General features: G+C 36.8%; 1 protein-coding gene across 3 annotated transcripts; it reads right to left on the reverse strand.

Annotated features, from left to right (window-relative positions):
- Positions 1–4,498: 4,498 nt before the first annotated feature.
- On the reverse strand, positions 4,499–150,318 carry Cttnbp2 (cortactin binding protein 2). 3 transcript variants are annotated; one of them, XM_058572125.1, is made up of 23 exons: positions 150,127–150,318; positions 138,942–139,049; positions 100,331–100,555; positions 84,528–86,157; positions 78,166–78,369; positions 76,723–76,822; positions 74,577–74,727; positions 64,218–64,472; positions 53,954–54,071; positions 49,043–49,318; positions 46,922–47,017; positions 46,109–46,188; positions 31,660–31,746; positions 31,478–31,577; positions 24,686–24,838; positions 24,327–24,514; positions 17,810–17,988; positions 15,604–15,809; positions 14,965–15,141; positions 12,753–12,816; positions 11,559–11,691; positions 10,346–10,447; positions 4,499–5,592 (listed from the first exon to the last, which is right to left on the reverse strand). In XM_058572125.1, exons 1-23 carry the CDS (start codon positions 150,235–150,237, stop codon positions 5,353–5,355), a joined length of 4,983 nt encoding a protein of 1,660 aa, XP_058428108.1. In that variant the 5' UTR covers positions 150,238–150,318; the 3' UTR covers positions 4,499–5,352. The 3 variants fall into 3 exon arrangements, with proteins under 3 accessions (XP_058428108.1, XP_046278389.1, XP_046278390.1); XM_046422433.2 differs by having other exon boundaries at positions 150,157–150,317; XM_046422434.2 differs by lacking the exons at positions 100,331–100,555; positions 138,942–139,049; positions 150,127–150,318 and having other exon boundaries at positions 84,676–84,814.
- Between the last annotated feature and the right edge of the window lie 138,040 nt (positions 150,319–288,358).

Genomic DNA, 288,358 nt, shown 5'->3' on the forward strand with positions numbered 1-288,358 from the left:
GTAATAAAAAAAAAATTATCTGGACTGTTTGAGGTGCCTGATGAATTACAGAAGCAAAAATTTCTGGAGTTGAAAGTTTCATTTTATTCCAAATTAAAAGCCTAGGTCCAGGAAGGTCATGTCACATGATCAATGACAAAACAGAGTTTTATTATTTCAATTGCTATGCTCTATTTACCATATCACAAACTACCACAATATCACGTATTAATAGGATGATTCAGAAATAAGGAAGAGAGGGATACTAGGGCAGGATCATCTCACCTCTCAGATTACACCACACAGTTGCTGCACGTTACACTAGTTCCTATTTCAATACTTACAAGGTCAATCTTGAAAATGCCAGGGTAAAGCAAATTGTCAGAAAGGTCTGAACAAACTGGTTTGACAGAACCAATTCATGCTGCTTTTGCTTAAAATGATTTTTAGTGAAAATATTATTATATTTGGGCTTAAACACCCTTTGAAAGATTCGTCAGGAAGAAAATAAAACATTGATGCTTTAGGCCCAATGACATGGAGACTTAGACATTAAACAAATGTGGTCAGTCTGTTTTCCTAAAAAGGCAAAAATTTAAAATCTCAAATTAATGGATAGTCAGCACAGAAACAAATTCAGCTCTAATCAGAGTGATTTGAATGTGTATGCTATTCCCAGATCAGAAGGCAAAGAAGATGCAGCAAAACTTCTGACTCAAAGGAGAAGTTGTGTTTACAGAGCATGTTGATTGCTTTAAAAAGTTGACTTGTATTTTGGCTAGAATTGCTTTAAATGTGTAGATTTAAGGATTTTCAAGAACAGACACTTTGTTATTAACTAAAGGCACCATTCTGCACAATAGTTCTCTTGAACTATTTTTTTCTATCTCATTGAAAACTTTAACACTTTAATATTTTCCCAAACATGTCAGTCAACTCTCTCCTTCTGTATGTTTGCCCTTTTTTAGATTCTACATATAAGTATGATCATGTGGTATTTTTCTTTCTTTTTTTAAAGTTTAACTTAATATCCTCTAGGTTCATCCATATTGTCACAAATAATAGGGTTTACCTTAAAAAAACTGGACAGTACTCTATTGTGTATCTGTACCCCATTTTCTTTGCCTCTCCATTTGTTGCTGGACACTTAGGATGAATTCCTATCTTGGCTATTGTGGACAGTGCTGCAATGAGCATTGGAGGGCAGATGTCTCTTTAACAGTTTGATTTGGTTTGCTCTGGGTATGTACCCAGGATTGGAATTGATGGATCACATGGAAGCTGTAGTTTTAAAAAATTTTTGAGCATTCTCCATACTAAAATGCCTGTTCTAATTTATATTTCCTCCCACAGTGTGTGCGCCTTCACCAACACTTGTAATCATTTGTCTTTTTGATAATAGCTATTCTAAAAGATCTGAGGTGATATCTCATTGTGAGTTTAAATTGCATTTCCTTGAGAATGAGTGGTATTGAGCATTTTTCCCATATACTTCAGTCTTAGTTTGAGAAGTGTCTATTCAGGTCATTTCCCCAATTGTTTTTTAAGTCAGGTTAATTGTTTTCCTGCTATTGAATTGAGTTTCTTATGTATTTTAGATAGTATCACATGGGTGGTATGTAAAAATTTTCTTCTAGTCTGAGTTAGCCCTTTACTCTGTTGATGGATTCCTTTTACTATGCAGAAAACTTTGAATTTTAAATAATCCCATTTTGTCTATTTTTGCTTAAGAGCAATTTCCAGTACATCCCCCGCCTTCCTACATTTCTTAGTCCATTTCATTCTTCAGATACCATAGAAAATGTCAGGTCCTTAGAGATATATTCTGTCCAAAAGTAATTCTTCTTGCATGGTGTTAACAAGTTCTATCACATCACTGATTTCCTTTATAGGACATGCATAATGACATTTATCTCACTTTATTTGTATTTTCATTTACTCACTGACCCCAATAATCTCTAAGATGGGAGGAGCCTGGTATATCTTAAGACTTTATTCCTGGATGCAGCACAATATTACTTTAGTGAACAAATACTGAATTAGACCTGCAGAAATGCACTGATGCACTTAAAAATACATAACTGTCATGATATGTTTAGCTGATTCCCTAATCAAAGTGTCAGTATAAATAGGAACAACTCTTAGAATTTGATTTTTTAATTGTATTTTTCTTCTGGGAAGCAAAACAAATCCTCTAATTTTCCACATGTATACACAGAAGCCCAGATATGTTCAGTGTCAGGTTTGTAGCAGAGTTCTGAACTCCTGACTGGTGATATTTGCTACCTCATTATGAAAGAAAGTCCTGCTATGGTATGTAACCACAGGTGACTTCTCAGTGGATTTTCTAGTCCTTTTACTCAACCCTCAACTGGCATCTTGGTCAATGATTAAAGATGTTCTTCACAGTCAAAACCAGACTAATAGGGTTGGGGTTGTGGCTCAGCGGTAGAGCGCTCGCCTCGCACGTGCGAGACCCTGGGTTCGATCCTCAGCACCACATAATTTCTGCTCTACTCTTTATCCTTTCTACTAGCCTTGGGCTTAGTTTGCTTTTGTTTTTCTAGTTCCTTGAGGTAAAATGCTAGGTTGTTTTTATGGATCTTTGTGATGTAGATGTTCATGGCTATGAACTTCCCTCTTATAACTGTTTTTATTGCATCCATATTTGGGTATATTGTTTCTGTTTTTGTCTCAAGATTTTAATTTCCCTTTAAGTTTCATTGGCTCATTGATTGCTCAGGCCCAGGTTGTTTCATACCATTGTAGCTGGAAAAATATTTGATATGATTTTAATTTTTCTTACATTTGAGACTTGCTTTGTGGCCTAATAATGATCCATTGTAGAGCGTGTCTTGTGTGAGCTGGGGAAGAACACATATTTTGTTGCTGTTGGGTGGAATGTTCTATACATCTGTTATGTCTGTCTAGCTTAAAGTGCAGTTTGTCTGATACTTCCTTGTTAATTTTCTGTCTGGAGAATCTGTCCGTTGTTGAAAGTGGAATATCAAAGAACTGCACTATTTACCATTCCTCTCCCATCAGATCTGCTAATATTTCCTTTATGTGGGATGCCACAATAATTTGAGCTCCTGATTTAATACTTATTTTATGAATGAATGAGGCCCCTAGCAATGCCTTACTGTACTCTCATCTAACACCATGGACAACCTGAAGGGTTATTGTGATCCTTATTTTACTAAGAAAACTGCATTAGGTTAAGTAGCTTGTTTCATTTCACAGGAGAGCTAATAAGTAAATGGCAGTGCTTACTTCCACATCAAGGCTGTTTGCCACAAAGACCAATTTGCGTGCCCCCAACGCAGCCCCACCCCAACACTAGGTTCTGTTATATGGTATTGACATTCAAAGACACTTGACTATGACAGTTACATCTTAAATGACATGGACATACATCCATACATTCACATAATGGGAACAAACTTAGGTTTTTACTTTTATTGACTGTGATATTTTGTATTGAATTTTTTAAAAATGCCAGTTATAACTCCTAAATTGATATAATGACCCCATAGATTTCCACCTGTATTTTGAAAGCCCCTATTCCAATGCCCCTTTTGGACATTCTGCCATCTATCCAATTATAAAAATGGTACAGATTGAATTTTATTAAGAAGTCAAAGCAACATGGGTCAGTTACCACAGGTCATCTTAATAATGTATTCCAAATTTGATTTTGTTTTCTCCTTTGTTCCTTGAGTATGCTAACAGAATCCTTGTCTTTTAGATAGGCTGATGACATAAATATAATGCCCTAACTACTCAAATGAGATATAATCTAAATTTTGTCCTTAAGCAGGAGAAAAATACAGTGGGCCACTTAAATGTAGATATGTTGGTCTATGATTGAGTGTATTCAGATTGGTTCCCAGGATGTCTTTTTGTAGACACTAGAGAGTACCAGCTATTGCTAGGGTACCCAGAACTTGGGTCCAGCTCAAAGGAGTCATTGAATTCCAGTCTAAGCCTGTTTCCCAGTCTCCCTCCTTCCTACACCTGGGCCCTTGTTCTAGTCTTCCCTCCCTGCTGAACCCTTCTCTGTGCATGAGGTCAGAGCTGTGCACCTCCAGGGTTGGCCTGGTCAAGGTAAAGCCCAGAAAGAATGAAATGCAGTTTTGCCTTGATGAAAAGTTCTTCCCCTATTTCACCCCAAGTGACATCTTCACTACAGGTTTTCTTATTTGATGCTTGCAGATGTTTAACAGTATCAGTGCAGGTGTAGGTGCTTTAATATAAAAACCAATTCTGGCCCCAAAAGGGCTCTCAACAACAAGCAAATGTTTCTTAAATTAAAATTGTACTTTGTTGGTACCTATGGGGGGGAGGAGTTGTTTTATTGCTGGAGCTCCACTTAAGTGTTCGCTACATTCTTAATTCAACCAACACTTTCTAGTAAGGGTGAGTCTGTGAATAACTAATGAAATAACAGCACAGTGGAAGTTTTAAGAACATTCCTAAATTGAAAGTTAGAGATAGTGAAATAGTTTTGCTGTATTTTCTAATTCAATATTTTATTTTGTGTCAAAGCATCTTAACTGAGTTGAATAACTAATTTCATCAATAATTTTAGAAAATCACTTCTAGAAAATATCAATTTTAATATCAGTTGTGCTAATAGAAATAATACTTAAGAGGGGATTAACTCCAAATTAATTTATTGAAGTCTTTATGCAGGTATCTCTTATATCCACTTGGGTACAAAACTTTTTTAAGAAAGATAACACTTTTATTGCATTATAGTTTCATATTTTACAGGAGTTATAATGCAAACTCATAAGCATAAATATATACATGATGCAACCAAATGGCAATGTAGCCAATAAAGTATTCAAAATGTAAAACTAGAATTTAACAGGCAAAATACTTAATATGGCTTGTAATGGAAAATAACTGCTTAGAAATGATTTGTTATTTATTGCCCCATTCTAGTCATTCTCCATCAAGTGAACATAAAATTATGATCTCCATTTAAAATGATACATATTATCTAAGCCAATGTTATACATATTTTGTAACATGTGCAATGATTCCTTAAATATACATATGTACATATGTACAGAGAGCAATATACAGTACAGAGTTCTAATACCCCTGAACATCTTGATTAAAACTATTACAATGTTTCTATTAAAAAACTACTTGAAAAGTTGGCATAACTTCTTGATATTGAAGTTCAATCCTACAGAATTTAAAAAAAAAAGAGTTATAAATACATTCTTTACAAAAGATTGAATAGTGGTCCCGCACTCATACTTTATATTACAGTGTTTGAAGGTATTTACATCTTGTCCTTGGTGTTTGAGAGAAATATACAGGAGTTAATAGTGAGAATGTTGTAGGCAGGCCTATTGGTTAGGTTTTTCTACTTTGTTCGTGTTGGTGTGGGTTCCAATTCTCTTCTCTGGAATTGTTGTTGATTTCTAGTTGCCTTGTATTACTGCTGCTGCTGCTTTTTTTGGTGTTCTGGGAACACTGGGTGACTTTACTTCTAGGAACAGGAAGGAAAGATTTAACTCTTGAGACACCCGACTCGGTCTTTGATTTACTGTTGCTGCGTTCAGTAGTTTGATGGCTGCTGAGAGGACTGACCTCCTGCAAGAGAAGAGAAACCAAACACACTTATGTTACTGACTTAACGGTTGCCCTCATGCTCCTGTCTGAGCAAACATAGAAATTCTCTCCTGACACAGGTTTTCATGAAAAACTATACAAAATGTAATAGAAGCTGAATGATTCACTCCAGTAAACATGCTTAATTTTTATTAGGCCCTTCCTGGTGTCACCAAACTACAGGGGTCAGTGAGACAAATGCTAATGACTCTAGGATCTCCTTACCAACAGGAACTTCAAAAACAATAAGCTATACTAGAGCAATCAAGTACTTGTAGGCAGCTCCACAAATTATGTCACCTAGGGTCAGTCAACTTTTACATTTTCAACAATACTTTTAAAACCTTCACTGAGATAGGTGTTCAGCAACTAGAACACCACTTAAGAGAAACCTACCTGCCTAATGGAGCTTATGTTCTGGAGAAGTAAGGGTCCTGCTCAGCAATTCTGTGACTAAGTGGCTCAAAACCTTCCATAAAGTCACATGTTATCATCCTTTCTAGAGTTTCAGAATCCTTATGAACACCAGGCCCATGTCTTCATTTTTCCCATGAGGAATCTGAGAGCTAGACTCACAAGATGATTCACCTACACTCTAAGAATGAGGAAGCTGGTACTTTCATCTGGGTGTTTTCCCCTATACTGCATTAAATTCTGCAAACAACACACGAGACCTACTAAGTGAACTGCTCTGTGTACTTGTGAAACAGCTAACATTGATTACTTTCCCTCTTTGACAGTAACAATACAAACAAATGACACGATTCAAAACCAGAATGTAACAGGGAAAAAGGATCAGCTGCTTTCTCCTGGATGTCCTAAGTTGGTGGTTCTCGGTGTTGGTCAAAACACTGGAATCATCTGGAGATTGACTGGTCTGATGCCCATAGATTCATATTGTTTGGGGTGTGGTGGCATGGACACATGGCTTACCAAAATCATCTACATGATTCTAATGTGCAAAGTTGAGAACCTTCCCTTGACTCCTCAGTGTTTTTGATCTCCACTGACCTATTGAATGAAGGCATTGTTCTTAGCCCTGTGTTCACCTCAGATTGTTGGTGATCTTTTATTTCTTCCCATCTGAATGTTTCAATTTTCATCATGTATAACTCCCATAATTCTGGCTCTCCTTTATGTTGTGAGCTTGAGAATGACATTTCTACCCATTAATCAACAAAATTCACCTATCTCCAGCTTGCATTTCAAATTTGCTAAAGCCAAATTTATATTTATTCTCAATCCCAACCATTTCTAAAGTCTTTCTTATTGGCTAAATATGCTGTTCTCTCAGTTTAACAAGAGACTTCAGTCTCCCCTCTTCCATTTAATCCTATGTTGACAGAAAATTTTGGCTATGCTAACAGAAAACAAGTGGATGGCTTAATAAGAATTAACTTCAGAAGTCCTAAACATCTAGGCATGCCACTAATGGTCTTGATTCCAACCGCTTTCCTTCTACCTCCCCCTAGTAAAGTACACGTGATAGCCTTTATTAGGACATTAAATCACGGAAGTGAATACCGGTGCCAGATCCTTGGCTCTAGCTGATCTTCAATGGTAAGACAACTGTGCAACTCTAGGAAGGGTATGGATATGGGTCTAGGACATTTGTAGGGGAAGGGAAAGAAAGAAGTCCAGATTGCCAAACTGTGACTGAGGAAGGTGATGACTTTAGGACAAAAGTTCTCTCTGCAGAGAATCATGAAATACCAAGAAGCACCCACAGCAGAGGAGACTCTGGCTGGGGTGCTGGGGCTAATCAGCCTCTGGAGGTGTGAGGATGGGATAGGAGGAGGTGTGAGGAGAATATAAGGCATCACTGGGCCACAGCAGTCTAAGTCGGGGAGATCAAATGCCTGACAGTGTCCTGTAGGAAAGAGCAAAGTTACTGACACCCAAGTACAGCTTTCTGGGTCTTTTTCTCAAAGCTAATATCCACCACCAGCTCCTTCACATAGGAAAGTTAAGGGTGGTTAATGTTTCCTGAGCTCTAAAGTTCTTCATATTAAGCATATCAGGTTACTCTCAAAGAAAAACTCCAATTTGAATAGAAGTGTACTACCCTAACATTTCAATTAGCCTTAAGGAGTGATTGTTAAATCAGAGCCATTCATTCCATTCAATACTGAACATCTGAAGTCAAGAAAATACCATAATATATCTAGATCATAAAATAGGGGGCAGGAAAACAGAGATTGATCTTTAAAGATGTACAGGACTGTAAAAAGGACAGACAGTGGAGAAGTGTATAGAAAGTTTCATGAAGGGGAGCTGGGATATAGCTTAGTGGTTCAATCTCCAGCACTGCTTAAAAAAAAAAAGTTATGTGCAGGTATATCAACACCTGTAAAGAGACATTTGGAAAGAAAGAAACGGGGGTGTAAAATGAGGATGACAGATCAGAACTATATTTTAGAGTAGTGGCTTGTAGCCCTGACTTTAAAACACGCAGTGTCCAGGCCCCATCTCAGACAGTTACATCAGAACCTCTAGGGGGCAGCATTCGGGCACTGGGGATGAAGGGAAAAGAAAACTTCAAGTGGATTTTATCCTGAAAGGTGAGAATTTTTGCTTTAAGGAGATTAGTTTACATTTACATAAAACATTTATTAGTAATTGTTCTTGCTATTGCTGATTTAATTATTTAATTTTAACTAAGGGCGGCTGGTTATCATGACTCTCAATTAATAAACCCAATTACAGTAGTAAGGGGTTACATTGTGTTGCATAACGAGGACAAAGAAGTTACTTATTTTTGTTTTCTTACAGAGGCAGAGCTAGTCTTCTGGCCCTGAAGGAGAAAAAGCTTTCAACTAGCCCAAAGCTCTTACCTCAAAGGGGAGTTACTTCCTGATAACAGAAGAAACTGGGCATGGAACCAAGGAAAGCTAGTTATCAGGAGGATAGAAAAGGAATCCCGTCTGCAGCTTTCAGAAGGCTGCTGAATGAGTGTCCTTCGCCCTCTGCTGGCCAGATCTGAGAAAAACATCTAGCTATCAGGAAAGCGCCCCTCCAAGACTCTTCAGGGGGCAAAGGTGTTCCTCATTTCCCATCACACTGCACATTTAAACAACCACACCTTTCTTTTTACGAGCCCAGATGAGATGACCCATTTAAAAGAAAAATCACTCTTTCAAGACAAAATTGTTCTGAGCTGCCCACAGCTTAATCATTTTCAGAACTATTTGTTATGGACAGAACCTTATTGTAGTAATGCAATATGGTCATGTGACAGAGAAGAAAGGATACAAAAACATTTCGCCATCAGGCATTTAAATAACAGGAGTGAGTCTCTACCACACAACAATTTTATACAGGAAAGTGACAGCTCTATGGAGAAAGTGGCTCATCATTGTACTCACAGGCCCTTCCTGTGACTGTTCCACAAGGAGTCCTAAGAAATGAGCTCTTGTCTCCAATCAACCAAAGCTCAGGGCAGGCCATCATATATGGACAGCAAATCGAGATTCTAAAGATGACAAAGGGTGCTGAGGGTGCAGCTCAGTGGTAGAGCACTTGCCTACCATATGTGAAGTCCTGGGTTCAAGTCCCAGTACTGCACACATAGACACACAAAAGAGAAAGGGACAGACCCTGAGCAAAGTACTCTCCAACCAAAATGCTCAGTCAGTAATGACCTTAAATATTCTCTAAATTTCTAAACTGATCCCATTTTTAAGGGGGGGTAACATTAGGATAGAGTGAGCTTAAAAACCCTATTCTTCTTCACAGGCCAACATGCTATGCATTTTATTAGAGACCCACCCCTGAAAATCTCCTCCTTCTTCCTTCAATGAACAGTTCATCCGGTTCCACATATCACCAGAACTGAAGTCTAATGAAGCAGTGGCTGTGCAGTCCAGGGCTGCCAGTGATCAGATAAGGAATAATAATTTAATAGTTACACTGTGCCCACTTTATAATCCTGCCCTCACACACACAGGTCTTTGTAAGCTGCCATGGGACTAGACAAGAACAGGATGTGATAGCAAATGACATGGTTGGGTGAACAAACCACACACTCCTAAGTGCCTCTATGAAATCTGCATCCTCATAAAATAATGAAAGGGTAAGAAGTAGTTTTATTGTTTACCCAGGAATACGTGCTTGTACTGTCTCCTGCCACTTATTAACTAATCAATAATGGTCCAGTGCCACAGTTCTGAAAGCAATTTCAAGAGGTTAGTGCAATCTATCATAGTCTTGGCTCTACTTGTCACTCTGGTTTATTTTAAAAGGAAAGTTTCTCACTGAAGCATAATGCAGGTGATAAAATTAAGATTTAAACAGGTATAAGATCTTTATGCTATCACTTAGCCCTTTGCTGTAACTCGAATTTTCCAGAATGCAAGAAATCTTAGAAGTTCTTAAATGGAAAAAAAAAAAACATTTAAAAATAGAAAAACCAAGACAACAGAAATTAGTTTTAGTTTGGCATACAAGAATGAAAGCAAAGGGTGATCTTCTCAAATGACACCTCAAATACTGGACTGAAATTAGAATATCAAATAGAAGGAAAAAAGGAATGCTTTCTTATGTCATTACTTCAAGATACTATTCAAAGAACAGTCTTTCCTATCTTGATTGGTTAATGAGAACTTTTACGTTTATCCTATTTCTCATTTCCTAGTTGTGATTTAAAAATAACTTTGTGATTCACACTGAAAAATTTATGAACTCAATTCTACAATAACTCTTTTGGGTCCCATTTTTGGGAGAAGGGGACACTCACCTTTTGTGACACTGGCATTCTTGTATTATTAACAATTGCTGAAAATGCAGGGTTGTTTCCTGAACTATCAAGCCTCCTTAAATCATCCCTGGAATCAGCAATCTTGAAGATAGAGAATTTATCAAGTCATGTCTCAACAGTTACACTCAAAGCACAGTTAAATATCACATCAGGAAACCCACAGAAGTACTGCCCTCTTATCCTGACCCTGGGGAGTTCCATACAACATGCCCCCCAAATCCTGCATTGTTCATATGAAAGATTTGAGGGCTGCATGTTAAACCAACACCAAGTACATGAGAAATATCCTGTAAGGGAAAAGAGTATTAAATAGGTCAAAAGAAGAGCAAAATAATTCTATAGGAAGACAAAGTCGTTTGTCAAGTAAAGAAAGGGTAAAATTTGCCAGATTTTAATCATTACCTCATTTTTCTAATGGATAAGAATTTCAATTCATTTCCAGCAAAATTAAATAAAAGCCAATTCTACTTGGTCCTAGAGAGTATGAGTGTTCAAGTATAATAGTTGAGTCTTTCAATGGAACCTCTGCAAGTTATAACTATCTTCATAGGCTCTCTTCCAACTAAAAGGCATCTGTCAAGAAGTTTGGTCAAACTGTCTATAGATGACAGAGGCCAAGACAGGTTGAACTTGATGCTCTTTCCATATTTGGAAAGTTCACAGCTTAAAGACCATAATGATATGAATTATGTAGGTCAATTATTTTTTGTACAGGAATTGCTAAAATTCTGCATATAACCTGAATTTACTGTGAAACTTGTTATAATTCTGATACATGACTTATGTACCAAAATTAGAAATAAGGAATAGCTTGACGAAAGTCAAATTTATGATTTTATAAAAAGCTGACCAAATATGTTGGTGTGATTTGTGCTAATGCAGTTAAGATACAATTTAAACTTCAGGTCTTTGAGAAGAATGTTTGGAAAAAGAAAATTTTATATAAATATTTTGGGAAAATGTCTTTTCTAAGCAAAGTGAAGAATAGTTTCATTTAGAGCAATAACTATACTCTTCAATAAACAATTTCTTTTACGAAACAAGTATTATCATGTGGCTCCAAGTGTCCTTCCCCCATATTTGTTATTGGTGCATTATAATTATACAAACTGATGGAATTCAAGGGTCCCTTTATAAAGGTAGGTTTTTCTGTTATTTCCAGTCACTGATGTCACCTATTTGGACTACTTACCTTGCTTATATCAGATTCAGATTTGCTGGAACACATACTCTGAAGTTCTTTGACGAGATCTGCTTCATCATCTGAACCCAGAGAGAGTCTCTGATCCAAAGTCAAGGTTAATGACAGATCATTCTCCAAGGACCTAATGCAAAATTTCAGAAATGAATTTCTCATGTGAGAACAATAACCCAATCCCCAATATGGAAATCTAGGCACTGGTACCTTTTTTGGGGATTTGGTGTGGGATAGGGAAAGACTTTTTATTATCCTTTCAAGTATTTCATAAGTGTCATTTAACACAACAACCCACTTCCATACCCTGAAAGATTAGAACACTTCAGTAATAAATCTCCACAGGATTTTAACTCCTACTCAAAATTATTTATAGAATAAAATTTTATTCAACAAAGACATCTACTTAGTCTGACAACATTCCAACCTTTCTCTCCCCTTTTTTCTTTTCTTTCAAACCAGATAAAATAAAGATGCTAAGAAGTACCATGTTACGACAGACAATATGATACAGTGGAACAAATATAAAACTTGGCTCTGAGGCAGGATTTCCTTTTTCCCTTTGCCCCTTAATTTCTGAGTTTCCTTCTCTATAAGAAATCCTTACACCTATTTCATAGGATTATTGCAGAAATTATGTAGGTGGTGGTATGTGATGGAACTAATGGTTGGTACATGACTCTCTAGGCTCCTATGAGACCTAATGCAAACTGCCCCAAATTTTCTAGTCTGAGTGACTCAATCGTCCTTAACATCTCAATCTATAAGCTGAAATCGGCAACAGTTCCCTAGGGACAACATAAAAATAGTTGAAATTATCACTATAAACAGATAACTTAAAGGTACATAAGTCATGCTATGTTGTATAAATCTGAAAATAAAAAAAAAAATCATCTAAAGACTAACCAAAAGTTTATAAATGCAGTAGTTTACCATATATTTGTCAAATGCATTAGCAATGATCAAGTTTGATGAAAATGAAGTCTAATATTTCTAGCCTTATTTAAAAGCAAAATATTAACATAAAATTAAACGTTTATTACACTTAATATAAATATTTTTTAGATTTCATTCATTATATTTCAATTTAATGCCAGTATTAGAACATCTATTTCATCATATTAACAGCTTAATAGTTGCACAGACTGATTTATCTCTTAGCTACAAGTTAAATCTGAAAGGAGAACTTACTTCTGCTTTGACGGACAGGCACTCCTGTTACAATTCAACTGCGATATAGTCTTACTTTTTATACCTGTTAAAAAAATTATAATCATTTTCAATAGAATGGATCATCCCTGTGCATACTGAACTCTATATTTAAAAGAAACAGACTCTGGACCCTGCAATACTTTAATACTGTTGTTGGACTAACATCTACCTTGTGAGAATCCCCCAGGAACAGCCTCCTATGTAACACTGCCACACGGCCAGGGAATAACCAACGTCCTGATGTACAGTGATGACTGAACTCAGCAAAAGAGTACCATCTGGAGCTCAATTCAGGAATACTGAACTTCACTTTTATCAGGGCCTCCTCTTTTCACTAGTCTACATTTCTTTATTTTCAAAGAATCAAAAGAAAAATTTACCATCTGCTACTGAATGCTCCTCTTCTCTACCCTTGTCTGTTTTCCAGCATCACTGACTCTGTAATCAAGTGCAGTGTTGGATGTGTGGGCGTGTTCATGTGCTACAGTACATGTGGCATTAGCAATGTACTCGTAGAAATTTCATTTTTAATAGTTATTCATCATTTAGGAAATAGGAACAGCATACAAAGAAGCATGGAAATTATAATGATGTTTTTCAAACTGCAAACTGATATACTGAAGAACAGAAAACAGTCTGTACTGCATGCATAAATTTGATTTGTATCAGTTATATATACTTAAGCCAACACATAGGTCTATGGATATTGGACATGATTGATACAAGATATATCTGACTGGCCTATAATCAAAAACATTGGAGAAACACTGTTAAACCATTTTAAATGCCACTAAAATATCTGTTTCTGTAATGTTCACTCCAAATTTATAAACACACTTGAGCATTTAGTTGCTTCTCAATGAATTCTAAAATTGTATGAATATTGCTCCACAAAATATTCCCTACAGAATGTCTTTGAAAAATAAATTGAATTTAACATATTCTCATTAAAAGTAGATCATCAAAGACAATTATGTACTAGTTTATTTGCTCATATTTTTTCATTATCTGAAAGTACTGACTAGTGGCTTTCCCCTAATTACTTTTTTTTTTTTTTTTTTTGAGATAGGGGTCCCTGTGTTGCCCAGGCTTGCTTCAAACTCTTGATTCTCCCATTCGTCTGCCTTAGCCTCACACATGGCTGGAAATACAGGCACCCCTACTTACTAAAGAAATACCCAGGCTTGGACTCTGCCCTTGGAAAGCCTGTGCCAACATCATCTGCCTCTCTGTTTTAGGTAAAAAAGGAAATAAGCTGTGTCTTTACCAAGTTTTATGAATGTCCATAGTGATCTGCATGTAAAGGATTCATGTTGTGGTGTTATATTTTGTTTTTTTGGTGGTGTTAGGGATCCAACTAAAGCCCTCCAACATAGTAGGCAAGTGCTCTCCCACTGAGCTACATCCCCTGTCCATGTGGTATTTCAACAATTGTGTCAAAACTCAACTCAACTGTACTAATCCTATATCCAATGTAATAACTGTAAAATAAAGTCTCATTAAAAGATAACAAACTCTTGGCTCATGAATTATGTATGTACTTGGTAAAATTAGCTTAGATTTGATGTCTGCCAAAGTCAGCATCAGTAAATATGGTAGTTTTATTAATCTTTCAAAGAAGTTTTCATGTTTCAAAAAATATCATTTGATATCAGCTGGGCATAGTGGTGAAAGCTTTTAACCTCAGTTACTCAGGAGGCTGAGGCAAGAGGATTACAAGCTTAAGGCAAGCCTGGGTAACCGAGCAAGATCTTGTCTCCAAATTAAAATAAAACTGATTCACTCATATAAGGCCTTATATCGGTATAAAATACACCTCTACATATATTGTTAAAATGTAAGATTGGCAAAGTAATGATATATAAAAAGAGTGAAATATGCCAAAGTGTAATGATCTTATTACATTAATTGTGGATACTACAAAAAAAAAACCAAATTAATTTCAATAAAGACCATTGACAAGGTAAATAAAACTTCAAGCATGAAAAGATTATTTTTCAGGTAGAGGGTTCCCATAGACTTTTGGAAATATAGCTATTAAATTTTCTGTGTAGTCTATGGAAACATGCATTAAAGTACTCAGGTATTTTTCTTTGTGGTATGCACAGTGATAAAAATTAAAGCCCATTTGCATCCATAAACTGGATCATGAGGGCCCAACTTCCTTTGAGCAGCAGACCTACCCACTTACCTTCATGGCTCAGGTCTGGCTTATTCCAGGAGGATGAGGAGAAGCGGCCAGGCTTCTTGCGAGGACTGGTGTTCACTTTTCTCCAGGAACTGCTCTCTCCTTTTTTCTTGCTGTAACTTGAAACTATGGACAAAGGGAAGCTTCCTCCTTTGAAATCAGCTGTATGCTGGTCTAGCTCTGCAACAACAAATTCCAGTTTGCCAAAGGGAAGGTAGTGATGATGAAGTTTCATAGGATAAAGCAAATTCCACCTCCAATTCTCAGAGAGGGACTCTTGGAAAAATCACAGTTCTGCTTAATTCCCAAGTTGGGTCTTTGTGGACTGGTGCATATCTTACTTGGAGTTCTAGGATTCCAACAAGAGCCAGTCATTGAAAACAGAGTTCTGACTAGCTTAGATGTCCATCAATAAAAAAATGAAGAAAAATATATACACAATGACTTTTATTCAGCCATTATGAAGAATGAAATTATATCATTTGCAATGTACTTATTAAAAAGAGAGTTCTGGAGCAATGTTATGAAGTGCCTATTAATTTCTTTTCTTACAAAAAGACAAAAAAGAAATCCTTGAAAACAAATTCCAACAAGTATTATATGAGGGTGAATTTCCTCTCTTCCCTGCAGGAACACACATACCTGCCCTGGGGAGGGGACAGCCACGCAGAACAGCTTTGTTAAGCAAGATGCTGAGAGCAGCTTTAACCACAGCCTGCTGTCCTTGGCTAGGGTGTTTTTTAGCAGCAGTCTGCCCAAGGCCAGGCTGTCTTTTCACAGAGGCTCTTGATAGTATTGCTTCTTGAACTCTGGGTGCGATGATAGCATTCCACAGCTTAGACATCCACCTTGCAAGAGAGATTGATTCACCAGTTAGCATCAGGCCTCTCACCAATTACTCACAACTCCACAAAGGACAGGTGTGAAGACCACAGAGAAAAAACAAATGCTTCCATAGATTTGCTACCTTATCTGGGTAGATTTGGAATAAGTGAAATTACTCAATTTGGACTCAAAAATTCATTTCAATAAAAGAAATTCTTTAACATCTTTCTCTGAATCCTGAAATCGATGCCTGAGTGTTTTGTCTGAATAAATGAACAAATAAACACATGGAAAGAATTTAAATAGTGAAGGAATCTGGAAAATGAAGATTTTCTGAAAGTTCCTACCTAAATAGTTTAAACTTATTTGCTACATATTTTTAATAACACACACAATACTGTATCTGAATATTTCTGAAGTTGGGATCAATTTTTTAATCACTGGCAAATTAAATCTGTCTACCCCAAGGAAAGGGCTCATGGTTGCAGATGGGAGGACTCAGCACTGCAGAGAGAGGACAGGGTCAACAAGCCATGGCCTCTGGTGGACTCTATGCACCCACAGCTGTAAGCCACAGGAGTTTAGCCCAAATTTGAAGCACTTGATGCCACATAAAAGTCCTTCAAAAGACATTGTACTTTGTTGTAGCACTAAAAAAAAAAAAAACAAAAACATTTAAATAATTAAAGATGGGAAAGTCTGCAAAGATATCAGATATTAGCAGGAAAGTTTTAAGTATTGTGAGGTATTAAGCATTAACCTAATGTGAGTTTCTCTGTTAATGTCTAGTGATGCATAATGCAAGGAAAAAAAATAAAACTACAATAGGGAATAGAAATGAAAATTCTGGTATTCTACAATAGGAGTCTTACTTCTAAAAGCATTTAAACATACATAGAACATAAGCTTTATGTGTTTGTTTGTTTTCATTCATTTTTTTTTCTTAAAGGCAGCTCCTTAACATGGCTATGGGGAAACAACTGACCCTGGCATTTCTGCACAGCCTGTATTAGCTCTTGCCAGCATTCTTCTTTGGAAGACTGAAGGTTAAAGGTCCACACCTGTGATGCAAATCCAGTATTACCTGGGCCACCAAGATCACCCTGTGGCACTTGAGAGCTAAGTGGAAAGAACCTATGTAGGTAAAGTTCTTTGTTTCCGGTCCAGAAACCATGGCAGGGAAATGCCCCAGCTTGCAAACAGGCCAACAGGGTAAAAACCTCAGCATCTCCTACAGTTCATGTCAAACACTATCCTCTGTATGGGTAGTTTCTGAAACTTAGTTTCTAAGACTCTGGAGGTTAAAAAAAAATTTTTTTGACTTAATTGTGAGAGATATGAAAGCAGCAGTCCCTATATCCATAAATGCATTTGTTTTACAGTAAGAACATGCTGTTTAACATTTCTTCCTTTCCCTGAAGTTAGCTGTTATTAATTTGGTGGTTTATCCTCCAAGAAGGAAAATATTATTTGCCGCCTCTGCTTTCTAAAACAGATTTCTGCCCAGGATGACAGAAAATTCAAGAACAAATCCTGTAGTTAATCACAGGATCCTCACTAAGCCACACAGTGACAAACTTCTCTCCTTAACACTTGTTTTTGATTTTCTAATTCATTGACTTTATTGTATGTATGTCTCCTAAGTTGCTTCAAATGAAAACATAGTAAGTGCATAGTATTAATAAAGGAGGAAGTTTTTCAACTTATCAATGGACTGCTGGTAGTGGTTTTGTTTTTGCAGGGGTTGAGGGCATAAAAGTGCTCCACATGGGACCTTGCCCAGGACACCACACAGCAAGCCAAACATGGTTATGACGAGAATTTTGTGATAGAGGAAAAACTGCTACCTAGTTTTTAGCAAAAATAGTTATCTTAGTAACTACATGAGAAGCCCTGGTCACCATGTACATTCTGTGTTAAAGACAGAAGGGGGCATAGCAGTTTGGTCAACATTTTCACTATCTGACATCCAAAATGTGCTAATGTCCTATTTTAAGTAGGAAAATAAGGAGAACACACTTACTTCACTGTTGCTTGGGCATGTCCCGGGACTACAGGACAAGACAGGAAATACTTTGGTCCTAGAAGTGCTTCAGGTGTGCCCAAGCGGGCCAGGCAGGAGTTGAGCTGTCGCCAGACAGACAGAGCCCAGTCAACGGTTCTGCACACAGGATCACAGGGTAAAGGCACCTGACCTCTGAACTAGAAAGAGGGATGGACACAGAGGCTTGGCTTAGAACAATGCTTATTTTCCCTTTGCTTTTAAAAGTCCAAAAATAAAAATGTAAGTATTTGAAATGATGAAACAAAAATCTAGCTGAATCTGACTTTACCTTTGCCTGGAGTGGTTGAAGGAGAGAAAGCTTAAAATACACGATTCGGTATATTCACACATTAGAGTGATAAAAGCTTTTCTCATTTAATTCTTTGCAAGCCTAAAGAAGGCATTTTCACTCCATTTTACACATCAGAAGAATGAGACAGAAGGAAATAATAACTTGCCCAAGGTCACAAAGGTAATAGTTGATAAGGCGAGGGCTATAGCTTATTTATTTTTACATTAAAGCATAATTGACAAATAAAAAGTATAATTACAGTATACAATATGATGTTTTTATAAATGTATTCATTGTGAAATAATTAAGTCAAGCAACTTAACATATTCCTTACTTTATATACATACCACTTTTTTTTTTTTTTTTTTTTTTTACAGTGGGAACATTTAAGACCTACTGACTAGCAATTTTCTACTATACATTATTAACTATATATAGCTCATTTCTAGAAGAATAATAACATTTGAATACAGCATTTGGCTGAAATAATAAAGAGTACTCACATTTAAAATAATGTTAGTAATAATGATCAGACTAAATAACACCTTTTTCTTCTTCAATTCAAGTTTAACATTCTGATGATCTCTGTTCAAGCTTTATCTCTGGGGTCAGTCAGGAAAGAGGAAGAGATTTGGCTGTGTGGGCAGCTGGCAGAGGAAGAGGGGTCTCCCAACTGCCTCGTCAAGACCACACGCTAAGTAAGGGAGAGCAGGGCAGAGCTCTTGGTTTTAATAGAGTCCCCATGGAATCATTATTTTTTCCAGGAAGATTGTTTCTTAATGACTATCCATGAACTACTTCCAAAGAACTGTTAGGTAGCCTGATGGAGAAAGACATTTCATAATTCCCAATGGTGGGATGAAATCTGCATACCCTGAGGTCCTGAAAAACAGGTGGGCACCCCTTCCCTCTGAAGTACAAATTTTGTTTTCGTGAAATTTCTCATTCTGCAAGTTGGTTGTTTTATGGTAACAGTGGTTATTATGTGACAGAACATTAGAAGCTGGTGTCTATCCAATAAATAGAACTTCCAGTACTACATGTTTTATTTCCTTAATTTTATTACTTTAGCATAAATACGATTTCATAGAGATGCTTAGAGGCCTTTGTATTTATTGTATGTCTACTATGTATAGCACTAATTACACTGTGAAGAGGAAATAAAAAACAACATTGAAACATGTTTGTTTTAAATTGTTGCTGGGGATTGAACCCAGGACCACATGCATGCTAACGTGTCTTCTACCACTTGGGCACAGGGCAAAGTGTGTGTCCTTTATAACTACAGAGGAGGACAAAAGAAAAGATGTGTCCTGGGACTCTGGAACTCAGAGCCAGCTACAGGGGACGGGAGGTCTGAAGAAGGTACACAAGTGTCTTTCTATGGTTAAACTTTAACATCTGTAAAATGAAAATGTTGGTACACAATATCCTCAAGATCCCTTCCAAACTGACAATCTTTAAGTACAGATACAAGTCGCTAGGGTAATTTACAAGGATTAAGTCAATAAATAACTGCAGGTCAGGGAAAACAAGGAGATTCAGTGGGACTTCAACTGATCTCCCAGGATGTGAGAGACACTTGGTTGGTGAGGGTAGGTAAGAAAGAGCATCCCAGACATGGATGGAGAGGTAACAGGGGTAGAGGGACACAAATAGATGCTGATGTTTGCATATAATAAAAGGGGTGGAAAATGAGAAGCTTGCACAGGTAAATCACCTCAGTAACTGTTACTGATTCAAGTACTGGATCTGATCCCTCTGCCCAGCACATCATCAAAAGAAGAAGTCACTGCACCACTGTCTTCCAGTTCCTAACACAACATGCTCTTCTCCCTTATGTTCGTGATTTCTTGCAACTGCTGTTGCTTCTGCCTGTACCCCTTCCCCACTATTCTCAGCTGATCCTTTCCCACTAAAAGGCCCTCCTTCCCATCATTCCTAAAATAAATACTCTTCCATGGTCCTACCCTATTTTCTATAGCAGTACCCCCTCATCTGTTTTTGTCACAGAGCTTATCAGTCACCTGTTCCCTGAAACTAGCATGATGTCTGTGTTGTGCCTATGAAGCCACAGAGAATCAGAATTGAGAATACAGTATAATCTGATGTCATATCAAATTCATGGCCCTGCTTCTCAGGAAGAGACAAGGCTTAATTAGGTGACTGTAGTCCAGTAGTAAATAACAAAAGTGGGGTTATACTCAAATCCAGCCTGTGAATTAGATTATCTGTCCACTGAACCCACCCCACTGACAGAACATTAGAAGATGGTGTCTATCCAATAAATAGACACTATGTCCATAATGCTGGTGGAAGGGACTCTTCTGGCTCCTCCTGGTACTGAGATAAATCTGATCCCTGGTCATGAGTCCTCACCAAACTCTCTTGCTGATACACAATGTCAGCCAGTCAAGAAAATAACCCTACATGGAGAAATAACCCAAGTTTATTGAGATGGTGACATTTTTATCCTCATGAATATTCAGAATTAAATATCATAATATCTATGTTGTTGCTATTTTCTGGGTAAGAGATAATCATATATTTGGTGTTTTCAAGAACTTCTTTATTTGAATGTTACATATTAGGATGGTCTCATATTACCACTTTAAAATGGTAACTGAGTTATTGATTCAGCATGTCATTTCTAAGTTAAAAGGGATAAGAGAATCTCACTAAGTTTATATAAACAGTATAAGAAGTAGGAAAACACTTAAATTGCTGGATTTAAAAATTTAATTTTCTGGATTTAAAAGAGTTAATTAAGTACTTAGGAAGATTTATTAAAAGTTCTTAAAAAGAGAGATTAAAATATATTTAAGTTTTAAAGGCTAATTAAGTAATTTCCTGGAATTTAATTGACTAAATATAAATGCTCCTTTAAACGTGATTATTAAATCCTGCTAGCTTTAACACATAAAAATAAAACTAGAATAAGAACAGAAAAGCTTGAGGAAAAGCTGTGTATTTGGATGTGTCTTTTTAAAAAAATAGCATTTAAATAATCTTTCCCAATAAAAACTATCCAACAAGGCTCTCACCCCAGATGATGGCTCCTTTTTATAGGCCTGACTTTCCATGAGAATGTGAACTCCAGAAGGGTGGGGAGGATGCCCTGACACACCCTACAGTTCTGGGTCGGGGGTGAATGTCTACTGAGTAAGTTGGGAACACTGTTCAGATGCACCTCCAAATAGCTGTCCATGGTTATGCTTATCACAATGTATTCTGATCAGTTTCCACAGCTAAAGGTCCATCAACCCTGTTACTGGGTCTTTCTTGGTCTGCCAAAGAGTGAGGACTTAAGAAAAAAAGAAAAAAAAACCGCTAAGCTTGACTGACTTCATGAATAGGCAAGAAGTTCTAAGTCTGGATGACTGGATCAGAAGGGGAAACTGGAAGTCAGTTTGAAGCAGGCAGGATGCATTTGCTCTGGTTATACGTGAGCTTGAGGTAGATGCTAGCACATCCTTTTGAACCTGATGACATGAAACAAACATGAAACAGAACAATATGCACTCTAGAAAGAAACTTGAATGAATTCTTAAACATCAGTTCTGGAAGAAATCATCCTTTGCATGTATACAGAGTACCTCACAGGGCCTTGCAGATAACAGGTGTTCAGAATAGGTTTTCGAATTAATGAAACAGGAATGACGTTAAATATTTCCTATTTTGGGTAAGTGATGATGGTGTATCTGAATCTGTGGCACGCTCACCTTGCATTATACTTCAAAATGTTTTTTAAAAACTTCCTAAAAGAAAGGTCTCAGCTAAAATGCTAACATCACCAAAATGTACAGAGCTCTGTAGACATAAAGAAATTTGTTTTCAAAACTTAAAATGTGCAAATTTTAAATAATACTGTATAACACATTTGATTTAATGGGAGCAATTCTTTCTAGAACTATGTTTGATAAAACCAAGTCCTTTCTTGGTGGTATAGAGGGTTCGCAAAAGGACAAAGATTTATTTACTATTAGGAGGAATATTCCTCAATCATTTAGATGTCAGATATAGTAATTAACATTCATCTTATAAGAAAGGAGATTCACGTAAATCTTCCTTTACTACATATTAGGATATTGAGAGTGGTGACAACTGTGAACACTGGTATGTCATCTACATGTAGGAAATAAAGAAATAATTTAGCCAAGAAAAAACAAGAGTTGTTCAGTGATAGTACCAGCTCCCCTAAATTGATATCCCCGTGTTACATAAGGCTTTGTTACAATAACTTCCTTCTCTTCAAAAGAGAAATAATCATTATAAATCCCCTACTTTCTCTGATATCCTTCCAGCAAGAATTCTGAGTTCAGCATTATAATTAAAGATAGCTAAATATTAACTTTCCACTAGAAAGGTATGATTATTTTTTATTAAACACTAGTAGGAAGCCTAGTATTATACTGAAAGATCTATTTTCTTGTATCATTTAAAGAATTAAAAAAAAACTATAATCAAGTGCCAGTGTGCTTTTAAATGACTACAAGAATTAGGGTTTTGGATGCTACAAGATTTCTGATATTTGGTGGTCCCACTGTGCATTTACCCCAGGGGATCCATTTTATTTACCTACATTGAAGTGATTCTGGATAAATGAAAGGCATTATCCTCCCTGCTTCTATTCTCTATAATACACCCCACTCTCAAACACAATACAAAAGAGTAGAGCTCCATTTCAAACTGTCAGAAAGCTAGGGGAAGAGGGTGCCAATTCTACAGAAGAAAACTGGCATCTTTTGTGATTATGTGATTGACTTTGGTGATAAGATTTAAGTATTAACAATTATAAAGTTAAGGGAAGCATCAGTGATTTGAAAGGCTACTTCCCTACTTGGTCTTTATCCCACTCTTCTTCCTACTCTTTGAGGTCCTACAATGGCAGTGCTTTGGCCAAGAGAACGAATTTAAAACCAGACAATTAACATTAGTGTAATTTGGGGTATATTTCTCTGATTAAATTCAGAATTTCAGATATTAATTCAAATCAGACTGTGGCAGACAGTGTCCACTAAATTACCAATAGCCACTCCCATTCCGTACTCTTCTGTACCCCTCTGCATGCACACTGACCCACTCTAATATAACAGAAACAGACTTTTGTTCAAGTACTTGATGGAGAGCTTGAGTCTTTGAAAGGTAGCTCTTGGCATGGTGTAGGACCGAGGGGGTGGGAAAGAAAGCACTTGAAACATTAAAGAGAAGTCTTAGGTTTCTGGGAGTTTCTGAAAAGATACTTTCCTCTCTGGTAAGAAGGAAAACAAGGAAGCTCTTTATTATTCACTGTACCCCACTTTCTGCCTTTGAACCTGCTGCAGTGAAGGCTAAAGTCCTGTGGATGAGCTTCAGTCTTGAAAGGATGGTTTTGAGACACCCTCCCCGCCAATCCAGGCCCTGATGCTTTGGGGATGCTTAACACCTACCACAAGCCACCTGCTTACATGAGGGGGTTCTGATATGTGCAGCTTAAAATAACATACTGATAAAATTATGACACTGTCCTCCAAATGGTCCATGGTGCAATAGTAAATGAGAAAATCACACTAAATTGAGCTTCATTGCTTCAAATCTTCCCTGAAACTCAGTTATTGGTCCAATTTAAGACAATTAAGTTGAAGAATGTGTTATTTTCAATCAACACAGCATTATTTTTATTTGGGAGACTATAATACTTATTATTCTTTGAAAAAAAATCACTAGTAGTTATTACTACTATTCCTGAAAATGTGTCAAAAGATAGAGAATTTTTACTTTTCATTTGTTTACCACAGAACAGGATAAGGATAATAATCCTATATTAAATCTTATCCAAATGGATGGAAAATGTTTGGAAGGCTCACAGGAAGCAGTGAGTTTTCCTTAAGAAGATTGATTAACTTTCCAGTCTCTACAGCATTTACACTTGGTGAGATTCCTTGAGAAAATTTAATTACAGTAAAATATATTAACCTTTTCTTATACTTAATATGCTCCAAAGACTGCTATGTGTTTTCCATGTACTATCTACCACTAACAACAGTAAAATCTTTTTACATTTTCTTATTCTTAATATAGTCCAGAAACTGTTATGAGTTCTACATTCATTATCTTATTTTTCCCCTGAATTTCCACAGATTGCTTCTGCCTGAGGCCACACAATAAGAGGAACTCTCCAGCCCGAATCTCCTCCTGCACCAGGATGCAGCTGCTGTTTGTTACCTTATTCACGACTTTCCTTCTCAAGAACCTCTGTAGCAGTCCTTGCATGGGCTCACAATCCCATCGCAGCTGAACCCAGCGGAAATGTTGTTGTACCAGCAAATCGGAGCCCTGGAGACAGGCCTTGGCAATGGTTCCCATCAGAAAGCAGTTCTCATGAAAGTAATAACATTCAGACATTCCATTTCCTAAAACAAGCCAAAAGCCATGGTCCAGTCTCAGCAAGTCATAGTATGGGATAAGTCCAAATTAAAGTTAAGTTAAATAAAGAGGAACAAGAAGCCTAACTGGTATTCTAGGGAACAGAAGGGCTAGAGGGTATCACAGAGCTGGTAGAGTGGACTGTCTACTAGCTTTACCTTTTTGGAAAGTACATGGGCTTTCAGTGCTGCGATTCTCAAGAGGTGCCAAAAAGTCCCCCAACAACTCAGACAATGAAGATCTTTCCAAATTCTCTAAGATGATGATGATTTTCTTCTTAACTGGAGATTGTTTCACTGGAATCAGACAAGCTGTGATCAAAAAGGAAATTAGGGATTAAAGTTTTTACAAGAACCTATATAAACTGGCAATTTTTTTGCTTTGATGATCTTTTAAATAATTTATTCTGATTTGTTATATATGACAACAGAATGTGTTTCAATTCATATTACATATAAACAGCACAATTTTTCATATCTCTGGTTGTATATAGAGTCACACCATTTCTGTCTTCATACGTGTAGAGTAATGATGTCCATCTCATTCACTGCCTTTCCTACCTCCATGCTCCCCCAACCCTTCCTCCCCTTTGCCCTATCTAGAGTTCATCTATTTCTCCAATGTGTGCCACCACACACCCCCAGCGCCATCTCCATTATGAATCAGCATCCTTAGAGCAGAGAAAACATTCAGCATTTGTTTTTTGGGGGATTGGCTTACTTCACTTAGCATGATATTCTCCAACTCCATCAATTTACTGCAAATGTCTTGATTTTATTCACTTTTATTGCTGAGTAATATTCCGTTGTGTATATGTACCACATTTTCTTTATCTATTCATCTATTGAAGGGCATCTAGGTTGGTTTCACAGTTTGGTTTGTGAATTGTGCCTGTGTCCCTGTAGTATGCTGTTTTTAAGTGCTTTGGGTATAGACCGAGGACTGGGATAGCTGGGTCAAATGGGTCAAATGGTGGTTCCATTTCCAAGGAATCTCCATACTGCTTTCCAGATTGGTTGTACCAATCTGCAATCCCATCAGCAATGTATGAGTGTGCCTTTCCCCCATATCCTCATCAACACTTATTGTTGTATGTATTCTTAATGGCTGCCTTTCTGATTAGAGTGAGATGAAATTTTAGTTTTTCTCTAATTGCTTGAGATGTTGAACATTTTTTCATATATTTGTTGATTGACTGTATATCATCTTTTGAGAAGTGCCTGTTCAGTTCCTTGGCCCATTATTGATTGGGTTATTTGTTTGGGGGGTCAGCAAGATTGGTAGATTGTAATGGACATCATTATCCAAAGTACATGTATAAAGTCTCGAATTGGGTGTCAACTCTGTTTATATAAATATATAAACAGAGATATGAAAAATTGTGGTATATATGTGTAATAAGAATTGTAATGCCAAAAAAAAAACCTAAAACAAAGTTCATGTATAAAGGCACAAATTGGCATGAACATACTCTATATACATCTATATAGAAAGAAATTAAAGAAGACCTTAGACGATCGATAACCTTGCTCTTGGATAGGTAGATATGTATATAGAGTTATCAAATATTTTGATGAGAAAAATTTAAAAGAAGGAAGATATAAAGTGTTATCCAAAAGTGGTATGTTGGGCATACTCTGAAATTGCTGAGGGAGTATGACTCTGGAAGAGAGTCTGACATTCCTTACTGCTGTTGGAAGTGCACACGAGATTCCTGGCTCCCTAACAGATTTCAAATGGAACCAACCCAATGGCCATCAATAAGTAAATAGTAATATATTTATGCAATGGATATGAAAGTGAACAAATTACAACTCTAAATAATGGAATAGAAGACTATTACAAACAATATATTAAGCAAACCACCAAAGAATATTATTTCTAAGTCAATCTGGTAGAAAAACGAAATGGAATGAAGCGGTCACTAGAGACTAGGAATGGTTGGGGATAATGGGGATTAAAAGAAGCCTAATAAGAGACAACAAGGCATAATTAAGAGTAGAGGAATTATTTCTGGTTCTCCTTTAACACAGTAGGGTAACAATTGGCTAAAACAACCTATATTTCAAAATGACAAGGAGAATACAAAATTCCCAATACCTAAAAAATGATAAATGTTTGAAGAGGTAGAAATGCTTACTTTCTTGATTATATTATTACACACTGTTTACATATACTAGATTACCATAATGTATCCCATAAATATGTGCTAGTATTATCCATAAAATCTATTATTTCAACATGTAAAATTAAAAACAGGAAACACTAAAAATATAATTTAGCCACTTACATAGAGGTAGTCAAACTATAAACCAAAACTAAAAAATGATTATTGCAAAAGTTTGTTCATTGATCTGTAAGTATAAGTAGTGTTTTATATATGTCTCTTTCATGATACAAAAGATTAAAATGCTTAAATTACACATACATAAAATATTCATAAAATTATGTGAACGGGTCCTCAGAGAGAAAAGCAGATCCCTCCTATCATTTCACAAATCTCACAGAGGTTAAAGTGATTGGACTAAGGTGTTAGGAACAACAATAGTAAGGAAGGAAAAACATCTAGGACTTATAAGTCTTATTTGAGCATTCCTTCTACTTGGGATGGGAGGGACTGCTTTCCTATCAACTCAAATTGAAAGATGCAAAATAATGGGCTATTATTATTGTATTTAGGAAATGAATAAGTCAGTGTACAAAGAGTTAAACAGTGCTGGCACTATGAAGTACGCAGATTTTATTAATATTTTACTATATAGATTTACTATATAGATGTCAATCTATGTAGTCCTTCCTATATACCATTTAAAAATTAAATTTCAATTTTTAGATGATTCTAAAACTTTCCAGTCTTATTCAAATTAACCTTGAAAAAAGAAACAATTTTAAGTATTGAAGAATAATATTGTCAAGTATTCTGCTTTTCACAAATACTTGGAGAGCAGATTCTCTATTCCTTCTTGTTATTTATAGAGAATGCATTCAAATTTCAAAAGAATCCTTGAACATTATAAATGGCTCTCCTCTTAGACTGAAAAAGATTTCCTGGAGGCTACAAAGCTTTGAAAACCAGAAGACTAGAAATAATAACAGCCACCTTTCAATTTTAGTTGTACTTGTAGGTGGCTATTACAATGGGGTCTGGTTGTGCTGGATTCTCTTTAACACAGCTAGGAATAAGAATGCTAGAATCCTATGCTTTCCAGAGTTCAAATATTATTCAAAATATGTGTATTGTGGAAGTATAATAAATGCATATTTGGTTTAAACAACCATTACAAACCTTTTCTACTCAATGATTTAAAAAACTCAAAACACCAGGTTGATGGTTTGTATATGTTTTTATGTAATTTAAAACTGAAGGCCTCCAGGTTTTCCCTGATTTGCTAGTTCAAGTGCCTTTGAAGCTGTTCCAACTAATTAAAAGTGTTAGAGAGAATATTTAACTGCATCAAAAAAATGTTTACCTAATCCTCCTTGCTACATGTGCTATGTGCTAAGTGTTATGGCATTCTGGAGGTGAGGGATTCTAACTAGGGAAAAAGTGGATTTTTATTAGCCCTATTCTGAGGAATGGAATCTTTACAGATGGACAGGTCAGAGGAAGGCCTCCTAGATTTAAGAGAGATTTTTTTCTAAATGGAGCAGTTCACAGCTCCAACACATAAAAAATGGGGCATCAAATCAAGGTGCACTGACTATGAGCTCATTGCTGATACATACCTCAAGCCAGGATTGGGCTGGGGATTGGGATGTGCCATATGAATGGAATAGGATCAGACAGTCACCACCATGGGCAGCATCAGAGTAGCAGTGTGCTGCACATTAGAATCACCTGGGATCCTCCCCTGAAATTCTCAGTGTCTCTGATTAATCAGTCTCCGTTGGGTATGGGGCACTGACATTTGTAAAGCTCCCCATGGCTGGAATTTCAGCAGACCTGCTCTTCTTAAGTCTCAAAATCCAGCCAAAACTGAAAAGTGGAAGATCCAGAATGAGATTTTGGGGGAGCAACCAGGGAATCAGTGAATTCTTTACAGAGAGGCATAAACAGGACTAGACAGCTGCTCTGAGGTCCTTACTCTGGTGTGAAGACATCAACTTGTGGGGAAAGAAATAAGAGAACGTATCTACTCAGCTCTTACAACTGTGGTGAAGGCACGAGTTGAAAAGAACCTCTCCCAGAACCAAGGTACAGAATAGAAGGCATTTTGAGAGAGACTCAGTAAGACATGGTGTTTGACTTACAGAAAGGGACAGAGAGGAAGAATCAGAGATGCATTGAAGTTCCCACTGAAGAACAGGGTGTGCAGTTAATGGAGACAGAGAGCACACAACCAAGAGTATGCTTGCAAAAGGGATGATAGTGATGGGCTCTTTTAGGACTGATGTGTCTGATAAATGAAGCATCTTCTCTGAGATATCTAGCAGTGGGTAGGACATCATGAGGATGGGAACACCAGGGAGAATTCAGGCTGGGCATCCAAATGGCTTTTTGGCCACAGGTCAAAAGGAATCTACACATACAAAGTGCAGCAAGTGGCCTTCTTTTATGTCTACATAAATTCTGATAAGAGTCTGGTTAAACCTTTAAATTCAAAACTGAAGAGTTCCCTATTTATTCCCTGGTCATCAGTGAACAGCATGGGCCCTTTGAAGAAGATGGTGGTAGTGGTGAAGGGTGTTTTAGAATATGAAGAGTGACATCAGTGGGGGCAAGATGAGAGGCTGACAACATAATGCTCAAGACATACATTCCGAGAACTTTAGATTTTATTCTGGAGCCTTTGGAGTATAATAGTGGGGGCACTGATGAGTGGTTTTGTATCCTAGAGTAAGTCTCCTGAAGTCCTCCATAGGGTCCTTGGTGGCAGTGAGGCCTGAGGAAATAAGAAGAGCAACAGAGGCCTCCACAGTCTCCTTACTGTGGTTGGCAGGGGAGATGGAGAGCGACAGCAGGAGGTGAGACAAAGGGAATGGATTCAACAGGACACACAGACTGCCTCTAGGGAGAGAAAGGCAAACTAAGGGATCTAGAATGTTCCAGCTGCTCACATGGCAGATTACAGTCAAGCTCTTACCAGGTGAACTTTGTACTAATGCTTTAGTTTTGTTATTAAAAGTGAAGGAAGATTTAATAAATATTTAATAAAAGTGTAAGTCAAATATAGACATAAAAATCCTTCTGTATCCAAAGACATGACATTTCCTATTCCTCTCCTTACAGTAGTTTTTATTTGTTTTAGTCTATTGTTCAAAAATTTTTCTTTCCAGGGGCTGCGTTGCAGCTCAGTGGCAGAGTGCTTGCCTAGTATGTGTGAGACACTAGGTTTGATTCTCAGCCACACCTAAAATAAATAAAAGTCCATTGAAAACTAAAAATAAAGAAAAAATAACAACCAAAAACTTTTCTTACCAAGTCCAAAGCATTTTATCATTATGCTTTGTCATCAATAACTTCCTTATCAACTCCTGTCCTCTCTGCATTTATTGCTTTCTATCTTTAAGCAGGTTCTTCCACTTTCTGATACCTGAAAAGGACAAAGGATCCCACCACTACCCCTTTTTTTTTGCTTACAATGTTTCCTGCATCAGAAAATTCACCCATTCACTCCACACATAATTATTGGCAATTAGTACACAGGCTAAACAGAATAAGCTATAGTACTAGCCTTCAAGGGCCTCAGAATAGAACACACGCAGGGGGCAAAGCAGAAACCCAATCAATACCTTCACTGCCTTCAACTATAGTCAGGTCAGTACAGGGGTAAAAAAGATCTCCAGATGTTCCCTAAGGGGATATGGAGGGATCAGAGAAGCCTCCACTTGAGGTGCCTGTAAAGCATTTTAAAGAGGTTTTTCCCCTAGTTTCTAGTGGGACAGAGGATGATGTCTGCTTTATCACTAGTGTTCAACATAGTCTGCATGGTCAATGTCATGTGGTTGTCATACAGTGTGTGTGGGAAGGGTGAGGGAGTTTACATGTTTACGCTGTAATGTTAGTTAGTGGCAGCTGCAGTCTTCACAAAGACATGGAGTGGAAAGGCAAAGGACAGACAAAGAAGAAAGAAATGCCACATCCTGCCGAAGCACAGACCATTGGTTTAAAAGAAAATCAGGTAGATCTATGCTCCAGAATGGAAGGCCTTGAATAGCATGGACTCAGTGCAAGGGCAGTGGAGGGGTAGGTTGCAGGAACCACAAACAACTTCCAGTCAGAGGTCTGTAGGCCAGTGATGAGTGTTCAAGAGGAGAAGCCATAGGCAAGAAGTCAATTACAGGAAAACAGATGTGCCAATGGGAATGGATAAAAAAAAAAAAAAAGGTCAATGGGATATAACCACAGTCAGGCTATGGACAAGGATGAAAAGTCCATAAATGAGTAGAAACAATGACACCTACTTGCGTGGTGCTGTTGTGGAGATTGATTAGTGTACACAATGCATTTTCCAAACAGCCAATCAATGGCATACCAAAGTGAGATAAAACAGGCATTAAGGGGTGTATTGAATGTAGAGAATTTGTGAATAACCAAATTTACTTAAAAATAATCTTTTTCTTTTTTACATCATCATGCACCAGCAATTCTAGACAGCACCAAAGACATAATGTCCAGTCCCACAAGGGTGAATTGCTTCCACTCCCCCTGCTACCCTTAGTATACTACTAGTGCCAGTTATAAGTGTGCTCACAGCAATTACTGATTTATAAAAAGGATTTTAAAAAGAAGAGAATGCAAGGTGCTCAACAAATGCAACGTTATGCACATAAAAATAATTTTTTGGCAAGCATTCATCTGGGTTCTCTACTTTCACCCCACATCTACCAAATAACTAAAAAGTTGACTTAAACCTTTTTCTAAGCAATAAAGTTTATTTCATTTCAATAGCATCATTGAAGGGCATGCCTTTGAGTTATCACCATCCAGCTTGCTGAAACTGTCTTACCGCTACTGATGAACAGATCTACTAGCTGTTCCTTGGAGAAACTAGCATCCACTTCAGCTCTCACTATTTCACAGGAGAATCCTGCAGTCAGTTGTCTGTACTATGATAACAAAACAGAATGATTAGTTCTACACACTTTCCAATTTTCAAATAAAAGGGAATGGTATGAAATTAATCAATACCTTCATGCAGAGTGCAAGCTGATGTGCTATGTATTCTTGCAGGCTTCCTTCTGGGCCATGGAAAATGACATTATGATATTGCTCAACCTGTTAACAAACCAAGAAAAACCCTTAGGTGAAGATGCTACATTGAAAAGAGGAAAGAAAAAATGGGTATGTAGGGATGGAATTCCCTTTCTAGTTATCCCCAGATCATCTGGTTGTAAGGTTTAAAATGTCTTAGGGATCATTTTATTCACTGGGCACTTGAAGTTTTTCATTTCATGTGAAACATGGGCAAAGAATCTTTAGCAACAGCTGACATTTTAATGAAAAGCATACATTTATTTGCTTCCTACCATTTTCTACAGAAGGTTTAGCATGGTGACTGAAAAGTTTACTAGAGGATTTTGTCTCTTGCAGATGCTCATTACTTTGAATTTCCCAATGCTTATTTTATTTTTTAATAGGTAGAGCAGCAATGCATTTCATTAAGAAATTTTGGAAAATATAAAGTAGAATAAAAATCCCTGATAGTATCAACACTGAGAAGCAAAAACTCTTAAACCTTTTTCTTTTCAGGTTTTAGTTTACGTAGTTGTGTGTGTGGGAGGATATATGAGTGAGATCATTTTACAGCTGTTGTATGTCAAAGAATATCTTTGTGCAGATGTCTTAGGTAAAATACTACTTGATGGGTATAAAACTCCTGGGTCAACTTTATATATTATTTCATCCTGAAATTCAGTGTTTTGATTACATCTAGGTAGAGATGGATCATTTTTACTTTTAAACAACAAAACATCCTGCCTGGATGCCTCTAGGATATTTTAAACTTTATCATCATATTTATGAATATCAAGAGAACATGTGGAGATTCAGCATGCCATTGGACAGAAAACCAATTGCCATCTACCCAGGGCAGAGACAGCAATATGTGGAGGGGAGGTCAGGTTTCCACTTCAGTCATTCCAGATCTGTGCCCCATTCCTAGCACACAGACTTCATAGAAGTTTTCTTCTTTGAAAGGTCTTGCATAAACAAATCAAATCAAATCAAATCCAGACTGTCGAAGTTCCAACTTAATCAATACAGTTGGTACTGCTCACATGTGAAGATGGAGCCACCAGGACTTAAGGAAGTGTTAAGCCGGGAAAGGTCTGTTCTCTCTAAAACTTGGGACAATGTAAAGACATGTGTCTTTCTATTATTATTATTCCTCTATTTCACTCTCATGAAGTTGCCCCTTTCACATCACAGGGAACAGCCACAACCTTGATGGTATATCCTAAATATGTCCCTGGGTTCTTCATTATAGAAAGAGAAAAATTCTGGGATATAAAAGGGAGGCTTTAGGGGAAACCCTTAGCATGTACTAAAGAGGGAACTCCTCCTATATCTGGGGACTTTAAGACTTAAGCTTTGTCGTCCAGGGAGATCAAGACATGCTTGAATGACCTCTTTCAAAGGGGGAAATTCAGGTTTCACTACCAATTGTCAGATGGTGAGGTAAGTAGAGAAGTGTCCATCAAGGAGGGGTTCCTTCATTTAGGGCTGTGTTTTAGCGTCTTAAAGACAACATATTTGGTAGACACCAGTGATATTCTTTGAAATTAAATCCTACACTTTGGTAAGCCTTCAATAAAAGCCTTACCAATGCCTGCAAAGACAGTGACTGGAGCTTCCCAAGGATGTTAGATCCCACAGCCACAGGATGAACTTGGCATTTGCCTGGACTATTCTCTGTGGTATTGGTGGTTTGTGAGCCAAGAAATGTGGAGGTATAGGCAAGGACCAAGACTGGGGTGAGAACTTCTCCAAAGACACAGGAGAGAGAATATCCTAGAAAATCCAACTAAGGTTGACCTCTAGTCTATAGGGTTATGGCTCCATGAGACTTTAGGGATAAATTATTATTAAAGAATTACTATTGTCAGATGTGGTAGCACACAGCTGTGATCCCAAAGGATCAGAGACTCAGCAAATTAGCAAGACCCTTAGCAACTTATCATATTCTCTCTCTCTCTCTCTCTCTCTCTCTCTCTCTCTCTCTCTCTCTCTCTCTCTCTCACACACACACACACACACACACACACACACACACACTCACACACACAAGAACTAGAGATGTAGTTGAGTGGTAAGGTACTCCTGGGTTCAATCCCTCATACCAAAAAAGAATTATTATTAAATAATCATCTTCTCTAATTTGTATTGGTGAGAATGGGAAGTCTGGGGAATATATGGTTATATTTGTCATTGAAAAAAAAAAAATGTCACCCAAACTGGACATGGTGGCTCATGCTTGTAATAGCAGCAGCTCTGGAGGCTGAGGTAGAAGGATCAAAAGTTCAAAGCCACCTCAGCAACTTGGTGAGACCCTGTTTCTAAATAAAATCTTAAAATAGGGCTAGGCATTTGGCACCCCTGGTTTAGGCACCCCTAGGTTCAATCCCAGGTGTAGATCCAAAAAAAAAAAAAAAAAAAAATTGCCCAATTTGTGTAGCTTGGGCCTCTTTCTCCCAATCTTAAGTGGAATATGGGTCATTAGCCTTCCAGGGCTTAGGCAATTTTTCTTCCATTATGCTTTTCAGAACGTCTCCTTTTCTGGTTCTATTTCTGAGGAACATCTGTAATGTTTTAAGTTCTGCCTCTCTACTCTCTGTGAGGACATTTGTCCTCTTAACTCATCATTATTATAACACTGTTCTTCTCCTGAACATTCTGGGAGAGCTCCTAAACTTTAGTCTTGCATGGTATCAAATAGAATATTTACCATTTCATTACTGCTCTTGTCGCAAGTACAACTTCATGCCATTGTATTTTTAGTTGTTCCTTATATGTCCACGTCCTTTCCAACACTGTTTAATCTTATCTCAGACTCTACAGTTTTCTTCAGTCTGTCCACTCACATTCTACAGAGAATATGAATTTCCAAATATTTTGTACATATTTTTCTAGTTGCTGTGGTCTCATATTCATGTTCCCCATCCCTCAATTCATATGTTAAAACCCTGGCTTGTAAGATGGATGGCATTAGTAAGTGGGGCCTTAGAAAGTAACTAGTGCCCTTATAAAAGAGGCCTAAAAGACCCCTTGTGCCTTCCACCACATGAAAACCCAGCAAAACACTGTGAACCAAGAAACGGGTCCTCTCCAGATATTGAATCGACTGATCCTTAGATCTGAACTTCCCAGGTTCTAGAATTGTGAGAAATAAATTTGTTTATAAGCCACCCAGTCTATGCCATTTGTTGTAGCCATCTGAAAGGACTAAGACAACAGTAAATAATTTTCCCTAGGTTCTTGGAATGACAATTGTTCTGTGGTTTTCTTTCATAGACATATTAATTTTTTAAATTTTTTTGAGAGAGAGAGAATTTTAATATTTATTATTTTTTAGTTTTCGGTGGACACAACATCTTTGTTTGTATGTGGTGCTGAGGATCGAACCCGGGCCGCATGCTTGCCAGGCGAGCGCGCTACCTCTTGAGCCACATCCCCAGCCCAAGACATGTTAATTTTTTATTATTGTTACATGGTGTGAAACCGGGGAAAGAATTTTGTAATGAAGCAGAAGGTGCAAAACTCTACTGCCTTTACTTGCTACCCATTACTTTTCTGGACCCCTTCTTTAAGGGGTCCACTGAGTGGAGGACAAGCTGATGTCTATAGTTGCTAGTTAAACTCCAGGATCTAGGAATAGCTGAAGTGGTATGGACTTCTCCCATCCAACAGAGTAGACAAATGCATGAGGATAAACTGCACCAGGCTCTTCCTATGTCCATCCCCACCTGGAGCGCAGTCTCACCAATCAGCAACAACTTCTTGCTGGTATATTTCTAGCTGCATTTTCTAAGTGAATACATAAGAGCAGGGAGCAGAGGAAAATCTTATGTGCTGCAAAAGCAGAGTCTAAATACCTCAATTTTCTTTTTTCCCCCTAAATTTTATAACTGGTATAAATCTTACTTTTGTAATCATTAGGAAGACAGTAAGAGAAGGATGATAGTGTTTTCTACCTAATTTCAGGGAGGCCTCATATAAGTGGGCCTAACACTGTATTGACCCTGAAGGTAAGTGAATAATTTTCCAAATTCTTAACAAAGAAAGACTCAGTTCTATTTTTTTTTCTGGTATTTTAAGTTTTTTGTCATACTTCAAAAGTACTTTAGTGGGAAATAATATAGTAGATACTGGTAGCCAGGTGCAGTTTTAAGCCAGAACCCTTGAGCTCACCAAATTAATCCAAATGGCTATGGATTGTTAGGTAGAGCTTCTCTCACAAGGAATCAATTGTTTCATACCAGTGAAACAGGATACAGATTTTCAAGATTTACTGAATGTCTATCCCTGAGATTTTCAACTAGTATTGCAATTTAATCTTGTTTCACTCCCAAAGACAAGAGTGTTCTATTCATTACAGCCATCCTGCCAAACTGCCTACACTTCCTGAAGATTGATTTTTAAATCATACAACAGCAAAAACCCAACTTCATAATAATCTGTCTTCAATTTCAACACCTCATCAGTCCTCAGATTGCAGGAGTTTTTAAAGGGAAAAACAGAAAACATTCATTGAAAACATAAAATTTCATTGAAAAAGCCATTTGGTAGAAGTAAACCCTTTGTATTTAGTTAGTCTAATATCACTCGTAGGATATGGTGGAATATAAATAAATAAGTAAATTATATAGGTAAAGGGAAAAACAAGCGTGCCACATTTTCAGATCATTAATACATTCTAATACACTAGGAGTCTCTTATTTCAGGTATTGCACAATTTTTTGGTAATTTGTTTTTGTAATATTGGATCAATGAAGTATAATTATGTTGGTTACCATTTAAAATCTGAACAAAAAATTAATTACTGTGAGTAAATTACTGTTACTCTATTGATACTGGTGCAAACCTGAAAAAACTTGGTCAAGGTAATGCATTTATCTATTTCAGAGCTACATTACATTTCTTTGAATATAGAAATCTTGGATATGATAAAAATGCATGCTCCATGCTTCCAGCAGAGGGCTCTAAAGATAAACGGATGAATGGATGGATGGGTGGATGGAGCTATAGGCCGACTTTTGGGGGGGGGTGGGGATTACAACTGTCCTCATTGTGTTTAAAGGAGATCTGTTCTTTGAAAAAAATCAAATTAAATTCAACTTTTAAAATTATGGTCTAAATCAGAATCATCAGAATTATTTCCTTTACAGTGCGACATTTCTGCTTATTAGTAAGGGACACTGGCCTCATTATCACAATTGATACCAATGCCTTTTATTCTTGTGTCTTCACAGCCTATTCAGGAAGCTCATCACATGTCAGTTTGTGAGACAAAGGGATTCTGGAAACAAGTGACCTAAACAATGGGCCATCACCCTTTTATTTATTTTTCACTACAGTGTTTTTCTGCAGAATAGAGTTTACTAGAGGAACTGTGGTCTCCACTACTGTCCAAGTGGAAGTTGTAATGTGTCCTTAGATTTGTGGCATTTGAAGCAGTAACCCTCATCTTTTGCTCAGCGTTTCACTCATACAGAATCTGAGAAAAAGCTTCTGCTGTCCAGAGATAGTTTTAGGATAGCTTGTGCTGAAAAACTAAACTCAAAACAGAATGAAAAATAAAAGGGCTTTAGCTGAACAAATAAAACTGGGATAGGTATTCACTTAAAGCCATATATGCTTTATATCTAGGAATTTTATCCCAACCTTTTCTTACACTGAATTTTAAAGAACTAAGTTATTTTCAATTTTAGAGCTATGAAAGATAGTTATTATTGATTCATTCATATAAAATTCCCCAAACAACATCTGTTGTTTATGCTAGTCTCAATAGGGTGATAGTAATTTACTCCCAGTGATAAACTTTTTTGGTCATATTTTAAATGGTAACCAATACAACTACACATGATTTGATGATATGGAATGAAAACCTTTAACAAAAGATTGGCAATATCTGAAATGAAATCTAATGGAATGTGTACATTAGAATGTATGAATAATCTGTCCATCTGTACGTCTATACCCAGCATTCAGAAATAAGAAATTGGACTTCTTCACATTAGAGATAATTTTAAACATTGCCGAGACCCCCTTTACAGAACAGGTATAAGGGAATAACCAGAATTCAAGAGTAATTACAGTTTATATATAAAGAGAGACACTGTAGTAGAGATATATTTTTAAATTAGCTTATTGAAACTTTAAAAGTCAATATCAGTTTTGATTACTAACTTCAAATAAAGACAAGTCCTCATTTATTGACACAGAAATAATAATTTGGACATTATTGTACTTATTTAAACAATAAAGCTATACACTAACTCTTGAACTCTTGTTGCCTTGCCTGCCAGCCTCAAGCCCTCAGGAACTCTATATGCTCCAGATGATCTTTGGGCTGCTGTCTGACCTACTGCCTGGAATCTTCTCCCATTGTTGTCCTGGGAGCCCAAGGACCTAGCACTGGTACTGGAACCACTTCTTTTTTGCTCAAACTAGGGAACTGCTTCCTTATTCTGCGAAGACCTCACCCAGACTCATTCTTCTCCTTCATGATAAAGATCAGGCTAGAACAGGCCATCAGCTAAAGGGGCTGATGGAGCTTTTGTGGTCTGTCTTAGATACAAAGCTATCACAACATTATTTTTATGGAAAATAGCAAATTTATTTGGGTGATGTATGAAGAATATGTAGACTCTCCTAGTCATGAATCTTTAGGATTATTAGCACAGCACATATTGTAGTGGATGGCCAACAAGTGGAAGAATCTCAAGGATTCAGAGTCCTTCATTTTAACATTGGGCTTGGATTAGGATGATCTACTCAAGTATTTTTCTAACATATTAAGTACTCACTGAGTTACTGAAATACAAGGTTGAAAGTAAGCTAAAAAAATCAAACTGGCTAAGAGTAATGTTTTGAGTTCAGTTAATGAAAAAAAAGTTCAACTATTGCAAACAAATTGAATAAGCTTTTAGTGATTAAATATTCAATAAGGTTAAGCATTTCCCTATTAACTCATAGGCAGATACCTAAAATTTACTTCATTTATTTAACAATGCAATGAAAGTATTTAAAAATAGCATCATTCTAGCCTGGCATAGTGGCTCATGCCTATAATCAATTTACTCAGAAAGCTGAGGCAAAGGTTGCAAGTTAAGGCCAGCCTGTGCAATTTATTGTCTTTGTCCCAAATTTTAAACAAACAAATAAATAAAAAAGACTAGGTCCCTGGTAGAGTGCCCCTGAGGTAAAGCCCTAGAACTGAAAAAACAAATAAAACTAACATTTTAAAAGACAGAACAGAATTAAAATGCCTGATTTACAATGTCTCTATCCATGAGGTTTTCTGCATGCTTAACACATGCATTTTAACTTAGTAAATTCATATATGATTAAAAACTGATTTCTGCAATTTTTTTTAGAATTTAACCTTTATTTTTCTATTTATTTGTTTTTATGTGGTGCTGAGGATGAAACCAAGTGACTCCCATGCTAGGCAAGTGCTCTACCACTGAGCTATAATCCCAATCTGGGTTTCTGCAATTCTTAATAAACTGTAATGGCATGCATGACTAAAACAGCCTAGTTCAATTCTGCAGGTCACACCAGTTATTCCTGAAGGACTTGGGGCAAATTACATCAAACACTATTTATTTATTTGTAAAATGTGAGCAACTGATGCAAGTAGCTATTCCTAGAATAATTAAATGGGACCATCCACATACTTAGAACAGAACTTGGTATATATAATACAGCTCAATAAAAGTCAGCTATTACTATGTATATTGATTATAGAGATTTTCAACAGTTCAATACAGATCAATATGCCTATAGTTACTTGTAGCACTGAAGAAATATGCTACTCTCTGGCTCAAATTTCCCCAGTGGTTTCTTATCCTATTGGGAATAAAATTCAAAGTTCTTGATTTGTCCTGCATAATCCAGTTTCTGGTCATTTCTCAGATTTCATTGACAGTTTATACAACTTTATAGCTACCATTCCAACTGCCTCAAATATCCTCTAAAAGGCTACTCCTTTACTTCATTTGGTTTTTTAGTTCAAATGCCACTTGACAGATTTTTCAACAAAACTTCATCTAAAAAAAAGGTATCTTAATACAAAGAATCAATGCAACAAAGAGTTGCTTCTCTGAAAAGATCAACAAAATTAATTCTGAGCCAAACCAACCAAAAAATGAAGACCCAAGTCATTATAATTAGAGATGAAAAAGGAGATGTCACCAACATTTCTGAATTCCAGAGGATCATTAGGGACTTCTGAAAACTTATATATCAATAAGGTAGAAAATATTGGCAAATTTTTACACACCCAAGTTGAACCAAGATGATATAAAAAACCTAAATGGAAGATTGTACAAAATAATCAAGTTACATTTCATTGAAGTGATATAATGTTGGTTCAAGTATGCAAATCAACAAATGTAATTCATCACATAAGAACAATTAAGGACAAAAGTACAGGATCATCAACAGATATAGAAAAAACCTTCAACAAAATTCAGTACCCATGCATGTTAAAAAACACTGAAGAAATTAGAGGCAGAAGTAACTTACCTCAACATCATAAATACTATAGATGACAAATCCAAAGCTAACATTTTACTGAATGGGGAAAAACTGAAAGCACTTCCTCTAAAATCAGGAACAGCACAAGCTGTCCACTCTCACCACTCCTATTCTATATAGTTTTTGAAATTTAGCCAGAGCTATCAGGTGTGTAAAGGAAGTTAAAGGAATTCAAATATAGGAAGAGTCAAATAATTTCTGTTTGCAGATGATATGATCCTATATTTAGAAGATCTTCCCCCCACCAAAAAAAAAAAAAAAAGAAAGAAAAAACACCACACTAAAAGGCTTCTAGGACTGATAAACAAGTCCAGTAAAGTACCAGGATACAAGATCAACATATAAAAATCTATAGCTTTTCTATATACTCAATCATGATACCAGTGAAAAAGAATCAGTAAAACAATTCAATTCACACTAGCTTTAACAACAATAAAAACCCCTGGGAATAAATCTAATCAAGGAGGTGAAAGCACTCTACAATGAAAATTATAGAATACTGAAGGAAGAAATTGAAGAAGATCTTAGCAAATGGAAACACTTCTCATGTTCTGGGATAGGCAGACAATTAATATTGTCAAAATGGCTATACTACCCAAAGCAATATAGATTCAGTGCAATCCCTATCAAAATACCAATAACATACTTCACAAGACCAAATTAATTTGAAAGAATAAGAGACCCAGAATAAATAACCAAAGGAATTATGAGCAAGAAGAGTGAAGCAGGAGGCATTTCAATACCTATTCTCAAATTTTACTACAGAGTTATATGACAAAAGCAGCTTGGTATTGGCATAAAAACAAACCTGAAGATCAATGAAAGAGAATAGAAAACAGAGGAAAACCCCACAGATACAGTCATCTGATCTTTGACAAAGGAGCCAAAAACATACACTGGAGAAAATATAGCCTTTTTAACTAATGGTGCTGGGAAAACTGGATATCCAAATGTGAAAGAATGAAACTAGATAGATAGATTGCTATCTATCTAGGAGTTTCCTCTAAAAATCTTCCACGACTCAAAGTGGATCAAAGACACAGGAATTAGATCAGAAATTTTGCAAACTCATAGAAGAAAACACAGGTCAATATTCTAATATTTAGGCATAGACATTGAGTTCTTTAGTAAGATTCCTAAAGTTCAAGAAATAAAACCAAGAATCAGACAATGGAATAGCATCAAATTAAAAAGCTTTTGCACAGTAAAGGAAACAAGAGCATAAAAACAGAGCCCAGCCAGGTGAGGTGGCACACACCTGTAATCCCAGCAGCTCAGGAGGCTGAAGCAAGAGGACTGTGAGTTCAAAACCATCCTCAGCAAAAGCAAGAAAGATACTAAGCAACTCAGTGAGAACCTTTCTTTAAATAAAATGCAAAAAAAAAAAAAAAGGGCTGGGGTTGTGGCTCAGTGGTCCAGTGACCCTGAGTGCGATTCCCAGTAACTCCCCCTGCCAACAAAAAAACAAAGAGAGAGGGGAGGGAGGGGAGAGAGACAGAGGGAAGGGAAGGGAAGGGAAGGGAAGGGAAGGGAAGGGAAGGGAAGGGAAGGGAAGGGAAGGGAAGGGAAGGGAAGGGAAGGGAAGGAAGGGAAGGGAAGGGAAGGGAAGGGAAGGGAAGGGAAGGGAAGGGAAGGGAAGGGAAGGGAAGGGAAGGGAAGGGAAGGGAAGGGAAGGGAAGGGAAGGGAAGGGAAGGGAAGGGAAGGGAAGGGAAGGGAAGGGAAGGGAAGGGAAGGGAAGGGAAGGGAAGGGAAGGGAAGGGAAGGGAAGGGAGAGCCAAAAAATTGGGAGAAAGTCTTTCACATCTACCTTTCTGACAGAAATAATATCAGAAATCTTAACACCAAATAAGCAAGTAAATAGTCAATAAGTGGGCAAATATATGAAAAACTTTCTACATATTTAGCAATCAGAGAATTGTAAATCAAAAACTACACTGAGATTTCATTTCATCCCAGTCAAAATGGCAAGCATCAAGACTATAACAAGAAATGCTGGTGAGGATGTGGGGGAAAATGAACACTTATACTTTGTTGGTGGGATTGCAATTTAATACAAGCACAATGGAAATCAGTAGGAGTTCCCTCAAAGGACTCAAAATGGAACTGCCATATGACCCAGCTATCCCACTGATAGGTATTTATCCAAAAGAACTAAAATCAACATGCTATAGTGATACCTGCATTCCAATGTTTATGGCAGCAAAATTCACAATAGTCAAGTTACGGAGTCTTCCTTGGTATCTTTCAACAAATGTTGATAAAGAAAATATGGTATATATACACAGTGGGGTTTTATTCATCATAGAGAAGAGTGAAATTATGTTATTTGCTGTAAGTGGATGAAAGAGGAGAATATCAAGCTAAATGAAATAAACAGAACAGAAAGTCAAAGGTTGAATGTTTTCCCATATGCAGAAGCTAGAGAGAAATAAGAAATAAACAAAAGAGATCTCAGGAAAGCATATGGGAGAACACGAAGTAGACTAAGGGAAGGGGTTTGGGAATCAAGAGGGAGGGAATAGAAATGGGAAAGAGAAGAAGGTACTCAGGAATGAAACTGGCAAATTATGCTATATGCGTGTACAAACATAGCACAACAAATTCCATTTTATGTATAATTATAATGCCCCAATTAAAATAAATAAGTAGCAGGGAGACTAGTAGTGCACAGGAGGAGGAGAGAAAAAGAGGAAGCACTGGGAAATGAAATGCAGCAAACTCTTATGTGCATGTATGAATGTGTCATAATGAATCCCACTATCATGTAAAAATATGATGGACTCATAAAAATGTAAAAAAAAAAAGTAAAAAGAGTTTTCTGCTTCCTGTTCCATGTGTTCTTTACCTTCTTATCTGTTTTATTTGTCTTTATACTTGTAATTATTGTAGTCTATACATAACCTAAGTATTTAATCATTTATTTTTAAATTTGCCTTTTCAACTGGAATATAGGCTCCATGAGGCCAGGGAATGTGTCTTATACATAAATTCAATCTATGTCTCTAAAACACTGAATGCATTAGGAGCCTCTCAATGGTTGTCAAACAGCTGAAGTAAATGACTAACATGATACAAACTGCATAACACTTGGTATATTACTTTTAGGGGCTTATAAACTTGCATGGAAGAAGACATATTCACAACCATTACACATACAATTGCCTCAGTCACTAAGTTTTAAAGTGGCTGTTGAAATGAGTGATACATTTTATTATATTCAATCAAGAGTTAATTGGTAGATTTCCAAATCCCTTTGTGTATATTCACTAAACTGAGAACAGAACTAAAAACTGTTAATTCAATCTGATTGGTTGGTCACTGGAAATCAAATTATGTCTTGTGAATCAGGAGACACTTAGAAAGAATACTAAGAATATGCTATATATAATGTGATTAGTAGACATTTCTTTTTATAGATTTGCTAGTCAGTGAAATGTACAAATCTAATTTAGTTGCATGGCTTTTCTATTACTTTTATTTCATAAAAATTAATAAGGGATCCTAATTAGAATAAGTTATACTCCATGTATGTATAATATGTCAAAATACACTCTACTGTCATGTTTATCTAAAAAAAATAACTTAAAAAAATTTTCAAGAAGACATTGCTTTGAACCAGGTTCCTGCATTGGGACTCAACAGGTCAGACTAAAAATCAAAATGGAGTCACAGAGGCTTACATGCCATATCAACAAACAAACAAATTATCTCTTCTGAAAACCCGGAGGGGAGGGGAGGGGAGGAGACAGGAGAGAGAGAGGGAGAGAAAGAGGGAGAGTGCAAGCAAGCAGAGCCAAGTTTCCTAAACAGGCCAACTTAGCAAGACCCTGTTTACAAAAAAAAAAAAAAAAAAAAAAAAAAAAAAGGCTGGGAATATGGTTAAGCAACAGTCAATTCCTGGTACTAAAAACAAAAACAAAAACCACAAAAACAAAAGTAACCTGAAGTAACCTGGTGTTAACCAATTACTTATTTTTCTATTTTCTATCTCCCCTGTCTTTGCCTTACAAAGAAAGTAACTTTGAGATGACCAATTTACTTCACGTTCTTCATTTCTGCTTTCTTCCACCCTTCTCTGCTTTTACAACTCCTCACTGACCAGCCCACTGGAGTACTTATACTATTTAATGGAATGAAGTGCTGGAAAACAAAACCAATCAAGATCTTTAAATTTGCCTTTTTTTTTTTTTTTTTTAACAATTTCATCATTTGAACAGGTACAAACATGCTGTGAGAAGAGAAGGAAATGGTTCCATCAGAGCCTGAGGCTCACATTCCTGAACAGTTCCTTCAACTTTTACTCAAGCAAAGGAATGAAACTTATCTCCTTCTGCCAGGCATATTGGGGAAATGGAGCAAATAATAAAGAAAATAAATAAAGTGAAAGTGACACCACCTCTGCCACATTGTGAGGCTTTTGAATGTATATATGCAGCTGGTACAAAGGTCAGTCCCAACTTTGAGCCTGGCTAGATCAATGAAATGGTTCTGAATCCTTTTTTCATCAGGAGTGAAAAGGAAGCCATGTCTGACTCTTTTAAAACAACAACAACAACAAAACGGCTACCTAAATTAAGGCAGCAAGTAAAATTATTATTCGCTTAATGTTTTATACCATTAGCATTAGTTTTGGATAAATCTGTCACATGCAGATACAATGTCTCAGGCACTTGCACAATGGACTTATCACTAGGTATGTGGCTTTGAGCAAATTACTTCTTTTTTTTCAGTTTCTCTATTAAAATCAATTAATCAATAAATAAATGTGTGAAATACTGCATGGATGTTTGGAAGAATATATAAGACACAAGAAAACACTTAGCATATTACCTAGCATGTATTAAGTATTTAATGAATACAAAGCATTACCTTTATCCATTCTGTATCTACAATTTTCTAGAATTTCTTTTGATAAACATATTCCCTCTCCTCTTTTTAGTAACAGACTATCCAGTTCTAGGTAGATTCATGGTTACTCCACAAAAGGCCACACTTGCCAGCTAGGAATGGACATAATTCTAAATTCCATTCCATGGGATATGAGCAGGAGTGTGGTGTGAGACTCCCCTGAAAGAAAGAATCCTGCCCTCCAGGCTCTCTTCTCTCAGGCTAAGATGTGGATGTGAATATTTTTTAACAAGTGACACAAACACCACCCTAGGGAATAGTGGATCAGAGAAGAAGGTGCTGTGATGCTGGAATAGCTGACATGCACTTTCCTCCTCTCCAGATCTTTTATCAGCAGGGACACTCAGGGACTTTTACCAGCAGGCTCAAGAAAAATAAACGCTCTATTTAAGCTATAATGACTTGATTTCTGTTAAAGTGGCCATATCAGTTGAACATAGCCTGACTGTAATCCCAGCTACTCCAGAGGCTGAAGCAGAAGAACTGCAAGTTCAAGGCTAGCCTCAGCAACATAGGGAGATCCTTTCTCAAAATAAAAAAAAAAAAAAGACGTGTGATGTGGTTCAGTCAAAAAGCATTCCTATGTTCAGTGCCAATAACCACTCAAAAAAGCAAAAGTGGCCAAATCAACGTTGTAACTAATATATTTACTTAATTTTAACTCATAAATGCATATAGTCAAGCATCTTGATATGCATGACCATTCCTGTCCATACTGATGATCATTCATTTGATGCTAAATCCTTGTTAAGGGAAGACAACCTCCTGCTGCCTAAATTATAACACCAGTCACTGGTGGTCTCTGGGTCCAGGAAATGGATACTTGGATGACAACTAACTCCAGATGAACTGGTTGCAGCCTGCCAGAGAGAGAGCTAGGGCTTTCACTCCTATAAACATAATAATGGACCACCAGGTTTTGAAGAAGCCAGATGGAAGTGGAGGCTTCCACTGACAGTGTCCACCTACCAGTCTGAGGTAGTTCTGTAGCATCTGAAGAGGGATCATGGATGCATAAGTCACACTACTGAGACAGCCTTCTTGGGGACCTGTATAAGAAACAAATATAGAGAAGGAAAATTAGCTCTTCCTTGTTAAGTAGAGATGGTCAAAATGCAACGAACCTATCATCAAAGAAAGAACATGTTTGTGGACATCTATAGGCAGAGCTGACATTTGGTCAAGAAACACCAATGCGCCATCATTTCCCTGAAAGTCTCCTAGGTGACAGTAACCCATGATGAAAAAAATCAAGAGTACTCTTTGGAGGTTGCCTGAAATTGGGGAAGGACTAATTGGTGGGGTCCTCCGGGAACCTTTTTTTTGGAGGGGAGGGTACAAGGGATCAAATCTAGGGCACTCTCTCACTCAGCTATATCCCCACCCCACTTTTTATTTTTTTTTATTCTGAGACATGGTCTCACTAAATTGCCAAGGCTGGCCTCAAAATTACAATCCTCCTGTCTCAGTGTTGCAAGTCTCTGGGATTATGGGTTTGCCCCACCACTTCTGGTTATCTCTGGGTTTTTCTAATAAAAGGTACAATGACATTAGCAGAGCCAATGGTCAGTGTGATATCACCTGAGAATTCGGAGACATGGCTTTTCATTTTTCCTTCTCTTAATCAAATGTTTCCAAACAACAACAACAACAACAACATTTAATTGCCTCACAGTGGGAGTGTCGCATGCATGACTAGAGGAGGTAGGACAACATGCAGACTGTGAACCAGTCATGAAGCAAATACTCCTTGAATGTCACCTCAACTTGGAACATTGTTACCTGACAGAAGCACAGTGACCTGCTCTGCCTTGTTCTTTTTCATGAAGTCCCATGGGGACTGGGTGAAGCTCTGACCAGTGGACCACGGCATATTTCCTAGTTTAAACAAACAAAATAAAATGTCAAGGATTACTTAAAAAGTAATGTTTTCATAATGCTAAACACACATCCTCTGTGAGAACTCAAAGGAATCCAGAGCTTATGTTGTCCACAGCACAAACAGAACATGTTACAGGCCACACAAGGGGTGAACTCTCTAAGAATGTTTTGAAGGTCAAAAGGAAGGTGTCCAATTGACAGACTTCTTAAAAGTCATCCTGAGAAGGGATTGAAAAAGGTATCAAGAAAGCAAAAATACAGACACATATTTCTAGAATCAAGTTCTCAAAAGCAAAATGCTCATAACATAAAAACCATTTCTGGATTCTTCCAATGTCTGATTCACAAAGCCCAAGCACTGTGGATGAGATATCAGATCCTTTATGATTTGTCCCTGAATCCCTTTCCAACAAAAAGGGATTCCAGGAAAAAATAAAAAGATAATTTCAGATGCTCAGAAAAGGGCTAGCTTTCTCAGATTCAATCCTCTGCTAACTTCTGTTCAGAAGGGCTTCTACTTCATGCATGTCTTTTCTAGGGAGGGATTAGCATTGAGTATTTTTTCATCTCTACCCTTCCACAGACCACTTCTTTCAAAAGTCTATTTTCAGCATATTCATGCATATACCTCATCAAGAATTCTGATTGTTAGCCTGATGTTCCTTTAGTCTAGCTATGCATGTATGTATGTATGTATGTATGTATGCATGCTATCTATTTATGTATGTATGTATGCTATGGATACATTAAAATCACCTGTAAACACATATTAATGATAATAATATTATCATTACCAATTATCAAGTGTCTACAGCCAGCCGTAAGTACTTCTCCCACAACACTCAAAGTTTTTTCACTTGAAATGCTATTACAATATGCTACATTTCTGTGACAAGCATGAACACTGGAACAATCTGGCCTTAGCATCCATTATTCTGTTGACTAAATGTGTTCTTCACCGTCATCTATGACTTATTTTTTAATAAAAATTTTAATTGAATAACAATGCTATACTAATAATCTTCTTAATGATCATGCCAAAGACCCATAAAATCAAGTTATCACAAATAATCTATTCTAAAATCTAGTGCTAATGTATATTTTGAAAGTGAATTGGCATATATTAGTGCACAGAATAATATACTTTCTGCTATAACAAGAACAATATTCTTTCTGATATAATATTAATAGGCATTTAAAAGTTCACCCTTCCCACAGTCTTGACCATTCTATTCTAACATGGAAAAGAATCAGACAGACTGATTTGAATCTTGTTTTGCTCCTTAGTTGTGTGACCTGAGGCAAGTCCTCTAATACCTAGTTAGTTGCACAATCAGGCTACTGTAAAAAACATTTATAAAGCATCTAAAATAGTTCTTGAAAAAGAGGCTTCCCATGGATGTTAGTTCTTCTGGCCCAGAAGATAAGAAACTAATCAGAGATTGCAACATTTTTAGGGCACCTACTATGCTCAGCAGAAAGAAAATCTCATCTTCTAAGTCCTTCAGAGTCTCTTTTGCTGTGTCTCTCAAATAGAAACAACAAGCTACCACTTTGACTCATCCCATGTGGGAGCTTGGAACGTATCTTCTTTAAAGCATTTCCAACCCTTGACTTCATTAGGACACTTGTTTTGGAGGTAAGATGTTAATGTACCCCAGTGCTCCTGGCACAGCTAGGGAAATTAGGGGCTGTGTTCAGAATTTGTGTTTTAGCAAGCAGCTGTGGTGTGGTTGATTTCTTGCATTTATCTAGAATACAAGTGTAATCACAAAGCCTCATCAAAGGCTTTCATGTTCTTTACTCTCTGGTGTTATTTGGGGCATAAAAGCATTTTTTTATATTAACAGGCTACATTATGTAATGGCTACGTTGTGAATATTCAAGATTCTCAGCACTGGCAGTTGCCATAAAAGAGCACTAAATGTGCTGAATCAATGAACTGAGTATCAGGTTATGATGCCCACAAACATAAATAAAGCCAGCAATTTAACTGTGTCTCCACTGTAGGTCCGATGATACCTAGCGTGATGGATCGTACACTGTTTGCACTGAGGCCGATGTCGGAGTCCGTAGTGTTATTAAATGTCATGTCTTCCAGACGGCACCATCCATCAGAAGAGATTACTTGGAAATGATTTGTCAGGGCTTGATTCACTGCTTTTGAAAAATCATCCCATGATGTCTGTTTGCGGATATTTAAAGCACATATTGTGTTTTCACATTCAAAGTCATCAGAACCACAGTTGCCTGGTTGAATCTCACCCAAGGAAATCCTTAAGGGTATTTTAAGAGCATCTGTTAGAAGATTAAAGAATTAGAAGTCAAAAACAACAATAACAACAACAACAACAACAAAAAAAAAAACAAACTTGACAGGAAAAAAAAAACAGCAAAAGTATTACATAAAATAAGCAGATATGAACATTTAAAAAATAAATTGAAGGACAGCTATCTTTTTTCTTTAAAGACATTAAATTGAATAGTCTTATACTGGAGTAAAGTCTGGTCTCCCAATTTCTTCACAGTCTCTTTGGAGGTATCCTGTATGAACTGTTTATCTTTCCTTGTACCTTTAACCTTTTGTACTCCACTGACTCCCTTTGAGTTTCAAATCGTTTTTTTTTTTTAAAAATCTAAGAAAACTAGAGCTCCTCCTTGATCCTGAATTCTATCTATTCTCCTTATCTTTATAGATAATATGATGATCAAATCAGGCAATAGTTATACAGGCCAGAAAGTTCATGATGGCAGCTTGAGAATTCTTCTGAGCTTGGTCTGAGCCTCAGGTTTGGCCTTTTCCTACTTGTATATATTTGGTGAATTGCCTTGAAATTGCTATACCTCAAATTATTCTTTAAAAACAACTAAGTAAACTTCTGTTTGAAATGGATTCAACACATTATTTGTTACATGGCAAACACTAGTAAATATTGGATAAATGATAAAAATGCAATAGGAACTTCTTAAGTGATCTTTCAATTTCTCTGACAGCACTTGACTGAGGCTCCACCACAGTGGGTGCCATCCCTGTGCACTTGTTTTTGATTTAAATTATATGTTTACTAAGAGTCATTTGTGTCTGTTCCCAGATCTTCTATGTCTGTTCAACTCATTACTGCAATTAGTGAATTTAATATTCCATAAGCTGATGACATATGAGTTACTGTTATTATGAAAACTAGGTTGAATGCTTTAGAGACACTTAATGGAGTTACTAAAAATATCATTTAATAAGGTATAAATGAGAAAACTATATGCAGTTATAAAAAATGTAATAATCTCTGGACAGACAGTATCTTTGGTTTACTTTACAAATGTGTTTGAGTACTCAAACGCTAAAAATCATACATGATACATTAAATGTACGTTTTGTTCTAACAAGAATAGGTAAAACTCAGAAGAACAATACTAAAGACTAAAACTCGGTGAAAGAATTACTTTGCAAGATTTAACATTACAATGCTTTATTTAAAGTATATATTTTTATGATCCTTTTCTAAAACTGGCTTTCATTAGCTGACCAGCTATTGGATTATTTTATCTTCCAACTGTCAGTTCTTACTTATCTTTCTTATCAGCAGCATTTGATGTAAGTGACCTCTCTCTGCTTCTTGACAGACTCCTACTAGCTTTCCTCATTGCTCATTCTTTTCCTTGATGTTCTTTCTTCACTATCTCTCCACTTTTTCCAGACTTCTTAATGACAGAGTGATTCAGAGAGTTTTATTTTAAAATCTTCTACATTCACTTCCTATTATATGCATCTGAAATGTTTCCCCCAAAGCGGAAAGTGTCGAAGGCTTGATCCTCAATACAACAGGGTTCAGGGGTGGGGCAATCAGGAAAGTCCTGAAGGCTTTGATCACAAGGGCTTTGATGCCATGAGTGACTGAGTCCACTGAAGGATTTATATTTTGATGGCATAATCAGGAAGTGATGGAAACTATAGGAGAAAGGGCCTATTTGGAGGAAGTGTGCCCTGGAAGATGATATCTTCTCCCTGGTTGCTCCCTCTCTCTTTCTGCTTCCTGGCCACCATGAGCTGAGCTGAGCAGCTTTCTGCTGCCGTGATGTTCTTCATCACCTCAGACCCAAAGCAATGGAGTCAAATAACATGGACTAAAACTTCTCAAACCTTGAGCCGAAATAAATCTTTCTTCCCTTAAGTTGTTTATCGCAGGTATTTTATCACAGCAACAAAAAGCTGACTAATACACTTACTTAATGATCTGACGTAGTCCTATGACTGAAAATATCATGGGTAGACTGTTGACTTTCAAACTTACATATGCAACTCCTACTCATCTTCCAAAATTCCTGCTGGCTTGACATAGATAGCCTCCCAGACATTTCAGATTCATACACGAAAAACTAAACTCCATATCCTCATCAGCAAAATCTGCTTCAACCTCTGACAACCTTCCTTCTTGTGACAGCAAGTCCATCCTGCCAATCTCTGAGGTTGAACAACTTAGAATTAACCCATGAGTTCCCTCTCTCACACTCCACATTCAATCCATTAGTATGTTCTGCCACTTTGATATTTCACACCTCCACAACCCAACCAAGTACTTCTCATTACCTCATCTGCTCCCATCCTAGGTTGAGCCACCATTACTGTCCCCTCACGTGGAATACTAGAGTCACATCCTAAATGATGGCCCTGATTTTACCCATGACTCTGTATGGTTTATTTGCAACAAAGCAGCCAATGACAATTAAAACATACATTAGATCTGTCACTCTGATGGCTACCTTAAGTCCTTATCATGACCTATAAATTCCAACAAGATCAGGCCTCCAACCTATTCTATACTTTCTCCAACCTGTTTCCTGATTTTCTCTCATTATTCTAACCCAGTCACCTTGCCCTTCTTGCAGTTCTTCAGAAATTACCAGTTACCTCGAACCATTTGAGGACCTGCCTGAAAATCTTTACCTGAGATATCTATATATCTTCACCTCTTCCAAGTCCTTGCTTAAATGTTTTACCAGGAAGGCTACCTTCATGACCTTTTTAAAAATTAAAATCCACACCCAATCCCCCTTAGTCTTCAATGGCACATCTCACTATCTCATATTACCATGTAATGAATTATGTTTATTGCTCATTTCCTGTCCCTTAATGTTAGAATAGAACCTTCATGATTGGGGGTACAGAGTGGGAGAGTATTGGGGATTAAACTCAGGGGCACTTGACAATTGAGCCATAGCCCCAGACCTATCGTATTTTATTTAGACACAGGTGTCACTGAGTTGCTTAACATCTCACTTTTGCTGAGGCTGGCTTTCAACTTGAGATCCTCCTGCCTACCAAGCCACTGGAATTACAGGCGTGCACTATACCCTGTGGATAACAATCTTTTTTTTTTAACTCTGACTTATCCCATATGGTCGGGAGAGTGACTGACACTTGAGGAGCTCAATACTAAATGAATGAATAAAGGGAAGAATTCTGAATTTGTTTTTTCCCACTGTCTTTCCATATTATTCACTGTTTAAAATAATGAGTTTCTGGATTCAGAATGCATGAAACTTGTCTCCCTATGAGCAGCAACTTCCTATTTGCCAAATGTGGCTGTTTCTTTTTAACCCTTATACCCTAGAGAATTTGATAGTACTGAATTACTTCTTCCTCTCAGAGATAGTCTCCTAACTTCTTTTCTAATTTTGCTCAGTCTTTTGAGTCAGTTTTCCCTTCTATTCGGCTTTGGGGGTTCCTCTGGGCATGGCCTTTAATCCCCCTTTTTCCTCACCCTACACTTTGCCCCATCTAACAGCATACCTATGCCTTGATAACCATGACCCTCTCCTCCAGCCCTGCTCCCACTAGCTAATTCTGGCCTGTGTTCTTTCTGACTTGGTACCAGTCATGTGCCCCCTCCTCCTACAGCATCCTACATAAGATGTTATTTCTACATTTCTAATCTCTCACTTACTTACTTGCTTATAATCATTCTTCAGAATTCACAGCATTAAGTCAAAACTTACCCACAGGATTGAGTCACAAGGAATATAAGGCCTTTTATGACCTGACTCTAGATTGAACCCAAGGACACTTTAACACTAAGTTAACCCTTTTTATTGTTTAAGACAGGGTCTTACTAAGTTGCTTAAGTCCTTAGTTGCTGAAGCTGACCTCGAACTTGTGATCTTCCTGCCTTAGCCGCCCTTGCTGGGATTACAGGTGTGCACTACATGCCTGCCTCTATATTATTGTATTTTTACAGTTCATGTATTTTTTCCTTCCTTGTGAGATAAAATAATACAAATCTATGTATAAGATTGAAGGTTAAAACATTATTTTAACTTTTAAAATTCTGTTCATCCTTGAGTTATTAAAACAGCTGGTAAAATGGATGGGTTGGGAAATAATCTTGATATAAGTCATAATATTTTATTTGACCTGGCATTCCATATTCATAAACCCACTAGTGAGCCTTTCATGAAATGTGCTAAGGAGACTATACTTTTGGAGCTGAAGGGGACCCAAGAGATTATCAATTATACATAGATACATAGGCAACCAGGCGTCAGGAGAGAACCCACGTGCCTCTCTCAGAGGATCAGCTGATGCAGAGTACCCAGTGGGATTTCACCCACCCTGGCAAATCTAACGTCTAGAACAACAACCTAAGTGAGAAGAAAAAAAGCAATTAATATTTAGAGAGCTCTCCTGGATTAGTCAGTAGAATACAAGAAAGATCTAGCATTATCTGAATGGCAAGTTGTTCTGTAATGTCATTCTACATGGAAAGAAGAAATAATTGCTATATCTATCATCAATAAAATGTTTTTGCATTAGCAAGGGTTCAAAAGAAGTTAACAAGGGAATGAGAAAATTGTACTTGCAATAATGTATTTCCCATTATCCCAAAGGCCCCTGAGGCATAGAGGGAGGATGAGCAACCAGCTTTGAATGCCACTCACTCAGATTCTCCAGCAAATGCTTGCAGTCATCTGTGGCAACATCATGCACAGTCCGATTGCACTTGTCTCTCTTTTCCGGCTCGAGCCCTCCATGCCTACACAAGATTTCTAGGCAGTTCTGCAAAGACAAGACCTCTATTACCTTCACGTCAAAATGAATTAACTTGAGTGCAAAATCCAAAGGAAAAGCCAGTTGCTTGTGGCAAGCCAATCAAGAATTCACAGCTAGAAATCTTATTTCAATTCCAGCAACCCAAATAACCAAACCGGTCTCAGATTAATCTAAATAATGTCTAGAACTGAAAAGCAAAGAATGCTTCATTTATGTAAGTTTTTTTTTTTTTTTTTTTTTAAATCTGTGCTGAGGATGGAATCTAGGACCTTAAGCCTGTCAGGCAAGTGCTCTACTACTGTATATATTCTCATCCCAAAGAGTCCTTCTTTTAAATGGGAGTCATTGCTCTCAGGGAAGGCTCTTAGGTTTGAAGAATAACAACAAAAATTCTTAGGCTGGGGTTGTGGCTCAGTGGTAGAGTGCTTGCCTGGCATGTGTGAGACCCTGGGTTTGATCCTCAGCACCACAAGTAAAAAACAAAGTAAAAAATCCATTGATGACTAAAAAAATGATTAGCTCATTAATTGCTGGGTTTGCAGAGTGAAATTAAGAATGAAACTGACTTTTCAAGTACCCTTTCATGGTAATTTGATAATATGAAGCAAAAACACTGCTATCATTGGATGCTCCCTATTGCCTTCTAGACTACAAACTGCCTTCCTAAAGTGCAGGGCTCCAATAATTCTTTCCCAGAGTTCCCATAAGCACATTTGTAATTTGAGAACTTATGCCGCCCTACTTACTTATTTTAAAAACATGAACATCATGGTTGAGTTAAAAAAAATCATTCCCAATAGATATTAATTAAAATTATGTTCCTTTTTTCAGCTTTTTGTCCTACTAAGCTGCTTAAGGAAATCTTCCTTCAAAAACTATCAGTAACTATTACGTGAAAGGTCTTAGTCCTCATAATTCTTCAAATGCAAATTACAAGACAATATACATATAGATGTAAGTTTCATACTTTATATACAACCAGAGATATGAAAAATTGTGCTGTATATGTGTAATAAGAATTGTATTATGCTGTCATTTATTTTTTTAAAAAAATCAATTAAAAAAGAATTTCATAACAGGATATTATATCAGGGTATTTAACAAAAAAATAGTTCTACTAGAGCAACTGTTACTAATTCATATTTTGTATACTGATTGTCCACAAGAATATGTAGAAAACTGAATAAAACAGAAACAATGAGAAGGAGCTAAAAACTAAACCAAGTAATGTCCTCCTCCTCCTCCTCCTCCTCTCATTCTCTCTCTCTCTCTCTCTCTCTCTCTCTCTCTCTGAGTTGTGCTTATATGGGCATGGATGGGACTGACACTTCAGACAACACAGTAAATCAGGCAGTCTGCAAAGCCTTCTCTAATCTTCCTAAGCACCCTTTTTTTCTGCTGAGTAAAATAAATTTTTTCTTTTCTAATATAAAATGTTTTTCTTGAAGTATAATATTCACATAGACAACTACATAAGTGCACAGGTTGAAGCACTATCAAAAGGGAACAAACCTGTGGAAGGAGCACTTTGTTCCTTTCAACCTCTAGCCTCTCATCCCCATAACTTCTGTTCTGATGTCTAAATCAGCGATTGGTTTAACCTGTTTTTGAATTCCATATAAATAGAATTGTACTTTAGGTATACTTTTATATTTGGCTTCTTTAATTCAACATAATGTCTTTAAGATTTATCCAAGTGTTAGGAGTGGTCATAATTCAACTTGCTTTTTATTAAAAAAAAATATATATTACTAAATGGTATTCCATTACGTGAATACTTATCCATTCTCTTGTTGAGGGACATTTGGGTCCACTATGAACACTGCAATACATGTGCTGTGGTCCACAAATATTGAGTATATGTACTTGTGCTGAATCACTAGGGTACAGGTTGTGGCATCTGCAAGAGCTTTTGAAAGTGACTGTACATTGGTACTCCCATGAGTATGTGTGAGTTCCAGTTGCTTCATATTACCTCCAAAACATACTTTTAGATGCAATACTGAGTTCACAGAAAAATATAAGAAATCTCTAAGTCACACACAATAATAATAATAAACTGAAATAAAGTGAAATTTGAACAGAAAACCAGTGCTGGTCTACAGCAGAGCTGATACACAGAACCTTTTTTGGACAAGAGACTAAGCACTGGTACCTACATGTAAAAAAGGGACTCAATCAGAGAGACTGTAAGAAAAATAAGCCTGTCTGAAAAGGGAACTTACTAGAGCATTTGTTTCTTATTGCCTGCTCCTACTCAGATTGGAGGGATCTCTAAGACTTGTCATCAAATTTTGGCTTTCATGAATCTATCTATGGTTTAGATTTAAGAAATCACTGTTTATAAATTAGCTGAATTCAGTCAAATGTATAAATAACAGTTCTTATCAAGCTGTTATTACTAATTATATAAAACCAGCAAATGAATAAGGTAGTTACTGCAAAAGACACACAATATTGATTGAGAAATTAATTCTAAGAGACTTAAACAATACAATCTGAGAACTAAGTTTTGTTAATTCCCAAGATGAGAAGAGATAAAAATAACACATTCGTTACACAAGTTAGTATTAGTAGCAAGAGTATAAGGGTCAAAACAGACCTAGATACTAATCCTAACACTACAAATGATAATATCTATAGCCAATGGTAAATCTTTTGACATTTTCTGCTGTAGTTTCTTTATCTGTGTTTCAAATATCTGTATCTTATAGGATTGTTATATGGCTTAAATGAAAAGATGCATACAAAGCTCTTGTGTTTTTGGCACATATTAAAACTCACAGTATTTATCACCAGCCCTCATTTATTAAAATCAACATCATAATCACTAATTGGAAAACAAGTACTAACAGTACTATTAGTTAATTGATTAGATGTTACAAGCACATGACAAATATCACTAGTATCAAGATGATTCTAAATGATGTTACTTCACATTACAAACAGCAATGACAAAAGATGCAATATACATTTGCAATTCTCCTGAATTAAGGTTCTTTGATTTCTGACTTTCAAAGTGGGTGGTTTCTAATTTTTGTCACACTCAGGTAGGGCAGTGACATTCTCTTAAAGGAAACGTGAAATGTCAGTGCTCAAGGGTAATGCATATCCAAACACAGCTAGCTACAAGGGGGAACTCTACAGTGCTATGCTGATTCTGTAGGGAACATAAGGGAGATAAAAATTTTGACTCAGGTGGCACTTAATAGCAGCAGCTACAGCAATGATTTGAGCACAAGTTCTAGGCACTGTTCTGGCACTTTGCAAGTAGAGACATGCATGGCTTAAGGATGGGGATACATTCAGAGAATGTGTTGTGAGGCAATTTCATGTTGTGCAAATACCACAAGGAGTCCTTCTACAAACTCCTATGGCTATGTTATCACTAGGCAATGTAATCTTAAAGGACAACCATCATATAGATTTTAGTCAGCTGGTTACTAAAATGACATTATGTGGTTTAATGCTTATTTACTCCACATTACAACTTCATGGAACAGGTACTAAGCACCTCTGTGCCAGCCACTATGTTAAGGCTGTTCAGGTCCTTAAGAACAAGATTCCATGTCCGTCCCACAGAGTGTCAAAGTGTCATAAATAGTTGGACATGGAGAAAATACAAAAAATGAAGGGATGCATTAGCTTTCTATTACAATAACAAACACTTGAGATGATCAACTTAAAAAGAAGAAAGGTTTATTGTGGTTCAGAGTTTCAGTCTGTAGCCAGCTGGCACTGTTGCTTCTGGACTTGTAACGAGACAGGAAACCATGGTTTGGGGCACATGGTAGAGTAAATGATGCTCACCTCAGAGTGGCTAGGAAGCAAAAAGAGAAAGAGGAATAGCCAACATCCTAATACTCCCTTCAAAGGCATAACCCCAAATGATTGGGAGATGCTGAAGTAGGCCCCACCTCTCAAAGGTTTCATCACCTCCCCAAAGTGTCATGAGCTAGGGACCAAGCCTTTAACATGGGCCTTTGGAAATGAGAGTAAGCTTTTACTTTATGGAGGAGTAGGAGTAGGGACAGAGGGAGAAAAATACTTTATGCTTTCTCCTGTTGGGTGGGATTGTATGAAGAGGAGACATGCTGCAGGACTAGTCACTGGGAATGAATTTCCAGGGGGGCAAAACTGGGTAGGGTGTGCTACCCCGGAATCTAGACGGATGAGTTTAAGCTCAAGTCCTATTAAGTCCAATAGAGAGACCCCTGCTGTGACAGACTTTAAAGTAGTGACTTAGGCTTCAGTTTTCCCTTCCACTCACATTTACAACCTATTTTTGGGTGACCACTGGCTCGGAAAACAAGTGAAGGGGTCCATTATTCCAGTGAAGGGCAGAAGAGATATTGAAGGTATATTAAGATATTAAGCAATCTTTGCCATGGTCTTTTAATGAGAACTTATAAGCAAGGAACCAGGACCAACGAGATTAAACAGAAGCCCCAGGTTCAAGGAGTAAGAGATAAAATCAAAGTCAAGGCAGGGAGCCAAGAGTTTGAGATTGGGCAGAGGGAGAGAAAGCAGAAAGAGTTTTGAAATGTGCAGAAAAGTGAGAACAACCTGGAGGTGCGGGTGTATTCAGGGCTTTGCAGGGTAGGCTTCCTTGAAAGGCAGGGGAGATGCACACTGTTAAGATGGGAAGTAAGGGCATTAGTGAGAAGGTACATGGAGGTTTGAGTGGCCAAAGATGAAACTGACTGGAATTGACTATGAAGGGCTGAGAACTGGTGTTCAGTGCTTTTCTGTAAGTACAGGGATGTGTTCCAGGCAGAATTGCCATGAGTGTCTTTTCTAAAAAGCCAAATGTTGCATGTAGGAGTCATGTTGGAAAGGAAGAGGATGATGAGAAAGGGACCAGTTATGAAAGAACCATAACAGCCCAATCATTTATTGATTCAATAAGCTATTAGTGCTTCTGGGCCAGAGACTGCTGGGAACAATATACACAAAGATGAAAGAAGTGTTTTTTTCAGAGGAGGTGGAAACAGAGAGAGGCACACAAACAATTACAATAAAGTAGAAGCCCTAAGTAAAGTGCAGAGAGGTGCCCTGGGAATACCTAACTCCTGGAGCCAAGACTTCAGCTGAGATGTTTTCCAGGCAGAAAAAAGTTCAGGTCAGGAGAAGAGGCTATTTGAGGCAATGGGAACAGCAAATGCAAAGCTAAGGAGAGGAGAGAAAGCACAGGATGTAACCATGGCTACTGGTCATACATGGTTAGAGCACAGAATGCACTGTGGAAGGTGACTGAGGCCAGCAGGAAGGGGCTGGCCCTTACCCTGTGGAAAGGCATGAAGTGGTTATGTTACATCACCATGTTCACCTGCTGGAAAGGTCCCTCTTGTGTCATTGTGAAGGAGTGAAACCTAGAGACTGGGATACCATGGTAGGAGCCTGAATGCATCTAGACAGCAGATGATGAAGGCTCTGCAGGGCAGGGTCTGTGAGTCAATGGAGGAGGCCATATATTCAAAGTTCATTTATAAAAATAAAATCTAGAGTTGTATCAATCATTCAAGTTCATTAAGTTAGGAAGATGGCATGCGTAAAAACAAACGCCAGGTGATGTTACTGGATGAAGAGAGGAAATTTAAGACATAGCCAACTGACTGGCTAAGGGGCCTATGCATTGGGGTCTGAGGACACAACCACATGGAACTGCCTGGTGAGAGCAAAAGTGAAAATGGTCATCAATAGTTTATCATATAATGTTCTAAATGGGACATCTTAAAGAGTAAAAGTGGGCACTAAGAAGTTCTACCGAGGCATAAACAGGACTGTAGTGGGTACACTGGCAAGTTCATTCCCTAGTTATCTAGGAGATGCCCTGTAAACTGTGAGCTTCCTGGAAAGGAGCTTCCTGGATGGACTCAGGAAATGCTTAGTAGGGCTAGAGAGAAGATTCTGGAATTCCTTGAGATTATATTCTGAGGATCAACAGGGAGGAAGAACAGAATGAGAGGAGAAAAAATGGTCTAAACTAGATCTTTTAAAGTTGTAAGTAGAAGACACCAGAAAGTCCATGTCTTAGCAAGGAAGGGAGAATGACTCTCGGTAGGTAGTTTATGTCCCCTCTAGGGTTCCTCTGGTCAATCACTGCGACCTAAAGGAAGCAACAATGCAATTACTCTTCACTGAATATTCTGGAATAAGTGTTTTGTTTTTTTAAAACCCTTCCCTTTGTTTACATACAGCCTAACATTTTCAAAAATAATTTGACTAAAAACAGGAAATAGTTATTTAGAATAAGAAAATTTTCTATTTATCCTGATTAACATCTAGATCCTGTGACTTGGTACTTTGAAGATACATTATCTTTCTTTTATTTAAACAAGTTACACAATTTTGTGTGACAAGGAAAAACTGTAGTAAGTCCTATTGTTGTCTATGAAGACACAGAAATAAAGAATCCAAATGTGGGGGCTCCATGTAAATCCTGGCACATACTTACCTATCCAGGCCACCAGGAGAACTAGTGTGGCTGCAGTGGGGTGAGAGAGTGTCAGATTCCTATAGAGCTAAAAGCTAATAATGCATGTCAGAATGCAATCCTAATACAATGTAGCAATGATTTTAGGATGGCAACAAAAGGGCTACCAGAGGACAGTGGGCCTGCCCAGAAATGACCTCTAGGATGCTGAAAATAAGTGTCTAGAAGACAGGTAAAAGTCAGATGTCAGGTATGCATTTGGGAGTAGCTATCACTGCTACAGTTAAAGCTGAAAATCTGAATAAACTCTTTAAAGAATAGGAGGAGGTAGCTGAGAATGGAGCTTAGGAGTGATGTCAAGGGAGAAGTGGGGAAAGGGCAATGTTCTGGAAGCCCAGGGAGAAAAGAATTTGCATTAAATAGTCAACATATTAAATATATTCAGAGAGACGGAACAGAAAAATGAGTAATAAGAAACCACAGGTTTTGGCAATTGATAAGCTAGAAATATAGCCTATTCCCATAATCAAAAACTCATGCCATCCCCTAAATTAAAAAAAAAAAAAAAAAAAACTGGGCATTTGAGTTTTATTCAGTGATGCTCAAATTCAGATAATCTCCTGAATTTGTTTCTGGTACAGGAACTGGACTTGCTGAAGATCTCATGGCAGAGCCGAGAGCTTCATGAAGAGTTCCTTTTTCTATTCACACAAAGTGATTGAAACAAAGAAAGGTTTATCCTTGGTTCAGCTTTCTCTCTGAAGTAGACATAGGCCAGCTTGAGAGAGGTGCTTGTACTACTAAAGACTGCATGGTGATTTGTATTAATTTCTTAACCATTAGAAAAGAGACCAACTACTAAAATGGAACAAGCACTTATGGGGGACTGTCTATGAACTGACCTTGGGAAATGTTTCACCATTTCCCAAGACTTAGTTTCCTCATTTACAACATGAGGGGGTTGGACTGGATCAGTTATGGTGCTTTGAGTTCTGAAATTCATATGGAAAGAAAGTTGCTTCTTGGATAATGATGCTACTACTACATATGAAGGCTGGACATGCATAGATTGCTGTAGAGAGAGAAAAAAATTGCTGTAGAGAGAGAAAAAAATTCCTGCTTTTTTATGCTCTGTGGTAAGAACAGACTCTCTCTACCAACACATTAATTCATAACTGTAATTTCTATTTTTCAGAAAACTAGCCTTAGTAACTTAGTTGTGACTAGATAGTCCTAAAGCGTTATCCCAATCAAAATAGAAAAATTCTTTTAAGACAAATGATGGAAAAATATCTTTGAATACTTTTGACTGGGAAAGAAGAATGCACAGTGAAAAAAGTAGTGGAACCAGGCAATCTGGCTTTATTCCCAACCTCTATCTATTAAACCCTCTAGGATTGAAATATCCTAATTATAAGATAAACAGATTAGACTGGAAGATTAAATGTCCATTCCAGGGCTACCAAAACCAAACCTATTATTTTAATAGCTTAGAAATATGGGAATATTTTCAATCATGTGCCTTTAAAAATCTCTTTCCTTGTAAAAAAAAATCATCTAACACTTCTTAAAGTAATAATACAAAAGAGTCATATTCTATGGGAGAAAGAGGTCATATAGTCCTTTACACAGTAGTAACAGAGCATCCACTGCTTGCCAGGGTCTTGGGAATCAATGTAGATACCATCTTTGATCATCAAAACCCCAGAGCTCATAATGAAGGAACTGAGCAATACTCTCCACCAAAAAAGGGTAACTCCTTGGGAAAAATTCTCTGCCTAGCAAGAGGGGCTCAGTAGTCCAATATTCCAAGTCAGAGATGCTCGAGTTTTCTTCTATTTTTACCTGCAGGTTGGATGCATGCACAACCTACTCCTTTCAGTAACATCTTGCAGTATAGAGGTTTTCTTTTAGGGATGTCAGTAGGTTTCAATGTACTCTTTCTATGTACTTCTTCACCACCAAATGACAGTCACAGTCTTAGATTAACTGTGCATTTTCAAATTTAAACTATTCATGTTTCCCATTTTTGCCTCCTAAAAATTTTATGTCAGATGCTGCTGCATTCCATTTAAATCTATGTATGTATATCAAATTCTCAGAATTCTTCTCCTTTTGTTAAAGGATACAGTATGTGTTGGGGGGACTACTGCCAAAAAGTAGTGAACCAAATCTTGCCTTTTTCTCACTTCTTAAAAACCAAAATCAAAATGAACGGCCTTTGCAGGAGATCCTAACAGGAAATTACCCAGTCAGGAGCTCCAAATACACATCTCTAGGTACTTCTATCTGGAATGAACAAAACACTTAGATTCAGCATATCTAAAGATACATTCTATTTTTCTGATTGGGGTGCTGGCTTTTCTTTGCTTTTTCCTGTAACGTCACTGTCTTTCCATCCAGCTTCCTTCCATTCCTATGTCTGTTCTGTGTTCCATCTCTGGACACTTCTTGTCTACAATGTCTCTCAATATTTTCCTGGTTCACATCATCTTCCACCATTTAGTCTCTCTCTCTGCTTCCAATTTGTCCAGAATTCCAACTTCTAAATGTTATTGCTAAATTCATGAATTTAAACTGTGAAGCAGGTTATCTTTCCCCTTTTTCTAAAACTTTTCATTGACTTTACTTGCACTGGTAAATTGAGAACAAACTCCTTAACATCATTGAAGGCCTCATGCCTACAATGAAACTCCCAGTCTGATTTTATTTCTCGCTACTCTTCCTTAACTCACTTGAAGCTTTTTTCTACCTCCTTATCTCCATGTCTCCATTTTTACTTCTCCCTCCACCTGAACTACTCTGCTTTCTCAATGGTGAGTGGTACATTTAACCCATTCAGCAAATCCCCCAATAATTTCCATCTCCTCCAGAATGAGCCATCCCTAAGTCTAACATTGCTACAACTATTCTTTGAAGTATGTATGATCTTCTATTTTTCACAATTGTTGAATTTTTATACTATTTCAATAGCATGCCTATTATCCTTGTGTTAATTTTGTGTTTCTTTTATTATATACTTGTCTTATAACCTGCACACTTGCCACTAGACTAGGAGCAGAAATAAGCACAGCAAACATTATTATGCACACTGACAAGCATTCAGGAGCTTTCTAATGGCTTATTATTATTATTGCTAAAGTGATTTAGAAAAAGCATGATTTAAATAGAAAAAGCATACTTTTTAAAAAAATAATCAGTACTTTTTATACTCTGAGTGAAATCTAGAGCTCTCTCTTAGATATCAGTCAGACAGCATAGGTAGTGCAAAAATTTGACAACTGAGGAAACTGGGCAAGATCAAAAACCCTGCAGTACAGGTGAGAACCCTGACCCCACTTCTAACTAGTTGCACAGCCTTGGAAACAAACAACCCAATGGACTAAGATAATATCAATCTTTTTCTCCTATTGTAGATGACATAAAATGTTCAAAATTACTCTCACATTCTTATTAATAGCTTTTGAATACAATAATTTTTTAAATTTCATGAAAGTCTCTTATACATTTAAATTTTATAAAAAGTCTTATACCCTTGGTGATACATATCGGCTGGGTAGGCAAAAATTGTCAATTTGTACCAGTAGCTCACCATCAACTGTGGTGGTATCATTTGGGTCTTCAATTATTTGACTTAAATACACTCAATCCATAGCAGACAATATTGCCACTTATCAAATTACGAATGCAATGAGGCCAGCTGCTTCAGGACACACCTTAAAACCTTTTGAAGCAGCAATATGGGCAGCAGTCCAGCCTTCTCTGTCAGCGTGGTTAATGAGGTCTGCAGGAACAGCAGGCTTCGACGTGCCTTCAAGACAGTCTTCTCCCCCATCCAAGGCAAGGAAGCCTGGCTCAGGCACCTCCTCACTCAAACAGTCTCCAGGAGCTGGTGCTCTATGGTACATGAGAAGCTTGAGGCTATCCACATTACCAGCATCCACAGCTGCATGAACTGGTGTCCAACCATCCTGAAAATAAATGACCAGGGAGGGGAAGGGGTCATAACAACATTAATGTTGAGAACAGTGTTATTTAAAGTCCATTCTTGGGCATGGACCACTGAGCTGGGGAAAACAGGCATTCCAATCCTACCACCGATGAGCTATGTTCTTTGCTTGTGCCAGCTGCTGTAATTCCCACTGCTATGACTCATGTTTGCTGTTTTCTAACTGTTTCCACCTAATAGTTAACCATCTGGAGTGAACAGGCAGTGCCCAGGTCTATAACTGAATATAATATATGATAACCCAGAAATCTCAATTTACTATTTTAAAAGAAAACAAACTTTAAAGAGAATTTTAAAAATATATTCAAGAATAATATTATTAGTAATATACTAAAAGAATGGTGTTATAAACCAGTTTTACTTAAAGGGCAGTGGCTCAACTCTAATCTTAAAAGTTTATGCAAACCATTCAAGAAGCAAATATTCTAAATAATAGGGGAAAACCTAGACATACAGGAAAAACAAAGTTGAATAATTTCATCGGATGTGGATGGACCTCTTCTGAGTGTTCCATGATTGCAGAAGGATACTTATGCATATGAACTTAAGAAATGTTCCAAAAATTACTGGGTCCATTTCTGAGAACTTGTGTCTATGGAGCCCCTATAAGCTCATTCAGCTGGTTGGTAGAGCAGTCATGGTACTCTTTCCTAGAACACTTTCTCAGGTGGAATCCCCAGACCAGTAGCATCAATATCCCCTGAGAACTTTCTAAAAATATGGATCCTTAGTCTTTACCCTAGGATCAGAAATTCTGGGGAAAGTTGGGCCACCAACTTGTTCTAAGGTTATTAGGATGTACTGAAGTTGGACATGCACTATCTAGGGAAAAATCTTGAATCCATCTAGAGTATCTCATTTCTATATAGAAATTGGTCTGCCAACTACAAAGCACCCATTTTCATTGTTTTTTAAACTTCTTAATTAAAAAAAAAAAACGATTTTTATTTTGGCTTATTTTACTACCTTTATATTCTCCTTGACCTGACTTTGTCATGTAATATTTCATATTACTGTATTAAAGGTATTTCAGGGAGCTACAACTTTAAAAAATAGGGTAGAAGATAGAAAAACAGACAATAAATGGAAGCTATCTCAATTTAGGCTGTCAAACGGTCACTTATTGAAGCTGACCCTGGATGATGGGCCTTTCCTCTTTTTCTGGATCTCACACCAATAAAGCCCACTTGGCTAAGACAAGACCACAGCTGAGCAGTATCTAGAATACTGAACCCTTAGTCACCAGCCAGGTAAAGCAATTTCATGGCTCCTTCTTCACAGGATTGTGGGCACCAACACCTTGGTAGCAGTTTGACTTAGGTCCTAGAGTATAAGTGTTCTTTTTTTTTTTTTTTTTTTTTTTTTTTTTTTTTTTTAATTTTTTATTGTTGGCTGTTCAAAACATTACATAGTTCTTGATATATCATATTTCACAATTTGATTCAAGTGGGTTATGAGCTCCCATTTTTACCCCATATACAGATTGCAGAATCACATCAGTTACACATCCACGTTTTTACATATTGCCATACTAGTGTCTGTTGTGTTCTGCTGCCTTTCCTATCCTCTACTATCCCCCCTCCCCTCCCCTCCCCTCCCCTCCCCTCCCCTCCCCTCCCCTCTTCTCTCTCTGCTCCCTCTACTGACATTCGTTTGTCCCCCTTATATTATTTTTCCCCTTCCCCTCACTTCCTCTTGTATGTACTTTTGTATAACTCTGAGGGTCTCCTTCCATTTCCATGCATTTTCCCTTCTCTCTCCCTTTCCCTCCCACCTCTCATCCCTGTTTACTGTTAATCTTCTTCTCCTGCTCTTCGACCCTACTCTGTTCTTAGTTACTCTCCTTATATCAAAGAAGACATTTGGCATTTGTTTTTTAGGGATTGGCTAGCTTCACTTAGAATAATCTGCTCTAATGCCATCCATTTCCCTGTAAATTCTATGATTTTGTCATTTTTTAATGCAGAGTAATACTCCATTGTGTATAAATGCCACATTTTTTTTATCCATTCATCCATTGAAGGGCATCTAGGTTGGTTCCACAGTCTAGCTATTGTGAATTGTGCTGCTATGAACATAGATGTAGCAGTGTCCCTGTAGCATGCTCTTTTTAGGTCTTTAGGGAATAGACCGAGAAGGGGAATAGCTGGGTCAAATGGTGGCTCCATTCCCAGCTTTCCAAGAAATCTCCATACTGCTTTCCAAATTGGCTGCACCAATTTGCAGTCCCACCAGCAATGTACAAGTGTACCCTTTTCCCCACATCCTCGCCAGCACTTGTTGTTGTTTGACTTCATAATGGCTGCCAATCTAACTGGAGTGAGATGGTATCTTAGGGTGGTTTTGATTTGCATTTCTCTGACTGCTAGAGATGGTGAGCATTTTTTCATGTACTTGTTGATTGACTGTATGTCCTCCTCTGAGAAGTGTCTGTTCAGGTCCTTGGCCCATTTGTTGATTGGGTTGTTTGTTCTCTTATTGTCTAATTTTTTGAGTTCTTTGTATACTCTGGATATTAGGGCTCTATCTGAAGTGTGAGGAGTAAAGATTTGTTCCCAGGATGTAGGCTCTCTATTTACCTCTCTTATTGTATCTTTTGCTGAGAAAAAACTTTTTAGTTTGAGTAAGTCCCATTTGTTGATTCTAGTTATTAACTTTTGTGCTATGGGTGTCCTATTGAGGAATTTGGAGCCCGACCCCACAGTATGTAGATCGTAGCCAACTTTTTCTTCTATCAGACGGCGTGTCTCTGATTTGATATCAAGCTCCTTGATCCATTTTGAATTCACTTTTGTGCATGGCGAGAGAAAGGGATTCAGTTTCATTTTGTTGCATATGGATTTCCAGTTTTCCCAGCACCATTTGTTGAAGATGCTATCCTTCCTCCATTGCATGCTTTTAGCCCCTTTATCAAATATAAGGTAGTTGTAGTTTTGTGGATTGGTTTCTGTGTCCTCTATTCTGTACCATTGGTCCACCCGCCTGTTTTGGTACCAGTACCATGCTGTTTTTGTTACTATTGCTCTGTAGTATAGTTTGAAGTCTGGTATCGCTATACCGCCTGATTCACCCTTCCTACTTAGCATTGTTTTTGCTATTCTGGGTTTTTTGTTTTTCCATATGAATTTCATGATTGCTTTCTCTATTTCTACAAGAAATGCCGTTGGGATTTTGATTGGCATTGCATTAAACCTATAGAGAACTTTTGGTAATATCGCCATTTTGATGATGTTAGTTCTGCCTATCCATGAACAGGGTATATTTTTCCATCTTCTAAGATCTTCTTCTATTTCTCTCTTTAGGGTTCTGTAGTTTTCATTGTATAAGTCTTTCACCTCTTTTGTTAGGTTGATTCCCAAGTATTTTATTTTTTTGGAAGATATTGTGAATGGAGTGGTTGTCCTCATTTCCATTTCAGAGGATTTGTCACTGATATACAGGAATGCCTTTGATTTATGCGTGTTGATTTTATATCCTGCCACTTTGCTGAATTCATTTATTAGCTCTAATAGTTTCTTTGTAGACCCTTTTGGGTCTGCTAGGTATAGAATCATGTCATCTGCAAATAGTGATAATTTAAGTTCTTCTTTTCCTATTTTGATGCCTTTAATTTCTTTTGTCTGTCTAATTGCTCTGGCCAGTGTTTCGAGAACTATGTTGAACAGAAGTGGAGAGAGAGGGCATCCCTGTCTTGTTCCAGATTTTAGAGGGAATGCCTTCAATTTTTCTCCATTCAGAATGATGCTAGCCTGAGGCTTAGCATAGATTGCTTTTACAATATTGAGGTATGTTCCTGTTATCCCTAGTTTTTCTAGAGTTTTGAACATAAAGGGATGCTGTACTTTGTCAAATGCTTTTTCCGCATCTATCGAGATGATCATATGATTCTTATTTTTAAGTCTATTGATGTGGTGAATAACATTTATTGATTTCCGTATATTGAACCAGCCTTGCATCCCTGGGATGAATCCTACTTGATCATGGTGCACAATTTTTTTGATAAGTTTTTGTATCCGAGTGGCCAGAATTTTATTGAGGATTTTTGCATCTAGGTTCATTAGAGATATTGGTCTGTAGTTTTCTTTCTTTGAAGTGTCTTTGTCTGGTTTAGGTATCAGGGTGATGTTGGCCTCGTAGAATGAATTTGGAAGTTCTCCCTCTTTTTCTATTTCCCGAAGTAGCTTGAAAAGTATTGGTATTAGTTCTTCTTTAAAGGTTTTGTAAAACTCTGCTGTATACCCATCTGGTCCTGGGCTTTTCTTAGTTGGTAGTCTTTTGATGGTTTCTTCTATTTCCTCAATTGATATTGGTCTGTTTAGGTTGTCTATATCCTCCTGACTCAATCTGGGCAGATCATATGACTTAAGAAATTTATCTATGCCTTCACTATCTTCTAATTTATTGGAGTATAAGGATTCAAAATAGTTTTTGATTATCTTCTGTATTTCTGAAGTGTCTGTTGTGATATTGCCTCTTTCATCCCGTATGTTAGTAATTTGAGTTTTCTCTCTTCTTCTCTTCGCTAGCATGGCTAAGGGTCTGTCGATTTTGTTTATTTTTTCAAAGAACCAACTTTTAGTTTTGTCAATTTTTTCAATTGTTTCTTTTGTTTCGATTTCATTAATTTCAGCTCTGATTTTAATTATTTCTTGCCTTCTACTTCTTTTGCTGTTGCTTTGCTCTTCTTTTTCTAGGATTTTGAGATGAAGTATGAGATCATTTATTTCTTGGTTTTTTCTTTTTTTAAGGAATGAACTCCAAGCAATGAATTTTCCTCTTAGAACTGCTTTCAATGTGTCCCATAGATTCCGATATGTTGTGTCAGTGTTTTCATTAATCTCTAAGAATTTTTTAATTTCCTCCTTGATGTCTTCTATAACCCATTGATCATTCAGTAACCTATTGTTCATTCTCCAAGTGATGTATTCTTTTCCCTTCCTTCTTTTATCGTTGATTTTCAGTTCCATTCCATTATGATCAGATAGGATGCATGGTATTATCTCTACTCCTTTGTATTGTCTAAGAGTTTCCCTGTGACATAATATATGATCTATTTTTGAGAAGGATCCATGTGCTGCTGAGAAAAAAGTGTAACTGCTTGATGTTGGGTGGTATACTCTATATATGTCAATTAAGTCTAGGTTATTAATTGTGTTATTGAGTTCTATAGTTTCCTTATTCAACTTTTGTTTGGAAGATCTGTCCAGTGGTGATAGAGGTGTGTTGAAGTCTCCCATGATTATTGTATGGTGGTCTATTAGACTCTTGAACTTGAGTAGAGTTTGTTTGATGAACATAGCTGCACCATTGTTTGGGGCATATATATTTATGATTGTTATGTCTTGTTGGTGTATGGTTCCCTTGAGCAGTATGTAGTATCCCTCTTTATCCCTTTTGATTAACTTTGGCTTGAAATCTATTTTATTTGATATGAGTATGGATACTCCTGCTTGTTTCCGAAGTCCATATGAGTGATATGATTTTTCCCAACCTTTCACCTTCAGCCTATGTATGTCTTTTCCTATCAAATGCGTCTCCTGTAGGCAGCATATTGTTGGGTCTTGTTTTGTGACCCATTCTACTAGCCTGTGTCTCTTGATTGGTGAGTTTAAGCCATTAACATTTAGGGTTATTATTGAGATATGGGTTGTTCTTCCCGCCATATTTGTTTATTTATGTTACTAAACATGGTTTGTTTTACTCTTTGATTATTTTCCCCCCTTTAGTGTCCTACCTCCCACTGTTGGTTTTCATTGTTATTTTCCATTTCCTCTTCCTGTAATGTTTTGCCAAGGATGTTTTGAAGAGATGGTTTTCTAGCTGCAAATTCTTTTAACTTTTGTTTATCGTGGAAGGTTTTAATTTCATCTTCCATCCTGAAGCTTAATTTCGCTGGAAACACAATTCTTGGTTGGAACCCATTTTCTTTCAGTGTTTGAAATATGTTATTCCAGGATCTTCTAGCTTTCAGAGTCTGTGTTGAAAGATCAGCTGTTATCCTGATTGGCTTACCCCTAAATGTAATCTGCTTCCTTTCTCTTGTAGCTTTTAAAATTCTCTCCTTATTCTGTATGTTGGGCATCTTCATTATAATGTGTCTAGGTGTGGGTCTCTTATGATTTTGCACATTCGGCGTCCTGTAGGCTTCTAGGATTTGGGGTTCTGTCTCATTCTTCAAGTCTGGGAAGTTTTCTCGTATTATTTCATTGAATAGATTGCTCAATCCTTTGGTTTGAAACTCTGTCCCTTCCTGTATCCCAATGACTCTTAAATTTGGTCTCTTGATGTTATCCCATATTTCTTGGATGTTCTGCTCATGGTTTCTTAACAGTCTTGCTGAGCTGTCTATGTTCTTTTCAAGTTGAAATACTTTATCTTCATTGTCTGATGTTCTGTCTTCTAAGTGTTCTACTCTGCTGGTAGTATTCTCAATTGAGTTTTTAAGTTGGCTTATTGCTTCCTGCATTTCTAGGATTTCTGTTTGTTTGTTTTTTATAACCTCTATTTCCCTGTGTAGTTGATCTTTTGCTTCTTGGATTTGTTTATGTAATTCATTGTTGAAGTGATCTTTCATTGTCTGATTTTGCTGTCTGATGTCTTCCTTGAGACTCCAGATCATCTGAAGCATGTATATCCTGAATTCTTTATCTGACATTCCATCTGCTGCAGCTATTACCTCTTCTAACGTTGAGTTGACCTGCATTGCTTGTGGTCCTTTCTTTCCTTGTCTCTTCATACTGTTCGCGTTCCTTTCTACTTAGTGAAACTGTTGTGCTATTGAATTTTCCCCCTATATATTTATATTGGTCTTGTATAGTTGCAAAGTCTCCCTCGCAGGCGCGGGCGGCGGCTCTGTCCCTCTGCGGGCCGCTAGGCTTGTTCTGTGGGTGGTCACAGTTCTGTCTACTTTGCAGGTGCAGGCAGCGGCACTGCCCCTCTGCAGGCCTCTGGGGCTGTACTGCCAGTGGGTCGCAGGTCCACCTACCTTGCAGGTGCGGGGGGGGGGGGGCGGCTCTACCCTTCCTCAGGCCACTGGGCCTGTTCTGTCTCTCGGTTGCAGGTCTGGCCTGTTCTGATGGTGGTCACAGTTCCACCTACCTGGCAGGCGCGGGGGGTGGGGGGCGGCTCTGCCCCCCAGCAGGCCCCTGGGCCTGCTCTGTGCGTGGTCACAGTTCCCTCTACTTTGCCGGCGCAGGGGGAGGGGGCGGCTCTGCCTCTCAGCAGGTCGCTGCTCCTCTTCTGCAGGTGGGTCGCAGGCCCGCCCACCTTGCAGGAGTGATTGGAAGCTCTGTCCCACCGCGGGCCACTGGGCCTTTTCTGTCGGTGGTCACCTGGCAGGGGCGGGGGATGGGGGGTGGCTCTGCCCCTCAGCAGGCCGCTGGGCCTGCTCTGTGCGTGGTCACAGTTCCCTCTACTTTGCCGGCGCAGGGGGAGGGGGCGACTCTGCCTCTCAGCAGGTCGCTGCTCCTCCTCTGCCGGTGGGTCGCAGGCCCACCTACCTTGCAGGAGTGATTGGAAGCTCTGTCCCGCCGAGGGCCGCTGGGCCTTTTCTGTCCGTGGTCACAGTTCCCCTACCTGGCAGGCGCGGGGGGTGGGGGGCGGCTCTGCCACTCAGCAGGCCGCTGGGCCTGCTCTGTGCGTGGTCACAGTTCCCTCTACTTTGCCGGCGCAGGGGGAGGGGGCGGCTCTGCCTCTCAGCAGGTTGCTGCTCCTCTTTAGCAGGTGGATCGCAGGCCCGCCTACCTTGCAGGAGTGATTGGAAGCTCTGTCCCGCCGCGGGCCACTGGGCCTTTTCTGTCCGTGGTCACAGTTCCCCTACCTGGCAGGCGCGGGGGGTGGGGGGCGGCTCTGCCCCTCAGCAGGCCGCTGGGCCTGCTCTGTGCGTGGTCACAGTTCCCTCTACTTTGCCGGCGCAGGGGGAGGGGGCGGCTCTGCCTCTCAGCAGGTCGCTGCTCCTCTTCTGCAGGTGGGTCGCAGGCCCGCCCACCTTGCAGGAGTGATAGGAAGCTCTGCCCCACCGCGGGCCACTGGGCCTTTTCTGTCGGTGGTCACCTGGCAGGGGCGGGGGGTGGGGGGTGGCTCTGCCCCTCAGCAGGCTGCTGGGCCTGCTCTGTGCGTGGTCACAGTTCCCTCTACCTTGCCGGCGCAGGGGGAGGGGGCGACTCTGCCTCTCAGCAGGTCGCTGCTCCTCCTCTGCCGGTGGGTCGCAGGCCCGCCTACCTTGCAGGAGTTATTGGAAGCTCTGCCCCGCCGAGGGCCGCTGGGCCTTTTCTGTCCGTGGTCACAGTTCACCTACCTGGCAGGCGCGGGGGGTGGGGGGCGGCTCTGCCACTCAGCAGGCCGCTGGGCCTGCTCTGTGCATGGTCACAGTTCCCTCTACTTTGCCGGCGCAGGGGGAGGGGGCGGCTCTGCCTCTCAGCAGGTCGCTGCTCCTCTTCTGCAGGTGGGTTGCAGGCCCGCTCACCTTGCAGGAGTGATTGGAAGCTCTGTCCCACCGCGGGCCACTGGGCCTTTTCTGTCGGTGGTCACCTGGCAGGCGCGGGGGGTGGGGGGCGGCTCTGCCCCTCAGCAGGCCGCTGGGCCTTTTCTGTCCGTGGTCACATTTCCCTCTACCTTGCCGGTGCAGGGGGAGGGGGCGGCTCTGCCTCTCAGCAGGTCGCTGCTCCTCTTCTGCAGGTGGGTCGCAGGCCCGCCCACCTTGCAGGAGTGATTGGAAGCTCTGTCCCACAGCGGGCCACTGGGCCTTTTCTGTCGGTGGTCACCTGGCAGGGGCGGGGGGTGGGGGGTGGCTCTGCCCCTCAGCAGGCCGCTGGGCCTGCTCTGTGCGTGGTCACAGTTCCCTCTACCTTGCCGGTGCAGGGGGAGGGGGCGCCTCTGCCTCTCAGCAGGTCGCTGCTCCTCTTCTGCAGGTGGGTCGCAGGCCCGCCTACCTTGCAGGAGTGATTGGAAGCTCTGTCCCGCCGAGGGCCGCTGGGCCTTTTCTGTCCGTGGTCACAGTTCCCCTACCTGGCAGGCGCGGGGGGTGGGGGGCGGCTCTGCCACTCAGCAGGCCGCTGGGCTTGCTCTGTGAGTGGTCACAGTTCCCTCTACTTTGCTGGCGCAGGGGGAGGGGGCGGCTCTGAGTATAAGTGTTCTTGACCTTCCCTGATTTACATTACAAAGACAACATAGCCTTTTCTGTAAAACACTTTTCAGTCTTCCATTCTCCTCTGTTACTTTCTTATTAAAAAGCAAAAGACAGGATTATTCCCTGAAGATCTCCTGACAATTATACTGTTCAATGCCTTAGCTCTAAAGATTTTGTCCAGCTCCTCAATAACTACCTTTAGAGCTTTGCTTCTTTGTCCTCTTGTACAGAACATCACTTCAATTTTTATGTTACACTATTTATTTTTCATTCAATCTGCTTATATAAAATTCATTTACTTTTCATCTATAAGTTAGAATTTTAATAATGAATATATTGTGTAATCACCATAGACTTCTTAGGTAAAACACATAAAATAATAAGGAATTGGAAAAATAACTATTTCTTAGATTAATAATATAAATACAAAGTAGAGGATTTAAAAACAACTTTTAAAAAGCTTTAGCAATGAGGTTCAGTGGAAAATGTTTATATCTGTATTATTATATCTCTGCTGATATCATTAATTTTTGGTTCTTGTTGGTGAAATTACATAAGGAAACCCAAATCTAAGATTATTATTTGTTGAATGAATAGAAACTTACACCTCCATTGTCTCGTCTGATTCTGAAAGGAAGACACAAATATTTGTTTTCCTGTTTTAAAGATAAATCATCTGAGGCTCAGGGGTTGAAGGACTGGTTAGGCTAATGGACAAGGCTTTGTATTTGGAAAGTGTCTGACTTCTATTTGATTCTCTTCTCTGCTAATTAAAAATGTTCTGTACATTTGTGATTTTTCAAAAACATTTTTGATCCATGTTTAGTTGAATCCATAGATATGAAATCCCAAGATACAGATAGTCACCTGTATTTGCTTTTCTAGATGTAGAGTTTGAAGAAACAGTACATACATGAGGGGAAGAAAACTGATACTTACTTGGGTTTTTACACTTCGGTCAGTGCCAGCTTCCAACAAGAGTTTAACACATTCTTTATTTCCATTTTTACAGGCCAGGTATAGAGGTGTCTGTCCTCCAGCAGCAGCATGATTAATGTGAGCATTATATGCAATTAATAATTCTACACACCTAAACACAAAGTAAGGATTAATTACATAAAAATTGAGTTTGCCCCCTAAAGCATCACCTACCAAGATACTAAATAGACACACACAATGATGCTAAAGCAATTCTGCATTTTCATACACATCTATTATTTCTATGTATTGGTTATTGTGGGTCTTATATTTTCCTCACAAATCTAGAAAATCTATTTTATTTGTTTTTATTTCCTTTTTTTTCTAGAGTGTCAGAAAATGGTGAACTAATACCTTTAGTCACAACTGAATTACTTGCACAAAAATTCAAAATAGTACATTTGATCAAGTCCTAAAATATGATTTGTGTCACTTCTCTTCAATCAACTTCTGAAAGTGGAATCCTTGGAACAGGTTTAGCTTGTTGGAATGAATGGTTTAAATATACTCTGTGTGTGTACATATACAAATACATAAATAACATATACGTATTTATATAATAAAAATACAATTTGTGGTGCAAAATAGTTTTAACCTTGCAAAAAGTTAGGCTGAGTCATTCTGAAAATTTTCACTTGAGAAAATATTTGCAAGTCGCATAGACAGTAGGGCACCATGTGCCTCCTCTATAAAAAGTAACAGGGAGGCTGAGAAAAGGGCTTCCTTAGACAGAAATGACAGCAGAGAAGTTATCCTGCCTCCAAGCAGATACTCACTGTCCTGAGAATCAAGAAGGAAACCAAGAAGTAAAGTCAAGACTTGGTGACACTTCTAAATCATAATCCAATGAAAGAGTAATTCACTTCATATTTTGTTAACACAGATGCATGGTTTGTTGTTTTGGTTTTCCTTTGCATCATCTGGTTTGTTTATATATATTTTCAAAACAAGTCACTGTTATTGATATATGTGTGTATCATACACATTTATTAACTGATTCCTGGATTTCTATAGTGTTCTTCCCCTTCACAAAGGGAACCTCCCGTACTGTGACTATTATGCCCTGCAAGCAAGTGGCCCCACAGATTGCCTGGTGACAAGGGAGAAGCATAGCTCAGGAAACATTCCTTTTGCAGGATGGGGGTACATTCAAACAGTTACAACAAAATCAATGTTTATGATTGTTAATAATAAACTCAGGGTGATGAGACATGTTAGATATGCAGAAAAAATACAACACCATACCTCAAACTGATACATTTTGAATATTATGATATTTAAATTTATGCTTAATAATATTTATGTGAACCCTAAAACTCGTATTTTAAGAATTCTATAACTTGTTAAAGAACATTTCTATCAGGAAACTTGGATTAAAATAGTAAAAGTAACTTGCATTTTCTACAATCTGCCATTTCAGCTCAGGAAGAGAAAGCAACTTAGCTTATTCAATTATTAAAATATGACCTTTTAAGAAGTACCTATTCATATTTTGTACCTATCTGACTTAGTAAGCTCCTGAGGAAATCACTGCTCAAGATATGTGCATTTTTAATTAATAGGCTTTCAGTTTATACTTGAACTATTTTTGCTACATGAGATTTCTGCTTCAATTTTTTTTCCTTAACACGGCAAAACAAGATGAACACTTGGTATTTAATACCAAATAAATTGTCAGTAGTAACAATTATTACAAATAATATAATTCTATGTTTTTTCTTCTTTTTTTAATGCCATCATAAGTACAAAAATTGTGTTTTGTCTGGTTGTTTTTTCTAGACTGTCAGGAAATGGTGAACTAATACCTTCTCCATAGCCCCTTATCTCACTGCAGGTTAATGTGCCATGGATGCTCTTCAACACACAACCTGGACACAGCATAATTTTCTTTGTCACTTCCCTCATTTGCAACTACTTAACTATTATCAAGAAGAAAAAATTTAGGATCCAACTTTGTATTCAAATATGTTTAGTGAATCTATTTGCCAATGGATTTCAAGCACTAGTTTACACATTTAGCTGGACCTAAAATAGGTGAGCAAAATACAAAGAGAAGTGATTTTCATAGAAAAGAAAAAAAAAAAAAAGAATGAAGAGCATCACTTACTCAAAATGTCCCTGAGCAGCTGCAGCACACAAGGGTGTGAAGCCATTTTTGTCAGCAGCATCGACTTGGGCTTCTGCATTCAGCAGCAATCTCACACAGTCTATGGATTTTAATAGGAAGTCATTTAAATTCCCCATTTAGAGTCATGATGAGACAGATTCAATGCAAGCTGCAAACAGATTCTAAACTCAAAAGACCTCTCTCACACAGTTCATCTGACAATTCTATCCTGACAGATATGAGACTCCACAGACCTCCTTTCCCAAAAATGATGATGCCCCAAAACTCACCAATGAAGACATGATCTTTCATTGCTTTATGAAGAGCTGCTGATGAGTAAAAGGAATATCATGTGCCAGAAAAAGCTTTACCAGATTTTTCCACCATCCTATCCCAGAAATAATGTTTTTGAAGAGAGAACCAAATGTATTTACCAAATTGAAATATCATACTTTGCATTTAAATAGCCAAAAATTTTTACTTTATGATGTTCATTTAATCAAAATGTTTCTGTATGGTAGCCATCCTACAACTTACCTACATGAATGAGGATAAAAGTCCAAGAGAACTTCATCTAACTTAGAAATGAGTATCTCCTAGAAGACCTGTATGTTCCTTATGTTATGATATAGATTTAATTTCTTTAGATTAAAGACAATTCCTACAGTGCTTTTGAAGCAAAGAATAATTTCAAAATACTTTGAAACTACTGAACTATTAGCTCACCAGAATCTTCCATTTATCTGAATTAATCGACAATCATATGGCTCACATATGCAACGCTTTTAACTTTTGCACTTGCAGTCAAATTATTTCTTTTTCAGCACTACCATATGTTTTAGTATATTTAACTACAGGATTTGCATTTTAAAGAACATGAATAATTCCCAGTCTTTATGGATATGTGATTTGTAATTATATAACTTCTCAGTTCTCTGAAAAAAAGTCCAAATAACTATAAACTACTGTTACTACTAAACAATTTCAGACCCATCACTCTTCTTAACTACTAGAATTTTCCATCACTGTGACATTCCCTAAAGCCCTGATGCTCTGACTTTCTTTCACATCAGGTATTTCTAACAGACAAATTAGGGCCATTTATTTCTGACCAAAGTGACTGCAGATGGATGACTTTATTCTAAAATGTGCTTTTAAATGAATAGACCTCAAGTTTCTACATGTGCATTTCAGTGTATATAAAACAAAGATTACTTTTAATTAGCTGCTGCAGTTAAAACTTTACATTAAGGAACTTACAATTTCTATTCTTTAATGTTTATAAAACATTAAAGATCATGTAAAAAAAAATCTATTACTACCTGTAAGAGAACATTGAAGCCAAAATGAGCATTTGTCTCATAACAGTGGTTCCCAGTGATATTGGCATTCCATCCTTTTGCAAGCGTGAGTTGTGGTATGAAAATCTCTCATCATTTTTACCTGCATGTCCATTCTTAGCAGCAGAATACAAGGCAGAATGGCCATCTTCACAGGAGTAATTAATGTCCAGTCCTTCTTCATTAAGCAGCATTGATAATAAAGTGACATTTCCCTGGGCAGCAGCTTGCTGAAGAAGGGTGGGCCTGCCAGCCAGGGGGGCAGGACCACCACTCATTAGCAAAGGGGTTAGGGAGGGTGACCAGCCTGCAGGTTAAAGTGACCGTCGTTAGAGAGTAGGAGCAAGGACAGGATACAGATACTATCATTCCTTTCTGAATCACACACACAAACATAGAAACGTGTATTCCTAGAGGATTATGTGGTTCCTAACATTATCAATCTGTTAATATTTTCTTAGCATGAATCTAATCTGTACTGTTATTTCAGCTCTTATATCTGCTGCTAATTAAATTAACATATGTGGTGATGAATTATTTTTAGTCATCAGTCTTACACAGTTAAGTGTTAAAGTCATGACTGGTTTTAGAAAACTAAGATGGCTGTTACATTTTAAAAGTTTAAATTCCTCTTTTGCATTGCAGAAGAATTTTAATTTTAAAATGATGTAAAGAATTCCTCAATTTCAACATCAGTCTGAAAAACTAAAATGGATACTTTTAGGCTTAAGGTAGAAATGATGGCAAGAAACAGATTTTCCTTTTTTAACCATGTTTCCAATTTATACTTACTCTTATAAATTTTATTCAAACCAATAATATGGGCCTAACACTGTCAAAGAGTCTGTTTTTAGTCCTTGAATACACTTAGTTGGGAATTAAAGTAACAGATGCTAACTGTTATTCACTATTAAGAGCTAACAGAAATATATAGGTATGAGTAGATCTATAATACACCAGCACAAATATTCAATAACAGTTCTGAAGACTGTATCATCTGGCCATCTTTACAACAGGTTTAACAAACTTTTAACCAGCCAACAAAACAGGATACTCTATCATATAGTTTAAACAAAAGTCATGAGTTATCATGGTTAGATATTTCTAATCAGTATTTAGCAGCTTTAGAAGAGAATCTGTTAAGTGTATGAAGTCGGCTACACATAGTATGGAAAAGTTTCTGAATTCTTCCTTGATCAAAAGGCTGTAAAAACAGTAAAAATGTTTATTTAATGCGGTATCTATATATTTGTGTCTTTTAGGCTTAAATACAATGAATTTTCAAAATAAGTCATTCTGGTTTTCTCTTTGTAGAACCCCAGTACCTCTCTAAGTAATGTTGTGGACATGGGCACATATACATTGCTCGAGGTGGATTTTCCACATATGCAGGATTATATTCCACTTAGAAACACACATAGATGAATATTTTCTACCCTTGTGCATTAATATTAGGATAACATTCTAGGTATATGCTTTACATTAATTTGTGTGTAATACTCAATTATTATGATTAAAACCTAAATTATGGGCCTTTGATTATTTTAATAAATATTAAGAAAATACATATCAAAGAAATTTCTCAGTTTTTTAAAAAAAGCCTTATAAAATAAAACAAAGACATTCGTACCAATATTATACTGCTTATTAAAAGCTGGATATTATATCTTTATAATCAATTATTTGGGCCCATAAAAACTTTATTATTTTACCCTATTATGACTGTAGTGTCAGACAAAATTAAAATGCTCATACAATTAAGTATTTATATAAACTTAATGCTATTTTCCTATTGACATTCATTAGGTCTTCTTACAAAAGTAGTATGTTTACTTCATACTTACAAGAAGGCTCTTCTCTGGTACATTTTACCTTTTGTATTTTCTTTAAAACAAACAAACAAAAAAAAAACAGGCCCACAAAAATTAAATCAGTACTTATTAGAAATGGATGAAAAACAGAGAAATTATAAACACCAAGGAATGAAACCTTGTAAAGCAAATACAGGCAACAGCAAGGCATCGCACCACTGTCTTCTGCAGAAAAGAGGGAACATGGCTCACACTTTCAGCATCAATCTGCTTCCCCAACACACACACTCTCACGCACTCTCACAATGACTCACAGATTCACATACATTCATATGCACACATATTCTCACTCTAGATCTCACGCATGGGGTCATGGTTATTGCTATCCTTTTATGAACACCAACATGCGTATATTGAACAGTTTGCTATTATTTTTGCTTTCATTTTTCTTTTTTCTTTTTTCACCACAATTCTAGGCTTTGGGAGGAGACAATATATTTTTCAACTCTCTTATATATACATAGAAATAATCAATTATGGACATACTTTGCTGGGAAATCCTATTTTAATGTTAACTGAAAGAAAAAATATGTTATTGAGAAATTTTCTCATTCTTTAGACCACTCAAGAGTCTTCAAGTTATTATTCTATCCTATGAAACTATGGAAGACAAATCAGTATCCTGGTTTTCTTAGAGAGCTGCAAGATATTTTAAAAATCTGTACAAAAAATGCCTTATAAATACCATGTATTCTTAAACTTTAAGTGTTAGATGCTCACTATCCTCTCCAATTTTCTCTAGCACAGACTTATTTTTATAAATCCTGCTATAAATATGGGAAAAATAAATTAAAACCACCACAAGACTATATTGCCTAAAATTCCAAACAAGATTAACTGGTTTAGTAGTGACAGACCTATATTCACACAGCTACTCTAATGATGTTAGAAAGAGGCATTCAGCTTTACAGTGTCCCAAATGTTAGTGAGGGTAAGCACTGGGCACAACACATCATGGAGGGAACAGAGAACATGCAATGGCAGAGGAAAGAGATGTTGAGAACAGCTTCCGGCATCAGCTTCAGAGGGTGGAGAAGGTTAATGTCACAGCCTAGACATTTCTTGTATTCTGGTTTAGCCTTCAAGCCAATCGTACATGAGAATACTTTTTAAAATACACGTTTAACTAAAGAAAAAAAAAATCTAAACCAAATTCAACAAAATGTGCCAAATAAACAGTAATAACAAAAAGAAAACAGAAAAGAAAATTCCAAGGGTATGGGAACTCAGCTGCCCAGAGTGTCTTCCAGTTTAGGCTTCTGTTCATCTAACTCAAATGTGTTCATTTGACAAGTTCAGAAGGAACAAGACATTCTAATTCATTTAGAATTTAAAATGCTATTTTAAAATTTAACATTTGGCCATAAAAGTTGCCAACAGAATTTGGGTATTTTACAATGCAATCCATTAAAATGGTAATTTGTGTCATTCCAGTCAGTCCTCCTCTGCGCTTTAACTTAGTTTTAACTGTCACAGGCAGAAGCTGACAGGACACCCAGGATTTGAGAGTTTGAAAGATCATAGGATCTAGCATTTCTCCAAGGAGGGAGAGGCAGTGAACTGTTGTTTTAAAATTCATCAGGCAAGCTTAAGACATCCTTTGGTACTATAATTTTTTGACTTAGTGGCTTTCAATTTTAGATGACAAAGCTAATATTTCAGAGAGAATTTGCTCTGCCCAGTGATACCCAGAAAGGGGTAGAAATGGACTAATTCTGCCTTCTTATACTCAATTAAGTACATGTTTGATCATGGAAATGGGAACAGACACCTGCCAGGTATTTGGCAGTTGTGCTCTGTCTCTATTCCCTGCTCCTCACAAGTACAATGGCATTAGTGGATGTTTAGAAGGTTAATACCCTCCAACGGGCTTATGGCCTGGAGAGGCACAAGCTCGCCCAGGCACAGCCAGGTTAAGAAGCAGGATGCAGAGAGTTTGGGTGCTTCTAAGTTGCAATGGTTGTGGTGGCAAGAAATAGGGCAACTGGTCTAGGGGTGTAGCTCAGTGACAGAGAATTCGCCTTGCATGCATAAGGTCCTGGGTTTGATCCCCAGCACCACAGGGATGGTTGTGGGGGAATCTAAATGGAATGCAGAGTTGAAATCCTATATATCATTTGGAAAGTTCAGGCTGACCTACATCCACAGTGTACACAGTTAAACATCCCCATTATCTAAGTGCAATAACGTTGTTTTCAACCCCCAAACAGGAGGTGCTCAGTGTAGACTTGGCTGAAAGACTGAAGACCTCCAATGCCTTTCCTCTCCCCTAAGAAGCCACATCTGGTGACTGAATAGTGCAGAAACCTGTTATTCCACCAAAGGTAATCCTGCAAAGTTCTGAGAATACTTGGCCAAATTGCAAAGAAAACAGAAAACAAGGAACCTGTTTCACATATCCTCAATGGTATTTCATTGGAACCACTATTTATATTCTCTTTGGCTTTCTGAACACAAGCAAAGAACATTTTTCAGAGTGGTTCTGGTTACTCTATCCCAAATTCCACAAATATACAACAAATTAATAAGAGTTCTCCATCTTTGAAAACTTAAAATCCTTCTGACAAAATGCTCCTCAGTCATAAATGTTGGTTTTAAAGCTTCTCTGCTGGAAACAAAGGGCCTCAGTGTTAGGCCCAAGAGCATAGGCAACAATTGGCAGAGCCTCACAGTATCAAAGAATAGACAGGAGGATCACAAGTTCAAGGCCAACCTTAGCCACTTAGTGAGGCCCTAAACAACTTCTCAAGACTGTCTCAAAATGAAAAAACAAAGTAATGGGGATGCAACTCAGTGACAATGTCCTTGGGTTAAATTCCCAGTACCAGAGCAAAACAAAACAAAACACTGGCGAAATTTATGCATCTGGAATGTGTTCACAATCTGTGCAGTTGTGATAAAGATCTGCCACTGCTCCAAATGTTTCTGGAACTTGAATTTTACAACAACCTAAAGATCTTAGGTAGAAATTCTTCTGAATGGTAGAAAAATCCTTGTTCTGAGATTAGATTTAATTTGTGACAAGTAGCCAACATTATTCCAGTCCATGAGGAACAATATTATTTTGGATGAAAAATATGGAAGGTTGAATGCTTATAAAAGACATCACAAAACAATACTAACGTCTATTCTAAAACAAATTCCCTCAAATGCTGGAAATACCACCACCACCATTGCAGTAAGATCACCTCTGTTCACTGACCACTTGTGCTTTTCCAGGCTCAATGTCATGCTCTGTGACATTTCTGATTTTCCTAACAACCACTCTCCTCATGAGTAGTATAAGTTTCACATTAAGGAAGAGAAAATGTGCTCAGTGTGGAAAAAAAATCACCCCAAATGCAGTTTAAATGACAGAGCCAACACAGATCTGAGTAACTTAAAATGCTGTTTCCAATTTTCAATTGTACTCCTTGAAATATGGATGTAGCCTGTCAAAGAATTTAATTTCAAGGAGACTATTTATAACTCGATAAATAAGTTCTGGTGTATTGATTGACCTCATTACCTGATAATCAACAAGTATAGTGTGCCTGTTTTTCAAATTTCCACTCTTAAATTTTAAATGAGATACTTTTCAAACTCTCCTTTAATTTTTAAAGGAAAAGTGGCAACTACTAAGATGACTGGTAGGAGACTTCTCTGAAATGTCAACAAAACTTGGACATGGTAAAATTGTTGTAGAACCACACACATTTGCCCAACAAAGAACTAATGCAGGCTGGAGCTTAAGGAAGTGGTAGAGCTCTTGCTTAGCATGTGAAAGACCCTGGTTCCATCCCCAGCACTGCAAAAACAAAATAAAACATAAACAAAACTAATCTGGTCATGCGGATACAAAGCAATGCTTCAGCTAGCAACCTACAACATAAGGGAAATAATCTAGTTCTTCTTTGTTCATCATTCCCAGAGTCAGTGACTTCACAAACCCCAGCTGTAATGGAAACCTTCTCTAACATGCCCACGTGCTGTTATCCATCTGTGCTCTAGTGTTGGAAGATGATAGCTTCAAACAGGGTAAATGGCTTCTGAAATAACCTAAACTTAGAACAGAAATTTTAAAAACATTCACACTCCATTTTTGAGGACAAGAAAAAAAAAAACTTAATACCAAACTGATATTAAAACTCAGAATGTACCAATTACAGAACAAACCTAATCAATTTGATAATCCGAGTAGTGTTAGTAACGACTTAAAAGGATTTTTTAATGTCATCCCAGAAGGGATAGAATTGAACACGAACTGTCTGATGATCCATTAATACTGAGATCCTGTGAGATAAATATTTAATAAGAAGGGATATGCTTTCCTCCCATGGAAATGTTTTAGTCTCTCTAAATTAATGGCCTTCTTGTGCTTCAAACCACTATTTTCAGGTTATTTTAAAAGAAGAAAGCACTGTGCATAACGAAACCGCAATTCATAGAGCAAGATGAATCACCATACCCTGGAGCCTTCAAAGAAAATTACAAAAAAGAAAGAAGAAAAATAAATAAATTTAAAAAAAAGTTTTAAGGCAATATGAAGGAAATGAAGGCAAGGGAGAAGACAGGCCATGTTCTTAAAAGAGGTTGGAATATTCAATCCCTTTACCTGATGCTGTTACCAGGAGGCTGTCTGAGGATGAAGCACTAACAGGGTTTATGGAAGAGCAAGAGGCAGTGGTGGTGGGAATGACAAGGGAGCTGTCGGAACATGCAGGTTGGTTCTGTCCGGGGGTTTCAGCAGGCCAGGCACCCACCTGAGACGTGGCCAGAGCTGAGACAGCACAGCCTGCGGGTGGCACAGTTAAATCTATGGATGGTTTTGGTGGCAGCTGAGGGGAGGATGACTTAGGGAGGTTCTCCTCATTTATTACCCTGTTCCCTTGGGGCAAACTGGAGGGAGATGAAGCCACAATTTTGTTATCAACTTTGGCTCCTGCATTCGAGGCCCTGCTGCTATCCATAATAACCTTGAGTTGGGGGTGTGGTGGAGAAGGAGTTTGGGAGAGCCCTGGCTTTTTTGGAGGGATAGGAGGAGGATTTCCTCTGTCAACTCGTGCTACACCAGGAGTCTTTAAACCTGTCCGACCGACAGCAGAGTAGGTGCCACCATCCCCCGTGGGGGACATTCCAGGTCTGGGGGGAGGACCCGCTTGAGGGCTTGTAAATCTTGACAGTGCTTGGGTCACGGTATTCCGAGCTAGTTGTTTGGCCACTAGGTTGTCACGACTTGTAGGAGAGACATCTTTTGATGGAGGACTTTGGGTAGTATTTCCATTTTGATCTGGGTCATTAGCATTACCCTGAAATCTAAATCTAGCTGCTTGGATTCTTGGGTTTAGACCTGGATGCAAAGATGCATTGGCACATGGTGAATGTAAACTGTGCATAGGTGGAGTCTGCGAGGAATTCTGAGGAGCTGTGCCTGGTGTCTGAGCAGTGAGAGGGGCAGCACTACTGGGAACTGAGGGTGCGCTACTTGTTAGATCAGGTGTTGAGCCAGTGCTCGGTCCATTCTCCTCAATTCTGCTTGCACTTGGAGGTGGAAGAGTGGGCAGAGAGGAGCCCATCAAGTCACCATGGGAAGCCTGCCTGTCAATACCTGGTCTGACCAATGTGGCACTGGTACACACATTCCCTTTTGCATTTGCAGAAGGTGTGGAGGGCTTCGCAGGTACAGTCAAAGGCAACTTCTTCACGTGGTCAGTGCTTTCTGTCACTAGGTTTGTCTGGCAAGCAACAGACCTTGTCACAGGTCCCTCTGTTCCCACAGATATGGAAACCAAACGCCTATCTTTTGTCTTTCGTGGGAGAGAGAGGCTTGGTTTGCTGTCACTTCCCCTTTTCAGTTGCTCAATCATCTTCTTCATCTTGTCTATCTCCTCTTTGAGGTCAGTGGTGTGTGCTTCTTCTCGGCTCAGCTTGGCACGCAGCTGTTCCCGTTCTGTATCAAACTCAGAGAGTTGTTTTTCCATCTGAGCTTCCATTTCTGTGCTTCTCCGTTTCTCAGTGGAGAGTTCCTCTTCTAATTCGTTCATTTTCTTCTTCTCCTCCTCCAGTTTAGCCATGACTTCTTCCAGCTTCTGTGCCTCCTCTATGACTTTGCCTGAGAGCTGCTTGCACTCCTTCAGGAGCATCAGGACCACGTGCTTGTTCTTACCCCGCTCCTCCTCAAGGCGGGCAGTCAGCTTCTTGTGCTCCTGCTCCAGGGCTTGCAGCTGAAGCTTTTCCATTTCGAGCTGGAAGATATTCACAGGGAAACTCAGATTAATAAATGGGATAGACTTTTTAATCACAGAAGAGCATCTTAGGAGATACTAATTGATTTTCTAACTATTCAATGGTTTGTGTTAGTAAAAATGCCAGTTTCAAAATGTGCTGTTGTAAAAAGACAACACTTTTAAAGATCCATTAAAATGAGAAAACAGCTGTAAATGACTATGAAAACCATCTAGGATTACAACAGAATTGTTTAAACCTGTTAAAGTGAACTATAGAAAAATAAGAATAATCAGATGCCTTGAATTGCAGAATTCAGACAGTTTTGTTTTTTAAAAACAGAGCTCTGTGAAGGAGCTGATGATATTAAAAAAAAAAAATTAAACAAGGTTCAATGCTTTAAAATGACTACCCAATCTTTGAGGCTGAACTGATTGTGAAAAAAGCTGAAAACAGAGAACTTCAGTTAAATTTTAAGCTTCTATATTTATTAATTATATTACTTAGCTAAGTAATTTAACATGAGATTCTTATGATAGGTTATTGCAGAAATCTTATAAAATCATATATTGAGTTTTTGAAAACAATAGAGAGCTAAAGAATCATTTGATCAGCACTACAATCAATGTGAGTAAACCTAAAGTCTGACCCTGTGTCTTACTTACTCCTGCTCTCTATTTAGCTACCTCTGAGGCCTCCCTAGTGATTCCTGAACAAGGTTCTGCCTCAGGGTCTTTGATCTTGTTGTCCTCTCTGCTAAGAATCCCACCATGCATCTGCCTGAGGCAGTCCCACACTAAGGGTGTGTACTATACACAGGAGCAGTAGGTGTGGGGCAGGACTCCAGCCCTTCCCTACTCATCAGGCTGCCCACACATGGGGCTCTATCTGCCTTTTCATGCACAAAACGGTGCTAACCATTCATCAAGCCACAGACCCTTAGGCTTTCTGCTTCCAGCAAAGAAACATCTTAGTTCTAATTGATAAAGTTAGGGAGCTTTTAAACACCTTTCCCTCTCCACATGAGGTTTTCTAGTACTAACAAAAGCAACTAATAGCACAAAAGCCTGGCTCCTTTCTTTCCTTCAGGCCTTTGCTCAACTTTCAATTTTACAGTGAGGCCTCTTCTCCTCCCTCTTGTGAAAAGAGCAGTCCCTGTCCCCCAATGTACCTCTCACCCCTATTCATTACCTACCTCATAGAATGTGACTTTGGGGGAACAGGGATTGTGACTTCTTTGGTGTGTACCCAAGACCTAGAACAGTGGCTGGCATTCAGCAGTGCTTAAATTGTTGAATAGATGAAAGAACATAGTTCCACAGAAATAACAAATGTCCAAATACTATCAGATGTTCTGGACATGTGGACAGTCTTACAGCTATGTTCTAACACAGTCTTATGGGGTTCTCACATCTATCAAGAGGTTACAAACCACAAAGGACACATCTCCAGCGAGATGTAGTAATAATATTGGCCCACATGCTTCAGCTGCCCGGCGAAAACACTTTCCACTGGTGGTCCACAAAAGGCTTTATGGTTCATAAACATTAAAGTAGATCTACCTGGTTAAAGAGAGGGAAGAAATTTTTTTCCTCTAGACATGCAGGGAGACCCCATTTTATTTTTTATTGTACTCTGCTGCACAGATAGATTTTTTGTTTGTTTAGCTGTTGTTGTTTTTTTTTTTAACAAATTGAAGGTGTGTGGCAATTCAGCACTGAACTAGGCTATTGGCACCATTCTTCCAAAAGTTCAGATTACTGTTAGCATTTATTTGCAGTGAAGTGTTTTTATATTTCATACATTTTTTTTTCAGATACAATGCTATCACACACTTCTGATAGTGTAAATGTGATTTCTATAGATATAGAAGTTGTACAACTGACTTTATTTCAATCCTCACTTTATTGCAGGGGTCTGGCAGAATCTGTAACGTGTTCTCTAAAGAGTCAGTATTTACTGAAGTCAGATTATAAACATCGATAACAGAGGAAGGGTGCTGAGGGCCACTGCTAAGTAAGAATGACGCATGGCATGACCCAGGTCATTTGCAGTGTCATTGCATGTAAGGTGACCTTGCTCAAGGACCAGGGCCATTTTCAAAGGAAATACAGTCATATCATAAAGTTGAAGATTAAGAATTATTATTAGAAATAAAATATGAATGTAAGAAAAATCCAAAAGGAAAAGAGAAGTGTATTTGAAACTAATCATATGACCATAAGTCTATACAGAGCTGAATAACTCTATAAATGTCACCTGGACATTGATTTTATGGATCAGAATACATGAAAACTATAGAAGATGCAGTCTTTTTAAGTGCACTTGCTGAGTTCTTAAAACTACCTGTAAATTTCAAAAGGTAAACATCTTACAGAATATGTTCTCTGGCCACAGCAGAATTACAAATAAAGAACAATCTATCAAGAAAACTGAAGATTGAAAAGTAAAACAACTTGTTTCTAAATAGTACAAGGTATAAGAGGAAATCACAAAGGAGACTGGAATATATTGCAAGCTACATGAAAATAAACATACAATATACCAAATTTGGGGGATGCAGTGAAAACAGCACCTACAGGCAGCTGGACATGCTTACATGAAAAGAGTTACCTCAAATCCATCAGCCAAGTTTCACTTTAAGAAGCTAGGAAAAGATGAGCAAATTAAATCCAAAATAATTAGAAAAAATAAAAAAAGAAATCAATGAAATAGAAGAGAGATGATATAAAAATAACAGTCAAAAGCTGTTTCTCATCAAAGAGTCTATAATGTTTTTAAACAGCTTAAAAAACACATCAAGAAACAGAAAAAACACAAGTTACAAATAACAACAATCAGAGAGGATATCATAGCAGAATGAACAAATATTAAAAGAATAATAACATGTAACTTTGTGCCAGTAAATTCAACAAATCTAAAACACATCAAATTTCTCTGAAACACAACTTTCAGAATTAGTATATAATGACAGAAAATTGAAATTGTCTTTGTATTTTAAAGAAATGGAAATTACTACTATAAACTTTTCCCCAAAGAAAATTCCTAGCTTATAAGGCTTTACTAGTGAAGTCTACCAAACATTAAAGAGAAATGGAGCCAAACTTGTACATAGTTCTTCAAAAAAAAGGGAAGAAATGTTTTCAATTAATTTTATAAACCAAAAGTATTTTTCATACAAACCCCCCAAATTTATATTCTTAATTAACATAAAAAATACCTTCCTGAACACAAACTCAAACCCCTTAGCAAAACAAGCAAACCAAACCCAGAAACATGTAAGAAGGGTAATGAAATGGTAACTCTGTAAGATTTACTTCAGGAATACAAGTTGTGTAAACTTTTAAAAATCAATCTATGTAATTCATTGTATTGAAAGAATTAACAGAAAGAAAAAAAAACACATGATTGTGTCAAAAGATGTAGATATACCATTTTAAAAAATCCAAACCCCATCCATCCACTATAAAAACCTTTCTACAAATAATAGAATGAAATGTCAAGGATATAAATGGTTATCTATAAAAAGCATAACTAACATTATATTTAATGAAGAAATGCCAAATATTTTCTCCCTAAGAAAGAAAATGAGGCCAGCACTCACTACTTGTGACATTGTACTGGAGGCTCTAGTTGTTGTGATGATGGGGGTCACGCAGCCAAAGGTAGGCAGGCAAGATGGCAAGTATTTGGAAGGGAAGAAGTAAAATGTGTTCTATTTACATATATCATGATTATTCACTTAGCAAATCATGTATAATGTGTGAAATAACTGCTAGAATTAATAATTTAGAAGACAATAGGATACAATGTTAATATACACAAATCAGTAAATACCTGTGTACTGATGACAAACATCTGGAAGAACTTTTTTTTATTTATTTTTAATTTGATGAACAATAGCTTCAAAAAAATAAAATACAAAGAAATAAAACTAATAAGACTTGTAAGACCACTACATTGGAAAATAAGAAAACAGATTGCTAAGAGAAGTTAAAAACTAAGCAAATGGAGAAATTTATACTATATTTGAGGGGTGAAAGATTGAATTTTTTTATCATGTCAATTCTCACAAATTTAGTGTAAAATTTAAATAAAATTTCAATTTCTGCATATTTTTGGAGAAATCAGCAAACTAATTTTATTTTTTAATGGAAGTCCAAAGGACCTAGAATTGTCAAAACAACATTGAAAGGAAAAAAAAAAAAAAGGTTAGAAGACCCCTGCACTTAAGAATTCACTTTAAAACTACAGTCCTCATTTCCCTGAGTTCTAGTACAGGCAAAACTAACCTATGATGAATCTTTAGAGATTGCCTGACTTGGGGGCAGAGAGTTAAGTAGGTAAGTCCTTTAGGAAATTTCTTTTTTCTTTCTTCCCTCCCTCCCTCTCTTTCTCTCTTGGTACTGGGGATTGAATCCAGGAATATTCTATCACAGAGTTACATCCCCAATCCCCAGCTCTTTTCACTTTTTATTCTGAGAAGTTCTTTAGCAACTTATTCTGCTAAGTTGCTAAAGCTGGTCTCATACTTGAGATCCTCAAGTCTCATGAATCACTGGGATTACAGGTGTACACTACTGTGCCCAGCTTCTCCAGGAAACTTTCTGTGGTGAAGGAAAGATTCTGTGTCTTATTAGGAGGATTGCTTTCAAAACTCATCAATGTGTACTCTTAAGACATATGTAAATTTTTTCCTTAAAAATTAGTAAACAAAACTCAGGAGGATGAGACAGGAAGATCATAAGTTCAAGGCCAGCCTTAGCAATGTAATGAGGCTTTCAGTAACTTAGTGAGACCCTTTTTAAAAATAATTTAAAAATAATAAAAAGGGATGGGTATGTGACTCATTGAATAACCAAAGCAACCCTTAATGAGAAAAGTGAAGCAGGAGGCAGCTCAATACTATGTCTCAAATTATATACTACAGAGCTACAGCAGTAAGAACAGCATGGTATTCACACCAAAGACATGGAGACCAATGGAATAGAGTGGAAGACAACAGAGACAAATCCAGATAGATACCGTTATCTCATACTTAACAAAGGGGCCAAAAACATACACTGAAGAAAAGAAAGCCTTTTAAACAAATGGTGCTGGAAAAACTGGAAATTAATAGGTAATAGAATGAAATTTAACCCCTATGTTTTACTCTGCGCAAAACTCAAAAGTGTATCAAAGACCTAGGAATTAGACCAGAAATCCTGAACTGGCTAGAGGAAAAGACAGGCCCATCACTCTAACATGTTGGCTCAGGAACTGACTTCCTTAACAAGACTCTTAAAGCACAAGAAGGAAAATTGATAATCAATAATTGGGACGGCATCAAATTAAAAAGCTTCTTCATAGCAAAGGAAACAATCAAGAGCATAGAGAGAAAGCCTACAGAATGGGAGAAAATCCTTGCCAGCTACTCCTCAGACAGGGCATTAGTATTAGGATATAGAGACAACTCAGAAAAACTTAACACCAAAAAAACAAATAACCCAGTCAATAAATGGGTTAAGGAACTGAACAAACTCTTCACAGAAGAAATATGAATGGTCAACAAATATATAAAAAATGTTCAATATCTCTAGCAATTAACAGAAATGTAAATTAAAACTATACTGAGATTTCATTTCACTTCAGTCAGAATGGCAATTATCAAGAATACAAGTAACAATAAATGTTGGTGAGGATGTGGGGAAAGAGTACACTCATACATTGTTGGTGGGATTGTAAATTGGTGCAAACACTCTGGACAGCAGTATAGAGATTCCCCAAAACCTAGAAATGGAATCATTATTTGATCCATTTATCCCACACCTCAGTATATATCCAAAGGATTTTAAATCAGCAATTAAAGAAGAATGACTTTATGGCTTTTGCCAGTAAATGGAAGGATCTGGAGACTATCAATGCTAAGTGAAATAAATTAATCCTAAGAAACCAAAGGTTGATTGTTTTCTCTGATTTATGGAAACTAATCCACAATAGGGTAGGAGGGGATGAGATTGTAAAAACAGGAATAGAAATTCAGTGGAGTAGACAAAGGGAGGGGAGATAGGAAAAGACAAGACAATGGAATGAATCTGACATAACTTTCCTATGTATGTACATGAATATACCATAGTGAATCTCACCATTGTACATCCACACAAAATTAATTTAAAAAAATAGCAATGGGTAAATGACAGAAAGACCAGTAGAGCAGAGGGAAGGGGTCAGGAGAAGGGAAGGAGAGGTACTGGGGTCTGAGTTAGAACAAGATATATTCCATGCTATGTAATTATGTCAAAATGGATTCTAGTGTCATGTATAACTAAAAAGAACCAAAAAAAGTGTAAAAAAAGAAAAAGAATGTAGTGCTACTGGGAGAAACAGCTAACTCCTTGGGTTGCATTACGGAAAATATGAGTTTGGAGTATTCTGATGCAAGAAATTTAAAAAGTACTTAAAGAATGATGAGAAAATATCAAAAGGAAACAATGGCTAATCTGGGATTATTTTGATCAACAAAATAGTGATAGCAGATGGTTTTCTAACTCGCTGAACAAGAATTCATGACTCTACACCTAGGTAGATAATAAACAAGTGAATGGTGAAGGGGGACAGTAGAATGTGAATAATAAATGTGGAAGGAATGGTGGGATTGAAAAATCACCAATGATTTCTAAAACTAGAGGGTGAATAAATATGTAATAAGAGGATATCTGCAGAATCTCAAGGTATTTCCCTTAAGTTACTTATTAATTGCAAAAAGAACAATAACTAAGCAGTGGGAAAAGCTGGCAGACAACACCTTAACCAGGTGATCAATGTTATCACCAGATGATTTAGTTTAGGAAACACCAAAATCATATGCTTTTGAACTGTCATGATACAAGATAAAGAATTCAACATCACTTCCATGGTATTCCCACCCGAAATGCACTAACTTGATCTAATCACTAGGAAGCACTGGACAAACTGCTATTGAGGTTTTACAAAATACATAGCCTGTGCTCTCCAGACATATAAAAATAAAAAGTAAAAAAAAAAAAAAAAAAAAAGAAAATGGGTGAGAAACTGTTGCAGCTTAAAGGAGATTAAAGAGAAATTACATCTAAATGTAATGCATGACCTTGAATTAGAAAAATTAAATGAAGGTCATTACTAAAACAACTAATGAAAAATTAATGTGGCTATATTACATAAAATACTGGTATCAGCTATAATTATCCTGATTTTGTAAAGTGAATGGTGATTAGATAAGAGATTATCCCTGCATTTGGGGTAAACACTACATCTCTAATTTACTCTGCCCAACATTTCAGAAAAAAAGCATGTGTTTGTCTTTGTGTAGAGGAAGGAAAGGGAAAATAATAAAGTAAATGGGGCAAAATATAAATAACAGATTCTAGATAACAATATGACATTATACTATTGCAACTTGTTCTATAAACTCCAAATTATATCAGAAAAAAAATTGAAATAAACAAGGTGCATATTGGAAGAAAGACATCACATAAGAAATAGAAATGGTGACCCTTTAAATATAAGGAAGAATCTCTCTTAAGTCTCAAAGATAAAAACTAAGGAGGATCAAGAAGAATGACTTTGTTATACATTAAGAAAGTTCTGACTCATCAAAAAATGACAAGTCTAAAACCTACTGAGACACTACTATGAGAAGGGGAGAAAATCAGTTGATGCAGGGGATTTACAAGTCTGAAGCATTCCCATGGAAAAGCAGGCACAGATTGCTATAGCAGGGAAAAGATAGCCAATAAAAATTTCCAAAAAATAGGTACCAAATGGCACTGAAAACAGAAAGGCATTTCATTAAAAATGTAGTAAGTGGTGCTGGGAATGTGGTAAAGTGCTTGCCTAGCATGTAGGAAGTCCTTGGTCTGATTCCCAGCACCATACCAAAAAAAAAAAAAAAAGGTAAATATTGATGCCATGTTTTTAAAAAATTTAATATGGTGAATTAATATTGAAATTATTATTCTTTGTCATTGCTCAAAAGCCTGGTCCTAATTTTATTAAACTGTATGAGCTCACAGAGTTTCTCAAACTATATATATATATATATAAAAGAAAAAGAATGTAGTGCTACTGGGAGAAACAGCTAACTCCTTGGGTTGCATTACGGAAAATATGAGTTTGGAGTATTCTGATGCAAGAAATTTAAAAAGTACTTAAAGAATGATGAGAAAATATCAAAAGGAAACAATGGCTAATCTGGGATTATTTTGATCAACAAAATAGTGATAGCAGATGGTTTTCTAACTCGCTGAACAAGAATTCATGACTCTACACCTATATATATATATATATATATATATATATATATATATATATATATATATTCCGCTAATAATTAAACTGAAAGATCTTAATTCATTGGTTTATATTTCCTCATGTTTATTCTCCATAATACGTGGGGAAATGGCTCATTTTCAGCAAAATCCTTTCTGTAGCCTCCAATTTTGATGTTTTGATCTTTACTGATATATTTTGACTCTCTCTCACTTAGCCTTAATATTATAGGATATTTGTGAGAAAAGAACTAGATCAATCTTCCACATATAAATAAAAGAACCAGCTATAATACCTTTATATCACATGAGCAAGTTTTTGTTTTTCTCCTCTAAACTTTTGCATTTTATTGGGGTCACAGCACTATTGGGAGAGGTATGTTAAAATCTGTATCCTTCCATTGAAAATGCTCTGAAGAAATAGCAAAATTAAAAAAAAATAAACTATTAAGAATTTTAATTTTTTCTAGCATTTAGTACACTAAATACGAAGTGCCCAAGTCTGGGAAGCAGATCTCCAAGTGGCTGTCCAACTTTGAGAGGTGTGTAGCACAGGGGTTATGTATGTGAACTCGGGAGGCTGCTGGCTACGTTCAAATCATTAGGGAGTTGTTTAAATAATCTATGGCCTCATTTTGCTTATGTCTAAAATGAGGGTATAATAACAGCTACTACATAATCTCAAGGATCTTATGGGTTAATTTGATGAAGAACAGCATATGCTAAATAGATGTCCTGTTGGCACATTTTATATATATATAGTGTGTGTGTGTGTGTCCCGTAAACTCACTAGATTTGACATAATCTCAAAATGTCCCCACTAAGAGTCCTTAATTCTGTCCTATATTAACTTTTCTGATCATCAATAAATTAGCCTCATTTTAATATCTTTACTAACAAATTTATAAAAATTGTTCAGTTCACCACATTTACTAGTGGTAAATGTGCACTTGTTTAAATTGGAATGATCTGAATATTAGTTATGCTCATACCCTTTATTGCAAGCAGTGTTTGAAGAAAAAAAATCCATTCAATTGCCTATTATGTACTAGGAACCACATTATACACTCCTAAGAATGTAAAACTCCATGATCTCCATTTATTTGATTCTCTGACTCTCTGAAAATTTTAAAGAGATAATCTAAATTAAAAAGGAGCCAAAGTAACGAAAAAGCTCTAATAATAATAAGAGGACCACAGTATAGGTAAGCCACTGAAATCCAGTTTTCTTTGTTATAATACTGCTGTCCAGTTTATACCATCTACTCAGTAGCTTTCAAGTAGGGGCTAAAGGGAATTTTGCAGAGTAGTATCACCAAACATTCTTGCAAAGAGCAGTGGACTGCGGTGGAAGAGCTGAGAGGAGCTAACACAGTTTGTTGGGTGGTGAGAAAGTAGGCGGTGGCTCCCAGAATAGCACAAGACTAGAAGCCATGAATGAAGGGGAACACACTTTCACAGAATGAAAGGGAAAACTACGTAGGTGAGAGCAGGGCAGCAATATAAAGACAGTTAGCTCTAATTCAAAGAGGAAAACAGAGAGGAAAGCAATTATGGTCATTTATGAAATGAGAAAGCACAGCGCATGTTTGTCGCAACAAAAAATTCTCCTATAACTACATTCCTTATTGCTTTCTCGGATCTCTCATTATTCATGGCATCCTTGTCTTCCTCTTCCCCTGGTCACCCCATACCTTTTCAATATGGTAAAGAAATAAATCACAATAAAATGTATGAAAATATATTTTCCCTTCCTCTTCCTATCAAGGTCAATAACACCAGTCAGCAATCTGGGCTCCTCAATTCTCATATTCCCCTTCCTCCTAACCTAGCGCATCAAGAGAAGAAAGATAAACCCTGGGAGCAGGGGGTTTGCCTGCTCTTTACATGGATCAGGCAAAATGCTCTGTCCTCAAAATCCAGCTCACAGCCACAGACCTGAGTCTGCAGCTTTCCTTTAGTAATTGTTCTGCAATGCTCCTGAGAAATCAGAATGCATTTTGAAGTTTAACAATGAATTATACAAAAGTGAGCTGTAGTAATCATTCAGGTACAGAAGAAAATACAGAAATGAGCTAAAATAAGCATTCACATATAAAAACGTGCTAAATATTTTTTCCTAAAAATGTCATTATAGATGATTCTCTACCATGTTATTATGGGTTTAAATTATAGAAAGTAATTTAAAACTAAAATATATTCATATGTGTGATAAATGGAACCATTGCATAGTGAAAGAGAAAGCACTGGATACAGATGGCAGAATGAAGTGGTTATTTATAACAAGAAGAAAAAGTCACATGAAATAAAATGAACAAAACAATTTGTTCTTTTATGGCCCACTTGTCATTTCTCCCATTGTCTAACACTGGAATATGTTCCTGGTAGAATTCTCCACATAACAATTATTCCCTACAGAATATAAATATGTTAAATGGTTACTTTTCTGGCCTTCCATGCAGCTAGGGAGCCTGTGGCCTAAGGTTGGCAAGTCATATATTGCCTTGGGCTTCCAATAGAAAATAAATGATGCAAAGACACAGGACTGTAGAGGCACACTCCGGATTCTACGCAGTGATGATGAGAGGCTGTCTGGCATCATCAGGGAAGAGGGGCAAGCTGCAGCCTCCAGCTCTCATCAGCAGAAGCACCAACTGCTGGAGACTAGCTTTGGAAGAAACATCTGCCTATGATACTGGATGTTAAGAGCTGACCCCCTAGCGGTCCAACCATGATGAACCATGCTATAAAACAGCTGATATTTCTGTAAGCCAGTCAACAAATATCAATGGGCTTTGGCTTCACTTGCTTAAAACTAAGAATCCTATCAGAGGCAACTACTGTCATGCAACTGGCCTAATTATACAGAGCTGTGACCTGGAAAAAGCTATATCTAACACACAGTACTATCATTAGCTGTTTCACTGGTGAAAAGATCTGCTCTTCCTCTGAATTCCCTAATTATTATTGTGACTTCTTATTTTTAAAGGCTTTGCTCAAATTTCCTATTTCAGGACTAGAAACAATGCTTTCTAAGTATGAATAAAATGCAGAAATATATGGATGTCCTCCCTATTTTTCAAATAGATTAGAATAGAAGCCCTATTAGAGGGTGATGCACAAGATGAAAAATAGAAACCCAGAAACCCACATATCATTCCACCCTGGGTTCCTGGCTCAAAACATGGAGTAGATTACCAGAGGCAAAGTTCCCCATGACGATTACTCATTAGCTTATTCAGAGTGGTTTAACAGACTCAGCCCATTTGCCAAATTGACTCTTGCCCAAATTTCTCTGGCACACAAATTACCAAACAGTTAACCCTCCTATTAGTAGTCTCAGCAGGAACTTATGCATGAATGAGCACAGGGCTTCTTCTCTAGCCTTGAGAGGCCAACCAGAGCAACACTGAGGCCAAATGTCTTAGTATTACCAAAAAGATATGCCGTGTTAGGTAATAAATACTTGAATTACAGATAATGGGCTTTGCTTTCCCAGCCTTTCGCTCTGGCTATGATTTAAAGAACTGAACTCATTTAAAATAATTGATTTTTTTTCCTTATTGCTTTTAGGTTTCTAAAGCTGCAATTTACTCTATATACCAGGGTACTGAAGACATTTGGCTAAAATTTTATATATATATATATATATATATATATATATATATATATATATAGAGAGAGAGAGAGAGAGAGAGAGAGAGAGAGAGAGAGAGAGAGAGTGTGTGTCAGGATTAAAGGTGACAGATAATTTTGTTGTTTAAAAAAAGAAAGATAACTTTGGGGTTTCTGCTTTTATCAGGTGATGACATATTTTCTTGAAAGATACAGGGTAAGAGTATAAACTGCCACTCTTCTGAAACACTGTAATCTACTGGAAGAGAGTATTATTTAAAGATAAAAAACAGCATTTCCTGTCAAAAACAACCCTTCACTGAGACTATACAGCCAATGAATCTGGCCATAAAGGACTCCTGTATCCCTGGTATACATGGGAGGCAGATGCACTGGCTCATCTTATATTAGCCTCTCAGGGTTCACAGGACAGGAACAATTTCCTTTCACTCCCAGCCAGGTTGGAAATGACCCAGTCATTCAGAAACAAACAGGATGTAAGTTGATTTAGAAAAAAATTAGCCAGATAATAAAATCTTTGACTCAACTAGAAATGGGTTCTTTATTTTCTCCTAAAAGAGAGAGGATAAATAAAAGCAGGACTGAAGTAAAATTGAGGCAAGTATGCATTATTTATATATTAAATGAAAAGAAAATATCCTCCTGATTTTTGATAATACAGCACAAATTGCAGTAGAAATAATTTATTATTATATAGCTCATTTGACATGTTAAGAACATAATTAAAATGTAACCCATCCAAGAAATATAAATGAATTTCAGTGACATCAGCTGAAATAAACTGGCTTCTGCTTGTGCGGTTTGTGGGGAGTTTTTAAACCCTCCAGAGACCTTGGTGGTTGTCTGCAGGGTTTGGTGGAGGATTTGCTAAGTGTGGTTGACTGCAGGGCTTGGTGGAGGGTTTGCAAAGTCCAGAGTACAACTGTGACTTTGCCTCACATCATAAAGGCAATTCTATTCTTCACTATTTTAGTCAGTGCTTTCGTTTTCTACCATGTAACATACTGAGGAAAATGTTTGCTTTATTCAGCGCCTACACCAGAATGTTGGCATTCATATGTTAACTAAAGACCTAATTACAAGGAAAAGACACATGCGTGTTTAATGATATTATCATAAATATTGACAGCATACTGCATTCAGGTTGTATGTACATCAGGTGTTAAATATGAGATATGAAGAATTCTCTGAAAAGGATAAACATTTTAATTTGTACTTTAATAATGATTGGGGAAAACATTAATTTTAATTTAATCACACCAGGCAGCATTAGCTTCTATGACCTCCTCTCTTATTTAATAAAATCAACAGTATTGGCAGCACGTTAGAAAGATAAAATTGAAACTTAAATTCCCTTATGATAAATCGCAATATGTTGTTTTTTTAAAATCAGGCTTAGTATTCTTTGAAGCATGTACTCCAGTGCAAGGAATGTGAAAGGGGAAGGAGGTGGGTTCAAATGGACATGTATGAGCAGGAGGTCTGCAGCTGCCAGTCATTGCATCCCAAAGGTGAATTTGACACTCACCAGTACTTTACAACACATTGTGACACTGGATAAGCCATACAAACTTTCATTCTGTTCTATTTGATGTTTCATTTCCCAAAGAAATAACAAAAACTAAAATAATAAAATTATTTCTGATTGCAAACAAATATTTTAGACAAGTGCTGGATAAAATAACTTGGGTATGCTCCCAAATGATCAGAGAGTACTGGTTGCACTGCTGGATTGAGCCACCATGCAGCTAAAGCAAGTCTTACTGCTCTGGGAAAATAAAGGCTCTCCAGCCCCATCACAAAAACAAAAACAAAAACAAAAAAATTCAAAAATACATCTTTTAAAGAAAGTTTCAAAGTAACCATCATGGGAAACATAATTCCTTTGTCAAACTTCCCTTATGATTTACTGTTACTTTCCATGGCATTTTTGTTTCAGGATTTTAAAAATTGCTTTATTTTTTAAAATATTTATTTAGTTGTCAACAGGCTTTATTTATTTATATGCTGTGCTGAGAATTGAACCCAGTGCCTCACACATGCTAGGCAAGCATTCTATCACTGAGACACAACCCCAGCCTTCTGTTGCATTTTAAGTTGCATTTTAAAAGGGACACAGAACCTGTAGCATTTTGCCAATCAAAGTACTTATCCCAATTCCTCCTGAAAATACAATATTTAGCAACAAGCATCTACCTCAATGATAGTTTCTTCATTTACCCTGCATCATGGGGAAATGACCATAAAATATCAGTAATGAAAGCCTCATTACCTTCTTTTGTCTGCTCTCAGCAGCAGCCAGCTGTGTAGACATTCTTTCTTGCATTTTTCTGCAGTGGGCCATGACTGCTTCAAGGATGGAGAGGGGATTGGTACAAACGGGTTTCTTCTCTTTGTCACCAGCACCTGCTTCATAGTCTCTCTGGAGTGCCAAGAATGGGTCGTTTAGATTAAATCTCCCATACCGTTCCTGGATAAACACCTCCTTCCTGCGAGCCTAGGATGAAAATAGAAGAATGTATTGAAGAAAGAAATACAAATATACAGAAAGATATTTAGAAGAAGGTTTTGTGATTACCTTTCCAAATGATGTTCACAATTGCTCTGAGTAATGGCTCAGGAGGTCAGGTGGTGAGCAAAAGGCCAATGTGACCCCAATTTTGACCAGCCTGGCATGCCATTCAGCTCATTTAAAATTTTTTTTTCTGCTATAGCTGCAATATTTTAATGCCCCCCCCCCAAAGCCCATATGTTGAGGGCTATTCCCAGCCTGTGATGTTACCAGGAGTGGTAGAACCTTTAGGAAGTGGATATAGTTTAAGGAAGTTAGGTCAAGGGATCATGTCCTTGTAGGACCCTGGACCCTCCTTTTCCTCTCACTTTGTTTCCCATACACCATATGGTCCTGGACTGAAAACTCTGAAACTGTGAACCAAATAAACCTTTCCAACTTTTAAGTTGATTACCTCAGATATTCTGTCCCAGTGATGGAAAGCTAAACACTTTCCCTTAAGAACAGTCTTCGAGCTAGGCACAGTGGCACACGCCTCTAATCCCAGTGGTTTGGAGGCTGACACAGGAGGATCACAAGTTCCAGGCCAGCCTCAGCAACTTAATGAGGTCCCAAACAACTTAATGAGACCCTATCTCAAAATAAAAAATATAAAGGACTGCATATGTATCTTAGTAAAGTGCTGCTGGTTTACAATCCAAGTATCCCCCTGAAAATAATAGTCTTTTATATTACAAATGATCCAAATATAGTTTTTCACATGATGCCCCCTCAGGGATCCAAATTCTACTTATAGTCTTTTCCAATTTAAAATAAAATTAGTGGTCATTACACACTATGTAAATGTATCAAATCACTATATTATGGCCAGGCCCAGTGGTGCACGCCTGTAAACCCAGCAACTCAGAGGCTGGGGCAGGAGGATAGGGAGTTCAAAGCCAGTCTCAGTAAAAGCAAGGTGCTAAGCAACTCAGTGAAACCCTGTCTCTAAATAAAATACAAAACAGGGCTGGGGTGTGGCTCAATGGTCAAGTGCCCCTGAATTCAGTAAGTGCCCCCCCAAAAATAGTAACATTGTACCCCTCAAATCTGTAAAATTAACATTTAAAAAATTAAGAACAAAGTAAATAAAAAATATTGACAAAATAACTTTTAGCAAAACTTCAAAAATAAACAAAATTATCTCTATAATTTATAGTTCAAATAATAATCAGGTAAGTCACAACAAATAAATCCCCTATAAGGTATTTTCTAGCCTGAATGACATTATGAAAATATCTGCTAGAAAAAATATCTAAATTTTTTTATGTAAAAAAAATCAAATCACAGGATTCATATTTTGTAAAGTTTGACCAACTATAAAAGACTTCAGCAGATTTTTTAAAAATTCAATTATCTCCTTGTGGTTGAATATCATTAAAATATAGTTCATAGAATCCCAGGAAAGAACATAACTCTATTTTACTCTAAATGTCAGTTCATGGGTAATAAAGTTAATTTCACACCAATGAATAACACTAAATGCGATTTTTTATAATTAGTCTACAACAATCTGCATAAAATGGAACACTAGCAGAAGAAATATATTGAAAGCCATCAATATTTTTCCTAATTGAGGTCATTTTGGAATAGTTACTAGGAAAAAAAAAAGATATTCTATGCTACAGCCATTGAAAAACTAAGTTAAAATAAATCAAGCTTAATTCTGTCAAATGTTAAACATGTTATCTAAAAAAATATTACATATGGTTCCTCACCTTAAAGGTGACTGCATTAAACAATTATTACATTTTTAGAACACTGTCAACAAGCCACCAACTAGATGAACCCAAGTGCTAGGACAAATGGGAAAAAAAATTCTAACATTTCTTTTCCTACTACCAAATAATATTAAGAAATAAAATGCACAAAAAGTGTGGTTTCACTGTTAAATTTAAGCTACCTTTCAGAAAATTATCTTAAATTTAAAAGATAACAACATTTATGAGTTAAAAGCATTTGGTGCTTCTAGGTTCTTCAAATTCAATTATGTAATCAATACATATATTGAATAAGTATCACTTGAGAAATGCAATTTCAAAAGCAATTCCATTTTGTACTTCACTTTCCCTTAACATGCATTCAATGTAATTCTCCCCACACTCCTGGAGAAAAACTTGGACAGCCGCATGGTATTTCTAAGCAATTCCATTTAATGAAAGTGCTATAGTAGTCACTTTAAGTCACAGAATAGTCCCATTCTAGTTATTTGAAAATCTGTGGCTGTCTCTCTTCCTCAGCTAGCATCTACTGCAGGCCAACACCCCCACCTGGCAAAGGAGTACATAGCAAAGCCTTTTCTCCTCTTTCTAAGCAGGCTTCATCTTTTCTGTTGACAGGTGCTGTAGGAGGATAAAGAAAGAGGTGAGGGAAGTAGGAAAGTTCTACATGCCTTTTATTAGTTGGTATGCTATCTTTGTCAATTGAGTGTGGTAAATATTTAAGGTCTACTCTTTTCTCATGGTGTCCTTGTTGATTTCCTTCAAGGACTTCTCCCTCACCACTGCTGGGACTCTTTCATCCTGTTTTCTCAATGTAGGTCACAGATTTAGTACTGGCTACCTAATCTTCAGGACCCAGAGCAAAATGCAAACCTGGAGGCCCCCACACTCCCCAAAATGTAAAATTTCAAGATGACAATAGCCCAGTGTTTAATCACATGCCCCTTGCAATGCCACAGGTTACAAGTCCCTGAAGCCAGCCCTGCAAATGCTCCTCATGAAGCATCTGAGATAAAACTTTTGTTGGCTGAAGTCCTGTGTTCTCTCCTGACTGCCCTGTGTAACAGGACCTGAATCATTCTCATTCCCACTCTTTGATGCTCCTGGCCCAAACTGGTCTATAAGAAACACTCAGAGCTCTATCCAAAAGAGAAGCTGGTCTCCTCAAGATGACTATGGCATCTACCCCTCCTAACTTCCACAGAATGGCTGTTTGTTCAGCTCCACTTTCACTTATCCCCAGGAGACTGCAGGAGAAACATACCAAGTCTTTAGTTTCCTTGAAGCCCTTTTTTTTACTTGAGATGATGGGAGACCTAACTGGATGAGGCAAGACTCATGGCACAATTCTCTACAGGGAAATGCTCTTTGATTAAAAAAAAAAAAAAAAAAAAAAAAAAAAAAAAAAACCTTCCTTTTTGGTCTCAACAGCTAGATTCTTTCATGTGCCCTTTCAGTGGAGATAGAAGGTTTAAAAGCCAAAAGTAGATTTTAAGTATTATTTCTGAGATTTTGAAACTTGGTTTTCGCTTCAGTGTTTTTATATTTATCAGGATGGGCTCCTTAATGAAATTACACTTGAATGACCCATTTTTATTACTTTGTGTCTACTCACTCATCCAACATATTAAAGCACTAACTCAAGCCATTCCATAAAATGTAGGTTATTCTTAGAGCAAACTTTTCCTTTTTTGTTTTTTGAACTGGGGTTGCTTAACACAGGGTTGCTTAACCACTGAGCCCCATCCCCAGTCCTTTATAAAATATACTTTATTTAGAGACCAGGTCTCACTGAGTTGCTTAGGGCCTCACCAAGTTGCCGAGTCTAGCTTTGAACTCATGATCCTCTTGCCTCAGCCTCCTGAGTTGCTGGGATTATAGGCATGTGGCAACATGCCTGGCCAGAGTGAACTATTGATGGATGAGTTAACATTAACCTTGGCAAATCTAAAAGGTAAATACTTTAATCATGAACTTATTTCCAGTTTTTTCAAATAGATTTCATGGTCTGGAAATATGTAATATCATTTTTTCACTAATATGAAGTAGTTTTGTGTGCTTTTCTTGTGTTTCATTTTGTTTTAGAATTATAAGCTTTAACTATTCATAATAGCCAAGACAAAGAATCAGATGAGGTGTCATTGACAATGAATGAATTAAGAAAATGTGGTGTGTATCTGTATCACAAACACACACACACACACACACAACAGAATATTGGAATTCTGCCGTTTGTGGCAACATGAATAAAACTAGAAGAACTTACGTTAAGTGAAGAAAGCCAGGTACAAAAAGACAAAGCATGTTCCTACTCATGTGTGGAAGCTAAACATGCTGATCTAATAAAAACAGAATAGTGATCACTAGAAACTAAGAAAGGTGAAGAAGAAGGTGTAGAGAGGGAGGTTGGATAACAAATACCAAAATACATTAAATCAGAGGAACGAGCTCTAGTGTTTTAAGATTGACCATAGTTCAGGATTTATTGTATGTCTCAAAATAACCAGAAGAGAGGAATTCAAATGTTTCTAACCCAAAGAAATGATGAGTTTTAGAGGAGTTGATTCAATCATTGCATTGTATATCTGTATCAAATTATCATGCTGTCCCCCATAAATATATACAATGACTATGCGTCAAAAAAGGTTTTTTTTAAAATTACTAGCTTTAACTGACAGTCGCAGTGTGTCATTTATTACATGTGGGAAATTTTTTTCCTGCTGAAAATGTTGCATAATTATATGTATACAGGATCATAAACACAGAAATACCAATTAGTTTGCTTCGCAAATATAGACTGACAGTTAACCTTTACAGTGAAGTACAAGATATGTATGTTAGATTCCCTTAAGGGAAGAAATGGTGGCTCTGTATTTTCTGAGCATTTTTTTCTGTATTTTCTGCCAACTCGCTACATGGTTATGTTCCTGATGTCTTTAGTGTTCAAAATGAGAGAAACGAAGCATGCCTCATTTGTTTCCTAAGGCACCTTGAGTTTAGACAACAAATCTGATTTTATTTTTATTTTTTTCAGTTCCCAAAAGTATAGAAACCCCATGTAAAATGAACAAAGACAACACATACTTCACTAAAATTAAAATGCCCCCTGAACTTGTGGAGATGGTTTTCAGAGTTGTTAAGTAGTAAGTTTTTATATGACTATATACTAATTTGTTTATATATGTTATGTATACATATGTATATGTCATATTTTGATATCCCTATCTTATAAGCAGGGTTTCTAGAATTAAGTGCTCTTAAGACTTACAATGCTCTACAATATTCTAGCATCAGACTTATAAAGAAGAAAATAATTGTTCATCTTGATTCTAGAGTTAAATGTCACAGATTAAATGAGAATATGTCATAAAGAAAAGATGTTATATCAATTCTTAGTGCAGTATTAAGATGGAATACAGCAAATTATCCACTAAACAACTAAGCAATAACATTGAAAAAATACCTTTATACATTTGGCATTAGCATGAAATATATGAAGTCTTTCATTGATTCTTAATTGAGAGAAGTAGAAAATTATCTTTTCCGCAGCCACATATCCTATCCTAAATGGATGAGTTTTCCTAAGTGGAGAAGGAGAACACACAGCAGATCTGATTATATACCCAGGAATTTTTTGGCAACTTGGAAATTTCCAAGATCTCATTACCAGAATGGTGGGCAGTGGGAACATACTCAAGTACCTTCCGGGTCCAGGCAGCTAGCTCAGTATGCATGTTTGGCATGCTACAGATCAATGTGGAATGACAGATCTCTGGTGAGCTGGGGATGATATGCTCTAACAAAAGGCATTCAAGTCTTAGAAAATTACAACAGTGCCAGTCAAACAAAATACAACTGGCAGGCCTGGTCTGGCCAGCAGGATGCCCAGTTATAATCTCTGACTTATGGGAAGAGTTGTCACCGCCAGCCTAGGCAGACTGTATATTTCTCTAAACATTCTGTTTGCAAGTGGGACACTTTTTCTTCCAATTCATCAAAGGGGCATACAATAGGTACATAATGCATACAAGTTGAATGGATAAAGGTGGCCTCCAACAGATTTAGGAAAACAGAATATGTAGCCCAGACTATCCGGAGGAAGGAGCTCACATCACATTTCCCAGTTGGAGGGAAGTACAGTCTCTTTGCCATGGAACAATCTTTCCAGGAATGTGGGGCAGAAGCTAGACCAAAGTCAGAATCCTATGCGCAGAACTAATTCTAGAGCAAATAGTGGCTGAGAGTCAGTTCACCCATTTCCCAAAACTGAACTGGGGGGTCCCAGGAAGGACTCTGCAATCTAAATTCAAGGACAGGGGATTCAGGAGGATGATCAAGGGTAGCAGTTGGTTTCCCAGGATTCACAATTCTTTGCAGTCCCTGTTCTTTGCACTCCCAATGCGGATTGTATATAGTAGGCACTCTGTATACCACTCTGTCAGAGAAGCCTTTCTAAGATGGAAAATTTCCTGGTCACCACTCTACTTACAGGCCTCAACACTCATCATCAGCACCTCTGCCCCATGCTTTCATCCATTTCATGCTCTTGCTGAGACAGCTTCCCCTCCTCACCCAAAGAAGTCACCATGGAACACCAGCCCTCACTGCCACCTCCTCTGCTGCTCGTCTCAAAAGTTCAGAGTTCAGCTTAATTTAGATTCAGCAAATCATCTATAACTCTAGGCCATTTAAAATTACGTTACCTACTTTCCAATAAACATGTTTATTCCTTTTAACATTCTTGTATGAAAATTTACTTTCCTTAAGCCATCTTACTTTGTAACAAAGTATTTATTTCAAATGTACTTCATTATTTTTTAATAAGGGTAAGTCAACAGCTGGTCCAGGTGGCATGTGTCTGAAGTTGCAGCTTACTCAACAGGCTGAGGCCTGAGGGTTGTTTAGCTGAGTGCAAGGGACAGCCTGGGCAACAAAGAGAGACTGTCTTTTAAAATGCAAAGTCAATAAATAACGGCAGATCAAAAATATAGAACACTTGAATATATAAGGAGACCATGTAACAAAAAATAACTTAAAATGTGTATCATGCTCGGTTTGAAGAAGCCTTTCCCTAAAAGAAGAGCTGAATGTGCAGCTAATTTCTTGGTTTATGCATCAGAATTACTTGAGAATGAAGTGCATTTCAGGGAAATGAGTCATTATGAAGACACAGGCTGGCTGTAATTATAAAAACAGACTCAAAACTCTCAAGCCTAGTCACACCGATGAATACAAATAAAATTTCATCAGAATCTGAAGTTGTATAAAATCTTGTTGAGAAAATCACAAGCAAGAAGTGAAAATATGGCCATTATTCCAGGAGGATCTGACACATACCGACTTATTTGGCTTTTATTGCTTGAAACAATCAACTGAACTGGTTTGGATGTGATTCATAAGTAAAAAAGAATACTGAAAATATTGAATTTTCTATATTCTATGTTGCTACAGTACAGATCCAGAGAAGCCCCTAAAGGCCTATGTGGTTAAAGCTTAGTCTCCAGATTGGCATTTTTGGGAAATGGTGGAAACTTTAAGATGTGGGTCTTAGTGGAAGGTTTTAGATCACTGAGGGCGAACATGCCCATAAAGGAGCCTGTGAGGTCCATATCTTTTCTTTTCTCTCTTATGTTCCTAACCATGGGGTAAACTATTCGCTATGTTGCACACTCCCACAATTATGTGCTACCTGCTCTCACCAGAGGCCTAAAAATAATGGGTCCACCTGATCATGGTCACGAATCTCCAAAAACTATGAGCCAAAATAAACCTTCCTTATTCATAAACTGATTATCTCAGGTATTCTCTTACAGTAAAGGAAAGCTGACTAACATACATATGATCCTCCTAGGAAAAGAAATTAAAACATTCATTACAAATTGTAGTTAAACACTATAAAACATAATGCAAATCAATTTTTTAAAATACTTAGAAACTTTTATTGAGAGCTTACTGTTCAATGTTGTGTGCTTTATGTTCATTTTGCCATGACAAGAAGCCCAGGAAGTGGCCATTACTTTAATTCACATTTTATAGACAAGTATACTAAGACTTAGATTTAATTCCTTGCTCCAGATTGCTTCAATAGGAGCTGGTCTTCAACCAGGACAGTCTTATTAAAGATTATACTTCTGAGCACTAAAAGGTAATTATGATTAGAGTATTTTGGAAGACTAGGGAAGGCTTCAGAAACAAGTGCTGTTTGCAACACAATACAAACCATACAAATAAAGTCTTAAAAAACAGACAAGGTTCTCCAGAAGTTAAAGTTTTCTTTTCGCCATATATGCACTGTCAGTGCTATCGATCATGTGCCACCATGGCCTAAGCAGAATTATGCAGTCCTTAAGATTCTAATATCATATACATGTAAAATACTAATCAACAATAAAAACTGTATGAGATATGTTTTTCCCAAATCACTGTTACATTAAAATTTAAACGACAAAACCTAGAACACCTCTAGATCTAACTGCAAGGCAACTGCTAAGGATCCCATCCCCAGCTCTGTCTTCCCCAACACTATTGGCACTATCTTGGGCACTAAGGACATGAGCCCATGGGGGATGGTTAAAATGATGAGTCCAGTCTGACAAGATCGACTTTTGCAGGAACACGTATGGGTCAGTTCACAGAAGCAAGTGTGAGAAACACTTAGTGGTTTCAAACAACAGCATGCTCACCTTGTGAACCACAGAACAGAAACTATGCCCCCCACACACACACCCACAACTCAGCTCTAGCCTTCATTATTCAACAGAAAGCAGATGTCTGAACTAGACAATACCTGGATTCCTGGGCTCACTTTTGGCTGAAGTTTCTAAAGAATGAGCAACAGCACCCAGGTGTGGTGGTGCACACTTGTAATCCCCACAGCTTGGGAGATTTAGGCAGGAGGATTGAGAATTCAAAGCCAGACTCAGCAACAGCAAGGTGCTAAGCAACTCAGTGTGACCGTCTCTAAATAAAATACAAAAAAAAGGGGGGGGGGGCTGGGGATGTGCCTCAGTGGCTGAGTGCCCTTGAGTTCAATCCCCAGTACTCAAAAAAAGAATGACCACCAACAAGAGAAACTGAAGACAGGACTGAAGAAAATAAGAAACTATTTTGTCTTAAAGGTGGTCAAAGCTGCTCCAAAGATATAGTAGGATGCACCAGACTGAAGAAATCTGTCTCCAGCTGTGCTTCAAACACATGCTGAAAACAGGCAGTAGGAACATACTGCAGGGACTCAAAACTCAGGAATATCTTTGCACCTGAACTGCTTCTTTCCTCTCCATCCTTAAAACACAAATGATTCAAAATTAAAAGGGATGAAAAATACAGAGAGATTTTCCCAAACACTAACATAAAAATTAACCTACCAGTCCTACATCTCAGTCTTAGTGGTAGTGATCTCAAAATTAAATAAAAGGAAACCTACGAGGCTCCTATAAAAAAGCAGGGGTTGGGGTTGGGGTGGGGTGGGGTTGTGTTTATAAATAAATGGGAAAGGAAAGCCAGAGATAAGCTGTGATCTGCAGAACTCATTCTCACTCTAGGAGGGGTGAACAGCCCCTAGGAGGAGTTCACGGGTTCACCTTCACTGTCACCTATCCCCCTGCCCCCACAGGGGTTGGATAAGTCCAGAGAATAGAATAGCAATACAAAAATCACCGTCTTCCTGAAAATGATAGTCAATGCCCTTCAGTGGTCAGAATGCTTTAGAAATTCACTAGCCAGGAATGAAAAATAACTTCTGGAGTTAAATGCTAACAGAATCTGAAGAGTTCACTTCAGTGACGACATCTCAGACACTGCTCACTTTGTGAAGACATACATGGGCCACAGGAGTGAAAGGCAGTATGGCGGTATCACATGATCTGCAGCACGGGACTGTGGTCAGAGAAGAGGTGTGTTTCCCTCTTTTCTATACCTTTCATCTTTATCTTCCAACCTGTTGGCCACCTATACTGCCCCACCTGCTCATGGTATCATAGTCTGGATGTACAGAAACTGTCATGCCAGAAATATACATAATGTATATTCTTGTATGATATAACAAGACTGGCTTAGATTTATTTGGTTCCTGAGGCTAAAATCTGGAAAGTATACTTCAGAAAACCATGAATTTTCTTTCAGAAATAGAAAGCATTCTAACAGAACCCATGCAACAACTTGATTTTGCAGAAGCCAGAGACAGAAGTAACTTCATGCTTCTGTGAAATCCCCCAATTCTTCATTTTTACCTCTTATGTTGCCTTACACACATTCCCCAGTACTCATCTTATCTATAGGAAATAAGATTACCTTATTCCCTAACTAGGTTGAGAATGGCACACAAATACTGCACTGTTCTTCTCTATGGCCAAGAGTAGATATTATTAGATGATCAGCACACTTTAAGGTGAACCTAGAAACAGTCCCAAAGTTCATTTTAATGCATCACTCCAGGCAGCACTACCTATCAACCAGAACTAGGAGAAGGATGAACCAACCCACCTTCAGTGCCCTGCTACAATTGGCTATTGCTCTATTTCTTTTTCACCTTTGTAACTCAAAGAGTTTCTAGCAGAATACCCAAGACATAACAGTTACTGTTTACGGCTGATAGTAATAGTGTCCATAACTGTGATTAATCACTCACTATGCTTATTCTAATTTATAAACATGCTTGAAATATTTTGTTTTTATTTTATATAATACATGTTCACTGAACTTTGGAAAATACAGATGAAAGGAAAAAGAAATAATTATAATTCAATCATCAAAAGGTAGTCATAATTATATTTACTATCACAAATATTAGATTATTTCTTCTCTTGATTTTGTCAATTTGTCTCTGTTATGAGCCAAATATTTGTCCTTTGCAATGAACTGTCCTTTTGTCATTATTAACTGTATTATCTTTGTGATGCTGGGTTTGTCTTTGAATCTTTTGTTTCTTTATATTTCTATTCATAATTACCAACGTAAATGTTTAAACTTGTATTATTAAATGCTATAAATAAGTAGGACAGATTGCAGAATCACATCAGTTGTATACGGGGTAAAAATGGGAGTTCATAACCCACTTGAATCAAAGTGTGAAATATGATATATCAAGAACTATGTAATGTTTTGAACAACCAACAATAAAATTAAAAAAAATAAGTAGGACAAACCTCCCTAAAAATATTAATGTCTAAAATTTTCTTTGCTATACTGCCAGCTAATTCTAGATGAAATTTAAATGTATTCTTATCAACTTCTGAAAACAAGCAGCTATAATTTAATTGGAATTACACACAGGTTAGAAATACATTAGAAAGAACAGGACTTTTCCATAAGTCTTGTTATTGGAAAAATCTTTTGCCTCATTTATCAAAGTTTGCCTTTTGTATCTTACAAAAGTTTTATATTCTCAAATCAATATACAAAAATTAAAATAAGCATTTATATATCTTTGGAAATATCCTCACTTTCCTACTTTTCAGTTACCTAAATTGATAAAATTGCTAAAGCAGTAAGACTCAATCTTGGCAGCTCATCAAAAAGGCCCATGAGATTCTATAAACATTCAGAGCTGGTCTAACACTCAAATAGTTGGTCTATGATGGTTCTAAGCATTTTCAAACTCCAGCAAAAATAAGAACTACTGCTACTCATGAAGTCAAATGTACTCAACATGCCCATGGATAGGAAAGAACTCATAATCATCTAATACCAAGAGAAGCATGCACAGATATGGCACTCTATGGACAGGAAAATAGCTCCACTGTAAGTCAATTGCTATACTCTAAAGAAAATAATTAGAGAAAAGAGATATTGCTATGCCACTCATTCACTTTATAAACTTTGCTTATTAATGGATGTGCTTTTTGGCTTTTGGGGTAAATTTAAAAATAAGCATTTATGCATTGTATTTAGCCTTAAAATAACAAATGAACGGAAGTCACTCATTTTCTGAAGTTCTAAATCAGTCTTTCTGTTATGTTTCCTATAGTCTCTAAATACTAAGTAAATTGGCACAACTTTTCCAAAAAATTCCATCATAAAACTTAAGTTTGTGACATTTAATGAACTAGCAAAATAGCTCCTGTATAGAAATGACTTAGAACATCTGTAAGAAAATAGATGTTTAATAATTAAAAGGAGAGTTAAAATTTTGATTGACCATTGATTTCAAAATAAGGGTTCTGGACTATAGTTTTAAATTGGATAAAGAAGCAACTGACATTGAATATCCTTTGTGCTTGCTGGGCCAAATTACTGCTCTGAAATTTTCCAAAGTGAATTCGCCCACACTTGCATGTTGTTCACATCATTTGACTCCATCTATTTGGTTTTATTTATTTATTTATTTTGACCATGTTTTATCATCTAGGACATTTTGACTCATAACCAAAAAAAGGAAAAACAAATATTAAACATCTTGCTAAAATGAACATTACTGTAAGCAGCTATCCAAACAAACAAGCAAATTAAACCCTCAAGAGAATGCAATATAGCATCCTTGAGGTATTTCAGTATTTCAGGAATAAGGAGCTTGCCAGTATAATTCCAGAATGCCTAATTTTTTTGAGACTTAAAAAAAAATGTGGAAACAGTGGTGGGTGTGGAAACAGTGGTGGGTGTGGAAACAATGTTAACATAAGCATCCCCACATGAAAAATAAAGAAAGTGAAAAACAGAAATAAGGCTGTATCTTGTCTACTGAGGATAATATCACAGATCATTTCTATGGGCAGAGGTTGTGATTAAAAATTTAAAATATGGTCCTTTTTATAGCCCCAAGGAACATAAGTTGGCTTGGTTAAATACAAATTCCCTAGTACATAAAGATAGAATGGCAGAGAAGTTTTGCTTTTGCTGCTGCATCCCATTCCCAAGTCCCCACAAGACCAGCCCTGGTCACTGAGGAATAGCTCACCAATTGCAAGAACTGCTGAGCATCTGGGAAAATAAACAGAAGGCTCTTAACAGTTTCACCATCTACCAGCTGAAGATGACTCACCCCATATCAAAAACAATCAAGGGAAAAGGAATGCCAACAGTTTGAATGCAGTCTTTATTCACACCCTGCCAGTGATTTTACCACCATTAAATGTTCCCCAGTCCTGAGAGAATGTATTCCTCCTATTACATTCCTCCTGCTACTCCCCACAGCAAACCAGAAAACCTCAGAGGATGTCAGAAAAGGATCCCTGCAAAGATCATAGGGCAACTTTTTGAGGGGAACATCACCATGAACTTGCAAATAAAGTAAATGTGCATCCCTCAGATAGGTGTCAAATATGCAAGCCATGGGTAAGACACTCCTTGCTAACTTAAAGTCAGAGGTGCAGGGACTTGGGCAAAAAGGGAGGAGAGAAGCTGATCTTGTTCAAGGAAGAGACAGATCTCAGCAGGACAAATGTCATATGCAGGAACTGGGATGAATCCTTTTCAGATCATGCAACGCTGTCTTCCTTCATTGTAAGTGACGCAATAACAGCTATGAGAAATGCTTTACAAACCATCAAGTACAGCATATAGATTAGTTACTATTATTCATGTTGAATTGAACAAGTTCCTTGTCACTGGCCTGTTTGAGTTGGCTTCTGTATTTCTATTTCTGCTAGACATTTTATTTTATGTTACATCATTTATTCAGTGAGAATTCATCAAACAATATCTGTGTACATATCTGTTTTCTCCAGGAACCAGCTTCCCTTGCCTTCTTTATTCTGCTGGACATCCATGGGCTGAATGGTAAGGGAGTGGTGTACCCAAACCATCTCTAATAAGGAATAAATGAGAAGGTACTGTAAACATGTGCTGCCCATGATGAAACAGCAAAATGTGGAGTTGCTCCAGAGAAGTTCTGACCAAAACAAATGGGAATCATTTCCAGAGTCTCACACATGTTTATGAGTGGCTGTGATCAATTTCTGAACAGAGTAAACCTGAACTTTATTTTTAAAATCTATTCTTGTACGAATCCATTTTCCCTTTTCTAAGCTATGCTTCCCACTTTCTTCCTGAAAGTAGAGTTCGAGCCTATAAGTCTTGGTGGCCTCAGAGTTGATGACGCTGTTCTTCTGTGTAGGCAGCACATGACACGGCTTGCTGGAATTTGCTGCAGGAAAGAGATCAGGACCTGACCATTCCCACCCCCTCTAATGTGAAGCAGCCATCAAAGGCATCTGTCTCTGTCTTTTATATCCTTGGTCTTTCATTAATATTCCTGGGCAACACAGGATTATAAGCATGACCAAGTTAAGTCAAAATGACACTGAGGTCCTCAGAGTCTGCCTAAAACATGTCAGTTCTTAAAACTCGTCAGTCACATGGAAGTTAGTTTAAGTAGGACTCAGTCTAAGGTCACCATCTCTCGGCCAGAGTAGACAGCAATACCAGCTCAGATTGAAGGCTCTGTGGTCTTTTCTTTGCATAAAGAAGATGATCTTCCCAGGACACCACAGGACTAGGAAAGGAAGCATCGCTACAAGCTCTCATCTTCTTCCTGGTAGTCACTGCCTCTTCATCTGACTAGTCAGTGGGAAATTATATGGCTGTAATTTCAGCTACTCTGTGCTACAGTGAATGCACCAAACAGGAATCACATCCAAGGTCACAAGAGCACCATGCTCAAACTGACTGATCCAAAGGCACATCAGAATTTGCAAGAGGACCTGTCAGAACACATATGAGGCATTCTGATAACTGAGCTGACTCAGTACAGCCATGCATTTAGAAGATCCCTCTAAAATAATACCATGCTTGCCAGTGAATGCGCAGGCTGTTTTGCCTGTGTAGACTATTTTTAAATATTGGTGCCAGGCACATGGATATTTGCAGCTATGTTTGAGAAGTAATGGATAACATGTACTTGAGAATTAAACCTGGCACCCATAGAAATAATTTTTACAGTAGCAATAGAATAATCCAGGAAAAAATGACCAAAAAAAATCAATTCATGCAAGGAAAAATCTTTTTTCTTTTTTGGTACTGGGGACTGAACTCAGGGGCACTTGACCACTGAGCCACATCTCCAGCCCTATTTTGTATTTTATTTAGAGACAGGGTCTGAGTTGCTTAGCACCTTGCTTTTGCTGAGGCCAGCTTTGAACTAACAATCTTCTTGCCTCAGCATCCTGAGCCGCTGGAATTACAGGCATGCACCACTGCGCCCAGCTAAGGAAAAATCTTAATAGCTCATTTCTAAGACAATCATTCGAAACTGATTTGGTATTAGCAATAGTCTTAATTTATTTCTCTTTTTTAAATGTTAAAATAACCCTAATGACCACAGGATTTTTAACCAGGCACAAGCACTTCTATAGAATACACAACAGGTAATCAATTTCTCTTTAAGTCAAGGAGGATAATAATCGAATAAATGCACCCATTAAGCTGATCTGTGTTACAGTGGTTTTGCTATCAGTCTGGTGAGCCAATCACAAGAGATCTTCTAAGGTTAAGAAATTTATCAGCACTATGATACATTAAGAATCTATCCCAGAATCAATAAACTTGTTAGCCCATGTCTGAGTGAACAAGGAGAGACACATTGGAACATTACAATGCACCTCCCCTCACTCTGAATGTTAAAGTCTCTAATCATTTAGAAGTGCAAGTGAAGAATTAGAAAGCCAAATAAGGTCCCTAAGAGGTCACTGTTCTCACAGCAGATACCTTATCTGGAGGGAGAAGGTACCCAGGACTGCATCAGAGTCACTGAACAGCTGATGGCTTTGCTGCAGTGTCTGACTGCTCTCCCTTCCTTATGAATGCCTCCTCTGTGGAGTGAGCTCCCTTCTTCCCCTTCTACTTGTTCCCAGAAGCTGCCTGCTCCTCCCAGAAGATAAACACCTCTCTGTCTGAATTCAATGAAAAAGTAATGATTGTTTTTCTTTCACAAGGTCATAGCAGGAATTTATATTTGAACTACCCTTTGGGGATGAACAGCCTACTGGTCAAAAGATCTCATTGGATAAAAACATTGTTTTTCTACATATACTTTTTTTTAGGTACATGAAAGGAGTAAGAAAGCTCATAATTCTTCCTGTGGATGAAATATGTATTAGCGATTATAACAACACTTAGGTGAAACATAGAAATAGTTTATCTAAGACTTAAGTTTTCCTATTCGCTGAGAAGAATGTCATTATCCAGAAGGCCCAAATCATGTAGATAAGGAAAAGAACCAGAGCCCTCAATACCTTAATATTATCGTCTCCAACAGCCTGCACTGGAGGATTACCGCCCCCCAAATTCTTGTGTGCATGCGTTTAATCATAACTACTCTTCATTCCCCCTAGTTTATCTTCTACTCTCCATCAACTTTCCTACACAATCCATTGCAGACCTTGTTATGGTTTTCATATGGAAACCAGAGTGTCACTGAGATGTCAGCTTCCAAAAGCCCTCCTCTCTAATCCAGGGCTAATCAATCAAGGTATATAATTACTGCATCTTAAATACTGGTTGTATATCTCCCTTCCTCTCTATCTCAGTGACCAAAGAGTTACTCTAGTCCTTTTCATCTTTCACAATAGCCCTGTTTGGTCTCCACATCTCCAGATCTGATGTCCCTGCAACCAACTTTCCTTTCTTGTGGATAAGAGAGCTTGCGCCACCGTGCAGATCTGAGACTGCATTTCTCACTTTGTTGAGAACTCTTCAAGACTTGATAATCAAGCCCAAGCATTTTTCAAGGCCTTCTATGATGTGAATTGTATGATGTATATTATTCTCTACTCTCATTTCTTACGTACTACCACCTACCTCCTCTTCACCTCCTGAGCTTTGTATCAACTATATTTTCTTATTTCTATATTCTTTGTGTTTTTCCATATGAGGCCTCACTGATGAGGAAGAGACTGCCCCTCCCAGACTATTCAGTTCTTTGAGATAGCAAGTGACGTCCCATCAATAAGAGGGAAACTAGCTTATACTGCTCCATCCTCAAGTGGAACTCTAAGCCTGAGCAGGCCAGCTGCCACATGTGAATGGATACTCTGAATACCTAGCCTCCTGCCTGGGACAGTGCAAAAGTGCATTTAAGTGTTTGTAGGAATGATCCTCTCTCTGCACTCTAAAGACAGCATGGTGAGTTATCATCATCATCTTGTCCACATAAAAGGTATGCACAGAAATTCATATGTTCATCTTGCTTAAAGCTAATAAGGATTGCAATGTATTCCACTGTTGCCGTGTATTTAATAAGTAAATAAATAAATAAACAAACAAAATAAATAAAAGGTGAGGGGTGTAACTGAACATCTGGAAAGACACTGGATATCATAGGGATGCACAGCCACATAACTCAGTCCAGTATGGGGGCTCTGGGTTCCAATTGGCTAGATTTGAATTGTGGCTCTAAAATTTCCTGGCTGTGCTCTGTGCTAAATGGCTAACCACTCCAAACCTTAGTTTCTTATGTGCCAAACACAGATAATAATGCCTAAATTACAGGATTGCTGTAAGGCATAGAGAGATAATCAATGATCAGTGCAGATCATGTTACAATGTATTCTGTCATTCTCAAGAAGAGAGGATAATTGATACACAACCTAAAAAGTGCCCAGACAGCTAGGTGTGGGTTAGAAGAGGCTTGGCTAACAAGGCTAATTCTCCACATTTTCATGCTGCTTTCAAGATCAAGCATAAGTCATACTCTTTTATTAGCAAACTAAGAATTGCTGTTAACTTTGTATTATTTCATGCTCTCCCCCCACACCAGGTTCTCTTCATAAAAGTGATTGACAGTGATCTTTAAGAATATGGACTGAGAGGGTTAATAAATATGCAATCTTGTGCAAAATGAGCTCACAAGGTCAGGTGTTTTCGTTGTTGTTTGTTTTTTTGCCTCGGTAGAGTTAACTGGAAGAAATCGTGGGTTGAGAAACGGAGACAGTAAGATTGAATTCTAATTGACATATAATCTCTGGGTCTGGCCATACCTAAAAGTTAGATTTAGTCCTAAAAAATTTCAGTTACATGAGCCAATATGTTACTTGGGAGTTATTTGGTTTCTGTCACAATCAAAAAAAAAAAAAAATTCCCTAAAAATAAGGCACTGAATTCCACCCTATTATAACAACATTACCACCAATAACAACCAAATGTTCACTTGATAATATCTGCCAGCCTAATAATAAACTACAATTGCTCTTCTCACCAACTCTTACTGGCAGCATCTTTTCCAAATTTTTCTGATTTCCCTTCCCCCTCTCTCAGTACATCCTAGCTCCTTTTTTGCTCTTATACTCTTCCTGTCATTTGTCCTAACCAGTTCCCTCAATGAAAGAAATATCAAGGACCCATTTAAAAAGTATGAGCTAGATGCCTCTGAAAAGTGACATCCACCTTGCGGCCCCCAGACAATCTCCCTCATCATCTGGCCTCCATCTGCCTTCTCAGCCTCATCTCCTGCTCCCTATCCCACACACTAACTGAGCCAACCCACAGAGATCTGAAAATTAATACATCATTGCTTTAAACCACAAGATTTTGGTATAGTTTGATAAGCAGCCATGGCATCTGAAACATTAGCCTCAGGGAGGTAGAGTCCACCTGGGCATTATCTAACAAGATGCTTGGCAGCACTGCATAATAATAGGGCTTTTACAAAGCTCTCCCCCAAAGCAGCAGAGCCCATCACTGATGTCAGCAACCATCAGGGTAATGTGAGAGATAAACAAACAAACAAACCTCTAGACTTTGAGCCTAAAGATCAGAATTCTGCCACCAGGACCAGCAGAGAGTTAAGCTGCTGAGCTGCAGCTTCCCAAACAGGACAGTGGGCCTATTAGTAACAAATGCCAGCACAAAACATGAGCAAAGGCGCCGATATTAATATTACGACTATTGAAGAGTCTAGTGTGCCTATCTGGCACCTGTTTGGGAAGGTAACTTAGAAAGACCACAGGCAATTCTTCCCTTTAGAGTCACACACACACTTTTAAAATTCATTACTATATAGTTCTACTTCCTGCTCTGGTCTTAACCTGCTGTGAGACTCTGATCACACTGCTTATCTCCCTATGCCTCAGCTTTGCCATCTACAGTGCAACTGGGTGCCACAGAGTCAAATATGTTTACTTCTATACAATCTCCCTAAAATGATTTTTACAACAGTTTTGTCTGTCAGATTTCCTTCTCTAATAACAATATTAATAGTAAACTGCCAAATAATCAAATCTGCTTAACATAAATTTGTAAAGCTATGACTTAATTCTTCCAACTCTTATTTACAGGAGGTGCATATGCATATGTTCTCATGAGTGTATACACATACAAACATTACCACATGCATACATATACACTCCCCCTCCCCCTCAGACAATCCATAAATATTTAGGGCATATTTTAAGGGCTTTTGAAGGCTGCAAAAGCAAAACCATAACTAAGCATCCAGCATTACTGAACCTATAGGCTTTTGAAAACTTTCTAGTTCCAGAAACAACCTATAAGGGGAAAAATTTATATATCTTTTGTGGAAGAGTAGAACCTTTAGCCACAAAAAATCTTTTGATCAAAAAGAGTCAAAGAATAGTTCTGATCCTGTCAGCATCCCCAGCATCAAGTCAGGAACAGGCTCATGACACGATTTAACAAAAGCCCTTTCCCTGTCTCTCCAATACCTTCCCCATAACTGTATACTATGACTACACAGAAGGGCACACTAGCAGCTCATGTAGTTCACTGATTGGGGCTAAAGAGGATGGTTCTTATCTCTTTAATAGAGTCTGGGACTCTCCTGCAGGTTTTTATTACCAGTTATGTCCTCTAGTAGAAATCTGAATGCTAAGGACAAACCCCAAGTAGTCAAGAAACACTACCCATGTCCTCAATGAGGGAATCACACACCCCTGCTTTGAGACTGGGACACAGCTGAATGTGAGCAATGTTATTTCAAAAGTCAAAATTTCCAGACAAGTGCTTCTCCAACTTTTTAATTTCAGGACCCTTTACATTCGTAAAAGTTATTAAAGGCATAAAGAACTTTTCTTTCCAAGAGTTACAGCTATTTCTAATTACCTTTTTAAAAATTAAAATTGAAAAAAATTTTAACTAATTTATTTTAAAACAATAATAAATTGATTACAGGTTAACATAAACAATGTATTATTTTAAAAATTGCTATATTATCCAAACCTAAAAAAGTTCATTGAGAAGAAAGTCATTGTTGTGTACTCCTGCATATTTCTTTAGCTTCTGGCTTCATAAAAGATAGCAATATTCTCTTGTCTGCTTTTTCTTATACTACGTGTTGTGAAATCATACACCTTTGTCACCATTGGAAAGCTCCAATGCATCCTCAGGAGAAAATGAGAGTGAAAACAGAAAAATCTACTATTATTTAAAAAAATATTTTGACTTCATGAACTACTTAGAAGGGTCCTGGGGACCCTGAGCCATACCTTTAGAGTTGCTGGTCTAAACTCTGCTCCTTATTGTCTTTATTTCCCTTCCATCTCCTTTCTTTCTTTCATTATTCTTTCTGGAACATTTCAACCTTGAATCAGGTTTGCTACAGAGAATGAAGAGTCCTCTATCTATATTTATTCCAGAAATATCATGAGAGAAAAGCACCCTCCAAACATCAAATGTCAATGTGGCGCCTCAGGACCCCATAAACCTTTGCCCCATACCTATCTACAGATAAAACTGGGCTTGATATAAAGTTATGGTTTTCAGATTGAACCCCTACTCCCCACCAGGAATTATATTCATGAGAATTCAGGAAAAAGAAAAGGCTTGATGAATATGACCACTTTTCTGTTCATGGTGGCTGAAACATGACGAGGTATTAAAAGAAGAGAAAGTCAAGGAGGAGGAGGAGGAGGAAGAGGAGGAAGAAGAGGAGGAAGGGGAGGCTACAGAATAGGGACAATCCGAAGTAGTTGGCATTAGAATCCACATTGGGTACCAATCAGTATGATGCAACTACAAGGGCACTGGAACTGAGAGACAAAATAAAGAGCAGCTGCCCTGGCCCTGGTGATAGCAAGCAGGAGACCTCAGGGGAAGGAGTCACCTGGGTAGGACCACAGTTTCTCAGAAGCTCTTCTAGGCTTCCTGGTACCACATTAACCACTAACTACGGTCTATATACTATGGGAAGAAGTGGGAGAAAGGAGAAGTGAGAGAGAAGGGAAGAGGAAAGAAGGAAGAGAGAGGAGGAAGAGGATAAGGGGGTGAAGGAGAAGTGGGTGATAACAAAGTAAAGTATTCCTGCCTTCACAGAAATATATATTCAAGCACACAACAGTACTAAGTGTCCTGGCCAGGAGTTCTACCATCTACAGACAAAGAAAATAGATGTAGGAAAAATGTATTCACCTAAAATTAGGAGGAAAAAAGAATATTTCTGTGTAATGAGGAAAAGGTAAAAATTATAAGTTTAGTCTAGTGCTCTTGACATAAAGATTCACCTATATTTAACAGGGCAATGTGGAATCATTCTAACTCCATTTATTCAATAAGAACCCAGTACAATAGAGTAGTGAACAAAACAAAATCCCTCATAGAGCTTACACTCTAATGGAAAAATGAAAACAAACACTAAGTGAAAATACATCAGATGGTGATGTGTGCAATGGAGCTCAACCTGAAGCCATAAAGGAAGCTGAGGAGTGCATGTGGTGTGGACAGAAACAGTGATTTTAAATCAGAGGGTCAGCAAACATCTCCCTAAGTGGAAATCTCAGCAGACAGCTAAACAGATGGGGAAGCAGTTCCAGGTCCAGGGCCCCAGATAGAAGTTCTCCAGTCACAGAAAACACACATAAAACCCCAGTCTAGGCAGGGCAAAGGTCAACAGGGCTTCAGAGAATAAGGGGAAGGTAATAGTGGGTGTTCCAACAACATCAGGAGTATAGATCATGCAACTTCAAGGCCATTGGGAGGCCTTTGCCTTTTACTCTGAGAAAAATGACCACCCAAGGCAGCTGTGAGCTGTAGGGTGACAAGATATGACCTGTTTTACCAGAATCACTGTGGTTACTATGGAAATAGACTATAATGGGGTAATTGCACAGCCAGCAGACCCATTAGAAGGCTATTAAAACAAGATGGATGGAGGAGTTGGGGTAAGAAGGAAGATGATCCCCAAGATGTCAACACCCTAATCCCTGGAATCTGTGAATATGTTACCTTGTGGATGTGATGGTGCACACCTGTAATCCCAGTTACTCTGAAAACTAAGGAAGAAGGATTGCAAGTTTGATGCCAGTTTGGGCACTTTAGCCAAGGCAATACACTGTCTCAAGATAAAATGGAAAGGGCTAGGGGTATAGCTCAGAGGTAGAGCACTTGCTTAGCATAAGTGAGTCCCTGTGTTCCATCCTTAGAACCAAAAACAAACAACAACAAAAACCCGGAAACCAAGCAGATTAACCAAACAAGGCAGAAGGGCTGTGCACATATAGTCAAGTTAAGGATCTTGAGATGGGAAGATTATCTCAGATTATTCTGGATGGGATAGATCTAATTCCAAGGGTTCTTGTAAGAGGAAGCTTTCAAGTCAGAGGAAAGAGATGTGACATGGAAGCTGAGGTCAGAGAGAAACAGAGTTTGGAACACACTACCCTGCTGACTTTGAAGATGAAAGGAGGGACTACTAGTCAAGGAATGCAGGCAGCCTCCACCTAAAACAAGGAAGTGGATTCTTCTATAGAACCAGAAGAAATGTAACCCTGACACCTCATTTTAGACTTCTGAGCTTCAGGAGATAATTTTTGTAGCTTTCAAACAGAAAATCTGTGATCATTTCTCAAAGCAGCAAAGGGACACTAGGGCTGTATCAGGGGAGAATATGAGAAGCACGATTTAGGGGTGGGATAGGGGAATGGGAAAAAAACAGAGGAACCAAGTCTTACTTCACAGTTGGTCCCCACAACTACAAAAAATGAATTGACTTTCAGTTAGAACAGTGTTCGAAGAAACCTGACTAGAATAGACTCAATGCAGAATGGAAGAAAAGAAATTGTGGTCAGTTAGTAGCAACAATTGCAAGGTATTTTACTGTAAAAGGGCACAACAAAATACCATAATGGCTAGAGGGTATGCAGGGTAGATCTGAGGAAAAAAATTGATAATACAAAACAGAGGTATCCCTGCTCCTGAGAGAGGACACAGAACCAAGCACATGATGGCTGGCTGCACCTGAGCCATGAACATGGGTGGTCTGCCCGGAGTGTGAGGAGGAAGAGTTTGTGAGTAGGGGTGACAGGGAGTTGGTTGCTGTGACCATGGGAAAGGGTGGATCCTTTATTTCTGCTCAGAGAAACTGAAAGCAGCTGAGAGTAAAGCAAAGGGAAGTGGCATGTAAGGTCTCAGGAGAGAGAAGAAAGTGTACAAGAATCTAAGAGGCAAGTAAAAGCACCAAGAAATGTCATCCAATTCTCAAGCAGCACAAAAGGCCATGAAGAGGGTATGGTCATGAGTTTAAAGTGAGACCAGTCAGCAAGGTAGGGTGGTGCCTCTGCAACCTTGCACAGCTGTATTGTGTGAACATGAGGTAGGCAGAAAGTTTAATTTAACAAGCACCAGGATTTTGTCTAGAGAGGCCAAGAGAATTGGGGACATAAGCAAAAGAGGAATTGCAGCAATCTAAATGAGTAAGGAAATGTCAGGACAATTGAGGTTTTATTAAGTAACTGATACTCAGTAATTAAAGAACCTTAATGCTCAAGAATATCTAGGGACATGTTTACAATATATTGAGAAAGCAAGCAGGTTGCATAGACTACTATATAGACCATAGTCCTCCCACTTTTTTTTTTTTTCTTTTGAGAGAGATGTGTTCATTAGTGCAGAGGAATATGGTTACTTCTGAGTGATGGGTAAGTTCCCTTTTTTGTGCTGTAGAAGATAGTCTACAGAGATAATTTATTACTTTGATAATTAGAGAAAACAATATTTTAAATAGAATAGCAGTTAAAATTCTTTGCAAATTATGTCCTTTACAATTGTACTCATCTAAATTACATGTTTCAGGTAGTCTAAAATCAAAACAGGCTCTATCAATGTTCATTAAGATAACATTTTTACAAGCAAAAACGTATTCAACTGGGTTGTGTTCACCTATGAAGGACTTTCCAAGGTAGAATGTTGAAGGCTTGTTGTTCACCAGCATGTATCTAGATGGTGTAATGGACATAATCTGTTGTGATTAGTTAGGTATCCTTCCTGATTCACTGGTACCTGCATGGTTTTTGTTGTTAAATATTTTAAATATCATTTCAGCTCATAGCCAACAGAAAAACAGCCAATAAGAGAATACAGAGGATAAATAAGGTTCTGATTCTTCAATCATATGAAATAAACTGTATGATTTATGAATGTAAGGAAGACTGAAAATATTTAAAATGCTTGATTAAAATGTGAACAATCTAAACCTGTGTTGTGTAATCTGATTCAACTATGTTATGGTGGTGAGATTATTGGAGTTTATTTTTTTCTGTCCCTTCCCCCAGTGTAAGAGATTGAACCCAAGGACTCTTTACCACTGAGCCATACTCCTACATCTTTTTATTTTTTGAGACAGGGTCTCAATAATTTGTCCAAGTCAGCCTAAAACTTGCAATCTTCATGTTTCAGTCTCCCTCGTAGCTGGGATCACAGGTTTGTACCACCATACCAGCTTGAAAATTTTAAGTCAGAAATTTAACAAGCAAAGGATACATGCTTCCATGAAGAAAAGGAAGTATAACTTTCTGGTAGATGAAGAATTAAAATTCAGTTATTAGGAAAATGGGATCACAGAGAAAGCCTAATCCCATCTTGCTCCCTGAGATCACGTACAAAAAAAAAGGAAAGAAAATGAGATATGGACTACATAAAATCTCACACAATATTATCAATCCAATTAAAAAGAAAATTAATGAAGAAACATTTTGAACATCCATTGGAGCCACTGTTGCAATTTACAAGGCTGATATGGTTTAGTTACCATAAATAATTTTGCTAATGCAAATGTTAAAAAACTTTCCATTATTGCTATCTGGTAATCTTCATCCCTCAGCTAAAGTATCACAATTTAAAAGCCAGCTTCCTGAATACTGTGATTTTTTTAAAGCAAATATTTGTGTAATTTAATATCCTCTTATAAGTCTCTCTTTTTAAAAGGATAGCTTAACTTGGTATGAAGCAAAAATGTTAGTGAAAGTTTACCAAAAGTTACACTTGGTTAGTTATGATTTAAAAACAAATTGACTTAGAGACAATTTGAGACTCTAGAGACACCAGAGAAACACAGCAACCAGGCCCAACAAAAGACCACAGACAGTTCTCTGGTAGGAAGAAAGAGCTGAATAACAAAATTTTAGATCACAGGGTTACCAAAGTGCTTATAACATTCTAAGTCATTTGAGGAGTGCTAGAAAAAAAAAATGCAGCAGAAATTTTCAAAGCAATAAAAAGTAGAACCATGAACTGGTGTTGGCAAGTCCAAAAAGCAAGCATGTAAAAACTGATGAAATTCCAGTAAGTTTGATTAGAGGTAACACTCGACAAAATTATTTCAGCGTATAGGAAGCGCTCATCTAATGACAACCAATAGTACTTAAAGCATATTCATAAATTCATAATATAAAAACATTTACATTACTGGAAGTCACCATACATTCTGGGAAAAACTACTATAAGCCCCAATTAGTTGACATCAACTCTCATTTTCTTTTAGGACCATTGATATAACTCTGTTCATGGTTTTGCTCCACATTCAAATTTTTTTTCATAAATACTGCTTTGCCTAACCACATTTGAATAGAAATGATATATTTGCTCAGAATGAAAATGAGGATCCAAAAATGGTTAAATGAGGAACCATTAGCAAATGGTATCAGACTATCCTGGCAAATGGTTGGAAGGGCACACAGCCCCTCTGTTGACTTAGAGGAGCTAGGGAAGTGCCAGTTCATAGCCCACCCCTTACCTTCACTTAACCTCCCTTTCATTTCATCTATGAATAAGTATGCAAAAGCACTCATTTACACCCAGCTATCACATTTTTATGTGGGTTTTGCTAAAAACAATGGTGACCAGTTTACTAACACCTCCAAATTGAAGAGGCACAGAAGAAATTTTAGACCTGTCCCCAGAGGAGTTTGCTTTTCCTGAGGCAATAATTGCAATGTTTCCACCCGACTCAGATATAACACAAATCATGTGACTTGGCCTGTTCCCATTTTATTTTCCCTACCAGGAAGCATTAAATCCCAAACTTTTGCTTCAACTCAGCAGTTCAAGTTCTGGTTTTCGTTCTGGACCTCAAGTAAGAGTTCATTAAAAGAAAAAAGATCTTATGACTGAAAGATTTGTCAGCTATTGTTCTAGTCCCTTTTTTTCATATTCTTCCATTTTTGTTATTTTAATTCCACTTCAAATCTTATGTGGACCAGTTACAGATGTAACTCTTTAGAGATGGGATCAGCTTTAGTCACCAAATTGCTTGCCCTGCTGCTTACAGAGCAGAAAGCCTTTCAATCCTAACACCTAATCAGCACCATGACAAAGGTTATACAAAATGTGCCTGATTTACAATGAGTGACAGGCCCTCAGATGAGTGGTTCTCAAACTTGGGCTTGCATGAGTCACCTGGAGGGCTTGTGAAAACAGAATGCTCTGCACCATCCTCAGAGTCTGGGGTGCTATATTCCAATAATCTGCATTTCTAACAAGTTGTGAGGTGTTGCTGCTGGTTTGGAACCACACTTGCAGAACCAACGAAGTTCCTATTTCCTTAATAATTTTCAACAACTCATACTATCATACTAAGCATATACATGCTTCAGGTTGGCACTGAAAACCTCCTTGATAGAGCCCATTCTATGTCCCACTCCATCAGTCTAAGCACCTGTGCCCCAGTATCAGTTATCTTTGTACTCAGAGAACACTCAAATCTTGAGCTCATGCTATCTTCAATTCAAGTATACCTCTCATTGTTCTGTTCACTAATGTGCCCCTTCTTTAAGACTCCTGGAATGCCACCTTTTCCCAGAAGCCATCCATAATTTACCTTCATCAGAATTCTTTCATATGTGCTTTACTGCAACACACAAGCCTGCTTTGTCTTATAATCCAGTCACTATTAGCTAGCTTTCTTCCATAAATTACATAAGAAAGTGTTTAAGAAGACACACTTGGAATTAAAAACCCTGGGCCCAAGTTGTGCTAGATACTTATCAGCTATGTGTTACAGAACACAGTTCTTAACTATGAGCCTTAAAGTGAGATAACAATAGTATCTCCTTCCAAGGACACTTGTGAGGATTATATGAGATAACTGACATCAAATACTAAATACCATGTTTGGTAGTAAGGGCTCAGCAAATAATAGTAGCAGTGCCCTAAAGGTATTAAAACATCTCGTCAGGTCTCTGTCTCTACCTTGAATCTGAGACTACTTGGACAATAAAATATAAAGAAAAGTGACTGTCATTTAGGCTTTAATAAGGACCAGGCAGATTCTCCTTCTTGTCTCTTAGGGTGCTCACTATTGTATCCCAGGCTGTATGACAAGGAAGCCGAAGCCTGTAGTTATCTGAACTCCAAGAGAACTACAAATGTGACTCAATAGTTAAGTGCCCCTGGATTCAATCCCCAGTACAAAAAAAAAAGCAAACAGAAAAACACCTCTGTAAGTCACCAGGGTAAAAACAGCAATACTGCTCTGTATTCTGAAGTACCCCCAATGAATGATAAATAGGGGAAACTAATATCCACTTTGGAAAGCAAGGAGTCCAAAGGCCATCATCTGCAGAGGAGAGAGCAAAAGGAAACAGGGCATTGTGGCTACGCAAAAAAGAAACAGCTTCCAGAAGTTGTACAAAATCTAGGGAAACGTAAGCCAATGGAGATCAAACCAAAGAAACATGTTTTTATTTTTATTAAATTTATTTAAAATCTTCCTATTTTGCTTAGTTTTTAGTATTTTTACTCTCACCTATTTTTATAAAAGATCTTAGAAAAATACCCTATTGATTATGGTATATAATCTTAGTGCCTGGGTACTTTTCCATTATTGCACTTGGTAGAAGTAGAACCTGTAATAATGGTTCGGGTCCTTTATTAAACCAAGTCCCATGAGTACCAGGCCTCTCTAGCTTACACTCTTCCTAGTGCCCAGTACAACACCTGGCATGGCAGTATACCCTCAATAAATATTTGTTGGATGAATGTTGAATGACTAGCACTAAAAAGGCTTTGGGGAGAACTGGAGCAGATGCCTGAATTACTTGGGTATAAATACGCATAAACATAAAGTCCTAAGAAAAACAAAGTTTCTACCCTAATGATGAAATTGCTTTAGGAATAAATATTTGCTGTCACCAGTTAGAAAAAACACACACTTATGCTAGAGAGTTATTTTTATTCACAGTCCTGTCTCTTCACGTCCTGCTAGTACCCCTGCCCCCCACACAAGATATCACCTGTATTTAGAACCAACATCCAGAATTCAAAGCTTTACAGAAACACACTTTAACAGTGTCTATGTTAATTACTGACTCAGATCCCTCTTCTCCCTTTTTCTGTCAATCTATTTCCCAAAGTGGCTAACATAATCTCCTTTAAACACTATTTTTATCATATTCTTTTCTTACCCCACAGCCTACAGTGAATCACAATTGTCAACTGTTTGAATTTAAACACATTGAGAGTTTAACATATTAACAATACTCATTAAGGGTTTCTAAAGCTCTTCCACTAATTGTCCTACTGTTCCTTCCACCTTATTCCCCAACACATCTAATTACCTTCCCATTGGACACAAAACCACATGAAACCCTCTGATATAGACAAGAAGAAATGACAAAAGTTGGCTTCTCCATTATACCAGTGAAGTTCCACTGTTTGACCAAGACTCCAGTGGGAAGCCCAATGCACTTTTGACAGTGCCTAGGAAAATTTATTCCCAGCCAGTCCAGGAAGAAGACTCCATAACAGGAAATCATCCTCAACTATGTTAACTTCCAGGGATTATTTAGAAATATGTTTAAAATAATCTAAAACTGGTTTCTGGGAAAGGAAACTGAACTTCCTAACAAGGCCAGTGATACATCTGCATTTGAACATACTAATTACTTAAAATGTTCAGCTTTGCATCCACAGAGCCTGTATCACAACCCTGGCTTACATAATCTGCCCTCACTATAACTTCAACTGATTGGAAAAATCAAAGAATTATATATCTTTAAGAAAGTCAGTAAGAGTCTTTCATGGAAAACAATCTGAATTCCTATTTAATGACTCAATTTACTAACTGCTGGTTCTTTTCTTTTTCCGGATAGGAAATAAAAACAAGTTGATCAAAGTCTAAAGGAAAAAAAAAAAAAGTGAGTGAAATGCATCTACAGGAGAAGGGATTTAGTAATGGATGGGAAAGAACTGGTGCTTAGCAACTGTGTCTTGGTCAATGTGGAAACCTGCATTTCCTTATTGCAAACTTGGGTCCTACAGCATTCACACATGCATGAAAGATGTTCTCTCTCATCAGATGACAAAATCACATTCTAATTACAGAAAAGTACAATCTTTTGGTATGATAATTAATGAGAAAAAGAAAACATTAATAATCAATGATGCTTTTCTACATTATCATAATTGTCATTGGGTAAGATCTTAAGTCTTGAATGATTTACTTCTGCTTTTAATTACCTGCAATCAACTGAAAGGGAGCAGTGAATGAATGTTTAAACACAGAATATTGACAATTTTTTTGTTGCTTTGATTTCTGGGTAGCTTTTGATATTTACAATTTATTACAGGTGTGTGGAAAATGGTCTGGGATTTTGCAGCATTTAGAGTAAAATAAAGAATCTATGGATGATGACCCCTGCTCTAAGAAAATGCTTAGTTTCATTAACACTGCCTTTGCAGAAAAAGAATGAGGAGAACAGAGGTTAGGAGTCAGACAGAAACTGGTTTAAATTCTCTGTACGTCATTGTCTCCATTCCTAGAGTGAGAGTACTACTGTGGACCTCACAGGATTTCATAGTGATAATAAGAGACAATGCATATCTAGTACCTGGCACATATCAAAACCCAAACAATGTTAATTCCTTTTCCATCTCCATGCCTTGCTCAAACTTCAACCTTCAGGCAGAGCAGGAACCCTGTGGAGAGCCCAGGATTGTGAGCTTATAATACTATTTCCAATATACTTTGTAAGTTTCTGAAGTTCCTACTTGAAAGTTTTGCTTTTAAAAATGTTGGCTGGCAACATGTGATAGAAGTCACTTCTCTTTTTCTAAGATGCTCTCACAACTGACCACCAGGACCACAGACAGTGGTAACTCAAGCCCACAGAAATGATGCTGCTCCTAACTCTTTTGGCATGTGGTCTGACCATCCAGAATGCCCCTCTGACTTCATGACTACTTGTTTCCCAGATTGCCATAGGCTTGCTGTGAAGATAAATTAACAGAGTAGATTAGCTTTGGTTCCTGTGTCGCACTGGCAGTCTGTGACTTAGGAAGTATGAGTTCTACCCTGAGGAAGAAGCATTAACACCCACTCCAGAAGACAGGAAGCAAGTGAACAGGATCTGTCCTATAACTTTCAAGGTTCACAGAGACTATGAGCAGTGCCATGTGGCATATTACATTGTCCACTCCTCATAATACAAATGCATCTGCATGTGAGGCTGGGAGGTGTGATATTAAAGTACCTACCCATCCCATCTGCCTAGAGATTTAAAGGCCCCCTTGAGGACAGAATGGCTGGGATGCCCAGATGTCAACATATGGGAGATTTATTCCCCTTGACTTAGCAAGTCTCAACCTTTACCATGGATAAAAATTACCACTCAAATATACAAAATTAGGCTGATGTACTCTGTGATAAGTTAAGAGCTTCCTAAGAGTTTATTATCCACAATATTTTAATGCCCATATGAGATGCAATTATAATTTGATATAGACACTGAATGAGAACTCCATTATATTTCCCATAAGAGAATTTCATGAGAGGGATTCAGGGCTGTTAAAGAGGTTGTCCCCTCTAGCATCTCAATTTTGTCTGGAGTCATTAGGTGACCATAAAAACTGCAATGGCCCATTCAAAACAGGCCAACATGGATGTATTAGAGCAGAAAAAAATTCAGACACTGTTGAAAGATCCTATATTTTCTTGCCAACTCCCTTTCAGCACTATGTGAAGCTAACTTCTGCTATTTTACCCAAATCCAGATGAAAGAAATAAGAAGGAATTTGATTTTGCAGTTAAGTACACCATTGGAACTATACATTTGTCTTCAAGAAGAGGGCTTTTAAAAATAAAATTTATTTCATATAAAAATCTGAACAGAAAAAATTTTTAAATAAGTATCTGAATTGAGGTGAAGTGGATTGGAGAAAACAAAACTGAAGATACAATTTTGCCTTTTCAAAAAAAAAATGTCAAGTGGAGAACTTCATCAATATTAATTTAAATCAATCTTAACTAAAAATCATAATCAGCTAACTCATAACAATTCAGAGAAAAACACTGTCCATTGGCAAGGAACAAAAGTGATAGGAAGCCAGTTTTCCACACCTGGGGAGAGGGAAACAACTAAAAACTCAGATGGCCTGATGGTGTTCTGTTCCCACTCAGCAGTCCTGTGTCAGCTTAGCAGCTAGGGAGGTCTGCATATCTTTTATCCCCATACTGGCGATGTATTTTAAATATTTACATTTAATAAATTTTGAGGCAAAAAAATGCAATAAAATTGTGCAAAAAAAGTTGTTTTTTTTTTTTTTGAAAATGTAAATCAAACTGAAGTCTTTCTCAAGTGGAAACACTCCAATGGCTCCCCACCTGATATTGGGTCAAATGTAGCCTTACTGTGGCCTTCACTGTATGGCCCCCGCTCCTCATCTGATCTTGTGCCATTCTTTCCCATGCTGCCCCCATTTGCCTGAACCACTCTCCACCTAAATTCATGATCTCTCTCCATTGCCAAGTCTCAGGAGGTGTCTCCTCCTCAGGTAAGCCTTCCCTGATCATTCTAAAATATCACTCCTTTCCTTATCTCTCACAGCATTCCTTCTTTTTCTTCCATAATTATAATTTGTACTTAGATAAATTTGTTTATTGTTTTTAAATCAAATAAGCAGGAAGTCCATTGGCTTGAGGCTGTTTCCACACTTTGGGTTTCTATATAACGAACAACCACATAACTCCATATGTTTACAAATATAAACCTAATTTAGAAGTTAAAAAAAAATTAAAAAGCAGCTCAGTATCAGCCAATCACAAGGAGCTGAGTTTTATCCAATCACAGACTTCCAACTGATCAGACACATCCAAACAAGGCAAATGCCTAACTGCAAACCAATCCTTTTTCTGTCTACAATCATTGCTCACACTGCCCAGCAGAGTTCTCTAAACCTTTTCTGATTCTGTACACTGCCCAATTCTTTGTTCAAACAAACTGTGTAAATACAATTTGTCTAAAGATTTTCTTTGATCACTTTAACACCCATCTCTCCCACTGGAGTCTAAGATCCATGGGAAAGAAATAATGCTTCCTGTTCTCCACTGTACCCTTGATGCCCAGAACATGCCTAGAGCATAACAAAGACAATAAATATCTGTTGACCAAATGCACAGACTTTTCCACTCAGTTCAAGTACCACTTGAGACATGGGATATAACTTTTTCTGTCTTTTTTCATTTATTCAAAAACTATTTACATTTCACTCATAAAATTGGAAAGTTAGAAATATAAATCTTAAATTTGTTTAAATGCCATAGATAAGAAAAGTAGAATTTTAAGAGTTCTGCTTTATACCCTTATTTCCTCTTACAATTAAGATACATAACTAATCATAAATGTAATAAGGGAAATTTCCACAAAAACTCAAGGCTTGTACTTCAGACTCTGAATGTTAAGACCAGGTGGCTAAATTGTAACAGAATGTCTTAAGGGAACACCTTGTATTTTCAGGTCACATGGGAGTAATTCTGAACTGATCATTGGATAGTCCCCTAAACTGTAATAATCTTCAAAGTGTTTAAAATATATTCCTGGTTTCACCCAATTTGTAGTCCTGGCTTTATCCTGCAACCAATGTGGATCAAGTGGTACATCACAGAGATGGGATGGCCTCATCTTTGCTTTTCTTATATATTCACGACATCATGAATATATGATGATATATCATAAATGTCTATATTCAATAGATACAGATATATCAATAATGTATTGATAATAATCAGCAAGGAAGCATCATTCGCTGACTTCCATTGCTCATTAAATGGACCAGAAATTATAACAAACACTTTGATCTGTTGCAACATCATCCTCATTCCAGTATATAAAGATAGGACTGTTTTACCTGATTGTCATCTATTTTTTCCACTAATGATAACTGTTCAGAGAAACTACAATTTCTTAAAAAAATCAAAATTGATAGTTCTTGTGTTTGTCTTACTGGACAAAAAAGAAAGATATTTTTAAAATCATGAGCTATCTGGACATTATGAAAACTGATTTGCCTGCAGAAACAACACAAAATCTGGTCAACACACTTCTTCCTTTCCCTAGACAGGCAAAAGTGTTATCTCAATAGGCAGAGAAAGAAACAAATTAATTTACGTTTTCATGAGCTCAGCTCAGCAAATTCATTCATTCATTCATTAAAATGAACAGCATAAAAAAGGCGTATGTCTTGGTCAATCAACTGTCTGCATTCCTAGGAGAATTTTGAAATACAAAAGGCTGCATGTTTTACTTAGTTGAAATGAATAAAAAGCGAGACTGACATTCTTTTATCAATATTTAGCAGACGTGACATATGAGAAACACACAATCCAGTAGCTATTTTGAAAATTAAAGTGAAAGCATTCTTCTACTTAAAGAGATATCCCTTTGGGGCTGGAGATGTAGCTCAGTGGTAGAGCACTTGCCTAGCACCCACGAAGTTCTGGGTTCAATCCCCAGCCCTGCAAAAATAGACTGCCTCTGTTTTATGTCAAGATTCCAGCACTGAGCCATGAACCATAAAAGACTTTTCAATTTGAAAAATAAGATATTTAGGGGCTGGGACTGTTGCTCAGTGATAGAGCACTTGCATGGCATGCATGAGGTTTAGGGTTCAATCCTCAATACTGTATGGAAAAAAAAAAAAGAAAGAAAGAAAAGGAAAAAAAATAAGTTCTGCATAAAAAAACTAGAGTGTAATTTTAAATAGTAAAATATGTGGCATGTTTCAAAAGGATCATGGAATTTGCTAAAGGCACATTTTCAGGTTAACTTTTAGTCTTAAAGAGTCAAAGTTTCACAAGAAAATCACTGTATCATAATGTGACATATTTGAATCAACTTTGAGTTCTTACATTCATTCTAGCAACCATTTTTAAAAGCAGCATTTCTTTGACCAGTGTTGCTTTAAAGCAGTGTTTCCCAAGTAGGGCAACATGTTGGGGCAACATTTTTCCCTAATGAGGAGACCTTTTTTGGTTGTCATGAGTGAAGAGGCCATGGTAGGATGCTTCTGAATATCTGTGACATACAGGACAGCTCCCTCCACCATAAAAAATATCCAGTCTCATATATCAACAGGAATGAAGTTGAGGAACCTATTTTAATTTAAAGAAAAATCATTTAAAAGCTTTAACATTGAATTTTGAATTCAAAATTTCTGAAAAGATGATTCCAGGCAAACTCTGAACATACTAAGTTAACAGTACGATCAAAATGACATTACTCAGATTATTTTTAAAACATACTAAGTCAGGATACAACTTTCTAAAGAGACACAATTTTTGGCATAATATACCTCCACTTACATGTGCTTCGTCCTGAACAAATACTTATGGAGGGAAAGTGAGAGAGAAGGATATGTATCCTATGTTATCCTATCTAGGATGCTTTGTATGATTATACCAGGATAAGAGCCCTCTTTCTTGGTCTTTCATAGGTTGTTAAGGTTCTCTAAAATCCCCTCTTCCACAGAGTGGCAAGCCAGTGCCATTTTCCAGTCTTCTATGCAACTAGATGTGTCCACAATTTCTCTCTAATGCTCCTCAGTGCCCTATATAGAAGAAAGCTTGTGCTCAAGGGAAGTTACTTGCCTTCCACTTCCTCTCTTCTAACCAAACACTGGGATGTGGAGCTGGCTTTGATCCAGTTTCAACCACACAGATGAGGATAACTCCCTAAGGAGAGTTAAGAGACAGAAATAACCTGGGCTGCTGAATGACCACTCAACACAGAGCTGCCCCTCCAGTTGGGATCACTCACTCCAGAATGTCATGAGAGAGAGAGAGAGAGAGAGAGAGAGAGAGAGAGAGAGAGAGAGAGAGAGAGAGAGAGAGAGAGAGAGAGAGAGAAATCAATTTCTATGGTGTATTGGGTTTCTTTGCTACGGTTGCTTGTACAAGGCAATTCTATGATCTGATAGTCCCCAGTGTTATCAGAGCTATAAATTCATTTTATCTGAAGAACTGTTGAGCTGGCTAATTAAAAAAAAAAATTCAGTGCAAACAATAATTGGAAGTCTGGACGATACAGTGAGTCTATCAATGAAGGTTAGGAGGAAGAACTGCCATATCTTTAATACAGTCATTTCTCATTTATTTAACCTAAAAGAAAATAAAAAGTATGGAGGAAATCCGAAGGTAACCACTGAAGACAGTCACTATTTCAATGAAAAAATATTCATGCAAACTCATGCTAATAATAGCAGGCTGAGCCCTCTACATGCAGGCTAAAACACATAATTTTGTCATTTTAAAGTTTTATAATTATATCATTTTCATCATCTTGTCTTTGTTTCCCTTTGACTAAGAAACTAACAAAAATACTTGTAGTAAGGGGGGGGGGAAGAAATGCAGGCCAAAAGACAGCAATCTGAACAATTATCCTTGAATTGCTAATTTCTGGATAAAATTGTGCACTCAAATTTTGAATATTCAATTAAATTTAACTCAAAAGGCTCTGTGGATATCTTGCTATTGCTGCTTCTCTTTTAACACATCCTCTAATAAAACTCCAAAATATTTCCTTCTGGGCTTCATTTGAACATATATACTTATTCAAAGATGTACTGCTATCTCATGTGAATGAGAGGCAATCATTGACAAAATGTTTTCTATGAGATTAAAGTGGACTTCAGTTCAGAGTTTTGCAATTCAATTAAAGTAATTAATATTACCTTTTTAAAATACAATTTCCCCTTCAATTAAAATATTGTATTAAATAAAAAAGAAATGTGGGAGGGAAAGGCAACTAAATGACACATTTGGATCTAAGTAAATATTTCAGTAGTTACTGTGAATGCTCCAGGGAATAAAGAGTCAATCAGTAAATCACCACAGAGGGTCTATGCTGGCTACCACTGGTATATGAAGATGACATTATTACCTATTCTTAAAAACAGGGTCATAAATATGTAAACATATCATCATAATTAAAGAAAAAGAAAGTTTTTGAAAATCTCCATATACACTGAGTTCCCCAAGGGAGGTTGTGTGAAAATGAACCTAGAAGATTCCCATGCACAGCACATTGTGATCTTAGACAGATCAACATCTCTTTGGGCTTCCTTTTTGTTTGGTTGGTTTTAATCTATAAACAAAGGAGTCTGGTCTTAGCCAGTGCTCTACAAGTGCCCTCCAAGGTGCCATGGATACAAGCAAGAACATGTTTAGTTTTCACAGTAATTGGCCCTTATGGGGTAGGGAGAAGGGTTGGGCACTGATCCAGAAACTGTCCTAGGTCCCCCCAAACTTTGAAATGTTCCTCCACACATTCCTTTTATTAGAACCTTCAGTACACACATTCAAGCCAGGAGAGTAATTCCATGTACCTTAACAAGTTGTTTTAACAAACTGAATCTTCCAGGGTTTCAACTCCTATATAAATGTACACTTTTTCTAAACTTTACCTAACGTCATTCTCTGATTTAAAAAGTCACCTCACTGCATCTGAGTCAATGTTATGGCACACTAGGATCAGAATTCTTTTATAACTAGTGTATACATAGATCAAAAGGCCATCTACTTTTTCATGCCTTCCAGTATAGTTATACTTTAGTGTATGTGTTGGAAATACATCCAATTATAATTAATTTCCTATTTTCTTTATATCATAGTATATTGTGTCACGTATTGGTTTAATTTTTAGTATAATTCACTTACACATACAATTATCCATAAATTTCAGGGAAGCATAGTAAATAATATTTTATAAAAAAATGAGACACAAGATCTGATAGGGATGCAAACCTCTAGTCTATGATATCAAGTGAGGCTTCTTGTAATTCTGACATTCCTTGATTCTATGAAAAATGTTATCTTTGGAAGTCACTATCAAGCCTTTATCTCTACTCCTACATTTGATAATGCAAAGAAATTAAATAATAATGCAAAAAAATTAAAAATAGAAATAGATATGGTTTCTAAGGCAACATAAAAAAACAGATTTCACTAAATTTTCAAACGTTTTGTGTGCAACGCTGACCCCTTTAACATGTAAACAGAAAGGATTAGAAAAATCCCTAAGGTGGAAGTGGAACTCTTCACTTCTGTTTGGTCTTAAGAGGCTATGCTATTTGCCTTAGCTGGTGACTGTGCCCTTATCCTGTCCTTGAGCTGAAATTCACACATCTCAGTGATGTACTGCCTCAGCAATTCTCCCAAAAGTTCATTCAAGAATATGTATGTTCCTGGGGCTAGGGTTGTAGCTCAGTGGTAGAGTACTTGCCCAGCATGTGCGAGGCACTGGGTTCAATTCTTAGTGCCATGTATAAATAAATAAATAAATAAATAAATAAATAAAGGTTCATCAACATCTGAAAAAAATACTAAAAAACAAACAAACAAACAAAAAACAGAATAATATGTTCCTAATGTAGAACAGGAATGGTCATATCTCATAACAAAACTGCAAATATCTATTTAAACTTATTCAAAAAGCAACACCTTCAGCTCAATATTGGTCTGCAGATGGTACAAATATACTCCCCACTTTTTTCTGACACCACATTGAGGGGTCATCATACATCTACTGTATCAACTTCAATTCTGTGAAAATATACTGAAGGCAAAAAGAAAAATTAAGACATGTAACATATTCTTTGCAATACTATGGAAATAGTTTTAAAATTACTGTAAGATCAGATAAAAATAATAACCTATTTAAAGATATAAGTATTTACATATTTATGTAAATATACATATATTTATAGACTTTTTAAACACTAAATTTCTGAAAATAAAAAAATCATTTGTCATTTATATAGGAAGAAAAAAGATCTAGTATCAGCAACTTTTTTTTTTATATAAATGACTATTTTTCCTCACTGCCAACATATCCAATGCAAGAAACTAAATTACCAGTCTTCTAAAAATATGTCTTTAACCAAATAAGTATGTGAAACAACAACAACAACAAAAAAATGCTGGAATAATACAACTGACTTTTCAAGCCTTCCATAGTCAACAGTTTATTCTCAGTCCCCAATATGTAAAGAGCCATTTGACTTCAGTGTTTGTTGGCTTATAAAGTTTACAAGCTTATAAAGGGTTGGTGTCCAGAGTGAGGGGCACATTTTATCCTGATGGAACATTTCAAATATATTTGATTTAAAAATTAAAAACAGCTCTGCTAGTGGCCCTTTGAGAAAAGAATGATACACAAGGAGACCTTGCCCCAGAATGTTCTTACCCGCAGGGCCTCAATGACGAGGTCTCTGGCCTCCAGCTCCCCTTCCATCACACTCAGCAGCATCCGCAGCTCTGATTTACTGAGGGTGTCCACATCAAACTCTTTTTTCTGTAACACAAAATTTAAAAATGCAATTAAAAACTATTTCTTAAGAAAGATCCATATATCCTACAGATATACGATAGGTCCTTTTTATCCCAGGGGTTCAGAAAAGAAGCTAATATGCTGTTCAATTAAAGACAATCTATACCTTAATCTTTTAGGAGAGGTAAAAGCCATGATGCCACTTTCTCAAATCTCCCATCTAAGGAGATATAGTTCCCCAGGCTGCCTGCACACCTCAATCAGAATCTCTCCAAATTATGTGGCACATATTTAGAGTCCCTGGAGTTATGTCAAAACAGGCCTGGTATATGTCAGGGTGAGGTGGGGGCTGGTTGGAGGGCAGAAAAGAAAACACAGATGTATTCTTAGAAGGGTCCCAACATAAAGGCTCCTGGGAGGTTATTATAAATTCCAGGAGATCCAATAATAACAGGTCATGTTTATAGAACACTCTGCAGCAGAGGCCACTAGTACGCAACCGACAACCAAATCTGGCCCACAGATGTGTGTTACTTGAGCCACAGAAAAACTTTCCACTGTGTTCAAACTATATTAAAAAAAAAAGAAAAGAAAAAGAAATTTGAAAATATCACCAAATAAATAAATACATAATTCTAGAATTGTGGCTTCTCTTCAAAAGTAGAATGACTAGGTAACCCCAGATTCACATTTCCAAAGGAAATAATCCATTGAGCCAACTAACAGTTACCCATTTCAAAGGAACGTGTTCTTCATACTGCCCACCCTTCCCCACCAACATGTATACACATGCTCACTGCATACAGATTCACTTTTAATAAGCCTGAACCACAACCCACTTATAGTTATTTGGGCCTATGGAACTCTACAATTAAGTTATTGAAGTGCTTTCTTAGGCAAATTCTCAGTAGCTTCTTATTCTACGAGGAGGGTTAGGTGTGGAGCTGAGGCTAGAACAAGTCAGCCTTCCAGAGACACAGTTGCACTATGAGGAGTCAGCACAATGGCCCTGGGGGTCATAACTTCTCATACAGTACTCTCCAAGCCCTATCATGTTCTCCACATTCCTTCCATCATGACTACATCCAATCTTACAGCATTAAATCACATTGATATACCACTGAATCCAAATTCTTTTGCTTCAACTTCTTTCCTAACAATAACTTTTACAATTAGGTCTTCTAACATCTATGTTACAGATAAAGTGGAGAGAAGATCAGTTAATGTGTTCTCAGCTGGGTCTGGGTGAGTCCAAAGACTGAAGTCCTCCAAAAACACACAATATGCTTCTCTCTTCTATGGAAACTTTCATTTGACTATCACAGTCACCATCCTTGGAAGGAAACTCATGTCTATCCCCAAATGTCTTGGTATACCCAACCTCAGAAGCTGTTCTTCAGTACATTCCAGAACATTACTTCACATTTGTATAGCACCCAACGGTTTTCAAAGTATTCTCAAAGAACCAAATCTAATCCACATGACATCACCATCTCTGTTTTTTTTAGTTAGGAAAACCACAACTCAGAGAAGTCAGATAACATACACAGATCATGTAACCAGTAAATGGTAAAACCAGGACATCCAACCAAGTGCTATAATTTGTGTGCACACTTGACCATTCAGTATCATACAGTATCAGAATTCCAGAATGCGTTCTGTAAGTGCAGTAACAACTGGCTTAGCACCTACATCTACCACCAGATTGTCTTTGTGCATAAACAGGAGTAAACACAGCAGAGACCACAAACAACTTCGGGGGCTTTCACAAGACCTGACCAGAAACTAGTCATATCTCACTTCAAAAGAGCCATCTGGAAGGGGACACAGTGATAAATGGGAAAGAGACAAGACCTAGATGGATCCCTTGAGAAAGATTTTAAAAGAATTTTCCTATGTAAATTGTTTCTTCTTACACACACCCACTAGAGTGAGCAGTTATTTGGAAGGCAGGGCCTAAAGATGGAAAAAGAGACGAGCTAAACCTATAGCAGGTTTGAAGGAGAGCACAGCTTAGAAGGCAACTCAGAGATGTCCCCTGTGAATAGTAAAATCCGATATAGCAGGTCCCAAACTCTACTATAGCATTATATCTTATATTATTTAAAACTTTAGCATATAAGAATCACCTGGAGACTTTAACTTAAAAAACAGGCTGCAGGTCTCTACCTCTAGTAATTGATTCAGAATTTCTTGATTGTTAGAGAGGCTATAAGTTTGCCTTTCTAATAAGCAAGCTCCTTCTGGTGCTGCTGGTCCAAGCTGGATGACACTTTGAGAAGCATTTCAATAACTTGGTTGAGTCTCTGCTTTCTCATCTATACAATGGTAACACTAGCATCTACTCTGCAAAGTTCTTGTGAGGATTAAATAAGAACACATAAGTGAAGTAAGTGCTAAATAAAGGCCGGCAATTGTTTTTACTATCCCAGATGTTTTATGTAGGGAGTAGTGGGACACTGGATAAGAGCCTATTCTTTGAAAATCTACCAGCTCAAGTCCAATAAACTCAGTTTATTGACAATGATGAAAGACAGACTTTTATTCTGTTTTCCCCCCTACTGAGATGGGAGAATAAGCTGCAATTCTTATGTGCTTTAAAAGGTAATGTTTTATTAATGTTGCTGCTGGTTGTTCTAAAGATTTTAATTAATTGTATGTTTTATTGTGCTTGTTTCCCTGAAGCTTCATAAGCAAAGCACTCCCTTTTAAAAACTAATAAATTATAGAAGACATTGCCAAGATTCTGATTCATGTTACAGTCAGGAGAGTTTGCCCTGCTTCCATCATCACTGACATCATAACAGTGACCTGCAAACAACACTTCTGTTTTTCTATATATTACCATCAATTGATGGGGAAATTCATTTTTTAAAAAATGCATTGGCACACGCCTGTAATCCCAGCTACTTGGAAGGTTGAGGCAGGAGGATGGCAAATTCAAGGCCAGCCTCGGGAACTCAGCAAGACCCTGCCTCAAAATAAAAAAATAAAATAAAATAAAAAGAGCTGCTGATGTGACTCAGTGGTAGAGCACCCCTGGATTCAATTCCCAGTAATGGGAATAATAATAATAATCACCACCACCACCACTACCACCACTACTGTTATAGGGTTCTCGCTAAACTTTGTCACAGAATATTTTAGAAATCTATCTCACATCATAATATAGGTGATATATATTATTTTAGGTATGTAGTGTGTCTGCTTCCTTCTCCCCTATACCTCCATCTGTACTTCCTCACTAAAACACCACTCATTCCTGATTTCCAATAATAATAATATTTTCAATTTGCTATTCTCCATATCTGATGTTCCCATCCCCTATTCTGGCAAAGCAGGGTTTAAAACCAAAAGTGCATGAAAATAGGTGGTGATCTTAAGGTTCTAGATATTTTATAAATAAATATAAAGCCCTTTGGTAATTTTAGAAAAATAAGCAAGCCTAGAAGCAAAAATTCCAATAAAAACCTTCATTTTTGTTTCATATGAATGGACATTCATCTGATATACATATGGGATAAAAATACTTATAGAGAAAAATCATTAATGCTTCTTGATTCAAGAACAAAAGGAATTGTTTTAAATCTCTTGTTGATAAAATACTACCCTGGTAATTTAATTTTTCAAAAGAAAACAGAACAGATCCAAAACATGCCAAATAAAAAACTAAGCTGTCCATCAGGGCACTCAAAAAAACATGAACCCCTCTACCCCAAGGAAATGCTCATAGTCTAAGCTTTCTTACACCTAGCTCTCATTTCTTCACAACAGAAAGAAACTCAAAAATAAAAAATAAAGCATACCTGTTGGATTTTAACTCTAATGACTGCTCTTAAGGTCTGATCCATATACCAGGAAAAGTACTATATGCCAGGGAAAGTGCTACCGAGGAATTGCACCAGACAGTATATGCAGTAAATGCATTCGGTACGAACATCTGGCATGGACCTTATCTCATATGGGGGAAAAAAAAATCTGTCATGGCAGTGTAATCTAACTCAGGTCTATTCACCAAATAGAGAAGATATCTTCTCTGGGATACAACAAATCATGTATATTGGTATATGCTATATTGATGCATTGTTTTTTATTGCATATTAATTTTTCATGTTAATGTAGCATATATTAATTATTAATTTGTTATAATTAATATATTTAGGCTTATATATAAATGAAAAAGGAGAAATACCCTTTTTCAACAGCAGTTTTGCACCATGAAATACTTATGGTAGGTGTACAGAAGGCAATCTTCTCATTCAGGCTCAGTGAAGGAGAGAGAAGGAGAAGATAAAAACAGAACCTGACTGAATTGAGTCATCTTAAACAGCTAAAACTGAAAATAGGTCACCACCAAGGATACCTTACTCTCCTACCCCTAAATTTAAAACTCAGGGGGATTCTACAGTCACAGCCAAATGGGGCCAAAGGGCCTTGCCCATAACCTTAAAGAATAAATGGGGTTGGCACCTTGATGCGATGCCAAAAAGCCTTCAGAACATGGTGGAGCCACAGTGGCTAAGTGCCCCTCAGGTCTCTACCCAAACACACCAGTCTTATCCGGGCTGCTAGGTGAAACAGTTCTACTAGGAAAACACATTCTCTACCTCTGCCCAGCTTAAAACCCAGTGAGTTGTGCCTACATTTGATCAATCTCTCTTAAGGAAGAAAGAGTGAGGGTGTCTGAGACAGCAGATGGCCTGGAAGGCACAAGATATGTGGCTAATGAGCAATCAGCAAAGAAGGACAAGTCATTTCATTTGTTTGGTTCTCAGGTTTCTCATCAGTAAATATGGATATTGAGCTAATTGATCTCTAAAAACTCCTCCAGCCCCAAACATCCTAATTTCATTTACCATTAGGGTAACTGTATTGATGGACTGAGAAAATTTAGGTCATTCCCTAAGACTGAAGGCCTATGAGAAATACTTGAGGAAAACTGATTTTGCCTCTTTGCTTAGAAGTTACAGAAATGTGTGTTGCTCCTCATTTAATAGTGTTTGCTAATAGTAATGCACTTAGAATTTCCTAAGAAAGTAAGATTTTTTTCCTTTGGGATAAATAAGGACCATAAAGAAGAGAAAGCAATGAAACATCTTGAAACTTCAAAAGGATCACAATTTTAATACTGAATTATTGACATGAAAAAAAACTAAGTCCAACTTTCTAAGTACATAGAATATGAATTTAGCCAATTATGATACTTTTCATAAAGAACGTATAATGTTTCTCACGAATTCAGACCATTTTAAAATTTGTCATTACCTCTCGCCTTGAGATTATTCCTCCTGATTTCTCTCTCTACATGGAAGAGTGAGTTTTCATGAGAGGATCGCATACCTCTGATTCTGCTCTCCCTGGTCCTCCTTATTCTCCATATTCATCTGATACTTATCTTCAACAAGAAGCATAGCTTCCATTTTTGTATGCCCTCCTAGACTCTAGAAATCTTTTGTTCTCTCAATTTGGACTTAGAGTCTGTTGTATTAACTTATCAACTAATCATGTCCTGCCGGTTACATTTACTTACAGTACTAAATTTATATTCTCTGGTAACTCTATTCCCTCACATTTACTAGATGTGTCAGGATAGCAAGAATATCACATCTTCACCTGATTTTATCAAATGTGTCCTGCCCCCAACTTTTGGTATTAAGTGCCTATTGCCTGCAGCATAAAACAGATGAAATGTTGTAGCCCACTAAGGTACAACATTCTACAGGTACACACTTGACAACTAAGACACAATGCTACAGTCCACTCTAGAAGCAACTAAGTAATTGAGCATTCAATCAATCATTGATTGTTTAAAAAATCATTTAGAGTAACCTAAACTAGGGAAATCTTTAAAACAACATATAGAGAACAAAGGGTCCTCAAGTCAACCACACTGCCTGGGGTCTTTTGTCTTTCCTGCAAAGACAAGGCACTTTCAGTGTACTGGGAGGAGGTAATACTGACAAGGAAACAATGTCAGGAAGGAAAACTGGTAATGGATGTAACTAATTTTAACTAAGAGAAAGCTGAAATGAAAAGCAGAAAAGTGGCTCAGTCAGGGGTGACAGCATCTGATAATTAGGCCCAGCTACCTCCCTTTTCCTTCTTTCAAAACTCCTCTCAGTCTCCATTTCCTCTTCAGGGAAAGAATGGGCTGCATCTCAGAAAAATAAAAGTATTTCCACCTAATAATTGTGCTTTAAGAAGCTTGCAATGCATTGAAGAATATTGTCTTGATCTGTAGGTGGCAAATGTCAGCATGCTGATTTTCAAAGTGAAGAGGCTGGGGCATGGAAGGCTAAATTATACTCTTGCAGCTATGAAGCCCTTTTGTGGGAGAACTCAAGCAGACTTTTTGGAATCATTCCAGTTGTCTTTCCCATGAAACATAGCAATGTCAAAACTAAATAATTTACAAATAAGCACTCACTCCACAAAACAATGTTGACTTGATTATACTTCATTTACTATACTAACCTTGCAAATAGATCCTCAAATTATTAGTTGTTTCTTAAAAATTTATTCAGGGATAATCTCCCCCCTAAAATCAGGTTCCACATTGATGACACCATTGTGTACACAGCATTAGTAACATGATGTCATCTTTGTAAAGGTTATTTATAAAAGATCAGACTAAAATTCTGTCAATCTTTACTGTCAATGCCATCATCATTACTCTCTGGTGTCTGTTCTCTATTTCTTTACCAAATCATCAAGGAGAAAAGACAGATCTCCTTTATCAAGAGCTCCCATAGAGAGGATCCAATCAAGAGGATTCTTACAAAGCCTCTCTCTAAAGCCACATTCAGATGTGTTTAGGCAGCAAGTACATGTAAACTGGGAAGAGATATGGCTTCATCCTTCCTAGATGCATTTAAAGTTGAATTCCCATGGTTTGTGCATCTGCAGTCTACTCAAAAACCTTGCCTAACTGCCTCCTTCCTGGCCAATCTTTCTTTTTATTCCCATTCTCTGTCTCCAGACTTTCCCACATTTCCACCTGATCCTCAATCATCCCCTCCTCCAAGTCCAAATGGGTAATATGGCCTTGACTCTACTGTCACAAGTCTTCTGGATGGAAGTGGTACAGTCACCACTACTACACCGCTAGCCTCAATCATCATTTGGAAGAGAGGTAATCTAAAAAGAAAATTAATAGTGTTGAAATTAAATTAAAAATCTGGAAGCATTTTTCAAATTCATTGAGAAAAGCAGTTTAGAAAGGGGTAAAATGAAAATCTTTTGATTCAAGGTCTCTAATATCTATAATGTTAATAAAAAACAGAGAACAATAATTTCATTATAACCTGGTAACAAAATTTTCCAATTAGCCAACCAACATTAATTATGATGACATAGCTTTTTAATGGATTTTCTTTCCTTTTTTTTCATTCAATAGACATCTGTAAAATACTTGCCATGTGACTGGCACTGTGATAAGTAACCTTTGATTTCTTTTGCAAATAAATTCACACAATCCTCTTTGAGTCTGTTCTCTCCTCATCACATCCTTGATTACATGTGACCAACAGAAGATATCTGCAAATGACTGAGTACTAAGACTATGAAACATTTCTGAACTCATAAACTTATGTGACGCACATGAGGACAGAACCAACTGGCAATTCAGTCTAGGCATGAATTCAATTACAAACAATACAAATGTTTTTCTCTACATAAAACTGCTCCTGTAAGAAAAACAATGACAAGAGCAAAGGCAATGACAATAATAAAGTCCAAAGAAAACAAAGCAGGTGCAAACAGAAACATACTGCTTATAATTTAAGAAGAATGAAAAACATCACACTGAAAACAGTCATATTCTAACCTCTGAGGAAATTTTATTTCAATTTTTGCAAATTTTAAACTATTTTTTTTTCTAAAGCATACAGCTGAGGTCAAAATGGAAACCTCTGCACTCACCTCTGAAAGTCTTTTATATATGCCATGACTTAAAGAACCCCAAGAACCAGACACAGGTGCACACTCCTTCAGGCAGTCTCTGTCCACATCCACTTTGTATTAATCCCCAGGTGAAATGTCCTCATTCTGCACAGCATTTCCAGATCCTTCCACTAGGAACTCTCTCTCTGCTTGTTTCTCCTAATACTTCTTTTGCAAATTATTTGTGCCTCTCATAACACCACAATTTCTCCTATGATTTCTTGGTGTATGTCAGTTTCTATCAATGTGATACGTCACTTTAGGTCAGCAGAGATGTTACTCATGATGCTTCCACTTGTAAATGTTCAATGATATGCGATAAATCAGCAAATTTTATTTAGTGAAACTTTCAATATTTATAGTTGTCATAGAACAACAATTTAGCTTTTAAAAATTAGCAAAATCAACTAAGATTCTCTCATTGCGTTTACATTCAATATTGCCACTGAAACAACAATCTAGCCATTAAGTTGTTTTAATATCACTGTTGTGCATTTTTAAACAAACATATTGTCCAAGTTTCTCTTTGTCTCTATCACCATGGCAACAAAATTTATACCTACTTTTTGCATATTAGCTGCTAAAGAAAGCTCAGAATGGTAAGACTGCTGGTTGGTATCCCAAATATAGCTTTTAAAATATCTCCATTTTCCTTTCATTCCTAAATTCTTTGGTGACAATAAAAAGCAGGAAGATTTTTTTTCCATACTGCCTTATCCATTAGGAGTTAAAATAGCAATATGGCCTATAAAAGTCATCACATTTGGCTAAGACACTGAAAATAACCCATGTCTCCCAGCATGGTTCCAGCAAAGACTATTAATATGATCCTACTGAATAATGTAACTGTTAGCCAGCTTTACACTTGGGAGGCTTTCAGGATTCAAACAGCTAAGAACAAGGATCACAAACTAAATTTAAAACACTCCACTGAAAATGATATTAAACTGAAAACTATAAATTAAACTTGTTCCTAAGCAACAATCTAAATAGTCAAAACTTAGTGAAAACACTCACTTTCAAAAATAGCCTACTGCTTTGGAGGCTCCGCTGGCTCATTACTGCCAAATGTATATATAAAAATGCACAATATGTAAACCAATTTGAAATGAAATAAATCTCTAACATATAAAAAAAGAATTGCTTGCTAAAATTAAAAAAAAAAAATTAAGTCCTGGTTTAAAAGAACCCAAAATTCATACATATGCCTTTGATTTTTAGCTATTAGATAAGAAGCAATTATGACATATTTCTCTGCCTCTTCTTTAATGTAATCTATCTATACTTCAAAGGGATGATAAAAATGGACCATGCATTTTAAGTCAATTTATTTTGAAAAATATTATGCCCAGTTGTACTGCATAAGGCAGCAAAATATCTTTAAAATCGAGTTATTTTTAAAAAACTATCAGATTGAGACTTTTGCTGCATCTGAGAACCCCAAAGGATTCTATGCAAATAACAAAGGAGGTTCATTTTCACGTATTTTCCATGGTTATTCCCATTGACAAGCCTAAAATCATCAAATCCCCAATGATCAGCAGTGAAATTCAGACTCCTAAAATTTTTTAACAGAGAGGGGACACTGACCTTGTTAATTCCAAAATCCTCTTGTAAACAAGGTGGTGTTTACAATCTAAGGAAACTATATGTCAGCTACACATCACTAATCAGATAGCTGGGCTTGGTTTAATTGTCAGGTGATTAAAATATTGAGAATAGAAAGAAGCTCATTCTACATAGGCTAAACAAACAAATCCAACCTTGCTGGTTTACAACATACCACCTCCTTTTCCTTTCATTGCCTTTCCCTCACCATCTTTTGAGTATGTAAGTACCCAATCATTTCAGCTTCCCAGAGAGGTTTGTTGTTTTAACATCTAGCTTTCTTATTATACCTTGGAGAGGAGAACTCAGAGAGTGAAAAGATTTCACCATAAATCTTTTAAAACTCCACATTTTCCACACTAGGGATGAAAATTCAATTTTCGCAAAAGTTTGAGCTCCAAATTTGCCAGTTTCACAAGCGGAAATCAGCAGCCCTCCTCCTCCGTTTCTCCTTTCCTTTTCAAACACAGCTCCTCTCACTCCCAGTGCCTTCCTCCACATCTCTCCTCTCCCTCTCCAGAAAGCCCTACCTCCAGAGGTGGGAGGAAGTTAAAACAGCCTGTGCTGTTTACGCCCTGCCCTGCCCTCTGCTGCCTCCCGCAAAGACTTCTCTCAGGTGGTGGGAGGAACCGAGGGGGCGTCCACGCCCGGCTCACTCCATCCCACCCGGAATCCTCAGCCTCAGCCGGAGCAGCGGGATCGCGCCAAGAGTGGGAGGTGCTCCCAGATCTGCTTTTCTTTAGAGATCTTTGCAGCTCCAGAGAAGCTGGTTTTCAAGCCCCGATAAGGTTTTTGCACCCAGGAAATGTGGGTCCAGCCCTCATCAGGGAAAAGGCTGGAAAACACGAGCAAGTATCAATACATGGATATATTCATGGTGCTAAACACAGGATGAGCCATGGGAAGCAGCCCATTTGGCTTCCAGACCCCAGGTGAAAACAATATCCAGAAACCAGGTGCAGAACCTCCACCTTGCCAGGGCATCGCCTCTGGAAGAACGACACCACCACCACCACCACCACCACCACCACCACCACCAAGTGATGGAGCAGCAAGCAGCTACCTAAAGTGCTGTCGCTCAGCTGCAGCAGCGCCCACAGCTGGGCGCGGGCCTCTCCCAACTGGCCTCCCAAAGGCACAAGAAGAGAAACACACAATGGGCATCCCCATACCTGCTTGGCGATGGCCCGCCTCCCTCTCCCTGCTTTCCTGGGTCCACTGAGAGGTGCCAGGCACCCCGGGGACACGCGCTCACAGCCACGCGCGCAGCTAAAGGTGAACAATGGGGGGTCAGATTCGACAAGAAACACACTCAGCCCTCGTTCCGGGTCAAAATGCCCCCCAGTGGAGGGAGTGGGCGTAAGGGTTGCACAGGACACGCACAGGGAGCCCTAAAGGACAGAAGGGATCCCTAACCCGGGTGGCTGCCGCGTCCCACTCAAACCAGTCTCTGGCCCTGGGGGCGCCCGAAGAAAGGGACATCTAGAGGTGTTCGGGATTAAGGAGCGTCCCTGGGACGGGGACCGGGATCCAGCGACCCGCGTCTACACACCTCCCGCGCCCACCCCGGGAACTCGGTTACCGCCGCCTCCGCCGTAGCCCCTGCTGCGTCTTCGGGGGCGCGGGACAAGTCGGGCTCGCAGCTCGCGCCGTCCGTCGCCATCTTCCTGCTCTAGCGGATCCGAATGCGAGCTCGGAGCGGCGGCTCGGGGCTCAGCCCTCTCCGCGCGGGCGGCGCTTAACCCGCTGCGGGCCGCGGGCGCTCGGAGCCGGGCCGCGGCACTCCCTCCGCCCCTCGCCGCCGCCCCCGCCACTTAACCCGCAGCGCGCCGGGGCTGCTCAGCCCGCCCCGCCCCGCCGCCGGCCTGCGCAGTCCCCGCGCGCGCCCGCTGGGGACCAGAAGAGGGACGCGACCCGGACCCTGTGGGCCAGCGCGCGGATGGAGGAGCCAAGGACACCGACGCTAGAAGAGATGAAGGAAAGAAAGTGCCCACAAGGCGATCTCCAAGCAAGCCTCCACCAAGCCCGCGCCGCACAGCCCCGATTCAAAGGCAGGCTCCTGACTCTGAATTCTCTAAGATGAAGGGAAATCCTTCACTTAAGCTCCCTCTACCCACTCCGCCGTCCGCCAATTAGAAATTACTTAACGAACCCCTTCTTAAATTTCTTTTTCTTAAATTTTCTTGCCGCCAGGACATTTGTATCACCTTTACATATGTCTTTTACCCTCTGTGTACATACACCTGGCTTTGTTTTGTCCTGTCATCGACTGTGGTTCTTCTCCCCAAACTATCAACTCCCAGATGAAAAAGACATGTTATCTTTTAGTGCCTCTCATCGGGTACCTTTCTATGCAGTCTCCTTTTCAAAGAAAGCTAAGAGGCCCGTTTTTGTTCTATGGACTCCCAAAGAAGAGGCCCTTTTTTGTTCTTTAACTCCTAAGTCTGATGTCTCTTCTGAAAAACTTAAGTGTTAAATGCCATAGCTTTTTAAAGGAAGGTTAGAAGAACCTTATGAAAGAGGTTAGAAGACTCCCACCCCTGCATGTGAGGACACGTGGATGCACACACACACCTTTGTTAAATTTGATTCTATAGTGCAGAGTGCCTGGCTAGCACGAGAGAGGCCTTGGCTTCATTCCCTCATATTGCAAAAGGGAAAAAAAATTCTTTGGGAAATACAGGGCTCAAGAATTTAATAAGATGCGTGAGTTAGGCCCAAACATTAATTTTCCCTTCCTGCATCTGATTCAGTGCCTACCCTTTCAGTGCCAATTTGCAGAATGTGAAAATCTATCACCTTATAAAGACCATATGGTACAGCCCTTCCCAAATCTCCAGATCCCAGGAACTGTGTTGAAAGCACAAAATCAAATTGAGGCATTCAAGCTGGGTCTCAAAGAAGTAAAATCAAACCACAATGAAATCTTGTACTTGAAATTCTGGAAGATGAATGACTGGAATGTTTAGTCCAAGGGTTAGAGACCAGATCAAAAGCTTTTTCTTTCTTTCTTCCTTTGTTTTTTAAATGGAAGACTCCTAATGAAAGGTTTGGACACTTTAATTGTTCCAGTTTCCAAAATGGATCCAAATATGACACAAACCAGACCAGATAAAATCTGGGAAGACCCCCAAAAAAGGGTTGATAGATAAAATCTAAAAAGTTCCCTCACAGTAAAGAGAGGTCAAGAAAGAACTTTCACCTGGAACTCTGGGGTTAAGGGTCAGAGTCTTAGAAATCACCTGCAGGCAATTCTGTGAGCAGAGGGCTCAACTATTTGTTTTCTTTGACTTTACAGATAACTATTACCTATCTCAGCCATTTGGTTTCCATGGTTATTCATCATTTTCTTTTATCAAACATTCTCTCTAAAATTGCTCAATATTAGAACATCTAGACTCCTTATATGAAAAAATGAAAAGCATTTGACAGTAAAAGATACAGAAGTGATAGTAAATATTTAAAGTTAGAATCAAGAACATTTCTTGTTCTTTTCAAAATGCATATTCCCACATCACAAGGCTTTCAATTTTCTGGATACTGATGTTGAATTACTACTCAAGAAATTAATTGGTTTACTTCTGAAAAAAATTAAACAACACACTTCTTAGAATTAAGAACTAGGTATATGAAGTGATGATATCTCTGGAAACAAATCTCATGTATTTTATTCGTGTGACTCAATTTTTTAAAATCATTGGGAAGAAATGGCTTATATTTGTGTAAATACAATTAAAGCAAAATGCTATCAGAGAGGAGTGATTTTTTCCCCCTCTCACCAACCTATGAGTGTATGGAGACAAGCATAAAAAAATCACTAGACAGCACATTTTCTATCAAAATTCAGGATCTCAGGAGGTGAATCCACAGCATTTTTTTCTATCTTAAAGCTGCCACTGCTAAGGGAATGGATGAGCATCCAGCCTACATACAGCACAGAGGCAGCACACTAGGAGTTAATTTCCTCACCAGTAGCCTGGCCTGGGGCTGCTTCTCCAAGAGAGGACACTGGCTGGTTTAAATTCTCTCCTGAGAATTATCCTGATTGTTAATGCAAATTAACTCTTTCTGAAAGATTTTTTCCCCCCAAAGACAGCTTCTATCACAGTCAAGCCAAATACTTATGAAAAGGTAGTAACTTGATGGTTCCAAAAACTAAATCTTTTGAAACTTTATTAAATAACTAATAATAGTAACAATAATGAAAGACAACTTAGGGCTAGAGTGAGATGGCAGGGTATAAAAGAAGAGGCAAAGAAGTATAACTGAAAAAGAAAAACTCTTATAACAAAAAATGAATCGTGATTATTAATAAGTAAATACATTTTGGCAATAAGATAGAAGGAGAGATATTGAATATATTGCAGATAGAGAAAACTAATATTTACATTATTTTCTCCTTTTAACATAAAGATGATAATGTTGATGTTCCATTGACAAAAGAATTTGAAACTAATTATTTTCCAAACCCTGAAATAGAGGTGTTTGAGTCAACTATTGCTCAAACTTCAAGGGTCTCTTTTAAGACCAGAGAAATGAGTTGTTTTAAGCTAGGAATGCAGACAATAGTTGTGGAGCCAAGTGGTTTTCTGATTAAACCATGCCCTGGGCCTCACCAGCCACATCTTCCAACCACAAAACCCAAAACTCAAGAGTTAAACATAATGATGCAATGGGATGCTTCCTTCCATGTGAAAAGATAAAGGAACCCGTACCCTAAAACAGTTTCCATCAGAGAATAAGAATCCTTTATTTCAAACAACAGCATTTATGTTAATTCTGAAGAGCAAACCATATGTTATTATGTTTTAGTATTGCCAAATGACAAAACTACTGAGTAGCAAATCATTTCTGACTATATCCAAAAGGCTATAGTTAGACAATTTAAATATTCCAGCCCACGCTTATTCCTGTATACATGGGGGCGACCAACCTAGCAAGCCCTAAATCTTGGCAACAGAAATTCTATGACAAAGAATGCAAATGAGCTCCCAGTACCCTGTACCTAACACATGCTTTTGATAACAAGACATTGCCAGAAATGAGTTTTCATCTGATCTATCTACATTTCCTTATAGTCAACTTGTCATTATCTACATGTGTTTTAGGGTCTTTGTGGATTTTATTCAGTAAATTTAATTCTAATCTAGTTAGATACTCTTGTCAACAACCTATGGATTTGGAAAGCCTCCTCCACCAACTGTGGTTGGCATGTGCCAAGGAAATGAAAGTTATTTTTACCTAAGCTAAGGCAAAACATAATTAGGAAATCAAATCTGTTATGAGGAAACAAGCCAAAACTAAATGTAAATGATCATTATCATCACCCCTGGCCCATTCTATTACCACCTTTAACCAGGAACTATATCTGGTCACTCAAGTGCTGAAGTGATGTGTAAATATTAGCTTTTGTTGAAAGGTTAAAGGTACAGTAAGAAAGTGCTGGGGAGTGATGTTGGCCAAATTGTATTGCTATATTGTGTGTATGTATGAATATGTAACAACAAATCCCATCATTATATACAGCTATAATGCACCAAGTTTTAAAATGTGGGAAAGGAAAGTACAGTAAGAACATTTTTCCTCAGTCCAGTCAATCTAACAGACATTAGGGCTAATACAGAACAACAAAGTAGAGTTATTTAGTACTGCTGAGTGTTTTTAAAATTTTAAATCATAACTTGGTGGTTTGGACTCTTATCTGCAGAAGTCATTTACAAGAGTAAGTTTCAGTGTAGAGGATGTTTTAGTGCAAAACCATTATGGAAAAACAATTTTAAGAAAAGAATCTAGTCTGCTGCTGCCCCATCCACCTGAATTGGAAGTGGATCTGAACATTTCTGTTTATTCAGCCTCGTTAGCTACCCCACAAGCCTGCAGTATATAGTTACCAGGCAACCACAAAGGCAGGGTGTTTATATCATTAGGCATTAATTATAGCAGAGCCTTATTTTTCTTAGAAAGTTTAAAAACTATATAAATAGGTCATGACATTAGACCCCTTTTCCTCAGATTAGGAGTGTAGAGCCATCTATAAAGCCATAGCTGAGATTTTCTTTTACCCTAGGATATATTTTGCTCAACAGAGAAGGAAATTCTGTTTGAAGAATTAATAAGGAATTAAAAGATGATGGCTTTCAATCTTAATTCATACACAGATGGCATTTATGTTTGAATCATTGAGGGTATACTTAGGATACAAAAGCAGTAGAAAAGGTATAAGTATATAAATTTATATGGTTCTATGTAAAACTCTGAAATAAACCAACATTCTTTTGACAAACATAATCACTTGATGTATACTTAAGTTATTGGAATTTCAAACATGTTTAGGGCCTTTTGAGACATAAATTTCACCTTATGCTGTCCCAACTCTCACTTAATGGTAATAGTTATTTGTGTCTGTTAAGACACTTTTTGATTAACTCAGGTCAACTGGACTCATTTAAAATCACCAAGAACTTTTATGACATTTGAAGCTGAATAACTAGTAAATGCAAAGTACAATTTAATTCACAATATTTACAAAACAATGCCATGGCTAGAGTTGAAGACTTGATTATATTTATGATTCAAGAACTGAAAGGAGGGCCTGGGGTATGGCTCAGTGGTGAAGCGCTTGCCTAGCATGTGTGAGGCACTGGTTTGATTCTCGGCACTGCATATAAATAAATAAAATAAAGGTCCATTGACAACCAAAAATATTTAAAACAAAAAAAGAGAACTAAAAGAAAGAATGTGTGGGGATTGCTATTTCATTCTGGAGAAGTGAAGTCACTTGTAAAATAATAAAAAATATTACTTCTGGCAAATCAACAGTAAGGTTTAAGTATTCTAGAAAGTTTTATTATGGCAATCAGCCTTTTACTGTTGGGCATGTTTTAAGGTTAGCAATATAATAAATATGTTTTCCTCATGGACAAACCCAGCTAGCCACATACTGGCCATTATTATCAGAGTCAACATTCATTTTATCATTACATCATCACTTAATTCTCATTATGCATCAGTTTCATCATAAGCTTTTTAAGAATCAGTTGAGATATATTTTACCACTACATTTTCTTCCCTTCAAAATCTGCTCTAGACCTCACTTTGTCGACTTTCAGCCTACCCACTGACCATCCAAAAGACAGGAGGCCATCACAAGACACCTTTGCTTGACAACTTTCTGCTTGGATAAGACTATCCACACCCAATGAGGCCATAAATGCTCACTGGAATGGTGATGGAGAATCTCATTCCCAAATTTTAAAATCTGGGGTGTTGGCAGGAGAGGAGTTGAACAGAGCCTGCTCCAGATCCCTGACTTTGAGTAGTGAGTACAGTTACTCCATGTATGAAACCACATTGCCTTGTTCTATTTTCTTTATAGAGTTTTATTTAGAGGTACATAAGCAAACAAAAACAAAATAATAGATTTAAACATGAGAACTAAAGCAATAATGCTTCTAGAAGGAATCTATTTTTATGAACTTATAAATCAGAACAAAAGTTGTTGATTTTAACACAATCCAATTTATTAATCTTTTTTCTGGTGTGATTACTTTTTGTGTCCTGTTTATGAGTTTTTCTCCTCAATTCCTAAGCTTCCTATATACTTTTTTTCTGATACTCTTCTTGATGTCTCATCCTGCACATACCCAGCTCAGAATTCAGCCTAAAATTAAAGAAGAAACTCCATGAAGATTTCTTTGACTCTTTCTCCGAAGTTCCTTCTATGAGACTTTGTCTTTCAAGTCCCAGACATTTGGATAACCCTCCAAATCTGACTCCTGTCTCCTTAGCCCAGTAAAACTCATTTTTAGCCTTTCCATTAAGAACCATCTTCTAAATTCCTGCTTGAATTCATGACTTACCTATTATTTACTAAGAGTTTTATTTTTTTTGTTGTGGTTCAGTAAGAAGATTGGTTCAACACTAGAGATTCTGTCATTACTGGAACTGCTTACTTTTAGAAACAGTGTTTAATAACAAAACTTTCTTAATATTTCCTTGCCTGCATGGATTGTACCCAGAACTGTATTTTGTTTTGTTTAGTTTTTTGTTTTTATCTTATCCTGGGGTTGAATCTAGCTCAGATTCTCCAATTGCCTTTGTCAAATAAAATCCAGGCAGCAGTCTACCACTTCATCTGTAGTCTGATACCAAAACCCATACTGGCAATAAAGTTTATCAGTGCAATTATAGAATATAATACCATGAAGTACAAACTCTATTACAAGTTTTTAAAATGAAAGATTTTCCTCCTATTTCTAGGGAGTGGCATGCCTGCATGGATTTCATAAAACAAGTTTGAAAAGAGTAGAGGAAAAGTAGAGTGAGTGGCCTTTGAGTTCCCTTTAGTTAAGAGACAAATGATTAAATGGATGCATTTCAAAGAACTAGGGCATCTCAAATATTAAAGTTATAGGAAACTTGGGAAAACCTTCTTTTGTAAATTTTCTAGATTTTAAAGTCTAGTGAAGCTTGGTGGGTCTGCAATGGGCCTTGCACATGACAAGCAGTCAATAATATTTATTCCATACTGAATTAAATCAGTATGTGGACAGATGGAAAGACATGTGAACAGGGATGAAACAAATATTACTACTTCCTTACTTTGTGTCATGGGTCCCTTTGGCATTGTGGTAAAACTTATGAATTCCTTCTAAAAAAAAGATAAATGCATAAAATAAAACACATAGAATGGTCTGTGGGGATAGTTTAGTGGTAGAGCATTTGCCTAGCATTATGTGAAGCCCTGGGTTTGATCTTCAGCATGGCAAACAAACAGAATACCAATAGGATCATAAAGGAAACTAGTCATATTAAAATCCAATGATCAAAATTCTTCACATAAAAAATGAATTTGTATCCTGGGGATATAGTTCGGTAGTAGAATAAATTTCCTGGTGTCTGTGAGGCCCTGTGTTCAATACCCACCACAGGTGGAAAAAAATCTTAATATTAGCATATTACATAGTAAGATAAAATGGCAAATCCCATAATTAATAGAATTATGAAGTTTCCATGAATGCAAATATTATTTTATAATCTCTGTAACAATTGTATTGAGATTTTAAAATATCTATAATTCCTACTGAGATATACTCTCAGGCATAGCTAGGTCTATTGTAGCTTACTCCTAAATTCATAGTGAAAATGCAAATGTAATTTACTTTTAATTATTAATTTTTAAAAAATGTTCATGTTTTAAATTTTTTTCATGGTTTTTAAATATATACTAAATATTTATTAATTTACCCATTTTGAGGGATTGAAATTTAGATGTAATAGGCCAAGCAGGGAAGACTAATTGCTAAATTCTTAATCTGTCCAAAAAAATCAACACAACTCAGATCATATGCTGTAAGTGAAGTGCAGGGCACATGAGTAAGTATCTTTACCTAGCTGTGTGACCCTGGGGAAGTGTTATGATTTAGTTATCTCTTCAGTAAAGTGGCAATCATAATGGCTGTCCCTCTGCAGTGTTGTTGAGAGGATTAAATTAACTCATTTAAAGCAATTAAAACAGTGCTTTGACCCTCAGTAGGCTCCCAGTAGGTTCTGACATAGTACTATTTTTATGTTTTTTCCTAGACCTATTAAAGAATTAACAATTGGCCTAATACACATGGAGTTTCAGAAGAAAATTTATGGAATTTAATAAAATGATTCTACAACTATACAATAGTCCTAACTAGGACATTTGTATAAATTTTTAATTTTAACCCAAATATTCCATAATCCTAGATTAAATATTAAAAACTCAATAACTGCTTACCAACTAGAGGTTGTTGGGATCTGTCATATAAACATGAAAGTCAAATTGGTTGTTACTACTGTTAGGGCATGCATATTTATAAAATGAAGAAATAAGTTTTAATTAAATAGCTATTGTATTGTTTAAAAAAATACTGCTAGGAATTATGTAGATCTGAAGTTGCAAACTCAGATCTACTGTTGGATTTTAAATTTGAATATAGCCTTATGTAAACCAATGAGCCAAGTCATATACAGTATTTTATTTTTGGAAAATGAATAAACTTCTAGCACTTAGGCATTAGAAAATTTCATATAAAACTTCAACTTTCCAACCCTTTGGAAATTTAGAAAATTGGATACCACTGGGCTCATACTGATTCCCCAGGACTGAGGCAGGACCTCTCCAGCTGGCTGGAATCTGCATCTGTCCTGTTTTATTTCACTTTTCTTGCTTACTTCACATAAGCACATTACTTGCTTATCTTCCACAAGTTTTTACATTGTAATGGAAAACATTGTAGTTTGTGTGATTCCAATAAGATTTAATGCATCTTATTTATTTTAGTTTTTAAAAAACTAGAAGAAAGAAAATTGGACTTGAAACCACTTCTGAGTCCTGGTTGTGTAGGTATCTTGCCAATCATCATCAAAAGACATGCTAATAATTTATAAGTACTCTGAAAAAGATTGTGACAATCATCTGCTCCAAAGGAATTCTTTTGTCCTCTGCTGTCCCACAAGTGATTTTACATCATGCAGCTCATTTCCAGTGTAAGAGGTTATAGACTTGAAGCAGTGTGGGATGCCCTGGTGCTTCTCAAAAATGTTTCCACATATTGACTTGTTACCTGCAATCTGAAGTTTATAAAAAGCAATTTTTCACTAAGTCATAGTACTGAAGTATGCTTTCTTTGGGGGTAGGGGAGGAGCCAATGAAATGAGATCAGATTTTTTTTTTTTTAGTCAGTATGGGCTGCTATAACAAAAGGTCATACCAGACAGCTTAGACAACAGAATTTTATTTCTCATAGTTCTAGCGGCTAAGAACTCCAAGATCAAAATGCTGGTGACTTTGGTTCTCAGAAAAGAGCCCTTTTCCTAACTTGTAGACCAATTTCTTTGTGTCTTCACATGACCTTTCCTCAGTATGTGCACAGAGATACAGAAAGATGCACACGCACATGCGCGTGCACACACACACACACACACAAACAAACACACATACTACCTCTTCCTGTTCAGCACTGATCTCCTCATGAGAACCCACCTCATGACCTAATCTAACACTAATTGCTTTCCAAAGACGATTGTAAATACCAACACATTTGGAGTTTAAGCTTCAACTTACGGATTTTGGAGGAACACAATTTGATGAGAATCAAGATCATTTCTCTACCATCTCCTCCACTTGATTTTGAGTACACTTTAATGAGTTTAAAAAGAAAAAGATTTATAGTCATCTCACCATGAATTGCACAAAGCTTGTCATATGTCTTATTTGTGCCTGCATTGTACCTCACATGAAAACCTTTTCCATCAATGTCATAAGGCTCAGAACCACCCACACTGTACAACTCCTGGTGATCCCTGTAAATGGCATCCGGTATTCTACCGGAGCCCGTGGAGGTTGAATAAGGAGACTAAAAACAAACAAAACACAGATGTAGTTTGAAGTGCAGGGGATTTCGATATTGAAAGTTTTGTTTGAGTGTAATTTTTCTGTGACTGAAGCAAATTGCTGATTTTCAGTGAGTCTGATACTGTATGTGTCTATGAAATGGGAATGATCATTTCAATATTCCATGAGGTTGCTGTGAGTATTAGATGGGATTAATATGGACAAGTGCCTGAATGTTGGAAAGAACCACCCAGGCAGTGCTATGAACTTGAGCTACCTTCTAGTCCTCATGGTCATGGTCAAGGATTCTTTCAGCAGGATATGGGCAGACTCGTCATTAAGAAATGCAACATACTGGATTGTCTGTTCTATATACACACATTTCTGAGCTCTTCATTGAGGAAATGTGTCCTAGATTAAAGCATGGAAGGAGTTTCTCTTTCCTTCATTACCACATTAAAAAAAAATGAAATTTCTCCTGTCAGAACACATCAAGATACCATAGTGACAATTGCTATAGAAATGCTAGATTTAGAAAGAAATGAGAAGATTTCAATTCTGTTTCCTGATATCTATGTTCAACAGCCTAAAACAAGCCCATGTGACTGAAAAATGACAATCTGTCCAAAATATCTTGACTACCTTCTGCCCCAGAACATTAAGCACCCAGTTTGTAAGGCTTTTCAGAGGTTGTGTATACAATGAAATCCTAGCCTAATGTTTCCTTGGACACAGATGAAGTGGGATGACATTTTGCATCATTAAAAAAAAAATAATTATCCACTTGAATCTAGGTCAGAGTCATTAAAGCAAATAATTATAAAGACAAGGTATATAGGATATCTGAATAATGCTGGCCAGGTTGTAAGACTATAGGGAATGATTTGGGACTTGAGTTAATTAGGCGGACATAGACTCTGTTCAATAAAGGGGAAATAGTCCCCAACCTGACCCAGTGATATCAAGAGCTTCTAATTCTTCAATAAAAGCAAAAAAAATGAATGTTCATATGGAATTTGCCAATTTAAAAAATACATTGCCAGTGAAATCTGTAGAAAGCTTCCAGTTTTCAACCTCTGATTAATGAATGTCTCAAATTCAAGAACTATCCTCCCCCTAGCACAAATATACAGAAATATGAGAGAATGCTAAAATATTCTCTCAGTTCCACAGGTACGAACATAGAGTAAACTAATTTTGGAACCTAAAGAGCTATACATTTTTCTAGACAGGGTCTCACTAAGATGCCCAGGTTGGACTTGAACTTGTATCCCCCTGCTTCAGTTTTCCAAGTATCTGGGATCAAAAGCATGTAACAGAATGCTGAGCAAAGAGCTGCACATATTAATAAGTAGCTGCATATTTTAATAAGCACCTGGGGATCACTCAGGGGCTATTGTGACACTGTTGAAGACAACAAGCTATTCACAAGCTATCCATCTCTGTTCCCCCTTGGCTGAGCACATAATTAAGCATGGAAAGCTTAGGAGTAAATTAATTCTTCTGCATTTTAGAGTTGTATCACAATTCAATTTTTCTTAAATATTTATTTGCATTAACTCATTTTCTTCTCATTGTATTCACATAGCAAGGCCCCCAAGATACAAAATACTTCATAAATACAGGAAAATAAATTTAGATTAGGATGGGGAATAAGAGCAAGGGAAATTCTAGAACATGAGACAGACATTGTGTGAGGAAAGCAGGCCTGACTGAGAGGCCTATAGTATGTAACTAGTCCCACAGCGTTCAGAGGGCTCTAACATACTGCAAAATATTTAAGGACACATAAAAAATTTTAACTTTCAACACAATACCAAGTTTTCATATAACAGAAAATAATTATGCCCTGAAACTACAGCAATTACCACTTATTATCAGATCTTTTCATTTGTGACAATTGTGGTGGTTATGAATTATGGTGAGCTATACATTGATGATAAATAGTAATAGAAATCTCTCAATCAAAATGTAATAAATTGGGCCCCATAGGGTGGCGCACACCTATAATCCCAGTGACTCAGGAGGCTGAGTCAGGAGGATCATGAGTTCAAAGCCAGCCTCAGCAGTAGCAAGGTGCTTAGCAACTCAATGAGACCCTGTCTCTAAATAAAATACAAAATAGGGCTGAAGATGTGGCTCAGGGGTCGAGCGCCCCTGAGTTCAATCCCTGGTACCCCGCCCCCCCAATAAAATAAAATAAAATGGGCTGGGGATGCAGAACACCCCTGGCCTCAATCCTTAGTACTAAAAAAATATAATAGATATTGATATTTTAATTCTAACTCTAGATTTTCCTATCATAGTTTTCCTTGCAACTCATTCATATATTTCTCTTTCTTTAGAGTGAATCTCAAAATTTCATATATTAAAAATATCTTTGTAGCAATATTTCTTGCTTCTCAGGAGTGGTGAAGTGGTTGGATTTTTAGTCAATGTTGATTCTGGAAACAAAATACTTAAAAGAATTAAGTTTTTTTTTCCAAATTAATTATTTTGAGAGTCAGCATAGTAAAAACATTAAGAAAAAGATAAAATAAAAACAATGAAGGTCAGCATTTTCTTATTAATTACAGTAAAAATCTTCATTGTTCAACATATTCTTTCTGCAGAAACTACCTGGAACTGCCTTTCTGTGTCCAGGATGTGGGCATGAGATCCTCTGAAGACTCACAAGTGAGGCTTCTCAACTCCAGTGGCTTTATCCTATTACCTTTGTAGAATTAATCATGTTTTGCCTTGTGACATTATATGAGTATTCTATTACAAGTGTTAGTAAACTTTTTTCCATAAAATTCCAAGTAATAGGTATTTTAGGTAGTATATATTCTGTTCAGTTCTGCCCTTACAATGTGAAAACAGTCAAATGTAAATGAAGGAGTGTGGCTGTATTCTAATAAACCTTTATTTACAAAAACTTGTGTTGATTTATATTTGTTATAATAGCCTAATTTTGCCTGGCCCTATTTTTTTTTATTATTTATCTTGTCTTTTCAAATTATATTCCTTGCCGACAGGAAAGCCTATATTCTATTTTTGCAATACATATAGAACTTAGCAACAATGTCTTGACAATTATTTGGGGATGATGAAGGTTTGTTCATTGACTATTAAATAATTGTTCAATGTTTTTTGGGGTGTAGGGGGAAAAGTCTCAGAAGATGAAGTCATTTTTGAATGGAAGAGACCTTTGCTTTCATCCATCCTCTAATTTCATAGATGTAACCAAGGCCCAGGTGGGCTTGCTATTTTGGCTATAGGTCAAAATAGCAAGTTCCATGTTATCTCTCCAAACAGAATTTCAATACTAGTGAGCCAAATTCTATCAACCTTCTGATAATGTGCAAACAAATTAATTTGAGCTCCTATCCCATACAACCCTGATATGTTCTGTATCCTTCTTTACATTTTTAAAGAGTTCCTAGAGGTATTTTAACTTCCTGATATTATTCCCTTATTTGCTACTCTGAATTCATGCTTTTGACCCACTTACCCTCATGTCATGGTTTTCTTTTTTCTGACTAGTGGAAGATCTATTAGCTAAACAACAACAACTACAGCAAACACCTTTTACATTTTAAGTAAACCCCTGCTGGTTCAGCTATGCATTCTCCCAACCCTGGTGAAAGTGATTAACATTTGTATATTCCCAGCAGCCAAGATCCTCAAATTTCACTTTCAGGGGTTTAAATTATAAAAACAATTTTTTTTGTTGTTCCAAAATGTTTCATGGCACTGTTATACTAAATGTGGTTTTTCTTTATATAAAATTCCTATACCCACTGCCCTAACTTCCAGAGATTCTGATTCCCATCTCTAAACCCAGAAGTCTGTGCCTCCCTGATGAGAACTACTGAGCCAAAAGATGCTGAATATAGCTAGAAACCTGGCAGAAAATGCAAAGTAAATTTACAGAGTAAGAAAACTCAGATTAGAGAGAAGGGACAGATTATAGTAACATTCTGCTACTTCTGGAGTCTTACCCAAAGCAGGGATCCAACTTTACATAGTTGATTATAGGGAAGTAAAACATTCTTAGCATCCCTGCTAAATGTGATGCTTAAAATGATCTGAGTATGTGCATGATCAAAGATTTAAGTTACCCAGAAAATAGCAATAAGTGCTCTCATCTAAAGAAACAGCTCCACACTATAACAATAATGGTATGAACATTTCAATTGGTTTAATAAAACTGAAAGGTAAAATTAAGAGACCAAAGGGTATTCTTTTAACTATGCCTAAGCAAGGATGATCACTAAATTCTTATAGGGAATAGATTAGAATAAATATTACTTCCCCACCACATATTGTTTGTGGTTGTCAAGTAGCATCATACTAAAATAAAAATTGTATGCCATAGTATGGGTTCTTTAATTCTCAATTTAACCTTTTGATGATTCATCAATGCTCTATAACATCACTTTCTAAACTCGGGCACAAAACTGGGTAATAACCTTCAGACTTTAATATATTATTCTTATGTTTCCCTGTGCTATTATAGATTATGTTGGATATTTAGCTTATATTAATTTCAAACTGCCATGCAAACACATAAATTGGCCCTTCTATGGTCTTCATTTACAAAAAAGAATCAAAGTATGGCATATGTGTTCTATAAAGTACCATTAGATCACATAGGAAGATGGCATTTTCCAGGCTACTAGATGGTTCCATTTGGTTCCATGTGACTAGTTCTAATGACTTTGATTAAAGTAGAAGTAATATATATATATATATATATATATATATATATATATATATATATATATAATTTCCAAACCAAAGCATAAAAAACAACAGTGATCTCCCTTCTCTTGCTCAGACACAAAGAAGTAAAAAAAATGTTGATGGCAAAGGTACAAATTGGACCCTGAGTCACTGTCTGAATAAGTAGTGCCTTGGAGAACTGTCCCCAGGAAGAGACAATGCTCACTGTGTTACACCACTGAGATATGGGCAATATTTTTTACCATAGCATAACGCAGACTGTTCTGATATGGAAATTGATTCTAAAAATAAAGTAATGAAGTTGATCTTTAAATGATGAGGAAAGTTATGAAAATAAAATATAATTAAAAGTTTGAATTAGGGAATATTTTTAAAGAAATCCAGTTCTATTATGAAGGATAATGAACTACATTAATGATGAAAATCACAATATTATTAGATTACTTAAAAAGTACCAAACAATAGATTTTTAGAAATTACAAACAAATTTAAGGACTTTTTTTCTTTTTTGTGGTGCTAGGGAACAAAATCAGGGCCTTGCACATGCTAAACATGAACCACTGAGCCCAAAACCTTGCATTTAAGAAAAATTTAAGTTTTATTTTTTTGCTTTAAAAGATAATGATCCTAGGTAGAATTCATTTTATTCTCAATAAGTCCCTAAAGTTACAGAAAATACATAAAAATATTTGCATTATAAAATGTAGTGTTGATTTTGTATACATGCATATTTTATAAACTAAACTATATAGGCTCCATCCTTAATTGTATTCCATAGTTCTTCATAATTCTTTTCCACTTTAAAGAAAATTGCTTTCGATGTGGTATACATTGGACATTGTCAGAGTATATATTGCAGGGTAAACCCAGACTGCTGCCTGTTTTGTAAATAAACTTTTATCAGAACATAGTCATGCATTAATATTTGTATATTTATGGTTTCTTTTGCTCTATAACAGCTGAGTTGGTTAGTTGCAACAGAGACCAGTTGGTCTGCTAAGCCTAAATGTTTAGTCTCTGGCCCTTTATAGGGAAAACTTTGCTAACTACTACTCCAGGAAAAGGGAGACCACCACAGAAATGCAAAACAACATAAGAAGTTTTGTCCTTTGAATCCTAAGGCATTCCTTATGTAAATTTCATGTTATGCGGACACTGACTTCAAAACCTATACCATGCATAGGCTTGGAAATCACAGCATCTAACCTGGTTAGCCCAAGCAGAGGAGCAAAAAGTAGTTTAAATTCATTGTATCTCAAGTTTTTCTTCAATATTGACTATGCAGTTTTCAGTTCTTCCAAATTATCTTTCATGTTATTGTCAGAATGATCTTTCCATATCTTCCTATTAAGTAGTTTTTTTATTATATTCAATGCATTTTTATAGTAGTCAATTGCTTCCCATGGCCCTTGGTTAAGAATAGATTCTTGTTTCCCATCATCTAAACAATTTCTTCCAATCTTTTTTTTTTTTTTCACTACTTCATGACATTTTTTCTGTCAGTTAGAATTATTTCACTCCTCATATATTATATCAGGGAGAATTGCCTTTTTCCCCATATAATAGAAAATCTGACCCTGATGGCTTAGGTGGATAAGGACTTTTTTTTCCTAACATAATAAGAAATTGAGAGGTGAGTGGCTTCTGGGTTGATTTAGTAAGTAACCATATCAAGGCTTGAATTCTTTTGATTGTCTAGGCATCTCCTTCATGGCCACAAGATGACTACTGTAGCACCTGCCACCGTATTCATATTCAAGGCAGGAAAAAAGAATAGGGAAAGAGTATTGTGAACCATAACTATCCCTTTTATCAAGAAAGCAAATGCTTTGCCAAAAGCTCCAAGTAGAATTCTTTTCATAGGACTTACCACCCAAAACTAAATCAAATGTCCACTCCTAGGTGCAAAGGAGGCTGGGAGGACATTTGCTAGATTTTGGATCTGAAATGTGCAATAAAGGCTCATGTGTTGAAGCCTTCGTCCCCAATGCAGCAAAATTCAGAGGTGGGGCTTTTGGGAAGTGATTGGATCATAAATGCTCTGATTTCATCAATGGATGAAACTACTGATGAGTTCACAATTGAATGGACTATTGGGAGGTGATCGGAATTGTAGGAGATATGGCCTCCCTTACTAAGGGTGTGCCCTAGAAGGGTATATCTTGTCTCTAGCACTATTTCTCCCCCTCTCTCTGCTTCCTGGCTGTCATGAGCTGATCAGCCACACTCTTCTGCCATGGTGTTCTGTCTCACCATAGGCCCAGAGAAATGGAGCTGGCCAACTATGACAGAACCTCTGAAACCATGAGCCAAAATAAATCTTTCCTCCTCCAAGACCTTTTCCTCTGTATTGTCACAGTGACACAAAGCTAACATACTCCTTGACTGAGCTCTACTCAGTACTTCCAATTAGAACTTGACTTTTGGACTTCCATGTTCTCCTTTTTATTGTCCTTTTTAACAAGAATTCTGCTAAGTCAGTTTAGCCAGCATTTCCCACCCTTCATATCAGATCATCCTTGGATATCTGATAAGTTCTTCATCCTCCACCATCCCCCAGGGGATGTCTGATCACCCTGGCCTTCCCTCATCAAAAATCCTGTTAGGTCAGTTTAGCCAGAATTCCCCCTCCCCCACATTTCCTCTTAGTAATTTTCTATCTACTGCTTCCCAAACTGCTCCTTAGTTATAAATGTTCCCTTATATTTGTTGGACTCAGAGTTGGGCCCAATGTCTCTCCTCTACTACAAGACACCCTTGCAAGGATCCCTTACCTATTATAACAGTATGTCCTTGAATCTGTTCTTCCTCACCATCTTCAACAAGCTCATGAATACTTTTTTTTTTCTTTTACAGGTAGAAACCTAATTTTAGAACAAGCTATCCCATAAACACAAACATATTTTTAAAAGGATATTGAGAATCTGAAGCCAGAAGTTGTAGGACTATAGTTATAGATGATTTCACATTAAAGGAACTAAGCAGGCCAGAGGAAGAAATAAAAAGATATGTCCGACACAGAGCCCCCCTCCAGCCCTCCCTTGGCCTGGAGTAGATTCTTGCATTGAGAAATAAACCAAGTACCTTTTGAAGTTATGTCACATCAATCAGAGGTCTTTATATACTGATTAACTCTCTGCAAGAAGGATGAGCCACCTCCTTCTCTCAGCACAAAAGAAACCAGTTTTGTAGCTCATGAATTAACCCTTTAATTGCCAAATAAACTTTTCAGGATAATGAAAACAAAGAAATAAAGTGTTCTAAAGGAGTTGAGGGTAAAAATAAATAGTACTTACTTTCTGATTAAACCTTTGCTGGAAACTCTAAGATCATTATCTAATAATCTAAAATGACTGCTAAAAACTTACAAGTGGGAAAAAGATGTGAGAATTAGCAAACTGGGAGCATTCCTAAGGATGCAGTCAGTGGCAGTCTATCTCCATTTGAGAGGGGTAAAAAACTATAATTGATATGGATTCACAGGATCACTGCATGCTTGATGTTTGGGAGAATGGTCTGATTTTTCAGGTAGGATTTGCTAGAGCAATGCTTTTGTAATGTTCCAACAAATTGCCTTTGGAGTTTATTAAATTGTTAAAAACTTGATTCATTATATCTTATGAATCCTGAGATTCTATGTTTCCAACAATCACCCAGTTGATGTGTATGCTGCTGTCTAATGGACCATACACTGAAGTAATATGGTGCTAGAGGATGCTTAGCCTTAACCCAAAAATCTTAGCTCATGTTTGAAAGCAATGCTGTAACTTTCATTCTCCTTGAATACATGGGGTCTTTTCAATTATATTGTCTCTTCTACTCTGATCCCTATTTTTAGCTATATAAGATCAGGGATGGCCTTCCTGGGTGTGGACAGACACTAGATTACCTGTTGTTGGTGGACTGCATGTCCATTTTTTTTTTAAGGATTTTTTAACTAAACCCTTATGCAAATTAAAACATATTAAACAGAGCAAATAGAAAGATTGGGAGGAGATTGTTCATTACATTAAAAAATGCCCCTGTAAATTACAGAAAATGGAAATAAAAACATGAAAATCATCTATAATTAAAACCCACAAAATTACCACTCTTACAATTATTTTATTTATGTAAACCATACATTGTATTTGCCATACTCATTGGTATCCCTTTAAAAAATAATAAATACTATGAATGGTTAGTCACATTTCAATGCTCCTTTCTCATTATGATCTTGATAACTTTATAATATTAATTCACATGATTATTTTATAACTTGACCAGTCTCCTATTGCTGAACATTTATGTTATTTACAAATTTCTGTTATTTTTTTAAAAAATTATTATGAACCTAAATTGTTGTGCATAACTTCAGATATTTCTTTAGAAAAATTCCCTGAAATAAATTTTGGGATTTAAAAAAAAATGCACCTAAAGACCTAGGGATATAGCTCAGTGGTAGAGCTCTTACCTAGCATGTATGAGGCCATTTGGTTTGATTGCTATCATGAAAACAAACACAAACAAAGACAGACTCAAACAACACCCAAGCACATGAGTTTTCTTGCTTCTTTGGCATACGTAGAACATATTTTAGGCAAAAATACAAGAATAAATTTGCATGCAGGATCATATTTGTGGTGTTGCACAAGTAACCTACCCAGTTCTGCCACTTGGATTAGTGCCCAAACAGGGAGCAGTAATGATACCTTCCTTTTGTACACATAGTTACAAAGCACCGCCTCATGCATTATCCCTTTAATCCTTATAATAACCATCTGATGAAGGTGGTATTCTTACTTTACAGATGAAGAAACAGAAACTCAGAGGTTATATATATCTAATTTCCCAGCTAATAGGTAGCAACCTCGGACTTAAAACTACATTCTGGAGTCCACTTTTTTCTTCTAGCATCCTATGTGCTCTGCAGTGGTTCTCAGCCCTGGCTGCACATGGAGATCAGGGGAGAGCTTCTGGAATACTGATGCCTGGGTTCTACCCTCAGACATTCTGAGATCTTCAGCCTGAGCACTAGGTTATTTAAAAGCTTTCAGGTGGGTCTAAAGCAAAGGTTTTCAGCTTCAATACATTGATATTTGGGGACAGAAAACTCTTTTTTGAGGCTGTCCTCTGCATTGCAGTATATTCAGCAGCATCTCTGGCTTCTGCTCTCTAGATGTGGCAACAAACTGTTTCCAGACATTGCCAAATATTCCCTAGGGATAAATCACCCAGTTGACAAACTTTGCTTAAGTATACTCAAAGCTGATAAATGGCATTATTGGCAGCAATTACTGGTTTATTTGTTCATTTCTTAATTTACCCCACTATTGCTAAAGAAGTAGAACAAGTCTTCATATTTTTCTTTTCCCAGTTTCATTAAAACTAGGAGCCAAATCTGACCCAGAGCTTTGAAATACTACATTTATTGGATAATGACTCTAAAGGAAGAGAGAAAGTTCTGTTCATTGATAGTTTGTTTGTTTTGTTTTAAATTCACTCAATTTTCTCCTTAGTGCTATTGTGCACTGATGTTTCCTGATTTTTCCTGGTAAGAATTGCTTGGAATGCTTGTTAGAAAAACAGATTCATAGGCCCAAGCCCAGAACAACTAAAACAAGATCTCCAGAGAGATGCCAGATAATTCAGATATTTAACGAGCGTCCCCAGGTAATTCTTGTCATCAGGGAAGTTTGGGAAAGCTGGGTAAGACGTGGGGAACACAGAGCTGAATATTATACAGTTCATCTCCTAAGGGAAACATGTAATCAAATACTTACAATTCATGATGTAAAGCAAAATTACAAAGTGTAGAAACCTATAATACAGCATACAGGAGAAAGTAATTAATCTTACTCTGGGTTGGGGAGGAACTGCTCGGAGAAAGGCATATGTAAGAGATGGTATCTGCCTTGGATTGGAAGCATAAATAGAACTAGCCAGGAGTACAAGTGTATAAGTACATTCCAGGTGGGGAAAAGTGACAATAGAAAAACTCCCTTGCTTTCAGTTTCTATTGCCTTGTGTAGCCATTCATGTAGTAGGTGCTCAAGCTATGGTCAACCACAAACCCACTGTTCATTCATTGTAGTGCTCTCTTGACAATGATTCTACACCTTTAGCATTATCCTCAGATAGGCATGGAAGAAATTTGTCTGAGCCAGAAGGTTACTAATAGACTGACACTTTACATCTCATTTAAGCACTCCATACACCCAAATTAACTCTTAATTTTTCTCATAATTCGTTTTTCTATTCTTATTGGATAGCTATAGATTTTTTAAAAAAGCATTCCCTAGCTCTTTGTAGAAGATGAATTATTATGTGCTTATTGTATGAGCATAAGAAGAGTCCTCATGTTATTGGTGTTAATGGAAATATGAACAGCATTTGCACGATGGAAGACTGATGATGACATTAGTATTGCTAGCCAACCTGAAAATCTGGGGACATTTTGAATGTTTGTCCTCCTCCTGAGGAAGCGTTCCAAGAAGCCTGATAAAAGAAGCTGGTTGGTTCCATAATTAAGAGACCAACTCAGATGTAATCTTTTAGAGTGGAGATTACTACTCACTCACCATTTCCTTCATCCTTCTTTCTTATCTTTTCCCATAACATTTATCATTCCCTGACATTATCTGTTTATTTTTTGTTTCTCTTTCCCCCAATAGATTGAAAATTCCCACAAGATCAGGAGCTGCTTTAGTCTTATTCACTGTTGAATCTCCAGTACCTTAAAAAAAAGTCCTTCATACATAGTAGTCACTCAATAAATAACTGCTGAATCCTGAACAGATATATATGTTCATCTAGAATCCGTGTGTTCTCCTTGGCTTAACATGCTTGTCATTTGTTGCCAGTGTCTCTTTCTGGGCTGTCATTCATTAGGGCTTCATTCATCTTCTGAAGACTATAGAGGAGAATCCATTTCCTCATCTTTTTCATTTCAACTCAGTGGTATAACATCTTCAAATCTTCCTCTATCCACTCTCATTCCTCCTTATAAGGACTCTGTGGTTACTAGCACCACATGGATATGCCATCAGACTCTCCCCATCACAACAGCTTTATTTTAGTCATAGCTGAAAAGTCTATTTTGCCATGTAAGTTAAAATATTCCCAGATTTTAGGGATTAGGATGTCGTATTAGTCTGTTTTCTGTTGATAATAACTCAATACCATGGACTTGATAAGCTAAGAAGGGGCTTCTAAGCTTATACTGGCTCACAATTCTGGCCCAGGGTCATGGGGCTGCATATGGTGATGGCCTCTTGCCAAACAGTGTTCTGAGATGGTTCAGGATCTCACATGGCAAGAGACAAGGACCATGTGTATGTCCCCTTTGGTGTCTCTTCCTCTTCTTACAAAACTGAGAATTCAATCATGGGGACTCCATCCTGTTAACTTCAATCTTAATCATATCCCTAAAGGCCCCACCTCTGAACACCATAGTTGAATTTGATTTCTACCTTCTTGATACCTCACAAAAGGGATTAAACTTCAATATGGATTTTGAAGGGGACAAACCATATTCAAACTTCATTAAATGTAGATGTCTTTGGGGATATCATCCTTCCTACCAAATCCCAGGTACATAGGGCCCAGTAGGCCATGTCAGGATTGCATGGATCATCTCATTCAATTTCCTCAACATCCCAAGAGAGTGTTTACCTAATGCTTAAGATTAAGAAACTGAGGCTCAGAAAAGTTAAGTGTAACTAATTCAAGGTTACACAGCTTCCAAGTAGTAAAGCTGAGTTTCTGAACCAGATCATCTGATTTCAGAGCTTTAACACATGACCTTCCACCAAATCACATCAGCATGCTTGGCAAATTGAAGAGCAAACAGTGAACTGAATCTGACAATCCTAATTTAGAGGAGTGAGAATATCCTCCAGGGCAGAGAGAAAATATCAGTATCCTTCTGACTCAGAGTTATAATCAGTAACCACGTGGACATGACAGAATGCATAGGAGGGCAGCTCCTTGAGCCTTGCTCCTTAACAACTCCCCAGGTGACAACACAATTAAAGGCTGCAACAGTTAGGATTTAACTAAAATTAAGGCAGGAAACTTTTTGTCCTTCAGGGTTGCTGTCAGTAAAATGGTAATACAAAGTTGCAAATGTGCTTTGTAATAATAAGAGAGATTTAGACTAACAGATTTTCAAAAAAAGAAAAACAGGACTTTGGGCCAACAGAAGGTACTCTGTATTAACAAAACATTACTTCATTATAATAAGTTCCTCTGATACATACATGCATATTTTCTAATTTTGGTTGACAAGCTTCTTTGAAAAGTACTGATTACCATGAGTGCCTTTATTATGCCTTACATATGTTTGTTCTCTTTCTATACCTTGGAGACTTTGCCATGTACATGATAAAAGATGGAGAGTCTTGGGATGATTTTGTATGTTGGGTCCACCTTAAGGAAAATGGCATAATAGTGTTTCTCTTACTAGATTCCCTGAGAGGTTCCTGGAAAGAATAAAATGTTTATGGAAGTTAATTAATCACAGAGAAGTCTTTTTCCTCTTCTCTGAACCCTGTGCCCATTGAGTGCATGCAATTGGGGGACAGAGTCAGGCCATGTGCTTGACATTGCTATATCAAACCAGCCACGTGGACTATTAATAAATTGTATGTTTATAGAAGATTGGGCAATTTAAAAGCAGAGCTATGTGTTCCTTTTCAACCACCTTCTTGGTTGTTTAGAATAGAATTGTTAAGTGTGTGAGTTGATTATTTAGTTTCTAGTATTCCCGGCTCCCACTCACAGCTTTGAAAATTCCTTTGTGGCATCTACTTACTGTAGTCAGATTGAAAAGTTAAATGATATACATTAAGAAAAAAATGGGCTCTTGTGGCTGTTCATGCTTTTGTGTTCATGTCAAGAGTCGGGGACCCTAGGGGGACCTACATTGTTGGTGTAGCTCTGTGCTTGCAGGAACAATACATAGTACAGAATGTTAAAATTAAAAAGGGTCCTCTATATCACAGCTCCCTGCTCTTCCATGCTGTGCTTCCCACATACTTCTGCACCCCCACCCCAATCCACATTCCTTCACACGTGCAGTAGTTTTGTGGATGAGATCTATGCCACCTCATTGTGACCTTCAGCCTCTTATGTCTCTTTTCCCTCTCCCTATCTTGACGCTGGTGAGTGCTTTCTGAATACAGAGTTGTCACCAAGACAGTAGAAATGAATGACCAGGACAAATTGAGGTGCTATCTGAAAAATTTCTCACTAGGAAATTTTTGCCTGCAGCCTCTGCAAGGCAAAATTGTACAATGGAGCAGGAAAACGCCATAATGAGGGACCCAGAGGAAAATGGCCTTTTATGAAGTTGAAAGTAGAAAGATATCCAGGTGTGGATATTCCATATTTAAAGATATTTAATGGTGTAGTTATTTTAAGTACAGTGTCTCTATTGGTAGACACTAAGCATACCAGAACGTATTCCATGACTTCAGAGACTTACAGGACTCATGTAAAAGCCTTACCTAGTTATCTGACTTGGGAATTCAGTGAAGCCAAATCTACTGGGAGAGAGAAAAGACTGGGAATGGCAACCGAAAGCAGTAAGTTTGAATTTAAGCTTTTCTGCTTACAAAATTCATGAACCTGGGAAGCTTGTATACACTTTTTAACCTCTATGTCCATATAATAAAATGAGAGTAATAATGTTTCTTACCAGGCTGCTGCAAGGCATAGATGAAATCATGCATGCAATTACTGTGTGAGCTATAAAGTATTATTACACAAATATAGTTTGCCAATATTAAGGAAAACCAAAATTGATGCACTAATCTTGAAGTTATTCAGTCTTTCTGTTCTTTCTAAATATGGTAACAATTTTTTGTCAAAAGAGGTTTAGATATCTTGCAATAATTGGTGTCACTGGAAAACACCTCATTTATCAGTATTATTTTCAACAGACTGATAATAATGTAAAATTTTAGCAGTGACACTAGGTATGAGCAAAACAACAACAACAAAAACAACAACAACAAAAACCTCACTTGGAATAGTTGTAAAATATATAAGATTTCAGAACTCTGGGGGCTATTTTGGACAACTGACCAAGAAGAAAGTTTGCTTGAGGTTGAATTGGGATCTTCCTATCATAATTAGTTAGGCATTTTTTTTTTGTCTAAAAAAAGACTGTTTCTTTACACAGAAGTTAATTTCTTTTAGACCAAGACAACCCAGTAATTTTCCATGGGTTGTAATTTAAATGTAGCACAAAATATGGCACATGGCATGAGTAATATGCTAACTCAAAATGTTTTATGCTGCATAATGATCTCTGCCAGGATGCATGCTACAAATTAAATTTCATTTTTTTCTTTGAATTATTTCTCTGTGAGCATAGACCTTCTTTTCTCCATTTATTCTTTCTTTCGTTTGTATATTTCTCTCTCCTCTTTGCTCTTCTTCCCTATCTCTCTTTTACATTCAGCTCTTTGTCTTCCCAAGACCAGGAAAAACTTAAAAGTTGTCGCATCCAGCCAGATCTACTGCATTAACCAGTGTATGGGATCAACTTGATATATTTTGGTTGAATCACTTGTTCTTAAAATTCTGGTCTCCAATAATGAAGATTATCTAATAATGGACCTGGAACACTATAGGGTCATGTACTCTAAAGAGAGGGGCACATATGGACATGTTTGAGAAACGAATAAGCATTTATGGTAAGAAAAAATGGGGCCAGAGCAGTTTTTCATTTGAAGCACTAAGTTGAATGATAAAGGACAGAAATATTGTTTGACATACTAGAAACGCTGGCATTGTAAATCAGTTGAGTAACCTTTGATGAGAATTAAAATGCTACACGTAGCCCTAATTGAATCCTTTTCATTTTCTCTTCTTGGTTTGATAAATCTGTGTGAAGAGAGAGGCATATGTACCCTACATCTTTACCCTTAACATGATTGTGATTTTCTGAGTTTTCCCATTAATTAGAGTGATTTTCTCCACATGCTCAAATTGTTTGAGTATGAATAAGAGAAATGTCTTAATAATACGTTTTATTGCAAGAGCACAAAATGTTCAGGAATAGTTAGAAAAGACCTTTTGTATTTTTTTTTTTCTGTTTTCATGACCAAGCTTTCAGAAGAATAGATGTGAATATTTCAAATTAGTTTTAGGAAACCTCGGTGGCCTTTCAGTTGCTTCTGCATTTTCAGTTCCTGAAACAATATATGCTGTCTGTCCTCCAAATACATATAACTGGAGTATAAATTTGATTTTTATATTGCTTAGGACCCAGACTTAACATCTAAGGATTTTTATATTCTTCTCATATCCTTGAATTCAGTTTTTTAAAAATTGGATTTAATCAGGCTTGGAAAGAAACAAAGTATCATCTTTACCTAGATCTATATCTTCCTTTTTTGTTGCTTGCCATAAAAAAACACCTTTTTTTTAACTTGCTATGAAGAATAGTATCAACTAGGTTGTCACTTGAGAATCCTTCCATCTTTACTGAATCTCTCATAAATAGCACACATATACGGAGATTTTAGTAGAGAATATTTATTTGATTTTAGTTAAAATAGAAGCATATTCCACTGTTTATAATGAAATCTTTTTGAAATGACTAATAGAATGCATAAGTTAATGTAGACAAGTGTTAATTTAAATATTAAGCTCACAGAGAATATTTAAAAAATCACATAGACCTTTATTTAATACAAAAATCTGTGTTTTTGTTGAGTTGGCCATATAGTATATGTCATATATTGGGCAAATAAATGTATTACTACATCAAATTTTGGGCATATTTTCCTAGCGTATACTGGTTACGCCAAGGGCTAAGAACTATAGCTTAGGTGGTTTTTGGTACTAGGCAAATGATTTACTGCAATGGTTTTCTGATTATTGCTTGATGAGGGGCTCTGCCTAAACTTCCATGCTTCCGTCTTTCAGCTGCATCCCTGTTTTCTCCCTGATTCTAGAAATTATAGGTTTGCTCTTCTCTCTTTTGTTCCTGTTGTCTCTTTCTGGTACCTGCCATAACTCATTCGGTATTGGCTCAAGGTTGCCTCATGAACATGAAACTACTGACTTGACCCCAAAGTGGCCTTCACCATGGTTTCTGTCCTGTCTCTGAACTGTAAGCACCTCTGCTTCAGGAATAAGACTAGAACTGAGCTGGGTGGAGCAGCAGCAGCAGCAGTAGCAGCAGCCATAGAAATACAAATATATATATGAGAAGCCTTTCCTTTAGAAGTTTTGTGGCTTGTCTCATATCTTTTTAGTACCTCACCCCCAGAGTTAGACCAGAGTCACCACACTCATTAAAAATGCTCCATTAAAGAGTAACCCTCAATCAAAAGCAAGTTCGTCATGCATTGACAAGGTCATGATGGATATTGTGTTACATAAAGAGTTTATGAGCTCCAGATAAAATACATCTGCTTCCTTTTGAATTCAGAGAGACTCCACCATTCAAATACTTGTTTGTTGGGCAAATAGATGCTTTTGTTTTCACAAAAAATGAGACTTTAAAATGCTACAGATATTAGGCAAAAACTATCATTTAGAAGTCTCTGTATTTTTAACATATATTTAACATCAGGCTGAGGCACCCATTATTTTTTCCATGACATTGATGATTTTCAAGTTGAGCTTGTCTATTAGTTTTTTTTTTAAAGTTATACAATGAATGGATAAAGCTTGACCTAATTGATAGCTGTTTATTTATTCCATGCCTTTAATCCCTCCCTGTTTATTTACTTTTCTTTCTTTTTTGTTTTTTCCAAAATATCTTTCTCATTCTTTGGCCCCCCGATCAGTCAAGTTTCTGCAGCTGCTCCCACCTTCACATCCTGTCTTAGTCCCTCATTAAAACCTTTCTCCAGACAGCCAACAATGGTCTCCCAGATGATATCCTTCAGGTAATTTTCAAGCTTGCTTTATTTTTCCTGAATACTTTTGGGATTCCATTTTATTTCCTCTTCTCTCCTTACACTACATTTTCCTTGCGTGTTTTCATGCATGTCTGTAACATCAAACATCACCTAAATATCTTTGACTCCTACATTTGATAGATGTGGTCCAGACCACAACTTTCATTTCTATTTGCTTATCTCTGCTTAAATAACCCAGAGTGATAGTGTCTCAGCCAGAATTCATCATTTTTTACATTAATCCTGCCCCCATTAATCCTCTTTTGAATTTCTTATCTTATAAGGGACACTTAAGCCAACTGCCCAAGGCAGAAATTTACAATTTCTCCTTTAAAGCCCATATCTTATCAGCCCCTATCTTCCATTGATCCTGCCTCCTGAATAATTTTTATTTCAGCTTTACATGTCCATTTCCACACTCACTTGTATGGTTCATGTCCATGAAAATGGCATAATTTGCATGTCTCTTGTAATTGTCCATTTTCTGATTTCTCCACTTTTAGCCCTATCTCACTATCCTTCTTGCAACTGCTGAAGCAACATTTCAAGTGTAAAAATCAGCACTTTCCTGGCATGCACAAGGACCTTCATTGTGTTTGCAGCAACACACACACACACACACACACAAAGATCAAGTGTAAAAATCACCAGTCCCAAATCCTATAAGAGCCTACGATTTCCTTCAGGTACGTGTGTTTTGCTTGACAAAACCTTCCATGATCAGGACCCTGTCCAGCTTCCACTCCCACCTGCTCTTGTTCCTTCGGTGCCTCTCCCCATTTAACAGCTTACATTCTGGGAATACTAAACAACTTCTAGTTCCCTAAACACCCCATGATTTGTATGCTGTTAGGTTGGATACATGCTGTTCCTTGCCTGGCATGCCTGCCACATTTTTCTGCTCATTTTTCAAGGCTCAGTTAGGCATCATCTATATGTGAAGCTTTCCCTGGTACATAAGCTTCTAATGTACAAAGCTCTTACTTTCATTGTAGTAGAGAACCCTTTCTGTTTGCCTTTCTTTCCTTTTTCCTTTCGTGCCAGGGATTGAACCCAGGGGTACCTAACTACTTAGTCACATCCCCAGCCATTTTTATTTTTTTATTTTGAGATAGAGTTTTCATTAAATTGCTGAGGCTGTCTTTGAACCCATGATCTTCCTGCCTCAGCCTCTAAAGATGCGGGGATCACATATGTGTGCCAATCTACCCAGCATTTGCCCGTCTTTCTATGAGTTTGTGATATTCTTGGAGATGCTGTTTTTCCAACTATGTGTCTGTATTACACACAAGTTTCTAACATATAATAAGAACTCAGTAAACATTTGCTAAATTGATTAAAAACTTTAATGAATATATGAGTAAATTTGTTAAAACAGTCAAAGGCTTTAAAGCTATACGATGTCAAAAATACTTGCATGCATCTTTTTCTGTTTCTTCCTATCTTCCTTCTGTACAGACACATCATTAATTAAATTCTGGCTACATGACGAGCCTTATAGAGTATGATTATATTCATATCTAAGACGAAGATAAAAATATTTGCATATAAATGAGACAATGCCTGGCCTCAGAGAAGCGCTTTCTCTCAATACTCCAAATAACCTCCATTACCTGTTGGGAAATAAATGAAAATGAGTCCACAGCAGTAATGGGTTTTCAGGTCAATTTTCCAAGCAAGAGCTCATTTCTAGTTGAAAGTAAATATGCTTGCATAGCTCGTGAAATTAGCAATTGCATATGCGTACACATACACTGAGGATGAGTGCACATCTCGTTCAGGATCTATAAAGTTTGAAATGAGCCCCGAGTAAAAGTAAGACATCTGTAGCTCCACAAATTCCATTTGCTCAAATTAACAAGCAAATTCTTAAGTTCCTAAATGATTTGAGTTATAAAGATACTTCATATTTGAAGCATTTGCTCTTGTTTCTAAAGAGAAAAATACTTTTTAATTCCATAAATTGAAGCATGAGGCAATAAAGCAGAAAAATGCCCTCATCCTTTTGGTGGGTTCAATTCTGTCTCTTCCCTTCTTCCTTCATTCCCTTATTAGTCTTTTAAATTACCTTCTGAAGTTGCAGGTGGCAGAATGTGAGGACTTACTATGTGCCAGGCTCAAGGCTAAATATAGTAATTTGAATAGAATTGAATCCTTTTCCCAGCCCGGTGAAATGGATAATATTATTATCATTTCCAAGAAACAGAAAAGGAAACTGATGAGGCAGAAGATAAATCATGCAGCTTGTAGTTGGTATAGTCAGGGCTTGAGCCCAGGCCTGATTCCAAAACTTCGCCTGTAATTCTTCTGATCCATAGCATGAGTATATGAGAGAAAATGACTCTTAACTCCTTTCAAACCTCCTCACATTCTGCTTAACAAGAATTCCATGTGCTCCATTATTATTCCATTGCCTTTTATGTGTACTTTATAAAGGTTTACAACTAGCAATGCTGATTATAGTTTGTGAGACTTAATAACTGGTTCATGTGCCAAAGAAAACGAAGCACAAAAAAAGCAGAGCTTTCTACTTCCTGATCACATTATTAAGAAAGAAAAGAAAATTAATTCCAAGGAAATGAAGAAATTTCAGGTAAATGCACATTGGCAAAAATTTTCTCACCAGATAAACTGGTAGGCATTTCCGAATTTGTAGATGCTTTGTGGTCTCTGTTGGAATTCAACTCTGCTGTTTTAGCATGGAAGCATTCGTAGACAATATAAATATAAACAAATGAGTATAGCTATGTTCCAATAAAACTTTATTTAGAAAAAAAAAGGTGGAGGGCCTGATTTGATCCGTTGGTGATAGTTTGTTGACCTCTGCTTTAAAGCATTCAGATATATTCCTTACGTTTCATTAGCAATCTGTGTGTATGGAATTGTCTAAATGATTATCAGAATGTAGATAAACTATAGAATACCAAGAGCATTGTAGTATCAAGACTATTTTTGTGCTACATAGCAATAACCCCACTATTTGAACTAGATGTTAGAAGAGTTCAAAAGGAGTTGATTTATTTAAACTCTACAAGCAGTCTGCTAATTTATGGCATCAAACTGTGAAGGCTTAGAAAAGCTTTTGACAGCTATGGAACTGTGTTCATACAATCTGGAATTGCAATCTTAGTTGGGAAGATTTAGATTCAGACTCAAATACAGATAATGCAAACATGGGCACTATAAATCTGTGCAGTGAAACCAACAAGCAAAACCAGGCAATACTTTATTGTCCAAACTGAAAAAAAAAGTGCAATTTTTTTAGCCCAAAATATTAAAAACAAGGGAAATTGTAGTCCTATATACCAGTTTCAATTTCATGGCTTTTTATAAAGTTTTGCTTCATATGAAAAATGGCAAACCAATTTTAAGATGTTGTTAGTTATTTTTAGATAGATGTCCAACAGCAGAATTATATGGAAATGAAGGCTTTGAGTTGGCAATTGTTCTCTCACTTCTTAGATGCATGTGCAACTTCTTAAATCTCTCTGTACACTTTATGTCACAGGCCTGGTAACTTCTCAATAAATGTTTGCAAAAATGATATGTCTCTTTCCCTTGATTTCTTCCTCCTTAATAAGTGGTTTTGTTTTGGTAAAACTAAAAAGGGAAACTGAATCTGGATGTTGAATTCTGACATTAACTTGAATACTAAGTCAAAAGGCTTTAGCCAGTTGTGGTGGCACACTTCCCAGCAACTTGGAAGGCTACCACTGGAAGGATCACAAGTTCAAGGCCAGCCTGGGCAACATAGTCTAAAAATAAAATTTTTAAAAAGATTGGATATGTAGCTCTGTAGTAGAGCACCCCTCGGTTCACACACACACACACACACACACACACACACAACTTAGCTATTTCAAATAAACAATCCTATAGATCATAGACAGCTTTCTCATGCTATCATTTGTTCCCAGTTAGTCTTTTTCTCTAGTCTTTCTCTGGAGGAAAAAAAAATGAAATTCTCTCTTCTTATGGCATTTTGGTATCATTAAAAATAATTTGTATATTAACCTACCAAATTTGTATTCTGTTTAAAGGAAACATGTTGTATGCGTGTGTGTGTGTGTGTGTGTGTATGGAGAGAGAGAGAGAGAGAGAGAGAGAGAGAGAGAGAGAGAGAGAGAGAGAGGTACTGAGTTTCCTGGCTCACATTTGGATTTTACTAGGTGATGCAATATATTGTTTTAACAATCATACCAATTTACCCTCAGCAGTTGATGAGAATTTTTCTGGCTCTGTGTCCTAACATTTGATTGATTAAATTTTAAAGTATGTTTTCAAGAGTATGGGTTGGAAATGGATTCTCATTGTAGTTTTAATTTGCATTTCTCTTATTCCTTAATTGGATATATATATATATATATATATATATATATATATATGTCATATATAATGCAAATGTCATATATTACATCATTTAAAATGTTTTATATGAGATATTTACATTTCTTCTGAGGAGATAAACCCATAAAAATCTTTTTGCTATTTTTTCTCCAGTTGATTACTTGTCTTTTACTTACTGTTCTATTGAGAATTTAAAATATATATATATATATATATATATATATATATATATATATATATATATATATATATATATATCTTATGGATTACAATCTTTTTCAGATTATAGATATTGAAAATATCTTCCATAGTTTATGACTTGTGTCTTCACTCTCTTTGTTGGTGTCCTTTGATGAATTGAGTTCTTAATTATGAGGCTGTCAAATTTTTCAATCATTTTTCTTTTGATTTATTCTTCTTTATAAATCTAAATACTTACACATTTTTGGTATCATTAGAAATCTTTCCCTGCCTTAAGTTAATAAAATTATTTTTAATAGTATTTTGAAAGTTTTACCATCTTGATATTTATATCTAGGTGTTTAACCCACCCTGAATTGATTCTTATTTATAGTATGAAAGGATGATTTAATTTCATTTTTCCATTTGGATAATGTGTTGTTCCTGTCTTATAATACTAAATAATCAGTTGTTACCACTGATGTGCTAAGCCTGCTCTGTCACAAATGGAGGGCTTATGTCTTAGGTTTATTTCTAGCCTTTCTATTCTTTTACAACGATGGTGCAATATCATAGTAACAATTACTACTCTTCGTACTGAGGCTTTATATGATGGGTAAATTTAATGATCCTTCCCTATATCCAAAAGGTAAGTCTTCCCACCTTGTTCCATTTTTCTTGCCTAGGAGTACTTAGCTATTCTTCATCCTTTGCTCTTTTAAATACATGTTTAAAAAAGCTTACCAGTTTTCAGAATAGTCCTAAAGAGATTTGGATAAGAATTCTATTGCATGTAAATTTCAGAACAAGCAACACCTTGAGGATGTCCTCTTTCTATTCAGGAGGACGGTATCCATAGCTCTGTTCATATATTTTATGTTTTTCAGTAAATATTTACTATTTTTCCTCAGAAGGGAATTTCTTTCTCTTGTAATTCTGACTACACTGTTTTCCTTATATACCTAATATTTTGTTGCTATTGTAAGTGATATATTTTGAAAAATTACAATTTTCTTACTAATTGCTAATGATGTATCAGAAATGTATTTGACTTTTATACTTTCACTTTTATTTATCAAACATAATTTTAATTGTAATATAGCCCTAATTACATTTGGATTTTCATTATTGTCACACACTTTTCACTTATTACATATTTATTTCATTTTTAAATTTTTGTCTGACAAAACTTCCAGTGTGAAGTTGACTAAATGGGGTGATAGTGATCTTCCATTATTTTTCCTGCTCTGAGAGAAATTATTTTGACCTAGTATGATTTTTGTGATATGCTTTTGTATATGTCCTTTCTTAAATCAATGTAATCCTATTCTATTTCCAGTTTGCAAAAGCAAAACAATTATTTTAAGGTTTTCTGAATTTTAGTAAATTTTTTTCTGCATCTATTAGATGAACACATGGCTAATCTTCTCTAAGGTATAAATATGATGAATTACCTTGATTGATGCTTTTGAATTTTAATTTAAACATTTTAAATTTATATATAGTAAGTGATGCACTTTTTGATTTATGCAATTTATATATAGTAAAATTCCATTTTTTTGTGTGTGTGTTGGCCAATGAATTTTGACAAATACATCAAATCCACCATCACAGTGAAGATACAAATTACAATTCTCCCCACACAGCCACTTCATACCCCTCATCCTTGTGATAACTCTTTATAGTCAAATTGATCTCACCCTTATTCCCTGGAAACTACCAATATGCACTCTGTCCCGATAGGTCTGCCTTTACCAAAATCTCATAAATGAAATCTGACAATGTCTAGCCTGCTGAGTCTGACTTTTTTGTTGTTGTTAAGCATAATGCATTTAGGGTTCATCCACATTCTTGCATGTATCAATAAATTGTTTCTTTTTATTGCTGAGTTACATGCCACTGTATGAATGTAACAGTTTATCTATCTATTTATTTATTTATTATGAAGAGCATTTTGTGTTTTTCTCCAGTTCCTGACAATTACATAAGAAGCTGCTCATGTATGGGTTTTAAAGTGAACATTGGTTTTCATTTTACCTGGGTCAATATCCAGCAGTGGGATTTCTGAGTTGAACATAAGGGGCAATGCTGACTCCATAAACAAGTTGGGAAGCCTTTTCTCCTTTCTGTTCTTTAGAAGTTGTTTGTGGAGCTGATAGTCTTTGAATTTTAGTAGAATTCACCAGGAACACAATCTGGATCTGAATTATTTATTTTTGTTTTTTGTAAGATTGTCAACTAGGAATAAATTTCGTTAAGAGATACAGGACTATTTATTTTTGCTGGTGTTGGAGATGAAACCCAGAACTCTTGTGTGAGTGTAGTGCTCTTCTACTAAGCTACATCTCTAGTCCAGTATCATTATATATCATAGACAGCATATACTTGATCTTTTTTTTTTAATTCTCCAGTATGACAGTCTTTGTCTTCTATTTAGTGTGGACATGCCATTTACATTGAATGCAATTATCAATAAGCTGAGCTTAGATCTACCTCTTTTTATTTTTTAATTAGTTAATTAATTAATTAATTTTTGGTACTGGGAATTGAACCCAGTGGCACTTTACCACTAAACTACATCCCCAGCCTTTTTTTTTTTTTTGAGACAAATTGCTTAGGGCTTTACTAAGTTGCTAAGGCTGGTCTTGAACTCCTGAGCCTCCTATCTCAGCCTTCCTTGTTGTTGGGATTATAGGCATATACCACTGTTCCTGGTTTATTTTTGAATTTCTCACCATATTTTATCTCTTTTAAAAAAATAAATGTTTATTTCCTATGTATTCTTTTTCTTCTACTCCCCATGTCTGCATTCTTTTGTACTATGAGAATATATTATTTATTTATTTATTTACTTACTTATTTATTTATTTATACTATTCCAGTGTAACTTACCCACTGTATTTTGACTACATTTCTTTGTGTTTATTTACTGGTTGTTCCAGGGATTTTAATACAAATACTTATCTTTTCTCTGTCTGTGCAGAGTCAATATTTTGTTATTTCAGTAAAACATAGAAGGCCTTTTTATTCTGTTTCTTTAAGTTATAGTTTTTACAAATACTATATCTGTATATATTGAAATTCCTCCAGGTGATCTTGTAATATTTGATCTAAACAGTTTGAACTGTTTCAAACAACATAAGAAAAATGTAGTCTATTATATTTATCCCAGATATTTACTATTTCAATTACTCTTCTCTTGTTTCTTTTTTTGGGGGGAGGGGAGGGTATGCATGTACCGGGGATTGAACTCAGGGGCACTTGACCACTGAGCCACATCTCAGCCATATTTTGTATTTTATTTAGAGACAGGGTCTCACTGAGTTGCTTAGTGCCTCACTGTTGCTGAGGCTGGCTTTGAACTCGCAATCCTCCTTCCTCAGCCTCCTGAGTTACTAGGATTACAGGCGTGTGCCACTGCACCCAGCTTCTTGTTTCTAAAGAAACAACTTTCCTCATCATTTCATCTTAAGTCTGAAGAATATTATGATAATATTTTTGTTAATAATTTTTCTTAAAATTATTAAAAGTTATGATCACACTTCCCTTCCAGCATTACTACTTTTACTTTACTTATGTTCTCTTCAAAATTTTTCCTTTTGTGCCAGCTCAGAGATGCTTGTCAATGACATATTCTTAAATAGTTTATGCAGAACTTTGGTTCTTTCAGTTCAGAGGGCTGAAGGGCATCTAGTCTGTCAATCTGCCAGGAATAGAGTTTATGGGTTTTTTAAAAATTTCATGTTGTATTGCCTTCTATTTTTATTTGCCTTCTGTTTATTGTGTTAAGGAATAAAATATGACAAGCATTTTGTATATATATGATAGAAATATTTCATATTTGTACAATAATCTATAGCTTATAAGTAACTTTCATATTCTTCCCATGTGTATGTGTGAGGAATGCAAGGCAAAAATTATCATCTCTATTTTGGAGAGGGGGAAATAAACTAACAGAGGTTTACTTAAATTGCCCAAAGTATAAACAAGGTGAAAGAACTATTGTTCCATTTGCTTCTTCTCAGCCATGTTGCAGTCAGGGTGAACAAATAGAAATTACATCCTATGGCAGAATCAGGCAAATTCAAGTTGAGGGAGCTTCTTGATATTGGAGCTTCTGATTTACAGATCTGCATCAGCTTCTTGTTCTACTGCTAATTGAACATTCATTCAGTAAGGAATATTGGAGAGTCTTGACTATGAAAGAATTATCTCTTATTTAGCTTGCTAGTCTCAAATAGGAGTTTCTTTGTTCAGGCGTCCTGATAATTGTGTTCAAAACCTTGAAGACTTTAGAGAAGAAGAATTAGATTTGCAGAGATTGCTTTTGATCCTGAAATACCAATCAGTGAATGATGCTGGATTTACTTCAAGGCTGCTTTTTGGTTGATACTCATGTTCAAAATAAGATATGTAAGTCATTATTCTAATATTTTTTCATAAAATGGATATTACTATCTTTTCCTATTTCTGATAATTCTACTATACTAACCTATTTTTAAATTGAATAATGTATACACATTTTTTTTCTTTAAAAAATTCAATATAATACCCAAGCAAAGGAAAAATAGTATTATTAAGCAGATCCAATGATCTCTTATTGATTTAATGATAGTGTCATTTTTTCCAACATATTCAAAGAATATGTTTTAATGTCTTGAAGAGTCAATTTAATAGGTGCAGATCCATATTTTATTTGCTACTAATTTATTATGTGTTATGAGACTTTGGAATATAACTGAATGAATGGCAATAGTATATATCATTTTAAAATAGATTTGGTTAAAATTTTTATTTCCAAATTTAATTAGTCCTTTAATGTATTCCATAAGTTGATTTTCTTAATGATGCCTAGAAATTGTCCAGTGGATCTTTTTAGTTATACATGGCTATAGAATGTATTTTAACATATCCTATATACATGGAGTTTAACTTTCCATTTTTGTGGTTGTACATGATGTGTGGAGTTACCAGTGTAACTGGTTGTGTATTCATATATGAATATAGGAAAATTATGTCCAATTCATTCTATTGTCTTTTCTATTCTCAGCCCCCCTTTCTTGCCCCCCACTCTGCCCTGTCCAATCTGGCAAACCTCCCTTCCTCCTCCCCACCTATTGAGTCAGCATCTGCATATCAGAGAGAACATTTGGCATTTGTTTTGGGGGTATTAGCTTATTTCACTTAGCATGATAGTCTTCAGTTCCATACATTTACTGGCAAATGCCATAATTTCATTCTTCTTTATGGCTGAGTAATATTCTGTTGTGTATAGGTACCACATTTTCTTTATCCATTCATCTGTTGAAGGGCACCTAGGCTGGTTCCATAGTTTAGCTATTGTAAATTGAACTGCTATAAACATTAATGTGGCCACAACACTATAGTATGTTGATTTTAAGTCCTCTGGGTATATGGAAGGAGTGGAATAACTGGGTCAAATGGTGGTTCCATTCCAAGTTTTCTGTGGAATTTCCATATTACTTTCCAGAGTGGTTACACCAATTTCAGTCTCACCAGCACTGTATGTGTTATGTGTTTACCTTTTCTCCCACATCTTCACCAACATTTATTGTTGCTTATATTCTTGATAATTGCCACTCTGACTGGGGTGAGACAGAATATCAATGTAGTTTTAATTTGGATTTCTCTAATTGCTAGTGATATTGAACATTTGTTCATATACTTGTTGACTGATCATATTTCTTCTGGGAAGTGTCTGTTCAGCTCCTTAGCCCATTTATTGATTGGGTTCTTTGTTTTTTTAATGTTACGTTTTGGGGTTCTTTATATATCCTGAAGATTAATGCTCTGAAGTGTAGGTGGCAAAGATTTTCTCCCATTCTGTGGGCTCTTTCTTCACATTCTTGAGTTTTTCCTTTGCTGTGATGAAGCTTTTAAGTTTGACATATCCTATTTATTGATTCTTGGTTTTACTACTTGTGCTTTAGGAGTCTTGTTGAGGAATTCGGTTCCCAAACTAACATGATGGAAAGTTGAGTCTACTTTTTCTTCTAGTAGGCACAGAGTCTCTGGTCTAATGCCTAGGTCCTTGATCCACTTTGAGTTGATTTTTGTGCAGGGTAAGAGATAGGGGCCTAATTTCATTTTGTTATATATGGATTTCCAGTTTTCCTAGCACAATTTGTTGAAGAGTCTATCTTTTCTTCAATGTGTGTTTATGGTGCCTTTTTCTAGAATGAGATAACTATATTCATGTGGGTTTGTCTCTGTGTCTTCTATTCTGTATAATTGGTCTTCATGTCTGTTTTCGTACCAGTGCCATGCCATTTTTGTTACTTTAAAGTCTGGTATTGTGAGGCCTCCTGCTTCACTTTTCTTGCTGAGGATTGCTTTAACTATTTTTAGCCTCTTATTTTTTTCTGTGGATCTTGACCCAGCTCTGTGTAGCTTAGTGCCTAATATACAATTATACTATTCTATTGTTGTAAATCATTCTTCAAATTCCTTATTTTAACACATTTCAGCAATGATTCTTATAATTGTATAATTTCACAAATACCCACTTACTCCCCAATGGGATACCATTCATGTTTCTGCCCAGTTTATGCAGCCATCTCTAAGCCCATCGTATCCATTTAACATTCATTATTTTCAGTCAGGGTTTTAATACAGTCTCTCGTGATCTCTGTTCCAAATAAGAAAATTTAGCAATCCCTAACATATCCAATATGCAAATGGAAGACATGCTGTTTATTAACCAGAGTTCTCCAGAGAAACAGTACACAGGCTATGTGAGAGGAGATTTATCCCTGAAACTGGCTCAGATAATTATGGTGACTAAGAAGTCCCACAGTATACCATTTACAAGCTGGAGAACCGGGAAAGCCTGAATCCAAAGGCATAAGAGCCAGAGTAGAAGGGGGAGACTGATATAAATTCAAGAATCTGAAGGCCTAGGAACCAGAATCTCTGATATCCAAGGGCAGAAGATGGATATCCCAGCCCAAAAAAAGAGAGAAAAATATTCCTCATTCCTTTGCCTATTTGTTCTGTCTGGGCCTTTAAGGGATTGAATGATCCACATTGAGAGCAAATTTTCCTCACTCAGTCTACTAATTTAAATATTAATCTAGTCTAGAAATCCCCTCACAGACATACCTGGAAATAACGTTTTGACAGATATATTGGTACAAGAAGGCTATCTTCAACACATAGTCTTCAAAGTTGTCAGAGAAGTCCTCTCCAGCTCTGTCAGCTGGAAGAAAGAGCATGGAGAGGCACATGTGTGAGGACTTGGACCCAAAAGGAGACAAGTCTTCTTTTCATATGACATTGGAAATAACTTGTCAAAATACCACAACTAACAATAAAGGAGTCTAGCTGTTCACCTGAAGAAATGGAAACCAATTTTGATGGACACTCAGGAGTCTTTGTCTCAGGTCTCTACCTCCTTAGCAATGTACTTCCTTGTGGCGGTGATACAAAGATGAAGAATAGCTCTAGGCAGTGAGTAATCTTGGATTCCTTCTCAGATAGGCTTGTTTTTGCATTTTGTTTATTTGCTTTGAGATGATGGTGGTGACAATAGAATCTTCTTAATATTCTAGGGCACTGCCTGCTTAGGAATTCCTTTCACTGAACACTGCCACATCAAAATGTTTAAATGTAGAGCCCCTGCGCCTTCACAGTTTCAATGTTTTTGGTAGCTCTTGTAGGCTTTGCCCATCATGGTAGGCCTCATTTGGCTGGATCTTGCTTTGGTCTCTGCATAGTGAGTTATGTGGTGAAATGGGTTTAAGTTTGGCTCTGCCTCTGATGCTCCCAATGTGCTTTGTTAGGTGGAAATGGTTTGGGGACATTTAGAGGATCTGGCTTTTCCATTTTGTGTGCATAATGAATGGATTTTTGAACAGTGAGTTTGTCTTTTGAAATCCCGAGCATGCCTGGGGCAGAATAGCCTCTCCTTAGGAAGTTGTGCTATGCTCCTGGCTCCACTTTCAGATGGTTCTGTTTGGATCATTTTTTTTTCTCTTGCAACACCTTACTGGAAGTTGCCAAAAATAGCCAACACCTCCAAAATCCTGCTTTCTTTCTATCAAGTCCCATAAAGCTCTAAGCTCAGTGACAATAGGCATATGATCTGAAAATCAGTCAGTAAGATTCAAGGATCAACTAAGTGTTTTGCTACTCAGTTTGCTAACATCAGTTGGAGAAAACCCCTCTGCCCCTCTGTACCCCTACACAGCCAATTCCACATTTTATATCTGTCACTTGTAATACTTATGGTCTAATTACCAAAATTTTGGCACCAGTTAGGACTCTGTTGGTTGTCAGTGGCACAAACCCCATCCCAAGCAGCTAAACAAAACAGAAACTGACCAAATGCATAGATTCACTGTGGAGCAGTACAGTTTCAATATAAATATAATTTTAGACTCATATATAATACAAACATTTCAGATGCCACATGAAAAAGCAATAAAGAAATACACAATTTTAATGTCTAGTTCAAACTAATATGGAATGTAATTTCAACATGTATTCATTTTGAAAATTATACTGCCTTATTTTACATTTTTCGGGCTACCTTTGAAATTGGTATTATTTTATACATACAGAGCAGTTTAATGTGGACTAGTCACATTTCAACTGCTCAATACCACATGTGGCCAGTCGTTACATTAGTGTGGCTCTGAGAATTGAAGGAGTTACTGAACTAACCACCTCTCCTGTAGGATGGCTTCATGTGTATATACTTCTAATCTGCTTTCCCAGTGTTTCTGGACATGTGGCCACAAGCATTTCTGGACTCACACATTCTTAGCTTTAGCATCAGAGGGGAGAATCCTCTTCTTCTTCTCCTTCTCATGGTTCTCATAAGTAACCCTGATCTTATGCAAAAAATCTTGTGGAAGAAATACTGTGTCTTTTCCACATCAGTCTGGTGGCATGTTGATTAGGCAAGATAACGTGATTAGTTAGCTTGGAATAGGAGGTGGGATTCTGTGATTGACAACTTCCAATAAAACCTCATGGCTACAGTGAGGAAGGAAGAACTCTCCAGAAGAAGAGGAACTGGAATAAAAAAGAGGTACATAAAATAATAAAATAATAAATGCATATTACCATAACTAAGGAAAAATGGCTAACTATGCAGATACAGTGACTACTTATTCTTGAATGAATTGAGAACTTGAATTCAAATAATATGCTCAAAAATATATGTATATGTGTGTGTGTATGTTATGTGTGTGTATGTTATGTGTGTGTGTGTATATATATATATATATATATATATATATATATATATATATATTCCTGCTATGTAAATATCTTAGTAAGCAGATTCCAAAATTAGGCAAATGAAATGATAGCTTCATTTAAGAGTTGCTCATTAATCAATATATTATTCACACTTATTTTTATTCCCTTGTTAAATAATAACTAGGATGCACAATACATTGATTTGGCAGTTTAATATTAAATGCAATGTTGTTTTCCTAACTGGGAATGAATGTGTGGAATGTCTAAATAAAAAAACTGATTGTCAGGGACCAATAGCCTTTTTTTAAGTATACAATCATGATAGTTGGTTTATACAATGAAAAGATGACAGAATCCCATAAGACTCTGATAAACAACAGACCCTACTGGTTCCAGAGCCTCACCAATTACTGTCATTTCACAAAATCCTTCCTGGAAAGATTGACTGATATGTAAGTAAAACCATAGATCCTTTTCAGATAGAGACACAGAACAGAAGCTGCTCTGGCGGCTGTGGCAGGTGATCATTTTAAGGTTAAGGATGATGACTATTTATTTTAATCTGCTGGGACCCATCAGTAGCTTTCAACGCTATGACTATATGATAATGTTCCTCTTAAGTGTTCTGGCTAATGTAAAGAAGCCAGCTATCTCCAGGGTAAATGCAGTTCTAACAGACTCTAGCTGCAGACATTCCTGAACATGGTTTAAATTGGGACTATCTACAGGGAATGTCTTGATAATTGGTGGAGTTTTATTTTTTTCCCCCAGTTTTTCCAGTGTCTTCCCCTTGGTGCTGGAAAGTCAAAAGCAAAGCTTGTCCACTGCATCCCCGGGCTCCAATGCTTGATCAGCAGTTCTCTAAGTTAAGACTGTATCACAGCAGTCTGGTGGTAGGTTAACTATAAAAAATGGTCAAACTCTTTTCCAAATTATTCATACTGTTTTGTACTCCTACCAGCAAAGGACAAAAGTTCCAGTTACTCCATGTCCTCTCAAACAATCTGTAATTTCAGGCTTTTAAAATTTTAGTGACTCTTGTAAGTATGTAGTCATATTTCATTGTAAATTTAATTTGTAGTTCCTGAATAACTAGTGATGTTGGCATCCTTTTATTTACTATTTTGTCTCATTCAATTATCTTTCTTTCTTTCTTTTTGTTTTTGGTGATATGTAAGTCTTTTGTCCACTTTTATTTGTATTACTTTGTATAATTGTATTGTAAGAATTCCTTATATATTCTAAGATGTGTTTTGCAAATATTTTTAGCTTGCCTTTCATTTTCTTAAAAGTATCCCTTGAAAAGGAATTTTAAACTTCAATAAATTTTAAATTTCAATAAAGTCCAAATTAGATATTTGTTTTTTAAAAATAGAGTGTATTAAAACCAGATAGTTGATAGTTAAAAATCTGTCTCCCTTGGTCCCAACTCTAGACACTTTGAATATTTCTTAGGAACAGGATGTTTGGTAAGACCTGTAGGTAATTCTAATATGGATCACATTTTAAGAAAATTCACTTGAATTCATGAATTGTATCACTCTCTCTAATCTCCATTTTGATCATAGATGAAGGATTTAAATAAGATGTTATGAAATAAAGTTTTCCTAACATCGGGCTCCTTCTCAAAAATTTTAAATCCAGGGGTTCCTAGGCAAGGAAGGTTTTGGAGCTTTCGAGGTGTTCCATTGTCTGCGAACCTCCTGAAATGGGTCACAACAATTGGTACGTATCTGTACCTTTCTGGAGCAATGTATCCACAGCTTTTATAAGAGTCTCAAAATTCTCAAGCACTAGATTAATAGAGCCCATTCACTTAAGTATAAATTCTGAACTTGACCTCTGAGACATACAAAAAACTATTTTAAATTACTTTTCTTGTTTTTCTCCCATTCTTTTACAGATATTCTCCTCTGGGGTCAGAGACCATGACTGCTCCCTGATTACATTCCTACTTGTGTACTTTCACCCATGCCTTTGTTTCTTCTTCCTGAAAGGTCATCTTTTGTTGAAATCTACACTCATCCATTATACATTTTAAATTCCATCCCACCTCTTTGAAAGAAAACTTCCCATTGGTTATAATTGCCTTTTCTTCTAAGACTCCAAAGGATTTTGCTTAAATCTATCTTTTACTAGTTACTTGCTTATTTTGTATTTCTTTCTAAGTATAGAAGAGTTGTTTCTTAATTGTCTCTGTAACTATTCCTATTTCCAGTCCTGTACTTAGTGTAGTACCTCCTACATAAAACACTAAATTAAAATTTGTTAAGTTAAACTAAAAGTAGTCACTTTTGGACATTATATACTCATTTCAATTAGCAAAACATTTTTTAAACCTTATTTAGGAATTAGGGGGAGAGAGAGAGAGAGAGAGAGAGAGAGAGAGAGAGAGAGAGAGAGAGAGAGAGTGTGTGTGTGTGTTGCATGTCCTCAATGATGGAAAAGTCATTGTCTCTTGAAAGTGAATTCATATTAAAATACCATAAAAATGGATGTAAAAATTGCAACAAATTATGAAAATACATTGGTCATCTCCAGTAGTCTCCTTGAAACTCTTTGTGGAGAATCCACTCTTCCTTCCCCAACCCACTGATAACCACTAATCTTTTTCTTGGGCTATAGTTTTTCCATCTTTCTCTAGGGTATGTGTGGAAGGCTTTATGCTTGGAATAATACAGAACATCATAAATGAGCCTGGCTTCTTAGCATAAAGCTTTTGAGATCCAAGGTGATTTTTAAAAATAGGAGATCGCTTTTTTGTGTATATTTTGGCACTTTCTGATTATTGAAAAACTCTATCAGGGGACTCCATACACATTTTCTACTGTGCAGTGATTATATTTGCTTCTAACAAGTTACTGCTGTAACAAATTACCACTTACTTGGTGGCTTAAGACAATCAAAATTTATGCTCTCACAATTATGGAAGCAAGAAGGCTAAAACTGAAGTGTCAGCAGGCCTGATCCTTCCAGAGTTTATAGAGGAGAGCCTAACATTTGCTCTTGTGTCTTCTAGTGGATGTTGGTGTCCTACCTTCATGGCTGCATCATCTACTCTTTCTTCATCCTCATATACCCTCTTCTTTTTCAGGTGTTTCTCCTCTGAGTGTCTTTTATAAGGATACTTGTCAGAAAATTTAGGATCTAGTTGGATAATCCAGGATGATCTCATCTCAAGATCCTTAACTTAATTACATCTGCAAAGATGCTTTTACAAATAAAATTATATTGACATGCTCCAGGTATCAGGATATGAACATATCTTTTGGGGGACCACAATTCAACCCACTGCACTACATGCTGCTCTACTCAAATTCATATCTGTCTCATGTGCTAAATATAGCCCCTAAATGTCTTAACCCATTAAACATTTACTCTAAATTGAAAATCTCATCTAATTATTATTAGCTCAAAAAAGTTTCAAATCTCATCTAAATCATACAGTTCAGGTGTGGGTGGGACTTTGGTTCATGAAGTCAAATCCCAAATCACCTGTGGACCTGTGAAACTAGAATACAAGTTATCTGCTTTCATAGTACATTGGTGGGCCAGACATAGAACAGCATTGGCATTTTCAGGAATAAGAAATAATCAGCCCCACACAAGTGTGAAACCTAGCAGACCAATTCTGTTCAGCTTTTGTGGCTCAAGATTCTATCTTCTGGGCCTTCAGTAGCTTTGTAGGTCTTTATACACTCAGTTCCAGTTTCTTATTCTACACTTTTAGTCTCTGTTTCTGTACATGTACTGCTATTCCCAAAGTCGTTCCTCCTTTTTATTGGAGGGTTCATGTTTATAGCTGAATAACTTATCAGGCCATTTACTGTGTATACAATTTTGAAAGTACAACATCCTTTTTTCACTTGTCCTGTCTATCCTCTTCAGTGTGAGCATGTAGGTTTCCTATGTATATCAAGAGAATCTACCATTAGTCAAGAAGTTAATCCACCAATCTTTCCTGGATCTATTTCTGGATTTTGCTAAAATGGCTGAATGGATCCATGAGTGGAATACCTCATCTGTTCAGCAAAAGATTATCTAGCCAAACTTGTAGATTTCTCTTCAGAGCATGCATTTTGAACAGTGAATTTTCTAATTTTAGTGAAATTTCTAATTTGTTTGAAATCTGAATAGGTTGAATATCTCCCAAATCATCAAATGCTTATTCCTTTTTGCTTAATAGTTTCTGCCTCAAATTACCTCCCTCCTCTAACATTTTACAATAAGTTGCAAGAAGAATCAGACCACACCACCAAAACATTTCTTGAAAATCTCATCTAAACATCCAGTTCAGCACTTGCAAGTTCTACTTTCCACACAACTGTAGAACTGTAGAACATAATTCAGACTTGGGGTGTCTGAGACTATGTACGGTTTTTTTTCCCCTCAAATTTTCTAATGATATATTCCTAATTTCCTTGACAGTTCACATAAGAAAGGCTTTTAAGGTTTATATTTCTACCAATATTCCATTCATAGTGATTTATGTATTCTCTAAAATGATAAATGCTTTCTCTACCATGTCTTTATTTCCTTCTGAGCTTTCATGATAACCATATTTCTTTAAAAACCATATTTTTCTAGCAATCTGTTTAATGTAATAGTCCTCAAAATTCTATAATTTTTCTCAAAATTCTTCTAGTCTCTACCAAAGACACTTCCATGATTTGGGTATCATTTTAAAGGCAAAAAATAAAATGAACATTCTACTTTTTTTAAAGCACAAAATCCCTGTATATTAAAATTATATGCAAGTATTGTTCCATTCCTATATCAATGTATTTATCATTAAACAACACCATGGTTTTCTCACCTATGTTAAAGATGCCTACAGAATTGTTCAAAGTATATATTCATTTAAGGTGAAATAAAGACAGCCCAAGTCATCAACAAACAAGATCATTTACCATTTCCAGTTATTGATGGCATCACCAAATTTCCTTTAAGAAAAATAGGTTTAAATACTTTTCTAACTGATCAACTTTGAGAGACATTGCTATCCGATGAGGCCCACAAATGAGCATAGAAACAGTGGCAACAGATAGTGGCAATCTACTGCAATACCCTCATACCATCCCCTCTATAAAAACTCTCCTTTGAAATCAGTGCTGCTGTCTTTTCTTGAATGTTTTAATCACAAGGAACCCTGAATTAAATGTAGCTATAATCTTTAAAATGAGTGCCTAAAATTAAAGAAGTAGTTAAACCTCTAAGACATTAAAAATTAAAGACATATTTAATTAGGTTATAGGAACCTAATAGCATTTCAAATACCAGCATCCCACTCTTGATACGAAAATCCAGTTCCATGAGAGAAATAGTCAGTAGGGGACATACAAATATAAATATAAAACAAAAGGCAAGTATTTTGTCCTTTTACCATCTAAAATAAGTTATATTAATAAGTTAACTTTATATTCAAGTAACAGGATATCAAGGAGAAGAGTGAATTTCACCTATGGATTTTGTATCCTCTTCTGGAGAAAAAGTTGTGTTTTCAGTTTTATAGAAGATAGCTGTATCATGTTAGGCAAAAATATACCTTTGTTGTTGTCTTTTTGGGGATTAAGTATGGTCTACAGAGGTGTGTGTTGGTGCTACGTTGACAAGGGGTGGACTGGAAGGTCAGTGTTGTAGGTCAACTTTACTGCTATCGACTTAACATTTACTGAAATACTAAAGTTGGTGTATCTGTGATGGTGTATTGTTGATGTGACTAACATGTACAATCAATTGACTCTAAGTAGAGATTTTATCCTCAATGATCCATATGATCCTGATAGTCAGTTAAAAGTCTTTCATCACAGATCCAAGACTTCTCTGGAAGAAGAAAATATACCTGTGGACTTTAACATCAGCCCTGCCCAAGAGTGTTTAGTCTTCCCTTCCTGATGGATTTTGGTTTATGTTCTTTTCTTGCAATAATAGAAACTGCCATCACTTGTTTTCTTTCTGAGGCTCCTCTCTATCCCTCTATTCCCAGTTATGCCTCTCACCTAATTGTAAGGGTTTTACCACTCAGAATAAAAGACAAACAGAGGATAACAAATGCTGCTAATATAGATTTTATAAATGTTCCCAGAAGTTTACAAAACCTTAATAGTCCTGGTCCTTGACTCACAGCTCCTGGCTCTGACTGATAAAAGAATTAGGATTCTTTGGGGGATTTTCTTTATTTAAGAGGGGAGGAGCTCACTAATATGCCCTCTATTAATTTTTCCATTCTCTGGGCTCTTTTTTTTTTTTTTTTTTTTACTAATTTCAGGGTTAACAAGAAGCAGAGCAATGGATTCATCTTTGTTTTGTGTGGCTATCCCTCTTCCTAACTGAGAGATAGCTTAGTCCCAATTTCCTCACTTTTTTAGCTGACAGAAAAAATTATATGGATTTAAAAATATAATCAGTTTAATATTGCTAGTAACAACATTTTTCTAGCCCAATACTGTGAATATTTTAAGAATATCAATATTCACAGCATGACTGTTTATAATACCCATGCTCATCATCACTGATTGCATTTCTCATAGTTCATTTATTTAGGATGACCAGAAGAAACTTTCCAGAATGAATACTGCTGTTATCCTGAATGCTGAGTCAGTCAGCTGATTAAAATGACCTTAGAGAGAATGGTCAAAATTTGCTTTATTCCCTATCTCTATACAGGGAAAGATCAGTTTTGCTGAAATGAAATGGATCTCAGCAGATTTTGTTAAAATGAAATGTGGCAGTGCTCTACCTTTTCATGATATTATTATATAGATATTGAGGCTTTGACAAAGAAATTTAGTATAGTACTTCAAACAATGGGAATTAACATCTTCAGGTTTTTGTCTTTACAGTTTTTATTCAAGCTCAATAATCACGGTCATTTACAATAAGTTGGTGAATCCTGGGATTTTTATAATACAGGCAAATTGAATATGTTAGATGATGCAATTTTTTTTTAAAGTATGGAGTATTGAACCCAGGGCAACACACAGGCTAGACAACAGCTCTACCACTGAGTGATATCCCCAACCCAATGTGAATATTTTTGGTCCAACTTTTCTATATTAACTAACTATAAAATTAAGTTACCATTTCTATGATGATTGTTTCAGATCTGATGAGTGTAATCTGTGTGGTTACAAAGGTAGTATACTGTACTCTGTTTTATTATACTATACTCTATAATGTAATTTTCTATTTTTAATTGTCACAACTGCCCCTAAATCCCTTGCCTCATTTCCTTCTAACAGCTGTCTTTGAAATTGTAGGAAAAAAATGTGTACAGGATAAAATAAAGGTTAAGGTGTTCAAATATTTCTTTAGGAATTACATTCATCAAGAGTTACTTTATGTGGAAAATTTATTCTTTAAGCTATAAAACTATATACATTGCCTAGGTTCATGGAGTTTGATATATAAGTGGATTTTGTAAATTATGATAATAATGATTATCAATATTCTTCAAATTAAAAAAAAAACTTTTGATCAGGTGATTACATCTTATGAATATCAAGTTTTTAATATGAACACTTGTGCACAGAGTTCTTTGTTACAATAAAACAAAAATCAATTTATTTATTCATTTATCAAGTATTTATTCCCTACTAATTTTCAGAACTTGAGCAAATCATGTGACATCTATGGATCTGTTTTCTGTTTATAAAATAAAGATCATAATAAAATAGATAGCTCAGAGGATTATTTAAAATTCACTCAATTAGCACAGTACTTAGTACCTAATTGATACTCAGAGTTTGTGCATTTTTTATCACTGTGGTTGGTATTCTTATTATAGCTTGGTTCTAGGTATGGGTAATCTTTTAGGCAGAGGATATGGAAAACACAAATCAGATATGGCCCTCTCTCTTGAAAACTCTTAATCCACAGAGAGAAAAGACATATATATCAAATACTTGACATAAAGAAATTGAGAACCAAGGTACACTATGTTATGGCGACTCAGAGGAGAGAATATTACATTTTCCTGGGATTATCTTGAAGGGAGAGATGACTTTTGAGCTGAGCCTTGAAGAAGATGCAGAAACCTTCCAAGACGAGAAAACAGAGGATATTTTTGTATGTTAGGAGATGACAGCCAAGAGATGTGAATGAAGATGGCTTATACTTAGGATGGAAACAAGTCAGGAGGCTTGTAGTATGGGGTACATGCTAGAGTTCATTGAAAATAAGGTATATTGTGTGACATTAGTTGCTTCATAGCTTATTAAATTTTTGTTTCTTTAGAATTTAAATTTTATTAGGGCAAAGACTTAGCTTTTTTATTTTCTTTTGTATCTCTAAAAACTACCCAAATTCCTAAACTATACAATAAATATATACTACTTAAATTAATCATTTGCCTATTAATTCCCCAACTTATTTGCCACTATTGACTTTTCCTTCCTTTTCCATCTGCCTCTGTGCCATTTTGTTAATAACTTTCAGAGTACTCTGTTGTATGGAATCTCTTTTCTCCCTTACTGACGTGAAGCTCTTTATGGAAAGTGGCCAGAACCATGGCTGCTGGCACATAGAAGGTATGTATACAGGCTTGCAGAACTCAAATATTTAAATGTAACTAATAATGACAGATGCTGACAATGGAAAAGAGAAGAAGATGCAGAAGGCCAGTTGGCTCTACCTTATGACTGTGCACCTGGACTCTATTTGCTACCACCTCATACAGAGAAAAGAAAGCCACACATGCAGGTGTTTAGGTATTTTATACCACTAATGGCCACAGAAAGACATATGGATATCTTTAGGTAGCAGTTGAGAGAGATCTACATCTTGCCTACATAGAATGAATAACTCAAATGCTTTGTTCAAACTGCTTTGATAGATTCAAACACATTTTCAATGTCTAAACTCCCCACATTTTTTTGGGTAATCATTTTACACAAAGAAAACACATGACTCTAGTGGGGCCTGGCACAGTGATTTAGGGAGGTCAACACTAACATTTCATCCAATGGCCATTAACTCCCTTTATAGAGAACAATCCCAGGAATTTTTCACACATTATCCTCCCTTTCTCTCCCTTGCTGTGACATGGTGGTTATAAAAATGTGTCATCTGTGTCTTCTAGGACCCCAAACAAGTTAGAATATAAACCTTAATAATAAAACTAGCCAAATGTGGAAATGTGATAGGTAATAGAAGAGTGGTACAAGTAATCAGCTTGGGCAATAAGCAAATGTAAGTCTAAACATTTGCTGCTAACAAGATCAACTGCTCTCATTCTCTTTATAATTAGGATAGCTTCAGAAGGAACAAGATGCTATTGACCCTGGGTACTGTTGGATCCAAGCACCTAGTCTATGACCTTGCACACAGATGCTCAATAAATATTTGTAAAATGAGGAGTTGAATCTTTTCCTACCCAGAAGGGGTTTTGTTTTCTTCTTGATCTTTGTGATGCTTCTGTTGTTCCTTATAAGCCTGTTCTTTGTATAAGAGCTAGTTCAGTATTTGTAAATCTCTCATACTGTATGTGTGAAATGTGCTGCATGACGCAGTGTTATGTGGTAGAAACAGTGCAGCATTTATCATCAGTATGAGTTCCTTCTCTACCATTCCACGATGTGTCACCTGAATGACTCCCTAACACCAAGACCAACCCATCAAATAGGAACATTTCCTCTCCTTTCAAATCTTCTGAATATAAATGTGTTTGCAAATTACCAGGCAGCAAAACAAATGCAATAACTGATATTGCATTCTAGAACTTTCATGATTGCTATCTCTGCAAGACAGCTGTTCATATGTCCACCTTTTCCAGACAATGGATTCTGGTTGGTACCTGCTTCTTCTTAATACCTCGTTGTATATAAAAGTTTTATGATGGTATATCTGACTATTTATACACTAGCTGTAAGAAAGGTTAGAAGGAGTGTCTGGTCTCTATCCTAGGAGGTGGTACATGATACAGGAAATACTCTGAATAATGAGAATTCAGTGAATTTTGTTACTTCCATTGCAAAAGTATATTAACAAATAAAGTGCTTTTACCTGCTCTTTTGCCTCAGCAGATACAAGATTTCATCCCTACAGGAAAACAAAAAACAAAAAACTTTAACATTTGGGGAAACTTTCAGTTTCAGTCTCCTTCATGGACACAGTATTTTTCAACATTTTTGCTGCCATAGCATGTTAAAAGAATGTCAACATGGTCTCAATTACTCCCTAAAGTCTCATAAAACTTTTGAGATTATCTATTTTTCAGTTTTTAATTACAGTCAGGTCTATGTCTTCATTAGTCACTTTAGATATAAATCCCATGGTGGCTTGGCCCTGTGCAAAATTTAAGACTCTATACTACAGCTATAATATTGTCCTTGCTCCTATTACCATTGAAATTTAATACTGGAGCAATCCATTTCCTTTTTTTCTTAAAATACATTTTCCTACCAAAAGATGTGTCAGTTCTCCCTGCAAATAGACTTTTGGACAACGTGGCCCCAAAGTTGCTAGACTCACCAGAACATTTCTGAATTTCTCTTTAGACATTAACATGCTTTCTCAGTTTTCATTTATCTGAAAGGTATTTATTTCATCTTTATTTTTGAAAGATTTTTTTTGGCTAGGAATAGAATTCTAGATAGTTTATTTCTTCTAATAATTTAAAGATGTTTCTCCATTATCTTTGACTTGGAAGTGTTTTTGATGAGAAATCTGCTGTTGTTCTTTATTCCTCTATACATAATGTATCTTCTTTTCCACTGAAAACATTTAAGCTGTTTTTCATTCTTCATAAACTTTTAGTAATTTAACTATGATATGCAATGTTGTGATTTTCTTCATATTTATCCTTTTTTGTGTTATGAAATTCTTTCAAAAGATATAAATGAAATAAGGCATTTTTCAGGCACAAAAAAGTGGGGGTTGAGAGTTTGTTTCTAAGCAGGCATGCACTAAGTTGTGTGATGGTAAATGTTTTAAAAATCAGCTTTCTAGAGAAGAAAAGCCTGGAGTAGTAGCACTTTCTAATTTTCATGGTGGAAGTATGCTCACAATGACCAATTTCATGCTATCAGTCATCTCTGAAGACAAAATATGGAAGAGATGCACATAATTGGCTCTATGTAAACTGGCTCCTAAGCACATGATTGCTTATAAGAAACATAAGAAATTCTTCAAGTTAGAAGAAAAATGAGGACAGACAAATTTGTATATACATAAAGGAAAGAAATTGAGAATATGAAGGTAAATATAAAGTACTTTTTCTACTTAAATGGTTCACTTTAAAAGATAATTCACTTTCTAAAGCAAAAATAATGTGGTATACTGTAAACTCTAGAGCAAACACTAAAACAACAATAACAAGAGCAATTAAGCATTGACAATAAATCAATAATGGAGATAAATAAAATATAGAAAATGCAGATTAACTATTGAATTAATCCCCTTACTCCTCACTTTTTAAAGATGGGGAGAGCAAAAGAAACAAAATGAATAGTGCACTTAAAATATTTATGCCCTACAATATCATTACATGAAATGTAACCAATTACTCTAAGAGATTACAAATTTCATTAAAAGGAACACCCAACTATATGCTATTTTTAAGAAACCCATTTCACATATAAAATGTTAATGTTTGAAGACACTTAACAATCTGTATTTTTAAATTAATAGTTAATCAAGTTGTACCATTTGTAAGAAGTTCAACTAAGCATTGAGATAAAGGAACACAAAATGTGAAGCACACAATCCTTAAGTCTAAAAACAGTTTGATTGTGCTCTAAAATGAGTGAAATAAATCTATAACAAGAGTTCTGAATCTGGAATCAGAACATCTGGTTTTGTAGTGCCAGTTGTACATTTTACTAGCTGTGTACTTTTGCTAAACCATACCTTACTGGAATAGTAGGTTCTCTATAAAGGTTGTGTGGGAAGTGGAGTCACTTATCAGAATTACCTGGTAAATTTATAAAATATTTGTGAGGCCAGTTCACAATTTTCCTAGACTCTAACATACCCTAGACACCCTGGACTTAAGCCAGGATTTTCTAGGATATATATTTATTTATTTTCAGGATGTTCTAGATTATATATATATATGTATATATATTTTATAAAATATTTTTTAATTGCTCCCCAGTGATTCCAATGAATAGCCCCTATCACACAGCCCACATGGCAATTGAAGGTCATTGAACAAAGTCATTCTTTTTTTCCTCTCAATATATGATTATTGAGTAAGTCAATGAGTAAAGGTGGAAAGTAATAAATAAAATGTTCAATTTATATCATCAAGGCATGCATGAGTTTTCGGCACTGTCCCAGACCCATTCTCTACCTTACCTCCCACCAGAACTGGTGTATAGTTGTAAAATACACAATTGGACCAACCAGTTCCAGAAGGCAGATCATGGAGGCAAGAAAAATGAATTGGAGTTATCAAGCTCCTGATTTTTATTCTGGTAAGATAATTTTTAATCAGGTAATCTAGACCAAGAAACTTGTATTAAATCATAAATAATCCTCAGTAGTAAACTAAGATCTTTCACCTATGACATCAAATGCAATTGTTTCCTTACTGATACTGAATGTCAAAACTGTGTGTGGCCCAATTAAGTTCATGAAATATTTATGATATGTATTTTAAGGAAATGAATACAAAGTTTTTATTTATAATTTTTATAGATTCTTGGATTAAGCCTCATTCAATGGATTTTGGGGGGCTTTTTGGATTTTGTGTTCTAGTGCCTTAAATCCATCTGCTTACTCCTCTCAGTTTGGCAATAATAGAACCCTATCATTTCCTTGATCCCTTATATCTGCAATATTTTAGGGTTCTCTATTTTGTGCAGAATTAAGTTATAGGTATCCTTCAAATTACCTTAAATTTGCAACCATCTGCTTGCCCTAGGCTTACCTCCTTGGCGTCTTGCTATTTCTTTTCAATTGATGGATTATAAATAGCACTCTGTGACTCCAGTTATTTACCTATAGGCATTGCTTTTTCAAATTAATGTGTAGATTCCATAAAGAATACACTATAGAAACATTTAGTTGTCTATACAATTCAGTTCACCATAGGGAAATGTTTAAGCACTTGATGTCTGGGTCTAGGGTGGATGGTATTGATCCGTCAGAAAAAAATCAATAAGTCCATGTTATTGAAAAGAGAACACCAAATTAGCTTTACTGGTTCATGAAACTGGAAAGTAGGTCAGTGCCTAACATTTCAGTAATTGTTGCTGGCTCTGTGGCAGATACAGGGGCATCCACCGAATGGGCAGGACAGCTACTTAGAACCCTCGGATCAGAGGGAATGAGGCCCTAGAGGCCAATAGGCTAGCAGAGCACAACCCTCCAGGTCCAGGGTGAAACTCTTCTCTCAGCCTTCACCCAGGGCTATGAGAAATGATTCTCTGCCACAGCATAGGGTTTATTTCAGTTTTAATATGTCAGAGATGTTTCCCTTAATTATTTTCCCATTACTTTTTTTGCTTTTTAAAGATTCCCCCAATCCTCTCCTGAGAATGCTTGAGGATTCTGTGTTATTTCATTTATAATATGATGTATTTCAAAAGACTTGTAGACCCACAATAAAAAATTTAAAAAGAAAAAAAAAAAAAGACTTGTAGAATTAAATCTTTGCAGAAAAAGAGGGGGCAAAATAAGCAAGAATGGGTCATATTCTAATTTTTTTATCTTTAGTCAGAATGAAGGTCTTTTTAACTGTGAGACTTGAGTTAAGGAATTAAAAATTTTATATTAGTGCTATCCTCTCATATACAGGTCAAAAGAGAGACCTGCACAGGTTCCACTAAAGGAACCTTTCAGAGAGAAGCGCAAAGGGTCATAGGCAGAAATGATAAAGCTCTGGTTTCAGCTATCCTACGGCATGCAACATGGAACTCTATGTTCCGTGGTGGAGACCTCAATATATGTTTAATTGGGACCAGAACTCATTGAAATCAAGAAGTGAGTGAAATCTTTTCCCCTAATTTAACATTTTAGTTTTTCCTTCTGTTATGATTTGGTTGTGAGGTGTCCCCGTAAAGCTCACATGTGAGACAATGCAAGAAAGAGAAATGATTGAGTTGTAAGAGTGTTAACCCAATCAATGAATTAATACCCTGATAGGGAATAACTGAGTGGTAACTGAAGTGGGAGGGTATGGCTGGAGGAGGTGGGAATTAGGGCTTGGATTTGGATATATATTTGTATCTGGAAAGTGGAGCCTCTCAGCTTCTTGATCACCATGAGGTGAGCTGCTTCCTTCTGCCACACCAAATTTAGCTTCGCCTCCAGCCCTAAGAAACAGAGCCAGCCTTCCATGGACTAAGATCTCTGAAACTATGATCCCCCAAATGAACTGTTCCTCCTCTATAATTGTTTTGGTCAGATCCTTTAGTCATAGTGTGAAAAGGCTAACTAAAACACCTCCCATTGTCCTGACTCCCAGTGTTTCTTCTTCCTTTCTCCTCTCCTTCCCACAGAGAAGGTGCCTTTCTTATTCTCATCCACCTGTCCACAGGCCTAATCCCAGGAATCTCCATTCAGAATTTATATTCCAATAGTACCTGGTTCTGGTTCTGCTTTCAATGAAAGATTGAGCAGCCATTAAGGGAGAAGAACCCCATGTTGTAGTGGTGAAGAATCAGGACACTGGGCAGGAAACAAGAAAGGCATTTGACCTTGTACCTTCCTGGTGTCCTAGCATCACTACATTGCTGCCGGCAATGGCCCCTGAAGCATGGCATTGCTGCTGAGTCATTTAGTACATTTGCTTAACAATATGAAAGGGAAGTATAAGTATTTTATAATAAAGACCTTGTGATTTTGCAAAGTGTTTTGACATATGTTATATCCTTTCAGACTCTTGACATCATTATGGAGCTGGAAAAACCAGGCATTATTATGCTCACTATTGGAAACTAAATCTGAAACACCAAGGTATGTTCCTAATATTTACAAGAGGCTGGGTGAGTTCCACTAAAAGTGAAGTGTCCTCCCATAATCCATCTTGTGCTAAGCCTTGGTATATGTGTGTGTGTGTGTGTGTGTGATTAATTCTATACATTCCATTTATAGTAGACAATTCCATTTTGGAGGAGTTCCAACTAAGACTATGAAATAGAAACTATATATATATCTTTTAAATTCCTTAGCCCAGTCCTCTATAAGACAGTGCCTAAGGCAAAAACCTTAGCTGCTACTACTTCATTGTGGACGTGGTCCCAGAAAATTAAGGGTAAAAGAGAGAAGGAAATAAGACAGGTGAGGAGGGAAAGTTTGGTGAGTGCTGTGATGCACCACTCAGAACTCATCCAGGAATGATGGCCTTACTCCTTCAGCTTCCAGAACTGCTGCTGGGAGACCATCCTCAGCCAGTATCCCTTTCCAGGAACTGTCTCTGATGAAAAGAGATGTCTCATGCTGGTGACATACTCTTCCTATAGCAGATGGCAGCAACCAATGACTTGCCAGTAGAGCAGCATAAAGCCTGGCCCTTTTGCTCAGTTCAAGACAACTTTGAAGGGCTACCTCAGTTCCAGAGTCCCATGGTGTAAGCTGAGGCCTTTGTTGTGGCACATCAGGCCTACTTTCTCTTTGCCGGCTCTGCTTCTAGGCCTTCTCAAGAATACTACCTAAACTTCCTACATGTTAGTCTCTGTTTCAATCGGCTTCCCAGGATCTCAGGTTGAAAGAATGTACATGTTTCTGAACCATGGGTATGCGAACTCTCCTGCCCTCTGTTTTAATATAACCCAAAGAAATCTGGATCGTTTGAACACTCCTGGCAAGGTATTGCTCTGAGCTACTTCCCCTTTACCTTCATCAGGCTGATGCCATTATCTTTTGGGCTAGCACATTCTGACCAGTGAAGGTAATATGGCACTGTACCCATTCTTGCATCTCTTTTGCTGTAAAGTAGATCTCTTGGTCTAAGGGCATATTGTGTGGTTATTTGTGCTAGTGGACCAAGCATAGTTTCTATAAGCAGGCAAGGGAAGAAAGCGGTAGAGGGATGTGTCTGTTCTTATCAAAATGGATTATTAGTTCATCTAGACTGAAGGAGACTAATATAGTCAATAGCCACCAAGCAGATTTTCAGTATTGTATTAGGGACACAGAGTTGGTTTCTGCTTAAGGTAGTTTTCACATGTGACAATGGTAATAATAGATTAGGCAAGGTGAGAAGAAGTAGATGCTATTGCACCTATGTTGTTGATCCCTGCCACCCTGGCCACTCTGCTCATGTGCATTTTAAGCCCAACTTCTTTCTTTGCTCAAATCTTCTTTCCCTTCCCTTCTTTGGTATTGATTCCAAGAGTATTGCTTAACACTGGATTCCAGTAAGCATTATCTTAGAGTCTGGGATCACAACCTGTGAAAGAGCAAATACAGGAAATGCATTACTGAGGTGACCATGTCAATCACCAAACATGCCTCCTTGTTCAATTATCATAGACATTTCTTTTTTTTATTTTTTAATTTTATTTTTTTTTAATTTTTTTATTGTTGGTTGTTCAAAACATTACATAGTTCTTGACATATCATATTTCACACTTTGATTCAAGTGGGTTATGAACTCCCATTTTTACCCCGTATACAGATTGCAGAATCATATCAGTTACACATCCATTGATTTACATGTTGCCATACTACTGTCTCTTGTATTCTGCTGCCTTTCCTATCCTCTACTATCCCTCACAGACATTTCTAGAGAGATTAAGTGAAGGTGCTGTATCTCAGAATGGTCCATAGAGGTGTGGTCCTGGAGAACGAAGAAGATGGGTCCCTCTTTTCTCCTACTGGTAGAAATCTGCTCCATTGGGCAAAAATACTTCCATTATTCTAAATTGGGTCATTCAGCCTCACTAGATGACCAGTGAGAAAACCAGATCCTTCTTTTTTCTACTCAGGCCAGGCATGTAGGTGCAGAGAGTTCTGTTGGTCAGTCAGGAATTCACAAGGCAGGGTGGGAGATGGAATCTGAAATGGTGGTGCCAAGAGTAACCAGAATTTCTGATCTCAGGATTGTCATGAGCCATCAACAATGTCACCTCCAGTCAGAAAGGAGAGCAAGCAAGTGAGCACATAGGACTAAAGATATGAGATGGAACATAGACTATGATCAGTATAATAAATTATATATATATATATATATATATATATATATATATATCTTTCTGATGGACCTTCTTATACATTTATCCTTATATGAAATACTTCTCCCATCCAGTTGTGGGAAAGGAAGGAAACGAATAGTCAGAATAGTGATGATGATGATGATGATGATGATGATAGTAGTAGTAGTACAGTTGGCCCTTGGTATTCATGAGAAATTGGTTCCAGGACCCTCCTTGAGGACACCAGAATTAAGTACTCTATAGGAAATAGTGTAATATTTGCTTATAACTTATGAACATTCTCCCATATGCTATCAATAATCTCTAGATTATTCATAGTAAAAATTTAACATTTCTAATTTGAAAGTCTGAAATCTAAATGCTCCAAAATCTAACTTTTTGAGTGTTGAAATGATGCCACAAGTGGAAAATTACACAGCTGATCTCATTTGATAGAGTTCAGTCAAAACACAGGCACCCTAAATATATTATATAAAATTACCTTCAGGCTATGTGTACAAGGAGTATATGAAACATAAATGAATATTATATTTATAATTGAGTCTCATCCTCAAGATATCTTGTAATGTATCTGAAAATACTCCAAAATATGAAAATAATTTGAAATCTAAAACACTTCCAATGCAAAGTTTTCAGATAAAGGGTACTGAATCTGTATCCAATATAATATAAATGCTATGAAAATAAATGTTATGCTGTGTTGTTTAGAGAATAACAAATTTTAAAAAGTCTATACATGTGCAGTAGAGATGCAAACTTAAAAAAATATTTTCTGTGTTTGTTAAGTCTATGTATGCAGAAACAGCGTTGTGGAGGGCCAGCTCTAATAATAGTAAGTTGTCTGATGTATATATAGTGCTCTGCAGCTGACAAAAATGGAAACACATGCTTTCACAGAGGAGGAATTGTGAGGCATTTTCCCCTTAGTCACCCAGAAACACTCCAACTTATTTTTTTCGGCAAAGAGGAGATGTGATGGTTGGAATGAACTGGATTTTCCCAGGCCAACAGAAAGCCAGGAAGAAGTCATAGAAGCCCAGAATTTCAAGGACACTTGAGATTAAACATAACCCAACTCCTCACTCCACAAATCAGGAAACAGATCCAGAGAGGAAAAATGAGTTCTGTGTTAGGTTTTGCTTCGGGAGGAAATGATTAAGAAAGAAGTGATTGTATTGATGTTAAATTAAGTGGTGTCCTCATTAAAACTCCATCTCTTAGAAAAGTACAGGCTGGGCTAGAGACTCACATTTACTGGGTACCTATTATGTTCCATGGATTCTACATTCATTATTTCCTCTAATTAATTGATTCTTCACAAAATCCTAGAGGGTAGATATCATTTTACTTATTAATTAAGAAGTTTACTAGTCTGTACAAGGCCAGATTAATAATTAGTTGCTGCTGGAATCGAAGCCTGATTTCTTGACCCCAAATATCCTGGTCAACAGCATCACATTGACACTTGAAGTGAAGCAGTTAAGGACCCCTGAAGCCAATAATGAAATCATGTTTTTGTTTCACTGGACGATCTCCATTTCCTTTTCTTTTTAAATGAGTTAAAACATCAAAGATTATAGAGGACTAGCTTGCCCCAGATAAATAACAGCTGAACTTGCTAACATAAATATGAGCAAAAAACATCTAGGAAAGACACGTTTCTGATCTTCTCACCACTGCCAGGGTTAGAGGCACCTGACTCTTCTAGTATCTCCCTGTGTAAGATGCAGGGAAGCTATTTTCTTTCTGGGTCTTCAAGTTTCTTCTAGCTCTAAAAAGAACAAACAAACAAAAACCCCACAAAAACAAAAACAAACAAACAAACAAAAAATTCCTCTCTCTTTTTACAAACCTTTAAAATTTCCAAGACTAGGAACTCACATAAGGTGTGGGGACAGGATCACTGCAATTATGATCCAAGGCAAATACAGGAAATGCCATTGCTTTTGTGGACTGGAACAAGTCACAGTAAACATTCTCAGGTAGCCTGTGGTGGTTTTGATTCATGGGTTTATGCTGACTGGCTGCACTGTCCAGGGGAACCTGAATGCTGTCATCACGGCATAGTTATAACTAGGGTATTACTTGGAAAAATAAAGTGATGGCTTTTGACACAGCTCTCTGATCACTCAGAGGGAATATTTAAATTTTCTCTTAACTAATTTACAAGATCCCCTTCTCCTCCTCCTCTTCTTCTTCCTTCTCCTTTTCCTTCTTTTATACCTCCCCCTATCCTTGTCTGTCTCTCATGCTTAACATGTACCAGGCACAGTGCTTAGTACTTCATATATATTGACACATATTAACTTTCTGGGCCTCTTAATCAGCTCTTCGCAAACTTACTAATGAAATTGCTGGTTCCTTACAGCACTATTGCACTTTAAACTGGGTTTTACTTGTGCTTGACTTGTGGTTGATTCATTTATCCTTCATATCCAGCCTGGAGCTTTCCAGCACTCCATGTTCCAGCCATGCCCACTGTGCTTTCCTGCCTCCATGCTCTGCCTGTTATTCCTGCTGCTCACCGTGCTCTTCCCTCCCTTCTGGGCCTTGGAACATTTTTCCTTCTTTCTATCCTTACCATAGGTGCCATTAAGTAACTGCAAATTTAATAATTTACTTATGCATCTTTTGTTCCTTCCAAGTTGGACTTCCTTTAAGGACATAATGATTATTTATTCTTTTAGCATTATTTCCCATAAGATTTAACATATTAAAGACACAAAGTTAATGTGTAACTCTTTCCCCAAGAAAAATAATTCTGAGGAAAATTTATTTAAATGTATGTAGTATTGGGCTGATAATAATTCTTTTGGTGAAAAAGTTGTCCTGAACTGAGTTTGGAGTAGTTTTTACTTTTACTCTAAGACCTTCAACCACTAAGGCAAATAAATATATAAGGGCAATACAATAAAAAAGTATATGATAAAAACAAACTTATGTTACTGTATGTAGCCCAATGTGATCTGTAACAAACTGTCAAGAACCTATAGGTCATTACTCTCTGTTATCATGATGGCCTGTATAAGCTTTTACTTAAAAGAGACACACATTCCTAGAATTTTTAGAATTTAAAGGTACTCACAATACAAGGTAATTTAAGTTTATCTAAGACCTTAGGGAGTGTCACAGAGAAATTCCTCAAAACGTTCCTAGGGAGATGTACCTTAATTTTATCTTATGTTATTGGAGAGAAAGAGCTTAGATATGAGAGATTATTTCCCAGCAGATAGGATTGGATTGAGGATGGTGCAACTTGGTACTCTTATTACCTTCAAAACCATAAGTGGAACCCTGACAATGCTTATGTTATACCCATGTGTGTCTGACACTTAGCTGGGCTCAGTGAGGTATGTGTGAAGATTCAAATGGACCCTGGCTAGAATGGGTAAGAGCTTGTAGATTCTGTGATGTTCTCACTACCATCTGGTAGAGCAAAACCTACAAAGGAAGCAGGCCAGATGAGCTCAAGTCAAAAAATCATATATAATGTGAACAACTCAGTTTTGTAGCCTTGTGAAAAGGCAGGTTGATATCAACATTTTGTTATATTTATTTCATTTATAAGAAATCAATAAGAATAGAACTAAGATGTGATTCATGGTTAGATAATAACACTGTAATAACAAGATAGGGAAAAAATAGCATCATTAAACTGTTAGTTCACTTTTGATCTACGCTAAAGCCCATCCAGAATATATTGAGGCCTTGCTTTAGGACAAGAAGAAAATAAATATTCTGTGATAGAAGATTCAATGGATAATTTTTCTCAAACTGAAGAAAGGGTGAACTTTTCACCCCCATTTTCCTTAGGGCAACACATATTTTTGCACAATCTTATATCCACAGTTTTGAAAACTGAAAGTTTTTCATAATTATTTGGCAGTAATATCTGATCTGAACTCTCCTCATAGCAAAATCAGGTCTGGATGAGGATGAAGCTATTTATAGTTTTATTTATCTCACTCAGTGTGAATTATTTATACATTTCTTAGTGGAGATATGAATATGATAAATGTGTTTAATTTGGGGATGCTGCCCCAGATCTAGAAGAAAGTGTCTCCTAGATGTTCATTTTATCTTTCTAATATTGACAAACTCTGCATCCTCAAAACCATCTGGTTCCAAGAGCTTTGGGTACTTGACTGTGCATTTGTAAACAGATGACAACCCCTTCTTGAATGCCAGTCTCCTTATGATCCCACAGGGAGACCAAACTGCATTTTCAGTAGCAACTCATCATCAGCTTAATACTTTATTCCCTGTTATCTGCACATGATAAATGGTTAAATCTCTTACTGGTTTCCAAAATAAATCAGGGCACATTTGAAAACCTTTTTATTTCACATGGATAAATATTTAATTTTCCATCCTTTATTACTAAAATCATCCTGGTTTATTAAAAAATCATCTTCTTTTGTATTTGATGGTGTCCATTTTTTTCCCAATGAAGATTAAAGGAAAGTAGTAGTTTTTTAGAATTTATACTCCAACCAATCAATTCTAGGGAAAGTATATGTATGAAAGTTATGAGGTTTTCAGATAGTTCTGAACTCTGGTCAGTCATAGAGCCAACGAGAGATATACTCAGAAAATGAGTCTGAGACAAACGCAAAAAGATTTTTCTTCCTAAAATAAGTGGTGATCACATCATACTGTAGAGAATCATAGTTGTATCTATTTTTCCTTCTTACTTTTTTCCTTTCTTCTCCCTACCCTCTTATTTAACCCAATGTTTACACACAGCAGGTATGCTGCTGAATGTCATCCATAAAGCTGAAGTTGTTTAAGTGGTTTTAGGTGGGATTGGGGCTGTATCAGGAGGAACAGAATGCCATATGGAGCAGATGTTAAAAGGAAAATGGTAGTGGTACTACCCAGAATGCAAACCAGTTTCAGAAAAAGCTTTGTTTACTATTGCTCCTTGCTTCCTCATTGTGCATTCATTTTTTTGTTGTTGTTACTTTTATTACTAAATATTTCAGAGAGAGCTCTTAGTCTTCATACATGGTCTGTCTTAAGAGTTATTCTCTTTTAGCATTTTGAATATATTATTTTAATTACCTTTTCACATTTATTTATTGCGGTTCATAAGAAACCCATGTTCAATCTAGTGTCATTGTCTTGTAAGTAATCTGTACTTTCTCTTTAGTAGCTTTTCACATTTACACTTCATCCTTGATAATTTGAAATTTCATCATGATATTCAAGGGTATTATGACAGTGTATTTTTTAAAAACTTATATACTCTGTTTAGCATTTAGTAATTGGTTAGCATGGATTCTTAATCTTTTTTTTTTTTTTTTTTTTTTTGTTAAATAATCCTATTGAAAACTTGATGATAACCTTCTTTCTTTTGCCCAAGAAATGCCTCTATGTATATACACACACCAGTTTATGTGCCCCTCACCACTAAGCAAGGGGTTTGGAGACTTTGTCCTATATCAGTAGAAAAATTCTAAAGGTTTAGTCCCCTTGCAGTATAGCTCCAGTTACAATTATCTTGAAGGATTTCTGCTTGGGCCCAGGATGAGTGGAACATTTAGCTTTAGCCACCCTTATAGGTTGGTCGTGTTAGATCATTGCTGTGGTTTGGATATGAGGTACACCCCCCAAATTTTTGTGTTAATGCAGGAATATTCAAAAGCAAAGTGTTTGGATTGAGAGAGCATTAACCTAATCAGTCCATTCTAGTTTGAAAGGACTAACTGGGAGGTAACTCTAGGCAGGTGGGGCATGGCTGGAGGAGGTGGGTCCAGAGGTGGTATGCCCTTAGGTTTATCTTCCAGGAAGTCCTTTCCCCTTGACCTCTCTCTGCTTCCCGGCTGCACTGTCCTGAGCAGCTTTCCTCTGCCATCCCCTTCCATTATGATGTGTTACCTCACTTTAGGCCCATTTTAATGGACTTGGCCAACCATGGACTAAATCTCTGAATTATGAGCAAAAATAAATTTTCCTTCCTTTAAGTTGTTCTTGTCAGGTATTTTGGTCACAGCAAAGAAAATCTGATTAAAACACTCAATGTGGTTTTAGTTTCCTAATGACTAATGATATTAAGCATATTTTCATATGCTTATTTGCATTCTACACACTTTTAAAATTTTTTTGTAAAGTCTGTTTGAATCTTTTGCCCATTATTTAATAATTGAGTTGTGTTCTTGTTATCAACCTTTAAGTATTGTTTTACATTCTAGATGCTAGTTCATTAACAATTATGATTCATAAATATTTTCCCCAAGCATACCTTATCTTTTCATTCCATAAATGTTGCCTTTCAAAGAGCGGAAATTTAAAATTTTGATGAAGTTTAACTTTCAATCATTAAAAATTTTATTGGTTGTACTTTGATTTTTAATTTATCGTAAAAAAAAGCCTGCCTAATACAAGTTTACAAAAATTTTCTCTTTAAGTTTTATAATTTCAAGTCTACTTTCATTTTGAGTTTACTTTTAGATATAGAATAAGGTCAATATTTTCAATATTTTAAAAAAAAATTTATCTTTTTCTTTTTTGTTTGAAACTGAGGGGCTATGATTGTGAGCTTACTCTAGAGATTGACCCTAATTGATACTGCACTACATAATATCTTCATTCAATAGTTCATTTGCTTGATATGCAAACTAATTATATATACGCTAATTGGCTAGTTTCCAATTAAGAGAAGGAAATGAATGGCCATGCATGAAGTACTGATTAATGCAGAACAGTATATAAAGCATTTATTCTGACTCTTAGCAGACTGCCTGACATTCCTAAATAACTGGGAAAGTTATTTGCATAATGAGATCCAACCCATATATTATCAAATGCATATTTGTAATTAAGTAATATGTTATCAGTTATCACTGAGGTCTAAATAATCGATGCAGAGGTGATTAATAAATTGAAAGAATGTTGTCAGCATATGAAAGCATCTCTTCAAAATATATGAAAATATTCAATTAATGTCCATGTTATGATGGAAACTTAGAGGTAAATTGTTTTCTAATATTGTTTTAAATGTTAATATATGTTTTTTCATCAAGATTTTCATATTGAAAAATGCAGCACTTCACTCACATAAGAAAAAAACAGAAAATATACTTCTTTGTGACCTAGAAAAAAAAGAAAGCTTTTATAACTAACAAGTATTTTTAGAGGAGAGAAAAGAGATAATGAAAACAAAGGAATTCGTAAGGAGTCAGTAAAATATAGAATACGTATTTATGCCCAGTTTGAAAAATGTGGGCCATGATGTCCCCCAAAAGCTCATGTGTGAGACATTTCAGAGGTGAAATGATTAGATAATGAGAGTTGTAACTAATTAGTGGATTAATCCACTGATATGAATTGACTGGGTGGTAACTATAAACAGGTAGGGTAGGTTACTGAAGTGTGCCTTTGGGATTTATATTTTGTCCCTGGTGAGCAGACATCTCTATCTGCTTCCTGATTGCCATGTCATGAGCTGCTTTCCTCTGCCACACCATGGAGCCAAGATGTTCTGCCTCACCTTGAGGTCAGACCTATGGAATCAGTCTATAAACTGAGCCCTCTGAAACTGTGAGCCAAAATAAACTTTTCTATATTGTTCTTGTCAGGTCTTTTGGTCACAACAATAAAAAATGTGACTAAAACAACCAGTTTATTTTTTGTATAAAAATTCTTAATCTTGAATGTAAATCAAAAGGAAAAAGCCTCTGCATTTTCACCCTTTTTGGAAAGTCACTGCTAACAATTTAAACTATTGCTGTAAAGTGGTCTAAATCAACGTTTCTCTTAGGATGAGAACTGTGTTTGGTTAGCAAAAGTGCTTCAGAGAGAATGTGAGACCTTACCAGAACCTTGATACTGATGAAAACTTTTGTGTAAAACAAATATAAAAATTTACTTGTTCTTTAAAGAAAGAAGAAGGATGAGAAAGAACGAGAACAGAGATAATTTTCAGACAACTGTTTATCCCCTGATATAAACGTTTTCCCTACCATACCCAAATTTTCAGTAAAGAGCACACAGTGCGGATTACTGTCTATCTTGTGGAACTAGTGAAAAAGCTGAGACATCTTTAGCCATCAGGGAAATTCAAATCAAAACTACTGAGATCACATCTCACCCAAGTTAGGATGTCTATTACCAAGGAAATAACAAAGCTGGCAAAGATGGTGGGGTGGAGGGTGGGAAGATCTCTTGTACACTGTTGGTGAGAAAGCAAATTAGTACAGCCACTATGGAGAATAGTATGAAGGTTCCTCAAAAAAATTAAAAATGTTTACCATATGGCCCAGCTATACTAATCCTAGATATATATCTAATGGAATAAAATTTAGCATAAAAAGAGACATTGTATACCCATGTTTATTGTAGCATTTTTTTTTTCACAATAGCCAAGTTATGGAATCAGTCTAGATGATCATCAATGGATGAATGGATTAATAAAATGCATCTATATACGCAATGTAGTGTTTTTCAGCCGTGGAAAAGAAAGAAATCATGTCACTCATGTAAAACTGGATAAGACTGGAGATCAACATATTAAGTGAAATAAAACAGACTTGGAAAGACAAATACTTCATGTTTCTCTCATATGTGGAACCTAGGGGGAAAAAAGAAAGGCATTCCATGGAAGTGGTAGGGGGACTGTTGGAGAAGGGGAAGGAAACTAGGGGGGAGGGAAAGGGACATAGGAGAGGGTAATAGGGAGGTTGGATGAACTCAAAGCATGTTATGTGCATGTATGGAAATTTCACAATAAAACCCATTATTTTGTACAAATTAATATGCTCTAACAATTATAATAAAAATAAAAGAAGCCTAGACCTTCATTATGGACTAATAATATACAGAGGTATCCTTTGCAAATAGGATATGCAGGGCAGCCAAGGATCCTGAAGAATTTGGCACAGAAATGAGGAGAAACCACAGAAATTCTTTCACAGGACTGTGGAATGGGGTTTGGATCAAGTTTAATCAGGTCTCCAGGGGTTAAGGGGGTAGAGATCCCTAATGGTGATATCCAGGCTACATATAGATTTTACTGCTATAATAAAGGACAGGGCAGATCTATATTTACTGACATAAAAACATGTCCTCAGAATACTATTATATAATAGTACTTATTTTGAAAAATGAGTCCCTTGGAAGATGAATTTTAAAGGAAGAATTTATTACACAAACTACATGAAGGATGTGTTCAGATATAAGAAACAGGCCCTACCAGTGGGGCCTATGTGGAAAGAGTATAGGAGGTGATGGGGAAAGTCAGGGCCGGAGCAATGAGGCACAAGAGACCTTGCTAAGAGAAACAAGGCAGGGAAAGCCACATAATTTCATGAAAATCAGGGACCTCTTCTTAGAAAATTATTAATCATTCTAAGATGGCACCTAAAGAACAATTAATCATGTCCTCTAATGGCTGGCTCCTGTGTGACTGCACAGGTTACATGTCTTTGACTAGGAAGACACAGCCTACCATTCCTATGGCTTATTGTACATTTTCCTTTTTTTCTTTTAATGCTAATCCTCTGTGGTAGAAAATGTCTCTTCTTTCAAAGGGAACATCTGGCGAGACGGTAGAGGTTTACTTGCCTCATATCTCTGCTTACCAGGCAGCATACAAGTTCTCGAAAATTCTCTTCCTTGGGAATCATTCACAAGACTCTCACAGATCTGAAATCTCTCATCCACTGGACTCAAAAGTAGACATTTAACATGTTATATCACATTTTATAATAAAACGACAATCCTACCTGGTTATTCAAGAGACAGTATGCTGAAGAGAGCAACAATTCCTAGCATGTGGTAAATTTTTAATAACTCTTTCATAAATGAATGAAATACTAAAAACTTCATTCTAGTTCCAGTTCTGAATGTTCCTGGTAAAGTCATCTAACATTGGAAGGCCTCAATTTCTTTTCTGAAAAATAATGAGTTGAAGTAATTATCAAGTCTAAAAATATCTATGTTGTTCAATATGCTGAAAGATTTTTAAAAAGGAGTCAAGATGATGGTAAAATCTTACAAGCTGTTGGAACAGGAAAGATTACATAAACATGATTTTTCATTTTCCAATATGCAATCAATTAATGTAGGTTTTTATAACTTCTGTATTAATACACTTACAGTTGCATGATTTACTTATTTATCCTACATGTCCAAATCTGCCACTGTCATTTCCTGTATGGAAGGTATGGCGGAAAGGGTCAGGGCATTATCTGGTTTCACAGCTAGACTACTAATTGAATAATCATTGAGGATAAGGTTTACAACTCTTCATCTTGGTCTTTGGGCAGTCCCAAATTCATTGTGTTTGTGAACTATCTCTTTAAGTATGATGTGCACCACCAGAGCATACAACCGGCTGTTATTTCTAAGGAAATAACATTGGAAGCAAACAAATGGCCAAGAAAGCAAATGGCACAGGTTTCACTCTAGAGCCAGAACACAAAGTTTTCCTTGTCATGAAGGATAAGTATCAGATAGCTAAGAATCAAGAGGCTCATCATCATTACCCATGTCAGCTGATTCAGAGTCTCTCAGAAACTTTAAAATTTGTTTCTGGGAGAGAGCCAAGGAAGGAAAACAGTAACTTCATTATTTGCAATTAAATATCTAATTTACCCCCATTCCCTTCTAAAGTGAAGATATAATCAACAAAACCCTTTTCCAATAAAATCTCATGTTTAAAGCAACCTAATGGCACATCTAGAATGTTAGATTATGAGGTGGTCAAATTACATTTAATTAGCAGATACTTTCCAAATCAAACATGGTAGCATTATTCTCTTATTGTGTCAGTGAAATAGGTGTTTTTGAGAAAGAGAATTTTATTTAGGAAAATTAATTGTTTTGAGAAAAATTTACAATTCGGTGAATTTGAAAAAGTAGTTGTATACTTTAGCAGAAGAGAAACTTAAATTGAGCCCATTATCACATAGTAGAAAGACAGGTAGATTGAGGTTATAAAGGTTTACATAAAATTTTTCCCATTTACTATCTTTTAGTTTTAAGACAAGTTTTAAAACTATTATAAGCATATTTTCCTCTTTAAAAGGATATAATAATTTCTAGCTTGTAAGGGATGTAGTGAGATCCACAGAGTAAAGCAGTGTCAGATTCACATGTATGTTATACAAATGATGTGCATTCTCCTATGAAATTAAATACATCACTATGTGCCCTACTTATGTGATGAATATCTTAAGAAACAAACTTTGCATTGTTCTTTACTGTACACTGTATACTAAAAATGTTATGTATATGCATTTTTAAAAGGTTGTATGAAATAGTGAATGTTATTCTTTATGAACTATGGGCAATTTTATCCATATGTGATTTTCCTCTTACAAAATGACTTTGGAATGTAATTCCACTACATATGAAAGTGTTTTGCAAACCATGAAGGTCGTACAGGTTTAAGATATTATTGATATTTTTATTTTCATTTAGAAGGAAAACCCAAAAAAAGCAGAAAAGAAAAAAGGAAGAAAAACAAAGACATTACATAAAGACTGTCTTATTTTATTTTTGTTAATTGTCACTGGTTTTATCTTTGGTTAAATAATATTGTATTTTGGGTACACCATTTTTAATCCTCAAAAAAAGTAGATTTGTATTTTGATAAGTATCTCTGGACTTAAAAGGAGTACTTTACAATGAAATCAGTATATTAGGTATCTGCAGTTCCATGTTTATTGCACAATTCTTTGAAATACTAAGCTTTCACATCAACATGGTGTCCTTTGGCAGATGAATCAATAAAGAAACTGTGGTATATATTTACAATGGACTATTATGCAGCCCTAAAAATTGCAATTCTGTCTTTTGCAGCAACATGGATGGAACTGGAGCACATTGTGGTAAGTAAAATAAGCTAAGCACAGAAAGATAAATACTACATGTTCTCCCTTATATGTGGAAGCTAAAAAAATTGATTTCATAGAATTAGAAAGTAGATTAGTGGAGAACAGAGGCTAGGAAGGATAGGGATGTGGGGGGACTGGCAGAATTTCAATAATGGGTACTGAAATACAGTTAGATAGGATGAACATGAACATGTTCTAGTGTTGCATAATACTGCAGGATATCCATAGTTTGCAATGATTTATTTACATATCTTAAAACAGGTATAAAGGAGGAGTTTGAAGCTTCCCCAAACAAAGAAATGTTAATTACCTTGATTTGATCATTATATACTGTATGTATATATTTATAATTATAATACTATGTCCTCTAAGCATTTATAATTATCTATTAAAAATAAGGTAATAATTTTTAAATGACCATAAGATACACTTATACCTATTAAATTTAAAAAATAGTGTTAAGATAATTATCCTCTCCAAAAAATATCCACAACCTTAATTTTAATATAATATTCTATAGTTACTAGTACTTAAATACTAGTTTTTTTAAATAATAAACTCAGTTTAAATCCATTGAATAACCACTTTTTGATAATTAATGAATAACCAAATTGAGAATCATTACAATTATTCCATAGTTGTTCCAATTTTCCTAATAATTTTCCAAATAACTGGTTGTTCACAATATGTATTGGCAAGGATGTGCGGGAAAAGGCACACTCATGCATTGCTGGTAGGACTGCAAATTTGTGCAGTCAATATGGAAAGCAGTATGGAGAATCCTTGGAAAACTGGGAATGGAACCACCATTTGACTCAGCTATCCCACTCCTTGGTCTATACTCAAAAGACTTAAAAAAGCATACTGTATAGGGACATAGCCACATCAATATTTATAGCAGCAACAATTCACAATAGCTAAACTGTGGAACCAACCTAGATGCCCTTCAGTAGATGAATGGATAAAGAAAATGTGGTATATATACACAATGGAACATTATTCAGCATTAAAAGAGAATAAAATCATGGCATTTGCAGGTAAATGGATGAAGCTGGAGAATATCATGCTAAGCAAAGTTACCCAATCCCCCAAACCAAATGCCAAATGTTTTCTCTGATTTAAGGATGCTGACTCATAATGGGGTTGGGAGGGGGCATGGGAAGATTAGATGAACTCTATATAGGGAAAAGGGGGGGTTGGGGCAGGGGGGTGGGAAAGATGATGGAATGAGATGGACATCATCACCCTAAGTACATGTATGAAGACAGACGCAAATGGTGGGACTCTACTTTGTGTACAACCAGAGATATGAAAAATTGTGCCCTATATGTGTAGTATGAATTGCAATGCATTCTGCTGTCATATATAACAAATTAAAATTTTTTAAAAAATCAATAAATAAAATAACTGTTCAAATGAAATGGATAGACAAATATCTGTTTTATAAAAATACAAAGAGAATTTTTAGTTATAATATACAAAATGTTAGAGCTGCAGAAGCTTTGAAGAGATTTATACTCTCTTTTGCAATTCAGAAGCTTAAATTATAAAAGGCTAAGTGGTTGTGTAAAGTCACACATATGCCATGGAAAAGATGGGACTCAAGAGAAGAAAGTCAAATGCCAGTCAGAACAGAAGTGGGAACAGCTGAGGTTGCCATCTCCTGAAACGCCAGCCTTGCTGAACTCCTCAGAAACATCACGAAACAGCAGGGCTCTTCGGGCATTCCTGGAAGGGATCCAGAAAAAACACAGAAGGCCACAGAAAAGTCCACGGAGATGTGAAGATCACACTTCAACATTTTAGCACATAAAAACATGAAAACGATGTACAATATTTTCATAAGCATCATATTATTACAGCATGTTAGCAAGCCAGTCCCTTGGTTTTATTTCCACTTTGGGGCTGAATGGTTTTCTTTGATTCTTTAATTCATGTGTCTCTATAATCATGGTTTTCTCCCTTCCCATACACTTAACAAAAGGTGATGCTATTAGATTTTTGATCTGGAAGAATGTGGTTCCTGGTAAATCAGGTATTTAGGTTTATATTACCCTAAAGTTTTAAGTTGTCTGTGGGACCGTGGCCCATGGGAACACATGCAGGTTTTGAGTAAGATGGGTTTCTGTGCTGCCTCCTATGGGTACTAGCTGAACACCCAGAATCAGACACTCATTTTCTAAGGCTCTGTTTCCTGACCTGTAAAGTGAGGATGATACTGCACAGTAGATGTAAGGATTAAATGAAGTATGTAAAATGCTTTGTATAAAGTCAAAACTCAACAAAAAGTAAAACATCAAAAGTTCTTATTTTCTTCAAAGAGAAGGCGCACCAACTTGAGAAAAAAGAGGAAGGCCCCATCTATAGGGGGGAAAACCTATTTGAATAGTTGGGATAACCAGTTTTGTTTCATAATTTCCTCTGCCATTTTAACATTTTCTGAACACCTTTCAGATCACATTATGTATTTTTCCTATGAGAAACCTTTGTCTCCCAGTATATTGCTATGAGCATTAAGTGAGGATCTTAACAAGGTCCAAAGAAACCACGTCATGGTTACTCAAGAAAGAACATTGTACTAGATTGTTTCTCTTGCTATTTTTTTCCTCTGTTAAATGGAGTAATAAACATTTTATTTAAGGGGAACAAAAAACCTGTAATTACAGATACTTAATGTGCATCCTGAGTTGCCATCCTTGGGAGGGAGGGAGTCTTTACTTTATCGGGTCCAACTCTTATCCAGATGTTTAGTGGCTAAATAATTTTCTTTGCCCTTCATATCATCAGAGACAAATCTGACTGTCATTTAGGCAGCCAGCACAACCTCAAGTAATGATTAATGCAGATGGCAAGTAACATTAACCTTTTCAGTTAGCTCCCCGACAAAATGCAGTAGGGAACTCATGGAGTAGGACGTTATCAACAGGAGCTGGAGAAAGCTTCACAAAACCAAGATCACCTGGGAGGACAGAACGCTTTTGCTGCCTGGGGGATGTAGTGACAGTCTGAGACTCAGGGTTGTCCTGCCATTGCATCTGAACTGCAGCATTTCCTCAGTGTATCTGTATTCAAGGTGATGAGTTTTCTAGCAGTGATGGGAAACAGTGTGAGTCAGATGGCAACAAGCCTCTTGCAAAGGCTTCCCAGATTACACTAGCAGGAAACGGATCTTTTTCCTTTCACTGCTCTCTTATATTGATTTAAATCATAGTTCCTCAAATAGGAGTTATTTGTGGCTGTCTTAATTCATATTAATCTGTGAGAACAGGTGCTATGGTTTGGATAAATGTCCCCCAAAGGCACATGTGTTAATGGCCCGAAGGCCATTATTCACAGATCAGTGCAATTCCCACTTCTCCTGTTATATATATCTCTATCTATCTATCTATCTATCTATCTCTATTTTTTCCTTCATGGTGTTGGGGATCAAACTTAGGGACTTGTGTATGTTTACCTCTGAGCTACACCCCTAGTCCTTCAAATATTTTGGCCTCTTTAACCTTCCCTCATACATACATTTTTCACTCCTTTATCATCAGTACTTCTCATTTTTGTGGCTTTATAAATGAGATCTTTGAAGTTAAAATTTAGGGAAATTGAGTAATTACTAACTTCTTTAAATTAGATCATACTATTAGAGTTAGTTATTTTTTTCCTGCTTAATTCTGTAGACATCTGGCTCCCTGTCAACCCTCAGTTACCATTAACATCAATAACGCTCATTGCATTTACTTTTGGAGTCCTGGTTGGCAATACATGATATAATTAATCAAAAGAATAAAGGCAAATTGTGGACAGGTTATTTCTTTTTTCATAATGAGTAATATACATTGACAGATGAGTTTTCCTTATGAGAAGTTCAAGTTATTTTGTAAACTCCACTTTCCCCATCTTGTAAGCAGCTGGAAAGGATTAGTTTCCCTACATTTGAAGAATTTGAGGTTCAAGATTGCACAGGGATGTATTTGGGACAGAGTCAAACTTGTAGACTCCGAAATTAATATAATCTGTCTGCCAGGTCATTTGTCTTCCTCTGAAGTCCTAGTAAGTGCCTTTGACATAAAAACAGATGTTTATCAACCAGACAACAAATGTGATACTAAGTTTTCAGTTTAGTTATGAGAAAAACTGGGACTAAATGAATCCATAGTTCTGCTCTTTCACTTTTCAGAAGGTCCCACCGGCAATCTGCCTCTCCCCTTTGTCCTGCTTTTTATTAATTGAACAACTTACAGTAGGACTGCTACCAAAGGGGTTTTATGTGGCTTCAAGTGCCATTTGTGACCTAAATTCACTGGGGGCTACAAAAACTATTGACTGCTTTTTAATCATTATTTTGCTCATAATATATAAAAGGGAGTGTAGTACATATTGTTAAGGGCATAACAGGGAGTTTAGGGAGTTATTGTCATTTTGAAAGTGGTGTTATGTCTTTTCTTTCATTCTTGGGATAGTAAACTGAACAATACCATGGAGGGAGTTAGAAACAAGAATAATAGCCCAACAATGGACTTTCAAAACATAATTATTATTTTCTTTTGCATAAGTATTCCAGAAGTATCTGCAATTGCATTGGGCCATAGAAAAAAAGTTTGCCATCACAGTTTCATTTACTTGTTAAGAATTTTTTTTTTAATTTTTTATTTTCTTGCTCCTTTTACAATCAAGATCTTTTCAACAGAATTGAGAACCATAGCTGTTTCCAGGTGGGGATGAATGCCCACCACTTCATCTCTTCCACACATGTATCTATAAAAATGGTTGATTCTGCAAGCTGCAATCCAATATTTCTTGTTTTGCTAGGAAACAATTTAATCTTCAACCATGTTTATCTAGCCTCCCTCGGGACTGACATGCATCATTCCCCTGCTTAGTCCTAGTGGACCAACTGAAGGTCCTGGAAGAAAATTTATGGCACCCTGAAGTTACCACTACCAGATGAAAGAATTGTTCTTAATTTTGAAAGCTAACTACAGTGTGATCTATGTTAATTTCTGAAGTAATATTCAGGTCTTAACATTGATTTATTTTCCTCTCCTTAAATCAATAAATGAAAAATGAAGCAATCCTCAACCAGTGTTGCATTCCTGTGATAAGAGCATTCCTGGGTCTTCCATTGGCATCATACAGACAGTTAAGAAGCCTAACCCCCAAGTTCTGCTGTCAGCAGAGGAGGTTATACAAGCACATAAGCAAAACGGTTCTGTCAGCCAAAATACCAGTTCAGCTGTGTTTGCAATGGCATAAATAAATGTTCCCTTCAGATCCAGCCAATGTGAAATAAACAAGGAAATTACAAAGAGGAGTTTTAATGTTAGGAAGACAAGAGGTTAGGAGGCATGAAGAGAGTTTATTTATTTTTTTATTTTTTTAGTTAGCTTTTCTTTACTATGACAAAAATACCTGAGAAAAGTAACTTAGAAGAGGAAAGGTTTATTTTGGCTTAGAGTTTCAGAGGATTTAATCAATGATCTGCTGATTCAATTATTTTGGGGCCTAAAGTGATTCAGAACATCATGAAAGAAAAACATGGCAAAAAAAAGTGTTCAGCTCATGGTAGTCAGACAGCAGATAGAGAAGAAGGCATCATGGACAAGATGTCATCCCCAAGGGCAAACCCCAAATGAAAATTCTTCCAACTATTTTCCTCTTGTTCACAGTTTCATTACTTCCCAGTAGTTCATTCAGCAATCAGTTATTAATCCACTGAAGAGGTCAGAGCTGTCCTCATCCAATCACTTCCCCAAAGCCCCACCTCTGGCCATTGCTGCATTGAGGACCAAGCCTTCATCATGTGAAATTAGGGAGCATATTCTTCATCCAAACCTTAGCAATCATAAACTTCTATCTATACTCTGATTTAATTTTTTTATCATATCATCAAAATTGATTTTCTATTCCAGAACAAAAATACTTGGTTTTATAATACAATGTAGTAGCTACATAATCAAGTATTCTAATTTTAGATTCTGTTCACATTGTTTTACAAACGTTTCCAGTAAACCACTTTAAGCAGCTGGCCCCACGTAATCACCACCAAAACATTTTCAGAGAAGCATCTTCGATTCAGAACAAGAGAATCAGGCTCTACCATCTCCAGTCATGCAGACTCTGACAATGCACACAACCTTTCCTTGTTTTTCACAGCAGGTACATTTATGAAAGCAAGATACTGCTATGAAAACAAGCTATTTCTTTTTAAAATGACATTTTGATTTAATGTAGGGCCATAAGTAAGGCTTCAATACAAAGGTGACAGAATCTTCCTATGACTCTAGAAGAAATACCTTACAGATGGGAAAATCCACAATCTTGAACATTTTAAACTGCTCTAAAAATTGTAGTTATGTTAGTGAATTGTCTAATTAAGGAGGTATTTCCTTTTTCTCTCTGAATAATAAAAATATTTTATGTAATATCTCTATGGCTTATTTTTTCTGATACAGGGTCTTTGATACTGATGTAAAGTCCTCAAGTTCTGCCATCTTCTCGATTTGGCTAATAAATTAAACCTATGCATAGGGAGAAAGTCATGCATCTATCTATATATTATATTGTGTGTTTATATCCTGGTTTAGTTCACAAAGACTTTAGGCAATAACAGTAAATACATGTAATAAATTTGCAAAGAAAAAAAAAGGACCTAGAAAATCTAGATTAGCATAGGAGAAGTAAATGGGCTAGTGAAAGGTGTTACAGAGATATATAGGCATTACCTATATTAGGTCTAGGAAAGGCTATCAGTTTCTATTTAGCATCTACAGCTGAGCTATAAGCTAGTTTTGAACTTTATAACTGACAAAATGACAATGTACACAGGTAAATCATTTTCATTATGCACGGATGTCATGAGAAAGACATATGATCTCAGGAGGATCATGGTAACCCTCTTAACAGTTAGCTTCTAAAATGTTCTCTTAAGGTCTTTTTGCTGGGAATACTGAGGGAGGAGATGAACAATGTCTTTAGTAACATCACTCCAAGAAATTCATGTCCAGAGTGTGTTCTGAGAAAAGTTCACTGAAAAATCTCTCATTTCAATTCAGGGAAAGCAGTTTAATGGGGAAGGGATGAATATAGTCCATGCTCAGAGAGTTTTGATGAGTGGTTTGATCCAGAGATAAAATAAACAATGCCTGTAGTTAAGTAATGTACTGCATGTACATATATGTAGATGATCTTAGTTTAAATGGTTTGATAAAAAATAATAGCACTAGGTGTTGTGACTCATGCCTGTAATCCCAGCAATTAGGGAGGCTGAGGCAGGAAGATCACAAATTCCAGACCAGTTTCAGTAACTTAGTAAGACCCTAACCAATTTAGTGAGACCCTCTTTCAACATAAAAAAAAAGGGATGGGGATGTGACTCAGTTCCAAAGCATCCCTGAGTTCAACCCCAAGTACAAAAAAAAAAAAAAAAAAGAAAAAAAGAAAAGAAAAGAAAAAGAAAGAATGAAAGAAAGGAAGAAAGAAAGAAAAAAAAAAAACAATTTATCTATTGAGTAGTTGTTGTGGACCAGGTATTTTGTTTATATATTTTATTCCATTTATGTATCCTAAGACTTGAACATAATTATTATTACTTTTCTCTTCTCTATTTTATAAAATGAAGATGGAGAAGCTGAAGAGAATGGCCCATGCCAGTAATCCCAATAGCTCAGGAGGCTGAGGCAGGGGGATCACGAGTTCAAAGCCAGAAAGCCTTGGCAATTTAGCAAGGCCCAAAGCAACTCAGTTAGACCCTGTCCTGTCTCTAAATTTTTTTTTAAAAGGTTGGAGCTGTTGCTCAATGGTTAAGCACCCCTGGGTTCAATGCCTGTTGCAAAACAAAAACAAAAACAAAAAATTAATATACCAGCCAAATATGTGTGTGTATAAATACATATGTACATATATATCTGACAAAATTAAAAGAAAAAAATAAAAACAAATCCACCATTGTACTGGGTGATTTAAATACAATTCTCTCAATAAATGATAGATCAAATAGTCATACATCAGTTCAAACAAGGAAGACTCAGATGGGACAATAAAATTGCTTGATTTACTGCAGGATTTCTGAAACCTCCCTGATGGCCCAGAACTAGATATAATGAAAGATAATCTCAAGGAAAGAGACAAAGAAATCTGTAGAAAAAACTGCCCCAGGGATGACTCTTAGTCAGGAAGTATGGCACTCACTATCCTAATGAATTCAAAGAAAACTGTGGGCTCAGTTCTCCTTAAGTTACAATGAACATTTATCAAAACCAGAAACATTTCCCAAAACATGATAATACTCTAGGCCATATAGTAAATTGGAGTAACTTCCAAACAATTAATTTCACACAGAATTCCACCTTTGGATAAAATTAAATTATATTGTTGAAATAAAAAAGAAATTAAAAATTTATATATGCATACATATGTGAAAAAATTTTTGGAAGTTTAAAAATACAAATTTTGAATAACTCATGTTAGAAAAACTAATTGAAAATTTGAAAATATTCAGAATTGAACAATAAAGAGACAACTCAAATCTCTAGATATGTAGGTGAGTGGTATGTAGAAGGATACTTTTTAGCTTTAATCATTTTATTAGAAAAGAAAGAAGTCTTAAAATGAATGAGCTGGGCATCTACCTTTAAAAGTTAATTTAAAAAATGGAATAAACTCAAAACATTAGAAGAAAATAGTAAAAGTAGAAGTAGAGTACTTGCTTTGCATCCACAAACAAGGCCCTGCATTTCAAGGCCAGCACTGAAGAAAAACATAAACAAAAGTCCTAAAAACATGAATGAGTCACCAACATTAAAAATCAGTTTTTGAACAGATATATATATATATATATATATATATATATATATATATATATATATATATATATATATATATATATATATAAAAGGGACAACTTTCTGAAGGGTTTGCTAAGAAAACAAGAAGTTTCAAAGAAAATTTTTTTAAAAAATGAAAAAAAATTACATATATTGCAGAATAAAAGAAACAATGCTCCAGAGTTGGAAAATTTTCAAAACTGGAAATTTTCATAGGGCACAATTTATCAAAACTGACTCACGATGAAACAGAAAATGTGAGGAACTCTGAAACTTAATAAAGTCATTAAATAAATATTTAAAAAATATCTCCCCAGAAGAAAAAAAAAATGCAAACAGTTTTAAAGAGAAATTGTACCAAAGGTTAGAGGGAGATAATGATTAAAACATGGCTTAAAAAAAAAAAAAGAGTACATTCCACAACTCATCTTATGAGGTCATAACTTTGATGATCAAATCAGATAAGGACAACATCTAAAAAGGCATTGAGGTGCCTCAGTTATAAAGACTGATGCATTCTTTTTTTTTTTTTTTTTTTGGTCAGCCAAGTGTGTCTACTAATTTTACTTTATTAGTTGGTTTACTACAATTAATTTATTAGTGGTATAATACATGTTATTAGTTGTATGACATAATTCAAATCTTATTATTAGTGACTAAAAGTTTAGAATTATCATATTGGTCTGGTGAATTGAAAGTTTGAGCATTATGTAGTGAACTTCTCATGCTGTTTTTTTTTTGGTGTTGTTGTTAAATTATATTTGTGTATTCTAAATGCACTGCATCAAGTTTCTTTTAATTAGTACTTTTCAGATTCATCTTTTTTTTTCCCCCTGTTCTCAATTTCCTGTGCATTTTTCTTTAAGGTATGACCCTTTGACACAGCATTTAGCTATGTTAGAAAATTCACTCTGAAAATCCATGTATTTTAACAGGAAAGGAATCAGTCCATTGATATTTATTTTGGTTAATTCTTACCGACAGGATGTACTTTTCCTTTATTGCTTTTCTTTCTTTCTCCTCTGTTATCTTGATAGATAGAATGATAGACTTTTTTTATCACTCGGTTTTTCCTCTCCACTGATTTGTTTGTTCCCGACTCTATTTTTATTCCTAGTCAAACCCTTAAAATTTTATTATGCTGATTTAACAAGACTTAAGTTAACAAATAATTTACTCTCCTCCCAAATGGTTCTAGGACCTATGAATATTTAACTGCATCACATACACTACCTTTTAGACTTCACAGTATTTTGTTCATTATTATAGCTCTTTACAACTTTCACTTTTTATTTTCCATGTGGAACATGATTATTATTGCTTTGTTCAATGTTTGTTTAGATTAATTTTCTTCTTTAACATCTACTAGTCCTTTTGATATCTGGGGGAAAATCATATCTTTTCTAAATTAATTCTTTAGGTTTTTCTTTACTGATTCTATTGGCAGTAAACTCTCAATTTTTGTTTATCTAAACAATTTTGAGGAATATTTTGAGCATTCCAAAATTGACTTGGCAGGTGGTAGAGCATGTAATATCGGGCCCTAAGCACAATAAATGCTGGCTCTTAGCTACAAATTCTCAAAAGAGAATACTTCCTCATTTCCCAGCGCCAAGGCTGACAGGTTCCCATGGGCTGGGCAGATCTTTTTATTTGTTTGTTTGTTTGTAATTTTATCCTGGAGGATAGGGTCCTTCTTGGGTCTCTGTTGTACTTGATAGGATTTCAATTTGAGTCCCCTGCATGTGTGCATTTCAAGCCTTGCCTCTAGTCTCTGTGCATGACCACTAATGAGCAGCTCAATCCTCCTCCTCTTGAGGGCTGCATGGCCTTAAGTCTCTTAGCTCTTTTGTCTTATCTCCTGGTTCATATCTCTGCTTCAGAGCATTTTTTTTCATATATAATTTTTAAAGAATGTTTATAGAATATCTTTCACAACACTTCTGTGTTTTATACTGGCAAATCTGGAAGATCATTAGTCCATCCTAATGTCAAAAATAGAAGCCCACGTTTATTTTCTTTTTTTGTACCAGGGATAGAGCCCAGGGGACTGGACCACTGAACCACATCCCCATCCCTGTTTTTTTTTTTTTTTTTTTTTTTTTTTGAGAGAGAGGTCTGGATAAATTGCTTAGGGCATCGCTAAATTGTGAGGCTGGACTCCATTTTACTGGGATTACAAGCAGGAACCATGGAACCCGACTTCCAGGTATATTTTCTTAATGGTAACTAATACGGCTTTTGTGTTTTTGTTTTTCAGCTCTGGGCTTGATTAACATAAGAAGATTAAGAATATGAAGTGTTTTCTAAATGTTTCCCTATATATAAATATATGTACAAAATTGAAAATATATACAGATAAAGCTGGAGTTTAATCCCGCAGAGAGAATGAAAGATTTGATAGTTATCTTTATATTTTCATACTGCTCACTTATTTTTAAATAACACTGGACCACACCAGTTACAGTTTAATTGCTGAGAACTTGCAGTCTGAGTATAATGGATCTGGTTTGGGTCTCCATTGGTTATAGACCAAGGGTTTAAGTACTCTCTTGTGTTTGGTGTTTCACGTACTTACGTGCATACATTCGAAGTGTACCAATGTGCAGCTGCCTCCCACTGATGATTCAATTATTCAAAAATACTTTCCATATGTAGTTATAGTGAGAAGAATTACAAACACTTTTGGGGTTTTGCTGGAAAAGAGATGCAGCCATCAACTGATCCTGGATCAATGTAATAAGGATGCTGTAGGTAAGATTTGGGTTTAAATCCTAGGTTTGTCCATATAAAAAATGTGACATACATAATAGTTAGGGTATGGGTGAGTTTCTGTGATTGTGATTGTGTGAGTGCTGGTAGTATATGCCAGCTAGAAGTCAAGGTTATATTTATTCTAACGAAGGAGGGAAGAATGGACATTAAGAATAGAGTCCATGGAGGGCAGTGGCATGAGTTCATGTCAGACAAGTAGGTCAGGGACAAACTGCAACGAATCTAAACTGAAATATTTTAGCCTTTGTCTTATAGGTAAGAGGAAACCATGCAGATGTTTAAGCTATGGATCATAATGTTCACGTCATGTGAAAAAAAGCTTTCTGAGAAGGTAGACATTAGGAGCAATACCAAAAACAATTTAAGATTTTCAGAATTACATTTAAGTCCATATTTCATAATCACACATTCATCTCTGTGAAATACATAATAAATAATTTATGCATCAGAATAAGCTTGCTTTAACTGCATACATATATTAATGAAACAGTACAGGAAACACATAATTTGAGAACATTTAGTGAATGGCACAAAAAGACTCATGACATGATGTCCTGCATTATCTGTTTGTTGACATCTCTTAAAAGGGATTTCCTGACATTTACCACAGAATGATGGCTTAAATTCAATTTAATACTCATCCTTGTTCTTAATATTCCCTGGAGTCATTTTTTAAACAATAGATTTAGTTAATTACGTTGACACAAGAAATTAGGAGTAATTTTATATGCACTTTCCTCTTTGTGAAATAGGCAAATTGTTTTTCTTTAGTTCCTCAATTCCCCAGATGAATCTTTTGACCTATGTACAAAGTGTTATTATTGAAAATTTTAAAAGAAAGTCCAAATTGGGGGTTTCTGCAAACAAACAAACAAACAAAAAAAAAAAACCTTTTGGTATTTTTACAAAGGCATTTTACAAAACATTTTAAAAGACTTCCCTGATGTTTTGACAAAGCACCACTTCACTTATTCAATGACTAGGAAAATAAGATGTAGGTTGGATGTATATAACATTCAACATGACTGACTTTGTTATTTTTCTGTTTATTTTGTATCTTTTTAAATAAATATTAGCCAATTAGTGACATGACACTGCCACAGATTTGATAATTTTTTATCATTAATTAACTGAAATAATAAGATCAAATTACACTGTTGATTTCCATGAGAACCAAACTTGCTAGACTCAATTCTACCGTTTGTTGGAAAGGAAATGATCATTGGGTCATGTCCTATAGTAATGATTGGCACAACTTTGTGAAGAATTGGGTATGAACCCAACCAATTTTATTTCTTGCTATTTCTGAGTGATGAGCCATTGAGCCCACAAGTAATTTAATTCTAGTTCCTGTGACATTCAAATCAATCAGTCAGAAGATACAATTTAGTCAAACTGTGAGGCTGTGAGCTCTCAACATTATTCTTTTATTTAACATCTGATTTTTTCTTTCACTGGTATCTTTCAAATCTGTTTCCATGTTAACACATTACATCTGATCCTTTGTTTTCAGTCATGAAACTCTTGCCCTCTCCTAAACAGAATGTAGCCTTTGAAATAAAGAAACATAATCTGGAGGTTGAGAGCCTGAACGTTAGAAAACAAGACAAAGGCACAATTCACTTATAAACCAGATGAAAACCTAAAAGGTTTTGGTATTGTTCATTGCACCAAGAACATTAGAAGAATCATCAAAACATTTAAAAACTCGAACCACAAAGTGGGGAATGAGAAACCAGCCTCTTACCTCAGAGCAAAGCCTGTCCAAGGAAGGGGGCGAGACCCTTGTCCTTGGAAAGACCCACAGAGCACTCCTAGGCACATACCCACCCTGCTGACTTGTTTATCTACAAATAACAGGAGAGATCTGAGGAGCCAGGTGTCCCTGATTCAGTCAGGCTAGGTGAGGACCCGTAGCAACTCCCTAGCAACCACCAATCAGCATGAGACAGGGAAAATACCTGGGATGCCAGATGACCCTCACAGTAGTTTATGGAAAACATAAACATGTTGGGAAACCATGTAGTTCAGAATGTCCTCCCCTCATGGCTTACACAATCAGTTCAAACAAATCCCCCTCTTGTACTAACCAATCACCCTTATCCAACTTGTTCCCGCCAGTGAATGTGCTAATCATGTTTTAGAGTTGTTTTGTGATTTTCCCACGGTGTGTGATGATTTGCTAAGAGATGTTATGATGTATGTGAAGTCCCTTCCTTCCCCAAAGAGTGTATAAAACTGATGCAAACCCTGGGCTCGGGGCCTCTCAGCATCACCCGTTGCTGTGTGCACGTGGAGGACCTAGCTAGCTTGCAATAAACACCTCTTTGCTGCTTAAAAACAAAACAAAAACTCAAACCAAAGCAGGTGTAAGGCTAACTAAAAGGTTTAAACTGAAAATAAAATATTTCTTAAACAGATTATGAATGGTGAGTGTACAAGGGTAAGATGATTATTTTCTTCTTTTTTTTTTTTTTTCAGTCTGTGAAGGGATGGTGAATTTGGCCCATAGGAATGCATGCATCTTAATGGGACCATCTTTGCTATTTGTCCATCCTATCAGGCCTCTCTTGTGGATTGCTTGTGCTTTCTAGCAGTGATTTTCCCTGGTCTCATCTGATTCTCATCTTCTTATTCAGAGTTTGGTAATTGGCATCTCTTATTTTTCCAACCAGATTAAAGTCATCAACTCTGAACTCTTTCACTCCTGCTCCTGCTTCATCGGACTTCACAGTCTCCCTCTTTCTGTTCTCATGAAGGGTCACCTGATCTAAGCTCAGCACCACCTGAGGCTTGGACTATATCCTACTCCCAAAGGAAGTATCTCAAGCTATGCCTCACCAGAATAAATATGTTGTTAATCCTAAACTGTCTTTATGGCAAGTTTTAATAACTGAAATTCCGCTTTGTACTTTTTAATCTGTGGTAGCACAGTCTTACATATCAATAACTTCTTCTCCCTACCAAGCTCAATGAAGTTTCTGTCTAAATGACCATACTATTGCTAGAATTTTGTCACTTGCTTTTTTTGTCTGCCCAAATGCTGGCAAATACATTGCTATTTTAACAACACCAGATTCTCTACCAGTGTTCACAGTACATCTGAACTTCAATCTTCTCTCCCTCTCTACACGATGCAGTAGCCATAGGCTGGACCATAAAGCTTTTCTTGTCACCATATTTGGGCACCAGGCTTTCCTGTGTAGACTTCCTCCCTCCACCTTTACCTGGTTCTGACTCACAGTCCTACTTTACCCTGGTCACGTCCAATGTCCATCTCTTGAGAACAAGTCATCATTCTCTTTCTTTTCATCACGTATCAGAGAAAAGGGGTTTCACATCTTTCTGAGGCCATCTCATAGGATCTTTGAAATCAGTGCCTTTAATCCCCTCCCATCCTGCCTCTTTTGGCTTGTCCAGAGGTTTGATCTCTCGGTCATTCACTCTCTCATTCTCACTTTTTCTGTAGGGCCTTTCAACTCTGTCTTTAAATAGGAGTTAGTTTCCACAGTCTTGAGAGAAAACAAAAATGTCTCTTGATCCTGCCAGTAAGGCTTGATTTTCTCTTTTCTTCTTCTTTACCTAAATAAACTTTTAGAAGAAATGGCTTATAGTATCTCTTGCTTCTTACCAACCATTCCATCCTTTATGTCTTAGATTGTGGCTTGTTCCTCTTCCCTACTCATATCACTAAATTGTTTGGAGTCCTAATCAATAAATTTGGTGATATTTTATCAGTTTTCATTATTCCTGATTTCTCTTGGCAATGATACAAATAGTCACCATTTATTGAGTAGCTGATAAACAAGTATCCTAGCTTAATGAGCATTTGCAAAAAAAAATCTTCCCTCATAACATCACATTTCACTATTTTAAGAATAAGTAAATGAATATTTTATGTTGAATTTTTCATGAGAATGTGTCCAAAATGTGATTGTAATTTGGCTGTGATCTCTGCCCTGTTCCTTTTCCTCTCTGCCATATGCTTACAGATACATTGAGAATTAACTTCTGGGGCACTTCTGGGGAATCTTTTCTGCTCAACATCACATCATAATTTATCAGATTTTTCTAATAATCTTTGTAGAGCAGTTGAAGGCACCATTCTAAATCACAACAGACTTTTTTGAAAGGTCTGTCACCTATCATACATGACTCATGTATCACATGTGATAGCCTCTCTCCTCTCCTGTGTAAAATGTAAATGTACTTGATCAGAAGTTTTTCTTCCCAGGACTTAATATGTTGTTGATGCTTAATGAAAGCAGAATGAAAAATAATCTTATCATCAACAAAGAAACACTTATATTGAATTGTTCATTCTCCCTAGGATTTCCTATTTCCTTTGCCTGTAAAATTCAGTTGCATTACCACCCTCCTCTGTACCCTTCCCTGGACACACATGCACACACAAAGACTTAGAAAACTGAAACAATACACCATGTTCTGTATGGGAGTTGCCAAGGCATTAAAAGTCTAAAGACATATTTTCAAATGTAAGTAACTGCAAAAATTATACCTAACCCATGCTGAAGTTATTTATTTATTTATTTATTTTTTAATAAGAATTCCTTGCAAAGTGTTTTTGCTTTATACAGAGGACTACATTTCCGTTTGGTTTATCTCCATTATGATTTTAAATTATGTTTCTGTGATGCCGTATAAAAATACAAAAAAAAATAATATTAATTGATGATCCTGCCTCTGATCTTCTAAGAAATAAGAAGTAAACAAAAAGTTCTTAATAAAATAATACCTTGTCTGTCAGTCTTAGATCAATTCTTCAACATTTTCTTGATTAGCTCTTCATTACATATATGGAAATGTTTGTAAGGGCCCTGTCTAACAGCTTAGGGATGAATCTGGGCAATGGAGGTGCTGGCAGGAGCTGAGAGGGCAGGAGTAAGGGAGAAACCAGGTTCTTCTCTTCCATATCCTTTCTGCTTTGGGTTTGGATTGGACAGATGTCACTCTCCTTTCATGGCTTCAGTTTCACTGGATGGGCCATCATGTGCCCAGCATTCTCCTGGTGCCCTTGGACTTTGTTAACATGTGGCTGACCTGTGGTCTTTTAGAGGTGAGAGTGATTTCCTGAGGTTGCTAGCTCCTGGTGTGCCTCTTTAGTGCTTCTTAATCTTATCCTTTGTGTAACTAACTCCCTGTGTTTAATTCCATCTGTTTTAAATATTCAAAGTGGTTTCTGTTTCATGGTTGGATTCTAACAGACATACCCTTAGATATTCAGAAAAATCGAAATCATACATGTCTTTTTAATTCTCTCAAGTATGTATTTTTCATAACACTTAAAAAATGCCAACATTCTTTGTTTATTCTGTTTATTCTGAATTTTTAGTTAAAATCATCACAAAACTTTTTCTGTTTTTTTCCCCAAATCTCTGGCTTAATGTTTCTGATGTTTCTCTCTTAATAGCATGTTCACAACATTGAAATATTATACTAGTTTTTTTATTGCTCTGTAGGAGGTACAAAAATTGCATTGCATTTTTCTTAATGTTTTAAACTATTGTCATGCTTTGACTAATAGCCATTTCATATTTGACACAAGCTTCCCTTGAACATTTTTCTATAAAAATCTTTTCCCATGTCAATCTCAAAGAAAAAATTTCTTGTTGGACTATGTTAATTTACTCAAGCCAAGGTACACTTTTGAGTCAATAGATGGATGATCATTATTAAGGGACCAACAATATTTATTTCTTGTCTATAATCCATAGCTCTGCAGTATATATTTTGGGCAAAGAAACAAGAAGTCAGTCCCTATCTGGTGGTTGCAGAAAGACATACTAACCTTATTAGAAAAGGCAGTCTCACACCTTCATGCCACATGAGCACATTATATCTTGAGCTGAGTATGTGAACAGACCTATATTATAATCAGGTGAATAGTTAAGAAACACTCCATGTAAGCAGTGAACTTTAAGCAAATAAAGGGATAAAATAGCTTGAGTGGATAGTGAAGTAAAATGATATTTCCTGATAGGGAAAAATCACTCAGATTTAAAGTTTCATAAAAAGTCAATGAACTTACTAGCCAAGAGCAGAAAGAACAGAACCAACTATGAAATAGGGGTAAGGTACGAGAAGATACAGATACATAATGCTGAGTCCTGAGCAAAAACAAAAAGAGGTCTGTTTTGGAAAACAAAGAGAGGACCCACAGGGTGAAGATACATACTTTTCACCTAACCTTATCTCATTTGTGCATTTAGTCCAGGAATACATCTTCATGTATTAGAGTCCTTTGGGAAATGTCCCAAATATTTGAGAATAGAACAGAGACTTGTGTTTGGATGCCTGTATATACCAAGTATGCTCAAACACTTGTGTGCTTTGTACTCAATTGGTACAGTTATAATGGCTTGCAAACTCTGAAGGCTAGGTCTGCAGACTCAAGACTGATGTTTTTATTATCATGTCCTTTTTCTCTACAAAGCATTGCTTGATACTACTGATAGTCAGAATATTAGACTGAACAGATAACTGATTTGATTCAAAATTGCATATTTTTGATTTATGACATTTTGATAAGATTCTTCACTTTTGAAAATATCTTCCCAGATCCTCCACATTAATACTAGTTTCATACTCCTCTGTTCAACCCCACCCCCTGAGAGAATGCTCAGATTTGATATTCCATTTTTTGAAATCCATCAAATGCTACTCCTTTAGGACAGGTCCATGCTCTTGGCACAGCATATAGTTAAGGTTGCCAGATTAGCAAATAAAAGATATAGGACACCCAGTTAAATCTGAATCTTCAACAATGGATTTTTTTTTTAAATTATAAGTGTATCCTGTGCCATATTTAGGACATACTTATGCTAAAAAATTCTTCATTGCTTATCTGAAATTCAAATTTAATTAGGCATTCTGAATTTTATCTGGCAACTTTAAATGTGGAGCACATGCTCTAACTTCCTCTATAGGTTCTTTGGGCACCATGTTCACCTGGTGCCCAACATTATAACCATCTCCAGCTGCTCTAGTTCCTGGGACTCCCACGTGTTGTCACCAGGATATTACTCACATTTTGCTGTCTGAACCACAAATTTAGAATTATGTAACTCCACAGTGGTGAAATCCAAGAAGGTACAACCTGCCCTTGTCTGGAGAGACCCTATTTGCTAGTGGGACAAAGGTCCTAGAAGAAGAGGTTGTAGTGATTCTGTTGGGGAGTTGCAACCAATCTTTTATTCCTGGTCTTTTCAGTCTCAAAAGTCTACTTCCAAATAACCATGTTTCGGTAATGGAGGGAGACCCTCATGGTTATACAAAATTACATATAAGAGGTTGTGAGGGGAATGGGAAAATAAACAAGGAGAGATATGAATTACAGTGGATGGGGTAGAGAGAGAAGATGGGAGGGGAGGGAGGGGGGATGGTAGAGGATAGGAAAGGTAGCAGAATACAACAGTTACTAATAGGGCATTATGTAAAAATGTGGATGTGTAACCAAATAACCATGTTTCACTTGCTCCTAAAAAAATTTTCTTTACAACTTTGTTAGTCTAAGTTTGACTCAGGGCTCCTTCCCAAAGCCCAGAGTCCTTCTTGAGACTGCCCACCCCCTTTTCCAGACAGATCATTCCTACTGTGCTCCCTGACTCATGTGGATCGTTAATTGTGTTAGTCAGCTTTTGATTGCTATGTCCAAAAGACATAACAAGAACAACTTAGAGGAGGAAAAGTTTATTTTGATTCATGGTTTCAGAGTTGGCTGACTCCATCGCTTTGGGCCTTAAGGGAGGCAGAACACCATGGGGGAAGGGCCACATAGAGGAAAGTTTCTTAGCTCATGGCATCCAGAAAGCAGAGAGTTCAAGCTAGGAGCCAAGGGCAAAATATAATCCCCACAGGCATATCCCCAGTGACCTACTTCCTCCAATCACGTCCCACCTGCCTATAGTTACCACCCAGTAATTCATTCAAGGTATTAATTATTAATCCATGAAGTGGATTAATCTACTGATGAAGTCACAGTTCTCACAAACTAATTATTTCCTCTCTGAATATTGCTGCAATCGACACAGGAGCTTTTCAGGGGATATCTTATCTTCAAACCATAGCATCCACATAGGCATCAAAATATCTACCATGTGTTCACTGGTATTCAGCTTCTTTCCACACAAACAGAAATCTCCATTAAAAAATGACTCTAAATTTTGTCTTAAATCTTGCTAATGATTTTGTTAAATTCACTTTTTAATAATGTCTATGTTATGACCTCTGGAAACTTGACCCTTGAGTAGAAAAACTTTTGAACTAAAAGTTTGTACATGACATTGAAATATTTCAAACTAGGATAGGTCAAGTAAACTCTAAAGCAAGAATTAGGCATATTTTCTATAATTTTGTGAGGACAAAAAGTAACAGGTTAGATCAAGTTGCTATTTGAGAAAATATGCTGATCCCGAGTCTAAGCTCATCCCATCAGGGGAAGAACTCATTCTTAACATCAAATAGAACATTTCTTTATGATGGCCAGAGTGTGGACTTCTAGCAGGACTTCTCTGGATGGATAAACAAAGGTTACAAAGATTTTTACTAGTGTACCACTAGAAGTGTCTGGAAATTGCATATATATATAGAGAGAGAGACTCTTCTTTCCTCAGGCAAAGAAGCACACAAACAGTCCAGTGCTAATCTTCAAAGTAGCACACTGCACTGAAATCTTTACAAGAAAACATCATAAAACCTTTCCTTATTTTCCTGTACAGAGTGTTTAAAATAAAAATAATTATCAAGAAACCAAGGAAGCTGTGTCACAGCCCAGGTCAAGATGTTCCTTCTTGAAGCAGAGAAACAGAGCAAAATTATGAAGAGCAGCTGATGAGGACAAGTAGGCCAGGCTTTGGGATATGCGAAAAGGTAGGGCATTGGCAGGAGGGGAGCTGTCTGCAGCCATCTTTAAGTGCCAGCACTGAATAACTTAATAAAGAATTACTTTCTGTTCTGTACAAGTACTTCAGTGCTAGCATGCTATAGCATAGCTGCTTCTTCACTCACTTCCCTGAACTTAAAACTTTTTAGGTTTTCAAATTAAATAATAATAATACAGAACTAATACGAAAAAGAACAGGAACAGCAGACTAATTGGCACTACTGTTATATAAAATTCCTTAGAGAAATCTAGGTTTGATGTTAAAGTAAAAGGAAGAAGAGAAAGCCTAGTTTTAAGTAAAGGAGGACAACTGACTCTTGAAAATGTTCCTTATTCCCTTTTAGCCCTCCCTGCCTCATTCTGTGCATGAAATAATTGAATGCATTTCCTGTGGTCCATCAAACTGCTTTCCACATCTTGCAAAAATTAAGGGATAAAATTATTGGATTAAAAACAAGCAAACAGTGTGCTCATTCTGCCAAACAGCCATGATGTGCCATGCTCAGAAAATAGGCTGCACTCATTTTCACTGATTTATTTAAAAACTCTTTTTCAGTCAAAGGGTCCTTAGAGGTTTAATAACTTTTTAGTACAGACTGTAGCTGAGATGTATTGGGCAGGATTGGTAAAATATAGCCATTAATATATAAATCCAATGCGTCATCAAGAATACATTTTAAAGTTGGTGACAGGACCTGAAAATCATCATTTAATACCATTACTTTCAGCAGCTTTTTCATTTGACATGGATGCTTTAGTGATTTAGTGCCATGACTATAAAATGTCAGGAGGATTTATTGGCATGAAGCAGATCAACTCGTATTAGAAAACAGGAATGAGAAATAAAACATCCTTGCTCTGATCTACTTGATTTTCCTGTTCTAAGCAGAGAGGAATGAAGTAATATCTAATCAGGACCCTCAATATTAACATTAGAATTAGTTTTTTTTTCTTAAATTACATTGTAAATTAAATAGCAATTGTGTCTAGGAATCATAGCCAAAAATGAAAGCTCTTTATCCACGGATCACATTGTTTCCAGTTTCATCAAGCTCAAGTAGTAATTCCATCAATTTTCACATAAAAAGTAGATTTCAAAGTGAATCTTGATTCTTTTTAGAGAATGGTATGAGAAATACCAGTTTATTGAATGATATCAAATAGTCATAATGAATTCCCCTTGACATGCTGGTGCTTATTTCCATGGAGACAAGGTTTACAAAAATAGCTAGTATTATGTTTTGTTTATGAAGTCAAGTTTACATGTTTCCTCCAGCACAATTACTCTGATTGGCTAGGATAATTATTATTGGGTTTAGTATCACTTCTGAGCAAATTGATAAAAGAGTTGCAATGGGACTGTGCTGAGAGAAAAGAAAGGTCACCAAGCTTTGGGTATCCAGGAAGACCTCCTTGTGGAGGAGATGTTGAGCTGTCTTCAAGGACAAGTAAGAGTCTGGTGAAAAACGAAAGGAAATTTGTCCAAGCAGAGGATACAAAAAAAGGAATGAGAAGACACCAGAGAAACACGTAAGAATCATCATTCAGGTGCCATTTACATACCCTGTGAGAATCTCTATCTGAAAGAAAGTGAGACTCTAAATTGGGCATTTGTTACATTGACTTGTCAGGTATCTGTTTTCTATGCAGAAAACTGCATCTTCACTTGGAGAACCATGCATCACCCACACTGTCTGTCAGATTTGGATGAATCAAACAATCCCACCTTCATGAACACATGACTGAGTTCTGGCCAGTCAATGAATTCCATTATTGTAATCATATTGATTGGTTAAAGAGTTATATTAGTTCCCTATTGCTGCTATAAGTACTCATCACAGTATCTTAAATACAAATTATAATCTTATGGTCCTGGAAGCCAGACGTCCAAAAATCAAGATAGCAGCAAGACTATAGTCCTTCTGGGGTTCTAGTGAAGAATTTGTCTCTTTGCCTTTTCTAGCTTCCTGGGGCCACCTGCATTCCTTGGCTTATGACTCCATGGTCAAGTTGGCATCATTGAACCTTTCAAATCTTTCTCTAAACTTTGCTTTTGTCATCCCATCTCTTGTTATATCTATGATTCTTTGCCTTCCTCTTATAAAAACCCTTGTTACTATACTGGGTTCATCTGAAAAATTCAGGATAAGCTCTATCACTTAACATCCTTAATTACATTTGCTAAGTTCCTTATGCCATGCCAGGTAACATGTTGTTAGGTTCTGAGGATTTAAATATGAACATCCTTGGGAGCCATTTTTAAATTTTGTCTATCACAGGTGTATTCATGTGACCCTAGATGGGTCAACAAGAGTCCCTGAATTTAAGTGGAAATATTGGGAAGGAGGTACTCTCTTTCCATTAGTCAGCTCAAGTGGTAGAAATTTTAATGTTAAATCTGTTGTACTTATTTTTACTAACACTTGGAAATAAAATCAACAGAAAAAAAATCCAGGTAAGGGATAAAAAGGAATCCTGATGTCACTATAAGAGTGGCTACATATGACTGTGCTTCTGTCTCTGGATTTTCCAGTTACTTGAGACAAATCCCCCCACTTTTTTTTTAATAAGGCAAATTGAATTGCATTTCTGTTGGTACAATCATGAATCTTGAGAGAGACTAGAACAATTAAGGCTTTGTAAAGGGGGCTTATACCATTCAATTTTCACATAATAAATAAGTAACTGGCACTAGCATGGAAAATGTGTTGGAAACAGAATAAGACTACAAGTAGAAAGAGGAATGAGGGAAGGACTTCAGTGGATAAGGTGAGAGAGAATGACAACTTGAAACAAGTCAGAGACAGTGACAGTAGAGGACATAGTGAATTTAGACTACGGTTAGAATTTGAATTGCTAGGATTTGATGATTAATTAGATGTAGGGAGTGAGTCCTGGCTGAGTTCTAGGTTTCTGGTTTAGGTGAAAGGGTAGACACTGAGATCATGAATGGAGAAGCTAGCTGGGATAGACATATGGATTGAGAATCACTGTGTAAGATATTAGGTAAATTCACAATTTTAGATGAAATTTTTAATCCTAAAATAGTATGGATTTAGAAGAGAAGAAGATTAAGGATGGGATTTAGGAAACTGCTTATAAGAAATACTGACATCATAAACAATGGAAAGATGGAAGTTGGTGTGAACTGTAACAAACGTTGCCATGAAGACAAAATTAGAAAGAAATGAAAACACTAAATTTCTTAAACAGGAATTCAATAACAAACTGTTAACCATATTTTGCGGTCTGTCCCAAGTGTCCTTCTCCTTAAGATCACTTTTAATCTGTGAAGTAGAGTTGAGAACTTTCTTTTGACTTTCATGTATGCTTTTATCTTATAGCACCTGCCACTGATTTGAATGTGAAACTTATTCCATAAATTCTTGGAAATAAGAATATCACATTGCTTTATTTTTTTAAGAGAGAGAGAGAGAGAGAGAGAGAGAATCTTTTTTGTAGATGGACACAATACAATGCTTTTATTTTTTCTGTGTGCTGAGAATCGAACCTGGGTTGTGTCCGTGCTAGGTGAGTGCTCTACCGCTGAGCCACAATCCCAGCCCAACGTTGCTTTATTTTTCACATCATTAAATTATTAGATTTCTTTCACAGTTCCCTAATGTAGAGTACAATGCTTAAGGATTATGTGGGGACTAGAAATAGGTGGAAACGCCTCTAGTCTTTAGTTCCTCATGTTTTCTACTGACTGGGTCATATTTCAGGCCTACATGACTCCTTCAAAGGTGAGCACTCTCTTCTTTCTAAGACCCCTTAATCGATAGATCAGAAAACAAAGTAAAATGACTTAAGAAGTGAAACCATGCACAAGGGGCAAGTATAAATCATTCTTTCTGAAAGCTAGCAGATGTATAGATGATATGGGATTGGGAAGTGAGAGTAAGAATGTCAGAAGAAGTTTGCTTACCTTCCTGTTATCAGTTGACTTGCTAAAAATGTATTGGCACTTTGGATTCTTGGTTTTGCTTTTGTAGCTATTATTTGTTTATTTATTTATTACCATATATCCAACAAAGAAAAAATATGTCTCTCTGTTTTCCTTGTTTATATCATAGATCCCAAGAGAGTCTATCCCAGATTCAGAACTTTTTTGCCCATGGAAAAGAAACAGATGTGTATGTGAGTATATCTGAATAAGAGAATAATTGAAGATAGTGGAGGGGTAGAGTAAGTACAGGATGCTCTGGAGACAATCTTTCCACAATCTTGGTGCTTATAATTACAGAGGGTTTGAGATGATTATGTTATCCCCTGCTTAGCAACTACTCAGGTAATTCAATAAATACAATAAAAGTGTGTGTGTGTGTGTGTGTGTGTGTGTTCTTTGAAGGAGGAACTCTAACTTCATGGAGGTGTTGGATTTTGAAGATCAGTAAGAGAGATGCAGTATCCTAAGATGGCAGAACCTATGTAAGGGATAGTCATTAAGAACTGAGTCCTTGAGAACCTCAGAGTTTTCAGTGGCTAAGCTGAGCAAGGAAAAAATGCTGCTGTTGTGGGGGCACTGGCCTGTGAATGGACCACACATGTTTGTGAAAATGTCAGCAAGGTCCTGCCTCAACTGTCTAGATCTGAGGTGAGCGGTGTGTGAGTAGGAGCTGTACCTAATGACTAGTTTTGGACTTCTCTCCAACTTTGCTGAGTTCACCCTCTAACTTAAATTAATTTGATTTATGAAAACAAAGAAATATTGTGTTTCTTATACTTCAAATGCCAGGAACTATATAAACCTAAAATTTTTAAAGATGGAAAATAGTGGAGCATGGTTGGGGCACGAGAAGTGAGAGCTAATTATAATGAGAGATCAAAGAGGTGACACATTTCCTAAAATGTCTGAATGGGTTTCTGGATATTATTACAATTGATGGATTTTTCCATGGCAAATCTGAGAAGAAAGAGAGAAAGCCCTCTGTTGGTAAGCATGCCCTTGAGATATAATACTCTGCTTTTTGCCCAAGCTTGCCATCATTCACTCAGGTATTGCCTCCTCTGGGAAGTTGTCCAAGCCCAGGTCCTTCTGGCTCCTTCTTTTTTTTTTTTTTTTTTTTTTTGTTGTTGTACCAGGGATTGAACTCAGGTGCACTCAGCTAACTACTGAACCACATCCCCAGTCCTATTTTGTATTTTATTTAGAGACAAGTTCTCAGTGAGTTGCTTAGAGCCTTGCGATTGCTGAGGCTGGCTTTGGACTTGCTATCCTCCTGCCTCAACCTCCCAAGCCACTGGGATTACAGGCGTGTGCCCAGCTGTGACTCCTCCAGCCTTAGTGGTTTGCTTGTACATGTTTTTTTCTGAGGCCTCTAGCATCATTTATGCACCCTTTAATTCAATTGATTATTATCAGGGGTAGAGGTTTATCTCATTTGTCTTTGTTTTTCCAATATCCCATAATAACTAATGTATAATAAAGGGTCAATACATGTTTGTTGAGTTGAATTGAACTTCTGATAATAAACTTATCACATCGGAATGTTTAATTCTAGACTAAAAGCAATAAAAATGTTTGCCACCAATGATAAACATTTTGCAATGGTTTATGTAGCATGTTCTAATAAATGTAGATTAATTTTCATTACTCGCTATCCTAGTTAACACATAATTCTCATCTTTTTTTTCAGTTTTTTTTTTTTTGGTGATATTTGCATATACAAGCTATGCCAGGCAGTAGATATGTAAAAAACAAACAATAGTATCTGTCTTTGATAGCACATAATCTGGTAGCAAAAATAATAATATCATTATAGTGAAATTATAATTCATTATAGTGAAAGAACTGCTCTCATAGATGCAAGATATTATAGAAATACAAAGGAGAAACTGATAAGTAAACCAAATTCTTGGATGGTGTAGAAAGAGACAAAGGAAGCTTTCTAGGAGAATTTGAGCCATCACTATGTCTAAGGACAACTAAAAGTGATCCTTGAGTTTGGGGTAGGATATGAGGAGGGAGCAGAATCCCTTCCATGTTCCTCTGACTTTCATGTTTTAAGAAACAGCCATTGTTTCAGTATGGCTGCAAGATGGGATTTATGGGAGCAAGTAGTTAAGTGTCTGGTGTCTCAGCTGTATGACTGAAGTAATTTGTGGACTTTGTTCTTGGAAACAAGTAACTGAATATAACAAACACTAGACTCAAGTTCAGGTCTTGATTCTAAATCTGAAAAGAATATTTATTCTATCACTAGAGTAAGGCAGTATAAAGCTCAGGTGGTAAATAAAATAGGAGAGTTCTCTGCAGTAAAAACATTGGGGGAACTGTATTCCCAGGAAAAGGCAAGCAGTTATTGAAAGTTCTGTACAAAAATGGTCCACTGACTTGCAGACATTGAACAGGCAAATACTTAGATATTGAATAATTTATTGCCTGTTTCACTTAGTGTTTTTGTACATTGCTTTTGCTTAGATATCCAAAAGGGCATGTGGGTTGGACACATTCATACCATTGATTTGAAATGTCTTTTTGGTGGTTGACAGTTTGAGCTCCTTTGTGTTTCTCTTTGTAATAATGATCTTTCTATTCTCTGAGGCTTCTCCAATAAATATAACCTAAAAGAATCAGAATCCCACAAAATAAAACACAATTTTTGGGGGTAATGCTTCTTTGGAACTTGGCAGAAATCTTAACTGGTATTGAAGGTAGAGGGAGAAGACGCCAGGCTTGATTTCAGAGCTCAGAAGCAGAAGATTGAAAGAACTCTCAGGACCAGGCGTGGGAGATTCACCTCATTTCCCTCTATTTCGAGTATGACTCACTCCACTTTATTTCTTGTATCCTGTTTGAGATGCAAATAGCATCTCTTGGTATCAAGAGATAGAGGTCTAGAAAAGTTTTTTTTAAACCCTAATTCTATGCAGAGTGATGTCCAAATTTGCCCCACCATTTGTGTTCTTCCCTGGGAATTAGTATTTTTAAAGTACTGGCTGCTGTACTTCTGTCTGCAGTAGGAATCCACCCACTAAAGGATTTATGAGCTTGACAGCCTGAACCAACTAAAGATTTGGATAGGTGATTCACTTAGCACTGAGAAAAGCCTCTGACCTCACTTGTCTTATTCCTCATCTCCCCTTTCTCACTTCCTTCTCTGAAACCATATAAAATTATGCTTTGGTCTGATGTGTAGCACTTAGGAATCATTATTATTCTTAAGATGGGGTCTTATATTACTCAGGCTGGTCCTGAGCGCCCAAGATTGAGGTCCTCCTAACTCAGCCTCCCGAGTAGCTGAGACTACAGTTGCATAACTCTGCACCCAGCTTAGAATTCGATTTTCAAAGATCTCATTCTCTCAAGCATTTTTGACCAGATACTGTTCTAAGAGAAATTTTGGTGATGGTGTTTTTCCTTATAGCTAGAATGTTCTTAACTCTCAAGGTAAGTTTCTTTCCTGTACTCCTGAGGTCATTTTTTCATATCTTTCCCTAACACTTCACTTTTCTCATGTTTCCATTGAGAAAATTAGAGGCCATAAAAAGAGTCCTTTCCAAAGACAAGTTTTATAAACATTCCTGATGGCATTGATTTTCTTTCTTCTTATTACAGTGAGGACGTTTCTCTTTGTTCACAAAAACTGAAAGTTTATCATGTTGGTATCCCTCTCTCTAGCATCATTAATTTCTCCATATCAACTGGGTCATTTTCGTCAGCATATATTCTTGTATTTCCCATCTTGAACAAAAATTGAATTCCTCTCTACTTACCATTCCACTTCTTTATTCTTCTTTACTGACAAGGTTTTTTAAAGGCCTTGTTTATGCTGTCTCCATTTCCCAACTTCAAGCAACTTTCCAAATCATCGCAATCTACCTTTCCCCTTCAACTCACCACAGAAAAAATATGTCAAGGATACTAACATATCCAGGTTGTAAAACCCAATGGAGAATGTTCTGTCATTTTTCCTAACTTCTGAGCAGCATCTGGCAAGTTAATCATTTTCCTTTCTCAAAATAGGACTTCTCTTGGATTCTGACTCCATGTTTGCCTGGCTTATCTCTTAGATCTCAGGCTTTTATATATCAGTCTCCTTGACTGTTTCCTTCAATTCTGTCCGTCCACTAATAAAATAGATCCTATAGGACTTAGCATAGACCTCTTTCTTTACATTCTTCCTATGTAATATCATCCAATATCATGATTAAGAATTGATGAGTCTCAATTTTTTTTTTTTTTTAATCATTTCCAAACTCCCTTCTCTGGACCAGGCTTGAATAACAAAGTGCTTATTCAATACTTCAACTCGAGTGTCTCTTGGGCAACAAATTGAACATGTCCAAAACAGAAATTTTAATTATTAATTTATTTTAGCTAACACATAAAAGCATGAAAATTGTGCTATATTAATGTGGTCCCATGTGTTATTTCTATAAATTTATACATGTTGGTGATCAAAACACAAATTTTGATTTTCCCACTAAAACCTATCCCTTTTCTCATAAAAATAAATGGTATCACCATTTTCCTATCTGTAAGCCATTATTGATTTTTTCCTATCAGTGACTCCATATTTTGTCTCTTACCAAGTTCTGTACACATTTCTTCTAATGTAAATTATTATCTCCCCAATCTTCTCCATTTTTGAGAAGATGCCACCCCATCTAGACCAACTTCACCTTGTGCCTAGTAAAATCCTATATAATTCTAATAGGTCCCCCTCCTTTTGACCATTCACTTTTCTATCTGTTTACAGCAGCAAAAATGATCTTTTAAGTGTGAATATGATTACTGAATAGTTTTATATTCTTCTTCAAATCTGGTCTTGTTCAATGGGTCTACACATTACTGCTCATTTCTACAACTACAACTTAGCAACTGTGCTGCTCACTCAATATGATTCAGTTCCATACTAGCCCTCTCTCATTTCCTCAAATATATAAACTTTCTCCAGTCTTAGGGCCTTTGCCTTTGCTGAAATAGTCATTCCATGGTTCATTACATTTTGTTTTCTTTCCGTCAGGTCTTCAAAATGATCATTCTTAATCATTCTAGATTCCCTTCCCATTCTCTACCACTACCTTTTGATTCCTTTATAACTCCTAGCTAATTATTGTTTCTTATATCCACAAGAACATTGGTTCCCAGAACCTTCCAAATTGGATGTCTAGGTTTCACTCAGTATTTTTTATTTGTGTGGTCTGGGATACAGCAGTTCTGTGGTCATCAAGATTTTTAATTGCTCCCTGTGTAATTTTAATCGGCAGCCCAAACTGAAAACTACTGCCATAGACCTTTGGCTCTCAGTGTGGTGCCCAATCAACAGCATCAACATTACCTGTGAACTTATTAGAAATGCAAAATCTCCAGTCCCATCTCAGTTCTACTGAATTATCTCCAGATAATTCTGACAAAAGTTTAGAAACTACCATTCTAATGTCCAGGAGGGTTATTTCTTGGCAGAGATTGCACAGTGCTGTTAATGTAATAGGCATAATAGCTATTTGAATCAACAAATGAGTAATCAATAATAACCATAATCAATAAATATGAATAAATTACATAAATGCTACAATGAACAAATGGCTTTCTCTTGCAGAATTGAATGCAAATAATCTGTTTTAAAGCTTTTTTATTCTACTAAGACCTAAGGATGAATTTTATTCTGCTAGCCCTTCCTAAAAAAGAATGTTATAGAACAGATAGAAAAGCAGAATATAGTGTGTTTTCCTGAACTGCTGCCCTAGCAATTCTCTTTCACAGCCTCATTTATATTGCTGCTAACACTTTAGCTCTAGGTGTTTTGACAAGTGTGCTATTTTCACTTCTACCTCTAATTCAAAGGTGGCGAAGTGGAGAGGCTACTTACTGGATTTCATTGGTAGCAGATTAGCATACCTATTTATTTTCCTTTAATTTCCAGCATGTGAGCCACTAATAACCTGCTCAATCAAATTAGGTGATATTTGCCTTTTCATGATTGAGCTTCCAAGTATTGGATGTGAACAGTCTTCTGTTTGAAACCAATATTGCTATTAGCTGCATCTCCTCCCCAGCACCATCTGGAAACTTTACCATTTTCACAATGTAAAGTGTATCCTTCTTCTTTCTTACACATTTTATCATGCTGAGAATGCTCAGACACTAGGAGACCTGTCATGATTGGCTTGCTAGAGAAAAAAGAAAAGATTATCTACTCTAATTCTAGTGTGAAGTTGATATATAAGCTAGAGAGAAACAATGATATTAGTTCAAGCTTCTCAGAAGTGAATTATGCCTCCCCTCGGATAGTGTTTCTTACAAATAAACCAAAAGCTGCTAGTGGGGGTGGTTGCTAATTCCGTAGCTCAGACTTGTTTCTGATATTATTTTCTGTAATGAATCATTCTCCCAGACCCCAGGGAGAAATAATGCTACAGTTCTATATTGGCTGAAATGACTGTGCCTGCAATCTCCTCCCCTGCCACGGACACCCTGGAGAGTTTCCCCTCCAGATCAAAGGGGCCTAATTGGTGCACATTGCAGTGGCTTTCCTGTAGGGGCAGCAGCAGCAGCTTTGAAGGGCACAGCAAGGACTTGCCCAAAAAAGATCCTCTCCAGGCTCCCCTCCAGGTCCTTAGTTGTAGAAATTCTCTATTCACTTTAAAAGACAGGAGGATTATACTGCTTGGTAGATTTCTATCCGATTTTTTTTTCTTCCTGGTTACCTTCTTTTTAGTGTTACTGATGCTTAGCTTAACATAGGAAGTTATTGCAAACCTGGAAGGGGGAAAAAAAGCTCCTGAGAAAATGAGATCACAAATGAACCATGGGCTTTCCTCACTTTCCTCTAAGAATCAGATAAAGCAGATGCCTTTGTGCAGCATGACGAATGGAATTTGTATGTGCCTGGAAATATACCACGTTTCTACATGGTGCAAAGACTGGCTAGCCATCTGCATGGTGAGCATCACTCTGGAACCTGATTCTGCCACTAGGAAATCCTCCTGAAGTGATAAACAAGACTGTAAGTATGTAGATTAAATAAGTCCTCTTTGTTGAAATAAAATTTGTGGATAGTGAACATCCTGATCACCTATATTCAAAATATCTCCCTAGCTAAGCTGACCTCTATGACTAAAATTTCCAATTTTCTTCTTCCTTTGAACTCAGGCAAGAAGATTCCTATTATATTTGGTGCAGAGGAGAGGAGAGCATGGATAGTGGTAACACCTCTACCTTTAGAGTCTTAGCTTAAAGTTGTTTATTACCAAAGGCCACATTACCTGCATATGTTCTGATGCAGAAGAATCAGGGCAGTTATATAAAGGCAAAAAGCCCTAGTCGGTGGGTTGGGACAGCAGGAAGACATGACAATGAGAGGGGCTACCCAGGTAGGGAATGTAAATTCACCAAAATAAGCCTTCATTTTCTTTCTAATTTTTCCATTCTTCGCCAAGCTGAACCTTGGTCCGATCACACCATTTCTCTGTCTGTTCCAGTGGCTTCTGATTGCTAGTATATGAAAGCATCCTCTCAAACTCACTCCTGCCTCTTCTCCAGGTTTGCTTCACAATCTTGCTACCTGCTCTTATGACATCCTGTATTTTTATAGAGTTTCTTACAATTTTATTTTGATAACTGTGTAATTAGTTCCTAACATCTATTCATTAAAACACAAGTTTCATGATAGAAGAGATTTTGTCTTTCATCAATGCTTTATTTCTGGAATGTGTTATAGAGCCTTATGCAGGGTAGATAGATTCTCAAGCATTATTTGAATGAATGATAGAAGGGCATGTTTTCGTAAGCACACAAGATGTCTACAGATAAAATATGGGAAAGGATAGAAATTTAATTGCCATTGTAATAGTACTAAGAGGTGAGACCTTTAAGAGGTAGGTAGACCATTAAGGCTATATATAACCATTAAGGTTATACACTCAGGAGTGGGGTTGGTCTTTTTTTTATTAATTAATTTTTGTAAGGTGGTGCTAATGATCACACCCAGCACTTTACACAAGCTAGGCAAGCTCTCTGCCACTGAGCTACAGCCTCAGCCCCTGGTTGGTGCTTTTATAAAAGGGTTTGTTTAGTTTCCCCTTGCTCTCTCTCCTGCCCTCTCTTCCTTCCATTTTGTGCAATAGGATAACACAATAAAAAGGCCAGATATTAGCTCTTTGATTTTGGACTTCCTAGCTTCCAGAACCATGATCAAATAAATTTCTGTTTATTATAAATTATACAGTTTCTGGCTTTCTGTTATAGAAGCACAGGATGGATTAAGACATAAGTAAAATACAAGATGATATACAAAATATCTTTCCCAAGCTTGGAATAGAGAACATGGGTACTTTGAGAAAGTTCCAAATGTAAATTTATTTGGAATTTTGGCCTGCCTTAGATTATCTATACTTCTCTTTGGTATGTATAAGAATATTAGTGCAACTAATTGAGAACTAGATGTAGCTCAACATTTTTAGATTACATTTTTGGACTTCTTTAATTTAGACTACATTGAAACAATAAATTCTGCTCCCATAAGAAATGGGTATATTTTTTTTTTCTTGAAGACTCAAATGAGAATGTTCATAGTGGTCTTATTCAGAATAATCCTCAAATAGAAACAACTCCAATGTCAACACATAGTAGATGTTCAAGCATTATTTGTTGAGTGACTAGTAAAATAGATAGGTATGAAGAACATATTCATATAATAGAACATGGCTTAACAATGAAAAGGAATCATGGACACAAGCAATGATATGGTCAAATCTCACAGATATTGTGTTCAGCTAAAGAATTCATACTCCCTGTTTCCATTTAAATAAAGTTCAAGAGGAGACAAACTATTATATAGTGCTAGGCCAGAATTAGGAAAGTGATCATTTTTGAATGGCAGTGTGGATGGAGGATTGACTGGAAAAGACTATGAAGAAACTTGCTGGGCTGAAGGAAGCATTCTATGTCTTGCTTTTGGTGATCTCAACCCAGGCATATACATTGGTAAAAATTCAATGAAGGAACACTTAAAATTTGTAAGTATATTATAATAATAAACAAAAGTATCAAAAATAATTCATGAATAATTTATATTTTCAAGAAAATACTTAGCTCAGAAATAAAATGCACAGTACCTTGTTTCTTACAATGCTTTTGAAATCAAAATTGAAAAAAAAGAATTAAAAAATGGTCATTAACTCATGTCTTTAAATTACAGCAAACCTCATATGTGATGATTAATCAGCACGTCTGCTTGTACTGAAATTCACAACTTCACAGAGGTAGGGATTTTGTCTTGCTTACATTTGTATCTCAAGCATGTAGCTCAGGGACTAAACTGACTCTTATCCTGATGTACCTAAGTGACTTTGAAGAAGTCTTAACTTCTCCAGGCCTCCATTTCTTCATTCGTATAATAAAAATAATATCTAACATCTCCAAATGTGTTGTATAAGCAGAACAATAGTCTCAGTCCATTTTTTTTTTTGATGCTATAACAAGACACTAAGACTAGGTAATTTAAAACTAAAAGAAATTTATTTCTCAGGTTCCAGAGGCTGATGTGTTCAAGATCAAGGAGCCAGCAAGGTTGTTGTCTTCCATATGGCTGCTTGAGTATTGTGTCCTCACATGGTGGAAAGGACAGAGGGCACAGGAGAACTCTCACCAACCTGTCTTATAAGAGCCCTCATGGCTTCATCCCTTACCCAAAGCCCTCAGTTCTTAATATTTTTGCATTAGAGATTAAGTTTCAGCATGAAGTTTGGAATGGACACAAACAGTCAATCCATAGCCTAGACCCAAAATAATTTTGAATAAAAGGTCATTCTAATATCATTTTAATATCTTCAAAAGGTTGCCTTACGTTTAAGTTTTTTATTTTTTTTTCCTTTTCCAATAAAATCAAGTAGATAGGATAAAGACTGCAGGACTCCTTTCAAGGCTTAGCTCAAGAAATAAATCACTTAAAGTAACTTTCTAGCTCTCTCTCTCTCTCTCTCTCTCTCTCTCTCTCTCTCTCTCACACACACACACACACACACACACATAACCTAAGTAAAATTGCCTACACTCTCTTTGGTATTATCAGGGCAGGATTTTGTTTTTATTAACCTTTGTGTCTCAAGTGTGTAGAATTATAGTCCTCACAGAGTAAACATTTTAATGTTTCTTAAATAAATGAATGAATCTCAATTTATTAATGTAGTCTAGCAATAGAATGATTTGATTCTCTGGAGAACAAAGGATGTATGTTGTATCTTTGGATGAGTGGGTTTTATCCATGTCTCCTCTCTGCAAATGAGAAAATGTAATCTTGTTGAGATTAAGTACTTAGCTTGCTGAAGGTCACTTCACCAGAAGGCAGCTGATGTGAGGATCCAATCCCACATTTGACTGTCTCCTCCCTATGGTTATAACCTTCTTGTTGTACTTGTTGGAAGATAATTAGGTCATGGGGTTGGAGTATTTATGAAGAGATTGGTCAGATTATTTAAGTCACTTTTCTGCCATTCATTACATTTCATATGTAACCTAAGTCTAGTTGATGTAAAAAAAAAATCTTCCTAAAGATGCAAAAATTTTATTTTTGATAAAGATTAAGCTTTCATTGTTGGATAGAGTACGAGGATAGAATTCAAAAGTTCTAGGTTACAGCGCCAGGCAAGTCTCTGCTGAACTTTTGGAGCTGAGGTAGATCATTGGACTGCTCTAAGCTTTCATTTTCTTTAATTGGATAAAATACTGACTACCCTGTTTTACCTCACAAGGCAGAATCATATAACAATATGTGAAAATGTTGCATGAAATGTAAAGTGCCATAAAAATGTTAAAGGAAAAGAGATATCATCATGAATCATTAAACTATAAGAGATTGGACCGAATTCAAATAAACATGTATTGGAATGGCTGGATGAATATCATTGAATTTTCCCCTGCCTTCTCTAATTTTTTAGTAAATCTTTTAAAAACAAAGATAACTTTTGAGTAATATATGGGGTATTTTAGTTGAGGTTATTCTATTTCAACCCAGAAGAGCCAATGGCTTGGTTTTCCAGCCTGAAATGAGAGGCCTTGTGACCATGTGGCCTGCTCATTCAAGCAGATGGAACAACACATTCAGTGCTAATTAAAATCTTCAAAGGGTCTTCAAAGGGTAGCAGTAAATACTATGTATTTCCCTTATTTAAAATGCTAGCAGATGAAGAGGTCTTTTTTTTTTTCTCCTTAATGAATATAGGATTCCCATCTGTTATCTTCACAAAAATGCAGCATGTCAGGTAGAAGAAAAAATAAAGTTGGAAAGATTGTGTCATTCTCTTCCTTTCACAGTAAGCCATTCTTTTCTAGAACCAGATGATGCCTTTTTTTCCCCATTAAATCTTAATGCCATGGAAAATGATTTGTCAGTCCTGACAAAATAGAACCAAGTAGAACTCTGGGTCCTTCTATTTTGAAGGCATAATGATAGATACAATAGTTTGGCTCATTCTACATCCATATCAACCCCCAGTTAGTTTGTCTCCCATTCAAGGGAAGCTTAGGGCTATCTTCTGGTCCTCCCCACAACCCCACCCTGGGAGAGACTTGGATGTGGATGCGAACAATATGAGGAAGGAATTGCTCTTTGAATAGGCAGGAATAGGGTACCTGGCTCCACTGTGGCAGCTGTGGTGCAATTTCTGGTGTCTGGTCTTAGTGTATTAGATGACAAAGAGTTAGGAAAAATGGCAGAAGCTGCCTATTTTCAATAAAAATCCCATGAAGAAACTGAGTGTTTCTCATACTTCCTGTTTCTATGACTGACAATGTATAAGCTTGTTTTTCTAGCCCCCTCCCATAGAGGATTGTGAACTACCTAACATGCTTTAATAAACTTTTTTCTGTTCAAACCAGCCAGGGCTGAATCTGTTGCCTATAATGACATTTAGAGTTAACAATACATAGTGTTAAGAAGGACAACAGACTTCTGTGGATACATTTTGACAAACACAGTTGGTTGTTTGTTTATTCAGTAGCCATGTTATCACCTTACTAATAGAACCCCATTTCATAGGAGGTAGCAATGTCCCTAGCTAAAACCTGACATTTCCTAGCTTTTCTTGCAATTGAGCATGGCTGTGGATACAATTATAGCTGAAAGGATGTCAATCAAGGGTATCTGGGTATGCTTTGTTTCTCTAATATAAGCTTTGTGCTTCTTTTCTGACTGAAATATAAATGAAGTAGTTGGAGATTCAACTTGGGATGCATTTGGGGATTATCATGGAAAGGCAGAGAGTGTGGCACATACCCTGTCCTAACACTATGAGCCTTACTGCCTATGCCAGCAACAGATATCTACATCATCTCTGGAATTCTTGTTGCATAAGAGAAAAATGAACTCTTGTGTGGTTTAGGCACCATGGTCTGGTGCTTACCTTTAAAATTAAGTGCCTTACTTAATTAGTTCCTAACACAACTAAAAGTAAGCACAATACAATTAATAAAGTGTTCCAATAAAGCAGCTGTTTTAAGACTTAGCAGTTTGGATTACAATCACAAAAATATCACGTACTGGGTGGCTTGAACAACAAACAATGTTTTGGAGACTGAAAGTTAAAGGTCAGGGTGTCAGGGTGGCTGGGTGCATGGTTAGGGACCTTTTTCTGGTTTACAGATGTATGACTTCTTTCTGTAGCCTCACATGGTGAAAAGCCTGGAGAGTGGGCAGTGAACTCTCTTCTATCTGTTCTTATAAGGCAACCAATCTCTTCATAAATACTCCAACCCCATGACCTAATTATCTTCCAAAGACCCCCCCACCTCCAAATGACATCACACTGAAGGTCACAGTTTCAACTTATTAACTTTATGGAGACAAAAACATTCAGTTTACAGTAACAGAATTTTAAATAACATGAACCTATGGTAATAGGGAGCCTTCTATGTTTTGTGATAGAAGTCTGGGCTAGATGCCCAAACCATCTTTTAATTCTTTTCCTCATTAGTTCTATCTGTCTGTCTGTCTGTTTATCTGTCTATCTATCTATCTATCTATCTATCTATCTATCTTCCTGTCTCCTAAAGAATGTTCCAACTCCGATGCCCACTGAATAAAGAATTCTATACTTTCTCTAAGAAATCACACTCAACTCTCAAAGACCACAAAACAAAGGCCAAGGGAGGCAGATTTTAGTTTTTTCTATGAAAGGCTATTCTTGAGCAAATAAACTTAACTGAAGGTAATGAGTTCCCAGTTACTAAGAGTGTTCAAGCAGAGTCTAAGTGACCTTTGAAGGGGGACATTAAAGAGAAGGATCAAATATTAGACTGGTCAGAAAGGACAGATTTAACTCTTTTCTAGTTCTACTGTTCTAGTTCTACAGTTCTTGAGTTCTGTGGCCATATTCTATTCACACATATTTTGTACTCCACCAGCACGAACCTGTCTTTCCATTCACTTCCTGCCATCTTTGTGGTGGTCATGCCATGTCTTCAAGGCCATGTGTTGTGAATGTACTCTTTTTCACTGTGTACAAAGAAAGACTATGGGAGAAAGTGAAATTATGAGTCCTGAGGCGGAGTGACTACAAAAAGGGCCAGTGATGAAAGGAGACCAGCACATGCAGAAGGAAGGGAGTTGAACAGTTAAAGCAGAACTCAAAAATAAGAGGTTAAAAAGTTGAATTCGTTCAATTACTAGAAAAAAAAAAAAAAACTATCTCTAGAAACTTGAGGACATAAGGGCCAGGTGACTAGAGCATCAGTGTGGCATGCTGAAGAAGGAACTGGTCAGCAATTTCAGCCTGACTCTGGAGAAGAATATGCAGGGCAAAAAGTCGGCTTTCCTGACATCAGCAAGCTAAAAATGATTGCTCAAGGGCAGAGAAGCAGGATGGGGTAAAAAATAAATCACACTCACATCTAATGGTGCCAGGCAAGAACCTGTGATGTGCTGACCTGCTTGCACTCTGATACTTTGGGATTTCTCACCTGTACAAAAGTAGATTCTTGTACCCTAAATAGTTTGGCTGAGCATGATGTTCTCAATGCGCATGACAAGGACATGGTCCTGAGATGGATCAGCAGATGGTACTGCATTCACAGGCCTTCTGGTCAGGAAAGTGAAAATATCTGTGACCGACACAGAGACCCTCAGGTAGAAAGACCCTGACTGTTCATCAGTGTTAGTATTATTACTTTTTTATAGTCTGAGGGATTCTAAGATAAAATGGGACCTGAAGCCATATCTGAAGGAATCAAGGAGCACTCCTTGGCTAGGAGAATGAAAGGAATATGATGCAGGATGAGAGTGGCAATGAAGGTGGTGCTTCCAGGTGGCCGGGAGCCCGAGAGCTCTGGGGAAGGCCTGGAGGCTCCTGTGGGAGGATCACACTCAGTTCTTGATCTTGTGCACCTTAGCAATTTAACTTTCACTGGTAGCAGTTCTTTAGGCCAGTGAGGAGGACCCCACTTCTGCTTGCTCAGTCTAAATGGTTTTTAAGGTGCAAAGTGCCTTGATTTCATCCCTTGTTTCTCAGTCTCTAGTTCCTATGCTCTTGTGGTGGCTGACTTAATGTTTCAGGAGGTTGCAAACACATTATTCTTCAGAAATGCTAGTGACACTTCCTTACTATCTACATCTCAAATCCCCATAACTGGGTTTTCAGCTGAGCTTGTCTTTGCAAAGTAGGTGATTACAAGGAAAGAAAACCCATCCATCTTTGACTGAGCTTCTTGGCTGGCTTTGAGAACTGCCAGGTCTCTTTCTCACCCCACGCAGTTCCCTATCACGGCACAAGCTGCTGAGGAAGTGACTGGCAGAGGCTCAGCCTGGAGCAGCTTTCTGTTTGCATCCTACCTCCAGGAGAGGCATCATCCTTCCTTCCGTGGCACATGCTGTGGGGAAGTGCACTCCAGAGTTCTACATGAGGCATTTTCAGAAATTAAATAAATGTCTCATGGCTTCTCCTGCTGTGCATTCTCTTTCACTCCAAATGTACCAGCGTCTAACAACCAGCAGCTCCACAACCCAGGGAAAAATGTGTGGTCACATATCCACCTGGCTTTCAGAAGGTCAGATTTCACTTTCCAGGAAATTCAGGAAAATTCAGCTGCTTTTCACAGGTAGCTGAGTTCTTATGAAAATTACTTCAGCTTTTGACTTCCAAATGATGTAGACTTTTCCTCCAGAGAAAACTGGTACTCATAGTGGGAACAATAAGATAGACAAGGAATTTTTTTTTTCAGTTTGTATTGGCAGCACAGTTTTCTTTTACGTTGAAAATGTGCTAAATACTACTCAGTCTCCCTGCCTCCCTGAAACACCATCTTCCATTGCCACCCTTCCCTATCACATTCGTTTTTGTCCTCTTTGTCGGCTCCTTGCTTCATTCAGCTTCAAGTCCCATTTTATCTTAGAATGCCTCATAGATTATCATAAGAGAGAAGTGATGTTATTAAATGCTTAAATAAGACAAGCTCCATGAATCTCTTATGTGGAAACACACTCACTGCAAGTTAAGTTCATAATATAAGTGTTGCTATCATTCATTTCCTGTTAGCTATAACAATTTATATTAGATCTTTATAAGTCAGGGTAACAAGATTTAATTCAATCTAATAAGTATTTGGTGAAGACTGTCTGGAGGGTAATAATTTGCATAGAATCATGTCAGAATGGTAGCTGATAAGTGATTTTTGAGGAGAACCCTACTTTATATTATGCTGAAAGGACTTTTCTTGTTATAGGATTACTTTTGTATAGAGAGGACAATGTAATCAATATTCTTTTATCACAAATCAGGGTTTTATTGAAATTTGAAACTGCTTATTTCAAAGAACTTCCAGACATCTTTCAATAAACTCTGTGTGTGTGTGTGTGTTTTATTGGAATAAAAAATAGTATAAGAAAGTATTACTTATGAAATGGCTTATTTCATGCTAAAATTCCTTTTTAAATTTTAAAGAAATAAAATAACTAAGTAAAACCCATGCAAATGATTAGTCCAGGTCCTATTTGTAATGTGAACAGTTGGTTCTAAGGATAGAAATTTGATATGATTGGAGACCCATTCTGTTTGTTCTTAATCTGCCATTCTCAGTCATCACTGATCCTTGTGCATATCATGGTGAGGGTGGGAGGTTATTTTCTAATAAAATGGGCCATCACAAAGAGCATACTGGTTCTGAGGAAGTTTGAGAAAGCTCTTGGACAGAATTTCCCTGAGGGAGGAAAAGCAGTGGTTATTAAGGCCTCATGCCTTTTGTGCTGCTTCTTTTTAAAAAAAAAAAAAAAAAATATATATATATATATATATATATATATGTATATATATATATATATATATATATATATGCTGGGAGCCATTAGCCAAGTAGGTATGACAATTTCCTTGCCAGCGTACCCCATGTTGCTGACATGTTGCAATGACATTGAATGTAAGTGACCTTGCTCAAGGACCAAGGCAGATTAGGGTGTTCCCGGTTTTAAGATAATCTTGTTTAGGGCGTTCCCAGTTTAGGTTCCAGGTTTAAGGTTTAAGATTATTCCTGCTGGGAATAGGGCGTATCCTGCTGCCTGAGTTCCCCTTGAGTTCTCACGGGATTCAGACAGTATATTTTGGAGATAGAAGCCCAGAGAACGTGGATTTGGGAAGAGAACGTGGATTTCCCCAGAACGTGATTGTAGACGGCTGGTGTGAGTTCGGGAATAAAGAGTTGCTGTTTGAATCTACAAGCTGTGTGGTGGCTCGTGATTGTGTGCCCAGCCAGACTGCGGCATTTGTGCCCAGCCAGACTGTGGCATTTGGCGTCCCGTGCGGGGAACTTCTGAAGCTTAGAGGTAAGTGAAATTTCTCACCCTTGAGGAAGAGAGAAAGAATGGGTGAACATTTCAAAAAACAATGTGTTATTGTTTTGATTTATTTTGTTTTTATTTCAAGTTGCCTGTTCCTAGAACTTTCTCAGGCAAACTGGGGAAAATGGTTGACTCAAGGTTTGAAGTTGTTCGCCTCCGAGCAAGAGAAATTGTTAGAGGAAGGAGGCACCCCAGTAAGACCAAGAACAGTTAGGACATATGTTGATACAATACAAAAATGTAGCACATGGCTTTTTAAAGACGAGTTATTAAGTATATCAATGGGACCATCATGGTATCCTGTAGAAGGATTTTTCTTCAACAAGAAAGAGATGGCTAGTTCTGTTTACTACATTTGTCTAAGATCTTGGTTTTTACAGACATCTGATTAATTTACAAAGCTAAAGTGTTAAAATATCAACCACTAAATATGAAATCAAGTACTCTTTACTTACTAAGTTCCATAAGGTAATATATTTAAACATTATGTGTGTTTTCATAAATTGGTAAATGGAAAAATGTTTAATATTGCTTTGTGTCTGTGTCTTTGCTAAAACAAGGTTACTAAGTGTTAAGATTCTATCATGTGTAATTTATATACAAAGAGTAGAGAAATTTTCAGTTGGGTTTCAATTATAGTATTATAGTATCATAAAAAACATGAAAGTCTTTCATCTTATTAAAGTGGAGTAATTTGTCTAAATCAGAAATTTTATAAGAGTTGTTTCAAAATGTGAATTTATAAAAAGGGTTAACGGTTAAAAAAGAGAGAAAAAGATTCAAGATGTGGAAATATATTTTAATATAAAAGGTTAAAGGAAAAAGAAATGTTTCTAGATGAGATAATCTCTGTGTGGTAAAGTAAAAAGTTGTAAATGCCATTTAAAAAGATTTTGAGGAAACTAGACTTTAAAAGCTTGAGAAAGGAAGAAAGAAGAAAAAGATATTTGTACATGGCAGATTGAGACAAAGCTTCTCAATGGAGTTAAAAAAAAGGCCTTTGGTTGAAGGGCAGCCATGTAAACTAACATTAAAGTGATTTAAACAGAATCTAAGCCTCGTTTAAAAGAGTGAAGCTGTAGGTGGTGAAAAAGTACATTTAAAAGTACAGTATAGATGATAATTAAAAGGCTTTAAAAGGTTAAATTGAAGGTGGTCGAGATACCTTCATGGCGGAAAAAAGATTGCTTTATTGCATCATTCGAAGCCTAGTTAATCTTAAAGGCATTACTTAAAAAAAATGGGAAGATAATAGGATAAAAGATATTTAGATAAAGAAGATTAAAAATTTAAAGTGAAAAACTTTAAAGACAGAAGTATAGAAAGTTAAAAAGAATAAAGATAAAGAAGATGTAGAAAGATAAAAAATGTAGGAAGACAAGAATTTTAAACCCACAAAATAGGAAAAAAAAAAAAAAACTAGGAGGAAAATAAGCAACTAAGGGTAAAAATACAAACCTTAGGAAAAAAAAAAAACTAGAAGATAGAAATAAGATAGAAAATGGTTGAAAATGTCAAGTAAGGTATTTCAGATAGAAAATGCAAAAAGCTAAGACAACTATTAGATACAGACATATACTTATTAAAGCAAAAAGAGGGAATTGGAAGGGGGTATATATCCCCCAAAGATAAACTTAAAATAACGCTTTTTACTCTAAACTTTTTAAATTTGGATTCATCAGGACTTAGTGCTGCGGAAAGGCATATGTATCCAAAAAATGTACATAAGCCTAAAGTACTTTGGAAAGATATTCTAACAGGACAATGGAAAGGTCCTGACCCAGTGATTGTCTGGAGTCGGGGGTCTGTTTGTGTTTTTCCACAGGGAGAACAGCAGCCCATTTGGATTCCAGAGAGATTAACTAAAACAGTTTCTACAGATCGAAAAGAAGATGATTTGACTCAAATCCATAACAGCTGATATCCAGAACTCCAGCTTGGCCATTCTTACATCTGCGACAGTGATTAACCAGGATGCTTTTTTCAATAGCTATTTTATTATTGCTTTTCCCCATAACATGAAGTTCTATTTTTATTTTTTGAGCTCATACAAACCTAGGTTAATGTTTTTCTGATCAGTTTTATTTTTTGACTGTGGAGTTTTTAAACATTGCAATGGAGATTTCACCTAGGTAAAGCTACAAGGCCTTTACTATTTTCTTATGTGTTGTACGTTTGTGTACACTCTTGTGTTTTGTGTTGTATGTCTGTATGTGCGTATGTCCATATTTCTTATATGAGGAGCGCTCATGAAAAAATGGATCCAAATTATTATTATTTTTTTTATTCACGTGATTTAAATGGTTTAATTTAAATTATGTAAACAGCTGTTAAGGATTGTTTTTAAAGGTGGTTAACAGATCTGTTTGTTTACTAGTTTAAATTAGGTAAAAGGCTGTTAAGCATTGTTTTTAAAGTAGGTTAACAGATCTGTTTGTTTACTTTCACCTTTCCTTTTCATTATATTTAATAATTCTTTTCAGGATAATGTCTCTTTAGCATCATTGCCAGAATTCCTATCTCCATCCCAGTGCCAGTGAAGAACTCAACAAGTAATGCTCAAAGAGTCAACTTACTTTGGGAGGAAACGGATTTTGGGAGGAAATGGACATATTGATAGATTCCTCTGCTTTGAACTGCTTGCAGAACTTGCCTGGACTATGTAACTATCGTTTGGTGCAGCGAATTGTGGTAATGGTGGCATATCTTTGCTGATGGTGTCACCAGTGATGCAATTTTTCCCAAGGAGCCGTCAATTGGCTTGGTGTCGTGGCATTTCTGTATCCTCCTCCCTTCTGCTAGTGATGGTCTAAAATTTGGGGGCCAATGGCTTATGCTGGACCGGTAGTCAGTGACGGGTATGATCCAATTGCAGTGGTATCAACCTAAGACAGGAGGCTGACGCCTAAAGGTCAGTTTTCCGATGACGGGTAAGAACCATATGTTGAATTGGACAACCTACCAGGCACGGTCCATAAGCCACATTAACCTCACTCCCCCACTGGCACCAAGGCCAAATTTGGGGGCCAACAGAGGTGAGGCAAAGAACCTCACCCCCCCACTGGTGCATAGACCTATCCACAAGTATGGCTGTATGCTGGACTGGTAGTCAGTGACGGGTATGATTCAATTGCAGTGGTATCAACCTAAGACAGGAGGCTGACGCCTAAAGGTCAGTTTTTCCCATGACGGGTAAGAACCATATGTTGAATTGGACAACCTACCAGGCACGGTCCTTAAGCCACATTGCTTGTTGTTTAATTAATCAGAAGGGGGGAGATGCTGGGAGCCATTAGCCAAGTAGGTATGACAATTTCCTTGCCAGCGTACCCCATGTTGCTGACATGTTGCAATGACATTGAATGTAAGTGACCTTGCTCAAGGACCAAGGCAGATTAGGGTGTTCCCGGTTTTAAGATAATCTTGTTTAGGGCGTTCCCAGTTTAGGTTCCAGGTTTAAGGTTTAAGATTATTCCTGCTGGGAATAGGGCGTATCCTGCTGCCTGAGTTCCCCTTGAGTTCTCACGGGATTCAGACAGTATATTTTGGAGATAGAAGCCCAGAGAACGTGGATTTGGGAAGAGAACGTGGATTTCCCCAGAACGTGATTGTAGACGGCTGGTGTGAGTTCGGGAATAAAGAGTTGCTGTTTGAATCTACAAGCTGTGTGGTGGCTCGTGATTGTGTGCCCAGCCAGACTGCGGCATTTGTGCCCAGCCAGACTGTGGCATATATATATATATGTATATATATATATATATATATATATATATATATATACTTTTTTAGTTGTAGTTGGACCCAATACCTTCATTTTATTTACTTTTATGTGGTGCTGAGGATCAAACCCAGGGCCTCACATGTGCTAGGTGAGTGCTCTACTGCTGAGACACAACCCCAGCCCCCTTTTGTGCTTCTTCAAAAGAGACAAACATCAAAAAATACCACTAAAAAATTGCTTACAATCTTCATTTAAAAGATCCTAATGAAGTGTCCTTATAGTGAGCCTGTGTGGGCAGGTGTCCGTGATAAGCATAACACTCTTAGGAGTCTGACCCTCTGCTGTGGAAATGGCTCTGGATTTTGTTTCAATGTCTTAATAACTACATGACTTTGGTAATGACAATGACAGCAGCAGCAATAGCTATCACTGAATATTCCCATGCACCAGGTTCTATCTGTCATAGGTACTTTACCTTTATTCAACTAATTAATCTTCAGGCCAACTCTGAGAGGTACACAGTAGCACTATCCCCATTTTACAGGTGAAGCATATGAGGAACAACAAGAAGATCAGAAAAATTTGTCTAACTTCACAAAGGCAGTAAACTATACAGTCTCTGAGTATTAGTTACTTTTTCTGCAAAATAGGAATCAGTTTACTTACATTGTAGGGCTATTTTGAGATTTCAAGAATTAATAAAGGTAAAATAACCTGTCTACAATAGATACCTATTAAGTAGATATAATTCATTTATATTAAAAAAACCTTTCTCCTAACACCCTCCTGCTGTGAACTCTTGGTTCCTCATTTTATTCAGAGATTGCTTATCTACCAAATTCATAAGCCAACTAAGAACCAGAAAAGAAACACAAAGCAATCAAAATAATCTAATCCAGATAAGCTATCAAACAACCAGCTTGCTCATTATCCAAGCAGAGCCCCTGGGAGACTTGCTGAGAGTCTATTTACTCAGAGGAGCCCTGGATCTGAGGAGCTTGGTTACAGGGCTTTGCAGCTCACAGATGATTAGAAATGCAAATTAGAAAGGGAAGAGGCTGCTAGGAGCAAGCACACTGTCAGTGGCAAGTCCTGAGGACTGACAGTCTGGCTGCAGTAGGGGAAAATGGAGCGCAGTAACAGCCAGACAGGAGAACTCAAGCTGCAGACCGTCTGGACTCCCCAAGGAAGGCAAAATCCTTAACAAAGACTGCCAGCCCTCTGGGAAGCTTATCCTGGCACCTCCCTACCCATTTGGGCTGGATTTGTATCTTATCAACATCCCATTCATGCCCTGTTTGCAGATCAAGTACAGCCTCTGTTGCCCTGGATGGAAGTAATTTGGGTTCAGCATCCTCATTCTAATTAGACTGTAAGATCCTTAAATGAAAGGGTATCATCATTATCATATCCATCCTTGTATCTCTGAGTCTCTCAATATGGGTTAGTTCAAAAAATGGTTGTTGATTTGATACATTACAAGAGATAGGTAGGAATTTAGATTTGTATTTTCAAAACCAGGAAACTATGCAAAAGATGTCGAGAAACTTTTTATTCAAAACCATTAGAACTTTAAAAGTTTTCATTTAAACAGGTAAGCTTCAATAACCTGGAAAATTAATGTCAGTGTGGAGCCCACCATTACCTGAGGATTATGGTAAAACAGGACCCACAAGAAGACAGGGAACTAGGTCTTAAAGGGAGCCTGAGAAATCTCATGGGCAAGGAGAAAGAGGTATCATAGAAAATACTGAATATGAATATGATCAATGCCAGAACTATACTGATAGCCAGAACTTGTTCTGCCCTTTCTTTCAAAATCAGGTGGCATTTTTAAAGGAAATGTGGAAGATTGATTTGAGTTACTTTGGAAGGTGCTGTTATTTGTATCCATTCAAAAGAATAATCATAAGCCTGGATAATAAAGTAAGATAATAATTCATCAGATAAATCATAAAATATTTATGATTCAGGGAAGGGTGATATCACAAAGTATAGAGAAAAAGCTTTTGTCTGACAAAGGATTAGCTCCCAAAAAGACTCAGGAATGGAGAATCCATGAGGCTCATGATAGGGTTGTTTTGCAATCAACTACAAATTAATACTGGAGAGAAAGGCTGGTAAAGAAAAGAGACTGGGAAAGTGGAGGGAAAGGGGGAAGGAAAAAGTGGAGGATCATGAACTGAAATTGATTTCCATGTATAGTTTATCAGAATAAACCCAGCTACTATGTATAACCACAAAACTCTTAACAACAACAACAAAAGTATAGGGTTGTTTGGGATGAGATCAGAGAAACCCAGACTCAAGCAGCCTTAGAATGGGTTCCTCAGTGGATTCTACAGAAAATCAGATGAGAAAAGCTAATTTAAACACCAGTAAAGTGAGGGAACAGTGCATACTGATACCAGCCCTTTATGTCACTAAAGGCTAGAGTCAGATACACCCTCAGAGAAGCAGACTGTTCCAATCTTGTGTGCGACAGGAGCTCAGTGTGGACTAAGCTTCCTACCTATAGAACATTTACCTTCTGCCATAGAATGATTGACCCTAACATAGAACATACTTCCTAGGCTGGGAGCCAATGCCCTCTTGATTTGTTTTGTTTAAAAGGATGGAAGCACTAATGACCTGCTTTAAATTTCAGAAACAATTTGAACCCAAGCTTGAAAGGTCACCAGGGTGTCCTGCAAATTGAGCAGAATGAACTGAATTGAAATGTGTTAGAGGTGAGAGTGGGCAAAGCAATGAGGCTTAAGGGCTGCACCTTCCTGGAGAGCCCTGGATCTACCCACAAAGGTTTCTGTGGTTTCTCTCTGAAGACTCCTCCTCTGACAGCCCTGTGACTAGCTGGATAAAAGGTCAATTAAACCTATGACAATTGCTGTGTGAAAGCATGCCCCTTACTTATGTTCTTCCAATTTCCATAATCATGAATTTCATTTTGCTGTTCAGACAGACACCTGGGAATGTAATAGGGAGAATTTAAATAAGCTGCAATCTTCTGGTTCAGCCCATTTTCTTTTCTTTTATAAATTTAGTTTCCACTGCTGTTCATTCACATTTCATATCCTTGACAGATTATATTTAGGTTCCACATTTTATAGTTTGTAACGGCATAAATAAGTTTCACATGCAAATGAAAACCTGTGAAATCTCTCTTCCCCTGGGGTGAAAGAACTCACCTGGCACCTGGAGCAATTTTGCAAATTGTACCAGAAACAAGCATGAAGTTTCACCAGTGAATACAAGTTTATGCACCCTAGAAATTGTACTGCAGATAACATTCTAGAGGTCAATTGTAATGTGGCTTCTTGCTTTTATAAGACAATCTGAAGTAAATCTAAATCAGACAAAATAATCATGTCATCATCCATACTGTCAATTTAGAAGACTTGTTACTAGGCAAAGTGTATATATTGGGTGAAATGAAAATAAGAGAAAACAGGACAAGTCAGAAGTGATTTTGAATAATACTATATTAGTTGGCATGGGCTGCCATAACAAACTACCACAGACTGGGGACCTTCAACAACATACATTTATTTTCTCAGATTTGAAGGATAGAAGTTGGAAAACTGGGTGCCACCATGGCTAGTTTCTGATGAAGCCCTCATTCTGGCTTACAGACAGCCTCTTTCTCAATGTGTGCTCACATGGCAAAGAAACAATTATTTCCCTCTCCCACTCCTTATAAAGCCATCAATCCTGGTGCAAGCCCCACTTTTATGACCTCATTTAACTTTCATTACCTTCTGAAGACCCTATCTCCAGAGTAGTCACTTTGTGGAAGAGAGCTTCAACATGTGAATTTGAGGGGAACACAGTTCAGTTCATGGCAAACACCTTGTGAGCAATCTTCTAAAGTTATTATTCAGCAGCTGTGTCCCCTTAAGTGTAAGAAGTCTGCAGAGTGCATACATTATACTTCAGTGCTCTTATTGGTTTTACAATTTTGAACATGTGCTAGAGAAGTAGGATATTAGCTGAGACCTGCAGTCTGAAAACTAATATTCTCTCATTTGATCAATAACAAGGATCTTTTAATTTATCTTAATATAAGTAGAATCTTTCTTGTTGTATCAGGGACAAGAAACCCTTGAAACCCTCAAACATCAAGGGTTTCCCCTAAAATGACCTGCTTGTGCATAAGCTAGAGCCACTGCACAGTGGTCCCACAGATGAGAAAAACCTGAATCCATTATGTACTTCATGAAACCAATCTCCTACAAATATAATTCTACCCCAACATTACATTGTCCTACACTGTTGTTTTATTCTCATATAAAATCTGTATGCTATTTAAGAAATTCATTGATTGAGATCTCTATTAGTGAGAACACATTTTCAATTACTCGCATATTTGTCTCCAAGATCATGCCTAAATATATATTTTACTAGAAAAATAATCAGATTCCAAGGTCTTGTCTCTTCCATAGGCTCCATCTCACTCATCATCTGAACACAAAACAATCTTTCCTTATCTGACTTCTGTAGCACTTATATTTTCTGTTTGGGACACAGCCACATCAATGTTTATAGAAGCACAATTCACAATAGCTAAACTGTGGAACCAACCTAAATGCTCTTCAGTAGATGAATGGATTAAAAAATGTGACATATATATACAATAGAGTATTACTTAGCAATAAAAGAGAATAAAATCATGGCATTTGCAGATAAGTAGATGCAGTTGGAGAAGATAATTCTAAGTGAAGTTAGCCAATCCCCCAAAAACAAATGGTGAATGTTTTCTCGGATATAAGGTGACTGACTCATAGTGTGGTAGGGAGAGGAAGCATGGAAGGAATAGACCAACTCTAGATAGGGCGGGGGGTGGGAGGGGAAGGGAGGGGGAAGGGGTTAGCAATGATGGCGGAATGTGATGGGCATCGTTGTCCAAAGTACAGGTATAAAGGTACAAATTGGTGTGAACATACTTTATATACATAGATATGAAAAATTGTGTTCTATATGTGTAATAAGAATTGTGATGCATTCCACTGTCATGTATTTAGAAAATAAAAGCAATTAAATAAATGTAAAATTGGTTTGGCAATTAACTGTTTACTGTGGCCTTTCTTAACCTCAAAGCTCAACTTAGGTACCGTTAATTCTCTATGTGAATATGTGGGTAACTATGTATTTTATTTCAGTGATAACCTAGAAAAATTATATTCATATTCTATATCAGGTGATGAATATCTTAAATCTGAGATTATCTAATGTTTTCATTGTTCATTTCTGTTTGTGATGGTTTGTGCCCAAATAGGTAATACCACTTTAATTGTAAAAACAAGCTAATAATAAAACAGTATTGGCAGACTTAATAAACAATGCTCTTACATTAAGTAAAAGCTAAACAAAAGCAAGGTATTGTATGTGGAAATAAAAATGGTCATTAGATGAGAAAATTCTTGAATAATTCTGTCATCACTCAGCACACATTGAAGAATTATGTTGTCACTCAGCATATAGTCAACAAGCATGTCAAACTCAAAGGAATTTGGGCTATAAAGTCAACACTCTTTTCATCCTTAAAGTGTCAACTTCAGTAAAACAGTATTACTAACCACATTAAATTGATGATTATTAAATTGAGTATGTGGCTTTATTTGTATTTAATTTATAAATTTGCTTTGGATTTATAACTATGTAAGAGCTATACTATAATCTTAGAGAGTATACCTGGTTTGGGTTTATACATATTTCAATTATGTTATAATATTAACATTTTAAGTAAATATTGGAATTCTAAAGTCTTTTTAAAAGTTATAAAATACAAATATACTGTATTATGATATCCTTTTTATTGTGGCCCTAAGTTATTGTTCCAATCTTTTACTACTTAACTATTTCTATCTGTTATTGTCCTGTTGCCCCAAATAAAATGTGAATGCAGAATAGATTTTGAGCTTTCAAGTTATTTGAATCCTCCTTAGCATCTAGCTCAATGGTGAGGACATAAAGAATGCACAATCACATTTGTGGATTTTGGCTTGTTGATCAATCATTCTGGACTTAACTTTCCATCCAGACGATTTTGCTTGTTTGTTTTTAAATCCACTTCCCCAAAAGTTTTTTTTTTTTTAAACTATTTAGTTAAATGTTTTTGGTGCTTACCAAGGTTTCAGGGAAGTAATAGCTTACTGTAAAACTAAATATACACTGAGTGACAAGAACTGCTCTGAGCATTTTATATAAAATAGTAGAATGAAACAGATATTATTATTACTGTGTGTATATATGTGACTGCATGATCAATATGATTCTGCAACCTGTACACTAAGAAAAATGAGAAATTATATCCCATCTGATTCAAATATATGATATGTCAAGGTCATTGTACTGTCATATATAACCAACTAAAACAAAAATAAATAAATAAAATCATCTCACTTCATTATAATAACCATAGGAAATAGATGATATAATAGGTTAATTCTTATTTATGAGAAACAGAGGTATAGAATACTTAAGTACCTTCCTCAAGGATCATGCAGCTAGTAAGTGGAGGAAATAGGATTCTAACTATTCTAAGGCATAGCAAACCCATTGTCCATTTTTATACCGCCTGAAACTTGAGTTTGCAATAGGAAGGTAGAAGTTACTGCCCTAATGCCTCCTTTTCATCCGAAGTTTCATCAGAAAAGTAAAGAATGGAGAGAGCAAACTTTCACTCCTTAGGGAGGTATGTGGTTGACACATTTATTGAACATCTACCACATAATGTCTATTTTAAAAATGCAAACAACATGGTGCAAGTTATTTAGCCTTCAAATTTCTGAAATGGAAACGTCACTGAAAGGTGAATATTTTGATGTTTATTTGGCTTATTACTCATATTTAATTTTGTCTATGGTTTTGCTTGGAACAGTGGTTGGTGCATAAATAGCATTCAAATAGGTTTTTGAATGAAATCTACTCCTCCATAATGTTTTGAAAAAGTTAACTATTCGACATATTATATTCATCACCTATGTGCAAAAATTCACTATCTTATCATTGTCAATTTTTTTAACTTAAAAAAAAATTCACCATTCTCAGATCACATCTGGCTCGATGCCTGATAAAAAAGGGGAGTAGCAAAGATGACCTGGTATTTTTATGATCTTAATGATTGATGCAATTAATTTGGGTATCATGGATTACTGGAATGATGACAGATGTGTTGACTAGAGGAGATCAATTCAGTTGCAAATACCAGAGTCTTTGGAAACACATTATTTTACTGTATTATTTTTTCTGCTCGCTTTGTCGTAGCTGCTAGAGCAGTGGGCAATCTTCTGATAGGATCTTTTTTTTTTTTTGCCAGGGAGTTTGAAGTACATATACTTCTTTACTGTAACAAATCGACTTTCCTTGACATGATACAGAGATTTGATTTCCCAGGATGCTCTCCTTGTTTCTGCCTCTAATGATAAGATTTGTTCTCTTGTAATTCTGCAGCCTAGTGTGTCATATCACAGTAATGGTCAGTTTTGTCCCAAACTAAACATGAGGGTAACTCCAGGGTATCTTCAGAGAGCTACATGTGTGAGGATATGAACGATGGTCTGTCCTGCATAGTTCCTGAGATTCATCCATTCATATGCCTATTCTTTCAACATACACATATTAAAACTCATTCTGTGACAGGAGTTAGGACCTGAAGATGTAGAAATCATTAGAGGGGGAAAATATACCAGTCTTCTCACAAGGCATTAACACTTTGGAGTAACGTGCAAATAACTATGATGTGGTGAGAGAAGACATTGATTTTATAGGAGATTAGACCCTTTGATGAGTATGTGATACAGCTGAAATGGGAAATACAAAAGGAAAGGAGCACCACTTAGGGCTGCTTTGACTTCCTGAAGCCTGCTTAGAATGAAACCCAGAATGAGGATATAAATGCCCTGTGTGTAAGCCCATCTTTGGAAAGCACAAAATCTCACCCAGAGAGGGAGTGAGAAGCTGAAAATGCCGGCAGCCAGCATAATTGCTATTTGAAACCTTGTGTTGATGTTCTTTTTTAATGTGTATAAAGTCACATGTATTTTCATCCTAGCATATTATAACGTATATATTTTAATATCAAAACATGTTACATTACTTAGCTCCTCCTTCCCCTGCCTGTTTTGAAATCTTCAAGTTCAAGTAAATGTATTCTTAGGAGAAAATGCCAAGTTATTGTTGGGACTTTTCATACTCTGGCACGGCCATGAGCACTTCCATTCTGAGCTGAGGGGAAAAATACTGTGAGAAAAAAGAAATAGAGTAACAGACTATTTTGTTCAATAAGAGTGAAATACAATAAACCATAAATATTTTTGGCTAAGCTAATTAACAAAACCATATAAGATTCAATTAAATTACATAGGCCATGATTTTTGGCAAAAAAATATGAAAGTTTATGAAGCTGTGGGGGAAAGCACTTCTGAAAATGCAAAACATTGACTTAACAGCTAGCCTTCATTTGGACAGATAAGAGAGACAATTTGAGAATATTTACATATCAGTTATCATAAAATGTATTTCAGACTTACATTTACTGTATTTTGCCATTATGAAATGAGGTTTTGATCTGTATATTTTCTTTTTTCTTATATTGAACACTTTGTGTAGGTGGTTCCAAGTTCTGCTGGCTTATAATCTTGGCATTATGAATGTTTATTACAGAAAATTACACAGAAAATATCTGTTGTAAGAAGAAATGGTTTACTTAAATGGTTAAACCATGTGCCCTAGGATGCTGATCTTACTTGCTGACCTTGAGATACTTGACTCAATGACACAGACTTCTCTGGTCTGGTTCTAATAAGCAGAACTGGCACAAAAAGATTGAACTGGCTGTTTCAGGAATAAGAACACAGCTGAAGGCATACCTGCCCATAAAAGCACTTTTACAAGAACAATAAAGTGATTCTCATAGATTAACTTTAAAATACATTGTAAACTCTTATTTTCCTCTAAGTTCAAATGGGACCCAACAAAATTAATTTAGTGCCTGCTACCTGCTCCTCCCCAGCTGCTGTGCATGCTGTTGATGCTCTAGCACAGGGTATTGGTCCTCCTTCCTTCCCTGACCTATCATTACATCAGAACTCACCCCATAACCCACTTCAAAGTCTCTTAAATTTCTCTGGCCTCTTCCCTCTATTCACCAGTTTTTCACCACCTTTAAGAAACAGCATCAAATAAATTATCGTGGTGACCGCATGCTGCTCAGTGCGGGGAATTCTGTCTGTTTTCACTTCCTGACTTCCTGAGCCTCCACTCTATGTTCTAGAAATCACTGACCTAGATTTAGATGCCAGCTTGGTGACTAACTTAGAAATCCCACAGGATGTTACTATTCAAATCTGTCCCTTCCCTAGCCCTTAACCAGGCTGCAGCCCAGCCTGGTTCACTCCAATCTCTATCCAGCACATCTGTTCAACTCAGAGGTAGATCAGGGACATGTCTCCCAGCTGCCATCACTCCCCCTTCCAACCCACTCCCCACCCTGCTTCCCGGACACTGCAGCATGCTCCCACTCAGAGCAGTCACTGAATCTCTGCTGCCCAGCACATGGCAAAATCTGTAACCTCATTCATCTGTGCAAATAAGACCCACTGGACTGGGCTCACACTACCATGTTCCCTACAGTCAGGTCATATTATGTTATTGCACACACTCATTTTATTTCACATTCTGTGGGTGAATGCTATTAAACTGGTGGTGCTACAAAGAGTAATTTTGACACTCTTAGAAAAGTAATACTACTGGGCATGGTGGCACACAACTGTAATCTCAGTGGTTTGGGAGGCCGAGGCAGAAGGATTGCAAATTTGAAGCCAGCCTCAGCAACTTATCAAGGATCTAATCACCTTAGGGAGAACCTGTCTCTAAATAAAAAGAAAAAATTAAAAAAAATTAAAAAGAGCTGGGGATGTGGCTAGTAGTTAAGCATCGTTGGGTTCAAACAACAACAACAATAACAACCTAATACTGAGAGGGGGTATAAGGAAGCAAATAATTAAAACACAAAATGCTGCGAGCTAAAAAGGGATAGTTAGGAGATAGCCTCCGTGTACACTGTATCTGCTTGGACACCTTAGGCAACATAGTTTTCCAGAAAGGCTAAATCTGAAGATGAATATGTACTGTGATGAGAATTTACCAATAAGTGTCTTTCTTTTGAAAGATCATTTTTTCTTCCCATAAGAACACTATGGAGCCCTCAGAGCAACTCCCTGAGACTTTCCTGGACATACCCAGGCAAAGTTAAATGTCCTCTTCCCCGTGGCCCACAGCACATTCTCCATTGCCCTATAGTACTGCTCTGGCTGCACTGCCTCATAGTGATTGGGGGAAGGGCATTGGCCTCACCCTTATGCGGGAGCTCCTTCAGGGCATCTCTATGCCCACCCATGCCTGCCACCCAGTACTACTCAATACAGTCTGATGAATAATTAACATTAACAAACAATAATTATGTCAGCTCTAATGTTTGAATGTCCATTTTAAAATAAGGGCAACATCTGTAAGGGACAAAGTATGCTTTATTATTCAAAAAGCATTTCATGATTTAGAAAACAATGCATGAGGAACTTAAAAAAGAATAATTCCCTGTGGAAATGAGCAAGGTCTCAGAAATGCTTTCCTATGTTTGGACACCTTTTCTAGCACTCAGATGATTTAAGCAGTGGTTGCAATTGTCCCTAATTTGTAGGTTGGTAGACACTTCATTATTCACAAGCTTCAGCTGCTGGTGGAAGCAATACACATAGCTCACAAGAAGATCCCAAAAGTCCCCAGTCAGGCTAATAAAGCATACCCTCAGGCAGGCCATTGGCTGAACTAATCTTAACCCAGGGCCAATGTGGCTGCAGTGTAATTTTTGCACATGGCAAAAGAGACAAAAATATTTGCTGGCTTCTCCCTCTGCCCACCCCTACTCTGTCCCACTTCTTGGATTAACTAACAACAATTTACACCAAAAGGTTAGTATCTATTTTGTCATTGGAAAAGGTCATTCCCAATTAAATTGTTGGCAGAGTTCCCTATAGTTTCTTTTTTTTTTTTTGATGTTTTCATTTTTTTTTAAATTTTTTATTGTTGGTTGTTCAAAACATTACATAGTTCTTTTTTTTTTTTTTAATTTTTTATTGTTGGCTGTTCAAAACATTACATAGTTCTTGATATATCATATTTCACACTTTGATTCAAGTGGGTTATGAGCTCCCATTTTTACCCCATATACAGATTGCAGAATCACATCAGTTACACATCCATTGATTTACATATTGCCATACTAGTGTCTGTTGTGTTCTGCTGCCTTTCCTATCCTCTACTATCCCCCCTCCCCTCCACTCCCCTCCCCTCTTCTCTCTCTGCCCCCTCTACTGACATTCATTTGTCCCCCTTGTATTATTTTTCCCTTTCCCCTCACTTCCTCTTGTATGTACTTTTGTATAACTCTGAGGGTCTCCTTCCATTTCCATGCAATTTCCCTTCTCTCTCCCTTTCCCTCCCACCTCTCATCCCTGTTTAATGTTAATCTTCTTCTCATGCTCTTAGACCCTACTCTGTTCTTAGTTACTCTCCTTATATCAAAGAAGACATTTGGCATTTGTTTTTTAGGGATTGGCTAGCTTCACTTAGCATAATCTGCTCTAATGCCATCCATTTCCCTGTAAATTCTATGATTTTGTCATTTTTTAATGCAGAGTAATACTCCATTGTGTATAAATGCCACATTTTTTTTTATCCATTCATCTATTGAAGGACATCTAGGTTGGTTCCACAGTCTTGCTATTGTGAATTGTGCTGCTATGAACATCGATGTAGCAGTGTCCCTGTAGCATGCTCTTTTTAGGTCTTTAGGGAATAGACCTAGAAGGGGAATAGCTGGGTCAAATGGTGGCTCCATTCCCAGCTTTCCAAGAAATCTCCATACTGCTTTCCAAATTGGCTGCACCAATTTGCAGTCCCACCAGCAATGTACAAGTGTACCCTTTTCCCCACATCCTCGCCAGCACTTGTTGTTGTTTGACTTCATAATGGCTGCCAATCTAACTGGAGTGAGATGGTATCTTAGGGTGGTTTTGATTTGCATTTCTCTGACTGCTAGAGATGGTGAGCATTTTTTCATGTATTTGTTGATTGATTGTATGTCCTCCTCTGAGAAGTGTGTGTTCAGGTCCTTGGCCCATTTGTTGATTGGGTTGTTTGTTCTCTTATTGTCTAATTTTTTGAGTTCTTTGTATACTCTGGATATTAGGGCTCTATCTGAAGTGTGAGGAGTAAAGATTTGTTCCCAGGATGTAGGCTCCCTATTTACCTCTCTTATTGTTTCTTTTGCTGAGAAAAAACTTTTTAGTTTGAGTAAGTCCCATTTGTTGATTCTAGTTATTAACTTTTGTGCTATGGGTGTCCTATTGAGGAATTTGGAGCCCGACCCCACAGTATGTAGATCGTAGCCAACTTTTTCTTCTATCAGACGGCGTGTCTCTGATTTGATATCAAGCTCCTTGATCCATTTTGAATTAACTTTTGTGCATGGCGAGAGAAAGGGATTCAGTTTCATTTTGTTGCATATGGATTTCCAGTTTTCCCAGCACCATTTGTTGAAGATGCTATCCTTCCTCCATTGCATGATTTTAGCCCCTTTATCAAATATAAGATAGTTGTAGTTTTGTGGATCGGTTTCTGTGTCCTCTATTCTGTACCATTGGTCCACCCGCCTGTTTTGGTACCAGTACCATGCTGTTTTTGTTACTATTGCTCTGTAGTATAGTTTGAAGTCTGGTATCGCTATACCGCCTGATTCACACTTCCTGCTTAGCATTGTTTTTGCTATTCTGGGTCTTTTATTTTTCCATATGAATTTCATGATTGCTTTCTCTATTTCTACAAGAAATGCCGTCGGGATTTTGATTGGCATTGCATTAAACCTATAGAGAACTTTTGGTAATATCGCCATTTTGATGATGTTAGTTCTGCCTATCCATGAACATGGTATATTTTTCCATCTTCTAAGATCTTCTTCTATTTCTCTCTTTAGGGTTCTGTCGTTTTCATTGTATAAGTCTTTCACCTCTTTTGTTAGGTTGATTCCCAAGTATTTTATTTTTTTTGAAGATATTGTGAATGGAGTGGTTGTCCTCATTTCCATTTCAGAGGATTTGTCGCTGATATACAGGAATGCCTTTGATTTATGCGTGTTGATTTTATATCCTGCCACTTTGCTGAATTCATTTATTAGCTCTAATAGTTTCTTTGTAGACCCTTTTGGGTCTGCTAGGTATAGAATCATGTCACCTGCAAATAGTGATAATTTAAGTTCTTCTTTTCCTATTTTTATGCCTTTAATTTCTTTCGTCTGTCTAATTGCTCTGGCCAGTGTTCGAGAACTATGTTGAACAGAAGTGGTGAGAGAGGGCATCCCTGTCTTGTTCCAGATTTTAGAGGGAATGCCTTCAGTTTTTCTCCATTCAGAATGATGCTAGCCTGAGGCTTAGCATAGATTGCTTTTACAATATTGAGGTATGTTCCTGTTATCCCTAGTTTTTCTAGAGTTTTGAACATAAAGGGATGCTGTACTTTGTCAAATGCTTTTTACGCATCTATCGAGATGATCATATGGTTCTTATTTTTAAGTCTATTGATGTGGTGAATAACATTTATTGATTTCCGTATATTGAACCAGCCTTGCATCCCAGGGATGAATCCTACTTGATCATGGTGCACAATTTTTTTGATATGTTTTTGTATCCGAGTGGCCAGAATTTTATTGAGTATTTTTGCATCTAGGTTCATTAGAGATATTGGTCTGTAGTTTTCTTTCTTTGAAGTGTCTTTGTCTGGTTTAGGTATCAGGGTGATGTTGGCCTCGTAGAATGAATTTGGAAGTTCTCCCTCTTTTTCTATTTCCCGAAGTAGCTTGAAAAGTATTGGTATTAGTTCCTCTTTAAAGGTTTTGTAAAACTCTGCTGTATACCCATCCGGTCCTGGGCTTTTCTTAGTTGGTAGTCTTTTGATGGTTTCTTCTATTTCCTCAATTGATATTGGTCTGTTTAGGTTGTCTATATCCTCCTGACTCAATCTGGGCAGATCATATGACTTAAGAAATTTATCTATGCCTTCACTATCTTCTAATGTATTGGAGTATAGGGATTCAAAATAATTTTTGATTATCTTCTGTATTTCTGAAGTGTCTGTTGTGATAATGCCTTTTTCATCCCGTATGTTAGTAATTTGAGTTCTCTCTCTTCTTCTCTTTGCTAGCATGGCTAAGGGTCTGTCGATTTTGTTTATTTTTTCAAAGAACCAACTTTTAGTTTTGTCAATTTTTTCAATTGTTTCTTTTGTTTCGATTTCATTAATTTCAGCTCTGATTTTCATTATTTCTTGCCTTCTACTTCTTTTGCTGTTGTTTTGCTCTTCTTTTTCAAGGATTTTGAGATGAAGTATGAGATCATTTATTTGTTGTTTTTTTCTTTTTTTAAGGAATGAACTCCACGCAATGAATTTTCCTCTTAGAACTGCTTTCAACATGTCCCATAGATTCCGATATGTTGTGTCTGTGTTTTCATTTATCTCTAAGAATTTTTTAATTTCCTCCTTGATGTCTTCTATAACCCATTGATCATTCAATAACCTATTGTTCATTCTCCAAGTGATGTATGCTTTTTCCTTCCTTCTTTTATCGTTGATTTTCAGTTTCATTCCATTATGATCAGATAAGATGCATGGTATTATCTCTACTCCTTTATATTGTCTAAGAGTTGCCCTGTGACATAATATGTGATCTATATTTGAGAAGGATCCATGTGCTGCTGAGAAAAAAGTGTAACTGCTTGATGTTGGGTGGTATATTCTATATATGTCAATTAAGTCTAGGTTATTAATTGTGTTATTGAGTTCTATAGTTTCCTTATTCAACTTTTGTTTGGAAGATCTGTCCAGTGGTGAGAGAGTTGTGTTGAAGTCTCCCATGATTATTGTATGGTGGTCTATTAGACTCTTGAACTTGAGAAGAGTTTGTTTGATGAACATAGCTGCACCATTGTTAGGGGCATATATATTTATGATTGTTATGTCTTGTTGGTGTATGGTTCCCTTGAGCAGTATGTAGTGTCCCTCTTTATCCCTTTTGATTAACTTTGGCTTGAAATCTATTTTATTTGATATGAGTATGGACACACCTGCTTGTTTCCGAAGTCCATATGAGTGATATGATTTTTCCCAACCTTTCACCTTCAGCCTATGTATGTCTTTTCCTATCAAATGCGTCTCCTGTAGGCAGCATATTATTGGGTCTTGTTTTGTGATCCATTCTACTAGCCTGTGTCTCTTAATTGGTGAGTTTAAGCCATTAACATTTAGGGTTATTATTGAGATATGGGTTGTTCTTCCAGCCATATTTGTTTATTTATGGTACTAAACATGGTTTGTTTTCCTCTTTGATTATTTTTCCCCCGTTTACTGTCCTACCTCCCACTGTTGGTTTTCATTGTTATTTTCCATTTCCTCTTCCTGTAATGTTTTGCCAAGGATGTTTTGAAGAGATGGTTTTCTAGCTGCAAATTCTTTTAACTTTTGTTTATCGTGGAAGGTTTTAATTCCATCTTCCATCCTGAAGCTTAATTTCGATGGAAACACAATTCTTGGTTGGAACCCATTTTCTTTCAGTGTTTGAAATATGTTATTCCAGGATCTTCTAGCTTTCAGAGTCTGTGTTGAAAGATCAGCTGTTATCCTGATTGGCTTACCCCTAAATGTAATCTGCTTCCTTTCTCTTGTAGCTTTTAAAATTCTCTCCTTATTCTGTATGTTGGGCATCTTCATTATAATGTGTCTAGGTGTGGGTCTCTTATGATTTTGCACATTCGGGGTCCTGTAGGCTTCTAGGATTTGGGATTCTGTCTCATTCTTCAAGTCTGGGAAGTTTTCTTGTATTATTTCATTGAATAGATTGCTCATTCCTTTGGTTTGAAACTCTGTCCCTTCCAGTATCCCAATGACTCTTAAATTTGGTCTCTTGATGTTATCCCATATTTCTTGGATGTTCTGCTCATGGTTTCTTAACAGTCTTGCTGAGCTGTCTATGTTCTTTTCAAGTTGAAATACTTTATATTCATTGTCTGATGTTCTATCTTCTAAGTGTTCTACTCTGCTGGTAGTATTCTCCATTGAGTTTTTAAGTTGGTTTATTGCTTCCTGCATTTCTAGGATTTCTGTTTGTTTGTTTTTTATAACCTCTATCTCCCTGTATAGTTGATCTTTTGCTTCTTGGATTTGTTTATGTAATTCATTGTTGAAGTGATCTTTCATTGTCTGATTTTGCTGTCTGCTGTCTTCCTTGAGACTCCAGATCATCTGAAGCATGTATATCCTGAATTCTTTATCTGACATTCCATCTGCTACAGCTATTACCTCTTCTAACGTTGAGTTGACCTGCATTGCTTGTGGTCCTTTCTTTCCTTGTCTCTTCATACTGTTCGCGTTCCTTTCTACTTGGTGAAACTGTTGTGCTATTGAATTTTCCCCCTATATATTTATATTGGTCTTGTATAGTTGCAAAGTCTCCCTCGCAGGCGCGGGTTGCGGGTCTGCCCCTCCTCCAATTGGGGCAATGTGCCTACCACGCCGGCAGGCCGCTGGGCCTGCTCTGCCGGTCGGTAGCAGGTCCGCCTACCTTGCAGGCGCGGGCGGCGGCTCTGTCCCTCTGCGGGCCGCTAGGCTTGTTCTGTCGGTGGTCGCAGTTCTGCCTACTTTGCAGGCGCAGGCAGCGGCACTGCCCCTCTGCAGGCCTCTGGGGCTGTTCTGCCGGTGGGTCGCAGGTCCGCCTACCTTGCAGGCGCGGGGGGAGGGGGGGCGGCTCTACCCTTCCTCAGGCCACTGGGCCTGTTCTGTCTGTCGGTTGCAGGTCTGGCCTGTTCTGTTGGTGGTCACAGTTCCGTCTACCTTGCAGGCGTGGGGGGAGGGGGCGGCTCTGCCTCTCAGCAGGCCGCTGCGCCTGTTCTGCCGGTGGGTCGCAGGCCCGCCTACCTTGCAGGAGTGATTGGCAGCTCTGCCCCTCCGCGGGCCACTGGGCCTTTTCTGTCGGTAGTCACAGTTCCGCCTACCTGGCAGGCGCGGGGGGTGGGGGGCGGCTCTGCCCCTCAGCAGGCCGCTGGGTCTGTTCTGTGGGTGGTCACAGTTCCATCTACCTTGCCGGCGCAGGGGGAGGGGGCGGCTCTGCCTCTCAGCAGGCCGCTGTTCCTCTTCTGTCCCCTATAGTTTCTGATTTCACATCCCCTAGTAAAATATATGCAGACTGTTTTGGTCACAGGCATGTGCAGGGTAGCTGAAAACATATGCATATACCTCACCATCACATGTATCTTTAGAATTTCTTCTAAGATATTTTTTGGTGGAGACTTGCAGGCTATTGTTTGTTTTGCTTTTCCATCTGGTATTTGATCAATATATTAATAATTGCTGTAATTTCTTCTCTTTGATATTGATTTATTTTTCCTTGTGTCATGTTTATTTTTCCACTTGGGAACTGAAAAATACTGCAATTTGGAAGCAGCAGTTCATATTTTCAGCTACTCATGTAGAGAAACACTAGTACTATTATGCTTTGTAATGGGAGTATGGCTCAAGTTCACCCTGGCTTTTCCATGTCCTTGGCATTCTCTTGGATGTTAATGTTCATTACTTGAATATTAACTTTTGTTTATAATCTTTTTGCTCTTAAATACGAGCAACATTGAAAAGCCCAAAGAGGATACTACAAATTAGAGATGAATTAGAAAACACTTGCAAGTAAATGTATGTTGTGTGGGGTGTGTTTTCTCCTTTTCTCACTTTTCATCTTTCCTATTAATTATCTCTGTTGGTCCCAATGAAAGTCACTGATCTTTACTCTGAAGTCTTAGGGGCATTTTGCTGTTGTGAAACTGGGAATTGAAGGATAACTGAGAGGACAAGAATGCTGAGAGAAAAGTCACTATAACGTCAGGTGAGTGAGCTAGAAATATTCTCATTACTTTCTATGAAAAGCTTATTAAGGGTGACAGTACAACCACCCACCAGAGAACACAACGAAGGTGAGCAGCTCCTATCTTGCTGAAGATAATCACCATGAAATGTGCTTCTTTTTTGCCTCTTGTAGTTCCTTTTTAGTGCTGGGCAACTAGTAAGTGCTCAATTAATCTTTATAGAATGGCAGAAATTATCTTAATATATAATTCAAATGATGTCAAGTCTGTGTGTTTATTCTTCCTTTAAGTTGATTTGTGACATATCTCCCAAACTGTCAAATTGGTGGGTCCACCTCAGATCTGAGCCACTGTCATAGTGGACTTTGAAGTTTATCAATGCTAGTGGATGCATCCCTGGAATGTAGGCTCTACTGACAATAGGTTCTAGTTTCTATTAATCAATCCATCAAAATCTCTAAATAATCACAGTGCTTTCTCTGGGTTGGATAGAAATATGCATTTGAATCAAGTCCTTCTGCACAACTTCTAAAGGGCGAGGGTGAAATACTAAAAAAGACTTGAAAACCAGTTTGCAGGATTTTTGCACACTACTAAAGGAGCTTGGGTACATGAACTCCTATAGAATTCAACGAGTTGAAGGAGACATCCACTTCTGAATATCGCAATTATTTCTGTCTTAAAAGATACTTGGACTTGAAGAACATGTTTGAGTCATTTCTCAAAATGACTCTATTGAGTCCTTCATTAAAGTTCATAACATTTTTTTTTCCTATTTTTCAGTATAAGGAAATGGTTACCATGAAGGATAAATTTGTTTTTCCCATGGAGCCAAAAGTCTCTTAGAAACAAATCTCATAAATAAAATGGCTGATAAGACTGGAGAATAGTATTGTAAGACCAAAGTAAAATATGACTATAAAGTAGTGAGGTCATTTTCTTATTCATGAATTGATCTGAAATTATGTAATAATAATAATAATAATAGGAACTAACTTTTTGAACAACTTAATCAGAGCCAAATATTTTGCACAGATTATTTCATTTAACTCTCATAATTTATGTCCTATTTAATATATTCCAAATAGTTAATGCACCATTTTTTTTTTCATTTTACAATGGGCATGGAGAGGCTATAATATAACCTCAAGTGACAAAAGGAAGTACTGGAATTTAAAGCCAGCTGTGCTGGATAAACCTGTGCTAAAAAATCACCAAAATGTCCTCTACAAAAAGAGGTCTAGTGATGTTCTGAATTGTTACACCGTACCATCAAGTCATCTTGAAGTATGACTCAGACTGTTCAAATCTGGATACACTGTTTATGGCATCTTGGGTAAAAATATGAAAAATGTTGCCTGAAGAATTAGTCCATATGTGGCTACCTGAGGTCAAGGGTAAAATCTGTAGCTGTGTTAGGAGTGTGCACTTAATAAACAAGTGTGGAAGCTTGATATGTAGTCCTAGAGACATGGACGGAAAAAACTGTTACCTCATTGTATCAAGTAAATCAATATTAAGAATATAGATAAAAAGCCAAGTGCATATTTATCATCCCAGCAATTTGGGAAGCTGAGGCAGGAGGATTGCAAGTTCAAGGCCAGCTTCAGCAACTTCCTGAGAATCTCAGCAACTTAGTGAGAATTTCAGCAATTTAGTGAGACTCTGTCTCAAAATAAAATAAAAAAGACTGGGGATGTAGCTCAGGGGTAGGGTATCCTGGGTTCAATCCCCAGTACCTAATAATAATAATACAGAAAAGGAAAGGGAAGAAAATAATAGAGCTTGCCAAGCAAAATGTGCTCAGTATCAAGGTTTGAGATTTAATTATATTTTCAATTTTCTCCTACTTTTTATATATTCTGATAGGTTAAAGAAGGAATATAGAAGTTGCTATCCAGAAATTTTGAGTTTTAGCTTTGTTTTTTGTTTTTGTCTTATCATTATCGTAAAGATTGCAGGAACTTTCAAGTTCATTGTCAACAATCTGTTGTGATCACTTGTAGATACCCATCTTTAAAAGAATCAAACAGGATGACTGATGTAAAGTTAATAAAAACATACAAAACAAATCAACAAAGCTCAACAGAGTTTGGAATATAGATAAGGCAAATGTTAAGTTGCTTCTCACTTTCCTGAAATGAAATAAACACAACATGTAATTGCTGAAATGCAATGTGGGGGGGGGGGAGAGAAAGAGAGAGAGAGAGAGAGAGAGAGAGAGAGAGAGAAAGATATCAATGCCCATATGACTTACATTGCTTGTTTCTATCCTATTACAAGGAATTCTCCTTGAAATATAGATTGACCATCTACAGTTGAATGTTTAAAGGATGATCAATAAGTTCATAGTGGACTTAGGTGCTTTTTAAAGGTATTTTAAAATTAACACATTTTTTTTACTGGCAGAGAAACTAGTACTGGAACAAATAATCATGTATTGCAGATTCTCTGAAGAAAGAAAGCTTAAAAGGAGAAAAAGGGCACTTAGTTATTAAATGTGTAATTCCAGGCACATCATACAAACAAACAAACAAACAAACAAAATCTTAGGGCGTCAAAATACCCCTGGTTTTTTTTTTTTTTTTTTTTTTTGACCCTTTCAGGCTAAGAAATTGTAATTTCAACAGGCTCTGGATACTATTTTGCATGTTCTTGCAACTCATTACAGAGTATCATCTTTCCATCTGAACAGAACCATTTATTTTTAAAGTGAAACCCCTAGAAAACTGTATTTACTGAAAGGTGTAAAACAGGAACAAAAGAAGCCCAGGATTTAGTAAAACAATCCATAACCTTAAATCATAAGCCCTGATTCTAATCATACAGTTCTCGCATGCCAATTGGTAGTGGATTTAATTTAATATTTGTAGATAGTGAAAAAAATCTGTTACTCAGCTCACATAACTCCATGTATAACACTTCAATTTTTTTCCTCCTGCATTGATTGTTTTTGACAAAATTGTACAACTGTGTCACTGTAGAGATTTCAGATTGTTTTAATTATTGCTAGCCTGTCAAATACGTAGATGCTTTTGATAAAAATTTAAAAGAGAAAAAGTAAGTAATAAAACAGTATGTCCAGTATGCCTATATATTACACATGTTCCTAACAAAAGATATCGAAATATTAAACTTTATGTAAACTGCAGTTAATTTTATTGGGTAGCATTATAGGAGACATTTGCTTTGTTGTTTTTGGTTTTAAAATTATTTTTGTAAGTTTCCTACAAAAACAAACACTACTTTTGCAAACAAGAAAAAAGAAAGCCAAGCACTAAATTTGGTACCAAGTATAAAGGCCCAAATTAAACATGTTCAAAGAATCTCTTAACTTCTCATGTTGGGACTTTTCCTTATTTATATTCTTATGGGGATGCTATGGTTTTCAATAAATATTAGCCAGTTTTGTGTTTTTGATTTTAGGTTGTTAATAATAAGATGGGAAAACCTTTTTAAAGATGGAGTTAATCACAACAAACTTTAAGTATAATGAAGAGCTGAAAGATGAGGATAACATGTGCCCCCAAAAGTATATTTCATTTACCCCCATCAGTGACCAGGTGACACCAGGCCCTCCCATAAAGTTGAACTATGTCTCTCTATCAAGTGAATCCTCAATTCTTCCTGTAACCACTGACTTCAAAGTTTGTGAAGAATCAAAATTATTTACTTCACACATAGATTCATGAAGGAACTCTAGGGTCAATGGGGCCAGATCAAAGTTTTACTTAAGGAAGAATGCTCCGAGAGTCATGATTAAAAATCTCTTTCCTTTGGAGTAAGAAATAAAGTGTCTTTCTGGGGCAGAAAAATGGTGAAATTTCACTGGGAAACAGAGAAAGAAATGAGACCATGAAGAACACAATCAAGAAGGAACCAAATCTTGTAAGAAAAAATGGAGTTCCCCAGTGGAATGGCCAGAAGCAGGTAACAGGATATAGGAACTAAACTCAGGGACAGACAATCCTAGAGATGACTTAGAGTTAAGATTGGCTATAGAGATTATGGATTTCAATGTGAAATGAAAATGCAGAGTTGCTTGTCAAAAATTATTTCAAATTTCATAATGGCAGCAGTGAAAATATTAAGTCAAGCACAAGGCCCTGTGAGGATGGTTTATCACCAGAAAGGGAAGGAGGTTTTTAGATTTATCATCCTTAGGGGCTTTTGCTTGCTCACTATCTTATACAGGAATAATGTGGAGACATGGGATGTGGTAAAATGACAAGAACAAGGAAGAAAGAGATTTAAAAATGGAAAGCACAGTCACAGGAAATGCTCAACTCTAGGATGCATTTTTCAGAGAGAATTCAAGTGGGTATTTAGGCTTGAGGACCTAAGATCCCTTTCAATTCATCCTAGAACTTAGAACTTAGAATTTATGGAACCTATAGTCTGAAGAATCCTTTGAAATGATAGTTACCCCACTTGGTAACTATCATTTCAAAGGATTCTTCAGACTATAGGTTCCATAAGTTCTAAGTATTCCATATTTTGCTAATTGCAATAGTTTTCATTCTCTAGTTATTATCCTAGTTCTACTTGTCATCCAGTTCTATTTCAGAACCATTGATGCTGTATCACTGAGTTTCCTGATGACCTGCTTAGCCCTACAGTTATTGCCTAGCAGCAGATTTTTAGGCAATAGTGCCAGAGAACATTTGGAACTTCTTTTCATCTGTGCACACAGAATTAGGAATACTACCTTAATGTTGTTCTCTTGAACTCAACTGAGTTCAAGTGTCCTTTCTCTTTCTTCCTTTATGCAAGCATTCACACAATGCAGAGAGCTCTTTAATGTTTATCTACTCATGTCTGATGGTATACATTATGCCCATTCCTCATTTCTCCCTGAGTCCACATTCTTTGCCATGTGACATTTTCTTAGAGATGTAGTATGATTCTTCAGTTCATTAATCATGGGATTCACTATATGGTTTTATTTAGCTCATGGAACAAGGGTGGAAACCACAGTTTGTCAGTTCTAAGCCTAGACAGCATGAGACACTGTGCATTTCAACTTGTTCATTTTTTACTTCTTTTAGTGCCATGAGCATCACACAGCCTGATTAACCCATTGATCGAGGAAGTTGGGTTTAAAGACTTGTGGAACAGATCTAGGTCCAATCTGTGATTTGCAAACAAGT

Source organism: Marmota monax, unplaced genomic scaffold (assembly GCF_021218885.2).
Source record: "Marmota monax isolate L192 unplaced genomic scaffold, Marmota_monax_Labrador192_F-V1.1 WCK01_AAM20220418_F8-fsc00027, whole genome shotgun sequence".
NCBI classification, from domain to species: domain Eukaryota; kingdom Metazoa; phylum Chordata; class Mammalia; order Rodentia; family Sciuridae; genus Marmota; species Marmota monax.

Coding starts and splice junctions, on each gene's coding strand:
- Cttnbp2 (XM_058572125.1), bottom strand. CDS start 150,237: ATGGCGACGGACGGCGCGAGCTGCGAGCCCGACTTGTCCCGCGCCCCC. Junction 15,142..15,603: donor CTGTCCCCTCCCCAGGGCAG/GTATGTGTGTTC, acceptor TTGTTGTTGCAG/AGCTAGACCAGCATACAGCT. Junction 11,692..12,752: donor GCCTGTCCGTCAAAGCAGAA/GTAAGTTCTCCT, acceptor ATTTTGCATTAG/GTCCTTGGAGAATGATCTGT.